This window comes from Narcine bancroftii, chromosome 1, assembly GCF_036971445.1.
Source record: "Narcine bancroftii isolate sNarBan1 chromosome 1, sNarBan1.hap1, whole genome shotgun sequence".
Lineage (NCBI taxonomy): Eukaryota > Metazoa > Chordata > Chondrichthyes > Torpediniformes > Narcinidae > Narcine > Narcine bancroftii.
In genome coordinates, this window is record NC_091469.1 from 252,557,999 (window position 1) to 252,846,356 (window position 288,358).

The 288,358-nt window shown below is 41.0% G+C and overlaps 2 protein-coding genes and 3 long non-coding RNA genes across 24 annotated transcripts; 3 read left to right on the plus strand and 2 right to left on the minus strand.

Moving 5' to 3' along the window:
* Positions 1-343: 343 nt before the first annotated feature.
* On the minus strand, positions 344-143,420 carry LOC138741338 (low choriolytic enzyme-like). Of its 13 annotated transcripts, XR_011343465.1 has the most exons (16): positions 143,086-143,285; positions 115,024-115,086; positions 113,327-113,421; positions 113,215-113,242; positions 101,151-101,228; positions 85,163-85,318; positions 82,900-83,020; positions 61,031-61,209; positions 54,818-54,899; positions 44,656-44,780; positions 22,649-22,767; positions 18,907-19,129; positions 18,695-18,804; positions 17,881-18,112; positions 6,528-6,674; positions 1,641-1,729 (listed from the first exon to the last, which is right to left on the minus strand). XR_011343465.1 is itself a non-coding variant. In XM_069895254.1 (15 exons), the coding sequence occupies exons 3-15, from the start codon at positions 113,384-113,386 to the stop codon at positions 1,623-1,625; spliced, it is 1,620 nt and encodes a 539-aa protein (XP_069751355.1). In that variant the 5' UTR covers positions 113,387-113,421; positions 115,024-115,086; positions 143,307-143,420; the 3' UTR covers positions 344-1,622. The 13 variants fall into 13 exon arrangements, 12 of the variants coding, with proteins under 12 accessions (XP_069751355.1, XP_069751388.1, XP_069751338.1 ...); XM_069895254.1 differs by lacking the exons at positions 6,528-6,674; positions 143,086-143,285 and adding an exon at positions 143,307-143,420 and having other exon boundaries at positions 344-1,729; XM_069895287.1 differs by lacking the exon at positions 6,528-6,674 and having other exon boundaries at positions 344-1,729; positions 17,881-18,009; positions 18,700-18,804.
* A 3,731-nt stretch (positions 143,421-147,151) lies between these two features.
* On the minus strand, positions 147,152-246,259 carry LOC138741376 (low choriolytic enzyme-like). Of its 8 annotated transcripts, none has more exons than XM_069895402.1 (14): positions 245,945-246,259; positions 234,136-234,227; positions 234,025-234,052; positions 222,629-222,706; positions 217,594-217,704; positions 211,658-211,778; positions 204,544-204,722; positions 189,983-190,064; positions 170,997-171,118; positions 164,946-165,064; positions 163,496-163,718; positions 163,299-163,408; positions 156,993-157,224; positions 147,152-147,636 (listed from the first exon to the last, which is right to left on the minus strand). In XM_069895402.1, exons 2-14 carry the CDS (start codon positions 234,193-234,195, stop codon positions 147,539-147,541), a joined length of 1,563 nt encoding a protein of 520 aa, XP_069751503.1. In that variant the 5' UTR covers positions 234,196-234,227; positions 245,945-246,259; the 3' UTR covers positions 147,152-147,538. The 8 variants fall into 8 exon arrangements, with proteins under 8 accessions (XP_069751503.1, XP_069751473.1, XP_069751455.1 ...); XM_069895372.1 differs by having other exon boundaries at positions 217,594-217,749; positions 246,049-246,258; XM_069895354.1 differs by having other exon boundaries at positions 217,594-217,749; positions 245,945-246,258.
* LOC138741405 (uncharacterized) lies at positions 177,113-196,583 on the plus strand. The gene is made up of 3 exons (XR_011343487.1): positions 177,113-177,372; positions 187,158-187,249; positions 196,450-196,583. It is a non-coding gene; the product is annotated as an uncharacterized lncRNA (long non-coding RNA).
* LOC138741399 (uncharacterized) lies at positions 245,551-258,204 on the plus strand. Its single transcript, XR_011343484.1, has 2 exons — positions 245,551-246,553; positions 254,660-258,204. It is a non-coding gene; the product is annotated as an uncharacterized lncRNA (long non-coding RNA).
* Positions 258,205-281,318: 23,114 nt separating this feature from the next.
* On the plus strand, positions 281,319-282,883 carry LOC138741409 (uncharacterized). The gene is made up of 2 exons (XR_011343489.1): positions 281,319-281,400; positions 282,735-282,883. It is a non-coding gene; the product is annotated as an uncharacterized lncRNA (long non-coding RNA).
* Positions 282,884-288,358: the final 5,475 nt, after the last annotated feature.

A 288,358-nucleotide genomic window follows, 5' to 3' on the forward strand; every position in this document is an offset into this window, starting at 1 on the left:
AGCTCAAACACTGTGACCAATCTAAAATGAACAAAATGAGAGGTATAAGTTTACCCAAGACAACATGTAAAACATTTTTGCCCATCCTCTCCAACAGTAGCCACCTCTCCATCATTTTTGTCCTTTCATTTATTGCAGGGTGACTTGCTCTGTGATTGGCCACGCATTCCAAAACCAAATGAACGCGAGTGCAGCAGCTGCCTGCAATCCTAAGATGTCAGCAAAGATGGAGAATAACTTACTGAAAATAGACAGATTCTTCCTTCAGAAGCAGAGTATCATGGTGATTCATGGGTTTCATACACGTCAGCTTTTCCAAAATAAAATGAATGGGAACATGTCCTTATTCAAAGCAACATTTTATTCGCAAATAATTTCAAACTGAAATATACAACTGCTTGATCTGTAGGGCATTAAATGAACATGCCAGTGACCAGTGAATCAGAATGGAGTTGGATTCATTTCAACCTGCAGCAGCTGTTCATTCCTGCAAACTATGAATTTATAATTTTAATGCCAAACAGTAGAACCCATCACCTGGTTCACTTTGATGACTCTATCATCTTTCCTTCTATTGGGAGCCACATGAAGAAAAAATATTGACCAAATATGGATGCTGTGTGTAATTAATGAAAGACTGAGTGATTTAAGACATGCCAAAAGTGGCCACAAAGCCTCTTGACTCCCTTTCAGGTAAATCTGTCAGATATTGGTTAGCCCAAGCTTGAGTCACTGCAAGAACAACCTGAATTTTTATCTCATCCACATCATGAGAATGAAGTAAGTTGGAATCAGACAATTATTTTTGATCCCATTTGAAAGTTAATGTAAAATTAGGTTGGGTGTAAAAGAATAATCTTATACAAACTTGTCACATACTAGCAGTATAAGTTTAGATGAAGGATTGGATAAAACATGTTGAAGCAATCTTGTTTGACTTTCACAGATTTGGCCCTCACACTTGGAAGGGTTTGTCCAATGTGGCCCTGGCACACTTCATTGAGTCAGTTATCATCTGGTAACTGAGGATTTTTGGTGGATTTGTAACAAACCTATGTTTGTTAAACTACTTCAGACAAATTATTGGATGCAACATCAGACAATTTCAATGGGATCAATATAATTTAACCAGAAGAATGATTCCAGTCAAGATCTGCTCACAGTTAAAGGATGCATCTACGAGACCTTTTCCATCCATCTCAATATGGACCTATTTATCACATAACAAAATATTTCTGAATTTTGAAAATAAAATCTCTTTCTTAGATAAACAATTTGTCTGATCAGAATTTTGTAGGCCAAGTTTTTATTCCATTAAGACTGGGAATATGTTGCAAGACAGTATTATGGGAACATAAACCAGATTGAAGTCTGAAATTTATTTCCTGACAATTAGAAAATAACTGTTAATTCATTCAATGTTTCAGAAGCATTCCAATTTCAGATAAATATGTCACATTCTTAGCCTACCATCTCAGAGAGCAATATTAGTGCTTTTTGTTCCAGATGCTATCGATGAATGTGTTCAAAGGCATAAATAATGTCAAACATTGGTGATATACACTGATGTTAACTTTCTACAAACGAGTCTCAGAGAAACAATTGATGATATCCTAGTTATTTTACAATGATGTTTTCCACAAAAACGTTATTAAGATGCCTGAAGCAACTGCACAACTGTTGCAGTAACTCTCATGAGAGGATCCAGAAAATGTAGGTGGATTTTTATCTGCAATATAAAATAATTAGATTTAATAATTTCCAGCAATTGAATACATTAATACCTTGTCAGCAGATAAAATTTGCAACTGAATGTTGAAAATTAGAAACAAGAAGTACTGGAAATAATTTGTTCAATGTCTTCTTTCAGACACAGATTGCTTACAGTTTACTTACTGTAACATGAAAATAAAAATAAGAAGTCCAGAGCTGGCAGCATCTGAATGGAACAATTAATTGTGCCTCCATGACTATTAACATTTAGTGCCTTCCAGATCCAACCACTTGCAGTGTACATAACTTTTGGTTCCGCTACCACAGTCTGTCCATTATTGTCTTCAGCATTCTGGGATACATCTCATTTGGACTAGGATATACTTGTCTACTTTAAATACTATTTGCTTTTACAGTACTATACCTTTGCTTTACCATTTTAGAACTCCATGATGTATTAAGACTTCAGCAGCTTTGGTGAAGAATGAAGTTAAGTACTCGCTTTGTACCTTAGCCATTTTCCCTGACTCCAGGAGAAATAGAGTATAAACTACAGCTGTAAAGAGCCTAATATTGAGTTTGCTTCCTAGTATGTACATGTATCCTTTCATTCAGCTTTGCTACATCTAAACAAGTGTTTTGTTTAAAATATTGGTTAGTTAACAATCCATGGAGTGTGTTGCATCTCTGACGCAGTAATGAAACTGATGGTGAAAGAAGTAGTGAACTTAATTAAACAAGAGATGAAGAGTAACACCTAATTATATAAATCAGTGATTAACAAAAAAATGCCTCCCTGGCTGAGGTAAGACAAAAAGGTTCCATCGTATTAAGATATAATTTTTCGTAATGGCCGTTGGTTCGCTCATATGAGATCCCATCTGTGCATATGCATCCAATCCATCACAGCACAGACACCATTTTGAGTGCTGACAAAAGGTCAAAAAAAGTCAGTAAATCATGTTTTAAGACGATCCAACCAACATATGGAGGTCAAGCGTGAACCCCAGGGAGGCTCTACCTCGAAGGAAGTGAGCAAAAAGTGATCCAGGGCAGATGGTGGGAAGTTCCCAGGCCCTGAGGTGGGAGACGAGTGCAGCAAAAAGGCCTCGAGTTCACAGAGCTCCTACAGCACGATCGAAGCGCTGAAGAACCAGCGGGCCTGCCGGGGAGCAGTCAACCTGCTGAGAAGTAGCAATGCCAACCTAACTCCGTTGGGGTTTGGGTCAGGGCAAGCCGATCTACCTCTGTTGGGGATGGGATCAGGCGACAGCGGCATATCCTCATGGAGGGTGGAGCCCAAGTCTGGCTGCACTGACCTAGCTTCACTGAAGTTGGGGTCCGACATGTCTGGCAGTGATACAGAAATGCTGCCGTAGGAGGCGAGCTCAATGAGGGCTTGTCTCCACAGTTGTAGCAGCAGTGAAGAGGAGGTGCCTTCACTTAGTAAGTCAAGGCTTGGCTGCTCTACGACCCACTTGTCAGGTGTAGTTAATCCATCCACTCAACAGGCGAGGATGACCACCAGCCACACAAAAGGCAACGTAAGTGTCTCTGATCCAAGGGCATCCACTCGATCGGGGTCCATCACAAAAGCCTGGTGGAGTGCAGAGCATATGACCAATGAAGAGATCTTGCTAAGACTGAACAAGTTGGACGGCATGATATCAGCCATCATGAGTAAACCACATGCTCTCTGAGCAGAGGGAAGAATCTTATTTCCAATATGAATGGGATGAGGGAGAGCCCGAGGGGCCGGACGTGGAAATCGAGTCCCCAACCCCAAATACTTCTCTGATTGGTTGGGATGAGAGAAAAGTTCCATCTATTGCAGCAAAATTTGCAGAACCGAGGGTCATTGGGCAACCCTTCAATGAAGAAATTGTGGGGTCAATTTCATATCTGGTATCTAATGTCTTCAAAGAGACGGTGTTAGAGGACTCAATTAAAAAAATACCCCTGCCCAGCTAATTGCCCTCAGATGGATGTACCAAAGGTACACCCAGCAATATGGGACAATTTGAATGTCCCCACGAGAGCCAAAGACATGAAGCTGCAAAGATTACAGGGCTCTCTGGTTAAAGGTATCACTGCATTTGCCCAGACACTGTTGTCAGATATAACAGAGTCAAACAAGATGTCCTGGGGTTGCTCTCCCAAGCCAATTATAAACTTAATGCCTTCCAAAAGGAGCTCATAAAGCCTGATCTAAATGTTCGCTATGCTCATTTAATAAACCCGCTAATCCTGTCACTAAAATTCTCTTTGGTGAGGATCTGAGTAAACAGGTGAAGGACCAGAATGAGCAGCGGAAGCCAGAGCTCGAAAGTACAGGCAAGAGCAACTACTATGTTTCACCTCTATTGCAGGTATATGGGAGACTTTAAGAGAGGACATCCTTCTCAGGCGGCACCACCACGCAGGCATTTTTTAGGGCAATGTCCTCTGTGGAGACAGCGGCAGCAGAATTTTTCCACCCAAAGCTCTTCACAGAGGTCGAGCCAGATTGCATAGCCACTCAGGCCAAGTGTGCCCAAAAAATGAGCACCACCTATAGACAGCTCATTTTCTAATTATGATAATGGGTGGTCGATTAACAATGTTCTTTAGCCAATGGTGTAATCTTACTACTGATGCTAATGCACAGCATCCAATGTCTGGGTCTCAAATTGAGTTTGACCCACAGAAATTCGCTCCAGTTAGGAGAAAGGGCTTATACAATTATATACGCAGCCCTCAGCTCATGGAAGCTACACATAAAGAGATTATGGCTTTAGAACACAAAAACATAATAAAATGCTACTGCTGGGAAGAGAATGAGTTTGTCTCAAACATATTCACAAGGCCAAAGAGAAGTGGGGGAGCAAGAGTGATCTTTATGCCATTATTATGTAAGGGCTATTTTATGGCATCCGTCAATTTACAAGATGCTTACTATTCAGTATCTATACACCCGCTCTCTAGAAAGTACCTGAAGTTTATTTGGAAGGACTAATTGTGTCAATATAAGGCACTACCTAATGGACTTAGTTGGGCACCAAGAATATTTACAAAATTGCTGAAACTGGTTTTCTCCCGGCTCAGTAAGGAGGGTCAAATGGTGATCGGTTACTGGGATGACGCCATAGTGATCAGTAGATTCATGGGCGAAACATAGAGAGTTGTGAACGCCACTATAGCACTGCTGCAGGACCTGGATTTATTATGCACCCAGAAAAATCAGTCCTCAGCTCAACCAGAGAAATTAAATTCCTCGGGTTCCTCTTAAATACAGAATCTATGAGAATAACCCTGCCAGAAGATAAAAAGGTGGAAATTCTTCAGACTTTCAGTGTTTTGATTGGAGAATCACATCCCTCTATAGTTAAGGTGCAAAAGTAATTGGGAAATTGGTGGATGCTTTCCCAGCCGTTCAGTACGGTCTGCTAAAATATAGATTCCTGGAAAGGGATAAAGTACAAGAGATAAAATACAAGCCTTAAAGGCCATTAGGGGTCATTTTGATAGACCCATGAGCTTATCGCAAGAGGCTAGAGCAAAACTTGCGTGGTGGACAACAAATGTATTGGAGGCTTATACCACGATAGAGATTAGAAAGTTTGATATGGAAATTCGATCAGATGCTCATGGTGAAGGATGGGGCACATCTACCTCTGCCAGTGGCAGATGGACTATTCAAGAGATTAGATTGGCATCAGCATCTGACATTAACTGCCTAGAAATGTTGGCAGCTCAGTTGAATGGCGGAGCAGGCTCGATGGGCCATTTTTGGCCTACTCCTGTTCCTACTTCCTATGTTCCTAGTTAGCACTGAAATTGTTCTGTGCAGAGTAAAGGGGTATACATGTGTTGATGAGGTTAGACTACACCTCATCAGTAGCATACCTGAATAAAATGGGAGGTTTGACGTCCCCATCACGTAACTGGCTCACAATACAGACATGAAGTTGCTGTATTAAAAGGAATATCTGGATTACAGCTGCGTATTTGCCAGGGATTCTAAACTATCAGGAGGATTTAATGTCTAGAAAGTTCAATGATAGAATGGAGTGGATGTTGAGGAAATAAGTACAGAATTTGGGGTTGCCAGAAATCAATCTTTTTGCATCTTGTTTAAATGCCCAAGTACCGAGATATGCACCCTGGTTGCCAGACCCCCAGGCAGAAGCCGTAGATGCCTTTATGAATGATTGGGCAGAATTTAATTTTTATGCTTTCCCCCACCCCCCCCCCCCCCCCTTCTCATTAGAAGCTAATGCCTGTACAAAGTTTAGGAGGACAGGGGGACAGGATTCCTGGTGGTGCCAAATTGGCCTTCCCAGTCCAGGTTCCCAATGCTGAATTGGATGCTGCAAGAACAGCCTTTACTCATCTCATCTCAATCTCTTATGTTGCAGGATTGGCATGAAAAGTTCAGCATAAAAGGCAGCCGAAAACGTTGGACATTATTTGTACTTCATGGAGAAAGTCAACTGAGAAGCAATATGCCACTTATGATAATAAATGGCAACTGTTTTGTTTTAATGAGAGTTTAAATGTTAATTATGTTTCAGTTTTAGATATTTTGCATTTCCTCACTGATTTATTTTATGTTCATGTAGCCAGTTATAGTGCTATCAATATGGCCAACGGGGCTTTGACGGTTTTCCTGACTCTACAAGACACCAAACACTCTTTTAGGAATCATCCCCGGATTTCAAGATTCATGAGAGGAATCTTACATCCGCCTATGCCACGTCATCACACCATCTGGGATGTTAAAGTTGTGTTGGATTTGTTGCAACATTTATCGCCAACGTACACTTTGGACTTACGTGACTTATCTCGGAAATTGCGCATGTTTGTGGCCTTGACTTCAGCCCAAAGAATACAGACTTTAACTTGTTTACACTTGGACTATATCCTTTGGGAAAATGATTTTGTTGAATTTCGTGTTCATGACTTGTTGAAATATAATAAACCTGGTAGTATGGGAACAAAGTTTAAATTAAAGTATGAAAGATTATGTGTGGTGCAGTATCTGAGACAATATATTGAATGTATTCGCGATATCAGAGGGGAAGAGAGATTCTTGATGATATGTTAGAGGAAACTGCATCAGCAGCATCCTCTCAGACTTGGCCAGATGGCTAAAGAGGACCATGAGGTTGGCCGGAGTGGATCCACTTGGTTTGGGGCTCACTCAACCAGAGTGGGAGCTACGTCTACACCTAGTAGACTGGAAGTCCCCATTTGGAATATCCTCTGTCAGGTGGGATGGTCAAATGAAAGAACATTTAACAAGTTTTACAATAAACCTCTGGGATGGAGGGGAAAAATTTCACTGCAGCAATTTTGCAGGCTGCCAATTGAATTGTGCCTCATACTGGAGGACTTTTGATCTACCCTATGGTCTTCGGACCATGTGAAAAAGCAACTACTGAGCTTTGAAATCTCATATTAGTGAACCAACAAGCATTACGAAAAATAATGGAGCATTAAATGAGAACTTGCCGGTTCGAAGTTTGATGATTATTATTTGAGTAATGGGAGTGGTGAGATAATATGTCCTCCCATAATTACTTCAAACGTTGTTAAGGTAGTTTCTAGTGTTGCATGTATGCCTCACAATAAAATGCTCTTTTGACAAAATTATACCTGTGTTGTCTTTTCTGAGATTCAAAGATTGGCTGCACGTGGGGTGGGGGGGCGGGGGGGGGGGTGGCGGGTGCGTGGCGTGATGGCATAGGAGAGAGACGTGTTGGAACATCTCTCCCAGCAGATTTATATAAAAGCCCTTTTTGGAATGACTTTAAACTACATCAAAAGTTATTAAATTGAGATTTAACAAGCAACTAAATACAACTGTGAAGAAGATTAGAGCTCAAACGATGAAAAAAACCGACTTTAAGACCATCAACAAGTTTGGAAGAAGTTTGGCCTACCTTAGAAGAGGAGCCTGTGATCTCGAGTAGTCCTCCCCCCATGGGCAACGTCGATTTCCAGCAGCGTCATCGGTGGCGCTGGCGCCTGGACTATGGAGCCCCAGGAAAGATGGTGTCCAGAGCTCCCCTCCTGAATGCTCCATATGGAGCACTTTTAACCCCAAGGGCGGGGCTACCGTTCATCAGTCCAGTGAGTCTGGATCAATTGGGAGCGGGCCCCATACCCAAGGGGAGCTGCAGTGACTGAGAAGAAGATTAAAGGGGCAGGAGAAAGGGGAGAGAACCTCCACATGCAAGACATCTGAGGAAGAGCAGATCAGCGAGCCTGATCTGGCACTTGCACTTTCAGGCACTTGCCTGAAATACTTAAAACTGGTCAGGGAAGGCCTTTTACTGAATCTAAAGAATATTTTGACAGCCAGTTTCAGATAATGTTACAACATATATCAGTAAGTTTTACTTCTGTTAAAAATCAGCTGGCTAGTGTTAAGAATGATATTTCTAATGTTATGGCTGAAATGGTGAAACAAGCCAAAGAGGTGGATAAAGTGCAAGAAAAAGTGAAGAAGATGGATTACAAGTTGGAAGATTGTGTTAACACTATTGGTCAGTATCAAGAAAAATTTGATACATATGATGATTCTTTTATGGAATGGAGAGTTGAGAAGGAGGACTTATTGAAAAAAATTGAGACTTTGGAGAATCAGAGTTGGAGAAACAATGTCTAAATTGTGGAATTACCAGAAGACTTTGAAAGATCGGATCCAGTGAAATTTTTTCGTTGATGGATACCAGAGGTGTTGAGCACTGAGATGTTCCCAGAGGGGCTGGAACTGGTTAGAGTACTTTGAGCTTTAAGAAGTAAACCAGTGCCTGGTCAATAACCCCAATCAGTTTTGATTTGATGTCTGAGATACCAAGATAGGGAATTAATTCTGAAACTGGTGGTTCAGAATGCAAGAAATCATGGATGCCCTCTGATGGTTCAAAATAGAATTTTTTTTTAATGCGGACTTAAGTCAGAATGTTATTAAAAGGCGTAAAGAATTTAATCCTACAAAAGCAGTTCTTTGGGAGGAGTCACGTGATGGAGTAGTGGCCGGTCAGGGAATTCCAGCCCTCTCCGGAAAAGTTAAAAATAAATGCACAAAACACAAAGGTACAAGATTAAAATTTAAAACAAAGTAAAAATAAAGGTGAGAAGAAAATGGCAGCAAAGAGAGAAAAGTCGAAAACAACGGGAAGAAGAGAAGAAGAAAGAACGTCGGAAGAAGAGGGTGAAGGCCTTACCTGTCCGAGGAGGCCCGCTGCGGAGAGAGAAGCCCACTCCCTCAGGTCAGTGGAAGTCCCGGGCTCGGGACTACAAAAATGGCTCGAGGAGCCGAGTAAAAGTGCGCACCCACACATGAAAAAAAACACACTGACGGGAGGGGGGAACAGCTGCGGAGTCGATCTCCACAGCTGAGAGAGACACCTGCAGCACAGCAGCAGGTGCAGATCACAAACAATAACGACAACAAGAAAGAAGAGGGTAAAAAGAAAACAAGGAAACAACAGATGGTCAACCCAGAGGAAGAAGAAGAAGAAGAACAGAAAGAAATGGAAGAAGAAGAAAAAGGCAAGACAATGGATATATATTTTTTTAAAGAATATATGGAATCAGTGAAAGAATGGCAATTACAAGAATTTAATGAGATAAAAAGAAGAATTAAGAATGCAGAAGAAAAAATGAATAAAATAGAAATGGTCATATCAGAGATAGGAAAAAGAGTGGATAATTTGGAAAAATGAGAAATAATCGTAGAAATGGAAGTAGGGGACTTAAAAGAGAAATTAGAAGAATCTAATAAAAAAGTTAAAGAAGCACATGAGCTGTTAGCTCAGAAGATAGATATAATGGAAAACTATAATAGAAGAAATAATATAAAGATAGTGGGCCTCAAAGAGAGAATTTATAAAAGATTGGATCCCCAGGGTCCTAGGAAGACCAGAATTACAGGAAGAAATGGAAATAGAGAGGGCACATAGAACATTAGCCCCGAAACCACAACCACAGCAAAAACCAAGGTCCATTTTAGTAAAATTTTTAAGATATACAACAAGAGAAAATATATTGGAGAAAGCAATGAAGAAAATAAGAGAAGACAAAAAGCCACTGGAATACAAAGGTCAAAACATTTTTTTCTATCCAGACATAAGTTTTGAACTCCTGAAGAAGAGGAAGGATTCAATACAGCAAAAACGATCTTATGGAAAAAAAGATATAAATTTATGTTAAAGTATCCAGCGGTTCTTAAAATAGTTATTCCAGGACAACAAAACTGACTATTCTCGGATCCAGAGGAAGCACGAAAATTTGCAGAACAACTACAAAACAAGCAGAGAGATGAAGACATGTTTTTTCTTTGGCTTGGCTTCGCGGACGAAGATTTATGGAGGGGGTAAAAAGTCCACGTCAGCTGCAGGCTCGTTTGTGGCTGACAAGTCCGATGCGGGACAGGCAGACACGGTTGCAGCGGTTGCAGGGGAAAATTGGTTGGTTGGGGTTGGGTGTTGGGTTTTTCCTCCTTTGCCTTTTGTCAGTGAGGTGGGCTCTGCGGTCTTCTTCAAAGGAGGTTGCTGCCCGCCGAACTGTGAGGCGCCAAGATGCACGGTTTGAGGCGTTATCAGCCCACTGGCGGTGGTCAATGTGGCAGGCACCAAGAGATTTCTTTAGGCAGTCCTTGTACCTTTTCTTTGGTGCACCTCTGTCACGGTGGCCAGTGGAGAGCTCGCCATATCACACGATCTTGGGAAGGCGATGGTCCTCCATTCTGGAGACGTGACCCATCCAGCGCAGCTGGATCTTCAGCGGCGTGGACATGTAATGAGAGTAAAAATGACCACGAACTATATGTATGTGTGTATATGGGTATATGTGTGTGTGTATATATATATATATATATATATATGTATATATTTATATAGATGTGTGTGTATACATGAATGTACCCGTATTTAGAGGAAAATATATAGAGTATAGATAAGAATTAATAAGGGAATGAAAGGGAATAGAGGGAATAAGGAGAGAATTAAAAGAGTGACCTTTGTAACATATGAAAATTGAAATCTTTTCCAGGGGGGACTGGGTGGGGAGGAGTTACGGTCACTGCAAAATCAGTTGACGTTTGCGAGTGAATTCGCAAATCCAAATGGAGAGGGGAGATGCGGTTGCCCGACAAGGGATAAAGGGCAACTCAGGAGGGGGAGGGGAGAATGGGGTTAAAGAAGTTTTAAATAGGAGAATAAGGAAAATGTTTGATGTTTTAGAAATGTTGTCTTATAAAGTGTTCAAAACAAGAAAGCAGAAATGGATAAGAAGGAAAGGTGATGATGGAGAAATGGAAAGGGAAGATAAACAAAGTATGAAATGGCTACATTGAACTATATGACTTTAAATATTAACGGAATACATAACCAAATCAAAAGGAAGAAACTGCTAAATTTACTGAAAAAAGAAAAAATTGATATAGCATTTGTGCAAGAAACACATTTAACTGAATTGGAGCACAAGAAATTAAAGAGAGATTGGGTAGGGCATGTAACAGCAGCGTCGTATAATTCAAAAGTAAGAGGAGTAGCTATATTAATCAGTAAAAATGTACCAATTAAAATAGAAGAGGAAATAATAGTTCCAGCAGGGAGATATGTAATGATAAAATGTCAGATATATTCGGAGTTTTGGAATTTACTCAATGTATATTCACCTAACGAAGAAGATCAAAAGTTTATGCAAGATATTTTTTTGAAGATAGCAGATACGCAAGGGAACATATTAATAGGAGGGGATTTCAACCTTAATTTGGATTCAAATATGGATAAAACTGGGAAAAAAATTAACAGAAAGAACAAAGTAACCAAATTTATAATTAAGTCGATGGAAGAAATACAACTTTTGGATATATGGAGGAAACAACACCCAAAGGAAAAGGAATATTCATATTATTCAGGTAGACATAAAACATACTCAAGAATAGACCTATTTCTGTTATCAGCTCATATGCAAGATAGAGTAAGAAAAACGGAATATTAAGCTAGAATATTATCGGAACATTCACCCTTGATATTGACAATAGAGTTAGAGGACATCCCTCCAAGAATGTATAGATGGAGATTAAAAGAGATTAAAAGGCAGGATTTTAGAGAATTCATTGAAAGACAAATTAAAATGTATTTTGAAATAAATACGGAATCAGTGAAAGATAAGTTTATACTATGGGATGCAATGAAAGCGTTCATTAGAGGGCAAATAATAAGTTATGTAACCAAGATGAAGAAGGACTATAATCAGGAAACAGAGCAGTTGGAAAGGGAAATAGTAAATATAGAAAAATAATTAGCAATGAAGGAAGATACAACTAAAAGAAGAGAATTGGCAAATAAAAAAATGAAATATGAAACACTACAAACCTATAAATTGGAGAAGAACATAATGAAGACAAAACAGAAATATTATGAACTAGGGGAAAAAACGCACAAAATTCTAGCATGGCAGCTTAAGTCAGAACAAGCTAAGAAAATGGTATTGGCATCAAGGAAAAAAGACAAACAAATCACATATAATCCAACGGAGATCAATGAAAACTTTAGAGAATTCTATGAACAATTATACCAAACTGAAAACGAAGGGAAAGAAGGCAAAATAGATGAATTTTTAACTAAAATTGAACTACCAAAATTACAAATAGAGGAACAAAATAAATTAACAGAACCATTTGAAATAGTAGAAATACAAGAGATAATAAAAACATTACCAAATAATAAAACACCAGGAGAGGATGGATTCCCAATAGAATTCTATAAAACATTTAAAGACTTATTAATTCTGCCCCTCCTGGAAGTAATCAACCAGATTGATAAAACACAAAGCTTACCAGATTCATGTAAAACAGCAATAATTACAGTAATACTAAAGCAAGGGAAAGATCCACTCGCACCAGCGTCATATAGACCAATATCATTACTTAACACAGATTATAAGATAATAGCTAAACTATTAGCAAACAGATTAGAAGATTATGTACCTAAAATGGTAAATCTAGACCAAACTGGATTTATTAAAAAAAGACGTACAACAGACAATATTTGTAAATTTATTAACTTAATTCATGCAGTAGAAGGGAGTAAAGCGCCATCAGTAGCAGTTGCTTTAGACGCAGAGAAGGCCTTTGACAGAGTAGAATGGAATTATTTATTCAAAGTATTGCAAAAATTCAGTTTACCAGAGAAGTATATTAATTGGATTAAAGCATTATATAAGGGGCCATTGGCGAAAGTAACAGTAAATGGATATATATCAAAGCAAATTAACTTAAGCAGATCAACAAGGCAGGGATGCCCACTATCACCCTTATTGTTCGCGTTAGCTATAGAACCACTAGCAGAATTGATAAGAACAGAAAATAATATAAAAGGGATAAAAATAAAAGACAAGGAATATAAAATCAGTTTATTTGCGGACGATGTTATAGTATACTTAACAGAACCAGAACTATCAATAAAAGAATTATATAAGAAATTGAAGGAATATGGAGAAGTGTCGGGTTACAAGATTAACGTAAATAAAAGTGAAGCAATGCCAATGAATAATGCGGATTTCTCAAAATTTAAGAAGGAATCACCATTCAGATGGCAAATGCAAGCAATAAGATACCTAGGTATACAAATAAATAAAAATCTCGGCCATCTTTCTAAACTCAATTATTATCCACTAATGAAAAAATTACAGGGTGATTTAGAGCATTGGAAAGATTTACCATTAACACTAATAGGAAGGATAAACTGTATTAAAATGAACATTTTCCCAAGGATATTATACCTATTTCAGGCATTGCCAATACGCTTAACAGAGAAATTCTTCAAGGAGTTAAAGAAAATAATAAGGAAATTTTTATGGAAAGGGGGGAAACCGAGGATAGCACTAGATAAATTAACAGAATGGTATAAACAAGGAGGCTTACAACTGCCAAACTTTAAAAATTATTATAGAGCCGCACAATTAAGATACCTATCAGATTTTTACCAAACAAGGGAAAAGCAAGATTGGACTAGATTAGAACTAGATAAAATAGGGGAAAAGATATTGGTACAATGTAGGAGTTCTCCAGTATTACATCATCTGCACAATATTTGGAAGAAGATTCATGTAGAAAGGAATAAAACAAATTACCAATTACCAAAACTAATAATGACGCAAAATCAGTTACTCCCTTTTACAATAGATAACCTTTCCTTTAGAGAATGGGAGAAAAAAGGGATCAAAAGAATAGAAAATTGTTTTTCAGGAAATAGATTATTATCCTTTGAACAAATGAAAGATAAATACAATATAACTCAAGATACAGTGCTGGCATATTACCAATTGAGATCCTACTTGAAGGACAAGTTAGGAAGCAGTCTGAGGTTACCAGAGGGAAGTAACTTTGAAAATGTGATTACAGATACAATGATAATCAAAAGATTTATAACAAATATGTATATTAAACTGCAAGAAAAGGAGAATGAGGAAACAAATAGTAAAACTAAACAAAAATGGGAACAAGATTTGAATATAAAGATAAAAAAGGAAACATAAGAGAAGTTATGTTCTGGAACGATGAGAAATACAATAAATACGAGGTTACGTATGATACAATATAACTGGATACACAGGCTATACATTACACCTCAAAAGTTAAATAAATGGGACCCAACAGTATCTGACAGATGTTTTCGTTGTAAAAAAGAAATGGGAACAACAATTCATGCAATCTGGACATGTGAGAAAGTAGAAAAATTTTGGGAAGATCTAAACCAGATATTAAATAAAACTACAGAAAACAATATACCAAAAATTCCAGAGATCTTCCTCCTAAGTAACATAAAAAACAAACAATTTGGAATTGATTTGGAGGATGCACAAAAAAGATTTGTTAAGATAGCTCTAGCCGTAGCAAAAAAATGTATTATGTCAACCTGGAAATTGGGAGATAATTTGAGAATACAACAATGGTATATAGAAATGAATAAATGTATTCCATTAGAAAAAAATAACATATAGTTTAAGAAATAATATTGAAATATTTGAACAAATATGGGAGCCATACATGAAACACAATAGAGAAAACCTACCGGGGACATTCACCACCTAAATTAACGAAAGGAGAAGGAAATGAAAAGAATTGACTCAGTGGAATTTCTTGTTTATTTTTATTGAATGACAACATTGTTTGACTGGTTTAATGTATCTTAGATTTTGTACTTTAAATGGATGGGGGGGGAGGTAGGGAGGGTGGGATGGGAGGAGGGGGGGGGGATAAAATGACACTGTATATATTTGAAAAGGAAAATGTATGTATCATGGTCAATGTGGTTTATGGTGTGAAAAATAAAAAACTTTAAAAAAAGCAGTTCTTTGGCAGAAAGGTTATAAATTTGCTTTTCAATTTCCAACGGTTTTGAAAGTTTTCTATGCGGATTATGATTCTTGTTTCTTTGATAACAAGAGAGAAGCAGTGGAATTTGCAAAGTCTTTGCCGTATCTTTAGAAAGGTCGATCTTCCCCATCTCAAACGAAGTAGAATGGAAGTGGAGATGAGTCCTTGAAGGGGAAGAAGAAGAAGGGAAAGAAAGTCCAATTGGAGGAAAAACAGAGAAAGAGTTCAAGTGACTCTGATGGGGGCTCCACGGATGATAATCAAGTATATAAAGTACTGGAAGAAACTGATCATACTTGAGATGTCTAATTTGATATTGTGCTGAATCTGTCGGGGGCGGGGGGTGAACACAGTGTAGCTCGACCGTCTTTTTCAGGAAATAGTACTTGTACTTTGGGGGGGGGGGTCTTTTTCTTTTTCTTTCTTTAAGGAAGTAAACTGCTTTGATTTGTTGAGAAGGAGATCCAGCTGCATAGATTATGGAGAGGACAAAGTAGATGCTAATTTAAAATTTGCCACATTTAATGTGAATGGGCTCATATTATGAGTTAGGGGATAAGACACATAGAGTATTGGCATGTCAGTTAAAATCTGAACGAACATCAAGAAGGGTAAAAGCAGTGAGGAAGAATTCAGGGGTTTCCTTTGTTTCAGAATAAAAGTTTACCTTTTACAATTGACAATAACCTCTTTAAAATTGTTTTGAGGAGAGTAATTTTTTAACATTTTTCATGATGAAGGAAAAATATCAAATCCCCAATAGTACTCTTTTTTGTTATTATCAACTTAAATTAATATTGCATAATTGTTTAGGGAGACATTTGGATTTGCCTAAAGAAATTACATTTGAAATATTGATCCAAGATGGAGGAAAGAAAGGGTTTATTTTGGAAATGCATAAATTGCTGCAACAAAAAATGCCTAAGATTGAATTGCATAAATTGAGAGTTAAATGGGAGAAAGATTTGGGAGTTTAATTTGACATGGATTGTTGGAAGAATATTAATAGAGATGCTATGACAAAATTAGGTATAGATTATAGATTGGTAACTTATAATTTTATGCACCAATTATATTTAACTCCAGAACGTTTGAAACGATCTAAATTGAGTGCTTCAGATTTGTGTTTTCGATGTAATGAGCTAAAAGGTACATTTTTGCATTCAGTTTGGTCTTGTGAGAAAGGTAAGGGTTTTTGGGCTAGATTAAGAGACTGTTGGCAAGAAATCCTGAAAATAAAATTTTCTCCAGACCCAAAGATCTTTTTAAATGAGGAAGTTACTGAAATGGCTTTGTTTAATAAATTAGATAAATTTCAAATAGCATTCTTGTGATTTAGCTGAAGATCAAACTGCGCTGGGTAGGTCACGTCTCCAGAATGGTGGACCATCGCCTTCCCAAGATCGTGTTATATGGCGAGCACTCCACTGGCCACCGAGACAGAGATGCACCAAAGAAGAGGTACAAGGACTGCCTAAAGAAATCTCTTGGTGCCTGCCACATTGACCACCGCTAATGGGCTGATATCGCCTCAAACTGTGCATCTTTGCGCCTCACAGTTCGGCAGGCAGCAACCTCCTTTGAAGAAGACCGCAGAGCCCACCTCACTGACAAAAGACAAAGGAGGAAAAACCCAATACCCAACCCCAACCAACCAATTTTCCCTTGCAACCGCTGCAACCGTGTCTGCCTGTCCCGCATCGGACTTGTCAGCCACAAACGAGCCTGCAGCTGACGTGCACATTACCCCTCCATAAATCTTCGTCCACGAACCCAAGCCAAAGAAGAAAGAAGCAAGGAAATGTATAGCTTTTTCATGGAAAGATCAGATGGAGCTTAATTTACAAAGATGACACTCAGAAATAAGGTCCTGTATACCAACGGAGAAGATAAATTATAATTTGAGGGATAAATATTATATATTTAAAAGGATATGGAGCCCATAGTTGAAAATTTGAGACTGGTTGTGAATGCTGCTAGATCTCCGTTTCATGATTTGAGTTATTCTCCTTATCTACTTCTTTCTTAGTTTCTTTTTCTATTTAGGGGGTAGGTGGGTTAGAATTTGGTTAAGGGGAGGGGTAAAGTTTAGAGGGGTGAGGCAATTTGAGGGTTTTTTTAGGATTTCTGGTAGTTTTTTTATGTAACCATGATGATTCTTTTGATAATTTGTTAATATTTTAATCTTGTGGCTATTACTTGGTTTACTAATAAATAAAATATGTTAAACAATGATTGGCTGAACATGCACAGATGGGATCTCATATCTGACCACCCCCATTACTCAAATAATAATCATTAAACTTTGAACTGGTAAGTTCTCATTTAATGCTCCATTTCTGTCTGTACAATTATTTTGCTCTCATAATTTTAGGAACCTGCTAAAACACCCATTTGCTTTCAACTACTTTTCCTATGGATTTCCCCAGCTCCTGAAAGGTGAAGCGATTTTTGTAAAGATGGGATGAGTTAGGAAATGGACTGCAGGCAAGGGCCACACTTCTGGTTTCCATCATGATTTCTTTTGAAACTCTGCAGACAGAGCTGATCTGGCAGGAGATACATACCTTAAAACCTATTTGAGAAGGACCTGCTTGGTAGCAAAGGATACCTAGTATCTATGAAATCATGGGGTTGTAAAATCATACAGATACTGGGAGTTATAGAAATATTGTAATTAAATAGAGGAAAGTAATGAAAAGAAATCTTGCATGAAAGGATGGAAAAAAACTCAAAGATTGATCTGCAATAATAACACAGATCACGAGGCATGTGTTTCAAATACTTACTGAAGATACTCTTGTAAGAAAGTTTAAATCCATATTCAGACGGTGACTTCTTTTGTCGAAATTCTATCACAACTGCACGTCCATAGGAGTTGATATTTATTGGAAGTGATTCTTGTCCACAGTATTTCCCTGCAATTTGTGGAGGATTTTGGACAGTGTCATGAATGATAAGGTAATTTTCTTCACATTTGGATGTCTCTTTAAGGTGCAGTTCTTTAATTTCCAAGATGAACTGTTATTAAAAGTGAATTAAAAATGTAAATATATTACGCCAGTTTTCACCTCAGTTTTACTTCAGTTTGTTTTAGCCACAAACTATAAGTTGTGCTATTCAAATATATTGGGAAAATTAAATGAATTATTGAAAGATATTACATGTCAGTTGGTCATTCCTTCTAAGACAGCACCTCATAGCCTGAATACGTCTAAGATTGTATGATTTCGGAAGCTAAGCAGGCTCAGGACTGGACAGTACCAGCTAAGAATACCAGGTGCTCTAGGTTTTTGTGAGGGGCGTTGGACAAAATGACAACTCTCTGTCTGCCTTACGGTAGAAAAATGTTAAAGAATTTCATGAATGTTACATTCTAAATTTAGTATTATGCGACAATAATGGAACCTTTACCTTGAAGTTAAAATAAGATTAGTGTTTTCTTATAAGCTAAGATAAAGTTATTTATTCATTAGCTGCATCAGAGAAATCCAGCAATTTGCCAGAATCAGTTCCTTCCAGAAATATGCTTCATTAAAAGTATTACCCCTTCATATAAGACTACATTGAGTTATATCAAGTTTTTCACAGTTACTTTCAGACCTTACGCTTCATTTTGGTGAGCAGGGCCCAAAAGCAGTGTGTGTCTGTGAAGCTGCTAGATTTTCTTGAAATAACTCCTTTTTTGTTCTTCAACATAAACCCACACTCAACTGGAAGAAAGAATATAGTTAAAAAAATGTTAACATCAACAAATACTGTATATAGTGCATTTTCAATTGAGAAAATGGGCTTATTGAGTTTAAGAATATTACCAAATCTATATGTAGCATTGAAACCAGGTGCTGGTAGTCTCCTGATTGACGTGAACGTAATAAGTAACTCATTGCGTGTTGATATTGCAGTTGGATTTTCTGTACCACAAGCTGGTCTTACAAGAAGCTTTGAAAGCTTATTTGCACCATCGTAAACTGTTACATGATCACCAAGGCATGCAGCAAATTCTTGTATCGCAAAAGAAGAGAATTCCAGGAGGATCTAAATTTTAAAAATAGTGCAATAATTTAAGCAAAACCCAGTAATCTTTACAGGAAATTTGGCACAATTCACAGATTAGAAAGGATCCAAGGTGAGATAGGAGAATGAATAGAAAATGAGCTTTAAGGAAGATAACATGGAAGGTATATTTTAGACTGAAGTCCTGTCAGGAAATCATAATGTGCTGCAGTACGTTTTTTAGATGGCATACAATGTAATCGTAATGTGCTGGTGGCAGAGTGAATATTTAAGACAGACACTACAAAGATAATCAGCTAGATTTTTTGATGCTCGATTGTGATTGTGGGTGCTATTAAAGCAGCATTCCAGGCAAGTAATTGCAAACCTCGATTATATTTTATAGATGGAAATAGGGTTTGAGAATACACGGGGTGAATAATTCATTAATTGAATAGCTTGCCTCTAACTATTCTTCTAGCCGAATATTGATATCTGGTCTGACTGAATTTCTAGTCAATGATAAATCCAAGTAGTTAATGGTGCCAATATGATTATGTTGTCGAACGTTGAGGAAACATGCTTTCTTTATGTGAAGGTGATCTCTGCTTGGCAGTTGTATGACATATAATTTACTTGTTACTTATCCATGAACGTCAACCAGATTTATATGTGAGACCAAGTTGTATTGTCTGTGGAAATATGAATAGAATTAAACATTGAGCAATCACAGAATCTCAACATCTGACCTTATGTAGAGGAAAGCCATTGATGATATATCGTAATATTATCAGTGTATGGCATAGTCCTAAAGAACTTTTTCTTGGTTGGAAATGATTATCCTTCAATCCTCTAATTAGATAAAACTCTATCTAATACAGATCTCTCCATTTGATTCCCATTAGATTTATTTTTTTTAATGTCCTTTGTTGTCACATTCAGTTAAATGCAGACTTAATGTCAAGAGAATCACCCTCATCACTGGAACTTTTACTCATGTGTTGGTAACAAAGTTGTGAAGTCCAGGGTGGATAAGCTCTGGCACAATCAAAGTGAACAACAGTGGGAAAGTTCTTGACCATAATCTGCCACTAACATTTTGATGATGATTAAGTGCAGATTTATGGGATAGTAAAGTGTTGGATTGATTCATCACACTTTTTGGGCATACCTGCACAACCCTCCAGATTATGAAATAATTGCATAGTGCAGCTTTATTTCCTTAGAGGTGTGACTAGTTCTGAAGGACAACTCCAGCATTACAGCGGAACCCTGTATTGCAACATTTACACAGGCATAATGATAAATGCACCTTAAAGATTGACAAAAGTTCATTCTTGGTCACATTTTGATATCAAATCAAGTGAGACAAATTTGTCAGCTCCAGTGACATCAGAGATAATAGAAGGAGAATGAAATAGATCACTGTTGGCCAAAGATGTTTTGTAAATACTCCATTTGTTCTTTGGGATGAAGATGTTCATTGTTTTTTCCTCTCATTAGCGAGGTAATATTTTTTCTACAATGCCACACGGGATATGACAGGTCTGCAATGCTTTGATCTTATCTGTTCATGACCAGGTCCAACTTTAGCAAATAATTTTCTATCTATCATGTGTTCAGCCCTATGTAGATTCACCGTGGTGGTATCTCATTTCAAGGTAAGTTTGTTGTTCCTAATCTACTAACAATGTTGTGATTTTCCTGCTCAAGCCACACAACCGGAGACCTGTTGATGTAGAAACACCAATTTAAATCCATTTATTAAATAAGCACCACTTTTATCAAACAACCATGCAGATTAAAATGAAGAGAAAAGGAATAGAATATGTGAATTACGATAATGAACTCTCTTGATTATATTTGCTGGTTCTTGTTCAGTGAGTTCACTGAAAAGTGAGAAGTAGAAGTTGCTGAATATATTGATTGAATTTATTTGATGAATCTTATCAAGTATCTTCTTGCCCATTCTCTTCCTTTCATCCTTCTCCAAAGAATTGCTGCCACCAGCATTCTATACCTTTTATTTACATCTGTACATTTTGTCTTTTTCCTGATCTTTCAAGATCTCAATGTAGCTCTTTAAAATTATTGGAAAGAATGTTGAAACACAAGAAGAAGAAAGATAAATCCTATTGGGATCTAAGGTGAAGAGCTTGTAGGGTGATCCAAGAGCTCTCCAAGGAAAGGAGAAGGATAGATATAAGAAGATCTCCTAAAATAAAAAGAGCCCAAAAAGAAGGAAGACAACCAAAAATACAAAAAGAAGAAAGAGTGAGAAGAGAGAAAAAAAAAGATGGGAAAAAGAACGAAGGAACAGGAGGAAAAGACTCACTGCATGGTGAAGGTGGAGAGGCTGATCCGGGGTCTAATAAGTTGGTGGCAGCAGCGGCAATGACTGTCGGGCAAGGGAGATTTAGGGGCCCGAGATTGCGGGTGCTGAAACAAGGCAGAGTCAACAGAAACATGGGTGGCATTGGGAGCACCGTCGGGCACGGGAGGTTCAGGGGTCTGAGGTCAGGGGGAACGGAGCTAAGCCAAGGAGGAGTGGAAGATGACGTGAACAGCAGCAAGAGCACTCTTGTCGTGGGAGATTCAGGGACCGAAGGTCGGGGGAGTCGAGTTAAGGGGGAGTTGGTGGTGAAGCTGATGGCGGCGGAGAGAGACCCCAAGGGTTGGAAGAAAAAGTAAAGTTAAAGACTTAACTGGTAAGGCCACTCTAACCACTGGGTGTGAAGAAACCAGGTCCAAGGCATCAGGCTTGGAGGACTCCAGAAGCAGCACGGCCAGAGGAGATTCAACAGGAAAGTAACATGGCAGGGTGGCCTGGAGTCAAAAAGCAAGGTGGAGGAGAAGGAAGAAGAGGAAGGGGGAAGAATGAGGGAGAAAAAGGACAATACAGGGAGGGGAAAGCTAGATAAAGGGGACAAGAGGGCCTGATGTCTTTTGCCAGATAAAAAGCACTTTGAAGGCACTGGAAGCAGGGTAGGGGGCAATCAAAGAAAGGCTGGAAAACTTGACAGAAAGGGTATCTGAAATAGAAGAGAGAATTAAGAGAGTGGAAGAAAGATTGGATAAGAGGGAGAACAAAATGGAGGTGTAGGAAAGGGATAGGGTAAGGATGTGGGAGAAGATAGATACCTTAGAAAACATCATCAGGAGGAATACGGTTAAAATTGTGGGGGTGAAGGAGGGTAAGGAGGAGAGAGGCAAGGTAGAGTTCCTGAAAAAGTGGATCCCAGATAAATCCTCTTTTCTTCATCCTAGAATGCTATGGAATGAATAAAATCCTTCACATTCCAATGCTGGGCTATGTTATAGAGCTTGGAATTCCTGGTTCAAATGAATTTTTCATCTATTTGATAATATTGAGCAACCAGCTTGGAGCAAACCTGATAAGTTTTAATTTCCAGTTACCAATGGCAGTTTTAGCTTAAACAAACGGATTGAACAGTTTATTTAAGATCTCTACTAACTTTTTTTTGGATCTTTCTTCAAAAAAATGCTATTTCTGTCTACCACTTTGAATTTTGTTGATATTCCTGCTGAGCTTTTACATACCTTATATTTTTCATGTAACCTAATTATCCAGATGCAGTCAGCATTGTTGGGATAGTTCTTTGGGAAATTTGGGGAGGTGAAACTTCCAGATTTACTTGTAAGCATGAAACCACATGTATCTGGAAAAAAATTAAATTTGAAGAGGAGAATTTTGACATCACATACTACACACGTTAATACAATGTCTTGGTGAAGGTCATTCCCAAACTGCATTGAGATTAAAATAGGAAGCCGTTAACTTTATGCCCAAAGTCATTACAATCTTAACTCACTTACAATTAACAACTCCATGTGCAAAGTTAGCTGGCCTTTCCTTATGATTTTCATTATTTTAATTTATGTCACTGTTCAAAGCATTCTTATATATTTTTCCAACATTTGTTGACTCCTTAATGCTATTTAAAATTAAACAGTCTACTCCTGTCATATGACATCCTTGGATTTTTTTATTATTGTCAATGCCTTTGTTATTATCTGTCCATGTTATTCTTCTTTACCAACACTCTTGTTTTACCCCATTTCTTCGACTGCACCAAAAAGAAACAATGAGAGAAGAACTTGGATAGATGCAGCATCTTCTATGTAGCTCTCAGTGTATTTCAGAGTGCTTTACAGCCACTGCTGTACACTTTAAATGCATGACTTGCTATCTATTTTTTTTAATATCTTGGGCCAAAGAGATGGGGAAAAGAGTCAGGGAATAAATAGAGGAAAAACTTTTGTGAGACAGTAAGAGATTCTGAATGAATATTAACTTGAAATATTAATTATGTTTCTGTTTCCATGGATAATGCGTGACCTGCTATTTTCAGCATTTCCTGCTTTTATTTCAAACTCACAGCAAAGCTGCATTCTGCTTTTTTAAAATAGAAATTTAGAGTGATAGAGTGAAAGACATGAAAGAGATGGGTTGATGGGAGATACAGAAAATGTGAATACTGGTGTTAACTTTCCACAAAAGCAAATATTATCCACAAATCACTTTTCCTTTATTGGGCTATGCATTCTAATTTTAATTTCAATATTGACAACATTATTTTTTTCTGTCAGTGAATCCAAAAACTCATGATCCCTTGTGTGTATACTTTTCTTCTGTTTTAAACAATTCACATTTCTCCTTGCATTTTGGCCACTCCTTCTTCGCTATTCAACCACTGAAACATACCTTTAAACATTTCGATCACAACACCTCAGACTCAGCACTGATCATCAAAAGAAGACCCAATCCTTTGAATAATTATTTGTACTATTTCTTTTTAAGAGGTTGCATCTTGGTAAATCTCTGTTGCTGTCTCTCCATTGCATGCCAAATGCACATATTTATTATCATTTAAATAACATTACATTTCACCTTTTGTGTCATACACACATGCATATCGAGCTAATAGCATAGACTATTTGAGGTGCTCACATTTTTGTGTTGGTATCTGACAGAACATGAAGCTTGAATTTCACCACACCAGGCACCTGTGGATTCTGACAAAGGCTATTAAGGCCTGGACTCTTCTTCTTTTTTTCTTCTTTGGCTTGGCTTCGCGGATGAAGATTTATGGAGGGGGTAAAATGTCCACGTCAGCTGCAGGCTCGTTGGTGGCTGACAAGTCCGATGCGGGACAGGCAGACACGGTTGCAGCGGTTGCAGGGGAAAATTGGTGGGTTGGGGTTGGGTGTTGGGTTTTTCCTCCTTTGCCTTTTGTCAGTGAGGTGCCTGGACTCTACACTAACATTAAACTAACCTTATTATTTGCCTCATGTTGAAATAATAATATAGGGTATATGAAAAGATATACAAGAAACAATACAAACATGATTACAATTATATTAAGCAACGGTGGGTTTTCTGAAGATATCCAGCTTTTTAAAAATTGATGTTTGTAATGTTATGAACAAAAATATGAAAATGGTGTACAGTTTGAAAAATTACCTTGCATTAATCAAAGTTCAAAGTTCAGATTTATTGTCAGAGTTCACACATGCCATCACATACAACACTGAGATTTCCTCCTCCTGTGGGCTAGGCAGAACCTCTAATCGTCAGTGGTGCAAAAAAAAAACTGAACTTAATAAAAGATACATAAAAGAGAGAGATGCAAACAAAGAAAAAAATGCAAGAAAAGTGACTGTGCAATAAGGAAAATAAATAATGTGCAAAGTCCTTAAATGAGTCTCTGAGTTTATTGTTTTGGAGTCTGATGGTGGAGGTTCAGCAAATGTTCCTAATCCTGATGGCAGAAGTGAAAAAAGAGCATGTCCTAGGTGATGTGAATCCTTGTTGATTGTTGCTGCTCTCTGATGCCAGTGTTTCTCGTTGGTGGGGAGCTTTGCGTGTGATGTACTGGGCTGTGTCCATTACTGTTTGCAGGGCTTTCTGCTTGGAGGTAATGGTGCCCACTCACCAGGCCTTGATGAAGCTGGTCAGTACACTTTCCATTAGACATCTCGAGAGGTTTGCCAAGGTTTTCGATGTCACACCATATCTCCACAAACTTCTGAGGAGAAAGAAGTACTGATATGCTTTCTTCTTGATGACATTTGTGTGGGTCCAGAAAAGATTCCTCTAAAATAGTGACATCAAGGAATATTAATTTGCTGACGATGCCATGGTAGTGGGTTGTACAAAAAGGGGTGATGGAGAGAGATTGAAAACTTGACTGAATGGTGTATTAGCAGCAACCTCAAACCAATGTCACCAAAACCAAGGAGCTGATTATTTAGTAGGGGAAAACCAGAGGGAAATCCAGTGATCATTAGGGGATTAGAGATGGAGAGAGCGAGCTAAAATAAATTCCTGGGAGTCACTATGTCAGAGGACCTTTCCTGGACAAAATGCAAAGAACGAGGATACATGATGGGCAGAAGAAGATTATATTAGATTGGGTGAGAAAAATAATCTGCAAAAAATCATAGAGAATATTAGCCAAGAGAGAGTTTGATCTAAATGAAGAGATCAGAAAAACAGAAATAATATATAGGATATTATTAACTTTGAAGTGAGGGTTGAGAGACCAAAATTGAACCAGATGAAAGAGAAGTGAGCATGAGATCAAGATATGCCTGATGCAATATACAAAGATCTTTGAGGTAGACGATTCACTGCAAGCAAAGCTATAAATATCAAACTCAGATTACGTAATGGGCCTGTTGTAAATATCTGGCAATTGTCAAAACATTTATTCAGCAAAAACTGCTGGGGCATAATAGGTTCAAAATTGAAATATGTTTTATTCATTTGGGGCATAAAACATAGAACCAAGTCGGACAGTACAGGCCCTTCATCTCACAATGGTGTGCCAACCTATATACCTGTACTCCACGATCAATCTAATCCATCCCTCCCTCCTTTTTACATCCATATTCTGATCCAAATATCCTTTTTGTATCAGGCACCTCCCGCAGTGCTTTCCAGGTACCCACCACTCTCTGGATAAAAATCCTCCTTCTAACATCTCCCCTAAGCTTTCCTCCACTCACCATAAACATGTCCTCTGGTATTGGTCACTCCTGCCCCGGGAAAAAGATGATGGCTGTCCACTCTATCTTCTCTCATAAATCCTCCATTAAGTCGCCTCTCATTATCTGCTGCTCCAAAGGGAAAAGCCCTAGCTCACTCAACCTTTCCTAATAAGACATGTTCTCTAATCCAGGCAACACCCTGGTAAATCTCCTCTGCACCCTTTCTAAAGCTTCCTCATCCCTCCTATACTTAAAAAAGCAACCAGAACTAAACACAACACTATAAGTGTGGTCTAACTCGAGTTTTATAGAGCTCCATCCATTACCTCAAAGCTCTCGAAATTAGTCCCTCAAATTTATGTCTTATAGATTCAGGGCATGAATTCCTGTGACAACATATTGATTCCTCACTTTTTTGTACCACTCAAATAAGTGGTTTCTTTTCTAAGTTCCCAACTGTTGTGTGTTCTAATTCCTCTCCCATTTTCAAAAAAAATTCTCAGGTCCATCTGATTTGCTCACTCTGACCTATCTGCTCTGGTATTTCTTCATATTATTTGGTGGTAGGCTTTGCTTTCCAATGCTTACCAACCTGGAAATGCAAGTTATTTTACTTTTTTTTTGGTACAGTACTGCAAATTGGAATTCCTTTATTCCAATTTGCCTATCAGAGCTGTAAAGTTCATTTTTCACCTATTTGTGTTGCTCCCACTCACCATTGCTACTTCTGCAAAAGATGTTGGATTCCTCCTCACAACATGTTTCTTTCCCTCAAACTCCCAACACTCTGCCGCTGTCACCAGCTTTAGTCTTCCCTATGCTCTCAGCATGACTATGAGTCTGGAGGCACCTATTTCACAAGAGGAAATACTTTTTTTGCTATTTCTTCTTTCCAATCAGGTAAATCCTTAGGACTTGATGGGTATCCTGTGGAATTTTAAAAATCTTTTTCTAAATTTCTTGTGCCTCAATTAAGTTCTGTCCTTAATTATTCATTTATACAAGACAATCTTCCACTAACTTTTAATGAAGTTTGTATTTCTTTCATTGTGAAAAAGGGGAAAGATTCACTTGAATGTGCTTCTTACAGGCCTATTTTTTATTGAATGTTGACAAGAGCAACATAATAGGTACTAGGTAAAGCACTGGCCCATAGACTGGAAATATTTTACCATCAATCATTTCTGAAGATCAAACTGGTTTTATTAAAAATTGTTATTCTTATTTTAATATGACCATTTATTGAATATTTTATATTTATCCCCCACTCCTGTCACTGAATGTGTTCTTTCATTAGATGCTTAGAAAGATTTTGATCGGGTGGAGTGGGGTTATTAATTTGAGAACCTGGAAAATTTTTATTTTGGACCAAGTTTTATTAAATGGATTAAATTATTATATTTACTGCTTTAGTTCTTACTAATCTTTAGCGATAAAAGCCATTTAATCTTGAACAGGGTACTCATCAAAGTTTCCCTTTAAGTCCACTGCTTTTTATTTGGTTTTGGAACCACTAGCAATTGCCCTTTGAGAGTGAAGATATTTTTAGCATAAAGTTTCCTTATTTGCAGATGATCCTTTGCTCTTTGTATCTAATCCAGATTCTTCTTTACTGAGCATATTATATTTCTTATCACGATTTAGTCAGTTTTCAAGATATACTTCATTGATAGCCAGACATGGAATTTTGATAAAATGCAAAGATAATACCCCACCTACACGTGCACAGTGGCTAAATAATATTATGTCTTGCTTAAATTTAGAAAAAATTAGATATGCTATCAAGGATTCAAATATAATTTCCAAAAGACATGGGGCTCATTTATGGACTACTATTATAATCTTAATATTTAGTGTTGTTTTGGAATTTTGACACTGTGTTGTCCATCTCCAAGTAGTTACTTGATTCATATTCAGTACAAACCTGATTTTCCAAAATCAGATTCTTCAAAATACTCATTTATTTGAAAATTTTATGGAGCCGAACTGATCTCACTGGTTGAAAAAAATTCACTCAACATGAAATTGGAATGATTGTCCAAGATTCAGGAAAATCTCCTCTCTCTTTCCATTTCTTTGTTACCTTACCCAACTGATTTTTCTCTCCAACTCTCGCTCTCAAACTGTGTGCCACTATCTCCCAGCTACAAGTGGTCGGATAATTCCCTTGTCCTGGCGTCATCAAGGAGAGCAGCATCCTGGGCAGGAGTTGGACCTTGGGCTCAGTGGCATTCTTTCCCCTTCCCTCCCTCCCTCCCTCCCTCCTCTCCCCTTCCCTCCCTCCTCTCTCCTTCCTCCCTTTCCCCTTCCTTCCCTCTCTCCCCTCCCTTTTCCTCCCTCCCTACTCAGCACTCTGGAGCGCCTGACACCAACTCTGAATCATCCCCTTGGCCTTCTATCGCAAATGCACACTGGACTCCCTGGTGTACATGTGCAGTAGGCTTTGGGGAGGATTCAGAGTCGGGACTTGGGCATCAGGAGCTCTAGTTACCAGGGAGACAGGAGCCTGCCAACTCACCAGTAAGTGTTCCACTGGCCGGGGAAGACTCCCTGGGGATCAGCAGCACTGGTGGGGATGTGTTGGGGATTAGTGGAGGCAGTTGGGAGGGCTTGATGATTGGCAGTAGTGATTGGTGGCAGACAGCATTCTTTGGTAAAAATTTAATATTATTTTTATATTTAAAAAGCCCTCCCTTGTTGTTTAAACATTGATACAGTTGATATATTGTTGCTCCTGGACTTTAAAAAAAAAACGACCAGTTCTCCAAAAAAACCATTTATCCAACATAGGTGTGGTCTCAACCATTTCAGATAATCGGAGTTTATCAATTTTCAACCTTGCTTAGAGGAAGGGGTTTTGAAATTTTTAAACTTTTTTTTTTCTTTTGTATTTTGTTGTTATGCTTTATTTTATTATTAAGAATGTGCTCTGGATTCCTTAATTATGATCATATTTGTAATATTTTTCTTCTAATTTTGTTGCACTTTGTATAATTGTCTCATTCAATTGTTTATACTTTAAATATCAATAAAACTATTTTAAAAAGAGAGCTGCTATATCAATTTTCAAACACTAACTCAAGGCTTTACTGGTTTTCAGAGGAATTTTGTCATGGGTTCAGAGTAAATTGGGGGAATGATAGAGGGCAATGTTTGACTGGAAAAATTGGACAACGGTACTTCAGAACAAAGTTTTAAAAAGTGCATTTGGCTATTTGAAGGAGCACCTGTAGATTTGCTTCATTTCAGGATACTCAGTATTATTTGGTGTTGCTTTAACATTAAGTATTGCGAATTTAGGCTGATGAAACTATGTTACATGCAGGATCTGGCACCTGGAAAATATCCATGACCTTCTTATACCTCTGATATATACAGTATCTCTGCCTCCCTTATTTCTAGTGGTCCTTGATTTGTCAAATCTTAATTACTCCTGTAACCAACACAGTCCTTATGGTGAAGGTGCTTCCAATAAGGCTGTTGGGGAGGGAGTTCCAAGATTTAGACCCAATGACAAAGGCATGACAATATATTTCCAAGTCAGGATGGTGTGGGACTTTGGGAACCACACAGGTCGTGATATTCCCAAGCAACTGAACCCTCATCCTTCATGGTGAAAATCATAGATTTGGGAGGTTATGATTCATGTAAGTCACTGCACTGCAATTTGTAGATGGCACTAAAACCACTGTGCATCAATGATGAATAAATGAATGTTGTGAGGTGGTTTTTGGAGTACATTGAACAATTGTATCACCTCATAAACTACCTATATCATCAACCAATCATTCCTCTGTGCAAGAGATTGAGGTTATTACCTTGGTCTCATTATTCTAGCATCAGAATGCACAAAACTAAAGGGATAACAGGTAATCTTTGATTACAAGAGATTGTTTGAAAGAAAGAACTTTCTGATATCTTGCTGTAAGCCTTCCACCTACGTGTTGTGTGGACCCTACATCTGATACATATTTCTGAGGTAATGGAAATTCCATTTAGGTTTGGCTGTTATCTAAATGTCTATAACATTCTGTGATAATGCCTGAAGGATTGCCTAGGAATACCACTGCCTGTGTGGTTCCCAAAGTGCCACACTATTCTGACTTGAAAATAAATCATTGTGCCTTTATTGCTGGGTCTAAATCATGGAAATCCTTCCCCAACTGCCTTGTTCAAACACTTCACCATAAGGACTGTGGTGGTTCAAGAAAGTGGCTCACCATCATCTTCTGAAGAGCATTTAAAGATGGGCAATAAAAGTTGGTCTTGATCTAAACAGATTTAAACAGCAGATCTAAACATGAATTAGACAAATACAGAAAGAAGGGGAAGAAGGATCCAGTTAGAGTACCCAGCCCCCAAGGTTTTCATCTGTTCACTCAGGGAAACCTAATTCATACATTTGTCTGTAAGAGGAAATGATGTCTAAAGTCAAATGAGTTCTATTGCCTGAGCAAATCAGAGGCTGTGTATCCACACAGAATGAAATGCTCTGAGTCCACAAAGCCTTTACACCAACCTCAAGGTCTGTGGTATAATAGTTTCAAATACAGCTCCAAAAATAATCAAGAAGTCTGACAACATCCAGAATAAAGCAACCTACTTGACTGGCACCTCCTCTATTGTATCTGCAGTGTGTACCATAGCATCACAGCTGCAAGGTCTGTTGCACGACCTCTACCAATGCAAACAACACCTACCAAACCAGTAAACTCTACTGCCAAGAAAGACAAAGACAGAAGGCACATGGGAACACCTCAGGTCCCCAAGTTCCACATCATGTGGACTCAATGTTATTGTTCCTTCTTCAGTGTCTAATCTATATGTTGAAAACCTTCACTGTGAGAGTAATTTATCAGAATGACTGCAGTAGTTCAAAAAAGTGATTCATCACCATCTTCTCAAGATCAGTGGAAATGGGCAGTAAACACTGGCAGTGGCATTTAAGACATTCTGTCTCTATTCTGCTTTTCCATACGCACCATCTACTGGCAAAAGAGTAGAAGCACTAGAAAAATATCACTTGTAATTACTGTCAAACAAGACAAAGAGATTAGATATTTTTGTTGTATATAATGCTATATAGATGGCAGAGGTCGACAGCATCGAGTCCACGCTGCTGAAGATCCAGCTGCGCTGGATGGGTCACGTCTCCAGAATGGAGGACCATCGCCTTCCCAAGATCGTGTTATATGGCGAGCTCTCCACTGGCCACCGTGACAGAGGTGCACCAAAGAAAAGGTACAAGGACTGCCTAAAGAAATCTCTTGGTGCCTGCCACATTACCACCGCCAGTGGGCTGATAACGCCTCAAACCGTGCATCTTGGCGCCTCACAGTTTGGCGGGCAGCAACCTCCTTTGAAGAAGACCGCAGAGCCCACCTCACTGACAAAAGGCAAAGGAGGAAAAACCCAACACCCAACCCCAACCAACCAATTTTCCCTTGCAACCGCTGCAATCGTGTCTGCCTGTCCCGCATCGGACTTGTCAGCCACAAACGAGCCTGCAGCTGACGTGGACTTTTTACCCCCTCCATAAATCTTCGTCCGCGAAGCCAAGCCAAAGAAAAAGAAAAGAAAAAAAAAATATAATGCTAAAATACATTCTAACAACATTCTGAAATAAAGCGAACACTCAGCAGGCCAGGAAACAACAGCAGAGAGAATTTTTTTTAAACTTTATTTATTCGTTAACAGCAGAGAGAATAAGCAGAATTAAGATTTTATGTCATGCTTCTTGATACCCATTGTGGTATCAATTTGCCTAAGTTTCGAAACTAAACTGGAAGACAAGAAAAAGCAATGGGCAGCTCAAAGAATTTATGAGCTGAAAACACATCCATTTTGAATATATCCAGCTGTATTAACGGTTTTGTCTCCCATTTATACTTTTTGCTGCACCAAATTACTTCAATGGTGCTTAGCAATGTCTGATGCAAATAAACCTAACTTCTTTTTCACCTTCTCCCCATCCTAGTTATGCCTCAGTTTCAAAGAGACTGATACATGGAAAAGTGAAACGACAAATTTTAAGTTGGAAGCACTGCCAGTGGAACTGTGCATCATTCTTAGACCACATGCGACTTTTCAGTAATGACTCCAGTGGGGTCATTCCAGTTAGAATTAGCACTTGTACCTTGGTGGTTGTTTTCTAGTATTTTGCTTCAAAGAGGACTATTTACAAAAGTTCTCACTATTAGATGAGGGGACAGAAACATGCAGCTGATGTTAAGAAAATTTTGTCTCCTTGAGCAAAAGAATGTGAGTGAGAAAGATGGTGATTTTTGCAGTTCATGGATAGATGTCGAAAGAGGGAGGCAGACTTGAGAAGAAGCAAAGATCATATTGATGTCATTGGTGCAGAATAGAAATAGGAAACAGATATCCCAGGTAAACAATGAATGACTGGAGAAACTTAGTGAGCCTGGAAGCATCATGGGGAGAAATAGTCAGTCAACGTGTGTGGTGATACACCACTAGCCGACTGCAGGGGACAACCTGTGTACCTGCAGAAGAGCACTGGAGGACAAGGCAACACCTGGCTGGCAGTCAATCAGCCGACCTGAATGGACCAAGCCCCACCCAGTCGGCTGCCAATAACCCTTTGGGATATGCTAGATCTGGCCTTCGTAGCCCGTATCAAAGCTTGCAACAGCATTCTCACAGCCAGCTCTGTGGAATTTTATGTTGAATAAAGCCTGTAGAACAGATTTTATGTTTTGTGTGTTTGCTTCTGTTTGATAGTGCACCATAATTTATTCAACATAAAATTTGAAGCTGCTATGGAGAAGCTCCTGAGTTCCGGGAGCCTCAAAGTTGACCCAAGCCACCTGGAAATGCAGGCACGCTTCAAAATTTGGAAACACACGGTCAAAGCAATCATTGAGGCACACGCTGACGACATCCTGGACTCTGACAGAAAAAGGCTCGTTTTACTCCGCTCGAAGCCGGGTCCCCGAGCCTTCCAGGCATTCAAAGAATGCACTGGATACTCGGAAGCAATGAACACCCAAGTGACCATGTATAAAACTTCCACAAACATAGTCTTCGCAAGGTACCTTCTGAGTATTTGTGCCCAATTTCCCGGAGAGACGGTCGAGTCCTAACTGGAAGCCCTATGTGAGTTAGCCCGACCGTGTCTGGCAGAACCCGGGGTGAATAAAAGGGAGGTCGAAAGGTTGATCAAAGACGTCCTCATCCAGGGTCTATGCATCAGAGCTGTCAGGCAGAGGCTGCTAGAGGACAATATCTACTCCCTGGCCAAAACAGGTCATCCGAACGTTGGAGGCAGCTGCCCTGCACACCGAAGCCTTCAACTCCAGGTTTCCCCAGGCCTCCGCATAGTCAGCACAGACAGCAGCTGTGGCCCAAGACCATACAGTGGACAAAAACATCAATGGGCAGGTAACGAGGTGCCTAATCGACAGTGGCAGCACCGAGAGCTTTATTCACCTGAATGTGACCCACTCCCTAAAACTCAAAATTCACCCCACCACCTTCTCTATCGCCTTCTCCGCCCAGGACCGAACTATTAATAACCTTGGGCAATGCTCTGCCAATCTGACTGTGGGGGGGGAGACATACACCAGGTTCAGGCTCCTGGTCATGCCCAAACTCTGCACCCCAGTCCTCCTGGGCTTAGACTTTCAATGCCATCTGCAAAGCATCACCCTCGCCTTCAGAGGGCCCTTACCCCCACTCACGCTCCACAGTGTGCTGTTCAATCAGCCCCGGCCAACCTGTGACCTCTCCATGCTGCACATTGCCCCTCCTGCCCTCTTCTCACACCTCATGCCAGACTGCAAACTGATAGCCTCCAGAAGTAGGTACTATTGCGCTGCAGACAGAGACTTCATCAGGGTAGAAGTGAGGCGGCTTCTGGCGGAAGGTCACATAGAGCCCAGCAACAGCCCATGGTGAGTCCAAGTCCTGGTGGTCAAGGAGGGGCAGCAAGCCGAGGATGGTTATGGATTACAGCCAGACCATCAATTGGTACACCCAGCTGAATGGCTTTCCCTTATCAAGGATAGCTGACATGGTCAATGAGATAGCCCGCTACTGGGTCTTTTCCACGACTGATCTGAAGTCGGCCTATCACCAACTCCCCATCTACCTGCGGGACAAGCCTTACAACGCTTTTGAGGTAGACGGGCGCCTTTACTAGTTCTGCCGAGTTCCGTTTGGGGTCACGAATGGGGTGTCTGTCTTCCAGCGGGAGATGGATCACATGGTAGGCTGACACCAGCTAAAGGCAGCATTCCCGTACCTGAATAATGTCATCATTTGCAGCCACGATCAGCAGGACCACGATGCAAACCTGGAGAAATTTCTCTGGATGGCTGAGCAGCTGAACCTCACTTACAATAAAGAAAAGTGCGTGTTCAGTACTACCCGCCTCGCCATCCTGGGATACATTATGGGACATGGTGACATTGGCCCAGATCCAGAACAGATGCGCCCATTAATGGAGCTGCCCCTCCCCCCATGCTCAAAGCCTTCTGTAGATGCTTTGGCTCCTACTACTCACAGTGGGTTCCCTGTTTCTCAGACAAGGACCACCCACTGGCCCAGGCCACAACATTTCCTCTCCCACCTGAGGCGCAGGCAGCCTTCAAGCGCATCAGGCAGGATATCACAGATGCCACGATGATTGCTGTGGAAAAGGACTCCCCCTTCCAAGTGGAGAGCAATGCCTCCAACATAGCCTTTGCTGCTACCCTTAACCAGGAGGGGCGCCCAGTCGTCTACTTCTCCAGGACCCTCCACGGTTCCGAGCATTCAATGGCATTCCGCCATTGAAAAGGAGGCCCAGGCAATTATGGAAGTGGTCCGCCATTGATGCCACTACCTGGCTGGCAGGAGGTTCACCCTCCTCACTGACCAGCATACTGTGGCGTTCATGTTCAACACCACTCACAGGGGCAAGATCAAGAATGATAAGATCTTGTGCTGGAGAGTTGAGCTGGCAAATTGCAGCTACGAAATCCATTATTGTCCACGAATTTTTTAAAAAATTTTTTTTATTTTTCACACCATAAATTCATTAACCATGGTACACACTTTTTCCTTTTCACACATATACAGTGACATTTTCTCCCCCCCACCCCTCCTCCCATCCCAACCTCCCTACCTCCCCCCTCCCGTCCATTTAAGGTATAAAATCTAGGATACATTAAACCAGTCAGACAATGTTGTCATTCAATAAAAATACACCAGAAATTCTACTGAGTCCATTCTTTTCATTTCCTTTTCCTTCCGTTAACTTAGGTAATGATTGTCCCTGGTAGGTTTTTGCTATTGTGTTTCATGTATGGCTCCCATATTTGTTCAAATATTTCAATATTATTTCTTAAACTATATGTTATTTTTTTCTAATGGAATACATTTATTCATTTCTATATACCATTGTTGTATTTTCAAATTATCTTCCAATTTCCAGGTTGACATAATACATTTTTTTGCTACGGCTAGAGCTATCTTAACAAATCTTTTTTGTGCATCCTCCAAATCAATTCCAAATTCTTTGTTTTTTATGTTACTTAGGAGGAAGATCTCTGGATTCTTTGGTATATTGTTTTCTGATATTTTATTTAATATCTGATTTAGATCTTCCCAAAATTTTTCTACTTTCTCACATGTCCAGATTGCATGAATTGTTGTTCCCATTTCTTTTTTACATCGAAAACATCTATCAGATACTGTTGGATCCCATTTATTTAACTTTTGAGGTGTAATGTATAGCCTGTGTATCCAGTTATATTGTATCATACGTAACCTCGTATTTATTGTATTTCTCATCGTTCCGGAGCATAACTTCACCCATGTTTCCTTTTTTATCTTTATATTTAAATCTTGTTCCCATTTTTGTTTAGTTTTACCATTTGTTTCCTCATTCTCCTTTTCTTGCAGTTTAATATACATATTTGTTATAAATCTTTTGATTATCATTGTATCTGTAATCACATATTCAAGGTTACTTCCCTCTGGCAAACTCAAACTGCTTCCTAATTTATCCTTCAAGTAGGATCTCAATTGGTAATATGCCAGCGCTGTATCTTGAGTTATATTGTACTTATCTTTCATTTGTTCAAAGGATAAGAATCTATTTCCTGAAAAACAATTTTCTATTCTTTTAATCCCTTTTTTTCCCCATTCTCTAAAGGAAAGGTTATCTATTGTAAAAGGGAGTAACTTGTTTTGCGTCAATATTAGTTTTGGTAATTGATAATTTGTTTTATTTCTTTCTACATGAATCTTCTTCCAAATATTGAGGAGATGATGTAATACTGGAGAACTTCTATGTTGCACCAATTTTTCATCCCATTTATATAATATGTGTTCAGGTATCTTTTCCCCTATTTTATCTAATTCTAATCTCGTCCAGTCTGGCTTTTGCCTTGTTTGATAAAAATCTGATAGGTATCTTAATTGTGCGGCTCTATAATAATTTTTAAAGTTTGGCAGTTGTAAGCCTCCTTGTTTATACCATTCTGTTAATTTATCTAGTGCTATCCTTGGTTTCCCCCCTCTCCATAAAAATTTCCTTATTATTTTCTTTAACTCCTTGAAGAATTTCTCTGTCAGTTGTATTGGCAATGCCTGAAATAAGTATAATATCCTTGGAAAAATGTTCATTTTAATACAGTTTATTCTTCCTATTAGTGTTAGTGGTAAATCTTTCCAATGCTTTAAATCGTCCTGTAATTTTTTCATTAGTGGATAATAATTGAGTTTATATAGTTGGCCGAGATTTTTGTTTATTTGTACACCTAGGTATCTTATTGCTTGCATTTGCCATCTAAATGGTGATTCCTTCTTAAATTTTGAGAAATCCGCATTATTCATAGGCATTGCTTCACTTTTATTTACGTTTATCTTGTAACCCGACACTTCTCCATATTCCTTCAATTTCTTATATAATTCTTTTATTGATAGTTCTGGTTCTGTTAAGTACACTATAACATCATCCGCAAATAAACTGATTTTATATTTCTTGTCTTTTATTTTTATTCCTTTTATATTATTTTCTGTTCTTATCAATTCTGCTAGTGGTTCTATAGCTAACGCAAACAATAAAGGTGATAGTGGGCATCCCTGCCGTGTTGACCTGCTTAAGTTAAATTGCTTTGATACATGTCCATTTACTGTCACTTTCACTAACGGTCCCTTATATAATGCTTTGATCCAATTAATATACTTCTCTGGTAAATTGAATTTTTGCAATACTTTGAACAAATAATTCCATTCTACTCTGTCAAAGGCCTTCTCTGCATCTAAAGCAACTGCTACTGTAGGTGCTTTATTCCCTTCTACTGCATGAATTAAATTAATAAATTTACAAATATTGTCTGTTGTGCGTCTTTTTTTGTTAAATCCAGTTTGGTCTAAATTTACCATTTTCGGTACATACTCTGCTAATCTGTTTGCTAATAGTTTAGCTATTATCTTATAATCTGTGTTAAGTAAAGATATTGGTCTATATGACGCTGGTGAGAGTGGATCTTTCCCTTGCTTTAGTATTACTGTAATTATTGCTGTTTTACATGAATCTGGTAAGCTTTGTGTTTTATCAATCTGGTTGATTACTTCCAGGAGGGGCGGAATTAATAAATCTTTAAATGTTTTGTAGAATTCTATTGGGAATCCATCCTCTCCTGGTGTCTTATTATTTGGTAATTTTTTTATTATCTCTTGTATTTCTACTATTCCAAATGGCTCCGTTAAATTATTTTGTTCCTCTATTTGTAGTTTTGGTAGTTCAATTTTAGTCAGAAATTCATCTATTTTTCCTTCTTTCCCTTCATTTTCAGTTCAGTATAATTGTTCATAGAATTCTCTAAAGTTTTCCTTAATTTCTTTTGGATTATATGTAATTTGTTTGTCTTTTTTCCTTGATGCCAATACCATTTTCTTAGCTTGTTCTGTCTTAAGCTGCCATGCTAGGATTTTGTGCGTTTTTTCACCTAGTTCATAATATTTCTGTTTTGTCTTCATTATATTCTTCTCCACCTTATATGTTTGTAGTGTTTCATATTTTATTTTTTTATCCGCCAATTCTCTTCTTTTAGCTGTATCTTCCTTCATTGCTAATTCTTTTTCTATATTTACTATTTCCCTTTCCAACTGCTCTGTTTTCTGATTATAGTCCTTCTTCATCTTGGTTACATAACATTATTTGCCCTCTAATGAATGCTTTCATTGCATCCCATAGTATAAACTTATCTTCCACTGATTCCGTATTTATTTCAAAATACATTTTTATTTGTTTTTCAATAAATTCTCTAAAATCCTGCCTTTTAAGTAACATGGGGTTTAATCTCCATCTATACATTCTTGGAGGGATGTCCTCTAACTTTACTGTCAATATTAAGGGTGAATGGTCTGATAGTATTCTAGCTTTATATTCTGTTTTTCTTACTCTATCTTGCATACGAGCTGATAACAAAAATAGGTCTATTCTTGAGTATGTTTTATGTCTAGCCGAGTAATATGAATATTCCTTTTCCTTTGGGTGTTGTTTCCTCCATATATCCAAAAGTTGCATTTCTTCCATCGATTTAATTATAAATTTGGTTACTTTGTTCTTTCTGTTAATTTTTTTCCCAGTTTTGTCCATATTTGAATCCAAATTCAGGTTGAAAGCCCCTCCTATTAATATGTTCCCTTGCGTATCTGCTACCTTAAAAAAGATATCTTGCATAAACTTTTGATCTTCTTCGTTAGGTGAATATATATTGAGTAGATTCCAAAACTCTGAATATATCTGACATTTTATCATTACATATCTCCCTGGTGAATCTATTATTTCCTCTTCTATTTTAAATGGCACATTTTTACTAATTAATATAGCTATTCCTCTTGCTTTTGAATTATACGATGCTGCTGTTACGTGTCCTACCCAATCTCTCTTTAATTTCTTGTGCTCCAATTCAGTTAAATGTGTTTCTTGCACAAATGCTATATCAATTTTTTCTTTTTTCAGTAAATTTAGCAGTTTCTTCCTTTTAATTTGGTTATGTATTCCATTAATATTTAAAGTCATATAGTTCAACGTAGCCATTTTATACTTTGTTTATCTTCCCTTTCCGTTTCTCCATCATTACCTTTCCTTCTTATCCATTTCTGTCTTCTTGTTTTGAACCCTTTATAAGACAACATTCCTAAAACATCCTATTTAAAACTTCTTTAGCCCCAATCTCTCCTTCCCCTCCTGAGTTGTCCTTTATCCCTTGTCGGACAACCACATCTCCCCTCTCCATTTGGATTTGCGAATTCACTCGCAAGCGTCAGCTGATTTTGCAGTGACCGCAACTCCTCCCCACCCAGCCCCCCCAGAAAAGATTTCACTTTTCATATGTAACAAAGGTCACTCTTTTAGTTCCCTCCTTATTCCCTCTATTCCATTTCCTTCCCTTATTAATTATTGTCTATACTATCTATATTTTCCTCTAAATACGGATACATTCATGTATGCACATTATACATATACACACATATACCTCTTTACCCACATACATATAAATCGTGGTCATTTTTACTCTTATTACGTATCTTCATCTCTCTGGTTGTTTTGTAGTTGTTTTGCAAATTTCCTTGCTTCCTCTGGATCCGAGAATAGTTTTTTTTCCATAAGATCGTTTTCGATGTATTGAACTCCTTTCTCCTCTTCAAGAGTTCAAAACTTATGTGTCTTTTTAGTTCGCAGTCTTTTGTACTCTCGTTACACGTCTTCATCCCTCAGTCTATTTTGTAATTGTTCTGCAAATTTTCGTGCTTCCTCTGGATCCGAGAATAGTCTGTTTTGTTGTCCTGGAATAAATATTTTCAATACCGCTGGATGCTTTAGTATAAATTTATACCCTTTCTTCCATAAAATCGCCTTTGCTGTATTGAACTCCTTTCTCTTCTTCAGGAGTTCAAAACTTATATCTGGATAAATGAAGATTTTTTGACTTTGTACTCCAGTGGCTTGTTGCCCTCTCTTACTTTTTCCATTGTCTTCTCCAGTACCTTTTCTCTTGTAGTATATCTTAGGAATTTTACTAAAATAGATCTTGGCTTTTGTTGTGGTTGTGGTTTAAAGGTCACTGCTCTATGTGCCCTTTCTATTTCCATTTCTTGCTGTAGTTCTGGACATCCTAGGATCCTGGGGATCCAATCTTTTATAAACTCTCTCATATTCTTGCCTTCTTCATCTTCCTTAAGGCCCACTATCTTTATGTTATTTCTTCTGTATTAATTTTCCATTATATCTATTTTCTGAGCTAACAGTTCTTGTGTCTCTATAACTTTTTTATTAGATTCCTCTAATTTCTTTTTTAAGTCCTCTACCTCCATTTCTACTGCTGTTTCCCGCTCTTCCATCTTGTCCATTCTCTTTCCCATTTCTGTTAAGGTCATATCTATTTTATTCATTTTCTCTTCTGTATTGTTTATTCTTCTTCTTAAATCATTAAATTCTTGCACTTGCCATTCTTAAAATGACTCCATGTATTCTTTAATAAGAGAAAGTATATCCTTTATCTTGCCTTTCCCTTCTTCTTCTATTTCACTGTACTCTTCCTCTTCCTCTTCTTCTTCCTCTGGGTTGGCCATCTGTTGTTTCTTTGTTGCCCTTTTCTTCTCTTCTTTCTTGTTTTCGTTGTCTTCTATGTTCTCCTCTTGCTGCAGGTGCTCTGCAGCTGTCATTGCCGGCTGTGGAGACGACTCCCCAGCTGGTCATCCCTCCCGTCGGTGTTTTTTTGCATGCGCGGTTGCGCACTTTTACTCGGCTCAGCGAGCCATTTTTGTAGTCCACTTTCTAGCGACCTGAGGGAGCGGGTTTCTCTCTCCACCGCGGGCCTCTTCGAACAGGTAAGGCCTTCTCCTTCTTCTTCCATTGTCTTCTCTTCCTCTCTTCTTACCGTTGATTTTGATTTTTCTTTTTTCGTCGCCATCTTCTTTCCACCTTTATACTGTTCTTTAATTTTTATTTTTGTGCCTTTGTGTTTTCCTTTGTTTTTCCCGACTTTTCTGGAGAGGGCTGGAGTTCACCGTCCAGCCACTACTCCATCACGTGACTCCCTTCTGTCCATGGAATTTTAATGACTTTCCCGATGCCCTCTCCCGGACCTGCATTTCGCTCCATGACTATCAGCTGCAGGCACTGCATGAGTCCCTTTGCCACCCAAGTGTTACCCGCTTATATCATTTTATCAAGTCCTGAAACATCCCGTACACCATCAGGGATGTCAGGGCCATGACTGAGGCATGCTGGGTCTGTGCGGAATGCAAACCCGCTTCTTCTGCCCGCCCCAGGCTCATGTCGTAAAGGTCACTCGGTCCTTTGAGCATTTTAGCATAGACTTCAAGGTCCCTCTGCCTTCCACAAATCGGAATGTCTATTTCCTTGCAGTCATAGACAAGTACTCCTGCTTGCCTTTCGCTATCCCTTGCCCAGACACCTCCATGGCCACCATCATCAGGGCACTGACACAGATCTTCACCATATTGGGCTACCCACATTCATCCACAGTGACTGGGGGTCTAGCTTTATGAATGAGGAACTGTGCCAGTACCTAACAGTAAGAGGCATTGCAACTAGTCACACGAATAGTTACAACCTGAGAGGTAATGGACAGGTTGAGCGCAAGAACAGGGTAATCTGGAAGGCAGTGGCCCTTAAGTCTAAGGGGTGGTCTGTAAAGTTCTGACAGGACGCCCTCTCCAGGTGTTCCATGCACTCCTGTGCATGGCTACCAACGAGAACCCTCACGAACGCCTGTTTTCCTTCCCCAGAAAATCAGCGACAGGAACATCACTCCCAGCATGGCTCGCGTCCCCAGGACAGGTGGTCCTGTGTAGATACATGCGGGCACACAAGGACAAACTCCTGGTTCCTCCTACACTCAAACCATAACTATGCCTACATTAGGTTCAGCAGCGGCAGGGAGGACACCGTCTCAACCATGGACCTGGCACCAGCAGGAGCACCCACCACAGCACAACAGCATCCTTCATCCCAGGACTACGGCAGCCTGACACACTCCCATGACTCCAGACAGCTATGGGACACCCAAGACCTCCCCAGGCACCCAGGACTCACTCCAACCGTTGGGGATGAACCCACCCCTCCAATGCCTCACACACACAAACCTCAACTCTGGCCGCCCTGTCCACCCCACCATGCTGCACCACGCCAACCGCTCTGGCCCCTGCCCCCAGCTCCCACTTACCCTCACCAACCTGTGACCAGAAGCCAACCCTACAACAGTCGCAGAGACTCTGACAGCCGCCGGACTGTCTTAACTTGTAAATAATGTATATATGTTTTGGGGCTCTGGTAGATCATGGACTGCAACTTCCCCTCTCGGGACAGTTTTAAAGAAGGGGGTAAATGTGGTGATACACCATGAGCCTACTGCAGGGGGCAACGTGTGTACCTGCAGAAGAGCACTGGAGGACAAGGCAACACCTGGCCAGCTGTCAATCAGCCGACCTGAATGGACCAAGCCCCACCCAGTCGGTTGCCAATCACCCTCTGGGATATAAGCTAGATCCGGCCCTTCAAAGCCCGTATCAGAGCTTGCAACAGCATTCTCACAGCCAGCTCTGTGGAAGTTTATGTTGAATGAAGTCTGTAGAACAGACTTTATGTTTTGTGTATTTGCTTCTGTTTGATAGCGCACCACAATGAGTCAAGCTGGGACCATTTACTGAGACTGAAATAAAAAAAAGCAGTAAAGAAGTGCCATTAAGTTCCTCCAGCAGTTCATTGTTTGCTCATATTCCAACTTTTGTAGCTTAGAGCCCCTTAGTTAAATCTCCCAGGCCTTTCTATAAAATTTTTTCTCTCATTGCTTCTGTAGCATTAAAACAGTCCTAGATTATTTAAACAATAGGCTGCTGGAGCAACTCAGCCACAAGTAGAATTGGTCAGTCACTGCATCTGATCAGGACCCTTTATCATTTCTCCCGATGGGGTGCTGCCTGACTTGCTGAGTTCCTCCAGCAGTTCATTGTTTGCTCAAGATTCCAGTATCTGCAGCTTTTGTGTTTTTTTGGATTTATTCACTCTCTTTAGGATTATCTATTGTGTTCATTCTTTAGGGTTTGCATTGCTGAAAAGGATAATGAGGGAAAAGCAAACTATCCCTTTTCATTGAATTTGATGATGCTGTTACATTTCTTTAATCATTACCAACAAATTTTCCCCAGTTACATTTGTGACTTTTAAGTACCGTATATACAAGTGTAATAGTCGATACCATATAAAAATTAACAACCCTATTTTTGGCCCTAAAATCTAGTATTTTCTATACATCGTGTGTAAAAGTTAACCTTCATATTTTTCGCTAGGCTGCCCACCCACTGGAGCTCCTGGCGCTCTGACACCTGGACTCTCACCTAGGCCCCAGCTGCTCGCTCTAGTAGTGGACTCTGGCTTAGGCCTTGGCTGCCCACCTAGCCACACTTCCGACTCCCCAACTGCCCTCCCATCCGGGCTCCTGATGCCCTGGCTACCTCCAATCCAAGCTCCCTATGCCTGACCTTGGACTCTCACCTCGGCCCTGGCCATTTTCCGCTCCTGACATCCCCTAACTGCAGACTCCCACCTAGGCCCCGGCCACCCACCCACCAGAGTGCCTAACACTCCCAGCTACCCATCCATCCAAGCTCCTGACACCTCAATCTCCCTCCCATCCAAACACCCGATGCCCTGAGTGACACAGGTACTTACCATAGTCAAAAGTACTTACCATGGTCAAAAATAGTTGACTCCCTAAATTTTACCCAAAAATTTGGTCGACAAAATTCAACTCTTACACGCGTATATATGGTAAATGTTCAGCTTACAGACTTTTTTTGCCTCCATATATACTTTCATTGCAATCTACTGGATTCCCTTAAATGTGAGATACAGGCCTGCCTTGAAATTTATTTTTAATTTGCAAGTAATCTTGTAAAATAGTTTCTGATCATCTCTACTTAATAATAACAATGAAGATTTTACTTCCTGAACACTTTTGGGTGCACTTAATGGATTTTGGGCTGCTGATCACGAAAATTACCTTAAAATATTCCTATATCATACCAATTTTTAGATATAACTTATCTTTGTGAGTTCTTGACTTTTTAAAGTCTACTTCCGGCATACAGATCATTAGAAATTAATTTTCTGCATTTGCACTTGATCTTCTTACCTGCTGATCTTGGTGCAATTAGTGATAAACTTGGTGAAAGTTTTCACAAGGACATTGCGACCATGGAAAAGTAGCATCAGGTCAACTAGAACCCATCAATGCTGGGTGACTATTGTTGGAAACTATGCTGTCAACTATGCGATTAAACATGCTAAATTCAATAAAAGTTAATTTAATGTTTCTTCAACTTCCTACATGATACAACAAATCTGAAATGATCTTGAAGTTGTCTATCATAGTCCCCATTTTTTTAAGGAAGCAAACCTTTTGAAAAAAAAAATTGTTGTTCAGTGTAATTGCTTATGTTGACATTTTGTAACTTCCAAAAGATGTAAAAAAATCTATATCACATATTGTAAATGTTACACATACCACAGTTATACAGTTTGTTAACTTTATAAACATCTGTGCTGCTAAGTCCTCTATACTGTCCCATTTGAACATTTGGATCTGGTTTTGGTAACATGGAATAAGTTCCTCTTCTGGCAAAAGCAGATCTGCAATAAAGAATAATAAAATTAACATTATTAGAGCCTGAACTTTGGATTTTTTCAGTGGTTTAAAAGGTGCAAAAAATGTTTAATATTGGGCCATCCATTCTGAATCCAAGATAAATCAAAGTATGATATAAAAAGAATAGTGAAACAAGTTAGAGAAAGCAATCACAGAAGATTATGGATATTGGGATATGCCAACTGTCTGGAAGACAATTCTTCATTTGGGTACTTTTTTGTTCAGTTTTGGGCACTACAATGGTCAAGGTGTAGCGGCCCGCATACGGAGATGCAAACTGGCGGCCTGCAAAATGACCAATGAACGTAGTGACCATGCAGACCTGGGGGTGACACCAATCGTCACCCCAGGTGACCTCTGCATGGTGAGAAGATGGGGAGCTCTGGCGGGAATACCAGCCAACCTGAGGTTGGCGCTCCAATGACGTGGGGCCCTGACGTCAGCGCCAGGGGCACATATAAGCAGAACTGACAGTCCAATAAATCAGTCTTCCGACTTCGAATCCTCATGTGTGTATCTTCCTTCCATACTTCTCATAGCGCATACACTACATTGGTGACCCCAACAGGTTCATCCGGCAGTTAGATCCAAAGATGATAGATCATGTAGAGCCAGCAACCATCCACCAGTCTCCCTCAGGCTTCAAATGTTCTGGGTGTCACAGCTGCATGGGTGGTTTGAGCAATCTGAAGCTCAGTTCCAGCTTCACCACATCACTGTCGTTGACACCCACTACTTCTACATCGTAAGCACCCTCAATCAGGACACAGCGGCAAGAGTCGTACTTTCCTATGGCAGCCTCTGGAGCAAGGATAATACATGGGCCTCAAACAGCTACTAACTCGCATTTTTGGGCTTTCCTGGCCCGAGCGTGCCACCCAATTGCTGCATATGGACAGTTTGTGAGACAGGGCCCCATCCGCCCTAATGAGCGAGATGCTCATGTTAACCAAGGGCCACAAGCTTTGCCTGCTCTTTAAGCAGATCTTTCTATATCAGCTTCCCAAGGATATACGGCTCTTGCTCACAGATGTGGACTTCAGCAACGTTTGGAGGGTAGCCCCCCAGGTGGACATGCTCTGGAGAGTGAAGAAGGACACTAGTGCCGTTGTAGACCACATCAGCAATCCCCATGGACAACCCCTGGCAAGATCAAGGCCAGTGGAGAGGGAAATGAACACCACAGGACAGCTATGCTACTACTATCAGAGATGGGGGCAGATGCCTGTCAATGCAGCCCACCATGCGGGTTTCTGGGAAACGCCCTGGCCAACCATCATTAATGGCTGCATCAGTTGGCCCACGTGATAATCTCCTCCATGTATGAGACTCACTGTTGAGCAGGTGTTTCCTGGTCGACAAAGGCCCTTAGATAAGCGTCCTACCCACCTGCAGGTCTTGTCACCTGCAGTGGCAAGCAGGGCCCAACACTGAGGTCAGCAACAGCTCCTGCATTTGAACTTTCGGGACCTGCACCATCCCCCTTGTTTCAGCAACAGTCATTTTACATGGACTCCTGGGGGCGACTTTCTTTTGGCCCACTGCTTGCTTGTCAACCTCAAAGGATGGTGCTTGGTGCACGTCAGAACCTTTCAGACACTGTCTCAGGGGGAAGCCAAGCTACCTGCACCCCACTTGGACTCTATAACACTCTTGGTCAATGAATTTGCCTTCATCCTGGTGGAATTCCCCTCAATAGTGGCACCACAGTTGTTCGTGACCGAGCCAAAGCATGGGGTAAGTCACCACATATTGACCGAGGGCCCCTCACTCCATGCCAGGGCATGCCAACCCCCTCTTGAAAAGCTCAGCCTGGTCAAGGAGGAGTTTAGAAAGATGGAGAAGCTGGGGATTGTGTGGCGCTCCAACAGTCCCTGGGCCTCTCCCCTCCACATGATGCCCAAATCAGCAGGGGGTTGGAGACTATGTGGTGACTACCACTGCCTCAACGAGGCTAACAGGCCTGACAGATATCCCATGCCCCACATTGAAGACCTGCATGGGGCACAGGTGTTCTCCAAGGTGGACCTCATCCGGAGGTACCACCAAATCCCAGATCATTCCCAGGACATCCCCAAGACTACAATCATAACCCCCTTTGGTTTGTTTGAATTTCTTCACATGCCCTTCGGTCTAAGGAATGCGACACAGTGGGCTGAGACCTCCCATTTGCGTTAATCTATGGACGATATCCTCACACCACCCACCTGAGACAACCGTGCACCTGGCTGAGTGAGTTTGGGCTGACAATTTCACATATTAAGTGCCATTTCAGCCTGGACATCATTGATTTCCTGGGGCATAGGATTAACAGCACGGAGCCATACCCCTCCCCTAGAAGGTTGAGGCAGTTTGCCACTTCACTAAGCAATGCACTATAAAAGGGCTGCAGGAATTTGCCAGTATGATAAACTTTTACCACAGGTTCATACTTACAGTGGCTGCTGGCTGACAAGACAAAAGACAAAGAATCCTCCAGCACATTCCAGAGTGCCAAAGACGCGCTGGCCAATGCCACCATCTTGGTCCATCCCAGTCTGGAGGCACCTACCACTCTAACTGTTGACTCCTCTTCGAGGGCCAGTGGCAACCCCTGGCATTTTTCAGCAGGCACCTCTGCCCTCCAGAACTCAAATACACCACTTTCGACCAGAAGCTGTTAGTGCTGTACCTGACAGTAAGATATTTCCGATTCTTTTTGGAAGGCCGGCAATTCAGGGTGTTCACTGACCACAAGCTGCTGACTTTCGCCTTCTGTAAGGTCTTGGACCTGTGATCGGCCCGACAACAGAGATACTCGTCCTTTGTTTACCACAGACATTCAACATATTGCGTGGAAAAACAACGTAGTAGCTGACACTCTGTCACATCCCACGATCAAGTCGATACATGCCCTGTTTCAAGGGGTCAATTACATGGCCCTTGCCAAAGCACAGCAACAATTCCCTGAGATTCCCGCTTATAGAACAGCCATCTTCATTCTCAGGGTGGAGGACGTCCCGGTCGGTCCAGGTAACCTGACACTGCTGTGTGACGTTTCTATCGGCAGCCCCAAACCCATTGTCCCAGCTGCAAGGAGATGCCAGGATTTCAAGGCCATTCACAACCTGGCTCACCTCACCATCTGCGCCACGGTCAAAATGGTGGCCCACAGGTTTGTCTGGCATGGCCTCCATAAACAGGTTAGCCAGTGGGCCAAGACCTACATGAACCGTCAGTCCTGCAAAGTGCAGGTTCAAACCAGAGGGCTCACACAGAATTTTGAGCCGGCGTGGCGCAAGTTCAGCCACGTGCATATTGACTTAGTGGGACCCACTACTGGTTTTTCGTGGGGCGAGATACCTCTTGATCAAGGTGGACCACTCCATGAGGTGGCCAGAGGTGCTCCCGCTGGCTGATACCACCACAGAATCCTGCGCCTCGTTGACACATGTGTGTCCCAATTCAGGGTCCCGGAGCACCTCACCTCAGATGAGGGTGGGGGGGGCACAATTCACCTCTGGATTCTTGGTGGTGCTGGGTAACTTTCTGGGGATGCAGCTCCACCATACCACAGCATAATACCCGCAGGACAATGGGTTAGTGGAGCACTTCCACAGGCACCTCAAAGCAGGCTTGATGGCCCGGCTCAATGGTCCCAATTGGGTGTTGAACTGCATTGGGTCCTGTTGGGAATTTGTACCATGTTGAAGGAGGACTTCAATGCCTCTGTGGCGGAAATGGTCTACAGTGCACCTTTGATCATTCCCAGGGTGTACCTCGCCCCCCCCCCCCTCCCCACCAATAAACACCCAGAAGATCCTGTGGCAAACCTCAAAAACCTGTGGCAGAAGCTGGGGTCCTTGGTCCTGCAGCAACCCCCAACACACAGCTAGCCCAAGCATAGCACCCCGAAGGACCTAAAGACTTGTCAGTATGTGTTCATGAGGAGGGGCACACACGGATCACCAATGACAATACTTCCACCTTTATTCTCGACATTGGCGGTAAGGAGGAAACCTTTACTGTCAACTGCCTGAAACCAGCAGATCTGGACTGTAACTCCACTTTTCCCCCACAATGCAGGGGAAGGCTACCGAAGGCTATGGACAATGGCTTGGTTGCTGGTTCTGGTGGGGGTGGGGGTGGGGTGTCGTGTAGCAGACCGGTCACGGAGAGACAAACCAGCCCACAAAATGGCCGAGAAAGGCGGTGACCATGCGGTCCAGGGGGGGAGATGGGTGACACTGGACATCATCCCAGATGACCTCCACATAGCAGGAAAATGGAGAGCTTTGGTGGGAATGCTGGCCACCCAAGGTTGGCGCTCTGAATGATGTGGGGCCCTGACATCAGTGCCAGGGATCCATATAAGCAGAGCTGACAGCGCAATAAATTAGACTTCGACTTCAACTCATGCGTGTGTCTTCCTTCCGTAATTGTCATTGTGTGCACGCAACAGAGGTACTATTGATCTCAGATAAGGATATGATAGAGGGATGGTGGGAGAAGGAGGATGGTGAGAAACCATAGATTTACCAGTGACACGTAGGAGACAGGGTACTTACCAGCAATTTTTCTTGCTTTAAGTGGATTAAGTTTTGAGTTTGATTCAGACATTTAAACATCTAAACACTGTATAATACATCTAAACATTGTAAAATACAGTATATAAAAATTACTTGTATTCTTGACTGAGCAGTAGGTGACCTAACATAGTGGGGGCCACACACAGTAAAAAGGTGGACAGCAGAAATAAGTTATTATTATTATTTAAAAAAAACGGTGGGGCTGCTGTGGATTTGGGAGAGCAAAGAGTGTAAAGACAGCACTGCTCCGCATAGTCCAATGTCAAGTTCTATTGCCAGCAGCTCCAAACAGGCTTTAAATGACATGTTAATCATAGAACTGATGGTGTTTATTAATAATAATCCTGCCTCAGGGTTTGTGCTCAGGAGGGCAGTGCCAATGCTCGGGAGAGGCTACAAGTGGTTGCAGACACTTTGGAGAAGCAGACCAGGGCAGGGCCCCAGAAACATGGAAAACACCCACCACTGAGGAGAAGCAGAGGAGATGACCCTTCAGAATAGTGACCATAGTAGCGGACCACCAAGGGGCTCAGCCGCTGAAGGATCCACACAAGCTGCAGGCAGTTAGTGACTTATCGTCGAGGGACTTGACCACAAGGAATTGGAATTTGTGAGGGTGCTGAGGGGAAGAAGGGCTCCTGCAGGGCCTCAAGCACAGAAAGCTTACTATCCTGTCAGATCTTTGGAAATGGAGCTCAGGCTGCTGATGGATCTAACAGGAATCTCTTTGGTTGCAGAGGCTGTGGGAGCACTGGAGGTCAATTTATTGACACTCAGTGTCTCTGAAGGGACTCTCTTTTCCTTCTGTTTCTGTAAGGGGTGCTGCACAATACACATTACAGTAGTCTGAAGGAAATTTCATGTAATATTACATTTTCTGCATTATCTTGAAGTTTTTTTTTCAGGTATTGAGTTGGAGAACAGCTTGTTTTACTCTACAGGCTGAAGTTTCGAACTGCTGGAATTACAAAGTTGTCGAACCACATTTCCCTCCACCCCTAAGAAATTATGAAAATACTCAGTAGGCCAGGCAGCATTTGTGCAGAGAGAAAGAGAGTTAAGTCACGTGATATTCTGGTCATGTGAAATCTGAGCATCTGACACATAATCATATATAGCAATTTTTCAGTCACCATCTCTCCTGCTCAGATCCAAAGCCTCTCGAAACACCATTTCTCAGTTTGCTTTAATTCATGAATCCTATTCAATTATTCCACTCCCCCTCTCTTCCATGCTCCATTACCTGTCTCTCCCTATGACTTGATTCCAAAAATTATCTACATAACTTTCCCTACTGTTGGTTCCTGAACATGTCCTGTTTGTCATTTCTCAAACTCTTCTCTCCCCTTTACTTCCAGCCTATAATTGTAGTGGTAGCAGATTGTCCTGGATCTCTCTAAGAGCAGCAATTATATTACACTGGAATACCTTATGTAAAACTGGGATCTAATGCAAGGTAAGGATAGAGAGAAATGTCCCAAAGATTATTCACCCTTCTCAGGGACAAACTACTGTGGCATAGTAAATTTATCTGATACAGATCTTTGCTCTGCTGAGCTTTGAGTCACTGCAGGGGATTTCAGGAATTAGGGCCAAGTGGTAGCAGGTAAGAGTGGAAGTAGGAAGGTGGAAAGATGTGAAAAAGGTGCTCTTGATAGAAGAAGAATTGTCAGCTGCAGTGCACAGGGAAGGAACCATCAATTTTGTGGAGGCTCCAGCCAAAACTGAGACCTGAAGATTCTTACAGTAATAAACATGGTGCTAGGGATGCAAAGGAAGTCACTTCCTTCAAGATGCACATAATGAAGAACCTGACTCATGGAGAGAATGATTTCACAAAATTAAAAAGTAATGTCATGTATAACTGCAAAACTTGGTGTTTTTACCATCAATGCTGGGGTTATGGAGCTCGCCACTGCCAACTCCCTTGCACTCTTCCAGGAAAACGCCATGGCATCATAACAGCCGATTCTATGTCTGGAACAAACTCTCCCAGTGCTAATTTCTAGTCAACACGGGTGCGGAGGTTAGTGTCCTTTCTCCTTCAGGCTTTGACACCCGTATCAGGAGCGTGGGTCCAGCACTCACTGTGGTAAATTAACAGTTCAATTTGTACATATGGCACACTGACTATACCCTGAAATTTGGAGACAATAAGCTCACATGAAAGTTCATTTTTGCTGCTGTGTCCCAGCTGCTGCTGGGTGCTGACTTCCTCAGAGCCCTCTCACTGACGATGGAGTTAAAAGTGTGCCAGTTGGTGAACACCACAATATTCCAGACTTTCTGCATTGGAAAAGCCAAACTACCTGACCCGTACCTAGACTCCGAGGAGTATTCGAACAACGAATTCGCCAAACTTCTTCCGGATTTTCTGGACATTGTCATGCCCCATTTTTCCACTGCCACACTCAAAGATGGTGTCACACACTACATCCTCATTTAAGGACCTCCTCTACATGCCTGAGACCAATGTCTGCCACCCGACAAGTTGTGGCTTACAAATGTTCCACAAAATGGAGGAACGTCAAATCATACATAGGTCTGATAGCCCGTGGGCTTCCCCGCTACATATGGTGCCCAAAGTCATGGAAGGCTGGAGACCTTGTGTGGATTACAGGTGTCTCAATGATACCACTGCAGACTACTACCCTGTTCCCCATATAAAGGACTTTACAGATAATTTTCATGAGGCCAGGACATTTTCTAAAATTGACAGTGCATGGATACCACCAAATACCTGTAAACCCAGAGGATGTGCCAAAGACCATTTGGCCTCTTCAAATTTTTGAGAACATTCCAGTGACTAATGGGTGCAGTGGGGCATGGAATGGACTTCCTTTTCGAATACTTGGACAACATTCTTGTTGCCAGCAAAGAGTACCTGCAGCATCTGCGTTTACTCTGCCATTGCCTACAGGAGTTCAGGCTAAATGTAAACCCTGCCAATTCAGACAGTCCTCTGTCGAGTTCTTGGGACATCAGATCAGCAGCTGGAGCGTCGTTCCATTGCCTGGCAAGGTGGAAATCATCCTCAAATTTGCGAGGTCCAATATGATCAAAGGACTCCAGGAATTTGTGGGGATGGTCAATTTCTATCGTTGCTTTCTACCCTCTGCAGCTTATATTATGAAACCCCTTTTCGACCTCATGTCCAGTGATGCCAAATAACTCGAATGGACGGAAGAGGCAACGGTAGCATTCCAGCAGGCCAAAAATGCCCTAGCGAAGGCAACATTGCTGGTCTATCCATAAATGGATGTGCCAACCACCTTGACAACAGATGTGTCTGATGCAGCAGTAGACTGGGGTTTTGGACAATGGAAGCCTCTAGCATTTTTTAGAAGGCACCACCCTCCAGAAATGAAAGACAGCACATTCGATATGGAACTGCTGATGCTGTACCTAAATGGTCAGACACTTCTGCTATTTTTTGTAAGGCAGGGAGTTCACGGTTTTTACTGACCATAAACTGCTAATGTTTGCCTTCGCGAAGGCATCAGATCCCTGATCAGTCCACCAGCAACATCACTGATGTTACATATCCGAGTTTTCAACCAGGATTAAACACATCTCCAGTTCGAGTAATGTGGTGGCTGATGCTCTGTCCTGCTTCTTCGTTCAAGCAATACATTCCCTCTTTCCAGGTGTGGGCTACAGCACCAGGACGACGAACTCCTGGCTTATAGAACTGCTGACTCGAATCTGCAAATTGAGGATGTAGCCTTTGAGCCGCAAGGTACCACTCTCCTGGGCGACGTTTCCACAGGTCAGCCTTTCCCTATCATCCCTGCTGCATGGAGATGTTGCATTTTCAATGCCATTCGCGAAATGTTCCACCCCTCCAATGGTCCACCTGATAACCGACAAGTTTGTATGGCGTTGACTCAAAATGCAGGTCACCTAATGGGCAAAGGCGTGCATGGACGGTCATTCTGCAAAAGTGCAAAGGCACGTGAAGGCGCCGCTTCAGCCTTTCCAGCCACCGCAGCACAGATTCTACTATGTGTATGTCGACATTATTGGCCCACTTCCAGCGTCACGAGGGTCTATGTACTTGTTAATGGTCATCAACAGATTTGTTAGGTGGCTGGAGGTGTTTCCTATGATGGACTCATTGACTGATTCATGCACCAAAGCTTTTATTTCTGCCTGTGTATCTCGGTTCAGCCTACCCACACATGTCACCTCTGACAGAGGTCCACAGTTTACCTCTGTATGCTGGGATGTTTTGTCGCGATGCTGGGAATGCAGCTCCACCACATGACAGCCTGCCACCAACAGTTGAATGGCCTGGTGGAGCAGTTCCATAGGCACATGAAGGCTGCAGTGAGGACCCGCCTCCAGGGACATGATTGGCTGGACGAGCTTCCCTGGATCCTTCTGGGAATAAGAATGGCACCCAAGGAGGATCTCAACTCCTCATCGGCTGAGTTGGTTTATGGAGCCCCGCTCGTTATACCTGGGGTGTTTGTGCCCACAGCCCGTGGACAGGAGGTGCCACCGACTGAAGTCTTAGGCAGACTGCAGGAGTGGCTTGGAAAATTAGCCCCGGTTCCCACGTCAAGGCATGGATCAATGACACCCTTCATCCAAAAGGAACTCTGCAACTTTGAGTCTCTGTTTGTGCTTAGAGGTGCACATGGACCACCCTTACAGAGACCATATGAGAGCTCCTCAGAGTGCTACAAAATGATTATACAACTTGTGTGCTGGACATTGGGGAGAATCCAGAGACATTTAAGATTGACTGACTTAAAGCCTGCTCATTTCGATCTTGATTGGCCCTTGCCATGACTCTCGATGCGAAGGCGTGGACCACTGGCCAAGGGCAGTGGACAGTAATGGCACCAGAGGGGGGGTAGCCATGTAACAGCTCACCAGAGGCTTAATCGATTTGGTTCAGGAGGTTCTGAGTGATGTCATGACGTCACAATGTGATGACATAATTTGGAACGCGCAGGGTTTTCAAAAACTCCGAGTGACTGTTTGAGTATATGATTTTTGACTCGACTATGTCTGATTATTTTCTCGAATTTAATTTCACACTGCAACACAGTTGCCATTGGTAAACCAATTTTCCAATGTAGTCTTTATGTCTCATTGGAATGAATATTCATTAATAATCAAGTATTTATTTTAAAGACTGCTGTTATTTTCTATCATCATGCCTTTCAAATCTCTCAATCCACTTTAACTTATGCACCCTTCATACCAAGGCAATTGCTTTTATTTAAATTTAAGATTCTATTAACCATGGTGACTCCAAAGCTGTTAGGTTGTACCAGATCTATGGACATTGTTATCTCTTAGTGATCCTCCAAAGTGGATGATCAACTATTCAGTACGTATTGTGAGTGTAGGTTTGAAGAATCAATACAAGCCTTGGTGGTTATTTTCACTTTCATGAACACATAAAAATACATAAAGCAAGTTTCTGGTCTCAAACTTACCTCCCATAGTGCATGATTGAGGTATAATCATATTCTGTGCCTAGGTTATTTGTGTTAATTAGGTTAAAATTATATTCTTTCCCTGTAAAGATAATATTTCCAAAATTATTTGCACTGGGCCTTAAAGACCTAGAAAAGTCAGTCAACATTCTTAAAATATGTTCTATACATGTAACACCTTAAGAAAACACATTCAGGGAAGCTTATGCAAACAAAAATTGGTGTAGAGTTGCGCAACAAAATATTCAGACAAATCTCCAAAAATGGGGAAAAGGAAGGTTTCCATTATTGAAATAGAAATCCAAGAAAAGTAGGTCACAGAAGGTGGTTCATGGGATGATTGAGATTGAGTGCTGGTCCTCATTACACATTACGGAACTGGGCCTGTGCTCTTAACATACACATTCAAGTTCATTTTAAAAGTGATGGGAGGCCTGGCATCATTTCAGGCAATGAGTTTCCAGAATTCTATCCTCCAGTTGGAAAATACATGAACTCCCCACTAATTATTCCATCAATTATATCGCATATGTGGCCAAAAGTAATCAAACTAGGGTTTAAATGCTTGATCATAGCTTGTAATTTGCAGTTTAGTTAATAGTTTTAGTATAACCTCCTTTGTGTATATTTTGTTCGTCAGCTAATAAAGCAAAGTATCCAGTAAACCTTTAATCCACCATATTCTTACATTATCTTTAACGATGAGTGCCTTTGTACTCTCCATTTCTCGACATATCCTCCCAATTACTGTATATTGCCTTAACATGTACACCATCCAAAATGCTTTGCCTCACATTTCTATGGATTAAATTCCATTTGTCACTTTTCTGACCAGGCAAGATCATCTACACCTTCCTTCCTTCTTCATTGTATTTTTCTATGAGGTGCCTGAGTTGCCCCAAGGGGCCAAAGCATGGAGAAAGTGGACAGCACAAAGTTCCTTGCCATGGATGTAACAGATATCCTATCCTGGACTCACAACACCTCCTCATTAGTCAGGAAGATGCAGTAGTGCCTACACTTCCAAAGGAGGCTGAGGAGGGTAAGGCTATCTGGATAACATTTTACAGGAGCACATCAAGAGTGTCCTGTCTGGCTGCATTATTGTGTGGTATGGTAACTGCAAAGCATTGGACCATAATTCAATACAAAAGATCATCAAAATGGCTGAGATCACTGGGGTTTCTCATTCCTCTATTAATGACATTTATTAGGAGCGTTGCTTAAATAGGGCTTAAAGAATTATTGAGGACCCTTTCCATCACAGAATCTTTGGCCACCCACCATCAAGGAGGAACAGGAGCATCAAAATCAGCATTGCCAGGCTGAGAAATAGCTTCTTCCCTCACGCTGTGAGATTGCTGAACCTGCAGGGAAAAATCATCCCTATATATCTAATATATATTTATGGATGAATATCTGTTTGTTTGTCTGTTCTCCATGCAAATCAATGTGGAGCACTCTACAAATGTCCAAGCAGGTTCAGTAGGGGTAACATTTGATGCTGAATGTCATGAGCACATTGAGTTTAACCTTTAAGGTCATATGAAGTTCAAAAGTTAAAAAAATTGAACTTGCACCTCAATTAGTTACGATTCTGTGCATCAATGCACATTCAGAGCATGTAGTCAACAACTGAGTGTTTTATTTCCCGGGCAACGCTGGGTATCCTGTTAGTTGTCGTTGTTGTCATGGCGATCCCTGGAAGTTGAGGATGGTGGTCTTTGCTCCTATGGGCTCTCAAGTAGCTTACGAGTCCAATCTTGGAAAAGGGCCCACTGAGCGAAGACGACTGTGTGGGTAGATGTTTAACATGTACTTGATGTTGCACTCCAAGAAGCACATGATACTTCACAAATCAACCAAATAGTTCTAATGGCATAAAAACCACATTGATTGGAGCTGATGGATTTGTTGTCATCTTTGTCTGCCCTCAGAGCCATTGAGTTAAAAGTAACTTCATCCGCCTGTTCCACTGTTGAGATCTTGGTTGGATTGTTCTTTGTCAGGGACCTCACCCTTGACCTTACTGCCATGGGTGGCCCTACCAGGAGCATAGCTCCAGACAGCATCACTCTTGGGATCTCAGGACCACACAAGATTTGTTTCTTGCTCCCTAGCTAACTTCGAATCCAATTTGCAAATCTCCCTTTGATCCTATGGACGTTCTTTTTGTGCAGCCCAATAGGGGATCTTGTCAGAAGCTCTGTTAACTTCAACAAACACTATCATAGTTCGCTTGTCTTGTTACCACTTCAAAAGTAGTGCCTTTTGGCCACATGTCCAGAGCTTTGTGGAACTCTTCTCACATGCCTGAAATAATGTTGTTTCAACACCATTCAAAAGGTAGTGCTGGATAAAGCAGTTTGTTCGACCAGCACCCTATCTTTCTCATTCCACATTTACTCTATGCATTGTGGAAACAATGTGCATTATCTTCACGATAATTTAGTAACTCACCTCAATACCTTCCTGACATGCAAACTACCATCCTGAAGGATAAAGGCTAAATAACTCCTCCTCACCAAAATTATGCAAGCCTTACTGCCATTTGGTCAAAATTTTAGAATACTCTATCTCATATCGCTGAGCCTTCTCCACATAGATTGCAATTCAAAATGGCAATTAATTTCTGCACTGTTAAGAATAATTAGTCATGGAGAACAAATGCTGGCCTTGGCACTGATGTTATCATTTGTTAACTAATAGGTTATTTCTAACCTTGGGTTTGAAGAAGGGCATCAGGAAAGAAGATAAATACTAATATTCTGTATTTCTGTATCCAAACCCATATATCCAGAGTCACAAACAAATCTTCCAGGTAAGGCAGAGTTTTACATGCACATCATCCAAGTCCATTCAGTTTACTCACTGTGGCCTCCTCTACATCAGTGGGACCCAATGCAAATTGGGTGACACTTTACTGAACACTTATGCTCTGTTTGTGAGTTTCCTGGAGCCAACCATTTGAACTTACCCAACCATCTCTACAACAGGTTTGACCTTGGCTTCATCCATTGTCAGGGCAAGGGCCAATGTAAACTTAAGGAACAGTACACCATATTCTTCCTTGACAGCCTTAAATGGCATGAACATAGTTTTCAAATTTTAGGTAACCCCCTACACAGATTACAGATTTATTGTCAGAGTACATACATGACATCACAGACACTTCTGAGATTCCTTTTTCCTGTGGCCATGGCAGATTTACCACTAATTGGTAGTGCAAAAATAAACTGCACACAACAAATAACGAATGCAAACAAACCGACTGTGCAATACAGAGAGAGCAAAGAAAATCAATAAAATGCACAAGTAGGAGTCCTTAAATGAGACCTTGATTGAGTTTGTTGTTGAGAAGTCTGATGGTAGAAGGGTAGCAACTGTTCATGAACCTGGTGGTTTAAGTCTTAGGCCACCTATGCCTCTTTCCTGATGGCAGCTGTGAGAACTGAGCATGTGCTGGGTCGTGTGAGTCTTTGATGATTGCTGCTGCTCTACCACAGCAGTGTTCCCTATAGATGTACTCAACAGTGGATAGGGTTTTGCATCTAATGTCCTGGGCTATGTCCACTACCTTTTGGAGAGTTTATGCTCAGGGGTATTGTTGGTCCCATACCAGACCATGATGCAGCCAGTCAGCACACTTTCCACCACACATCTGTAGAAATTTGTCAGGGTTTCTCTGCAAACTCCTGAGGAATGACATGCTCTCTTCATGATGCTATTGGTGTGTTGCGTCCAGGAAAGATCCTCCGAGATAGTGACTCCCAAGAACCTTAATGTGCTCACCCTCTCTACCTCTGATCCCTCGATGATCACTGGATTGTACACCTTTGGCTTTCCTTTCCTGAAGTCAAAAATCAGCTCCTTAGTTTTGGTGACATTGAGTGCAACGTTGTTGTTGATGCACCATTCAGCCAAGTTTTCAATCTCCAACCTGTATATTGACCCATCCCCTTCCTTTATATAACCCACTACCGTGGTATAGTCGGCAAATTTGTAGATGGTGTTATAGTCGCACCAAGCTACACAGTCGTAGGTGCAAAGTTATACACCTATTTTATTCTTCTGTTTCCATTTTTCTTTACCTATTCTTGCACATATTCTTTTTTTCTCTCTCCCTCTAATTTTTCTTTCCCCATCCACTTAACTAATAGTTTCTACCTTGACCTGTCTGTCCCCTCACATGTCTTCTTTCCTAAACTATACTGTATCACCTCTGGGCCCCTCTCCCAGGTTATTTTCCCCTTTATATATATGTAATTTCACCCATTCTATCTTAGAATTGATAAAGGGTTTGGACCTGAAACGTTGATTGACCATTTCTACTGACCACTGTCTGACATGCTGAGTTCCTCCAGCAATTATTTTTACTCAAGATTCTAGCATCAGCAGCTTTTGTGTTTCTCCTGATGTACACTGATGGGAAGCACCTTATACAGTAGTTAGAACTCCATTGTTCTTTGAGTGGATCAACTTTTGTTAAAATTAAGTTGTCCAGTGGATTTCAGGGATCAGTGAAAACAACATGTATAGAGGCTATAGCAGCATATATCTTGAATGTCTGGATGAGGATTAAATCTATCCATGGAGAAAAACTCAGAAACTTTTCCTGGTGTAGACAGGGCGGCACTATCTGTAAGGAGTTTGTATATTCTTCTCATGTCTGCATGGGTTTTCCCCGGGTACTCCAGTTTCCTCCCACTGTTCAAAACATACCAGGGGTGTAGGTTAATTGGGTGTAATTGGGCGGCATGGACTCATGGGTCAAAAGTGCCTGTTATCATGCTGTATGTCTAAATATAAAAAAAATTAAAAGTTTAATAACTTCCTGACAGTACAATGCACTGTATAAATTGTGATAAGTTACTGAAGCCAACTGATGAAGAAAACCATTTTACATAGAAGTAAAGGAGCCTACTGCCATTTCTGTGCTGCTTTTCATGATGTTTGCCTGTACACCTAACAAATTTGGGTAACAATCGCCGAAATGAAACAAAGTTGTTTCATGCATTTCATCTTCAGTAAAATCAATACATGAAAAGTGGTAGTGAAAAGCCACAAGGGACTCTTGAATGATGTCCAATTCCCACCTCCTCTTATCAAAGCTCTTTCATAACTTCTTTCTTTTTAAAATATTTTTATTGAGTTTAACTATTAATATAGTGAAGCAATATGATAACATATAATTAAAGTGAATGTACAACCAATTTTAAATTTCATTCCTATCATTAAAAGTGATTGTTTGTTAAAATGATTATATATAAAAATCAATTAAATAATATTATCGCAAACTTCATTATACCTTAGTATAGTATCACTATAGAACTAAAGACTATTGAACTAAAATTTTAACTCTGCTTCTATCTCCACAGGTGACAGTTATCCTATGAAGTATTTCCAGCATTCTCTGATTTTGTTTAGAAATCAAGGTATATAGTGAAATCTCACCAGGCATGACCATATTTTGAAAACAGTTAACATTGCTAAACAGACCAGAAGTTAATTGGAAGCCTTGAATGTTCAGAAATGAACATGGATCTGGCATGATTTGGTTCTGATGAAAGCTCCCAGTGGCTGCACTAGTTTATTGCACTGTGAATTAGTAACAGGAAAATACTCCAATATGTATATTATAATCATTGCATTAAATACACTTGGTTGGAGCACTGGATTCAATTCAATTTATCCAATATTGCAGTTTCTAATGAATGCAAGAATTCTGCCCACTATATTGGATCACTTAAAAAAATCTCTCCTGATCATCCACTGCTCTGTGTGATCACTGTGTTAGTCAAGAGGGGATTATTTCACTACCAACATCATGGTTGTCAAACTTTGAACCATTCTCATAACCATTCTCTGTATTTATGAAGCATGTCACTCTATGTTACCCTTCTCCAAGCTTCCTCCACCACTTTCTTTTCTTCTGAGCAATATAGTACCATCTTTCTTATGTAGTGTTATTTTGGGAAGAATGATCAAGAAAACCTTGATTTTCCCAGATTCTGCAATGCATAGCCAATGCCAGCAAAAGCACAAACCAGAAATGAAACAAATAATGAACCACACTATCCATTCAAACAATAATTGACTAATGACCAGAATAAAAGAATACACAGTTGACACAATTAAAGAAATTAAAGTAAATTTATCTTGAAATCAGCAGGTTAATATCAAAGAGCAAATTGATGTTCTCAAATTTCTTACCAGGTTCAATATTTCCATAGTATATTGTGACATAATTATCACGGTCACTCCTGCAATGCTCATGTTGAAAACCAATAGCATGGAGAAATTCATGTGTCACTACACCAAAATCTACACAAGATGGTACTTCCAGTGATAATGTCCTCTCAGATTTTCCGTAACCCACATGTGCATAGCACCTAAGAAAACAATGAATGAAAAACAATTGCATTTTGCTTTCTATTAAGATTATATTAAAATATGATATTTGTCTGTAGATTCCCCCAGTAGGTGTGCAGGTAGCTGTGGAGTGTAGGTACAATACACAACATACTGACAGAAATCAGAAAGTTAGGCAAAATCTATGGAAAACAATAAGCAGTCAATGTTTTGGCCCCGAGCCCTTCTTCGGGTATCACTGGCCCAAAGCATCAACTGCTTATTGTTTTTCATTGATGCTGCGTGATCTGCTGAATTCCTCTAGCATGTTTATGTATTGTACTACAGGAACACAATCCTTTATCCAGACATCTAAAATCTGGTAAGGGCCAAAATCCAGCAATTGGGGAAAGTGACAGTAGCATGAGTCAGGTGGGCAAGAGACCGGCAGCGCCAATCGGGTGGGCGAGGGGGGGGTGAGACTGGCAGCGTGACTCAGGCAGGCAAAGGGGGGAGACTGGCAGCACGAGTCAGGCGGGTGGGGAGACGGCAGCGCGATTGGAAGGGGGTGGGGGTGGATAAGGCAGCACAATTTGGGTGATCTTAAATCTGGCTTTTTGAAATCTGGAAAAATCCAAAATTTGGAACACATTGTCCCCCAAGCATTCTGGATAAAGGATTGTGTACCTGTAATTCCCAGTATCTGCAGACCTCGTGTTTACCCTTCTGTAAAGTGGAGGTCTGCAGATGTAGGTAGGATAGTTGTTGAGGAAGGTTAAAACTGAGATGGTAGGGGTCTCAGAGCAGAGGTACAATTACCTGGAGGAGAAATATTAAGCACAGTCAGAAACAGTAATGACCATATTTGATGGCATATGACCATTTTTTAACCCAAAAATGACTCAAAAATATCCCCCAGTCTTATATGTGAAATTAAAATTAAAGTGATAATGTTGAGTAACACTGACAGCGATCGCTGCGTGGCTCACTAGCATCACTGCCATCTATTGTTGGGGGCTGGTGGTGAGCTTTTGGGGTGAGCGGGGCAGTGGAATCAGTATGGAGGTGGCGAGCTGTTGGGGAGAGTGGGATGATAGGATCAATGTGGGGACTGGTGGTGGGATGTTGGGAGACTCTCCCAGCAGAACGCTGTCACTCCCGCTCCCCGCTCTCTCCCAGAGGCTCACTGTCTGTTCCCAAACTGATCCCACCACCTCACTCCCCCAACAGCCTGCCACCAGTCCTGAAACTGATCCCACTCCTCTGCTCTCTCCCAGGAGAGAACCAGAGTGGGGAATGACAGCAGCACTTTGTTTTAATAAAATGTTTATTGCTATAACTACCGTATTTGATGGCATATACATAGGCCAACGCTAGGATGAACAGGTATGTGTTCCTTCTATGTCTGGGATAGTGGCAGCAGCTCTGGGAGGGTTAGGTTAGGAGAGTGGTGGAGCTTGGGGTGGGGTGCCTTCAAGTGCCATCCCAGGCCCTGGGGATTCCTCTCTCTCTGATACCAGGCCTTGGCAGAAATACCAGGAAGACAGCGGGGGAATCCCTCCCTCCCTGATACCAGGACCAGTCAGAAATACTGGGGTGAAAGCGGGGGATCCCTGCTTCGCTGATGCATGGGCTAGGCAGCAATGCCAAGCTCCCCAAAATCTCATGTTCGCATATGAGATCCAGGGGACTTTTTTGGAATAATTTATTTGGAAAAAGGTGGGGGGGTCTATATGCAGTCAAATACTGTAATTTGCTTTTGTTTTCTCTTGTATACTACAGCTGGATTATTATTAAAAAGATTTTTCCTGCTGTCCTAGTTGCATGTTTTGTGCATTTTTCTTCTATACTGTAGCTACATATTTCAATGACATTAAATGATAACCTATAAACAAACTAGAAAAAATTCTTAATATTCCCTGATGAAATGGGGGGGAGGAGGTGGTCTAATATGCCTGTGGGTCTTATATGTCATCAAATACGGTAATTTAAAAGGGCGGAACATGAACAGGAAGTGGAACCTAAACTCTCCTGAGGATTTAATCTAAATACCCAAATTAAAAATAATTTTTGGAAATATTAATTATTTTTAAACCTTTTGAAGATTTCTAAACAAAAGTTATTATGGTTGGTAGAGGGAAGAAAGCAATTAGAGTGAGGAAAATGCAGTCTCAAGAAATGAAGAAGATGGAAGAAAAAAATCTACCTCGAAGTTGGAGCTAGAAACTCCAAAGCCTCCCAGGTCTGTTGAAGTGATTTCTGAATACATGTGCCCGACATCAGTGCCATCTGCCCAGGAAACTGGGGAAGATGGCGCTGGAGTTGGACCTATCTCTCCGGAGGAATATGAGGAAGTTCTGCACAGGCATCATGGAAAGCACCTGCACATGCGTGGAGAGGGGGAGAAAAACCTGGAATGGAGACTTGATACCACTGCAGCTGGTGATGCTGGCAGAAGAGAGGAAGTGTATCCTGGAGAAAAGCTGTCAGATTTTAAAAATCATCATCTGGCAGTGAATAAGAATATCAAGGAGATCAACAAAATTCAGATGATTTAGAAAAAATGGAATATAAGGAAGTAGTAGGAGGCTTCCGAAGGTTAAAAGACAAAGTTCAGAAATAAAAAAAAATATCTAAATTAATGGAGGGTCGATTTAATAAATTACAAGATAATATGCAGACTAACCAGTCTAATATAAATGACAATAGACTGGATACGAAAAATGTGGCTTCTAATATTGTTAAAGGGAGAGTTAAAAAGATTGAATTTGACCTGCAAGTTGTAAAAAATGATGTGGAAATTTGTATGGCAAAGGTGGAAAGGGTGGAGAATTCAGACATGCTTTGGAGAAAACAGAAGAAAGCAATGATGGGAAAAAATGGGCAGACTGGAAAACCATAGTAGACATAATAATGTCAAGATTGCAGGCCTTAAGGAAGATCCTGGAGGAAGTGTGAACTCTGTGGAAATTTTTCAAAAATAGATTCCTAAAATTTTGGGAGAAGAGAATTTTCCAAATGGAATTGAATTAGAAAGAGCCCAAAGGGGATTAAGGTAGAAATCACTGATGTCTCAACCACCTAGACCAATATTGATTAAGTGTCTTTGCTATCAGGACAGGGAAAAAAAATTTAAGACTTGCAATTGAGAAGGCAAGGCAACAAGCTGGGCCTTGGTGATTGATTGAAATTAGGTTTTCTTTTATATTGATTTGAGTAGAAATGTGGTGGAGAGAAGGAAAAACTTTAATTCAGCAAAAGTAATTCTTTGGAAAAAAGGTTATAGATCTATTTTTCAATTTCCAGCAGTGTTAAAGGTGTTTATTTTTTTTGCTGAATCTCTTCCTTGGATTAAGGAGGAAATTCAAGAAAGTTTGGAAGGTTCTAGTCCTGGTTGAAAGATCCATAGAGAAGAGCTGCAGATACAGAGTTCACCAAAGAAGATTGCACCACTTCAAGTTATAAGCCATGAACAAGGACCATATAGTGATTTGGAGATATAGAATTCTTCTTGTCAATTATAAAAAGATATTTGATGTTTTTTAAGAGACTGTCCTTTTTTGATTTAATTGTAAGACTATTTTCCTTGGGAGGGAGAGGGGATTGCTTACTTGTTTGTTTCAACCATTATGTGTCTTTTTGTGGCTACTGCCACAACCCATGTGGTGGGGGGGGGGGGGGGGAGGGTAGTGCTGTTTGCTATAATCAGCATTTATAACGGAGGATTTTTTATGTTTTTTACTGTTTCCTTTTTATTCTTTGGGACAGAGTGTTTAGCGGGAGTTCATTCTTTTAGAAAGAGGAGACCTGGAAGATTTAGAGATGGAGAGACAGGATTTTAAGATAATGGATAAGGATAACAAATTTTTTTAGTTTTAATGTTAATGGGCTTAACAGTGCGATTATAAGGAAGGGAATATTAGTTAATATTAAAAAAATGAAAGTGGATATTGCTTTTATACAAGAGACACACTTGACAGAGAAAGAACATTTAAAATTAAAGAGAGATTGGGTAGGTCAAGTGGCAGCTTCATCTTTTAACTTAAAAGCTAGAGAAGTAGCAATTTTAATTAAGAAAACATTACCAGTGAAAATTCAAGAGATTATAATGGATGCTGTGGGAAGATAATGCTATAGTTCATTGTCAAAGTTACTCTGAAATGTGGACGCTCATGTGTATTTATGCACCAAATGTTGATGATAAAGATTTTATAAGGGAAATTTTTACATTTAGCAGAATCACATGAAAAGATATTAATAGGAGGGGATTTTTGTTTAGATCCATAATTAGATAAATTAACAGTAAGAATGAAAGCAGCTAAGAGGACACAAAAGCTGATGAAAGAATTAAATTTAATTGACATTTGGCATAGGTTGAATCCTACAGAAAGGGATTATTTGTATTATAAAGACATTATTCTTATTCAAGAAATGATTTTTTTCTGATATCAGCACATTTACAAGAAAGAATTAAATGTATAAAATACAAGGCAAGAATTTCATCTGATCATTCTCTATTAATGACATGTTCAATTTCTGAAAAAGGAAATTTTCAATATAAATGGAGGTTTAACTCTATGCTATTAAAAAGAGTGGAATTTTGTGATTTTATAAGAGAACAAATCCAATTGTTCTTAGAAATAAACTCTAAGTCTATGGAAAATAAATTTATTATATGGGATGCACTTCAAACATACTTAAGAGGACAAATAATAAGCTATTCTGCTAAAAATAAAAAAAAAGACTATATGAAAGAAACTAACAAGTTGGAACAAGAAAAAGATAATTTGGAATAGGAGTTACAGAAGAAAGCTACTGAAGAAAAGAGGAAATCTTTAATTAACAAGAAACTTCAATATAATACTATTCCAAAGGTCAGAACAGGAAAAAAACAATTCTGAGAACTAACCAGAGATATTATGAATTAGGAGAAAAATAATATAAGGTGTTAGCATGACAGTTAAAAGCAGAACAGATGTCTAGAACAATAAATATGCTTAAAAATAAATCTGGAGTAATTACATATAAATCTCAGGAGATAAATTATTCTCTTAAGGATTTTTATATGGAATTATATCAATCAGAATCAGTTCAAAATGAGAATAAGATAAATATATTTTTATCTCAAATAAATTTACCTAGTTTAAATGATCAAGAAAGGAATTATTTAAATTGTGATTTTACAGTAAGAGAAATTATGAATGTAATGAATTCACTTCACCGGGAGAAGACAGATTTCTGGTAGAGTTTTATAAGAAATTTAAGGATCTTTTGATACCTCCTTTTCTGGAGGTATTAAATCAAGCAGTACAAGTTAAATCTCTGCCAGATTTCTTTTTGAATACTGTCTCACCAAAGAAAGATAGAGATCTGTTGAAACCAACATCATATAGACAAATTTAATTGTTAAATGTAGATTGTGATACTAGCTAAAATGTTAGCAAATAGACTGGCAAAATATTTACTAAAACTAATACATCTGGATCAAATGGATTTTGTTTTGTTAAGAATCTGAAATCTGCAGATAATGTTGCAAGATTGATTAGCTTAATACATTTAAATTAATTAATTTAATTAAGGGAGGAGATTTGAGTATAGCTGTAGCTTTAGATGCAGAAAAGGCTTTTTATAGATTAGAATGGGATTTCCTGTTTAAAATTTTGGAAAAATGTAAATTAGGATCAATATTTATAGACTGGGTTAAAATTATATATAAGGAACCTAGTGCAAAAGTTGTGACTAGTGGTCAGTTTTTGATGAAATTTTATTTAACTAGATTAAGTAGACAGTGGTGTCCATTATCACCAGCTTTATTTAAATGGAACCGTTAACTGAGTTAATAAGAAAAGATCTGAAGTTTACTAGTATAAAGGTGAATCAAGAAGAATATAAAATAAATTTATGTGCAGATGTTGTTTTGATTCATTTAACAGATCTTTTTAAATCTTTGGGCCAATTAAAAATTAGGTTAAAAGAATATGGAGAAGGGTCAGGTTATAAAATTAATTGGGATAAAAATGAAATTATGTCATTAGTTAAAGGAATCTATGCATAATGTAAAAAATATTGAATTTAGATGGTCAGATGAAAGCATAAAATTGAAGTATTAGAGTAGATTCAAAATTTTAAAATATTATATTTAAATTAAATTATTTATCATTATTAAAAAAAGTAAAGATTTAGAAAGATGGGATGTATTGCCTATTACATTAATAGATAAATTGTATTAAGATGAATATCTTCCTTTGAAGGAAAATATCAAATCCCTAATCACACACTTTGTTATTATCAACTCAAATGTTGGTTCGGGATGGAGAGAAGAAGGGTTTTATTTTGGAAATGTATAAATTACTGCAGCATAAAATGCCTAGGATTGAACTGCATAAATCGCAATTTAAATGGGAGAAGAACTTGGGAGTTCAATTTGAAAATGATCATTGGAGGAGTATTTGTAGAGATACTATGACAAAGTTAGTAAATGTTAGGTACAAACTGGTGACTTATAATTTTATACACCAATTATATTTGATCCCAGAATGTTTGAAAAGATATAAGCTGAGTGCTTCAGATCAGTGTTTTTGGTGCAATGATCAAAATGGCATGTTTTAGCACTCAGTATGGTCTTGTGATAGAGTTAGGGGCTTTTGGTATAGATTAAGAGATTGTTTAAAAATCATTTTAAAAGTAAAATTCTCTTTAGATCCAAAGATCTTTTTAATTGGAGATGTTAGTGAAATGGGCTTGATACATAAATTAGATAAATTTCAAATGATGTTTTTGAGATTAGCTTTAGGAGTGGCATGAAAATGTATAGTTATTTCATGGAAAGATCAAATGAGCTTAATTTACAAAGGTGGCATTTGGAAATGGAGAAGATAACATAATTTAAGGGATAAATATTATGTATTTAAGAGGATTTGGAGCCCATATTTGGATTATTTTGACTTGAAAATTTAAGACTGGTCTTGAGTGCCGCTAGGGTGCTCATCTATTTTTTCCTTCTTTTTCTCTAGTCTTTTCTTTGTTAGGGGGATAGGGGGTTTAGAGGTAGGATAGAAGGAGGGGATAGTGTTGGGATTGGAGGGGGGGCTAGTTTTTTTTGTAGGATTTTCTGTAGCTCTTTTTTAGTTTATATTTCTGTAACCATGTTTAAATTTTGACAAATGTTATATTTCAGTTATGCAACTGTGGTTATTGCTTTTTTCTTTTATAAATAAAATATTAAAAAAGATGAATATCTTTCTTAGAATACAATATCTTTTTCAAATAATTCTGATTGATATTGCTCAAAAATTTTTTAAAGAATTAAATGCTTATGTAATAAAATGTTTATGGAAGGAAAAATGGCAAGAATGTTATTAGAAAAATGAACATGGAAATATGATCTGAGAGGCTTGCAGCTCACCAATTTTAAGAATTATTATAAAGCTGCTCAATTGCAGTTTATTAATGCAATGTATAACTCAGAAAAACTTCCAGCTTGAGTAAATATAGAACTTAGTAAAATAGGGGAAACAATCCCTCAAGATTTTATTTATAAATGGAATGGGAGAATGTTAAACTTTTATTTTAAAACACTTAATGGTGTTATGGAATTAAGTTGATAAGGTAATAGGAGGATCTGGTTGGATGTCCAGGAAAACTCCACTATTTCAAAATACATTTATTCCTTTTTCTATGGGGAATTGATATCTAAAGATTTGGCAATTAATATGATTGAGGATTGTTTTGAGGGAGGTAAATTTATTATGTTTAATAGTATGAAGGAAACATTTAATATATCTGAAAATACTAGATACTTCATAATTTTTTATGAGAAATGTTTGGTCAAGATTTGAAATTGTCACCAGAAACAGAAGTAGAAACATTGTTTTGTAATGGGAATATAAAGAAATTTATTTCAGTAATGTACAAATTATTACAAAAGAAAGCTAAGAAATTAGGAATTCATAAATCAAGGCAAAGATGTGAAGTAGATATGAATATACAAATAGATGAGAGAAAATGGACTGATATATGTAAAGAAGATATGAAAAGTACAATAAATGTGATATACAGACTTGTAGGGCCCTTAAGGGTTTGAGATTATTTATTAGGATCTGACCCACTTGACTTTGGGGTATGCACTTTCTTAAGTGTTTGTACGAATATTTTGGGGACAGTTGAACCTCTTACCTTAAAACAGACTGATCTGGAGCAATGGCAAGAACAAAGAATTGAGTTAATGACACTAAAACTGATTTGAAAGGTTGAATGGTGAGACGAGGAGGAACTGAATAAAAATTCGTAGCAAAAATAGTTTCCCATCTTTATGGAGAGAATCTGTAAAAAATGCATTAATGCCAGAGCAAAGAAAATTCTATGTAAATATCAAGCTTATTGAAATTCTAAATGTAACTACATTTTATTCCGTGATATTCTCAGTAAGATCTCACAGAAATATTTTAAAGAAAAACAAAATGATCTCTGATCAACTCAATTATCTTAATGATCATTATGAAAGATGTACGATTCTATAGGGTATACACAAAAAGCATGTTTTCCATCATGGGAAAATCCAAAACAAGGGAAGATTAAAACAAGGATTTTTTTTTCTGTACTGAGTGAGTTGTTTGGAATTTCCTACTTCAGACAGCTGTTAAATTTATTTAAGGCAGAGATAGATAAACGTGGCCTAAAGAAGTGGAAAGAGTCACATGGAGCTACAAGCTTATATTGAAGCCAAAAATCATATCTGCCATTGCCTTTTCCTACTTCTATCTATTGTATTCTTATTCCCAAATTAAGACATAATCTATTTCTGGGAGTTTGGAATGTGCAGACTAAAAGTTTTTAAATGGTCTAGTGGGATGGTAAACAAGGCTGTTAGCACAACATTGTTACTTTGCCAGCGACTGGGGTTCAAATCTACCGCTGAATGTAAGGAATTTGTACGTTCTCCCCATGTCTGCATGGGATTCCTCTGGGTGCGCTGGTTTCCTCCCACTCTCCAAAACATACCGGAGGTGTTGTAGGTTAATTGTGAGTAATTAGGTGGCATGGGGTCATAGGCCAGAAGGGTCTGTTACCGTGTTGCCTGTCTAAATTTAAATCGCTGTAAGACACTTTGGAATGTTTGAAATTAATGGTAGAAAGCATTGTAAAAATACCAATTATTTTCTTTAATAATATCTTCAAAAAATTCCAGTATGGTATATCCTATATCCCTTTGTCATTTACTATAGTCCACCTGTTCATTTCTTGCATTTAACAAATTTGCCTCTTCTCTGTACAAATATGTCTGCCCTTCCAATCTAACCAGATTACTTGAAATTGATTTGTCTAATTTACCAGCGGTTTAACCTGACCCTACTTCAAGACTAGTGTAGAAAAAAAATGATCTTATTATATCTAAAGTGTTGCATGTCTGTTTCCTTTGTAAAAATGAAAGCCTTTTTCTTTATCTTTTGTAAGTTAAGAAACCAGCCAGTTTCAACTGGTCTGCAAAAACGGGGCCCCTGAAATGGGATACCTTGGAATGTTCACTGTGTGCAAAGAGAGATCAGAGTTGCTTGTTCATCTGTATAAAAATGTGCTGTTTGTTTTCTGCCGGAAGAGTCCGCGCCTGACACCAGAGGCCCAGTCTCTCCATAATATCATGTAATAAAGGGATAGTGGTGTTTGTTTAACTGTTTTTAAATCTTAGGTAAGAACCATTGGCTAAAAGAGAAAAATGGGCAATGTCCACGGTAGAGTAGAAAAACAAAAGTATGCTCCCATGGAGGAAGGACCAGCCATGAAGAAGAAAACATGGAAACAAGCAGACATGGTAAAAAAGAAATGACAGGAGGTTTGGAGAATTGATCAGGAAAACTGCGCATTGGGCTGAGTAGTAATAAGGGGTGTGATTTACCTTGTATGTAGAATAATGATGTAATCTTTTAGTTCAACTTGTTTTCTTGAGGGGTTAAAAGTTGATGCATCCCTTTGTTGAATAGAGACCTCCGGAGACTGCTTTCAGGGCTGAAAGCAGTAAGGGTTCTCTCAGGTTAATTTGGTGTCCAATAAAGAGTTAACATTACCAATTCTGTGTGTTGTGTTCTTTGCATCAGGAAGTGGCTGTTTCAATACATTTGGCAAACTAGCCAGGAGTCCAAGATTGAGGAATGCTTCCTGGATGGTGTCAGTGACCAGCTGAACTGGTACCTAAAGTCTAAAGAATGGGCCCACGGGACACTTTCCCGGTTTTTCTTTTAAGGCGTTAGATCAAGTGATCCTTCCCTCCTTAAAGCGTAACTCTGAAGGACTCCAGATGAACTACGAGTGTCGCATCCTGAGCACACAGAGGATAAGGGCTTGAGGATTTACCTGGTGAGGAGATAAAAGTACTGTCCAACATAATGTGTAGTCCTAACTCTGACGCCCTGCCTTCGACTGGTTGTTAAGAGGGGAAATCCCCCATGCGAAGCTCTGGACCCTGAAGTGGGCACAGAGGAACTAAAGGACAACATGTGATAAATCAAGAGTAAACACTGCTATGGGTAAAATGTCAGAAATGAATGATGCGGGGAACGGTCCCATTCGTGTTCCAATTACACAGAGCAGAAAAATAATTTATAATGGTAGTAATACAGCTATGGCAAAAAAAAACTAATGTGGAGAAAAGCATAAGAGCTGGAGAGATAACGGGAGCCACAGGGGAGGAAACATTGGGGATCTTAATTACATGTCTGGAATATTGTTTGGTCATCAAAGTCAAGTCAATAATGATTGGCAGCTCCCGCCCTGCCTGTACAATATATTTATTTAAGGCTGAAATTAAACTTTTCTCCAGGTAAGATGTGTAATAAGGATCCGACCAACACCACCCACAGAATGTGAACCTGATTGAGCATTTCAGATTTTAATCATTACCATTAAAATGGTGACACATTCTCTCAGGCGCCAAATGATTAACAACCAGAAGGTGAAGAAATAAACCCCGGGCACCAGAGTGGTGAGAATCCCAGCAGCCACAGTGTCCAGACCTGTGTCACACTAATTACGATAAAGAAGGTTTCAGACTTTGCTTTTTTTAAATAATTTTTTATTTTTCACACTGTGAACCATATCAACCAAAATATATACAAATGTTTCTCATTAAATATACACAGTGGCATTTTAACCCTTATTTTCCCCCTACCCTCCCTCCCCCCTTCCCACCCCCCTCCAAAACCAATAAATATTCAACATATACAATACAATAAAACCATCAATGTCATCACACAATGAAAAATAAACAAGAAAAATTTGTCATCTACTTTTACATACTGGATCAAGTCGTTTTGTCTTCTTATCATTTTAGAGGGTGGAGGTCTGAGGCAAGCCCTCTCTGTTGTGTTGCATGTACGGTTCCCAAATTTGTTCAAATAATGTGACTTTATTTTTTAAATTATATGTTTTTTTTCCAATGGAATACATCTAATCATTTCCAAGTACCACTGCTGTATTCTCAGGCTCTATTCCATTTTCCAAGTTGACATTATACATTTTTTTGCAACTGCTAAGGCTATCATAATAAATCTTTTTTGCGCTTTATCCAATTTGAGGTCTAATTCCTTACATCTTATATTACTTAAAAGAAAGCTCTCTGGATTTTTTGGTATGTTATTTTTTGTGATTTTATTTACTATCTGATTTAGATCTTCCCAAAACATTTTCACTTTCTCACATGCCCAAATTGCATGTACTGTTGTTCCCATTTCCTTCTTACAGTGAAAACATCTATCTGATAATGTTGGATCCCATTCTTTTAACTTTGAGGCGTGATATATAACCTGTGTAACAAATTATACTGCATCATGTGTAACCTTGTGTTTATTATATTCTTCATAGTTCCAGAATATAACTTTTCCCATGCTTCATTTTTTATCTTTATGTTTAAATCCTTTTCCAACTTTTGTTTAGGTTTATAGCTTATTTCATCATTTTCCTTATCTTGCAGCTTAATGTACATGTTCGTTATAAATCTTTTAATTATCATTGTGTCTGTAATCACAAATTCAAAGCTGCTTCCTTTTGATAATCTCAGTCTGTTTCCCAATTTATCCTTTAAATAAGCTTTCAGTTGATGATATGCAAACATTGTACCATGAGTTATTCCATACTTGTACTTCAACTGTTCAAATGTTAATAAATATTTCCCATAAAACAATTTTCTATTCTTTTGATTCCTTTTCTCTCCCATTCTCTAAAGGAAAGGTTATCTATTGTAAAAGGGATTAGTGGGTTTTGTGTTAATAACAATTTTGGTATTTGGTAATTCGTTTTTTTCCTTTCTAAGTGGATCTTCTTCCATAAATTAAGTAAATGATGCAATACTGGTGAGCACCAGCTTTTCATCCCATTTATAAAGTATATATACTTTATAATGCCTGTAAACTTATTAATCTAATTCATGTAGTTCAAGAAGCCAACAGTGGCCGTTGCTTTAGATGCAGGAAAAGCCTTTGACAGAGTAGAATGGAACTAATTATTTAAAGTATTACAGAGGTTCAATCTACCAGAAAATATATTAATTGGATATATATAATGGATATATATAATGGATCTTCGCCACCGCGGCTCCCTGTTCCTTTGTGCAGGTAAGGCCTTCTCCTTTCTTTTCTGGTGTCTTTTCTTTTTTTTTCCCCATTGTTTTTACTTTTTCCTTCTTAGGTGCCATCTTCTTTCTCTTCTCTTCAACTTTATCTTTTATTTCTTATATTTTATATTTGTTGAACTTTGTCTTTTCTTGACTTTTTTTCTGGAGATGGCTGGTTTTACCTTACCGGCCACTACTCCATCATGTGACTCCTGTCTTTCAGACTTAGCTTTGATGTAAAATTGTTGCTCATTTTGGAAAAAGCAAACTTGACAGTTTGCCTCGCACTTTCAGACTGCATGAGTGAGGAAGAAGGGGTTAAAGAGCTTGAACTGAAAGTTATCTGTAGTAATTTGAAATCTGCCTTCCAGAGAGTTTCAATCATGAAGCAATTTCACAAGTTGTTGGACTTTAAAAGTTACAATGAAGAAATAATTTTCCACCTCTGCAGTGTTTCCTGGTTCTAGTTTGTATAGAATGAATAACACAGAAGAAAGAATTTTTTAAAAAACTGCAATGTTGTTTAAGACTAATTGAAACTGGTCTAATACCAATAACAACCTAGAAGAGTGGCGATGACCTTTGGGCCAAGTATTAGAGAGAGCGGACATACCTTTGAAACCCAGAGTAAAATACATCCAACATTTAGGAGAAGCTCTCCTGACATCTAATCCAATAAATGACTCAAGCACTTATGATACACTATGAACCTTTCCCTTAGGGAATTCATCAGACCTTCTATGAATGTATTATTGTTAACTCGATGGCCTTTTTAAAACTGCCTTGTGTAAAATACAGAAATGAAGTAATGAAGATGGTTGCCTTCTATCATCCAGTTTTCCCAGGAATTTGAATTGTTTGCCCTTGTCAGAGCCTACATGATAGGGAAAGGAATACTTATGCCCACACCAGAACTTTTTACCCCTTGGGAATGCTTACACAGATATTACTGCAAAAGTGCGGTCCCTCCACCGTTTATTCAAAAAGTGATTAACTACTTTAAATAGAACATTCTTGCTTGACGTGGGGATGAAGCATAAGTTCAGGAGGACCCTCTTACCATTTCAAGCTCTGTAAACAGTAGGGATGTGCCAGAAATCAAATTATGAACCAACCCTGCTGGACAATTTCTGTACCAAATGCAATTTATTTTACTTGAACTACTTACTTATATATATGGAATAATGTGGATTGGCTAAGGAGGAGTGGCATAGGAGGGGCACGTCACTAATCTAAGAAAGTAGGACATTCCAAATGAAGGAATTATTATCTGCCTACAAAATGATCCTGGTAAAGAAATTGAATGCATACCATTTGAGTGTATATGGATTGATTTTATAGAATTAAGTACGTATCTATAAGTATTGTTTTGTTATTATTGATTTGCCTGGGTCCTTAAAGAACAAATTGACTAAATTGTCAGCAGAAACTGGGTTGAATTGGATAAAGGAATTGGGGATTACAGTTGATCCCAATGCTCCTATTAACTCAAGGCAGCAGGAATAGTGGAATGTGCAAATGAAAAAGAAAACAAAACTGGCCAAATTGACTGAGGAAACAGGGCTAAAATTGGCTAAAAGGTCCTTTTAAATGCAGATGACACCGCAGGCTAAGTCAGGGCTATCTGCTGCAGAGATGGTCCATGGACAGCCAATACGGACAGTTTGGGGAGCAAAGCCCGTACAGCCAGTAGGAATGGATTTATTATCATTAGGTGAGGACATAAGCAAATATTTGAGAAATCTAACAAAAATTTTTGAGAGATGCATTCACAGGTAAAACAAACACACCTAAAGGAGGGTGATCCAACAGATCCAAGTGGTGAATATTCTAATGTCAAACCTGAGAATTAAGATCTGGTAAAGAATTGGATCAGAAGAAATTGGGAACTCACTGGAAAGGACAATTCCAGGTCCCGGTAATAACACAGACTACATTAAAGCTTGAAGGACAGCTTCACTAGATACTCCAAACAGACTTAAGGAAAAAGGCCCAGCTAAGTCATTAAGACTTTTATTATCATAGACTGAAAAAGAGAGGCCCACATATAACATGAGAACTTTATTGTTATGCCTCTTGTCACCTTGATATTTGAACTGAAGACTGGAGTTGAGACTGAAAAGAGGAATTTTTGGTGACAGCATAATACCCTCTTAAATGTGTTTTACTTATATGTTGATAAGATGAATGTTCATAGTGCCAATCAGAAGTTAGGGCTATTGGCTAATGAATCAGCTAAAGGAAGGTGTATAGAAAGCCAGCCACACTTATTTCATCAGATAGACAGTATGACTAGAGGAGGTTGCCAGGGTACTCACTTTTACAATGCAATCACTTCTGAATTAACACAGCCAGCATATTTCTTAAATAACAGTTACCCCATGTGTTTTGATGGTAAAGTTGAAACTTTATAGAAGAACACTATTGGGATTATAGGATTAAGGAAGGACACTTCTCATTGTTTAAGGAAGGAATGTTTGAATTTAACTCGAGGAACTCAGGTAGTTTGTGGGGATGCTGCTGAGAAAAAACAATGGGAAAAATAAAGTAAGGGTAGGAAAAATCACCCTCAAATTTGCTTAGAAAGAGAGAGAGAGAGAGAGAGAGATCCCAGACATTGGCATAACAAATGTACTGAGACCCCACTGTATGCTATCAGTTAAAAAAAGCCTATGTTTTACAGGAAACAGCCTCCCTGACTTGTTTGCCATTGGGATGTTAGGACCTCTTGTCGTCCCTTGCCCAGAAAATGCTAGAGTCAGAAGACGGATCATTGCCTAGAAGTGTCAAAGGACCATAACAATCCTGTTACCCTAGGATCTGACATTGGATGGCAAGTCCTCAACTCCATATCCCGTGGAAGATCAGCTGGGGTGGTGGCTGCCAAGAATCGCAATTATCTCATCTGTGGCTTAACAGCGTTGGGCAATGAGACAGTGGCAGGGTTGGAGGCTGTTCATTGAGAATTGGTAGAATCGAGGCTTTTCTCACAACAAACTAGATATGAGGTGGATTATCAGTTTGCTACCCAGGGAGCTGTATACTCAATTATAGGAGATAAGTGCATTACAAAGGTTGCAGGTGAATCCTACAAGGTGATGCAAGATATCCATAATCAGTGAGACATAGACAGGGACCAAGGGGCAGAATGGATGGCTTGCTTGGTTAACCTGAATATATGGAGGGCCATGAGGGGGTCATATATCTTACATGTAATTGTGATGTTAGCAAATTAAAAATTATAAACCAAAAGACAAAACTAAGAAAAGGAATGTAGTATTAAAGTGAATTAAAACACAAAATGGAAGCCTGATGTCTAGATGGAGGAGAGGGTCCATATATGAAGTGCTATCAACAGATGGCTTTGGAATGCAGGCAGTGCAGATAAGAAATACATGACAAGTTCTCTGTTTAGATTCCCTGGGAGAAACTGTGGTTCGATGCAAAGGGAGTGGGAGAGAGATACATTGAAGACTGAGCATGAAATTTTGCAAATAACCCAGTTTTAGGGATAGCTATTGTAGTTTAATCTGACCTTTTTTGTATGCAGCTTTTTGTCTTCTCTCGCTATGTGAGACCATTTAGGACTCAAAGGGGGGGAATATATGGAAAATATTCCTATGTACTATTGATTATATATTCATTAGACCATTACTATGTAACAATTTATTATGTACTTTAACTACACTGTTTATAGGAAACATTAATGTAATTAATTAACAGTCATAGTATGTAGAAAAGTTGGCTGATTATGTGTAGAATTTGCTGACTCCAAAGCCTGCTAACTTTAAAACACAAAGAAGGAAAATATTTTCATCTCCAATGTTACACAAAACTGCTAACTTTAAAGCATAAGCCCAGAGAGAAAACATGGGAGTAACAGGAGATCAGATAGGAGAAGTTAGACAGGACGACATAGGGGGAACCATAGGGGCAAGTGATTTATTCTGAAACAGGCCTGTTACAAGGAGATAGTGTGGTGTAAACACCATCACACGTGGTGTCAGTTTTGAGTTCTTCCGCACCTATACAGGCAGAATTTCTGGTATCCAGTTTTTCATGGGGACTGGATCAATGAGAGGAACAAGACACATTCAATGAAAGTCTGTGAGCAATGGCCCTTTGAATGGGTTTGTCCCTATGAGACAGTGGAATATGAACCATGTACTCTGCAGTACTCTGCAGGAACATGTAGGTGGGAACTGAGACCAGAGACTGATATGGTTATTTCTGAGACCAGGAGAAATGCTGTTTGTATTTCAGGGATCCGTGCAGTCTATTTGGATGGCATTTTGCTTCAGCCCCCTACACACTGTAAGGTTGGTGCAAGGCATCCAGCACTTGCCACCTGTGGTGATATGTAATTACACCACTAGGTCACCAGGGGTCATCCCGGTGACCTTGTATATAAAGCAATCCAGAGCTACAGTCGAGCCTTCCAGGTTTGTCTTGCAGAGAGACAAGACCTCTTACTGTATATATTAGTTTATTAAAGCTGTCTTATACTCGCACTGCTGTTGTGGTTATTATCAGTACAATTTAATAAACTAATATCATAGCTACTAAGATGGAAGCTGCTTCTGCTACAATGCTCATTCCCAACCACCTGGAGACTCTTCCTGAGGAATAGAATCCGGGGACGACTAGCACACACATGCTTCCGAGGACAGAGATGGCGAGGAAATGCTGTACTGGAATCGTGGTGGAATGCAGGGAAGACCACAGAAATACGATAGGGCAGGTAAGAAACAGCCAAGAGCCCTGCTTGCCTGTGGGTTCGCTGGTACAGGCACCGCCGACCCTGAACCCCGGACCGATCAGAAAGGGGCCACTATAAATGCGGGTGGAAGGATCTCCACAAGTCGTGCTCCTGATCACCGCGTATGTGCAGAATTCCCAACCACTCCAGAGCCAGGGAAAGCAGACACCGCTACCGTCACTCCCCCAGCAGCAGCTCCCAGTACCACAGGGTCCACCCTTGCTACACCTAAGGGACCAGAGACTGTGGCTTAGCCATGTGCTGCGACCAGACAGGGTGAAGCTCGACCCCAGAAATCCCGGAGCTGGCACGCACTTCGGCCGCTGGCAGAGTTGCTTTCTGAATTACGTGGAGGGTGCTGAGGCTTCAGATAAAGAGCTATTAATGCTGCTGTTAGACCAGTTGGGAGACCACCCTTACACCCTTATATAGGATGCCAGTTCCTACCAAGAGGCAATGAGCATTTTACAGAGGCATTACAGTAAGGGGCATAGTGAACTCCACTGCCGGTATAGACTCATGACCAGGTCACAACAAGTAGGGGAGTCTGCCAGAGACTTTATACTTTCTCTGAAAGACCTGGCGAGAGGCTGCAATTTTAAAGCAGTTTATTCAAAAAGTGATTAACTACTTTAAATAGAACATTCTTGCTTGATGTGGGGATGAACCATAAGCTCAGGAGTATGCGGAGGACCTTATTAGGGACAGAATTGTTGCGGGCATACGTTCCACTGAGATGAGACATCGATTGCTGGAGAAAGGAATGCTGGGGCTAGATGAGGCAGAGACTATTGCAGAAGCTTTAGAAAGCACCAGGAAAGAATTAGAGGAGTACTCACAGGACCCTGGGACTTGGACAAACGTCACACTGCTGGACTCTCTAGCCCCACGAAAAGAAAAGTATGCTGCCTCACAGGAATTCACAGCAGCAGCTGTGCACCTTGAGGGTCCCAAGTGCTTTTTCTGTGGACATAGAAAGCACCCCAGAGCCCTCTGCCCTGCCAGAGAAAATGTCTGTTCCAACTGTGGAAAACGTGGGCATTATGCAAAAGTCTGCAGAAGCCCCAAGGCCACAGCCAAGGCCCATTCTCATGCTCTTCTTTTTCCACAGACAAACAGAATAAGAAGAATGCCATGTGCAGCCAGCCATCTTGGACAAATGCTACAAACCAGAGGACACAGTCTTCAGGAGACGAATATGACACCGAGTACTATCGGATGGAAGGACACAAAGGACACGCCAGACTTGCTTCCCTCCGCATGAATCAGTCAAGTCCACACAATTTATCTGATGCCATTGTGTGCATCAAAATTAATGATGTGAGGGTAAATTGCTTAATAGATAGTGGAAGCACTGAAAGTTTTATTGACCAGGGGTTAGTCAACAGCCTTGCCCTCCCCACATGCCCGAGTGAGCACCAGGTCCTGTTAGTAGCCAGCAGCCTTGCAGCTGAGGTAAAACAGTTTTGCAGGGTTACTCTAGAAATCCAGGGCACAAAATACGAAGGGTTCAAATTACTAGTACTCCCTTTCCTCTGTGCCCCGATACAATTGGGGTTAGATTTTCAGTGCCAGTTAGAAAGCATTACAATAGTGCACAACGGGCCTCACCCCCCATTACTCCTGACAAAGAAACAACACTGCAGCCTGTATGTCCTGAACATCAAACCACCTCCGCTGTTCACACACCTGACCCCAGAATGCACACCAATAGCCACAAAGAGCAGGAGGTACAGCCTGAGGGATAGAGCCCTCATTAGGACAGAGGTCCACAGGCTACTACAGGAGGGCATGTTAGAGCAGAGCACCAGCCCCTGGAGAGCCCAGGTGGTTGTAGTAAAGTCAGGAGAAAAACTGCGCATGGTAGTGGATTACAGCCAGACAATCAACAAATTTACGCAACTAGATGCCTAGCCCCTGCCACGCATAGCAGACATGGTCAATAACATTGCACAGTGTAAGGTGTTCTCCACCATAGACCTGAAGGCAGCATACCACCAACCACCATTAGAAACAGCGATCGCATTTACATGACATTTGAGGCAGACGCCAGGCTGTATCAATTTCTGCGACTCCCCTTCGGTGTCACCAATGGAGTGTCCCTGTTTCAGAGATAAATGGACCGAATAGTAGATGAGTTCCAACTGAAAGCGGTGTTCCCCTATTAGGACAACGTGACAATCTGTGGCCACACTCAGGAGGATCATGACACAAATTTAAAACGCTTTTTCCAGGCAGCCGAGAAAAGGAACCTAAAGTACAACAGGGACAAATAAGTCTTTAGCTTCAGGAAGTTGCCATTCCTGGGCTACATAGTGCAGAACGGGGAAATTAGCCCAGACCCAGCCTCTTCTAGACCTCCCAGGGCCACACACGATGAAAGCACTAAAAAGGTGTTGGGGCTGTTCACTTACTACGCCCAATGGGTCCCCAACTATGCCGACAGGGCCCGCCCACTTTTAAAAATCTCAGTTTTCCCACTGTGCCCAGCAGCCACCAGAGCATTCAGGGACATTAGGGACCATATCGCTAAAGCTACCATGTGGTCCATAGATGAGCCGATTCCATTTCAAGTAGAAACGGATGCATCCGATGTGGCTCTGGCAGCCACCCTAAACCAAGACGGACGACCGGTGACCTTTTTCTTGCGAACCCTACAGGGGTCAGAAGTAAGACACTCAGCAGTAGAGAAGGAGGCCCAAGCCATTGTGGAAGCAGTAAGGCACTGGCGACATTATCTGGTGTGCAAACACTTCACCCTCGTCACGGACTAACAGTCTGTGGCTTTTATGTTCGATAACCAGAACAGGGGGATATTTAAGAACGACAAAATCCTGTGCTGGCGGATAGAATTGTCTGCATTTAACTACAACATTGTGTACCGCCTGGGAGACTCAACAAGCCCCCGGACGCGCTGTCCAGAGGCACTTGTGCCATCCTTAACCACATGTCCCAGTTGCAGAACTTGCACAATGAGCTGGGCCACACAGGGGTCACTAGACAGTTTCACTTCATTAAAACCCAAAACCTCCTATTTTCAGTAGAGAAAGTGAGGTCAGTGAACAAGAGCTGCCCCATCTGTGCGGAAAGCAAACCGCAATTTAACCGGTCAGACAAAGCCACCCTGATAAAAGCTACCAAACCTTTTGAGCGCCTCATCCTCGATTTTAAAGGCCCACTCCCATCCAATAATAGAAATGTCTATTTCCTAAACGTAATAGATAAATATTCCCGCTTCCCCTTTGCAATCCCATGTTCTGATGTATCAGCAGCCACTGTAATAAAATGCCTCCAACCCATCTTCAGCATATTTGGGTACCCAAACTACATACACACAGACAGGGGTGCTGCATTCATGAGCGCAGAAGTACAGCAGTACCTGTACGAGAGAGGGATTGCGACCAGCCGCACTACAAGTTACAATCCCAGGGGGAATGGACAAGTTGAAAGGGAAAATGGCACTATCTGGAAAACGGTCCTCTTGACCTTAAAAGCAAGACCTTGAATATAAAGCAGTCCAGAGCTACAGTCGGCAGGTATCCGTTCTGCCACACTCTTAAAAAAAACTAGATTGATACGATCAAGAGGGTTGATTAAACATACACCTGAGGGTTACCAACCCCCATATGATGATCAGGATATCTGCATTTAGAGTGTTGATCATTTAGACCAACAAGGGGGGAGATGTAGAAGAAAAATGATCTTATTATATCTAAAGTGTTGCATGTCTGTTTCCTTTGTAAAATGAAAGCCCTTTTCTTTATCTTTTGTAAGTTAAGAAACCAGCCAGTTTCAACTGGTCTGCAAAACGGAGCCCCTGAAATGGGATACCTTGGAATGTTCCTTGTGTGCAAGAGAGTTAAGAGTTGCTTGCTCATCTGTATAAAAATGTGCTGTTTGTCTTCTGCCAGAAGAGTCCGCGCCTGACACCAGTTAGGACAGTGTTTCCGTGATATCATGTAATAAAGCTCTCGAAACAAACTCTGAAGTCTCAGCCTGAGTCATTCTGACAAGAGGTTTTCCTGACAACTAGTCTGGAGAAAGAGCAGTGACATCCATACCATTATAAACTTTGTGACGTATAATAGCTACTAAAATTTTAATGAAGCAACATGGTAGAAGTCCCTTCTGGCCCATGAAATGCGTGCGGTCCAATTTCAACCAATTAACCTCCCCAATCCCTTATGTTTTGTAAGGTGGGAGGAAACTGGAGCACCCAGAGAAATCCCATGCAGGAAATGAGTAGGGTGTACAGACTCCTTATAGACTGCACCAGATTCAAACCACTATGCTAATCGTGTCATTCTCAACTACTCAGTTCAGTTAGTGAGTTAATAAAGTCACGTCAAATAGCTACATTTTTCAACTTACCCTGACTTTGACTTAATAGAAATATAGGCAGGTTCATTTTTTCGCCTGTAGTAAAACTTCAAACATGTTAAAGAAGCAATCTCATCCAGAGATTTTTTTATTTTCTTTTTATGATCATCATCTATAATTAAAAAGTAAATAAAGATTTGCTTTAATACATATGTTAAAAGCACAAAGCTTTTATTTCAAAGATGGCATTACTGGGATGATGCTACAAAATTAGGGGTGCCAATATTTAGATGCAACATTAAATCAATGCACCAGACACTAACTTAGAAAATGTTTTAAGTAGTCTCAATGAAATGTTATAAGGGAAAGTTCAACAATTATCGTATAACCAATTTAACCAATAAATACTTATTTCATTGCTGTTACTAAGACCCTTAAACAATTAATATTTCATACAAGATTTGATTATGATAACAATCCAAAAGCCATGCAGTTAATACAACTCATGGGAGTCTGTGAAGACCAGTGAGATCGATAGCTACCACATCTGCTGGAAAAATCTAGTTAGGAGGAACCCTGCTTCCAATCTTGTGATCTGGAGCCATAGAGATTGGGATGAATTAAAGGGTAGGTAACCTGGTGTTAAATGACTAGGCATTGATTTAGAATTGGTCGATGGTGGTGGATGATATCATACTCTTGAATGGACGGGGATGTGGTGTATGTGTCGCCATGAGTCTTTTAATATGTTAGATCTTTTCCAAGGCAGTAGGTGATAGATGGAGTCAATAGAGGGGAGGAGTGCTGTGTGATGGTCTGAGGCGCATTCACAACCCTCTGCAGTTTCTTGCAGTCTTGGGTGGAGCAGTTCCCGTATCATGCAGTGATGCATCCTGATAGGATACTTTCAATGGTGGATCTGTAGCAGTTCTTTAGGAATTCTGGTGACATGCTAAATTTCCTCAGGTTTCTGAGGAGGTAAAGGTGCTGTTGTGCTTTCTTTCCCATTTTATTGATGTAGATGAACCAGGACAGATCACTGGAGATGTTTACCCTAGGAACTTAAAGCTGTCTACTATCTCCACCTCAGTGCCATTGATGAAGATTGGTGAATGAGTAGTTCCTTGGTCTTTCTGACATTGAGGGAGACGTTGTTATGCACCAAGCCTATTTCTCTTCTGTACTTTTCCTCATCTTTGTTAGAGCTCTTGCCAATGATGGTGGTGTCATCTGCAAATTTGTAGAGGTGTGTTTGGCCATGCAATTGTGGATTTACAGTGAGTATTGTAGGGGACTTAGTAAACAGCATTGTGGTGCTACTGTGTTGAGGTGAAATCACTAATTGCTGAATGTGGAATAGAAATAGTCATAAATGCAATTGCAGAAAGGGGTGTGGAGACCAAGGTCACATAATTTGGGGATTTCTTTGTTTGGTTCAGTTATGTTGAAAGTGGAACTGTAGTCAATAAAATCATAGTCTGATGTAGGTGTCTTGTTGTCCAGGTGGTACAGGGTTGATTGTTGGCCCACAGCGATGACTTCTGTTGTGGATCTGTTTCGGTAGTATGCGAATAATACAACGGACAAGAAAAAAATGTAAGAGTGCTTAAAAGGTAAGAAATCAAGGCTTTCTTATTTCACTTCTGGGTCTGAAATTCTATATTTTGGGGTTCTAAGATCATGGCTCAATTTCTAATATAATGCTATTTTCAGTGCTGTTGCCATGCCCTTTGATTCTCTTAAAATCCAGAAATCTATCAATCTCTGTCTTGAATGAACACAATCACTCCATAACCTTTCATGACAAAAAATTCCAAAGGTTTACCTTTATTCAATTTCAACTTTGCACCCAGTCTATTAATCCATACAAGAATTTTGGAAGTTTTTAATGTGATCTCCTCTTCCATACCTAGTCTACTTACTATCTTTTCATACAGCAAACCCAATATCCTTGAATCAAGTTCAATGAATCTCTAAAAATTTGATATCTGGCTTCAGTATTCTTCCAGGAATATTAGTCAACTTGTATCATACAAACCAAATTCCTGATCAGTTTGCAGACTGGAATCAAATATGCAGAAGCAATTCATAGCCCACTGCAATAGCTCTGTGTACATTGTCTAATTCACACTGACAGGTTTAAATTGAGTCTATATCGTACAACTACTCATTGACTTAATGGAATCTTAACTGAAGTCTTTTATTTGAAACCTTCTTAATTTAATACCAAAAAGAATCATGTGTGCATTAAGGTTTATCAGAAGTTGCTGTGTTGCTTCATAATCAAGAACAAATAATTATGGAAGTAACTTACTGAAGTCTTTAGTCAGTGTATAAGGTATATAAACATTCCCATCGTCTGAAGAAGGCCATAAGCAACTTCTTGGTACATTTTTACACCTTGCAGCATTTCTTGAAGTATCAACTAGAACATCGCCATACTCAATCATTTTTCTTCCCATCTTCTTAACTGCAAAATGATAAAGTTCACAAGTTATAAAAGGGTGTAAAACAGATGTGAAACAAGAACATTGAATATATTTTTATCCAAGCTGTAAAGTAATAAAAATAATCAAGTTATTTATTAAATTGATCCAAATGCTACCTAAAAGCCAAAACCTTTATCTGCAAACTGAAAGAAGATAATCAGAATCAGAACTTATCGCCAGGAACAAGTCATGAAATTCAGAATTTTGCAGCAGCTTCATGGTGCAAACATTCATATTATAACCATCTTCCAACATTATCATATATATAAAATAATAGTGCACAAAAAATAAGGCAGTGTCTTTGGTTCATTGATTATTCAGGAATCTGATGGCAGCGGGGAAGATAAAGCAGGGAAGAGAAGCAGCACCTCAGCTGTCTGCAGGACTGAATTTAGCATTCATGCCAGTGGTGATGGTAGAGCCTGGTACAATTGGGGCATTCTTAAGACTTAGATAGGCGACGTGCAGTAAATAACTCGAGAGTCACTGATCTACAGGCTTTTATTCACAATGAACAGGGACATCATCCTGTGCCATGATCCAGGATATCCGGGGAAGGGTCAAGATGTTAGAGGCTTTATACCAGGTCAAAGAGGGAGGAGCCACAGGTACAGTCACAGGATGTGCGGAACCATTTAATCAGGATTACAGCAGTTCACCATATTCACCCCATTTTTTTTATTGTTTGGTGAGGTAATATGGAGCACAAGGTCTTACAGGTTAAGCTGGTCCCTGACGTGGACTTCCTGGACTTCCTGGGGAAGGAGAAAATTCTTTCATGAGGGGTAGCGTTAGTGGTGCCTCTCCTGCCAATGAGGGACAGGCCCTGGAGTTTAGCCCAAGGAGGATGGCCTTCCACATAGTGCTGTTCTCTCTCTACCTGACCGTTCCCCTGGAGATTATAACTTGTGATCCTGCTGGTGGAAGTACCCCTGGCCAGCAGGAATTGGTGCAGCTCGTCACTCATAAATGAGGGCTCCCGGTCACTGTGGATGTAAGATCGGTACACAAACAGGGTGAACAGATTGCGCAAGGTCCCAATGAATATTATGGTGGTCATGTCAAGGCAGGGGATGACAAAGGGGCAATCGAGCTTGCGAAGTCGCTAGAGATTTTCCTCTGCAACATGGAAGCGTACTCTGTGATTGGACCCAAATGGGGATTGCCATCCTGTGATGCGGGTCTATAGGCCAGTGGTTCACTTCCGCACCTGATTAATGAGCCCACCACAGCCACAGTCTCCCTGGAGCACCCAAAGTGCTATTTCTGTGGCCAGCCAAAACACCCCTGAAAAAGCTGCCCAGCGAGAGATGTGACGTGCTCCAAGTGCAGAAAGAAGGGCTATCCTGCAAGAGTATGCCGATCACAGACCTCCAGCCCCAATGTTGCCATGTGTACAGCATGGCAGCCGCCATCTTCGATCTCAGCATCTTCTGGGGACAATCACACCACAACATGGGGCTGCCAACGTGGACACTGATGACTTTCAGGGAGACCCACGCCGCTGCATGGGCGCCGTCATCATCCCCACAGACAGCGAGTCAGTGGGGGTCGGACCACGGACCAACTCTGGCCTCAGTGGTGCTGGATCAGAACAGTTCTCACCAACTCGCCTGCTCCATGTTGGACATCTCCATCAATGAGTAGGTGACTAAATGTCTTTTTGATAGCGGGAGCACCAATAGGTTTATTCATCCTGACATTGACCAACATTACTCCCTTGAGGCGAAACTGGTCACCTACAGTCGCCCTAGCCTCAAAGTCTCACTCTGCAGAAATCCATAGCTACACTACAGTGATGCTAACCATGTGGGGCACAACATATAAAGACTTTAAGCTCCTCATTATGCCGCAGTTCTGCGTACCAGTACTGTTGGGGCTAGACTTATAGTGCCACCTAAAGAGTATCACTATGCAATATGACGGTCTTCTCCCACCCCTTACGGTCCTCAACCAGTTGCTCTGCCCCCTCCACCCTTCACCCTCTCTCTCCCCCGCTGGCCCAACCAACATGTGGTCTCTCTACCCTCAACATTGACCCCCCATGATTAGATTGTAACTATCTCCTCTTCTCTTGGACTATCAAGCAAGGAAAACTGGCCCTGTTCTTTGTTAACAGGAATTCCTCTGAGAAAACCATTCCTACTGAGTGTGCATGAACACGGAATGCATTTGCGGCACCTCCACATCTATCCATATATTTGTCCAAATGATTTGAATGTCATAATTGTTCCCACTTCTATCGCTTCCTCTGGCAGTACATTACAAATATGGATTATCCTCTGAGTGAAGAGTTTACCCTTTATATCCCTTTTAAACCTCTCCTCTTTCACCTTGAACCCAGGCACTCTAGTTCTAGAATTATCAACTCTTAAAAGAGACTAAAACTGAGCACAGTGGTCTTGGCGATGTATCACCAGCACTGCAGGACATTTTCCTTCCTTTTATACCATGTTCCTTCGCAATAAAGACCAACATTCCATTTGTTTTCCTAACTACATGCTGTTTCTTCATGCTACTCATTACACTTAATCAAATCTAAAATTGACTGCTCCATATTTGGATCCATCATATATTGTTCTTTTTTTTTCAAACTTTATTTATTCGCTCAAAATACAGGTAATAAGTAACACATATAACAATAAACTAGACATGAACATTACATTTTATATTTTATATAAAAGAAAAAAGAGAGAAAAAAGAGAGAGAAAAATCCCCCCCTTTAGCCAACTCTCCGAAGGAGAACCATGAAAATTTAAAAAAAAAGAAAAATGAAGCATACTTATTAAAATCTAATCAATGTAAATCAAAATGTAAATATTCTGAATATAACAACCACTTATGAAGAAAAAAATTATAATTATCACGTGAAACATATTTAATTTTTTCCATTATTAAGCAATATTTCATCTCATTATGCCACCTATTAATATCAATCATATTCATATCCTTCCACGTACTAGCAATACATTTTTTCATTATAGATAATGCTAAATATACAAAAGCAAGTTGAAATTTATCTAATCCCAGACCTTTCAAAGGTTGCAAACTAACCAATAAAAATACCATCAGGTCGAAAGGTATTTTAATCTTATACAGGTATTCTAAAAACAATTGAATTTTTTGTATATTTATACATGACCAAACAACATGAAAAAAAGTTCCAACCGCGTTACCACATCTAAAACACAAATCTGAGTCATAAAAACCATATTTTTTTTTAGTTTTTCAGGTGTTAAGTATAGTTGATGTAAAAAATTATAATTAATCATTGCATAACGTGCATTTATCAGTCTAGTTACAGAATCATAACAAATATCTGACCAATCATCCTCGGAAAAAATAAAACCAATCTCCACTTCCCATTTACCTTTAGATTTATCCCAACCCTTTTTATCCATACCATCCTGTAATATTTGATACATAACTGAAATATATCCCTTCCCTGGTACCTTCATAAGAAAAGTCTCAAATTTAGTCATTTCAGGTAAAATCATATCTCTACCAAACACATGCTTTACCAAAGATTGAATTTGATAATAAAGAAACAAAGAATTCTTATCAATACCATAACTATCCCTCATCTGATCAAAAGATAAAAATTTACCGTCTTTAAAACAATCTCCCAAATTTTCCACACCTTTTAATCTCCAGTGTAATAAACTCCGATTATGTATTGAAAAAGGAATAAGTTGATTATTATACAATGGAGTCAAAGCTGACAATTCACCACTAGAACCTATCAATTTCTTTTTCTTCGTCCATAATTTCATTAAATGTTTTAGTATAGGCACATTATATTGTTGTAACAAATTTATATTCCATCCAAACAAAAATTGATGTATTTCAAATTCATAAATATTTGCCATCTCAATTTTGGCTCAACTAGGGGGCCGTTCCAAATCCAACAATGAGCTAATAAATTTAAATTAGGCTGCTTCATAATAATTTTGAAAATGCAGCAACCGTAATCCCCCTAGGTCATATTTCCAAGTTAATTTATTCAAAGCTACTCTTGAAAATTTACCTCTCCATAAAGATATTCATCTTAATTGTACTTATTCTACCCAATAAATTAATAGGTAGATCTTTCCATTTAATCAAATCAGTCTTAATTTTTTTCATTAATGGAACATAATTTAATTTATATAAAGATTGGTAATGGACATCTATAATTATACCCAAATACTTAATTCGATCTGCCATTTCAAATTAAGAATATTCTGATAAACTGAATAATCTCTTTCACTCACCGGTAATATTTCACTTTTATCCCAATTAACTTTATATCCAGAAAGACATCCATATTGCATCAAACACTCCTTCAAATGCAAAAGTGACTGAGCTGGGTTTATTAAATACACCAATACATCATCAGCAAATAAATTAATTTTATACTCCTCATCTAAAACTTTCATACCCTGTATCTATGTATTCTGTCTTATCAACTGAGCCAAAGGTTCGATCACTAACACAAATAAAGCTGGTGATAAAGGACAACCTTGACGAGTAGATCGGGTCAGTTTAAATGGTTCCGAAATCAAACCATTAGTCAATACTCTAACTACCGGTTTACTATATAAAGCCTTAATCCAACCAATAAAAAAAGGACCAATCATAGACCAAGGACCAAGAAACATCATATATTGTTCTGTGAAAATATCCTGAATTCTCTCCATGGAACAGTGTAAAGGCTGATTTGCCTTGTTCTATTTGTATGAAGTTTCATGTCACCTGTAATTCATGCATTTACTTTCTTTCAGAGATCCATAATTTTTGTGATTTATCTTCTATCCAATACGGTCATTACTGGTATGAGAGAATGAAGACCCCTTCATATTATATTTAGCTCCAATTAAGCTGATGTTACATTTTAAACTGCCAAGCCAAGATCATACCTTTTTTAAAAAAACTCATATTCCATCTTAAGTATTTCCTAAGTCATCGGTGTTCTGTGATTAGTAAGGGATTGTTTAAGGTGGTATATGAGTGGAATGAAAAAGTTTAAAAACCACTGTTTTAATTATACCTAATTGACTCGTTATGTACATGGTTTCATAACTCCAATGATAATTTTTCTCAAGCAAAATATTTCAGTAACAATTGGGTCTAGAGCAGTGATTCTCAATCTTCCCTTCTCACTCATATACCACCTTAAGCAATCCCTTACCAATCACAGAGCACATTACTTCAGGTAGAACGTGAGATTAAAAAAAAAAGATTGCCCACCCCTGCTGTAGAGCATTGGATTGGCGGTCAATCCACAGAACCAGATGAGCAGCAGAGAGAATTAATAAGGTCTCCCTCTTCCCCCATCAACATGATCTACCAGGATCGTTGTTTGAAGAAGGCTCTCAAAATCATTTAGCAGCCCTAGATCCCTGCACACAGCATCTTTCAGCTACTCCTGTCGGGAAAGGGATACCGGAAGATCAGAGCCATAACCATCAGGCTGAGAAACAGCTTCTTCCCAAAGGCAGTGAGACTGCTGAATGACTGAAATGAACTACTCATACAAACCTTCCGAGATTCTAGTACGTATTAAACAATATTTATTTATTTTTAATATATGTGTGTGTATGTGTACTGCATATGTATCATTTGTTTGTATGTGTGTTATGGCTGGAAGTGTGCTAACATGTTTTTGTACCAAGAACTGGAGAATGCTGTTTCATTGGGTTGTCTTTATACAATTGGATGATGATAAACTTGAACTTCTCAATAATATTGAACTTTGATTCACTGTAACTGTTGGTTTCCTTATCAAACTTATCCCTATGAAGTCATTGCCTGACTCCTCCCGTAGAACCAATATATGGTGTTACTTCTGGAAAGTGAAATTTGTGAGAAGAGGCTCTTTCCTTTTACTCCATTCATTCTACTGAGAAGGAAATGATTGTGCAACAGTCCAGAAGAGGGCATCAGTGACCTTATAGATGCAGCAGTGAGTTACAGAATGGTTAATATTTCATAGCTCATCTGATATGTATCCTGGAAGATCAAGATGAAGAGAATAGTAACTTGGCCTTTTTCAGTAATTCTATTCTTCTTATGGAGCCGTAGGTGGTGCCGGTAGAGGACCCATGATTCGGAGCCGAACAGGAGTGTGGGTATGACAACGGCTCTGTATACGCTTATCTTTGTGAGGTTTTTCAGTTGGTTGTTTTTCCAGACTCTTTTGTGTAGTCTTCCAAAGGCGCTATTTGCCTTGGCGAGTCTGTTGTCTATCTCATTGTCGATCCTTGCATCTGATGAAATGGTGCAGCCGAGATAGGTAAACTGGTTGACCGTTTTGAGTTTTGTGTGCCCGATGGAGATGTGGGGGGGCTGGTAGTCATGGTGGGGAGCTGGCTGATGGAGGACCTCAGTTTTCTTCAGGCTGACTTCCAGGCCAAACATTTTGGCAGTTTCCGCAAAGCAGGACGTCAAGCGCTGAAGAGCTGGCTCTGAATGGGCAACTAAAGCGGCATCATCTGCAAAGAGTAGTTCATGGACAAGTTTCTCTTGTGTCTTGGTGTGAGCTTGCAGGCGCCTCAGATTGAAGAGACTGCCATCCGTGCGGTACCGGATGTAAACAGCCTCCTAGAACGCTTCCACCAGCGTTGTCTCCGCTCCATCCTCAACATCCATTGGAGCGCTCACACCCCTAACGTCGAGGTACTCGAGATGGCAGAGGTCGACAGCATCGAGTCCACGCTGCTGAAGATCCAGCTGCGCTGGATGGGTCACGTCTCCAGAATGGAGGACCATCGCCTTCCCAAGATCGTATTATATGGCGAGCTCTCCACTGGCCACCGTGACAGAGGTGCACCAAAGAAAAGGTACAAGGACTGCCTAAAGAAATCTCTTGGTGCCTGCCACATTGACCACCGCCAGTGGGCTGATAACGCCTCAAACCGTGCATCTTGGCGCCTCACAGTTTGGCGGGCAGCAGCCTCCTTTGAAGAAGACCGCAGAGCCCACCTCACTGACAAAAGGCAAAGGAGGAAAAACCCAACACCCAACCCCAACCAACCAATTTTCCCTTGCAACCGCTGCAATCGTGTCTGCCTGTCCCGCATCGGACTGGTCAGCCACAAACGAGCCTGCAGCTGACGTGGACTTTTTACCCCCTCCATAAATCTTCGTCCGCGAAGCCAAGCCAAAGAAAGAAGAAAAAGAAAGAAAAGAAGATTCTTCTTATGATACATATTTTCAGATGGAAATTATCATATTTCCTTTGAAGATCATTTCTTGCTGCTATCATCAGGAAAGAGGTGTAGGTGCCATGAGACTTACACCTCCAGGTTCAGGAACAGCTGCTAACTCTCCACCATCAGACTACTCAATGATAAACTAAATCAGGGACTAATTTAAGGACTCTAACTTTTACACTTTATTGATTTTTCTTTCTCTCTGTATTATAGGTTCTTTACATTTCTTTACTTATTTACATGCGTACGTTGTGCACAGTTTTTTTTGCACTACCAATAAGTGGTAATTCTACCTTGCCTGTAGGAAAAAAGGAATCTCAGGGTTGTATGTGATGTCATGTATGTACTTTGACAATAAATCTGAATCTGAAATTTGAATCTGAAGATTCTGAGAGAAAATTCATTATTTTGAAGCACAGAAAATTCCAGAGAGAATTTCAGTTTTCAAATTTCACATTGATTCAGATCAATTGCCTAGAGCCATAGAACATTTCAGCACAGAAAATAGGCCCTTCAGCCCTAGTCAGTGCCAAACTATTAATCTGCTAATCCCACTAACCTGCACTCAAATCATGTCCCTGCCCAAATTTTTCTTAGTTGTTAAAATTGAGCCCTCATTCAAGACTTCAGCTGGCAGCTCATTCCACACTCCCACGACTTTTTGTGTAAAGGTCCCCCTATTATTCCCCCTCAACATTTCTCATTTAACCCTTAACCTGGTTTTTATCTCACCTAATCTCAGTGGAAAAAATTCTATTTGGCTGTTATGTCGCAGACCAGCAGCAATAGAAATTCACCAAGACTGTTATTTTTAAAACAGTATGTTTATTAATAATTACTAATAACATTTTACTTAATCTACCCCAACTATGCGCAAATATATGTGTGGCTTTGTGGGTGTGTAGATTATCCAAACTTTTACAGCTTAGGCACAATTCTGGAAAGTCAATTCCAAAAGTTCAGTCTTAGAAATCCTGTGTTGAAACTCAGACTTTTAAATTGATGCTCAGAAATAATTACAAAGGAGATGATCAGACTGCCAGAACTCACAAATCCTTGTCAAGTTGCTTCTAGAGAACTGTCCTTTCATTTGAATGATTGTCACAACTTCCTGTTTTCTTGTCCAGAGGAAATGAAACAAGTGACTTCCATGATCTTTCCAAAGCCCAGGCACAGGTCAGTTGAAATGACCATCAAAATGGTCACAGTGTTTCAATAATTCCCATGACAAGAAGAATCAGCAGAGATGTCCATTTCCACGCAGAATCATTCCATCTCTGTGTTTATTGGATGGCAGGCTGATCTATACCGAATTCTGTTTAAGTGTCCCAATCACATGACTCATAATCACATGACCCTCTCTCACCATTTGTTTTTCCTGAATAAACAACCATTGTTCTTAATGTTAATGTTCCAGAACATTAACTTTTGATTATAGTTTGGACCTGAAGGTGCCATGCAGACTGTAAATGTAAAAACTGTAAATGGGTGCAGCCTGCACTAATCCCCAAAGTGACACCCAACTCAATAAAATAGAAGCTTGTAATATTTCATTTACACTATCTATACACCCCTCATCATTTTGTATACCTCTATCAAATCTCCCTTGTTTTTCTAAGTTCCAGGGAATAAAATTCTTAGCTGTTTAACCTTTCTCTTAACTATGTTCTTGATCTCCCAGCAACATTCTAGTGAATCATCTCTGCACTCTCTTAATTTTATTGAACTCTTTCCAGTGACCCAAACTGCACAGAATATTCCAAATTTAGCCTCACCAATGTCTTATACAACTTTACCCTAGCATCCCAACTCCATAACATCAGACTACTCAACCAGGGACTAATTTAAGGTCTTTGCACTTTATTGGTTTTCTTTGCTCTACCTGTATTGTACAGTTTGTTCACATTCGATATCTGTGTACAGTTCTTTTGATTATTTACATGTTCGTGCTGGGTGCAGTTTCTTTCTTGCACTAGTGATGATTCTGCTGGAGGAAGAAGGAATCTCAGGGTTGTATGTGATATCATGTATGTACTCTGCCAATAAACCGTAATCTGTACTCAAGATTTTTAATTATGCCAAAAGGTCTCTTTACAACCCTACACTTGAAGAGGACTTTGGACTTGTAAAAAAATTTCTGGGATACTTTTCAAGACTTTGGTAATATGACCAATATTTTTTCCCAGAATACGAGGTAAAAAAAAAATCTGCTATGATATTCTACCTGATGGATGCATGATAAGAGCCACCATGAAAAGGGGTGTAATTCTAGATATCCTGATGATATAGAAGAGGGCCACTCCATATTTAAGTCCATAATGGCTCACAGACAGATCATCTTGTTCTTTCTTACACATTGGAAGAGGATGAGTTAGAGTTAGAGCAACAAAAGGTGCTGCATCTATGACAAATCATGGTAAGCAATACAGCTGAGAGCTAGTCACATCACAATTACTGAGTCCATTGGCATACAGAGGGTAGAAATATGTGTCCAAGAGCAATATTTCAAACCAATAAAGTCCATTATTATGAAGTGATGATAATCCCTTGTGAAACTCATGTGGGTTTAAGGTTCAGTTACATTTACTGAACCAATTCTTCTTTGGCTTGGCTTCGCGGACGAAGATTTATGGAGGGGGTAAAAAGTCCACGTCAGCTGCAGGCTCGTTTGTGGCTGACAAGTCCGATGCGGGACAGGCAGACACGATTGCAGCGGTTGCAGGGGAAAATTGGTTGGTTGGGGTTGGGTGTTGGGTTTTTCCTCCTTTGCCTTTTGTCAGTGAGGTGGGCTCTGCAGTCTTCTTCAAAGGAGGTTGCTGCCCGCCAAACTGTGAGGCGCCAAGATGCACGGTTTGAGGCGTTATCAGCCCACTGGCGGTGGTCAATGTGGCAGGCACCAAGAGATTTCTTTAGGCAATCCTTGTACCTTTTCTTTGGTGCACCTCTGTCACGGTGGCCAGTGGAGAGCTCGCCATATAACACGATCTTGGGAAGGCGATGGTCCTCCATTCTGGAGACGTGACCCATCCAGCGCAGCTGGATCTTCAGCAGCGTGGACTCGATGCTGTCGACCTCTGCCATCTCGAGTACTTCGACGTTAGGGATGTAAGCGCTCCAACGGATGTTGAGGATGGAGCGGAGACAACGCTGGTGGAAGCGTTCTAGGAGCCGTAGGTGGTGCCGGTAGAGGACCCATAATTCGGAGCCGAACAGGAGTGTGGGTATGACAACGGCTCTGTATGCGCTTATCTTTGTGAGGTTTTTCAGTTGGTTGTTTTTCCAGACTCTTTTGTGTAGTCTTCCAAAGGCGCTATTTGCCTTGGCGAGTCTGTTGTCTATCTCATTGTCGATCCTTGCACACTATGGATAAGAATGACTGAGAACAGATGGAGGTCAGGTTTCATCCTGTTCACAGTAATCAGATGTGTTGTCACACTATCCTGATCCAGCAATCACTTCCAATTGAAGCAATCTTAGAATTTCATGGATCTTTTAATCTCACACAGAAATGAAGGACATTTCATTTCATTGTGCAGACTTGTTCATAGGAGTCACTCCTTCAGAGAATGCCTTGACAGAAAGTCTTTGAAGAGTGCACCAATCACGTAAGCGAAATCCCAAGATTGGAAAATACTTTATCTCATGACCATACTCATTAAATGTCTAGCTTCAGTTGTACCTTTTCATTCCCAAGTGCTCGACCGGAATATCAAAATCCTTTGTATTAGAAAAGTGCCTTTTAGTCTCCAGCAGCAGTCATGTTGATGTCAAGATAGTTGACCTGAAAGGTATTACATTGGCTCCCATACTAAATTGAGCATCATTGAGAATGCAGTAATGTCAATGCCTTCTCTCCAAACAGCAAATAATGATGCTTACCCATAATAAAAACATATTTGAACTTTATTTGTAAATGGAAAACCATTTATAAAAATAAATATGAATAATTTAATTTATCTTTCAAATGGTTTATTCTTTGCTGGCTCCAGCAGTCTGAGATGCAAGAGATGACAAGTAATGTGGAAGAGTCCATGCTCTTTCTTCCACAGAAGGCTGCACAGAGCCAGTAGACCATGATCCACACTTCAGAGGGACTCATTGATAACCCTATTGCATAGCACTGATTGGGTCAGACAATTGATGTCATGGTAGTGAAAATAAATGCACCTAATGCTCTTCTGCTTTGATAGTCTATAGTCACTTTGACACTGGAACAGATAGATACCACCAAACAGCCCAATTTATTGAACATATAGCGAATGACAATGGACATAGAGATACTACCCATCAACACTCAAGATTCTCAAGGGGCAGAGATCTACTACGTATCAGGAATTCCACTGATAAGGAATGACTCCCACGTGTACGTGTTTATCTCATCTCTGGTTAAGCATCTGTATGAGAGAGAAATATACTCAGTGATTTTCAGCCTGGAGGAAATACCTTCATCCTCCTACCACCATAATCTTGTAACGGCATTGGTGGCTGCCTGCTCTTCCACCTGGGGCCCTCTGGACCTCTCTTCTGACAGATATCTCACTTACAAGCATTTCAAAGTTCCACTCTGTAAATGTGGAAAATAATTCACCTCTTTCTTTCCTCAGTTGGTGTAGCTGCTATCTAGCTGCCATCTAGTAAGACTTGAAGGGCAAGTGCTCCTCTCTGATTATTGTACAGTAGCTTCTCTGCACCTGTTTCTTTGGGAAACCATATTACGACACACTTGCTTTTGGCCAAGTTTATGATTTTAGAGTGGGACCCAAACTGGTACTTAGGCCACACAAAGTCTGGTACTCCAAAAAGGTGCAGGTGAATTTCCAGAGAACAATAATGAGAGACATACAGCACTTCAAACAACATATTAATATTAAACTGTTCACCCTACAGGTTCCTTTTAGTGGCTTTTAGGTATCTTGTATAACCTATCTCTTCAATGAAGTACAACCCTAGTTGAAGCTACAGGCAAAGTGAATGAGAACCTGAGGAGGGGAGTTCCGAATGCCTCTTGAGAAATCATTTCAAAGAGAGACTGCGAGCCATGATGGCATTGCCTTAGACCACACTGCTTCAATAGTCTGCCTTTAACAGTTTGAGCCACCTGGATAAAAGGCAATGTCAGGCTAATAGTGATGTAGCACTGTAATTGGAATGAGGGGTTTGAAACAAGGCAAAAACAATGAACAACGAAGATTTTGTTTCCTAAAGACATTTGGGTGTATTTCATGGATTTTGGGCTGCTGATCACAAAAAACCTTAAGATTTTCCTATCACGTACAGTTTTTTAGATACAACCTATTTTTATGATATCCCGTCATATTTTGTCTACCTCAAGCATGTAAAACCATGAAAAAACATTTTCTGCATTCGTACTTGAACTTCTTCCCTGCAGTCAGTGATGAACAAGGTAAAAGGTTTCACCTGGATATTTGGCCATTAAAAAGCAGTGTCAGGACAACTGGAATCCATCAATGCTGGCCAACCATTGTTGGACATTGACCTAAGAGGCTTCAGATGCTGAATACAAATGAAAATTAAATTAAACATCCTAAATTCAATAAAAGTTAATTTAATGTTTCTCCAATTTTCTACGTGATACAGCAAATCTAAAATTACCTTTGTGTCCACTGTGGCCATGTGACCAGTGGAAGAAACACAGCCACCACATTGAGGGTTGTTAATGAGTATTTTTATTCAAATTCAGCACGCCCCTATAAGGGCAGCATAAGCTCAGTCACCTGATGCATTGTGACATCATAATTGCCGCCCTGGGTGGGCACTGGAAGGGATGCTGGAGTCAGAGAGAAACCTCTGATGACGTCATTTACCCATGGCTGCCCTGCCATGTGGAGATACAAGCGGGGCTGGTTCGCCATAAGGATGTGCGCCGCCACACAACCCCCCCCCCCCCCCAGAACTGGCTACGTGTCCTGTCGCTTTGGCGGGTGGCCCCGGTGATTGGGTGCGGCCGTCTGCACAGGCTGTGATAAGTCCAGATGTGCCACCTTGAGGCGGTCCACCGTAAAAAGTTCCTCTCTTCCCCCAATGTCCAGGGTGAACGTTCCGCAGGACCGGTGCAAGACTTTGTATGGCCCCTCATACGGTCACTGTAGCGGTCACCTTGTGGTCCCCTCCGCACGAAAACGAACTGGGCTGAGTTCAGCTCTTTGGGGAGATGAAACAGCCGGGTGCCGTGGCGGGCCAGGGGAAGCTCAGTAGGCCAGTCACCTGTGTAGGCCCATCAGCAGGTTTTTGTCAGTGCCATGGTGTCAGGGTCTGGGCTGAAAAACTCTCCCACCAGGGAAAGCGATGCCCCATTGACCATCTCCGCTGCTGAAGCCTGCAGGTCCTCCTTGGGTGCCGTCCTAATCCCGAGGAGGACCCAGGGTAGTTCACCCGCCCAGCCCGGTCCAGAGAACCTGGCCATAAATGATGCCTTCAGGTGCCTGTGGAACCTCTCCACCAACCTGTTGCACTGTGGGTGGTATGCTGTGGTGTGGTGGAGCTTGACCCCCAGGAGCTTCATCAACTGAGTTCACAGGGCAGATGTGAACTACGTCCCTCTTTCGCTAGTGATGTGCGTCGGGACTCCGAAACGGGCGATCCATTGGCTGGCCAGAGTCCTGGCACACGTCTTCGCGGAGGCCTCCTTAATTGGAACAGCTTCCGGCCACCTTGTGGCCCGATCCACCATTCTGAGGAGGTAACGAACCTCCTTGGACACCGGCAGGGGCCCGATGACATCAACATGGATGTGTTGGAATCTGCGAACCGCCGGGTCGAAGTTCTGGATGGGGGCTCGTGTGTGTCACTGGACCTTTGAGGTCTGGCACCTGGTACTGTTCCTGGCCAGTTCCGCCACCTCCTTCTTCAGCTCATGCCACACAAACTGCTCTGTTGCAATCACCATGGATGTCTCTATAGCTGGGTGAGCGAGGTCGTGGATCAGTCTGAAGACTTTCGCTCTCCAGTGTGGCGGGACTACCGGGCGCAGCATGTCTTTTGAGACATCGCAGAGCAATGTGTCCGGGCTGCCGGGCACTCGGACATCCTTGAGTTTGAGACCTGAGATGGCGGTCCACAAGGCCTGCATCTCCACATCGTTCCTCTGTGTTCGTAATCCAGGCCGGGCGTGAGAGTGTTGATGGCTGGATGGGAGAGCGCATCCACCACTACATTGTCCTTGCTGGCCCTGTCAGATGTCAGTCGTGAACGCAGACACGTACAAGAGGTGGCACTGCTGTCTGGCAGACAACGGATCCTTTGCCATTGCCAGAGCTTGAGTGAGGGGCTTGTGATCCGTGAAGGCTGTGAACGGCCTGGCCTTGAGGAAGTAGCGGAAATGGCGGATGGCCAAATACAGCGCCAGGAGCTCCCAGTTGAAGGCGCTGTATATGAGCTCCGGCGGGTACAGCTGCTTGCTGATAAAGGAAGGCCAGCAGGCGCCATTGTTCATCAACCCACTCTTCCAGAACTCCCCCCACTGCCATAGCTGAGGCATCCAGAGAGAGCACTGTGTGTGCCTCCGGCCATGGGTTCACCAGCAGCCTGGCGCTGGCTAGAGCCTCCTTTGTCACGATGAAAGCTCTGTCCACCTCCCAAGATCACAATAAAGTCTTTTCTTTGGTGGCCATGAGCACAAACAATGGTGCGTGAACATGGTGCGTGTGGCTCCGGGGATGAAACGATGGTAAAAGTTCTCCATCTCCGTGAACTCTTGGAGGCTTTCAGGGTGGAGGGTTTGGGGAATTGTTGAACAGCCGCTACTTTTCCCAGCACCAGCGCGGCCCAACCGCCGAAATGGTGTGGCCCAGGAACTGGAGGGACTCCTTGCCAACTGGCATTTGGCTGTGTTGACCGTGAGGCTGAAGTCCACCAGCCGAGCAAAGAGTGTATGGAGGTGGGCTTTGTGTTCAATGCCATTTCCCCATGGCTGCCCCGCCATGTGGCGATACAAGCAGGGCCGGTTCGCCATGAGGATGTGCGCTGCCATGCCATCTTGAAATTGTCAATCATAATCCCCAATTTTTTTCAGGAAAAAAACCTTTTGAAAAAAAATTTGTTGTCCAGTGTAATCACTATGGTGCTTGGTATGAAGAAATGCTATTCAATACAATTTTACAGATGTTATCTACCCTGTTGTTATTTTCTGTTCTTACCTCGAAAAAGCAAGTTTTCCCATTTGTCTCCTTTAAAATTTCTAAACAAGAATTACTTTTCAAAATCTACTCACTACTTTTCATAAATCATCACAAACCCTGCTTCCATTAATGCATCTGGCAAGATATTTCATGACTCAATAGCTTTCCGCATTTAAAAGTCAACATTTTCCTCTCACTCCTTTCTTAATTTAATGCCTTTCAATTGCTGATTTCATAGAGCAATATTGTTTGACAGAAATTTTAATTCCCAAAAAATGCATTAACCTTAACCAGTTATGCTCCTGTGGAAACAGCTGGCATATCTTGTTTCTCTGATTAACTAGTTTTAATTTTATAATCATCTTAAAACCTCAATTTCCCAAGGCTGTCTTTTATAAATATACATAAGCACACATTAACATTCAATCCACTGTCATGATAATGTCCTTTAAGAGTCTACTTTATTTCAAAAATTTTCTTACTTAGTTTTTCATTTTGTTTCAAAATTATACTTGACACATCTTGTTCATCCATGTCCCTTTGTTCAGTTTGCAAACCATCTGAAAATGAATCAAAGATTAAAATATAATTAATTTATAATCTTAGATTCTGCCATGTTTCCATATAATGGACTCCAACCCCTCTTTTAATAGCCATACATTATTTAAAAAAAAATATCTTTACTGAGTTCAATTAACTAACTAGCACTCATTAACCCAGTATATGGGATGAAATATATGAAAAAAGATAGTTTGTAGTTCTCTAATAATACCTTAAGCATACATGATATAAATTGTGTATATCCTTCTTAAACAAATCCATTTTTAAAACACTTCAAAAGAAAAAAGAAAAAATAGAGACACCCCCCCCCCTCTATTAATCAAATCCATCCCTCTAAACAAGGTTAACTTGTATATTTAAAGTACATAGGAAATGAAAGATGACAATGGGAAACCAGACAACATTGCTCAGGAGCATCCAGACACTCTAATTTGTTTTAAATTATGGTAACACTCCATGAATGGAGCCCATGTCTTATAAAAATTCACCTTTATATTTGTTTAAACTTCATTTATTCATTCAAAAAACAAATAATATATGACATATACAGCAATTAAACATGAACATTTTTTTATATATATAAAAAAAAAGATCCCCCCCCCTCCAGCCAACTCTCCTAAGGAGAGCCATAAAAAAGAAAAAAGAAAGAATATTAAAAAAAGTTAAATATACATATTAAAATCTAATCCATATAAATTGAAATGTAAATATTCCGAGTATAACAGCCACATTAATAAAAAAATTATAATTATCATGAAAAACATATGTAATTTTTTCCATTATTAAACAATATTTCATCTCATTATGCCATCTATTAATATCAATCATATTTGTATCTTTTCACGTACTACCCAATAAAAATACTGTTGGATCTAAAACTATTTTAATCTTATACAGATATTCTAAAAACAATTGAATTTTCTTCCAAAAAGATTGTATATGTAGACATGACCAAACAGCATGAAAAAAGTACCAATCGTATCACCACATCTAAAACACAAATCTGATTCATTAAAACCATATTTTTTTTTAATTTTTCAGGTGTCAAATATAATTGAGGTAAAAAAATTGTAATTAATCATTGCATAACGTGCATTTATCAATCTGGTTACACTATCATAACAGATATCTAACCAATCCTCTTCAGAAAAAGTAAAACCAATATCCGCTTCCCATTTAATTTTAGATCTATCCCAACCCTTTTTATCCATACCATCCTGCAATATTTGATACATAGATGAAATATAACCCTTCTCTGGTACCTTCATAAGAAAAGTCTCAAATATAGTCATTTCAGGTAAAATCATATCTCTACCAAACATACATTTTACCAAAGATCGAATTTGATAATAAGGAAATGCTTATCAATACCAAAATCTTCCCTCATCTGATTAAAAGATAAAAACTTACCCTCTTTAAAACTATCTCCCAAATTTTTCACACCTTTAAATCTCCAATGCAATAAACTTTGATTATATATTGAAAAAGAAATAAGTTGATTATTATACAACGGAGTCAAAGCCAATAATTTACCCCTAGAACTTATCATTTTATTTTTCTTTATCCATAACTTCATTAAATGTTTTAGTATAGGCACATTATATTGTTGTAACAAATTCATATTCCACCTAAACAAAAATTGATGTATTTCAAATTCAGAAATATTTACCATCTCAATTTTAGCCCAAAAAGGAGGCCGTACCAAATCCATCAATGAACTAATAAATTTAAGTTAGGCTGCCTCATAATAATTTTGAAAATGTGGTAAACGTAATCCCCCTAACTCATATTTCCAAATTAATTTATTCAAAGTTACTCTTGAAAATTTACCCCTCCATAAAAACTCCCTAACCATTTTATTGAATTCTCGAAAAAATGTTTTATCAAGTAAATATGGAATAGATTGAAAGAAATATTGTATAGCTGGAAAGATATTAATCTTAATTGTATTTATCCTTCCCATTAAATTAATAGGTAAATCTTTCCATTTAATCAAATCAATTTTAATTTTTTTCATTAACAGAGCATAATTTAATTTATATGAAGATTGATAATTAACATTCAAAATTATATCCAAATATTTAATTCGATCAGTTCACTTCAAATTAATAATATTCTTATAAACTGAATAATCTCCTTCACTTACTGGTAATATTTCACTTTTTTCCCAATTAAATTTATATCCAGAAAGACATCCATATTGTATTAAACATTCCTTCAAATGCAAAAGTGACTGAGTTGGATTTGTTAAGTACACCAATACGTCATCAGCAAATAAATTAATTTTATACTCTTCATCTAAAACTTTTATACCTTGTATCTGTGTATTTTGTCTTATCAACTGTGCTAAAGGTTCAATCACTAATGCAAACAAAGCTGGTGATAAAGGACAACCTTGACGAGTTGATCGAGTTAACTTAAAAGATTCTGAAATCAAACCATTTGTCAATACTCTAGCTACCGGTTTACTATATAGAGCCCTAATACAACCAATAAAAGAAGAACCAAACTTAAATTTCTCCAAAACTTTAAACAAAAAATTCCATTCAACTCTATCAAGTGCTTTTACTGCATAAAAGGATATCACCATTGGATGATCTAAAGATTGTCGAAATCTATTAATCAAACTAATCACTCGCAAAATATTATCCGAAGCATGTCTATTCTTTATAAAACCTGTTTGATCAATATGAATCAACTTTGGTAAAAATTTAGCCAATTTCACCTTTATATCTTTGACATTATATCTGATTTTTCCTAAATTTAGGAAGGACATAACCTCCTGTAACCATTGAATATGATGAGGTGGAGTGCTGTGTTTCCATTTCATCCAAATTGCCCATCCAGCTAATCAATGAGGTAAAAGCTAAAATTCGCTTGTGAGATGAAGTCAGGAAAAATTCCTCTCCTTGAGAAAAAACAAATTGAGCAATTAAGGGGCTAGGTTCTAATCTAATTAAGGGGCACGGTTCTAATCTGATTAAAGGGCACAGTTCTAATCTGATTAAGGGCACAGTTCTAATCTGGTTAAGGTGCACGGTTCTAATCTGATTAACAGGCACAGTTCTAATCTGACTAAAGGGCACGGTTCTAATCTGATTAAGGGGCACGGTTCCAATCTGATTAAAGGACATGGTTCTAATCTGATTAAGGAGCACATTTCTAATCTGCTTAACAGGCACCATTCTAATCTAATTAAGGGGAACAGTTCTAAACTGATAAGGGGCACGGTTCTAATCTAATTAAGGGGCACGGTTGTAATCTGATTAAGGGTATGATTCTAATCTGAATAAAGGACATGGTTCTAATCTGATTAAGGGGCATGGTTCTAATCTGATTAAAGGGCACATTACTAATCTAATTAAGGGGCACGTTTCTAATCTGATTAAGGAGCACAGTTCTAAACTGATTAACAGGCACAGATCTAATTTAATTAATGGGCTCGGTTCTAATCGAGCAATTAAGGGGCATGGTTCTAATCTAATTAAAGGGCACGGTTCTAATCTGATTAAGGGGCACAGTTCTAATCTGATTAAGGGGCACGTTTCTAATATGATTAAGGGGCTCAGTTCTAATCTAATCAAGGGGCATGGTTCTAATCTAATTAAGTGGCACAGTTCTAATTGAGCAATTAGGGGCATGGTTCTAATTTAATTATGGGGCACGGTTCTAATCTGATTAAGGGTCATGGTTCTAATCTGAATAAAGGGCACGGTTCTAATCTGATTAAGGGGCACAGTTCTAATCTGATTAACAGGCACTGTTCTAATCTAATTAAGGGGCACAGTTCTAATCTGATTAAGGGGCACGGTTCTAATCTGATTAAAGGGTACAGTTCTAATTTAATATGATTAAGGCGCATGGTTCTAATCAAATTCAGGGCCACAGATCTAACCTAATTAAGGGGCATGGTTCTAATCTGATTAACGGGTACAGTTCTAATATAATTAAGGGGCACGGTTCTAATCTGATTAACAGGCACTGTTCTAATCTAATTAAGGGGCACGGTTCTAATCTGATTAAGGGGCACAGTTCTAATCTGATTAAGGGGCACATTTCTAATATGATTAAGGGGCTCAATTCTAATCTAATCAAGGGGCATGGTTCTAATCTAATTAAGTGGCACAGTGCTAATTGAGCAATTAGGGGCATGGTTCTAATTTAATTATGGGGCACAGTTCTAATCTGATTAAGGGTCATGGTTCTAATCTGAATAAAGGGCACGGTTCTAATCTGATTAAGGGACACAGTTCTAATCTGATTAACAGGCACTTTTCTAATCTAATTAAGTGGCACAGTTCTAATCTGATTAAGGGGCACGGTTCTAATCTCATTAAGGGGCTTGGTTCTAATCTGATTAAAGGACATGGTTTTAATCTGATTAAGGGGCACGATTCTAATCTGATTAAAGGGTACAGTTCTAATTTAATCTGATTAAGGCGCATGGTTCTAATCAAATTCAGGGCCACAGATCTAACCTAATTAAGGGGCATGGTTCTAATCTGATTAAGGGGCATGGTTCTAATCTGATTAAGGGGCACGGTTCTAATCTGATTAAGGGGCACGGTTCTAATCTGATTAAAGGACATAGTTCTAATCTGATTAAGGGGCACATTTCTAATCTGATTAACAGGCACGGTTCTAATCTGATTAAGGACACGGTTCTAATCTAATTAAGGGGCATGGTTCTAATCTGATAAGGGTCACGATTCTAATCTAATTAAGGGGCACGGTTGTAATCTAATTAATGGGCACGGTTGTAATCTGATTAAAGGGCACGGTTCTAATTTGATTAAGTGGCACAGTTCTAATTTGATTAAGAGGCACAGTTCTAATCTAATTAAGGGGCACGGTTCTAATCACATTAAGGGGCACGTTTCTAATCTGATTAAAGGACACGGTTCTAATCTAATTAAGCAGCAAGGTTCTAATCTGATTAAGGAGCACGGTTCTAATCTAATTAAGGGGCACGATTCTAATCTGATTAAGTAGCACGGTTCTAATCTGATTAACAGGCATGGATCTAATCTAATTAATGGGCACGGTTCTAATTGAGCAATTAAGGGGCATGGTTCTAATCTAATTAAGGAGCACGGTTCTAATCTGACCTTAAAAATGGTTGATAAAGTTTGAAAGTAATTTTTCCAAAAGTTTTCTAAACTAGAGCAAAACCAGAACATATATATCAATGAAGCCTTGAAAATGTTACATTTATCACATAATGAATCAATATCAGAATAGAAGCGTGACCATTTAACTTTTGGAATAAGTGCTGTATGCACCACTTTGAATTGCAACAAAAGTATATCTATGTTGGCAGTCCTAGGGTACTTATTACCTTTTTCTTTTTCTAAATTAACAAGTAACTCGATAATGTGACATAGGTTGAGAATAGGGCACAATTTAGCTTTTTTTTGGAATCATTCTTTTTTATCTAGCCAGTCCTATTATATCTTATCTTTTTTTTAACCTACTTTGTCAGATACAAGTTTAGGGAGATGTGTAGACTGGGGATTAATAATTTTAAAGATTTTTTTTTGTTCTTTTGAAAAATTGAGGGCAAAATTTAATTTATCCAGTAGTCATTTTTTCCAGGTATCTACAAGTCAGACATTTTGTTCAGTCCAAGCTTTCTGATTTTCCACGGATTTATGAAACAAACATTCTTGATTCACTTTTTTACTTTCAGTTTTCGCATAGAGGCTCAATATCAATTATTTATAGTTATTTCGTAAATTTGAAAACAGTTTCCCTAGTTAAGATCAAGAGTGATTGGGAGCTTGACTTGGATTTGTCACTTCCAGATGAGTACTGGGATATTGTTCTAAATTTGATGAATGAATCCTCATTTTGTGTGCGACATTGTTTGTCATACATTTTTTAACAGCTGGTTATTATGAAATTTTAAAATCTTTGCTTGCTAGCACTGTACCCCTATTCTGAGCTGAAGTGTGCCCTTTATCAGATCTACCTCCTAATAAATTACCCAAAACAAGTATCTCACAATGGTTGGGAATGCTAATATTTCACCTTTACCCATGATCCAGAATATCATTCTCTAATATTTTATTCTGCTAACTCCTATTTAACTGATTGAGAAAAGCAAGGAGATAAGGACTTCAATTTGTAGTAATTATGTTCCTGCCAATGCAATTCCACAACTGAGGCATTCTGCACATTAGGTCAAGTCAAGTCACTTTTATTTATCGTTTATGCCATGCTCACATGGTAAAGACGAGATAACATTTCTCCAGGATCACAGAGCATATTTACATAAATATAAGTTAGAAGAGAAGTTAAACACATTGAAATATTAAAATATCAAGATGCATACAGTAAAGGTCCACGGTACACTATCCACATATGTTCTGAGAATTAAGGAGCCTGGTGGCTTGGGGGAAAAAACTGTTGCCAATTTGGACGTAAGGGTCCGAGTACTATGGTACCTCCTACGAGATGTCAGAAGGAAGAACAGTTTACGTGAGGGGTGTGTGGAGTCCTTCACAATTTTATTGCCTTTCGCCTACATTGAGTGTTGTAGATGTCCTTCATGGAGGGAAGAGAGCCCCCAATTATCTTTTCTGCTGACTTCCCTATCCTCTGCAGGATCTTGCAGTCTAAGATGATACAGCTTCCAAACCAGGTGATAATGCAGTTGCACAGGATGTTCTAAATACATCCTCTGTAGAATGTAGTGAGGATGGAGGGTGGGAGATGAACTTTCCTCAGCTTTCACCGGAAGTAGAAGCACTACTAGGCTTTCTTGGCTATGGAACTGGCGTTAATGGACTAGATGAGATTCTCCACCGTTCACTCTTGATAATCTTGATGACCTCAATGGTCAAGCCATCAATGGTCAGTTGAGTGTGGTTCCCCTCAGGACCTCCTGAAGTCAACAACCATCTCTTTTGTTTTATTAACGTTCACATACAGGTTGTTGGCTCTGCACCAGTCCACTAGCAACTGCACCTCATTTCTCTACGCTGACTCCTCATTCTGACTAATAAGGCCCACCACGGTTGTGAGGTCAGTGAACTTGATGATGTGGTTTGAGCTGTGTTTAGCTGCACAGTCACACTGCTTGAGGTCTCCCTGACAGGATGTCAAAAGTCCAGTTGCAGAGGGAGGTGTTTAGACCCAGCAGGGTCAACTTCCTTATCAGTACTGAGGTATGATTGTGTTGAATGCCGAAATGAAGACAATAAACAGCATTCAAACATATGAGTCCTTATTTTTCAGGTGGGTGAGGGCTAGATGGAGGGCGGGGCCAATGGCATCATCTGTAGAGTGGTTGGATCTATATGCAAATGACAGAAGGCAGCGGGAGCTTGATGTGCCCCATGATGAACCTCTCAAAGCACTTCATGATGATGAATGTGAGTACAACAGGGTGGTAGTCATTGAGGCAGGACACAGATGTCTTCTTTGGCACAGGGACAATGGTGGCAGCTTTGAAGCATATTGGAGCCTTGGCACTTCTCAGGGAGATTTAAAGATTCTGGTGGGAACATCTACCAGCTGAGCTGAACATCTCCTGAGCACTCTGCTGGGTATGTTATCTGGTCCAGTAGCTTTCCGCGGGTTGACATTGCCTAACTCTCTCTTCACATCAGTCACTGCAAGACACAGCACCTGATCATTTGGAGGAGAGGTGGTCTTCTTCACTGACAGGTTTTTTTTCACTCAAAACGCGTGTAGAAGTTGTCAGTGCATCTGGGAGGGAGGCATTCCCAGCACAGACAAATGGTCTTGTGGTTGGTGATATTTTAGATGCCCTTCCACATTCCACATGTCCTTGCTGCCCAGGAAGTGACTGTGAATGTGTTGGACGTACATGTTTTGCTTCCCTGATGGCCTTAGACAGCTTGACTCTTGCAACATCTAGGGGTACCTTTTCATCCACTCTGAAGGCAGCGTCATGGTTCCTGAGCAGCACTCGCCCCTCTGCAGTCATCTATGGCTTCTGATTAGAGTGACTAATGAGGGTTTAGCGCACAGTGACATTGTCAGTACATATATGTCTCTCCATCTATGAACATACTAGAAAAAAACTTAAATTATGTTTAAGTGGTTCTAAATCAGAAACAATGTATATCTCTCATAAACATAAGGAGCCAAGTCTAAGTTATTAATATGGACTGCCAGAGGAAACACCTGAATGTCTGAACATGGTAATTTTTTTTTGATTTTATAATATCTATATCAATCCCTTTATAAATGAGGCAAAGGATAACACGTAATAGGATCCCCTAGATTTTGGAAAGTATCTGGGGAGTGCAGGAGTTGAGTCTGAGATCCAGTTCTCATTCTACATGGAGCTTGCTGACTCATTAAAATAATTCCTTTCCACAGATCTTGGGAACATGTTGGCATCCAACAGATTCAGGAACCAAACACAATATTCTTCACAGTGCTTGGGCAGAATTCTTTGAATTATTTTCTGAGAATCTTTCCTTCTACCTATATGTTCTCAATTTGCATGGAAACAAACAACTGGAAACTCAACAGAATAGAAATTAAAGTGTGACACAAAAGCCTTTTGAACTGTCAATATAAATTTTCCTATCTGCTGCACAGCACTGCACTAAAGATATACTGTGAAGAACCAAAATAATGTCCAGGAGTTGGTGGTGAAAAGGGGAAGCCCAATCAGGGTAGAATGGATGGGAAGATATTAACTTCAACAACAGGCCTGATTACCTTTTCTGTGGAAAGGGTCCTCAGTAAACTATGGATTCATGATTTATACCTTGATAGAAGGGAAGTGGAGCATGCTGAAGATAAGCATAATTGGCAGGAGATCAAGGGGCATAAACTTCAGTGAGTCTCAGCCCAGAAAAAAAAAAACAAGAGTAGGTGTTCCAGGGGCAAGGTAGACAATTTTCTCCATTTTGCTCCAAAAGAGATAAGGAATAGGGAAAGATATTTGAGGATAGTTAAGTGTGAAATCATATATGGAAGTGTGTCTGATTTAAGGAAATATCTAGCCAAGTTTCTAGAGTAATGTGGAACAGCTCAAAAATTCTCATTATTATGTGCCTATGATAATATATTTAGGAAGACAGAGCTATTACCTGCCTTACAAACAATGTAGAGTATATAATTTAAATTTTTTTTTAGACATATAGCACTCTAACAGGTCAATTCGACCCTACATGTCCATGCTGCCCAATTTCCAACACCCCCAGATCGCTTTGAAGGGTGGGAGGAAACCGGAGCACCCAGAGAAAACTCAAGCAATCACAGGGAGAACATACAAACTCCTTACAGACAGAGTGGTCCCAATCGCTGGTGCTGTAAAGGAGTTGCGCTAACAGCTACGCCAACCATGCCGCCCAGTTATACTGTGAAGCTTGTGATCTAAAACATCCTCTGCAATGATGCAGAACAATGCATATTAAAATTGTAATTATCACCAATATATTCTTGAAATAAACCCATCAGCATCAACACACAAAAAAAAAATATAAATTGTTATTAACTAATGCACTGAAGTTCTCATCCATGCTTTTGTAACCTCTGGAAATGTCTGCTCTTTCCAAGCTGGCCTCCAGTCTAAATAAATTTGATCTTACTCAAAACTTTGATTAAAGAGTAAAACTAAACTGCAGATGCCAGAAATCTGAAATAAAAACAGATCATCCTGGAGATGCTGTGGTTGATGGAGAAAATGCTGCAGGTTGGTTACCTGAGAGTGAAATTGAGAACAAATTCTAATGAAAGGTAAATGTTCTGAAAAATAACTTTTTGTCTGTCTTCATTGATTTTGCCTGATCTCCAAAGTATTTCTGGCATTATTCAAAATTCTAATGTTGAACTCTTGTTTGTCTGGTTTGGCTCTTTTCACCAAATTACCTTCTGGTATTGTCTTGACTTTAAAATTATTGTTCTTACCTTCAAATTCCTCCACCATTGCATCGAACATTATAGCATAGTACAGACCCTCTGGTCCACAACGTTGACTGATTTGTATAAACCTACTCAATAATCAAAACCTTCCGTACCTCACCCATAACCTTCTAATTTCACGCATCCATGTGTAGGTCTTTTAAATGTTCCTATTGTACCAACTTCCACTACCACCCCTAGCAATGCATCCCAGACACCACTACTCTTTATGCATAAAAACATTTCTCCCTAATGTCTCCCCTAAACTTTTCTCCCCTCACCTTATGCAGATGTACCGGCAAAAAGATGTTGGCTGTTCACCTGCCTATATTTCTCGTAATTTTACAGACATCATCTTCTCTGTGATTTTTTTCCAGCTCTACAACTGCCCAAAGACAGAAAGGTCAGTGTAGTGGTTAGTACAAAATTGTTACAGCGCCGGGTTCGAATCTGGCGCTATCTGTAAGGAGTCTAAATGTTCTCCCCGGACTATCTGGGTACTCCAGTTTCCTTCCACATTCCAAAGATGTATGGGATTAGTGGGTTAATTGGTCACATGGGTGCATTTGGGTTGAGCAGGTTCATGGGCAGAAGGGCCTGTTTCTATGCTGTATCTCAAAACAAATCTGTGCTCATCCAATTCAGATGTCAGTGAATTATCAATATTACACTACATTAGCAGCTGATCGAAGCTGACTGATTTTGAACACTGATCTCTTTAGTCTCTCTTAGGATTTGCCTTAAATTTTACTGCTTTTCCAAGCCTTTAGGCAAATGCCCTAATTTCTCTTAATATGGATATGTGTTAAGTTTTGGACATTAATATTCATGAAGACTTTGTGCCACATTAAAGGCAAAATATCAAAGTGAGATGTTGAAAATAACATCTAAACATTATGATCTTTTTTATGCTTATTCAATTTATTTATTTTACCTGGAAAATTTCAAACTGATAGAATAACTTAGGTTACATGCAACATTTTGTCCTCTGTGTGTTCTCTTGTACATAACCAGACCATCGAAAGACTGTGATCTGTTTATCTGCTAGAAAATTAACTACAGCTACTAGGATTGGGAAGCTACATCAAACTGATTAGACATGTAGAAGGCTCTTAAAAATGTGACACAAATATTAAATATGCCAGCTTTGGCTATAAGAAGCTTGCACAATTTTTTATTTGATTAGGAGTTGCTTATATGGAGTGTGAAACCTTTTGCTATGTTGTAAATTTGTTTCAGCTTTTTGACGCTTATGAAGCAATACATTTCTTTCCCCCAACCTTAGCCTCCGAACTTCTTTGCCTTGCTTTAGATGGTGGCTAATGTCTTAGGTGTGTTAATTTACTGACCTCATAAATTCTAACAGAACCAGCAGAGCAAATACACTACAAGCTGGTTCCCTAGTCAAAAGCCCCTTGATCTTACAACAGGATCTGAAAAAGATTTAGGGCCAGATGTTGGTGCTAATAATCATCAATAAGATTTCAGTTAAGATTATGTAATATGGTAACAAAAACCTCTCCTAGAACATAGAATGTTAATTTTTGGGGGAAAATACAGTTGATGTTTTTACCAACTTTTTTGCAAACCTATCACCAATTATCTTCAATTTGTTAGTGATTTAAATGATTCAGTTATTTTTCTACGGTCACATATTTTAAATATATGAATTTAATTCTCAAAAGAAAATAAAAGTGATATTAGGAAATGGGATTTTGTCCATTAAGGTTGGTTTACAGCAAACATTCCAAGGTCACTTAAACTTTTATTTCCCCTCAACATCTTTCAGCTTAACCTGAAAAGAAAAGCATCTTCTTAACTTGCAAACTACCAGCATCAAACTATCAACTATCACCACCCTTGTGCTCCCAATAAGATTTCTCATTTTGTCGCAATTTTAGTAGAAACACTCTCAAGATTACACAATTTAAGGAGTAGCCATAAAAAAGAAATATTCCTGGAATGTAGCTGTCAAAGGGCTAACAACTAATTAATTGTATCTTTCTGTCTTCTTTTGCCTTCACTTTTCATGTATATAATTCTGTTAGTTCCATTTTCAAATTTGACAGTAAATAAAATTCAATGCAAAAAACAAACCTTCCATTGTTGAATTCCCATAGTCCATCTGCATGAAAAGAAAAGTGTGTTACAAGTGCAAGTACTGGTAAATACTTCAAACTAAAAGCATTTTAACTTGTTCATCTCTTACCAAAGCAGAATGGATGCATACAAGGGATAAGGTCAACAGCATTGCAATTGTTAAGTCCATCTTCTCCTTCTTCTGTGCTATTTGATTGGCCCAGCCTTTGTTGTATGAAGTGAAAAATAGTTATAGGCAATAGAGTGTGAAGTATAATTTTATTAAGATAGAAATTATCACTTAGATTTAGTTCTAGAAAATATGATACATGCCAAAGCATGGACTAACAGTTAAAATTAATTATTGATTAAAGTACATTTTCACATCATATTCCAAAAACTGTATTTTCTTGCAAAAATGACTTACACCATCCCACTCCATTGCTGAATGATACAATATTAAAGTAGCTGTCAAGAACAATGGAATAATGTTTTCTGAAACTCAAACTGTAAAAACTGCAATCAAAATACAAAATATTAACTCCATGACAATGGCTTGAGAAGGAGGCAGAAAGTCAGCACATGGAAAATAAACTTTCAGATCAAGAACTTCCAGAGCAAAACCACTTCCACTAAAGCTGGCCAATGGCTTTTCAGATCTTCATCACATTGTTGGGAGTTAACTGCAACAACCTGGAATGACCCTGACCTGAAAAGATTTAGGATTACTGTGGTATTTACTTTGACAAGAGTAGTCCAGGTGTTCACCGATCTGCAGTTGCATTTATAGTGCAGGATCTTTGTTACCACATTTTTGCAGAGCAGTCTCTCTGAATATTGTGTCTCAGTCATGTGCTCACTGAGCTTTCACTCCCTTTTGCCCTTGATGAAGATTATAGATAGGTCATGTCAGGCAGAGTTCTCACCACCTCCTCTACTTGTCTCTTATGACAGACAGCCCTACTTAGAGCATCTACACTTCCTCCACCCTATCATCCTGGATTTCCCTTAAAATTATAACAGGTAGAATCAAAGAAGTATAGAACAATGCAACACACAAACAGGCCCTTTGGCCCATCTCACCCATGCCATTTGTGCCAATCAAAGGAAATGTCTAGAGAGAACAGAAAATGCCCCAACCACTGAACTCTGTGGAAATAATAGAATTTGTTCAGTTCAGTTCAATTCCAATCCATTCACCAACAAATTTACAAGTCATTAAGGATTTCTTTAAAGTAGTATGTTGTGTCCTGCTGACGAATATCAGTATTCTCATAAGATGTGACATAAGTTGTATCACTGTGGCCCAATATGGAGAACTGACATTAAGTCAGGATTGACATCACCAAATGCTACTCTTCAAATGTCCACACATAATCACATTATGTAATGCACATAGTCCTTTTTCAATAAGTTTGACTCAATGTCAACTTTCCACTCTATTACACATCTAATCCACTATTTATCATCTGCTTAACTATTCTTATAATATCTTGCAATTTTGCCTTTTCATAATCAGACATGCAGAGATTAACTTTCTGTGGAACTGCCAGTATGAAGTTACTTTAATTTTGGTGTCTTGTTTTGATTTGCAATTCAATGCTTGAAGGAAGATGACTTAATAGATTTTCATGAAGAGCAAATCAAACCCTAAAGGAGAAACACTTAAAAATCTTTCCAGAAAAACTCTCTACTAAAGAGATGGCATAGAAAGTATGTCTCAAATTGTGATTTTTCAGTGTGATTCTGATGTGCACAGAAGCAATAATTTCACGTTAAAAGTCAGATGGGCTAATTATCTTGCACAATAATTTAATTTTCAAGTACCTTCAGCTTTTTGTGTTGGTCCAGAAGACAGCCCACACCATTATGTGCTATTTTTGGCAAGACCTAAAACAAAAATCAGGAGATTTTTAAACTGGATTGGAAAATTAGTTTTGATGAACAGAAATAAATCCAGATGTTGGACTAAAAAAAATTACTTAACAAAGTCATAAATTTAATTATTTCAAATTGGTAATTGGTAAGAAGTCGCGTGATGGAGTAGTGACGAGTAAGAAAATACCAATCCTTTCCATAAAAGTAAAAAAAAAAGTAAAGAAAAAACAAAGCCAGACACAGAAACCACAACAAATTAAAAATAAAGGTGTGGAGAAAATGCCAGCAAAGAAAGAAAAACCAAAAACAACTGGAAGAAAAGAAGAAGGAAAGACGTCGGAAGAGAAAGGTGAAGGCCTTACCTGTACAAAGAGGCCCACCATGGAGAGAGAAGCCCGCTCCCTGAGGTCAGTGGAAACCCCGAGCACAGGACTACAAAGATGGCTCACGGAGCCAAACAGAAGTGCGCAATGTACACGACAAAAACAACACTGACGGGAGGGGGGACCAGCTGAGGAGTGGATCTCCACAGCTTGAAAAGACAAGAATAACCCGACAGCAAGGCTCCCAACCTCTGCTGAAAAATGCAGAGATGAATAGACATCACTTTAATGACCAACATCTATTGCTCTTCCCTAATTCCCTTTTAAGTGGTATTGAGCCACCTTCTTGGGTTACTGAAAAATTTCTGGTGAAGGGATTTCCAAAATACTGTTGGGTATGAAGTCTATGATTTAGGTCCATTAATAACAGAGGATGAATTATTTATTTCCAAATCAGAATGAGGTCCAATTTGGAGAGGTATCTGCAGGTAGTAGTCCTATGTGCCTGAGTTATTCACTCCAAATGGTATGGCCTTTGGAAGTGTTGTCAAAGTAGTTTAGGACTAAGGGCTGCAGTGTAAAGACTGTTATGAATTGAATAAGCTTTAAACTGAAATTTTAGTTTCTCCAGTGCCGGGAAGTCAAGAGTATTTTATCATGTTCCTGACTCATGGGCTGCAGATTGTGGAACGATGTCAGCATGGGTGTGAGATGTGTCATAAACCACACCACACATTAACACTCTAATATGCTCTTTCAGCCAGAGTATTTCTGTGTTTGCTTCATTTACGTTTCTAGTCAATGATGACTCCTAGAACATTGATCATGGAGGGGTGGAGGGACAGAGTAGGATTCAGCAATGGTAATGCTGAATGAATGTCACATGCCAAACAGAAAGTCAATCAATCATCAGTAAATATTTGCAATTTAGTTAGGAAAGTTATTGATGAAAAAGCTAAAAATGGTTATTCTAGGATGTATTCTAGGATTTGGGCTGGGATAATTGACTTTCACTAATCACAATAATCTTCTTCAATGCAAACTATGATTCCAACCAGTGTTTTCTCTTTGATACCCATTTATTTTAGCAGGCCTTCTCTGTGCTACACTTAATTAAATATTGTCTTGACATCAAGGGCATCAACACTAATGATACCTTTGGAATTTAGCTTTTGAGTGCATGCTTGTATCAGAATTATATGATGTTTGCAGCCAATGAAATAAATGAAGGCTTCTCTATGGTGCCTTGTGCCATTGACATGCACTTTACAGGAGCTCCATATGAACTGTGTGCACTTTCTAGACTTGTTCATCTGCAGGGGGGTGGAATTTAAAGATATTATCAACTATTTACAGGATAATTAATGGTTAATAGTTCCACCTGCATCCAATGGTATGAGCCTTCCTTGCCTCAATTCGCTGAAAAGTGCATTCATATTCTACTCTGTATAAACATGAAATCTTTCATTTTCTGCTATCCTAATTTGCACTGTTCATATTCTTCCCTAACGGCTGTGCTATGCAACCTACACACAATTTTAGTTAAGAAACATCTCAATTATAAAACTCCCATCCTTCAAATCAGATTTCAGATTTATTGTTAGAGTACATCACAAACTACCTTAGTTTTTTTTTCCCTGCAGGCGAGGCAGAATTACCACTTATTGACAGTGAAAAATAAAAATGCTCAACATACACATGTAAACAAATAAAGAAATGTAAACAAAATGACTGTGCAATACAGAGAGAAAAAAAGAGAGTCTTTAAATAACTCTTGAGGAGTGTGATGGTGGAGGGGTAGCAAATGTCCTTGAACCTGGTTACGTGAGACTTGTGGCACCTATACCTCTTTTCTAATGGTAGCAATGAGAACAAAGCATGTTCTGGGTGAAGTGGATCCTTGATGATTGCTGCTGCTCTCCAATGGCAGTGTTCCCTGTAGATGTTCTCGATGGCGGGGAAGGTTTTGCCTGTCATGCAAGTTCGGTGGTATTGGTATTCCCATACCAGACTGTGATGCAGCCAGTCAGCACACATTCCTCCACAAATTTGCAAAAATTTGCCAGTTTCCAAAGTCATATCTAACCTCCACAAACCTCTAAGCAGGAAGAGGCGCTGATGTGTTTTCTTCACGATGGTATTAAGTGTGTTGGGTCCATGAAAGATTCTCCAAGATAGTAAATTTGCTCACCCTCTCCACCTCTGATTTCCCAATGATCACTGAATTGCACACTTCTGGTTTTTCCTTCCAGAAGTCAACAATTGGCTGCTTGGTTTTGTGAAATGAGTGCAAGGTTGTTGTTGGTGCACCATTTAGCCAAGTCTTCAATCTCCCTCCTATATGCTGATTCATTGCTCATTTTTATTGTCAGTGGTGTTGTTGTTGTTCCGAGCCACACAATTGTCGGTATAAAGTGAGTAGAGCAGGGGGGCTAAGAACACAGCCCTGTGGTGCTCCGGTACTGAGGGAGATTGTGGAAGAGTGATCTCAGCCTTCCATTTATCTCCAACCTCCTTCAGTCTAATCACTTCCTGATGTCTGTGCTCCGCAAGGTCTCACCTCTGGTTTACTCCCATTGAAGATTTGATAACCATGCTCCAAACCTTGCTTTTTCCCTCAATGCTTTTTATTTTCTTCTGCAGAACTTAGAGTAAGCTATAATTTATAACTTTCTACTTATAACTCTGACGCTCCTTTTAACTTGTTGCTTAAAGGTCCTCTACAGTTCAGATTAATTTTTTTGTTTGATGACACTCCCTCAAAGCACCTTGTGACATCCTGCAATGTTGAAGATGCTATGTAAATGAATATTGCTGTTGCTGCGCCTCATTCCTTAAAGTTAATTTAATCATTCTAAACACATGGTGACTTGCAGAGTTGCTTGTCTACGGGATTGATGTGCTCAATGTCTTTGCCAGGCTTTAAGGCAAACTGATTGCTCTGTGTTAGTAAGCATTTTCCTTGGACCACAGTCCTACAGGTAGAAGGAGTAGAAGGTAATTGGAGCACACAAGAAGCAGCTTGAAATTCTCAGAAGTTATCCACACAGGGTCCAATTCTCCTAACTGAGATTCAGTGAACAGTACCCAAACTTCCTTATTTACTACAATACTGAATAAGGCCACTTAGCCCATCAGGTCCATGATATACCCAGCACACCAAACTAAATCTTATTTCCCTTCCTTATTTATCCATGAACCTTGTACTCTCTCATGTACTATTAATTATTGATATTTTTGCAACTTGTGTACCCCAAGGGGAAACTCAGCACATTTTTGGGATGCAAGAAGAAACCACTGAAATCCACAGGGTCTTACCCAAGTAAAGTAACTGTATTGGAGAAATAATAATCTAAAATTCCTGGAAACAATCAGGAACTCAGGAAGAAACAGAGTCACCATTTTAAACCCATGCCCTATCCATAGAAATGAAGAAAATTCATTAAACTTGATTCAGCTTTCCACCATCTGCAATTCAAGTTAAAACAAAAGGTGGCATAATGATATAGCAACTAGTCTCATTCCCGCAGATCTTCAGAAACTTGGGTCTGATCCTGAATTCTAGTATGTCTGTATAAGTTTGTAGATTTTTCCTGTGACCATGTAGGATTCTGTAGCATAGGGGTAAATGAAACTCCAGAGCTGAGGGGAGGTAAGGTTCAGACTTGAGGGAACACAAGGAAGTGAAGCAGCTGTTGGCCAATTGATATAAGCCTGCTCCACCATTCAGTATGATCTTCTTCTATGCCAGCTCCCATTAACCCTTTATTCCTTAATCTTTCAAATATTTATCTATTTGCACCATAAATATGTCCAATGATACCACCTTCGGGGGTAGAGATTCACTCCCCTGAGAATTTTCTATTCCCCTCAGCTTCAAAAGACAGGCCCTAAAAGAACCATATCTCCTTGACTTCAACTTTCTCCTCATGCAAACATCTCAACATCTAACCTGCAAAGCCTTGTTAGAATTCATAAGTCTGAATAAGTTCACCTCTCATTCTCTAACCCTCCAAGGAATACAAGCCCAAACTGTCAAGTCTCTCTTAATAGGCCAACCTTCTTACGCTAAGAATTTGTCTTGTGAATCTCCTTTCGACTGCCTCCAATGTTACTACTGTATATCCTTTTTCAATGAGAGAATAAAAATTGTCCATAGGTAACAAAACTTCCCTATTCTTAAGCTCTAATATTTTTGCATAAAGTTTGCCTTAACTACTTGTTGGCTCTGTCTGCTAACTGTTTGTGATTCATGCCCATCAAAACCTATTTCTCTTTGAACTTCATTAATTTAGTCTCTTCCTTTAAAAATTAATACACCTTTTGATTCCACTTACATTTCCCCATATTAATGTTATCGAGTCAAAGAGTTGTACAACTTGGTAAGAGGCACTTTATCCCAAACCATCCATGCTAACTAAGTTGCATTTTTGAGTTAATTCCATTTGCCTGCATTTGGCCCACGTCCCTCCATATCTAACCCTTTCCTATCTCTGTACCTGTCCAAATGTCGTTTTAATGTTATAGTTGTACCCACCTCCACAGATTTCTCTGGCAGCTCATACCATACACTCAATGCCCTCTGTGTGAAAAAGATAGCCCTCAGGTCCCTTTTAAATTTCAACCACCTCACCCCTGCCCCCCAAACCTGATATCTGCTAGTAAAAGACTGTAGTTTATCATCTTATCTATGCCCCTTATGATTTTGTATACTTCAAAAAGATCACCCTTAAGCCTTCTACATTCAAGGGAAAATATCCTAGCCTATCCAGTCCAAGTAATATTCTTTGTATACCTTCCAGTTTAATGATATCCTTCCTTTTACCAAACACCCATTTGTCAGATTTTTTGCCAAATTCCTCAACACTACACTAGCCCTTCCAAGATCACAAGAGCACTAAGTGTGGGCACAAGCGATTAATAACAAGAAAAAGGTAGCATTACAGATGTACAATATCAAGTTTGGCTTTGGGTTGACATTTATAAATTGGGTTAAAGCTCTTTATAAAAATCCTGTGCAAAAGTGGTTACTAATGGACAAATATCTGCTTCTTTTCTATTAACTAGATTGAGTCATCAAGGTTGTCCTTTATCACCAGCTTTGTTTATTTTAGCAACTGAACCCTTAGCAGAGTTTATTGGACAAGATCCTAATGTTAAAGGTATAAAGATTAATCAGGGGGAATATAAAATTAATTTATTTGCTGATGATGTTTTGGTTTATTTGACTGATCCTATAAATTCTTTGTCCCAATTACATGTAAGGTTGGAAGAATATGGGGACATTTCTGGATATAAAATTTATTGGGAGAAAAGTGAAATTATACTTTTAGTTTGGGATAATTACACTAATTGTAAAATGTTTACTAAATTTAGGTGGCCGGATGCTAGTATTAAATATTTAGGTATTCAGGTTGATAATGATTTAAGAAATTTATATAAATTAAATTATTTGCCTTTACTTAATAAAATTATTGAAGATTTGAAAAGGTAGAATATCCTATTCATTACTTTAGTAAGTAGGGTAAATTGTGTTAAAATTAATATTTTTCTTAGAATTCAATATCTTTTTCAGTCAATTCCTATCTCTTTTTTTTTATTTGTTATAACATATATATAACAATTACAGCACGGAAACAGGCCATTAGGCCCTTCTAGTCCGCACCGAACCATATAACACCCCTTTCTAGCCCCACCTCCTGCACAATGCCCATAACCCTCCATCTTCTTCTCATCCATATACCTGTCAATTCCTCAAAAAATTTAAAAAGATTTAAATATGACTGTTAGGAAGTTTTTATTTAAAGAAAAAATGGCAAAGGTTTCTTAGAAAAACTGACTTGAAAGTTTGAACTGGGGGGATTACAATTTCCTCATTTTAAGGATTATAATAAATATTAATATACTGTTTAGCTTAGATAAACCTGCTTGGGTTAATATAGAATTTAGTAAGATAGGAGAAATAAATTTACAGGATTTTATCTATAAATGGAATTCTAAATTGTTAGTTGGAAATAGAGAAACACCTATTTTGAAACATCTAATTGAATTGTGGAATAACATTGACAATGAAATTTGTATGAAAGGTTTAATATCTCAAAAAATGCCCTTCTGTCAAAATAAACATTCCATTTTCAATGGATAATCAATTTTTGAAGACTTGGATGCGGATGGGTATTAAGAAGATTGAAGATTGTTTTGAGAATGGGACATTTATAATGTTTGAATGAATGAAGAATAAATTTAATGTGCCTAATAATACTTGATTTTGTTATCATCAAGTTAAAGCTTTGTTGTCTCATAAAATAGGTCTGAGTTTTACATTACTTTGCCAAAGCCAATTGGAATAACTGATTTGTAATAGTAATGTAAATACATTTTTCCTGTAATGTATAATTTACTTCAAAGGAAAGCCCCAAAATAGGGGTGCATAAATCGAGACTAAGGTGGGAAGTAGATTTAAATAGACAAATATGTGAGAAAGATTGGAACTATACAAGAATAATATGACAAAAATTATAAATGTAAGATATAGATTAGTTCAATGTAATTTTCTACATCAATTATATTTGACTCCACAAAAATTAAATAGATTAAATCCTGCTATATCAGATTTATGTTTCAGGTGTGGATGTGAGATTGGAAATATTTTGCATTCTACTTGGCAATGTCCTAAAGTTAGATATTTTTGGTTGGAAATAGGTAATTTTTTGGAACGGATTATTGGGGTCAAGTTCCCACAGGAACTTGAGCTATATTATTGAGCAATTTATTAAGGTTATAAGAACTAAATTAAAATTTACTATGCCTCAAATTGAATTTGTGCAAATTGATGTAGCAATTTCTAGGAAATGCATAGCAATGTCATGAAAGTCAGAATTAGATTTAGGTATGGAAAGATGGCACGCAGAACTTCATAGTTGTATACCATTAGAGAAGATTACGGATAGTCTACGAAATAAATATCACTTGTTTTGGAAAATATGGTGCCCATATTTACAAAATTTGGGTTTGTATGTTTAATAAACTCTGAAAACCTCACTCTTTGGTAACTTTCAATATTAGAATTTATGCTATGCTTTATTCCCATGGCATTCTCTGGTCCTTTCTTCTATCTCTTTTTACTTAACTTTTTTTTTAGGGGTTTTTGGGGGATGGGAGAGAAGTGGGAAAGGGATTCTGTCTTTAATATATATACATGTATAACTTTTTGAATAATTTTTGAATTCAATGTAATGTAATTGACATTGTGGTTTAAAATTTATAAATATATTAAAAAATGTCCCTTCAGGTGTTGAAATATTGTGCATAATGAGCTAGCCAGTATAATTTTCTCTCAGACCTTGTTTTAACAGGTGGAGGTTTTCCAGGTGGTGATGTGTTGTCCCCGTCAGATGTAGTAGTAGTAGTAGTATTTCTGCTTACTGACAAAACAAGTTCATTCCTGGTCGCTGATGTAACTAAATACTCATCCTCTAAGTGAGCAAATTTAAAACGGTCGATGCTCTTGCTTTGTATATTGAGAACAAAATACTTGGGAGACTGCGTATTATCTTATATGGTCCAGTGTATGGTGTCTGGAGGGGGTTGATGTCCTGCGTCATGTCTGACAAATACATAGAACATGAACTGAGCTCGGCTGGTATATGTAATACAACACTTTGTGTACTTGTCTTGGCAGGAGTGATATTTGTCACGTATTTGCCATAGTCAAAGAACATAATTAGTTGTGTCTAATATTGAAGTGGGTCGATCAGGAGCATCTGTCCAGGTACTGTTTGTGTAGTCCATGGCAAGTACTCATACCACTGGATTCTGCTGGGTTTTCAATGCTCCCTTGAGTTGACAAAGAAAGTATTCGACGATGCCATTAGCTGCAGGATGATAAGCTGTTGTATGGGTACATGTCCTACCAAGTAGATTGGTCAATTTGTGAGAGTTGGGATTCAAACTGTCATTCCCTTTCTGTCTGTCGTGATGGTGATGTGTTAACCAGTGGTGGAATCTGGCATCTGGGGTGCGTACATGTCAAGGGGAGCTCTTGTTTGATGGTAAACTTTGGCTTTCTGACAGGCAATGCAGCTCCTAGTCCACTGCTTAACATCCTTACTTATGTTAGTCTATACAAAGTGAGATGTTATCAGCTTTTGTGTAGACCTTATACCAGGATGCGACATATCATGGAGACCAGGGAAAACGGAATACCAATGTTTCTTGAGAACATAGGGTCATTCATATCCAGTAGGTTCATCACACCACAAATGTCCATTACTTGCTGGCAAGAGTACACGCTTGAATGAGAGTGAGGTTGATTGTTGAACTTCAGCCCAGTCATTGTCATCCTCCTGGTCACAGGCAAGTTCTGAAAATCAATGAAAGAGGAGGTATGCAAATGTGACATACAAATGTGACAGTGCATCTGTTATTGTGTTTTCCTTCCCTTTGATGTTGAAAATTGGAGGTGAACTGAGATATGTAATCCAAGTGGCGGATTTTATGTGGGGAGTACCTGCCTGGCTTGGTCCAAAGTGTGTACGTCAAAGGATTGTGATTGGTGTAGATGGTGAATGTGCAGCCCTCGAGTAGATGGCTAAAATGTTTGATGGCAAGGTAAATGGGCAGCAGTTCATGACCAAATATGCTATTCTTTGTCTCAGCGGGTTGGACTCACTTAGAGAAAAAGGCAAGCGGTTGCCAGGCACTATCTACGAGTTGTGGAATGGCTTCACCTACTCCGACATCCGATGCATCAACAATGAGACAGATTGGAGGGAGTCACATGATGGAGTAGTGGCCGGTAGGAGAATACCAGCCCTCTCCAGAAAAGAGGAAAAAAAGCGAAGAAAAAGCAAAGCCCCAGGCACACAAATCACAACAAATAAAAAATAAAGATGTAGAGAAAATGGCACCTAAGAAATAAAAACCAAAAACAATGGGAAGAAAAGAAGTAGGAAAGATGCTGGAAGAGAGAGGTGAAGGCCTTACCTGCATGAAAAAGCAGGGATCCACCATAGAAAGAGGAGCCTGCTCCCTGAGGTTAGTGGAAACCTGGCAGGGTCGCAACCCACTGACCGCAGGACTTCAAAAAGAGGTGCACGACAAGGTGAACACCAACGAGAGGGGGTCCAGCTGTGGAGTGAAACTCCACAGCACGAACAGCTGAGAGATGCCCGACAGTAGAGCTCTCAGCTGGAAGATAAAGAAAGCAACGGAAAAGGGAGGGGTGGGAAAGAAAAAAGGAAGCAAGAGACACAACCAGCCCAGAAGAAGAGGAACAACATCAAGAAATCATGGAAAAAAAATACCCAACAAACTGAGACAAGTAAATCAACAAGAAAGTCAGAAGAGACACAGATACAAGGAAGAGAAATAGAAGACACAAACCCAAGAGCAGACACAGAAGAAGAGGAAGGAGAACACCAAGCTCTGCACAGAGGAATAGGAGATAAAATGAATGGACAGTGACAAAAAAGTTAAAGAAACACAAGAGTTGTTAGCTCATAAGATGGATATAATGGAAAACTATAGTAGGCGAAACAATATAAAGATCCGTTTTAGTAAAATTTCTGAGATACACGACAAGAGAAAATATATTGGAAAAGGCAATGAATAAAATTAGAGAAGACAAGAAACCACTGGACTATAAAGGTCAAAAAATTTTTTTCTACCCAGACATAAGTTTTGACCTCTTAAAGAAGAGGAAGGAGTTTAATGCAGCAAAATCGATCCTATGGAAAAAAGGCTATAAATTTATGTTACGATATCCAGCGGTGCTTAAAATAGTTATCCTGGGGCAGCAAAACAGACTATTCTCGGATCCAAGAAAGCAGGAGAATTTTCAGAATGCCTGCAAGACAGAAAGAGAGATGAAGAGATGTAACAAGAACAAAGAACGATGACAAACTACATATAAAGATATAATAATAATATACAAGTAAGAACTAAAAGAGGGAAATAAAGGGGGGGGGGGAAAAAGAAAGAGGAGTTAAAAAAAAGAAAAAAGAAAAAGAGAAGAAAAGAAGGGGAACTTTGTTGTAATTTGAAGATAAAAATCTTTTCTGGAGGGGGTTGGATGGGAAAGAATAACAGTCACTGCGAAATCAGTTGATGTTTGCGAACGAGTTCGCAGTCCAAATGGAGAGGGGAGTTGTGGTTGCCCGTCAAGGGATGAGGGGTGACTCAGAGGGGGGGGGGGCACTTGGGGTTAAGGGAATTTTAGATGTGGGAATGGTTGAAATATTTTATGTTTTAGAAGTGTTGTCACATTCAAAAAAAGAAAACTGAGAAATGAAAATGTGGGAAAGGGGAAACGTGGTGGTGAGGAAGTGGAAATGAGATGTAAACAGAGTATGAGATGGCCATGTTGAACTATATGACTATAAATATTAACGGAATACATAACCAAATAAAAAGGAAGAGGCTATTAAATTTGCTGAAAAAAGAAAAAATAGATATAGGATTCATGCAGGAAACGCATCTAACTGAAGTGGAACATAATAAATTAAGGAGAGACTGGGTAGGGCACGTAATGGCAGCATCATATAACTCAAAAGCCAGAAGTGTAGCTATATTAATCAATAAAAATATACCAATCAAAATAGAGGAGGAAATAATAGATCCAGCATGGAGATATGTAATGATAAAATATCAGATCTATTCAGAGCTCTGGAATTTGGTCAATATATATGCACCTAATGAAGAGGATCAAAAATTTGTGCAAGATATTTTTTTGAAGATTGTAGATACACAGGGGACTTTAAGCATAATTTGGATTCAAAGATGTATAAAACTGGACAAAAGACTAGCAGAAAGAACAAAGTAGCCAAATTTATGGTTAAAGCAATGCAGCAAATGCAACTTTTGGATATATGGAGGAGACAACACCCAAAGGAGAAGGAATACTCATATTATTCGAGTAGACATTAAACATACTCAAGATTTGACCTTTTCCTGTTGTCAGCCAATATCCAAGGGAGAGTTAGGAAAATGGAATATAAAGCTAGATTGTTATCTAATCACTCACCCCTGTTATTAGCAATAGAACTGGAGAACATCCAACCAAGAACATAGAGATGGAGATTAAACTCCATGCTACTTAAAAGACAGGATTTTAGAGAATTTATTGAGTGCCAAATTAAAATGTATGTTGAAATAAATACAGAATCAGTGTAAGACAAATTTATATTATGGGATGCAATGAAAGCCTTCATCAGAAGGCAGATAACAAGTTATGTAACTAAGAAGAAAAAGGACTACAAGCGGGAAATAGAGCAGTTGGAAAGGGAAATAGTAAGTACAGAAAAAGAACTAGCAACAAGGGAAGATACAACAAAAAGAAGAGAATTGGCGGACAAAAAAAAACAAACTACGGGACATTACAAAGGTATAAAGCTACCAAACAATAAAACACCTGGGGAGGACGGACTCCCAATAGAATTCTATAAAACATTTAAAGAGTTACTAATTCCTCCTCTCCTGGAAGTAATTAACCAGATAGAAGAAACACAAAACTTGCCAGATTCATGTAAAACAGCAATAATTACAGTAATACCAAAGATGGGGAAAGATCCACTAACACCAGCATCGTATAGACCAATATCTCTACTTAACTCAGATTATAAGATAATAGCAAAACTATTATCAAACAGATTGGCCGACTGTGTACCAAAAATAGTAAAACTAGATCAAACTGGATTTATTAAGCAAAGATGAACAACGGACAATGTTTGTAAGTTCATTAACTTAATCCATGCAGTACAAGGAAATAAGTTGCCGACAGTGGCTGTTGCTTTAGACGCAGGGAAAGCCTTTGACAGGGTAGAATGGATTATTTATTCAAAATATTACAGAAGTTAAACCTACCAGAGAAATATATTAATTGGATTAAAGCATTATATAAGGGAACATTGGCGAAGGTGACAGTAAATGGATATATATCGAACTAATTTAAATTAAGCAGGTCAACTAGGCAGGGATGTCCAGTATCTCCCTCACTGTTCGCTTTAGCAATAGAACCATTGGCAGAACTGATATGAACAGAAAATAAAATAAAAGGGGTAAAAATAAAAGAGAGGGAATATAAAATCAGTCTATTTGCAGATGACATCATAGTATACTTAACAGAACCAGAATTATCAATAAAAGAATTACATAAGAAATTAAAGGAATATGGAGAAATATCGGGGTACAAGATCAATGCAAATAAAAGTGAAGTGATGCCAATGAATAATGCAGATTTCACAAAGTTTAAGAAAGAATCACGATTTAAATGGCAAACACAAGCAATCCAATACCTAGGTATTAGACTAGATAATAATCTAGGCCATCTAAACAAATTAAATTATCAGCTATTAATGAAGAAAATACAAGATGACTTAGAACATTGTAAAGATTTACCATTAACATTGATAGGAAGGGTAAATTGCATTAAAATTAATATCTTCCCAAGGATACAATACCTATTTCAATCAGTACCAATTCCCTTAACAGATACATTCTTCAATGAGCTAAAGAAAACAATAAGGAAATTCTTATGGAAAGGGGGGAAACTGAGGATAGCACGAGATAAATTAACAGAATGGTACAAACAAGGTGGTTTGCAGCTACCAAACTTTAAGAATTACTATAGAGCAGCACAATTGAGATACCTATCAAAATTTTATAAAAACCAGATTGGACCAGGAAAGAGCTCAATAAAATAGGGGAGAAGGTACCAGAACATATACTTTATAAATGGGATGAAAAACTGGTGCAATATAAAAGTTCACCAGTACTGCACCATCTGCTCAACATTTGGAAGAAGATTCACGTAGAAAGGAAAACTAACAAATTCTTTGGCTTGGCTTCGCGGACGAAGATTTATGGAGGGGGTAAAAAGTCCACGTCAGCTGCAGGCTCGTTTGTGGCTGACAAGTCCGATGCGGGACAGGCAGACACGATTGCAGCGGTTGCAGGGGAAAATTGGTGGGTTGGGGTTGGGTGTTGGGTAACAAATTACCAACTACCAAAATTACTGTTGACGCAGAATCAACTAATCCCTTTCACAATAGATAACATTTCCTTTAGAGAACGGGAGAGAAAAGGGATTAAAAGAATAGAAATTTTTGGGAAATAATTTATTATCATTTGAACAAATGAAGTACAAATATGGAATATCTCACAGTACAATGTTTGCATACCACCAACTGAAAACATATTTAAAGGACAAATTGGGAAGCAGACTGAGGTTACCAGAAGGAAGCAGTTTTGAATATATTATTACAGACACAATCTAATAAAGTTTCCAAAATACAATTAAAATTACCACCAACTAAAATATTATCATTAGCCTGACCCAAACATAAAAATGTATCTGAAATAAATATTTCATCATCTGCATTTGGGGCATATATATTAAGTAAAGTCAAAAATTCACTAAAAATCTTACAATTCAATTTAAGAATACATCCTGCCTTTTCCTCCATTGACTGTAATTCAAAACATAAATTTTTATGTATCAAAATTGCTACACCTTTAGCCCTAGAATTAAATGAAGAAGAATATACATGCCCAACCCAGTCCCTCTTTAATTTCATACTTTCCTTCATATTCAAATGTGTTTCTTGTAAAAAAAGCAATATCAATTTTCATTTTCTTAATATTTGCCAAGATTCGCTTACGCTTAATCGGACTGTTTAATCCTCGAACATTAAAAGTAGCAAACCTCAACTTTGACATATCTACTATTATTACTAAATACCAATAATATCTTTATATGAAAACTCAAATCAACATATATAGGCCCTCCAATAGGAAAAAAATCACAAATTAAAAATTAACTAAAATGAAAATAAAAAAAATAATAAAGAAAAAAAAGAAAATCTCCCCCCCAAAAAAAAACTACCAAAAGGTTGTAATCCCCTAAGCAAAAATTGGGTGTGGGTCACCCACCAGTGGCTGATGACTAGTAAAGAACTTAGAGCAAATCTCTCCCTCCCCAGCCAAACAATCAATAACATCAAAATATCATAACAAAAAAAAGAGTAAGAAAAAGAAAATTCTTCTTTTCATCCAAGAAATTCCAATCTTGAAGATCCCATCTCAGAAGAAGTTGGACTCTTTCCAATTCCGTTTTTCCCATTTCTGCCATTTCTTCCTTTTCCAGAACAACCAAATTTTTCTTTAGGAGATAATGGTGGACTATGTCTTTGTCCTCTTATATCTGGCAATGAATCAGCAAAAATCATTGCTTCATGATCATTTTCAAAAAAATGAAATTGATAGTCTCCATAAACTACCTTCAACACTGCAGGGTAGCGAAAAGTAGACATAACCTTTATGCCAAAAAACTTCTTTAACTGGATTAAATCAACGTCAACGTTGAATGACCTCTTGACTCAAATCAGGGTAAAAAAAAATCTCTGCTATTCTGAATCAATAACGGAGTTTGGCGTTGTCTCGCATTCTGCACTGCTAGTCGAAGTATTGCTTCTCTGTCCAAATAATTCAAACATCGAATTATTACCTGTCTCAGTGGTTGACCAGCCCATACTCTATGGGCTCTTTCCAGTACCAATCCCCCAGAAAAAAAATCTTGCCCTAATACTTGCGGGATACAGTCTTTAAAGAAACGAAGAGGATCTTGTCCTTCTATACCTTCTGGCAAACCAACAATTTTCACATTATTCCTTCTACTTTGATTCTCCAAGTAGTCTATTTTCCTCTCTAGCTCCTTCTTGCGTTCTCCCAATTCTATGACTGATTTTTCAACCTTCAACACTTTTTCTATGTTAGAAGCCACTTGTTGTTTACAGTCCAAAAAAGCAGTCTGAAATTTTATTAATTCTTCATAAGATACATCCACATGTGTCTTAACCATATTTAATTCTGAACTTATACCAGCATTCATTTGAGCCATTTCATTCATTTGAAATTTCAAAGGTTTTATAACAACTTGAACAATATCATTTAGTTGCATACACTGTAGGTCAGAAAAGCTCAGCCCTGCTCTCTCTGACATAATGGCAGAACAAGGTAACTGCAGCTCCTACTGCAACTCAACAGAAGGCATTTTAAAAGTTTTACTGCGGGTCTGGACTCCCAGCGACGGCACCCCGACTTCCTCAGGAGGTCGCCGCTGGTCTCCCCCCGCATCTCGTTGTTTTTTCATGAAATCACAAAGGTAAGCGATTTCCTCAGATTGAAGTGCTTCCTGATGCATTTCCAACAATGGAGTCGTCTTCCTGCATGCTCCCTCCATTGAAATTGAAAGGCTTTCCAAATCAGGATCCACTTCTTGGGAACACGCATCTTTTTCCAGAGAACGGGTAATTCTAGCGCCATCCTTCACTTGGTGAGTAATAGACATTTTTCTTTCAGCTCCCACAGGCAGTCTTTGAGGTTTAGACACTGAAGAGATTAAGACTGAGGCTGCATCAAGTCGTCTTGGCACTTCGAAACTTCTTCTGCACTTGAGGTTCAATCTTTTTACCATTAGTGGCCATAATAATTCCTTGATACTTTAAACTAAAATTTAAAAAGTTTAAACTTGAAAACAAAGAGTTAAAAAATGGGTTCTTAAAAGTCTGGCTAGAGAGGTCAAGATTACACGTCTAGATTCTACGCCATCTTTCCGAAGAAAGTTAAGAAATCCAAGACAGCAGTTCAGGTTCATGCATTGATGAAAGATCTTAATTTAGTAGATATCTTGAGACATCTTAATCCAACAGAGAAAGATTTCTCTTTTTATTCATCTATACATGAATAGTTTTCAAGGATTGACTTCTTTTAATATCGGCATATTTACAAGGGAAAATACAACAAGCAGAATAAAAAAGTAGGGTGATTTCAGATCATTCTTTGTTATATTTTACATATGCAACTTCCGAGAAAATCCAAGTGGCCTATCGTTGGAGGTTTAATACAATGTTGTTAAAAAATATGGAATTTATTGATTTTTTTAAAAAACAAATTAATTTTTTTTTAAAGAAAATTCTAATTCTGTTCAAAGTAAGTTTGTATTATGAGATGCTATGAAAGCCTATTTGAGAGGACAAATAATTAGTTATACTAACTAAACCAAAAAAGAATCGATTAAATCAGAGTTTTGAATTAGAGAAACAGATTGATGAGTTAGAAAAGGAATTTCAGAAAGATGCTACAGAAGATCAGAAAATAGAATTATCTAGGTTGAAATTGGAATATAATACTTTGCAATCTTATCAATTTGAATGTATGATTAATAGGACTAAACAACGGTATTATGAATGGGGAGAGAAAGCACATAATACTTGGCAATTAAAGAACAAATTTTGAGGACTATTAATGCTGTTAGATGGAATTCCCTTATTACTTATAAACCTCGTGAAATTAATGATGAATTTTATTCATTTTATAAAAAGTTATATACATCTGAAGGAAAACAAGAAACTGGATCAATTGATCTTTTTTTTATCACAGTTGAATTTACCAATATTAGAGGATGCAGATATACAGGAGTTAGAAGAATCATTTACTGATTCAGAAATTAAAATGGCTATGCTGGAAATGGCGAATGGTAAATCGCATGGTGATGATGGATTTTCGGTTGAATTTTATAAATTTTTTTCTGATGATTTATCTACAGTGTTTGGGGATGTATTACGTCAAGTTGGAGAACATTATCAATTACCTACCTGAGTCTTGTTCTAGTGCTTTAATTACAGTAATTCCAAAAAAAGATAGAGATCCTTTGAAGGTATCTTCATATACACCAATTTCGTTGTTAAATGTAGAATATAAAATAATAGCTAAAATATTAGTGAATAGATTGGCTAAATTTTTACCTAAGTTGATTCATATGGATCAAACAGGTTTTATAAAGAATAGATATGCTTCAGATAACATTTTGCGCGTGATTAGTCTGATTAATAGATTTCGACAATCTTCAGATCACCCAATGGTGAAAAGGCATTTGATAGAGTTGAATGGAACTTTTGTTGAAAGTTTTGAGAAATTCAAGTTTGGTCCTTTTTTTATTGGTTGGATTAAGGCTCTATATAGTAAACCGGTAGCTAGAGTATTGACGAATGTTTTGAATTCGGAACCCTTTAAGTTAACTCGATCAACTCGTCAAGGTTGTCCTTTATCACCAGCTTTGTTTGCGTTAGTGATTGAACCTTTAGAACAGTTGATAAGACAAAATACACAGATTCAAGGTATGAAAGTTTTAGATGAGGAGTATAAAATTAATTTATTTACTGATGATATATTGGTGTATTTAATAAACCCAGCTCAGTCACTTTTGCACTTAAAGAAGTGTTTAATACAATTTGGGTATCTTTCTGGATATAAAGTTAATTGAGAAAAAAGTGAAATATTACTGGTAAGTGAAGGAGATCATTCAGTTTATAAGAATATTATTAATTTGAAATGGACTGATCAAATTAAATATTTGGGTATAATTTTGAATGTTAATTATCAATCTTTATATAAATTAAATTATGTTTCATTAATGAAAAAAATTAAAACTGATTTGATCAAATGGAAAGATTTACCTATTAATTTAATGGGTAGGATAAATACAATTAAGATGAATATCTTTCCGCGTATACAATATTTGTTTCAATCTATTCTGTATTTACTTGATAATATTTTTTTTGAGACTTGAATAAAATGGTTAGGGAGTTTTTATGGAGAGGTAAATTTTCGAGAGTAGCTTTGAATAAATTAACTTGGAAATATGAGTTAGGGGGATTACGTTTACCACATTTTCAAAATTATTATGAAGCAGCCTAACTTAAATTTATTAGTTCATTGATGGATTTGGTACGGCCTCCTAGTTGGGCCAAAATTGAGATGGCAAATATTTCTGAATTTGAAATACATCAATTTTTGTTTGGATGGAATATAAATTTGTTACAACAATATAATGTGCCTATACTAAAACATTTAATGAAGTTATGGATAAAGAAAAATAAAATGACAGGCTCTAGGGGTAAATTATTGGCTTTGACTCCGTTGTATAATAATCAACTTATTTCTTTTTCAATACATAATCGAAGTTTATTGCATTGGAGATTCAAAGGTGTGAAAAATTTGGGAGATAGTTTTAAAGAGGGTAAATTTTTATCTTTTAATCAGATGAGAGACAGTTTTGGAATTGATAAGTATTTCCTTATTATCAAATTTGATCTTTGGTAAAATGTATGTTTGGTAGAGATATGATTTTACCTGAAATGACTATATTTGAGACTTCTTATGAAGGTACCAGAGAAGGGTTATATTTAATCTATGTATCAAATATTACAGGATGGTATGGATAAAAAGGGTTGGGATAGATCTAAAAGTAAATGGGAAGCGGATACTGGTTTTATTTTTTCCAAAGATGATTGGTTAGATATCTGATATGATAGTGTAACTAGATTGATAAATGCACGTTATGCAATGATTACTTACAATTTTTTACACCAATTATATTTGACACCTGAAAAATTTAAAAAATATGGTTTTAATGAATCAGATTTGTGTTTTAGATGTGGTGATACGGTTGGAACTTTTTTTCATGTCGTTTGGTCATATACATTCTTTTTGGAAGAAAATTCAATTGTTTTTAGAATATCTGTATAAGATTAAAATAGTTTTAGATCCAACAGTATTTTTATTGGGTAGTTTGCAACCTTTGAAAGGCTTGGGATTAGATAAGTTTCAGCTTGCTTTTGTATATTTAGCTTTATCTGTAGCGAAAAATGTATTGCTAGTATGAGGAAAGATACAAATATGATTGATATTAATAGATGGCATAATGAGATGAAATATTGTTTAATAATGGAAAAAAATTACGTATGTTTTGCGTGATAATTATAATTTTTTATTAATAAGTGGTTGTTATATTAAGAATATTTACATTTCAATATACATTGATTAGATCTTAATATGTATATTTTATTTTTCTTTAATGTTTTTTCTTTCTTTATGGCTCTCTTTAGGAGAGTTGGCTGAAGGGGGGTGGGTTCTTTTCTTTTCTCTTTTTTTATATATAAAAAATAACGTTCATGTTTATGGTTAATTGTTGTATATGTCATATATTATTTGGTTTTGAACAAATAAATAAAATAAAAAAAAACACAATGATAATTAAAAGATTTATAACAAACATGTACATCAAGCTGCAAGAGAAAGAAAATGATGAAATAAGCTGTAAACCAAAACAAAAGTGGGAACAAGATCTAAACATAAAGATAAAAAACGAAAAATGGGAAAAACTATGCTCCAGAACTACAAGAAATACAATAAACACGAGGTTACGCATGATACAATATAATTGGTTACAAAGGCTATACATCACACCCCAAAAGTTAAATAAATGGGACCCAACAGTATCAGATAGATGTTTTCGCTGTAAGAAGGAAACAGCAACAACAGTACATGTAATTTGGGCATGTGTGAAAGTGGAAAAGTTTTGGGAAGATCTAAATCAGGTATTAAATAAAATCACAAAAAGCAACATACCAAAAAATCCAGAGATCTTTCTTCTAAGTAATATAAGAAGTAAAGAATTAGGCCTCGAACAGGATGAAGCACAAAAAAGATTTATTAGCTGTAGCAAAAAAATGTATAATGTCAACTTGGAAATCAGAAGAGAGCCTGAGAGTACAGCAATGGTATATAGAAATGAATAAATGTATTCCATTGGAAAAAAAATAACATTTAATTTAAAAAATAAAGTCACATTATTTGAACAAATTTGGGAACCATACATGGAACACAACAGAGAGGGCCTACCGCGGACCTCTACCCCCTAAAATGACAGAATGAGAAGAAACGAAATGAACTGACCCAGTGTGTAACAGTAGATGACACAATTTTCTTGTTTATTTTCATTGTGTGATGACATTGTTTAATGCGTTTATTGTATTGTATATGTTGAATGTTTAATGGGTTTGGAGGGGGGTGGGAAGGACAGAGGGAAGGGAGGGGGTAAAAAGGGGAGAAAATGACACTGTATATTCAAGGGGGAAATGTTTGTGTGTATTTTGATTTTTATTGTTCATATTGTGAACAAGAAAAAAAATTAAAAAAAAACAATGAGACAGATTGGAATGGCATGTCGAGGATGAACTAGAGTAGTCGCTCTAGCCAGGTTTTTCTTAGCACAAGGGAAGGCTGAAAGCTTGGCTTCATTGAGTATGATGGACTGATTTTTCTTAGTCCCATTCCTCAGCAAGTCCGTGAGTGGTTGGAGTAGGTCAGCACAGAGCAGGATGAACACTCTGTAAAAATTAATCAGACTAAAAACTCTCTAAGCTTCATGAGCGACGAAGGAATGGAAAAAAAAATCACAGATGACCTTCACCTTATTATCATGAGGGTGAATCCATGTTCATCAACGGTATTGCCCAGGAAGGTGAGTAACAGTCCTCCAAATGGACACTTGGCTGGATTGATAACTCTATCATATTCATGTAAACGCTCGAAAAGTAAACGGTGATGAATCTTGTGTTCATCCTCTCTAGAACTGTCTATTAGCAGGTCATCTATGTAAACACAGACAAAAGGAAAACAACCAACCACATCATCCATTATCCTCTGAAATGTCAGTGCCACATTTCGTAAACCAAACCACTCGACAAGTCCAAAAGGAGCCGTGATGGCTTCTTGTATGTGTTAGCAAGCTCCACTGGAATTTGATGGTATGCCAGAATCAAATCAATCTTGGAGAAAATGTGGTAACCACTAAGAGATGATGAGATGTGGGATGGGGGACTGATTAGCACTGTATGGGCATTCAGGGCACAGTAGTCTCCACATGGGTGCCAATCTCCCAGTGTCTTCTTGGGCAGCATATGATCAAATTCAGCCTTAGCAATCTGCTGCTGATTGGGGGCAAGTTGCCGAGGCTGGGCTGAAACAGATGGCCCACATATTTGTATATGGTGGGTAACAGAGTGTTTGACCTTGGTATGCTGGTAAATTGATTGAGTAATCTCCAGATCCTCTCAAAGAAGTGCATCAAAACATGCCATTGATGTCATGGTCATAACGGATAAACTGACATGTTGTGTATCGCTGATGAAATGTGAGGCTGGTAGTGGAGTCAATAAGTTTGTGGTGTTTGGCATCCACCTGCAGTCCATACTCACATAAGAGATCAGCTCTGATTGTGGGTGAGGGTACATTGGCAATGATAAAAACTCACCTAAAAACACGCTGCAGGCCAAAATTAAGTGTGAGTGATTTTTCTCCAGATGTAGAAATGGGCAATTTATTGATAGCTAGTAGTTGAGTGAGAGCAGAAGAACCAGGATATCAGATGAAGGGAGAATGCTAACTTCTGCTCTGGTATCTACTAGAAAATGAATGTTCTGATGTTTGTCTGTTATGTGAAATAGCAGATGACTGTGAAGCTCCACACAGGAAGACTTGTCGCCCCTAGTCCCTGGCTTGGGCATTTCCCTACTGTTTAGCTCGAGAGCAGGACACTGAGCCTTGTTACTGAATCTCCAGTGATACCAGCATTCGGCACCAGCATGTGATGATGGTGTGTGGCTGTGGCTCCGCCCCTGACATGAACAATGCTGCTTTTTCAGCTGCCACTGTGGCCCTGATCCATGGTGATGTGGCAGGTGAGCTCCTGGACTTGGCGCACAAGTTGTCCAACAATCCGCCACAGTTCCTTCATTTCCGATTTCTGTCTGAAGAGGCTCAGGAGCACTGACGGTTTGTACCAACCTGCCCGGCATAGCCCCCTCTAAGAGCTTGTCAGAAATCTTAGCAATGTTGACACCCTCCGACGTTGACACGAGGATAAGACAAACATTATCAGGCAGCTGCTGTAAAAACAATTGTTTGAGGATCTTATCCTCCAGCTTGCTGTCTTCTAACACCTGATACATTCGCCGAAGAAGCTGCGTCAGCTTCCCATCCCCCAGCTTTTCTGAGATAAGGCAGTGTAAACATTGCTGTTCTGAAGTGCAAGTGCACCTGATCAGCACAGCTGTAAGCTTGTTATAACATCTTTAACTGGAGAAGGAATGAAGTCGCGTACTTCTTGTGCCATCTCCATTTGCAAAGAGGCAATAATATATGCAAAACACATCTCTTGTGATAGTTTGTTCCGGGTAAAATACTGCGCATCCACTTCTGGAAACCATAATGCTGGGTCAGTGGTCCAAACAGTGGTAGCTTCAAAGTAACCGCCGCAATGAGCAGTGCAGCTGTAGTGGTGGTCGACTAACTCACCTCCTCTGTCTCTACATTATTCATTGATGAAAACAGACATCTCCCATGTAGACAGTAGAACAGTAAATGTACATTAAATGGCAGATCATGTTGCGATTACCAATGTAGAAAAAAACTAGTTAGTTGTGAATTTCTTAGCGACTGATGCATGTACAGTGTGGAACTCCGATTGATAGTTCCATCTCCAGACTGCTTAGTTGAAGTAAATTAATACCACCCTGTGTCACAAGTTCATGAAAAAAACCCCACAAGTCCTCTGAATCACTATTGCCTAATTAGCTTCTTGTTGATCTGAGCTTTTCAAATACAACTGCCTGAGTCACCTGACTCCAATTACCAGTTGCAACATTCAGATAAAATCACTGCTGAAGTCTGCTACAACCTATTTACATTTGCTTGCTGATTCACAACATGTCCTTCCACCTGTTTTTCTCTTAACACCATACTTGAAAAACTTGCATTTTGTTCTCTATTCCAGATAATAAATGCAAATAATAACCAACTGAAGGCCACAAACTGATTGCTGGCCAACTCCTCAAATTACATCTCTCTTGACTTAAGAGGATTCATTTATTCCAATCTGTTTTCTATGTAACAGCCAGTTTTTAATTCATGTGAATACAATGCCTTCCATAATTTGGGATCTTAATTTATGTACCAGCCTCTTAAGTATTATCTTGTTACCTACCTTTTGGAAATCAAAATACACTACATATCAGAATCAAAATTTACTGTGATGAACAATTCATGAAATTCAGTGTTTTTGCAGCAGACTCATAGTGCAAACATTCATACGATAACCATTACTATATATAAAAAAGTGCATGAAAAGTGAGCAGAGTCTTTGGTTCATTGATTATTCAGGAATCTGATGGCAGCAGGGAAGAACCTGTCCTTGTGCCATTGAGTGCTCGTCTTTAGGCTCCTGTTCATTTTTTACAAGTGAAGAGGGCATGGCTTCGGTGGTGGAGGTCTTTGAAGGTAGAGGCTGCTTTTTCAAGACACTGCCTCATGTAGATGTCTTCAATGCCTGTGATGTCACAGGCCAAGTTAACAACCCTGTGGAGTTTATTCTTGTCCTGAGAGTTGGCACTTCCATACCAGGCAGTGACGTGACAAGCCAGAATGCTCTCCATGGAACATCTGTATAGGTTTTACGAGAGTCTTTGGTGACATACCAAATCTCCTCAGACACCTCTCAAAGTATAGCCGCTGGTGAGCCTTCTTTGTGATTGCATCAACATGGAGGCTTCCAGGACAGATCCTTGGAGATGTTGACATGCAGGAATTTGAAGTTCTTGATCCTCTCCACTACTGAGCCCTCAATGAGGACAGGGTTGTGTTCCCCTGACATCCTCCTGAATACACAACCATTTCCTTGATTTTGCTGACATTGAGCACAAGGTTGCTGTTGTTACAACATTCAACAAGCTGATCTATCACCCTCCTGTACACTTCCTTATTGCCATTTGTGATTCTACCAACAACTGTGGTGTCATTGGCAAACTTATAGGTAGCATTGGAATTGTACCTGCCCACACAGTCACGGGTGTATAATGAGTAGAGCTGTGGCTAAACACCATCCTTGTGGTGTGTCTGTGTTGATAGTCAGTGATGAGGAAACGTTGTTTCCAATTTGTACCGACTGTGGTCATCTGATGAGAAAGTCAAGGATCCAGTTGAAGTGGGGAATACAGGGACTTCTTGTAGCTTTTGACCAGCACTGAGGGGATAATGGTATTGAAGGCCGAGCTGTACTCGAAGGAGAACAGCCTTATGTATGAATTGCTGTTTTCAAGGTGATCCAGAGCTGAGTGGAGAGCTAGGAATACTGCATCTGCTGTGGAGCAATTATGATGATAGACAAATTGCAGCAGGTCCAGATCTTTGCCTAGGTACTGTATTGTGAAGGATTATGGCTGTTGCATGACAGCACTCCCCCATTACCTAGTCTGAGGATACACCACTGCTAATCAAGGTTTGGCCTCAACCATAAGTGCACACCTGCTGTTGGCCAATTCAAATTCCTTTGTAATCATCTTATCCTTACTGGCAGTGAGCCATTAGATCTCTGTAAATTACTTGGGATGGACACCCCCCCCCCCCATCCCTCCCAATCCCTCTAGCACTATAAAAGGTACATGTGGTTTGTTCTACCTCTTTGCTAGCCTGGGACAACCCTAATTCATTCCAGGTCTAGAAACGTGGAAGGGTGCTGGAAAAATTCCTGGTAAGATGTGCACCGTTTAAAAGGGTTGGGCCCATTTAATTCATGTCCCTTGTAGCATAGAGCCATGCTTGCACTGAGTTAAGGGATGGTGGGGGCATCATATTGATTTTTCTGTCTCTAGCTTCCTCCAGAATTGCTACTTTACTTCAGAGATGGCCTTCCACAGGTCAAACCTGGATTTCTTGTAAAGATCCCGATCACGGCCTTAAACACCTGTGTTCTCGCCCTCAGCAGATTGCAAATTCTCTGATTTATCCAGGGCTTCTGTATTTGAGAACGCCCGGTATGTGTGTGTGGGCTCACATTCATTCAAGAAGATGTTGGATGAAGTAATTGATACCTGTTGCATATTCATTCAAGTCTATAGATGAGTTCTTGAAAATGTTCCAGTCCAGCAATTCAAAGCAGTCCTGCAGATGCTCCTCTGCCTCCCTCGACCATACTTTCACATCTTCACCTCTAGTGCTTGTACACCATGAGTAGAATTATAGCCAGCTGATCAGACTTGCCGAAGTGCTGTCGTGGTATGGCTTGGTATGGTTCTTGGTGGTGTAGCAATGGTCGAGACTGTTGGTTCCCAGGTCTCACATGTGACGTGTTGGTGGTAATTTGTCAGTCTTCTTCAGGTTGGCCTGATTGAAGTCCCCCACAATGATCTGGAAGACATCAGGATGTGCTGTCTAATGGCTGTTAATCACAGTGCTCAGTCCCTCTGGTGCCAGTCTGATGTTAGCCTGGGGTGAAATGTATACTGCAACCAGGATGGTGGCTGTGAACTCCCTTAGCAGGTAGAATGGGAACAGTTGATCGCCAGATGTTCCAGGTCAGGGGAGCAGGACTGGGGCATGACCATCATGTCTGTGCCCCATGCTGTATTGATGACATAAGTGCCATCTCCACTGGTTTTACAGATGCTGGTGTTCGGTCAGCGCGATGGAGGATCCAGCCCTTGGGCTGCAGCACCTTGTCCTGAATGTCTGTGTTCAGCTATGTTTCTGTAAAGCACATCATGCAGCATTCCCTAGTCACAGCTGAAGTTTGGCTTGGAGTTCATCACGTTGGTTCTCCAAGGATTGTCCATTGGCCAGGAGGATGGTAGAGATCAGAAGCCTGGTGCCTCAGCTTGACTTGTAGCCCCCCCCTGTGACCACATGGTCGAGTCTTCTTTACCTGGCCTGTGGGTCCATTGCTGGTAGTTCCCCTTGGTGTTTAAATGGTCCCTGTGTTGTCCCTTTAAAAAACCCACAATGTTTAAATGTGCTGAACCTCTGCTGTTTGCGACTCCTGTGAAGTTTAAATGGCCCGATCGCTTGCTGTTTAAACTCCCGTGGTTATGTTGTTGTTGTACTTGAGTGCCAGCTGTTTGAAGGTTGCACAGCCTGACGGAAACTGCCGATTCTATCAGTTCTGAGGTCTGCCCGTGATCTTAGGTCATCCATATTAATGGGCAAGTTTGATTTTGTGTTTCTGGTTTTGTGTTTGATTTTTAGATGTTCTGAACGGGAATATTTGATCATTCCTGTCAGCTGCTCGCAAAGAGTCGCTGCTGTAAGACACCATCTTGGGTGTTGACTTGTATTGCTTCTTCTCTATCAATTCCTCCAGTCACATCCAGAAAGTATTCAACGAGATCTGTCAAATATGGGTTACCTTTCTCAGAACCTTGTTGACCAGATTTGCTTATATTCAGCTTTCCTAAATGATCATTTAGTCACTCTGAAATGATTTATTCCAGCACTTTACATCAACAGATCTATACTTCCTTGCCTTCTGTCCTCATCTATTTTTTAGCAAGAATCACTGACTGTTTTCCAATCTTCTAGTCCCCTCATGATGGTGAAGAGGCATGTTCCTGACTGCAGAGGTGGGAAGATGTTGAGTTTGGACCGGGGAGGGGGAGGGGAGGTAAATGTGGGGGTAGGAAAGATGTAAGGTTCAGCTCCCATTTGAGGGTAGGGACAAAGTTAGGGCTATATTTTTGAGAGGAAGATGCAGGTTTCAGACTCCATTTGGAGGGAAAGGAAATATCATTTTGGGGGAGGGGAAGAGATAGAGTTAAGTCCCTATTTAGATATAAAGAGGTAGGGAAGAGGTGTTCAGAGTCAATTTGGATATAAAAGGGCAGGGAAGAGGGGTTCAGAACCTGTTTGGATATAAAGGGGCAGGGAAGAGGAATTCAGAACCTATTCAGATTTAAATGGGTGGGGAAGAGGGGGGTCAGGCCCTATTCAGATGTAAAGGGGTAGGGAAGAAGGGTTCAGACCCGACTTCGATAGAAAGGAGTAGGGAAGAGGGGTTCAGAGTCAATTTGGATAGAAAGGGGCAGGGAAGAGGGGTTCAGAGCTTATTTTGATAGAAAGGGGTGGGGAAGAGGGGTTCAGAGCCTAGGGGCAGGGAAGAGGGGTTCAGAGCCTATATGGATATAAAGGGGCAGGGAAGAGGGATTCAGAACCTATTCAGATTTAAATGGGTGGGGAAGAGGGGGTCAGGCCCTATTCAGATGTAAAGGGGTAGGGAAGAAGGGTTCAGACCCGACTTCGATAGAAAGGGGTAGGGAAGAGGGGTTCAGAGTCAATTTGGATTTAAAGGGGCAGGGAAGAGGGGTTCAGAACCTATTTGGATATAAAAGGAGCAGGGTTCAGAACCTATTTCGATAGAAAGGGGTAGGGAAGAGGGGTTCAGAGCCTATTTTGATAGAAAGTGGTAGGGAAGAGGGGTTCAGAGCCTATTCAGATATGAAGGGGTGGGGAAGGGGGGTTCAGGCTCTATTTTTGAGATGGAAGTAGGCCCAACTTTGTACCTCAGTGCCCATTTCTTGACTGAGCACATATTCCTTTATAAATAAAACCTATCCATCATTTTTGTGGGAGTTGAGCATCCAGAGTCGGGGGGGGGGGGGGGGTGTGGGGTCGGGGGGGTGTGGGGTCGGGGGGGTGTGGGGTCGGGGGGGTGTGGGGTCGGGGGGGTGTGGGGTCGGGGGGGTGTGGGGTCGGGGGGGTGTGGGGTCGGGGGGGTGTGGGGTCGGGGGGGTGTGGGGTCGGGGGGGTGTGGGGTCGGGGGGGTGTGGGGTCGGGGGGGGGGTTGTGGGGTCGGGAGGGGGGGGGTGTGGGGTCGGGGGGGTGTGGGGTCGGGGGGGGGGTTGTGGGGTCGGGGGGGGGGGGTTGTGGGGTCGGGAGGGGGGGGGTGTGGGGTCGGGAGGGGGGGGCGGGGCGTCGGGAGAGGGCAGATTGAGGTGAATCCCCGGGTGGGAAACGTACCCACCGCTGCCTGAGGGAAGGTCGCCCGTGATCCGCCTCCGCTCGACGTCCGGCCGCCGGCGCCTGCATAGCGTTTCGCGCGCGCGCGAGCGCGCTACGGAGCCTGGGCATCATGCCCTGCTGCACTGTTCATGTGGTTCCATCGTGGCTGCAAACCGAAGCTATGGAAGCACTGCCCACACCCCGCGCGGGTGATCGCTGCTGGAGCTATACCCAGGTACCCACCTCTTGGATCGGGCTCATTGCAGGGGAAGGCAAGGTCACTGTTAGTGGCAGCCCCTACCAAACCAAACCCCAGGACTTTGTTTCTGCCACTGCTGTGTGCATGATCCTCGTAAATGTTTGCTTTGAAAGTTTAACAAGCAGAAACCAGGGCAGTGATGACTTTTGCAGCACTCTGTGACATCAAAGGTCTGTCACCAGTTGATACAACACCATATCTATCTATAAATCTATTCATCCATCCACTATTTATCTATTTATCTATAAGGCATCTGAGATGATGTTCAGCCAGGCTGAGTAAGCTGATGCTTCTTAGACCTTATTTCTTATCCTTATTTCTGACGAAGGCCCCAGGCTCAAAACTCCGGTTACCCTTTACTTCCTATGAATACTATGTGACCTGCTGAATTTCTTCCCTTACCCGTGGGGTGATTTTGACCACTGGCATCTCAGAGATTCATCTGCACCTCCCTCCCCTCTCCCACACTCCCTTGGAGTTACTTGATACATTTTAAGCCTTTGCCACTGCTCTTGAGCAAAGAGCAACATATGAAGGTGATATCTTCTGATTTTTGAAGAAACTTCTGAAGCAAAGCCAAGGAATTGATTGTGGACTTCAGGAGGAAGTCAGGGAAACATGACCCAGTCCTCATCGAGGGCTCAGTCATGGAGAGGGTCAAGAACTTCAAATTCCTAGGTGTTAACATCTCTGAGGATTTGTCCTGGAGCCTCCATGTTGGTGCAATGACAAATAAGGCTCACCAGTAGCTATACATTATGAGGTGTTTGAGGAGATTTGGTACATCACCGAAGACTCTCAAAAACTTCGACAGATGAACCGTGGACAGAATTCTGGCTGGTTGCATCACTGTTTGGTATGGAGCCGCCAAATCTCTGGACAAAAAAAAAACTCCAGAGGGTTGTTAACTTGGCCTGAGACATCACAGGCACCAGACTTCACTCTATTGAGGACATGAGGCAGTGTCTTTTAAAAAAAAAAGCAGCCTCTATCCTCAGAGACCCCCCACCACCCAGGCCATGCCCTCTTCACTCTGCTACCATTGTGAGGTGGGGGGTGGGGAAAGAACAGGAGATTAAAGACGAACACTCAGCAACACAAGGACAGTTTCTTCCCCACTGCTATCAGATTCCTGAATATTCAATGAACCAAATACACTGCCTTACTTATCATGCACTATTATTTTTTTAATATTTATTGTTGTAATATGAATGTTTGCACTATGATACTGCTGCAAAACACCAAATTTTTTGACTTGTTCATGACAATAAATTCTGATTCTGAGTTTGCAAACTTATTTCCCAGTTCATCAAATTATGAATTTTCACAATACAATTAGGATATGGTGTTTAAATTGTGAACCATTTAAGATACGTAAAATAATCCTAATACTACTAGGTGGTAGTAAAAGTTCTTGGCAGCTGCATTAGTGTCAACAAAGATTGCTATGCACTCACATGACTGCTTAAGTCCAAACACCAATCCCAGTAGATCATTTCTTGTCAAACCTTACAAATCACAGAAAAATCTGTTTATTCCCAAGCTTTGTTTTCTTTCTGACTCCAATGCCACATGCTTTAATCTTGTTAATCCATGTCCTATGTGAGATCACTGTGCAAGTTCCAAATACATATTATCTGGTTTCCTTTAGTGCATTTTATTGGTCCCATCTTCAAAAAACTCCAGCAGATTTGTCAAACATGGTTTTCCTTTCACAAATCCAACACACAAACCTATCATTCTTTTTGAAGGTGTTTTGGATATCACTATAGACACCATGCCAGCAGAAATAAAAATCCACCAAAGAGCTGATATTGAATGAGAGAGTTGAGAGGGAGAAACTAAAATCAGATGTCAGTATACAAGTGGATTAAAGGGGATGATAGAGGTGTGAGAGAGGAACTGGAAAATGTTGATTGGAAAGGCACAATAGCAGGGAGGATGGCAGAACAGCAACAGCTGGAGTTTCTGCAAAAATTAAGTAAGGTGCAGGACAGGTATATTACAAAAAATAAACATTTTAATGAAAAAAATGACACAACTCCCCTGACATGAGAAGTCAAAGCCAAAGTAAAAGCAAAAGAAAGGACATCCAAGGAAGCAAAAATTAGTGATACAGAAATTGATGGTAGGCCAGGTAGTGTGGAGGAAATGGAGACTGCAGAGTGACTTAGATAGATTAGGAAAATGGGCAAAGAAGTGGCAAATAAAACACAATGTTTTAAAGTTATGGTCATGTACTTTTTAGTAAAAGGAATAAATAGGCAGACTATTATTTGGATTAGGAGAAAATTTTAAATTCAGAGTTACAAAGGGCCTTGGGCGTCCACATGCAGCATACCCCGAAGATTAATCTCCAGATGAAGTGGTGAAGAAGGTGAATGCAATGTTTGCATTCATATCTAGAGGAATAGGATACAAGAGCAGGGATCCAATGTTGAAACTTCATAAGGCACAGGTGAGGCTTCACATGGAGTAAGGGTACAGTTTTGGACATTTAAGGAAAGGATGTCCTGGATTGGAGAGGATTCAGAGAAGATTCAGAATCACATTTATTGTCATGAACATATGTCACAAAATTTATTGTTTTGCGGCAGCAGGATTGTGCAAATATTGCTATAAATTACATTTCCATAAATGAACAATTTATAAATAAATTAGTGCCAAGAAGAGTATTAAAAGTGTGATTTTTGACTGTGGTTCATTGTCCATTCAAAAATCTGATGGCAGAAGGTAAGATGTTGTTTTAGTAACATTCGGTGTTTGTCTTCAGGCTCCTGCACCTCCTTCCTGATGGTAGCAATTAGAAGAGATCATGGACTGGAAGGCAAGGGTCCTTGATGATGGAGGCTGCTTTCTTGAGATACTGCCTCTTCTAGAGTTAATGCCCATGATGGCACTAGCTGAGTTCACAACCCTCAAGCCTTTTCCTTGGAGTTCAGAAGAATGAATGGGATCATCGTCGTAGTATTTCAAATGTTGACAAGTCTGGACAAAGTAGATGTGGCAAAGTTGTTTCTTTTGATAGTGGAGTCAAGGACAAGAGAGCACAACTTCATGATTGAATGGCACCTATTTAAAACAGAGTTACAGAAGAATTTATTTTGCCAGAGGGTGATAAACTTATGGAATTTGCTGCCATGGGTGGTTGTGGAGGCCAAGTGGATTTAAGTCAGAGATGAGTATCTGAATAGTCAGGGGATCAAAGATTATGGGGAGAAAGGAGGGGAGTGAGGCTCATGATGGTGGAGCGAACTCGATGGACTGACTTTTACTCCTATATCCTGTGGACTTATAGAAACAAATTATTGAGGTATTGTGGTTGAGATGGGGCTCTTTAAAGAATGGTCTCATGCATGTTTAACTGGAAGCATGAGAAATAAGCCTCACTTAGTCTCTTATTCTGAAAACAAAAAGGCTCTTAAAGGGCATTCAGTAAATAATCTTCCAATAGTGTGGCGACTTTAAAAAAAAGGCTTGGTTCTTCCAAGGTAACATCACATCATCTCTCTCTTTCATCATTGTACAATATTGTGTGAGGAATAACCTGAAGTTTTGAACCAATAGTTCTGGACATCCAAGTAACATCAAGAGCATACCGAACAATGTCTTGCTGGCATTCCTGCTCCCTACCAGACATTATTGCAGCAGTCCAAGTTGCTATCTGCTACATGAAATAAAGCAAGACAAAACTACCTTTTGTGAAATTTGAAATTTTCTCTTAAATTTCCAATTCACTTTGTTCTTTCGTTTGAACATGTAAACAAATCCAACAAAATTCCCTGACTTGTAATCCTCCCAAAGAGATTTTTCAGAAAATTAAACCTCATTCTTCAAATAAAACATTTTACAAATTTTATTTTATTTTGCACTGACATAAAATTTACCTTTATTAAAAAGTTAGATGAGTTCTGGAAACATGCTGTGAGCTCAAAATACAGAAACATTTACAGATACACTTAAAATATCTCTGAGCAAACTGAACAGAGCTGCTAGCTCACTAAAATAACTGCTTGAAGTTCAAGAATGATGCCATATGTGTTCCTGCCTTGTGACTCACAGTGCACTTGCAGGGATATTATTGTAATTGTTATGGATTAATTAATATAAAGAAACAAAAACATTATTTAAACATGTCTGAGCAAACTTTCTACAGCTAGAAGCAGAGGAAATTGCGGAAATAAGTGACAATCTATTTACTTTACAAAAAATAAGTTTACCGTAAAAAGATTAGAGTGATGCATGACATAAATGTAAAACCACTGAGGAGACTTCTATCACAAGAGGATTTTGAAACAGTTGGAGGATGTTCACCTGCCAAAGAAAAACTTGGTGAGTATAAGAATTCTGAATACTGTATCTTAAACTTAATAATGCATTTTTTTTCAGCAAAAAGTGCATGCTGAAAATCTGAGTCAAGAATAGATGGTGTGAAAATACTTTGAGTGAATCAAAGAGACAAACTTTCTATTTCATACTTTGGCATCTCCACTGTGTGTTTAGAACAATGATATTTCATGACATAATGTACATATCTATATCTGTATTTGGCAATAAAGATGGTTTATATTTTCAGTTTCTGCAGAATTCTAAGGAGTTGTTCCAATGGCAGTTTTGGAAATATAAAGTTATACAGCAATGAAAACAAGCCCTTTGGTCCAAACATGTCCATATTGACCAAGTTAACACCCTTTGTTAGACCCTAGCATCTGCAGATTTTATTTACCCAAATTTGCTTGCACTTGATCTATATCTTTCCAAACATTTTCTATCCATTAACCTGTCAAAATGTGTTTAATTAGTTGTAATTGTATCCTTTCCCACTTCCTTGAGCAGCCCTTCCTCCACCTCCTGTGTGAAAGATTTGTCCTATAGGTCCCTTCAAATCTATCTCCCCTCACCTTAAATCCTACCCTGGTATGAAGATTCGTGACCATTCACCTTGTCTATGCCCCATAATTTTGTATACCTCTATAAGTTCACTCCTCAGCCTCCTGGACTCCAGTGAAAAAGACTCCCAGCCTATCCAATCTCTCCTAACTTGAACCTTCCAGTCCTGGTAGCATCCTTGTGAATCTTTTCTGCACCTATTTCAGCTTAATGGCATCTTCCTATAACTAGGTGACTGGAACTTTGTGCCATCCTCCAAGTGAGGTCTCACCAATGTTTTGTCCAGTTGTAACTTGACTTTCCAACTCTTGTGCTCATTGCCCTGACTGATGAAGGAAAATGTGCTGTCTGTTTTCTGCACTATTGTCCCACCTCTGTCATGGGTCTTTCTGTTCTATTACATTCTCCAGGGCCCTGCCATTTAATGTACAAATCCTGCCTGTTCAGCTTACCAAAATGCAACACTGTACACTTGTCCAAGACAAGTCCCATCTTCTTGTACTACCAATCAACCACAATCAGACAGAAAATTGTGATTAATAGGCTTTAATCACCTTAAAATGTCAGCACAGCTTGCACGTTGCTGGTCTGGTTCCAAGGCAGGTACTGAGGGAGGGGTTCAGGCAAAACAGCCTTTGAGGGGATATCTGAGAGGGAAGAGTCACAGGTTCAGGGGTGGGCCAGCCCAATCATATATACACATGGTGGTACCACCACATTCACCCCTCCTTTTTAAAAAGAAAAGTCCGACATGTTGGTGTGGTTTAGTGTTTGTTGCAGTTCCAAAGTCCCTTATAGGCTCTGCCTGTCCAGTGGTCTCATCTGTCGCTGGGATCGTCGCAGGGTCTGCTGTGGTTCCTGGATGGTGTCTTATGTAGCAGGTGGTGCCTCTGGTGGCTGAGGGGGTGTTGGTACCATGGTGCTGTTCGGGTTTGTTGGAGTTTGTGGTGCAAAATTGGGTGCTGATAGTGGGGCCGGTTGGTCGGGGTTACCGGGGAGGGGATTGGCTGGTCAGTTAAGGGCTCTCCTGTATGCACCAGGTCCCGGGTGGAGATGGTGTCCTATTGATCATCCTCATACTCCACATGGAGTTGGCATTGAGGAGGTGGCCTTTCTTGACCAGAGGGTCAGCTTTGTGGTGTCTGATGTTCCTTCGAAGCAGCACAGGGCCAGGGTTCATCAGCCAGGATGGTAGTGTAGTTTCGGATGCTGATTTCCTGGGGAAGGAAAAGAGCCTTTCGCGCGGTGCATTCTTGGCCATATAGAAAAGTGACCTGGTGGCATGGAGCGCTTCGGGGAGGGCATCTTGTCACTGGGAGGAGGGTGGTCCTTTCAATTTAAGGACTAAAAGAACCACCCTCCAAATGGTGGCATTTTCCCTCTCAACCTGTCCATTCCCCCAGGGGTTATAGCCTGTGGTCCTGCCCGTGGCTATGTCCTTGGCCAACTGGTAATGGTGCAGCTTCTTGCTCATAAAGGAGGACCCCAGTAACTATGAATATAGCAAGGGGTACCCGAACAGAGTGAAGATGCCATCTGGTGCTTTTATGACTGTGGCTGTGGTCATATTTGGGCAGGGGATGGCAAAAGGTAAACAGGAGTATTTGTCCACGATGTTTAGAAAGTGTACATCCCTGTTGGTGGATGGGAGGGGTTCCTTAAAGTCCATGCTCAGCCGCTCAAAGGGGCGGGTGGCTTTGATAAGGTAGGTTTTGACCGGCTGGTAGAACTGGGGTTTGCACTCAGCACAGACTGGGCAGTTGTGTGTCAACTCCTTGATGTCTTCGATTGAGTAGGGGAGGTTGAGGGCTCTAACAAAGTGGTAGAGCCTGGTGTCTCTGGGGTGGCAGAGGTTGTTGTGGAGGACTTGGAGGCAATCCTGCAGCGCATTGGTGCATGTCCCCCGGGACAGGGCATCGGGAGGCTTGTTAAGTTTCCCAGGCTGATACAAGATCTTGTAGTTGTTTGTGGATAGGTAAGTTTTTCACCTCAGGATCTGTTGTTCTTAATTTTTACCTGCTGTTTATTGTTGAACATAGAAGTGACTGCATGTTGGTCAGTAAGCAGGGTGAATGGTTTTCCAGCCAGGTAGTACCTCCAATAGGGCACAGCTTCCACTATGGCTTTTTCTCGACGGCTGAGTGCCAGAGTTTAGTGCCCTGGAGGGTTCAGGAAAAGAATGCCATGGGACTGCCCACCTGGTTGAGCGTGGCGGTCAGGGCATCACTCTCCACCTGAAATGGGATGGATTCATCTGCAACATGCATCACTGCCAGCGTGTGTACGCTGTTTGGGCTTCTGCTGACAGGGCGAATGTGATCAATTTCACCAGTGGGTGGGCTTTGTCGGTGTAATTGGGGACCCACTGGGGTTAATAGGAAAAGAAGCCCAAGCACCTTTTCAGGGCCTTGAGGGTCTGGGGTAATGGGCATGTGGTTCAGGTCTGGCCCAATAATGCCAATCTCCACCAGGATGGCCAGCCTTGAAGTGCTAAAGACACACTTCCTTTGGTCTGGAGAAACTTGTGGAGGTTGGTGTCATGGTCCTGTTGTCTGTGGCTGCAGATGATCATGTTGTCCAGGTAGGGGAATGTGGCCTTGAGTCCATAGTCATTGACTATGTGGTCCATCTCCCTCTGGAAAACAGAGATCCCATGGGTGACTCCGAAAGGGATGAAGAGGAAATGGTAGAGGCAGCCATCCACCTCAAAGGCAGTGTAAGGGCTGGATTGGTAGCTAGTGGTAAACCGACTCGAGGTCGATAGTGATTTGTTGATCTTGTTGACCATGTCGGCAATGCAGGGAAGTGAGTAGGGATCTAGCAGGGTGAAGCAGTTTATGGTCTGACTGTAGTCAATGACTAGGTGTTGTTTCTCTCTGCTCTTTACCACCACAACTTGGGCTCTCCATGGAATGATGCTGGGTTCTATGACCCCTTCCACTAGGAGTCGTTTGACCACCATTTTAATGAAGTCTCTGTCCCCGGGGCTGTACCATCTGCTCCTAGTGGCTACCAGCTTGCAGTCGGGGATGATGTTCTCGAACGGGCAGTGGAGGGGCCTGGAGAGTAGAGAGGCTGCAGGTCGTGTTCAGGGGGGCTCGGCTAATTGATGTTGCAGACGTGATGGTTGAGTGGGGACCATTGAACTGCATGTGGACACACTGTAGCCAACACTGGAAATCCAGTCCAACTATGACCGGTGCACAGAGGAGTGGTATGATCGGGTGTTTAAAGTTCCTGTACTCAGTGCCCTGCACAGTCAGTGTCAGGAGCAGCAGCCGCTGATCTCGGCCGAGTGGGACTGGAAAGCCAAGGAGACTTTGCGTTACATCAGGGTCATCACGAAGGAGTATTGCTGTATAGTACCTGGGTGGATGGAGCTCTCAGTGCTTCCGGTGTCAAATAAACAGTTCAAAGGGTGGCCAGTTACCTCGACGTTCATCATGGCTTTGGCCTGTTATTGCAGGCTGTCTTGATTGAAGATGATGGAGGCAAGCATCTGAATGCAGTATGAGTCACTACTATGCTGGTTTGGGAGTGCACACTAAGATGGCTGCCCCCATGCCACACATGTGGTGCTGTCCCGTGTCGCTGAAAGTGGTGCTGCCCCAGTTTGTTGTCCCTGGGGCCCTGTCATCCATCACCAGCCACTGGAAGTGATGCCTGAGGTGAAGCCGGAAATGGGGCAGTCTAAGATGGCAGTGGCTGTCAGCTGCACACGGCGCTGCTGGGGGCAGGTTGGGACCTACAGGCTTTCATGTAGTGCCCTTTCTTCCCGCAAGTGGAGCATGTAGTACTTTGGGCTGGGCAGCTCTACCGGAGGTGCTTCCCATGCCTGCAAAAGTAGCACCTCTGGCACTCGATAGCAGCAATAGTGACATGGGACCCCACGTCCCAAGATGGTGGCGTCTGTGCCCCCCCGATGCAATGACTGCGTTACCTGAAGAGAATGCTTTGGCACTTCATTGCGCTGTTTCCAGTGATTTAGCCAAGTCCACTACTTTCTGCAGGCTCTGATTGCCTTTTTCTAGAAGCCTCTGTCTGATGTAGTCTGAACTGAACCTGGCCATGCACGCGTCCTGAATTAAGCCTTCAAGGTGAGGAGCCACAGAGACTTCTTTGCAGTTGCAGGCTGGCCTCAGTTGCCACAGTGCCTGCATATATTTGTCAATCGACTCACACGGCGCTTGTTTTCAGCTGCCCAGGAGGAATCGTGCGTATATGACATTCATCGGGGCCCGGTACTATTTCTGCAGGAACTCCATCGCTTCAGAGTAAGTAGTAAAGTTTCTTTTCTCTTGGAAAACCCGGTGGCTGACTTGAGCAAAGAGCACTTCCCTCCTGTCTTCGTTGCGCCTCATGAATGTGTTGAGGCAGTGCACCAACTGGTCAAATTTAGTCAAGGCCTCCGGATCTTTAGGGTCAGTATCTAATCTATCTGCCCGTACAACCTTGTCCATGGTCTAGAATTAAGATGATTAAATTGTACTACCAATCAACTGCAATCAGACAGAGAGTTGTGATTAATAGGTTTTAATCACCTTAAAGTGTCAGCACAGCTTGCATGTTGCTGGGCCGATTCTAAGACAGGTACTGAGGGAGGGGTTTGGGCATAACAGACTTTATGGAGATATCTGGGAGGGAAGAGTCACAGGTTCAGGTTTGGCCAGCCCATACAGCACATACATACATCTATTTACATGGTGGTAGCACCACACAGATATTCCATTCCTACTTTCATATTTGATCAGGATCCAATTGCAATCTTAAGCCCCTTTTACACAGCACTTGAAAGCCAGGTTTTATCTGCCTTTCGAATGCTGTGTGAAAGCATCAAAGGCAGATTGTGAGGGTCTAGACTTACCTGGCTTTGATCCGCTAAGGTAGGTAGTCTCAACAGTGGAGTTTATTGATGTGGGACCAATCTACAATGGGAAACCCATGTTGCTGGGTTGAAATGACAAGGGAAGATGACATCGCAATGTTGGGTCAAGAAAAGGTTCATAGCGAGTAGAGCAGGGGACTCTAATAGACGTATAGCGTGTGAATGTTGGTATCACCTGTGTGAATCTGATTTGGTGGGTCTGGACATAAGGGTTTGCAATCACACATATTAACGCACAATAATTTGTAGAAGAGCGTGGGAAAATGTCAATGGGAATAAAAAATACATGCACACAATTTATAAGGGTGCATGGGAAAATGTTTCAGGAATAAAACATGCGCGATTTATAAAAGAGTGTAGAAAAATGTTAAACAGTACACACTTATTGCTCCTATACACATGGTCTTATAAAAGTGTGCTTAAGGGGTGGTGAATACAGTTTCTATTGCCATGAACATTCAGTTTCTTAGAAGTTAACCATACAGCAGTTTAACTGTCAGCATCACTAAGCATTAGCCTGCCCTTGTAACTGCCGATTGAAGTTGGCAGGAAAAGCACATCTCGTGCATTAGTTCAGATTACAATTTAATTACCTATCATATCTACAATGGAACATTTATAGACACTAAATACACTGATACTCATTTGCAGATAGCTCCAGTTGCCATAATGTAAAACCATTCTGTAACCTCAATCTTGGCAGCTATAGCAATTGTATTTTTTTAGGTTTGAATGTCTATCTGTGAAAATTTCTAAAATCAACAGAAATAGTCAACCATTTATAAACTGCGTGTGTGTGTTTTATTCCCGTAACAATTCCCGCACTCTTCTATAATTGTGTGTTAAAAGAAGCTTTGTGTGATTGCAAACTCTTGTGTCCAGACCCACCAAATTTGATTCTTTTCTCAACACAACTCAATGCCACTCTAGGCATCAACTCTAGGCATCTACGTGTCCTGTCTCTTTTGATTCTGGAAGCCAGTTTGCTGTGTAAAAGGAATCATGGAGCCAGTTTTTTTCTGTTCTGTGTGAACAAGCAAGCTGACTTCCAGAGACGGGTTGTGCATACAGCAATAACATGGCTTTTCGGTGTAAAAAAAGGCTGGAGATAACCTTCCTGATAGTCTGCTGTACCACTAATTATAATTTTACCTGCAAATATGCTAACCATTTGACTACATACTCCTACAAATCATGAATGTAGATGACAGACAGCGGCACACCACTAGTTACAGGCCTCCAGTCTGAAAAACAACCCTCCACCATTGCTCCTCACCCCTACCACCAAGCTACTTAGCCAGCTCATCTTCAATCCCATGTGATCCAACTTTCAAACCAGATTACCATGTGGGTCTTTATCAAAGGCCTTGCTAAAGTCCATGTAGATGACATCTATTGCCCTGCATCACTAATCTTCTTGGTCACCTCTTCAAGAAATGTAATTACCAGTAAATAGAATTAGCAAAAAAAAACAATCAAATAGAGTTAACAGAAATAAATATCAGTCTTTGGAGAGATTGGGATCAAAGGATACTGTCTATAAATTTCAACAAGGTCTTTTAAGAGTGAAATAAGAAAACACTACTAATCCCACCAGTGATATTAGGTGCACTGGCTTGTAGCAAGTCTGCTTTTTCTTGAAGCCCTTTAAAAAATATATTTTATTTAAATTTTCCATACATGTATTTGTGTCAAAATACAAAATATGATAATCGTATAGCCATAAAAATTCTATTATACATGATTTTATTAAACCCCCCCCAAAATATTATTAAAAAACCCCCAGCAACCCCTTCCCCCCCCCCCCCAAGTAAGGATAGAAAAGAAAGAAAGCTGGAAGCCCTTCTTCAATAAAGGCACAACATTAGCTGCCCTTCAGTTTTCCGGTGCCTCAACTGTAGCTTGCAATGATACAAGTATGACTGTCATGGCCCCAACAATTATTTCCCTAGCTTCCTGTGGTGTCCCAGGATACACTTGGTCAGGTTATCCACCTTTATGCACTTTAAGACTGCGAGCACCTCCTCCATTGCAATGTGCATGTTTCAAACATCACTGTTCTCTTATCTCAATTCCACGATCTACTCCATAGTAAATACAGATGAGAAATATTCATTTCAGACCCTGCCCATTACTATGGCTCCACATATAGACGACCACAATTATCCTTGAGAACCTATTCACTCCCGAGTTACCCATTTTTTTGTAATATTCTTGTGGAATCTGTTAGGATTCTCCTTTACTTTGTCTGCCAAAGCTTTCTCATGTTGTCATGTGGACTCCTGATTTCCCTCTTACATCCCTGTACTCCTACATCCTTTATACTCCTCTAAGGACTTGCTTGATCCATTGCTTATATCTGACAAATACCTCCTTTTTGCTGACCAGAGCCTTAACATCCCTTGTCAATCAATGTTCACTTGTCCTTAATCTAACAGGTACATGCTGATCCTAAACTTTTCCCATCTCGGCCTCTCACTTGTTATTATATACGGTAATTACCTACCAACAGGTCAGTGTTACACACTTAGTGGGGTCTTGTGTACCATGTGTTCTTTTAGCAGGCCTTGGTTGTAAGTGCACTAAAAGTTTCACCATCTTGGCAGTTCTTTTATTCATGCCCCTGTATACATCAGGTCCCACTTTGGAACCAAAATAGAACATGAGACCTGAAAAACGCAGGCTAGATTCTGTATTTCTGGTTTGTAAAAATCTTCACAGGTGTAAAATCTGAACATCATCAAAGAAGTGAATATAAAAAAAATTATGTCAGCATATAAGGTGACTGGGTGCATAAGATGACTCCCAGAATTTCCACCTAAAATGTATATTTTGAGCTATACTTGCTGTACAAGACTAGCTCATCAGGCACTTACTGCTGAGAGCTTACTGCCCCAATAGTCCTTTACTCCACTGATCAGTGGAGTGATGCTGTTAAGCACACTACTAAGCAACACAGTCTTGGCTATTTAAAATTTAGCCAATTCATTTCAAGTACTGGCAAAATAATGTTAATAATCTACCATAATATGCATCAAACATTCCCGGCTGGTGTGATGTCTCTGGTGTCTATTTGGGGTTTCATGGGAGCTGAAGAGAGAGCTGCTGCTTAATAATGAAGTGAAAACGAACCTTTCCAAGAAACCCTGTCTTAAGTTTAAAAATACTAGTCACTGCGAGATTTATTGTGATTGGCCCGACAGACATGCACCCTGGGACCCTGGCTAATTGTTTACAGTTTGTCAGCTGTTGCAAATGGCGACTGTTAGTTTTGTTTGTTGTACCGTTATTTTATGTTAGACAGGTTTATAATACAATTTTATTGTTTTAATATAACATTACTATTAATCCAGCTTCCAAATGTAAGTTTCAGCAGAAAAATATTTTAGTGGTAGCACTGTTGGAGTTATGTGAGTGTTTTATGTTGTTCTCTATTGCCCTGGGAGAATACTCTAAACCACATGATATTAAGATTTAGATTTTATATTTGGTGTATAAGGTGACCCCTGGTTTTGGGTGACATTTAAAGGTTCACATTCTGTCTTATATGCCGACGTATACGGTAACTAAATTGTTGAGAACACACAGCGGACTACAGATGCTGGAATCTGAAGCCAAACACAATATGCTGGAGGAACTCAACATATTGTGTTTGGCTTCAGGGAGTTGAGCAGCCATTGGGAGAAAAACAATGGCTGACTTTTTGATCCAAGATCCTTCACCAGGAATCCAGTAGCATGAAGCATTGACCATTCTTTTTTTCTCACTAATGTTGCTTGGCCTGCTGAGTTCCTCTAGTAAACTGCTGAGAAACCTTTCAGAGGAGAGAAGATTGTTGAAATAGTTGAGTTCCATAAAATGAAGGAAAGCACTTGTGTATATTTGGAACACTTACTTCTGATACTGTGGTATTTCATTTTAAATTCATAATTATATTCTGATTGGGAATGCTGAAACTCTACCACAACTGTGCGTCCAAAGGAGGTCCATTCAAATGGTAACTTCATCTTTCCACAATATCTTCCTGCAATAACAGGAGGAGTAGAAGCTGCATCATGAATGATCACGCCACTTGCAGTGCAGTTTGGGTTCTCCTCAAGGTCCATTTTTTCAAATTGCAAAACTATCTGTTAAATAACAAATAAAAGAAAAATATTACCCAAATCTTCAGTTACATCTGAATGATTATAAGCAGAATGGCACAGAGACCCAGGTTTAATCCTTTCTTTTCAAACTAAATTGCTATGACTTATTTTCCTGAAACTGAAAAAGGTTTACCAGAACAAAGTGGACATATTAAAATCACAGTTCAAAGCCACATAACTGAGCAATGTAATCTGTACCCTTGGGTCTCAAATGAAACAAGTACTTTATTTTGAGGGGTCCAAGTTTCAGTCTATCCTCCTCCGTGATAACAAAGTTCATGGTTGCAAATGTAAAAAGCAATGTAGCCAGAGTTCAGGGCATGAGGATTAAGGGTTTATATTAAGTATCTCTGGTTTCAGATATTGCTCCATTTTCTTTGAAAAATTATCGTCAGTAAAATGAGCATCTATGACTACTTGATTGGCTGAGTTCAGTCCTCGGGACCTGATTCGAAAATACAACTAAAACCTAGCAACAACTGTCCCTCACCAACTTCATTTCCTCCTGTAAACCTATATCCCATAGATAACTGGGCTGTTATCTCTGATAGTTCTTTTCATGGCCAGCAGTAGTGAAATGAAGCACAATGGAGACCATTACTAAATACGCTCCGCTTTTACCAGCAGGGAAAAATTATTGCAATAGATACCTAAACCTACTTTCAGTTAAAATTCACCTTTAATCCAGCATACATGAGAAACAAAAATAAATGCTTTTAGTAACTTTTATAGATGTGGTAAGCAAATGAAAATTGGCTTAATCCGGAGTATTGGCTTAATCCGGAGTAGGGAAATATTATACACATCTGGTGTCTGTTCGCAGAACAACATTCAATGCACCTTTGCTCCACTGTGAAATGCCATCAGATTACATTACTAGACGTGGAACATGCCAATGCTGCCTCCATTGAGAGAATGAACCTCAAAAATAATTATTTGCTCAGTAAACCAGACTTTACTCAGCTTCATTTCCCTTAGACCAGGTCATCTAAAGAATTTAACACTCAAACTTCATGCTTTGTCCCTGGAGATCAGGGTTACTGTCACTCTCAGCTTCCTATCCTCAGGTTCTGATCTCTGACATGATGTTGCTCACTGTGGCATTGGGAAGCTCCCAAAACCCAGAAGAGCTCAACTGCTTCACCTGCAGTTGTCAGGTGAAAATTGTCAGATCATATACAAGTAACTGCCTGTTTGGAAGCTACCCCAAAGTGCAGGCTTTCCTGATAACCTCTTGGTGACAAGCCTGGAAGGTTCACAGAGTTATCTCACACAAAAAACATATCCCCTCTTGGCATAGTTGTCTGACCTGTTCACTCCAACTCATGAGATAATTCTCCCTCTCTAACACCTCAGTGACATGAGAACCCAGTAGCTAGAATTGTACTGCTTATTATGGGCGCATCCTTTGCAAACTGGTTGAAGATATTATTGCTGCTGAGACAAATGACACCATTTGCAAGAACAGCAATAGATAATTCCTTGGTTAAAACCATGGAACATTATGGCACAGAAAACAGGCCTTCAAGTTTGTGCTGAACTATTATTCTGCCTGGTCCTGCTGACCTCCCATTCCATATTGTGCCACACCCCTCCAATCTAGGTCTCTGTCTAACATATTCTTAAATGGTAAAAATGAGACTGCATTCACCACTTCATCTCGCAGCTCCTTTCTTTTTCCCTCCCTGCGAAGAAATTTCCCCTAAAGTTACCCCTAAACTTCTCCCTTTCACCCTTAATCCATGTCCATGGGTTTGTATCTCATCTACGTCTAGTGGAAAAATCCATAGATGCTCTGTGATTTGTTAGGGATTGCTTAAGGTGGTATGTGAGAGGAAAGAAAAAGGTTTGAAAATCACTGTTTTAATCGTACCTAATTGACTCGTTATGTGCACAGTTTCAGAACTCCAAAGGAAATGGGCCAAAGACAATTTTTCTCAAGCAAAATTTTTCAGTAGCAATTGGGTCAAGAGCAGTGATTCACAACCTTCCCTTCCCATCCACATACTACCTTAAGCAACCCCTTACTAATCGCAGAGTACTTATGGCATAGGGTTTGCTTAAGGTGGAATGTGAGTTTAGGGAGGCAGCTTGAAACTACTGATCTATACCCATCATAATTTTGAATACCTCTCTCAAATCTCCACTGATTGCTTTACCCTCCAGGGTATAAAGTCTTAACTTGTTTAACCTTTCCCTGTAACTCAGTTTCTGAAGTCCTGACAACATTTTCTCTGCACTCTTTCAATTTTATTGATATTTTTCCTGTAGTTAGGTGACAAAAACTGCACATAATGCTTACCAATGTAAATTTGGCCTTACCAATGTTTTATGACTTTACCATACCATCCCAACTCAATACTTTGATTATGAATGCCAACATGCCAAAAGCTCTCTTTACAACCCTATCTACCTGTGATGGCACTTTCAAGTTTCTTTTATTGCCAAGTAATTGTATCAAATATGTAATATTACTTGAAATTATCTTCTGCCTGCCATAAGTCAGACAAAAAGTTTCCATTAGTTACTGGCACCCCTTACAATAAGAGACAAATAATCGCAAGAAAGAATCCCTTCAAGGTCACTATGTCCATGGATTCACCTCCAGTGCTCCTGCAGCCTCTGCAGATGCACAGACTGTTTTTTGATCCATGGTAACCAGATCCAAACGTCCGACACCATCAGAAAGCCTTCAGTGGCCAATGCTCTTCTGGAGCCTTTCTTGTCCTCAGCATGCTCTTGGCTACCTGATTCTCATGAGCCAGTCTCCACCAGTCCGCATGGATCTCTTGACTGTGTCGAATGCAGCCTGTGTGGGTTCTTCAGCCTCTGAACCCCTTGCTGGTCTGCTTCTAGGGCCTCCATTCAGTAGGGTTGTCTCCTTTGCTTCTCCTTCTCAATGGGTGCCATTCTCCCGGTTTCTGGTGCACTGCACTAGTCTGCTGCTCCCTTGAGTCTGCAACTCCTCATGGCCACTGCCGAGTATACGCCCTGCCATGTTGGGTACAGACCACTGGTTGCAGGATTTTGGCTTAAAAGCATCATCAGCTCCCCTGACAGGACATTTATCGCCTGTATGGGCCTGCTAACATTAGGACTGGGCAGTTGAACACTTTGGAGCAGCACTGTGTCTCTGCTCTCCTGGAGTTCATACCAGCAGCAGTGCTGCTGTTACAGTAGCTCTGGAAGTGCTATAATTTTTTAGGGAATTATGTATCTGTATTCTCAGATCTCTTTGTTTACCTCAGTGCTCTATCATTTACCGTGTATGTCCCACCTTGGCTTTTCCTTCCAAAATGCAACACCTCACACTTGTCTGCATTAAATTCCATCAGCCATTTTGCATCCCATTTTTCCAGCTGTTTCAGTTGCTTCTGCAAGCTTTGAAAACCTTCCTCACTGTCCACTACACCTCTAATCTTTGTCATATGCAAATTTGCTGAATCAATTTACCACAATAACATCTTGATCATTGATATGGATGACAAATATCAATGGACTCAGCACTGATCCTTGAGGTACTAGTCATAGGCCTCCAGTCAAAGAGCTAATCATCCACGATCACTTTCTGTCTTCTCCCATGAATCCAATTTACTGCTTCACCATGATTATCGATTGACTGAACTTTCTTGTCTAATCTCACATGTGGGAACTTGTCAAAGGCCTTACTAAAATCCATGTTGACCAAATCCATAGCCTTTCTTTCATCAACTTTTGTGGTAACCTCATTGAAAAATTCTAAGATTTCATTACAAACATGACCTAAGTGCACAAAGCCATGTTGACTATCCCTAATCAATCCCTGACTATCCAAATACTTTTATATCCGACCTACAATACTCATGTCAGGTTCACCAGCCTATAATTTCCTGGGTTAATTTTGCAGCCTTTTTTAAACAACAGAACAATATGAGGTACACTCCAATCCTCCGACATCTCACCTGTGGCTAAGGATATTTTAAATATATCTACCAGAGTCCCTGCAATTTTTGCACTAGCATCCCTCAAGGTCTAAGGGAATACCTATTAGGCCCTGGGGATTTATCTACCTTTATTCACCTTTATTCACCAGCAAGCCTCTTCCTCTTTAATCTGTATGTAGTCCACGTAGACCAAATCCACATTCTTCATCAACTTTCTTGGTAACCTCCTTGAAAATAGACTCTAAGATTTAATTAAGCAGGACTAGCCCCACCAGGCTGAGAAACAGCTTCTTCCCTTGGGCAATGAGAAAGAATAAACTGCTGTACAAACCCTCTGTGATTCTGCTACTTATTACAACTATTTATTTATTTTTATATATGTATTGTTTCCCTATAGGTGTGTTATGTCTGTTTGCATGCTTTTACACTGAGGATCAGAGAATGCTGTTTTATCAGGTTGTATTTGTACAATCAGATGATAATAAATTTCAATCTACTGCATTTGAACATAGAATTATAAAGCACAGTACAGGCCCTTTGGCTCTCGATGTTGTGCAGACCCATATATTCCTTCCTACCCCATAACCCTCTATTTTTCTTCCATCCATGTGTCTGTCTAAGAGTCTCTTAAATGCCCTCAATATTTCGGTCTCCACCACCATCCCTGCAAGGCATTCCAGGCACCCATAACTCTCTGTGTAGTAAAAAAAAACTTACTAAACTTCCCTCCCTTCACTTTGTACATGTCCTCTGGTGTTTTCTACTCCTGCTCTGGGAAACAGGTGCTGGCCATCCACCTTATCTATACTTCTCATAATCTTGTACATCTCCATCAAGTCTCCTCTCATCCTTCTATGCTTCAAAGAGAAAAGTTCCAGCTCTGCTAACCTTGTCTCATAAAACTTGTTTCCCAATCTAGGCAACATCCTGGTAAATCTCCTCTGTACCCTCTCCATAGCTTCCACATGCTTCCTATAATGAGGTGAATAAAACTGAGCACAATACTCTAAGTGCAGTCTTACCAAAGATTTGTTGAGTTGCAACGTGACCTCTATTCCTGAATTCAATCCCCCTATTAATGAATCCCAGCACCCCATAGGTCTTCTTAACTATCCTATCAATCTGTGCTGTGACCTTGAGGGATGCACCCCAAAGTCCCACTATTCATCCACATTTTTAAGTAACCATTAACCCTGTAGTCTTCTGGTTTTTCCTTCCAAAATGCTTCACCTCACACTTACCTAGATTAAAATCCACCTGTCACTTTTCTGTCCAAATCTGCATCCTATCTATATTATCTTGTAACCTTCAACAATCTTTGGATCCACAACTCCTCCAACCTTCGTATCATCCATAAACTTACTGACCCATCCTTCTGCCTCTTCATTTAAGTTATTTATAAACATCACAAAGAGCAGGTGTCCCAGAACAGATTCCTGTGGCACTCCACTAGTCACCGACCTGCAGGCTGTATACTTTCCTTCCACTGCTACTCTGCTTTCTTCCTACAAGCCAATTTTTTATCCACACAGCCAAGGTTCCACTGATCCCATGCCTCGTGGCTTTCTGGATGAATCTCTCATGGGGGAACCTTGTCAAATGCCTTTCTAAAATCCATGTTGACCACATCTACTGTCCTACCCTCATCAATTCCTTTTGTTACCTTTTGTTGCATTCTTTATACTCTTCAAGTACCTAATTTGCTCCTTAAGCCTCTACATGCTACACACCTCTCTCTTCTTCTGAACCAGATCCACTGTATCTCTCAAAAACCAATGTTCTTTTTGCCTATCAACTTTGCTTTAATCTTTATAGGAACAGACAAACTCTGTACCCTCAAAATTTGACCTCTGAATGCCTTCTACTTCCTGAATGCATCCTTGCCAGGAAACAACCTAGCCTAAACCATACTTTTGAGAAGCTTTCTCATTTTCTCAAAATTGGTCTTTCTCCAATTTAGGTCATGTTCAGTGTGGCGTAACATGGGGAAACATGACAATACTGTCCTGTGATCCATGAAACTGAGATCTTAATGCTTATACTACTTACACAAACAGAAATTTTCACTGTAATAATTTTGCAGTTTTAACCTGAGTTTTCTAATATCTTGTTTTTAGCTTGCTTATATCACACCTTGTACTTTCTTTCAGTCATCAGAACCCAAAAGCAGTGAACTTGGAAGGAGTATTCAGATTTACTTTGAAATTTCCCCTGTTTGGCCTTCAGCATATGTCCACAACGAACTGGAAGATAAAACATAATACAAAGTTAAAACACATAGAAATGTACAAAAATAATTGATAATTCAAATGTAATTTTAAGAATGTTACTCAGTCTGTATCTGGCAGCAAAACCAGGTGCTCGTAGCTTCCAGTTGGAAAAGAATGTAATAAATAATTCATTCCTTGATGATATCACAGCTGGATTCTCTGTCCCGCAAGTTGGTCCATCCAGCTTATGAGCACTATTGTTAATGCCATCATAAATTGCTAAATAATCGCCGTGGCACGTTCCAGATTCATGTACTTTAAATATTAAAAATTCCAAGAGAATCTATGAAGAGAAGAGATCACATAAGCAAATTCAATCATTCCAACCAAAACCACGATTATACACAAGAAAACATTTCAGAACATAAAGGTGTTTATTACGTGAAACCGGGGAACTGTTCAATGAAGTTTATGGTGCATATTTCAGTTAATATATTATTGATCAAGTAAAAACATCTGAAATTTGCATATTGACAGTCAAAATAAAAACTGGTGTAAATCGATTGAATTTTGAAAGTTAAACTTGAATTGTAAAATTAGCTCTTTGATGGAACAGTTTGAGTGTGATAATGCTATAGTGAAAAATAGCTGAAGTAATTAAAACATAAATAATAACAGTTTATTCAATACAATTTCTTCTTTCTACTCCCTAATCGTAATTATTAATATCACTTACAGGTTTTTAAAACCCATGAATTGAATTGAATTGTCACATGTACTGAGTTGAAGTAATGAAGTTTCAATTCCATTCATCTGCCCACCATCCTTCACCCATCCTCATTCTACCTGTCTTACCCATTCTTCCCTTCTCTTTACACTGGCTATCTCTATTCTCAGTCCTGATGTAGGCTCTCAGCTTGCCTCATCGAGAATTCCTTACCCCAACAGATGCTGCTGATTTCCTCTAGCAGTTTTTTTTTTCGCTCAGCTAAATATTGGAAAAGAGCATTGCAGCTGAAGCTAAAATTACCTAAATCCCAATCATTACAGCTCTGTTTTATACATCTAAAATATCTTGCTAAAGAAACTTAAAAACTAAACTGCATTCTAACATTTAGCCACTCAAGATGCAATGGGAGCTTTACTTTGCAGCTTGCTGACTATCTTCTCAAACTGGAAGTGATTAATCGTGACACTTTCTGTGAAGTTAGAAGGAAAGTTCCATCTCCCAGTACAGTTGACGCTCAAAGTAACAAGCAGGAAGATTTCTTGGAGACACAAGAGTCTTCAGATTCTGTATTCTGGAGCAAAAAAACCCAACGGCTCTAGGAATTCATCTGGTCGATGAGCATCAGCAGGGGAAGGAAGGAATTTGTAGGGGATTGCAAGATGTCTACAGTCCCTTTCCTCCACTGATGCTGCTCAATGTGCTGAGTTCCTTCAGCAGTTTGCTTTTTGCTGAAGAGGATTTTTTGCTCCTCTTTCAATGAACATAACCTTTGTTTCCTGGCAAAATCCAACTTATGACTGACACCTTATTTTTAGTTGGTATTGTTGAAGCTTTACATACTTTACAAGTGCCAGCAGTTCTAATCATCCATTTGCATTTAGCATTGTTTGGATAAAATCCTGGGAAATTTGGAGAGGTGAAATCTCCAGTTTTGTTCACTAGTATGCTTCCACATTCATCTGAAAAAATAATATTAAAAAAGAAAAATGTGACAATATATGAACAAATGGCTTTATTTGAATGTTACTGTTTAACTAGAATAGAAATTTTATGACTTGCTTAAGAAGCAGCTCGGATGATGACCATACACCAGAGCTCACTGCAATGATTCTGAAAAATGATTATTAACCAGAATATTAATTCTGCCTCTCTTCAACAGATGGCCCCAAACTGCACTTCCAGGCATTTTCTTTTTTAACTTTCAGTATCTACAGTATTTGATAGCATTAAATATTGATAGTATTAGCATTTGATAGTATTTGCTGTATCTGTAGTATTCTCCTCTCCTTATTTTCAATCTCCCTTACAGATCAAAAATCTGGTTGTCTCTGTTAAATATATGCAGTGATTTAGCCTCCAGGATTCATTGAAGTACAGAATCATGAAGATTCATGATCTTCTGAAAGCAGAAATCCCTCTTCATCTCCATTGTTATTAGACAAACCCTTATAATGTTCCTCTTTTTTTCTAATTCCAGATTCCCCCTTGATAAAAACATTCTCTTTGCATTCTACATATCATTAACTAAATTCTCCTCCCATTTATCTGAGCCCCGATAAATGCAGGTCATTCTTGCTCAACTCTTCACAAGACAGATCTTTCGTAACAAGCATTGACCTAGTAAACTAGTAATTGACCTAGTAAAATTGTAAGCAATCTACAATTTTCATGTTCAAGTTCAAGCAGACGAAACAGCATTTCTCTGGACTATGGTGCACACAGCACGTAATAATCACATATATACATAAAGATATAACTTAAAATAAGTATATCTAAATATTTTGTGATGATTTACTTGGTTACCGGTTATTGTTCATCAATTTCACACCCTGTGGGAAGAAGGTATTTCGCAGACTGGCAGTCCAGATCTTGATGCACTTGTATTTAGTTCCTGATGGTAGTGGGACATTGTGTGCTGGATGGAAAGGGTCCTCAATAATTCTTTGAGGCCTATTTAAGCAACGTTCCTGCTGAATGTTGTCAACAGAGGAAAGGAAGTTCCCAGTGAACTTGACCTTTTCGATATATCCTCTGCATTGACTTCTGTTCCAATGCTTTGCAGTCATGCAATGATGCAGCCAAACATTATGAAGATGGTGGCTGGGAACCTTGCTTTCCTCAACCTGTGAAATATAGGCACTGCTGTGCCTCCCTGACCAATGCAAAGGTGTTGTGGGTCCAGCATAGGTCATCCCTTATATGGACAGCAAGGTTTTTTTTCTCCACGACAGAACCATTGATGTCCAGTGGAAAGTGATCTACCGTCATCCTCCTGAAGTCCACAATCATTTCCTTTGTCCTGTCCATATTGAGACACAGTTTGTTGTTCCTGCAAAATGATTCACCATTGTTGCCAATGAGTGCAGCTACAGCTGTATCATCGCAAACGATGATTCTGTTTGAACTGAATCGTAAGTCACCAGCATGAACAGCAGCAGGGCTGAGCCCACGGCCATGAGGTGTCCAATTATTCAATGTGATTTTAGAGTGATGCAGAAGATAGTGACAACATTGTAATCTTTACAGAATCTGTAATCTGTTTTAAATAACTCAATTAAAGCTTGTTTGCGATAAAGATTTGCCATGTGACAAGGAGTTTTCATGTGCTAGGAAGATGTTTAATCATGTACAAAATATTTTTCACTGATAGAGAAGATATCACCTGTAGATTATGAATGATGTTAAGGGATTGAAACAGAAAATGGCCTTACACTTGCTGTTTTCAGGAGTCCAGATCAGCAGAATGTATGTGATATTGTTTTGCTTGAGAGTTGTTTATTTCCTGGATCTATTGAGTGGAGTTCCTTTTTGAATTATGGTCATGAGTGTTGTTAAGGACTATTGATAACTTGCGCATTTGCTTTTGCTAATGGCCTCCAATTTAATAGGTGAAACTTTTTTTATTTCTAAATGACGACAATTTATTGTCATATACACAAGTACAATGTATAGATGCAATGAAATTCTTGTTGCAGGTGTGTAAATACATTAATAAACAATAATATATTAATACAACATGATATGAGAGGGAAAAAAGAAAATAAACATAAAAGGATAAATAATTGGTTGCAATAGTGCAAAAGGTTTTTCAATATTGCAGATCTTTAGTGGTTCTGGAATAGATTACGATTGGGTTGTATGGATAAATTCAAAAGCTTAATAGCATTTGGTGGTGGGTGGGGAAAGTTGTGCTTCAACCTGGAAGTGCTGTATCTTCTGCCTGAGGTAGCAGTGAGAGGAGGTTGTGACCAGGATGATGGGTATCCTTTATTTGATTGCCTTCTAGAGCCATTGTCTTCAATGGATAGGAAGTCTGTGCCCGTGATGGACTTGGCTAAGTCGCAGCCTTCTGCATTTCTAGACAATTGAGTTTCCAAATCGGGCCACAATGTATTGAATAAATTTACTTTCATGAATACATTAACCTACTAACCCATACATGATTGTAATAAGCCAGTGTCCTATAGCCACAATGCAAGTGTTTCCTTTCTGAAAATTGTTGGAAGTATTCCAGCTGTGGTCAGAGATGTAACTTTGCTAATTTGATCCTCCATTCCCTTTCTTTACAATGATAGCAATCCATTTGCCTTCCTATTTATCTTTATAGACGTGTGACTTCTTCACAACCTACTTTCTTACCAGTTCTTTTCTTTGGCTTGGCTTCGCGGACGAAGATTTATGGAGGGGGTAAAAAAGTCCACGTCAGCTGCAGGCTCGTTTGTGGCTGACAAGTCCGATGCGGGACAGGCAGACACGGTTGCAGCGGTTGCAGGGGAAAATTGGTTGGTTGGGGTTGGGTGTTGGGTTTTTCCTCCTTTGTCTTTTGTCAGTGAGGTGGGCTCTGTGGTCTTCTTCAAAGGAGGTTGCTGCCCGCCAAACTGTGAGGCGCCAAGATGCACGGTTTGAGGCGTTATCAGCCCACTGGCGGTGGTCAATGTGGCAGGCACCAAGAGATTTCTTTAGGCAGTCCTTGTACCTTTTCTTTGGTGCACCTCTGTCACGGTGGCCAGTGGAGAGCTCGCCATATAACACGATCTTGGGAAGGCGATGGTCCTCCATTCTGGAGATGTGGCCCATCCAGCGCAGCTGGATCTTCAGCAGCGTGGACTCGATGCTGTCGACCTCTGCCATCTCGAGTGCTTCGACGTTAGGGATGAAAGCGCTCCAATGGATGTTGAGGATGGAGCGGAGACAACGCTGGTGGAAGCATTCTAGGAGCCGTAGGTGGTGCCGGTAGAGGACCCATGATTCGGAGCCGAACAGGAGTGTGGGTATGACAACGGCTCTGTATACGCTTATCTTTGTGAGGTTTTTCAGTTGGTTGTTTTTCCAGACTCTTTTGTGTAGTCTTCCAAAGGCGCTATTTGCCTTGGCGAGTCTGTAGTCTATCTCATTGTCGATCCTTGCATCTGATGAAATGGTGCAGCCGAGATAGGTAAACTGGTTGACCGTTTTGAGTTTTGTGTGCCCGATGGAGATGTGGGGGGGCTGGTAGTCATGGTGGGGAGCTGGCTGATGGAGGACCTCAGTTTTCTTCAGGCTGACTTCCAGGCCAAACATTTTGGCAGTTTCCGCAAAGCAGGACGTCAAACAGAGGTCGCATTGGGGGGGCCAGCATAGAAGCTGGTAGTGGCGGCATGCGTGGAGCGGGCGATCTGTTGGGGTGCAGCGTTTCAGCGGCGAGGGTGGAGCGCTGTGATGGCAGTGACTTCTGCGCACGGTGCTTGCATTGTGACATCAAGCATTGCCATGCAATGGTTCCTCACTCTCATTGGATGAGAGTTCCGAGGTTGAGCAGTTTGAATCTGGGGAAGGCAGTTGTGCTTGGCAGTGGCCATCTTGGACGGGCATACTTTTGCAAAATGGCCGTTCATTTTGCACTTCTGACACCAAGCCTTCCTCGCAGGGCACAGGGATTGACTGTGTTTCTCCATCCCACAGTAGTAACACTTCAGGACCGCGTTGGGTACCGTGGCAGTGGTAAGGCCATCGATGAGGCTGAATTAAAAGCAGGTGTTCTACTCATATCGTAACAGTGGGCCCATGACCAGCCAGAGCCCTGTGTGTCGGCATCCATGCTTTGGGCTGCAGCCTCCATCATTTCTACAATCTGTGCAGTCTCCACGAGGCTGTCTCCCCCGTGCTCCAACAGTCATTGCCTCACTTCATTAAACCAAATCCCAGTGAAGTAAGCATCCTGTATGAGGTCATCAGTGATCCGGCTGCAGTTTTACCGGTGTATGCACATTCTTTGCCCAGTAACCTTAGTGGCTGTAGGTAGGCTCTATAGGACTCACCCAGTTGCTGTCTCCTGGTCGCCAGCATGTGTCTGGCATATACCTTAGTCACAGGGCGTTCATAGAATCCTTTTAGCACATTCATGGCTGCTGTATAGGAGGTCGCATCCTGGATGTTTTCGTAGACCCTCATGGACAACATTGACATCAGAACTAATAGTTTATCGGCGTCTTCCTCCATGACGGGGTCTGAGCGCTGCAGGTATGCCTCTAAAAACCTCACCCAGTGCCTGAAATCACTCTGTGCAGTAGCTGACTGTGGGTTGATGCTGAGGCATTCTGGTTGCAGCATTCGCTCTGTCTGTTGAAAGATTTTGGTTATAAAATTGTAGCATTCGAATGACTCAAAGACTTGTAGATTCAAACCAAGGCTTTTATTACCAAAAGACTGGAGTGTAGTACATTGAGGTTGACCAGTCAAGACTGACCTGGATCTGGTTAGGTGCAGCCCTTTATGACCTGGCCAGTAGGTGTGGCTACAGCTCTCAGCCAATCATTAACACTATATATAAATGTATACAGAAGTGATAGGATCCCATACTATCACATTCTGGTCATTTCTCACCATCAATAGAAATTGTATAACCATCTTGCCTTGCATGCTTCTATTAGCAAGTTCCCAGTGTTTGTTCATTTAGTTTGGAGATCAAGGATCTGGAAAATTCAGGCTTTCATTTCTTTTTATTTCTCAAATGCATGGAATAGGAGTTTATTCTCAATTGTGTTTTACTTTGTACTTCGTTCAAATGAAATTATAGTGCTGTGTCCGGTTTTCTGAAGTGTGAATATTGGCAACTTTGTCAGCTACATTTCCAACCAGTCTCAGACTACCAACTGTGTATCAGTTAGTCAAATTAATTTGCCATAGTCCTCCAACATCCATCACTAAATCTTGCAAATGGAGTATTTATAGCCACTCCCCATCGTATCCTGAGAGGAACAGTGCAAACCTCCTCTCTTTAGGTGCCTCAATATGCCATCCACTTGATAACTACAGTAAAACTCCTGGTATCCAGCACCAATGGGGATTAGTAGATGCTGGATAAGGGAATTTTTTGGATGCTTGAAATTGTGTGTTGCATGATTGGCAAACTAACAGCGAGATGTGCCAATTTTAAACTTCTGTATTTTTTACCTATTTATTTTCCGCTTTTTTTTGCTGGTTGTTTGAGGCTGTAGTTTGCTTAAATTACGCATAACAGGGGTTTTTACTGTATCCAGTTCAGCACAATCTTCATTTAAATCACAAAAAATTAGTGTACATTATCATTGCTTTCTTATTGGATTTTCTCACACTATAGCCACTGTAAAGGTAGCTTTTATGATAACTTAAAACGCATACCTGACTATTTCAAATGTTGTTCCAGTATATCTGAGCTGCAATTTTCTTATGATGGCCTTCCTTTCAGATTTTATTCTACACGGAGCAAAGTACTTGCATTGAGTTTTGATTTAAATTTACAATTTTAAAATTTTGACTGTTGTGAAGCAACTCCTGTCGACTTTATGGGGCATTTATTATGTGAACAGTGAGTGAGTTCCAAAGACCATGAATATCATCTACTCATAGGAATACCAAATCATTCACACATACCACAATTATACAACTTGTTAATCTTATAAACATCCTTTGTGGAGAGTCCTCGAATTTGTCCAATTTCAATATTTTCTCTCAGTGGCTGTATAGTAATATTTCCATTTTTTGAAAAGGCCTTTCTGCAATAAAGAAGAATTGAGTTATTGGCCAGTCTCTCCATTCACTTTGATATGGAGTACTTTCTAAATCGTGAGAGACTGGAAATGGGAGTGACCCAAAAATGTTTGAGAAAAGCCAATGTAATATGATGAGTGGTATAACTCGATGAAACTAGTTGTACATAGTTATATGATTCAAGAGAGTCTTTGGTAGACCTGTCAGGCAACAAACAAAGAAGTCTGAACTTTTCTGCTCCTGAATGCCATGTAATTACTCTACTTTAAAAACTGATTTCTCTTTAAATTCATGGAGTCATCAAATTTTTGAGTACATCTTTGATTTTAAAAAATTGGCGCAAAACTGGAAAGAAAATGTCTTCAGATGCTGTGATGGTTGTAAAAACACAAAAGTGCTGGAGGAGCCCAGCAGGTCTTGCAACGTTCATAGTAGGTAAAGATATTTCACTGACATTTCAGGCCTGAGCCCTTCTTTTCAGTATGAGTAAAAAGCAGGCAGGTGCCTGAATTAAAAAGACTTGGGAAAAGGGAAGAAGGAGGATACAGAGCAACAGACAAAAGATGTTAATCAGATGTGGATGAGACACAGGAGAGAGGAAAGGTGAGAATTGACCGGGGTAGTGGGGGGGGGGGGGGAAGTAAAGCTGGGTTAAAGAAGACAGAAAGAAAATGGAAGAGAAAAAGACAGAAACAGAGACAAAGCCAGAGGAAAGGAGACATGGAGTGTGTTGATGGAAATTGGAGAAGTTGACATTAATGCCATCTGGTTGGAGATACCTAGAGGTGTACCAAAGAAGAGGTACAAGGACTGTCTAAAGAAATCTCTTGGTGCCTGCCACATTGACCACCGCCAGTGGGCTGATATCACCTCAAACTGTGCATCTTAGCGCCTCACAGTTCGGCGGGCAGCAACCTCCTTTGAAGAAGACTGCAGAGCGCACCTCACTGACAAAAGACAAAGGAGAAAAAACCCAACACCCAACCCCAACCAACCAATTTTCCCTTGCAACCGCTGCAACCGTGTCTGCCTGTCCCGCATTGGACTTGTCAGCCACAAACGAGCCTGCAGCTGACGTGGACATTACCCCTCCATAAATCTTCGTCCGCGAAGCCAAGCCAAAGAGAAACTCAGATGGAATATGAGGTACTGATGCTCCAACTTGCAGGGGGTCTCCGTCTGGTAGTGCATGAGTCCATGGACAGATATGTTGGGAACAGAATGAGGCAGGCAACTGGAATGGGTGGCCACTGGGAGATCCCCACTATTGCAGCCGACAAAGCCTTATATATTTGAGTTCCTCCAATAATTCTGTGTGTTATTAGAAAAAGTTTAGTGCAAGGATCACTTCCATTTTGGTGTAAATTATGCAGCCAGTTGTTTGAAATTTACACAAATACATAACTGCAAACTTGCTAATGGTTTTGAGAAAAGCATATATACTGGAAGTGTTGCAGAAATGTGGCTAGTTGAGTTGGCTTGCCAAAACAAAGCTTTGGTAACGGAGGAGCAAGTGACAGAATTAATCCAAGTGCAACATGTGCTCGGACTAGAAGCATGTAAAGTGAGACAAACCGAGCTGAAGGTTGAGATAAATGCAAGACAATACCTCTGAGGAAATTGTGCTGTCAAGCATGCAAAATCATTCCTTAACAGAGGTAAAAATTAAATTGAAGAAGTATACTGAGTCAAATGACAAGTATAAAACAGTGTTAAAACTTGCTGTTATGTGAGTTTCATTCAGGGTTGGCAGCAGAATGAATGTTAGAAAGGGCATTAGCATGTTAGAGGTGGGCACAGTGCCACTGGTGGGTTCTTTTAACATCATCTGCCCCTCCAATGTAGGTGATGAGAACACTGCTTTTACTGCGTCAAATGTCACTAGACACATGCTTGTGACACAGCCTGGGGGAGGTGGAGTGTCGCTAGTGTGCATCAAGCTGAATGCTAGTGACACTTGACGCACATAGTGACGCCGGAGGGGTGGGAGCAAGTCTGATGGTGAATGATGGCCATGACCATATGGGGGGGCGGCAATGCCCGTGGATGTCCCTCCTTGTCACTGACACTGATTTCATTTCACGGTCTTGCAATACTCAGAGACAGGATTGCGTTCAGAGAATGGGCAAAGAAGTGGCTAATAAAATCCAATGTTGGAAAGTGAAAATTAAAAATTCGGAGGTACAAAGAGACTTGGGAGTCCTCATGCAGAATACCCTAAAGGTTGAATCGGTGGTAAAGAGGCCAATGCAGTATTAGCATTCATATCTAGAGGAATAAGATACAACAATAGGATGTGATGTTGAGGCTTTATAAGGCACTGGTTGAGGCCTCACTTGGAGTACGGGGTACAGTTTTGGAGATTGCTGGCATTGGTGAGGATTCAGAGATGGTTTACAAGAATAATTCCTGGAATGAAGGGATTAGCACATGATGAGTGTTCTTGGACTGTACTTTAAGGAGTTCAGAAGAATGAGTTGGGGTGGGGGGCCTCATAGAAGTATTTTGAATGTTGAAAGGTCTGGATTGAAGGGTGCCCATTAACAACAGAGATATGGAGGTATTTCTTTAGCCAGAGAATGGTGAACCTCTGGAATTTGCTTCCATGGACAGCTGTGGAGGCCAGGTTTTTGGGTGTATTTTAGGCAGAGATTGATAGATCTCTGAATAGTCAGGGTATCAATAATTATGTGGAGAAGGCAGGGGAGTGAGACTGAGTGGGAGAATGGATTTGCTCATGATGGAATGGGTGAGTGGACTTAGTGGGACAAATGGCCAACTTCTGTTCTTATATCTTATGGTCTTATTTGGAATTGCAAACTCAAGAGAAATTCAATAATCACTGAAGTCATGGCTTTAATCAACATACAGATTGGACAAGCACAATATGTAGTAATAGCTTTGAAGATGAATTCATGGAGTTCAGGGAAGATGACTTCAAGATCAGTATATTGAGGAACAACAAACTATTTTAGATAGATTCAAGAGAAAGGGTTAATTAACAAATTTGTTACTGAATTGCCTTTGGGGAAAAATGAGGTTGAATTGGTGTGGTTGATTATTATTAAAAGTTTCAACAATATTAGATAAATCTCTAGAAGCAGTAGTTAGGATTAAAATGGCTAAATAATTGATGGTGTTAATGAAAGATATGAATTTAGTAGATATATGGAGGAGGTTAAATCCTAAAGAGAAAGATTTTCATTTTATTCATTTTGACATGATTGTTATTCAAGAATATACTTATTTTTGGTATCAGCACAATTGCAAGGCCAGGTATTCAAGGCTGAATATAAGAGTAGGATTATGACTGATCATTCTTTGTTATTAATAACATGTACTGATTCAGAGAGAATTGACAATGTATATCGAAGGAGATTCAATTTTTTGTTGTTGAAAAATGTCGAATTTTGTAATTTTATGAGATCAAATACAGCTTTTGTTTTGAAAATAAATATGGATTCAGTTTATAGTAAATTTATTTTATGGGATGCTTTAAAAGCATATTTGAGGGGACAAATTATTAGTTTTACTGCTAAAATTAAGAAACAACGTAGCTGATGTAATTAAATTAGAGAAGGAGATAGAGATTTTAGAAAAAAGATTTACAGAAAAATTCAACAGAAATTAAGAAAATATATTTAACTCATATGAAGTTACGATATAATTCATTACAAACATAAATTTGAGAAGTTATTACAGAGAACTAGAATAAGGTACTATGAATTAGGGGAAAGAGCTCATAAAGTATTAGCTTGGCAGTTAAAAATGGAACAAGCTTCTAGAACAATAAATGCTATTAGACATGAATCAATGATTACATATAAACCTCAGGAAATTAATGATGTGTTTAGAAAATTTTATGAAAAATTGTATACTTCTGAAGTAGTAGAGGATGAGGCTAAAATTGACAATTTTTAAAAATATGGTTTGGATTTACTCTTTTTGAGTGGTAAGGATATTAAAGTTCTGGATGCTTCTTTTACTGCTAAAGAAGTAATAGATACACTCCAATCTATGCCAAATGGAATGTCTCCAGGGGATGATGGTTTTACTTATGAATTTTATAAAAAAATTCAGGACTTATTAATTCCTTTATTGATGGAAGTATTGAAACATGTGACAGAGGTTCATTCTTTTCCCAAGCAATTGTTACAGCTATTCTTAAGGAAGATAGGGATCCATTGAAAGCAGGGTCTTATAGACCAATTTTGTTATTAAATGTTGATTATAAAATTGTAGTGAAGGTTCTGGCTAATAGGTTGACTAAATATTTACCAGATTTAATTCATTTCATTTAGACAGGTTTTATTAAAAATCATTATTCGACAGATAATATTGTGAAGTTGATTTCTTTAATTAATGTTCCTCGGGAGAGATCGAACCTACCAATGGTTATTTTGTAGGCTGCAGAAAAGGCCTTTGATAGAGTAGCCTATATAAAGCCTCATCCAACCAATAAAAATGGACCAAATTTAAATTTCTCTAAAACTTTAAATAAAAAAACTACTCTACTCTATCAAATGCCTTTTCTGCAACCAACGAAATAACCATTGGTTATTAGCTGAAAAGGAGTATTCTTCATGTAGGCATATTGTGAAATTTAAATGGTCAGATCAGATTATATATTTAGATGTTAAGGTACATTGAAATTATAGTCATTTATATGAATTAAATTATTGTCTAAAATTAATTATGATCTGAATCGATGGAAAGATTTACCGATTATATTAATAGGAATAGTTAATTGTATTAAAATGAATATTTTCCCCCAAATTCAGTATTTATTTCAATCTATTTGGGCATACTTTATGGTTACCTAGATGGTCTAAGTTTGAAATTTTATTCACTGAGACTTGTAAGAATGGATTTATATCTGAGATGTTTATAACAGATTAAAATGCTTAAGTCGGATATACATAAATCTAGATTGAAATGGGAGAAAGATTTATGTATACTTATTTCTCAGGATGATTGGATGAATTTATGTAGGGATAGTATGACTAAAATTGTAAATGCAAGGTATTGATTAGTTCATTATAATTTTATTCATCAATTATATTTAACTCCGGAAAAATTAAGGAAATATAATTTCATCTCTTCGAATTTATGTTTTAGATGTCATAAGATTGTGGGTTCTTTTTTACATTCTACTTGGTCATGTGAAACGATGAAACCTTTTTGGAATAGACTTAAAGAATTTTTAGAAGTTATTCTGAAAGTGAAATTTTCATTAGATCCTTTAGTATTTTTGTTGGGTAATATTAAGTGGATCAGTTTAGAATTAAAATTAAATAGATTTCAAATTGCCTTTTTGATATTAGTTTAGCTGAAGATAGAAAATGTCTGGCAATTACTTGGAAAAATTAGGCTGATTTAAGTATTCAGAAATGGCATCTGGAAATGAGGACTTGTATTCCATTGGAGATGATAACATATAATATACGTGATAATTATTTTTTTAATTGTAGAAGTTGGAGCTCGTATTTGGACTATATGGGGTTGAATTATTAAATCCTCTCGCTGTACAGTAGTGGTATTACTCCAAACCATGGTAATTAACTGATGAATTTTGTTGTTATGGGTGATTTTTTTTTTCTTTTGGGGTGGGTTAGAGAGGGGGGGTTAATTTTAAAATGTATGTATTTTTTAAATTGTTTTTGTTTTATTCATTAATTGTGTGTTTCAATATATGCAATGGAAAGGAAAAATTATTTTTCAAAGGCTAACAAGAGAAATTGGAGTATAATATCAAAGGAAATTATTTATAATATTGACAAAAAAGCACTGTCTATAGCACACATGTCAAACCCTGGCCCGCGGGCCAAATTTGGCCCGTGATATAATTATATTTGGCCCCCAAGATAATGTCAAAAATGTATTAGAGGTGGCCGCCGCGCCAGTATAGTGCATGCACAGTAATACAACAAATCCCAGAATGCATTGGCGTCAGCCCGCTAATCGCCCCCACCTCCTCTGTTTACGTTGCAGGGTCTCACCGTGGACTCTGGTTTTGGGGCCTGGCCGGTGTCAGGGGAAGTCAAGGCCGCTTCCCAGCGCCCGGAACCGGAGGCCTCGGGCCTGACCTCGCCAGGACCATTGCCCATTCCCCCTCCTTGCCGCAGGCCGACCCGCAACTCACGGTGACGGGGCCGCTGATCCGCCGAGATGCCGCCCTGCAGCGAGAGCCGATGCCCCCGCACTGCCGTTGTCCAACCCGATCGCCCGCAAACCCCCACCCTCTCGCACACAGGCCTGAGTAAGTATTATGAACTTTAATCTCAGGATAAAATGATCTTCCAATAGTTTCATATCACAGTGATAAATATATTCCTGGTTAAAAATGGTCCTGCAGCTGGATACAAGCTCATTAGGCATAAAACTTGAAAAGTGTGTAAATCAAAGGATATCTGTACCAATGGAAAAAGGGCATGGCAAATAACCCTGCTAGAGTTCATGCCCACAATCAGTCACCCATTTGATTGTTTCAGGAATCATGTTATTCTCCCACATTCTCAATAGCCCTCAGATTTTACTATTTGACAGCACACTAGCAACATTTGACAAATCCTCTATAGAGAAATATTATTTAATTTCTCATTTGTTAATGCTTCTGGAAAGAGTTTATCCAAAACTATTATTAAACATTTATTTTAATAAGAAAAAGTTTAACATTACATATGCTGAAAGAAGAGAAAACATGCAGATGTTGTTGAAAATTTTCAATAAATATTTAGTTCGGCCCTCAACTTAGTCCAAGTTTTTAATTTTGGCCCTCCGTGAATTTGAGTTTGACACCCCTGGTCTATAGACTGAGAAAGTTTCAGAATTAATTGCAAGGCCAAAGCATTGAGAAAGGATGAGAAAATAGTCAGCAAATAAAAATAGGAATTGCGACTGCAAAAACTACTGGATAGATAAAAATAGCAAAAAAATTTTCTAAAATTAAAATGGGTCATTTACAGATTGATTTAGGAGAAATTAATGTAGAGAATAAGGAAATTGTTTTCTATCCATAAGAATTAAGGACATCTTCGATTCCACTCTTTAACAGACTCTGGTTAGTAAAATATAATCTTGTGGCGACACATATTGTTGTAATGGCGAACCGACTCTGCTTGTCACGTGTGGTCAGTGGGGCAACTGCGGCAAAAATGGCATTGCAGGACCTTCTCTTCCAGTCCAGACCGGAAAAGCACACGCAAGCTTGTGTCAGTGTGAAGCAAATTTCAGAACGTGAGGGCGTGGGATGAGAATGAGACACAGCCTTAAAGGCTGTAGCATGGAATTCAAAGTAAAGCAGTTGTATTACTCAAGTTCTCAGCCTGTTGTCTCAGTCTTTTCGCTGTGCTTGCACGCAACCCACTACACTGGTGACCCCAAAGAGTCTCCACATCCTGAAGACTCGGCACAATGGAACCCAAAGCTGTAGGCGCCATTGCGTTGAAACTGCAACATTCTGGATGAATAAACCCCGCACTTGGTTTGGCCAAGCGGAGACCAAGTTCCAGATCAAACAGATAACTTCTGATTCATGGAGATACTTCTACGTCGTCAGCTCACTTGACAGGGAAGCCGTTTCATGAGTCCATGTCCTTATCCAGCCAGAGGAAGGTAAATACATGGCGCTAAAAACCTCCTCATTAGCATGTATGGGCTTTCATGATGTGAGAGGGCCACTAGGCTCCTCCACTTGGACGGCCTAGGCAATAGGACACCGTCCACCCTCATGGACGAAATGCTCACACTGGCAGAAGGGCACAAACCTTGCCTCACGTTTGAGCAGGCTTTCCTCGAGCAGATGCCGAAGGACATCAGATTCCTATTGTCCGACACGGATTTCAGCGACCCACAAAAGGCTGTGGCACAAACAGACATTTTCTACCACTCCAAGCACGAGACCATAGACTCAGTCAACCGCATTACATGGATGCCGCTAAGGGCAATGCCCAAGTTCAGTCCACCATGTGAACAGACCCCTCCCCAACATAAAACAGAAAGGCCCAACCCAAAATGGTGCTTCTACCATTAGCGTTGTGGTGGGGCATCAGCTCACAGGTGCCACCAGCCGTGCATGTTTCCAGGAAATGATGGGGCCAGCCGCAATTGTGGCTGCGATGGCTGCCGAACAAACAGCCTCCTCCACATCTGGGACAGGATCTCCAGCCGCAGGTTCCTCATGGACACAGGAGCAGAGATAAATGTCATTTCCCCCCCCCCCCCACATCGCTCGAGAAATGCACAAGCTCTCATGGTTCCTCCCTGAGTGCAGCCAACAATTCCTGTACGTTTTGGTGAGACCACCTTCAATTGGTCATTCACGCTAGCTTCTGTGGACAAGCCTCTATTAGGTGCAGATTTCCTATGGGCTTACTCCCTACTGGTGGACCTCCAGTCAGATGATTAATCCATGCAGAGATTTATCAGATGGTGTCCTCGGCACGTCCAACGAACCATCCACCCAGCTCACTTTCGTGGATATTCAGCATGGTCAATACTGCCAACTCCTCGCTAGTTTTCCCTCCATTCTGCGCCCTCAGTTCACCGCTGTCATGCTGAAACATGGCATCCAGCACCACATCGCAACCACTGGCCCGCTACTGCATTCACGAGCCCATTGCCTAGTCCCAGATAAACTCAACCTTGCCAAGGAATAGTTCAAATGCATGGAAGAGCTCGGAATCGTCTGCCGTTCCAACAGCCCTTGGGCCTCGCCTCTCTATTTGGTACCAAAGTCCAATGGCAACTGGAGACCCTGTGGAGACTATAGATGCCTCAACGATGCGACAATGCCTGACAGCTACCCCATACTCCATATCCAGGATTTTGCAGTGAACCTCCATAGCGCGAAACTCTTCTCTTAAGGTTGACAATCCAGGGATACCATCAGATCTCCATGCACCCAAATGATGTCCAGAAGACCGCTATCAACACCTCTTTCGGCCTTTTCGAGTTCCTCTGTATGCCCTTCGGCTTGAAGAATGCAGCCCAGACTTTCCAGTGCCTCATGGACATGGTCGTCAGAGACCTGCCCTTCCTTTTCATCTACTTGTTGATATCCTGATAGCCAGCAGGATACCCAAGGATCACATGACACACCTGCACCAGCTTTTCAACCAGCTTGCAAAGTTCTGCCTCACCATTAATTCAGCAAAGTGCCAGATCGGCCTCAAGGAAATTGAATTTATGGGCCACAAGATTACCAAAGATGATGCCACCCCCCACCCGACAAAGTGGAGACCATACAACAGTTCACCAGACCAGACATTGAAGGGGCTACAAGAATTCGTGGGCATGGTGAATCTTTACAACAGGTTCATCGTCGGGGCACCCAAGATTATGCGCCCTCCTTTCGCTCTAATGTCGGACTCGATGAAGGAGCTCATGTGGACAAACGAAGCTCACAATGCTTTCGAGGAGACCAAGGAGGCCCTAGCTCATACAACGATGCTAGACCACCCATGAATAGATGTAGCAACGGCCCTCACAGTTGGCACATCCAACACGGTTGTAGGTGCTGTTTTGGAACAGTTTATTAATGACTCATGGAAACCTCTCACTTTTTTCAGTCGCCACCTGCAACCACCCGAACTGAAGTACAGTGCATTCGACAGAGAGCTGCTAGCCCTCTACCTGGCCACCTGCCATTTCCGCTACTTCCTGGAGGGGCAGCTGTTCACTGTCTACACGGACCACAAGCTGCTCACTTTCGCCTTCTCCAAGTCTTCCAACCTATAGTCTACCCGACAGCAGAGGCACTTATCCTACGTCTCTGAGTTCACTACCTCCATCTGCCATCTCTCTGGTAATGTTGTCGTTGATGCACTCTCCAGGCCTTATTGCAAGATATCGACTCCCATGATCTGGTTTGCGCCCAGCAAGGACGACCCTGAAATGCACAGCTTCAGGACTTCGGTCACGGGATTGCAGCTCCAGACCTTCCACTCAACGACTCTGCGATGTCTCCACGGGCCATACCTCCCACTTGACGCCTCTGCGATGTCTCCACGGGCCAGACCTTCCACTCGACGCCTCTGCAATGCCTCCGTGGACCAACCCCAGCCACTGGTCTCCGCCCAATGGAGAAATACATTTTTGACATGATCCATGGCTTGTCTTATCCCTCCGTCCAAATGACAGTGCAGTTGGTATCCTCCCAATTTGTCTGGCACGGCCTCAGCAAACAAATCACAGAGTGGGTGAAAACCTGCACGGACTGCCAGACTGCAAAGGGCCAGTAACATCCTAAGCCCCACATTCAGAAGTTTGACATTCCAACCCGCAGGTTTTAGCAGGTCAACCTCAACATAGTTGGCCCCTTGCCAGTCTCCCGAGGGTCGCGCTATCTGCTCACAGTGGTGGACAAGTTCACTCGATGGCCAGAAGCTATTCCCCTCCTGGACGCCTCCACTCATACGTACGTCAGGGCTTTTCTCTTGACCTGGGTCTCTCGTTTTGGTGTTCCGGCGCACATAATGACTGAATGAGGAGCTCAGTTCACCTCTGCCCTGTGGAACGAGCTCTCAAAACAGTCGAGCACTTCCATTGTCACCTGAAATCAGCACTGATGGCACAGCTTGAGAAACCCAACTGGGTAGACGAACTGTCCTGGGTTTCCTAGGGATACACACAGTGCCTAAGGATGACTTCAAAGCCTCCTTGGCTGAATTAGTTTTTGGCAAGACCCTTGCAGATCCAGGCCAATTCCTTCCTTCAGCACCCAATCAAACTACCGACACCACAGTCATAAGAGACTGCAAAACAAATTGGGCTCCCTTGCACCACAGCCACCATGGCAACATGGTTAGGCACTTTGCAACTACCCCACCCCCGACTTAACCTCCAAATATGTATTCGTGTGACTCTCCACAGGACTCTCCTTCAGTGCCCCTATGAGGGACCCTACAAGGTGCTGCGAAGAAACACATCTACCTTTACACTTGACATTGGGGGGAAGGAGGAACTGTTCACACTAGACCATTTGAAACCAGCTTACATAGACTTGTCACAACCAGTACAGATCCCCCAACCTCATCCTCGAAGCATCATGAAACCATCGGTGCTGGTTCTGGGGTGGAGGGGAGGGGGTGTTGTGTGGCGATGTATATAGTTGTAGTGGCAAACTGGTCCTGCTTCCCACGCGTGGTCAGTTGCGGGACCTTATTTTCCGGTCCAGATTGGAAGGGCACATGTGTGCTTACATCAGCATGATGCAAGTTCCGGAATGTGAGGAGCAGGACCAGACACAGCCTTACAGACTACACTGCGGAATTCGAAGTAAAGAAGTTGTGTTACTCCAGCTCTCAGTCTGTTGTCTCAGTCTTTTCACTGTGGTCATCCATAACTCACTACAATCTCTTTGATCTTTTTAGAAATCTCTTGATTTCGAAAACCCAAACTCATCATGGCCCTTGCACTGTTTTAACTGAACTTCTCTGGAAGGGTGGAGAAGATATACTATGTCATAGCTATGTTGACCATGCTTTGTTTCATCCTGCCTCCTTGACTCTATTCTTTTAGAATATGCTGAAACATTCCCTCAGTAGCTTTGCAATGTCTTCTGTTCTGAAGCACAGGCTTCCCCTCACCTAGTTAAAGCCTTTGAATGCATATTGTCCATCTCCCATGGTTCTACTCTTACCCAAGTAACAAGATCAGCTTCCCTGATCCTCTAATTTCATCCCACTAGCCTCTGCATTCAAATTACATTTTCCATAATGAATAGTGCCTTCAGAGAAATTCAGTTACAGGTACCAGGTACATCTTCTCCTCTTTCAGTTTTTCTCAAGGAGGTTTCCCTTTGACCACATGGTGCACTCTTCTGTTCCCACAAACCATCCCTTCCTTGCGACACTTCTCTTGCAATGGCAGATGACACGACTCTTAGATTTTCGTTGTTTCCCTTCTCACCATTCAGAATATCAAATAGTTTTTCCAGGTAAAGAAGCAACTCACTAGGAAATGTTCAAATCTAGTGTAGAATATTCAATGTTCAGTGTGGCCTCCTCTACATTGGAGACATGAAATACAGACTGCGTGATTGCTCCTCCAGAACCTGCACTTAATCTGCAGAGGTGACACAAAGCTTCCCATTGCTGTCACTTTAATTCTTCATCCCACTTACACTGGCCTATTGGTGCAGGATGTCCTCAAGGCAGCATCAAGATCTTCTGTTTGAGGATATTGCAAGCTTCTAAATTCACTATCAAATTTTACAACTTGAATTCTTACTTTATTTCAGTCCATATCAGTCTGTTATATTGGCTCAATTGGTTGTTTTTTCCTAATCTGACCTGCTGGGCAGGTCTTCCTGATCTGCATTTCACAACTCTTGACATTTTTTTTTCTCCAGTCCTCACAAGACTTAGGAGCAGAAGTAGATCCGCTGGCAAATCAATTCTAATCATGAGCTGATCCATCAGCACCACTTCTCGGCTTTCTGTCCGTAACCCTTGATGCCTTGAATAATCATATACCTGTCAATCTCTTCTTTCAATACACCCAATGACTTTACTTCCACAGCCACCTGTGGCAACGGTCCACAGACTCATGACCCTCTGACTAAAGAAATTTTTATTCCTCTGTTTTAAATTGCTGCCCTTTTATCCTGAAATTATGCCCTCTTGTCCTCGAATCCCCTAACATGGGAAAGATCCTTGCCACATCTAATCTGTTCAGGCCTTTCAGCATTCAAAATGCCTCTATGAGGTACCCACTCATCCTTCTGTGCTCCAAAGAGTACAGTCCAAGACCTGACAATCGTTCGTCATATACTAACCCTTTCATTCTTGGTGTCATTCTAGTAAATCTTCTCTGAACTATCTCCAATGCTAGCATGTCTTTTCTTTAATACAGCACCTAAAACTCTACACAGTACTCCAAGTGAGGTCTCACCAGTGCTTTATCGAGTATCAACATTGTATGCTATGCCTCTAGAAATGAATGCCAACTTTGCATTCATCTTCTTCACCACTGGAGGCTAACCTTTAGGGTATCCTGCACGAGGACTTTCAAGTCACTTTGCACCTCCAAATTTTGAATTTTCTCCCAATCTAAATAATAGTCTACCTGTCTATTTCTTCTACCAAAGTGTATGACTGTACACTTTGTATTTTATCTGCTACCTCTTTACCCATTCTCCTAATCTATTCAAGTCTCTCTGCAGCCTTTCTATATCCTCAGCACCACCCACCTACTTTGGTATCATCTGCAAATTCAGCCACAAAGCCATCTATTCTACAATCAAAATCATTTACGTACAATGTAAAAGAAGCAGCCTTAACAACAACCCCTGCGGAACACCACAGGTAACAGTGACAACCAGAATAGGATGCCTTTATTCCCATTCTCTGTTTCCTGCCAATCAGTCAATGCTCTACCCATGCTAATATCCTTTCTGTAATTGCATGTTATTGAAGGCCTTTGGAAAGTCCAAATACACAACATCCACTGTATCTCCTCTGTGTATCCTCACTGTGATCTCTTCAAACAAGTACCTTCTCTCTAGTGATCTTGACTGCATTCACTTCTCCTTCGAGAGAGCCACGAGTGTCCAGCATGCTACTAATGTCTTCCACAACTAAGACTGATCCAAGATATTCATTCATTTCCTCTGCCATCTCCTTGTTTCTCATTACAATTTCTCCAGCATTGCTTTCTATTGGTCCTATGTCTATTTTGGTCACTCTTTATATACAGGTATATGCCGCTTAACGTCCACAATATGTTATGTGAAATTGGACATTAAGCAATGTGGACGTTGTGTGAACACCATATTATATACTTAGCAAAGCTATATGGGATACTGCAGTGTATCTCATAACATAACAATTACAGCACGGAAACAGGCCATTAGGCCCTTCTAGTCTGCACCGAACCAAACACCCCTTTCTAGTCCCACCTCCCTGCACAATGCCCATAACCCTCCATCTTCTTCTCATCCATATACCTGTCCAACCTTTTCTTAAATAATACAATTGACTCCGCCGCCACTATTTCTCCCGGAAGATCATTCCACACAGCTACCACTCTCTGAGTAAAGAAGTTCCCCCTCATGTTACCTCTAAACCTCTGCCCCTTAATTCTTAACTCATGTCCTCTTGTTTTAATCTTTCCTCCTCTTAACGGAAATAGTCTATCCACATCCATTCTGTCTATCCCTTTCATAATCTTAAATACTTCTATCAAATCCCCTCTCAACCTTCTACGCTCCAAAGAATAAAGACCCAATCTGTCCAATCTCTCGCCATACTCCAGATGCTTAAACCCAGGCAACATTCTGGTAAACCTTCTCTGCACTCTCTCCACTCTGTTTATATCCTTCCTATAATTAGGCGACCAGAACTGCACACAGAACTCCAAATTAGGCCGCACCAACGTCTTATACAATCTCAACATCACCTCCCAACTCCTATATCCCATGCAATGATTGATAAAGGCCAGCATACTAAAAGCCTTCTTCACCACCCTATTCACGTGAGTTTCTACCTTCAGGGAACGATGTACCGTTACTCCTAAATCTTTCTGCTCTTCTGTATTCCTCAATGCTCTCCCATTTACCACATATGTCCTATTCTGATTCTTCTTCTAAACTTTTTATTTGTAATCGGGGCAGTGGGATCAGTGTGGGGACTGACATGGGGCAGTGGGGAGAGAGCGGGGCAGTTGGATCAGTGTGGGGACTGACATGGGGCTGTGGGGAGAGAGCGGGGCAGTGAGATCAGTGTGGGGACTGACATGGAGCAGTGGGGAGAAAGTGGGGCAGTGGGATCAGTGTGCGTATAGAGTATACAATTTCCTATAGCTAGCAATCATTTTTTCTAAATTGCTGTGGATTTGCTCGTGGTAACTGAATAATTATGGGACCATGGACGCATATGTGGTCAGATGTTGCCTTAATGGATGTTAAACAGTGTGTACCTGTATTTTTAAAAAAAGCCTTTCATATCCTCTTTGATGTGACTTGCTAATCTCCTTTCATAATTCACCTTTTCCTTCCTAATCACCTTCTTAGTTGCCTTCTCTAAGTTTTTAAACATTTCCCAGCCTTCTATCTTCCCACTAATTTTTGCTTCCTACTATGACCTCTCTTTTGCTTTTAGTTTGGTTTTAAATTCCCTCATCAGTCTCAATTCACAATTTTCTTTCTTTATGGTCTGTGCATGTCTTGCACTTTCCTCATTTCTCGCAGAAACTTCAGCCATTGCTGATCAGCTGTCTTCCCGTTAGTGCGCTTTTCTAATTGACTGCTAACTGCTTCTCCTAATCAGGTAATCTCTTGTTTGCAGCTTATCTCCATGACCACTCTCCTCATTCATGCTATTTAATAAGCTTCTTTTGACTCCTTCCCAGTTCTGACGAAGGGCCTTTGACCTGAAACATTAGGTGTTTTTATGTCGAGCCTCTGCTTCGAGGCCGGCTAATTTCGTGGAGAAAAAAAAATCAAACTTAGTTTTAATGGAGCTGCCCTAAAAGGCTGCTTTTGCGCCACATTTATGAAGAGTGGCACCTTGTAGCGTCCTCTGGAACCAATGGAGGTGGTAAAAATGTGCCGTTGTGCCACCCACCGAATCAACATCATTCACACACGTCCAGTGTGGAAAGAGCCCTACAGTGGAGAATGATGACCCCAGAGTAAAGAGGAAAGTTTATCGCAATGTTTGGAGCCAGCCTTAGTGTCTAAACAGAAATCCTGGACGCTATCAACATTTTAAAAATCCTGCTCCTGTGTCACAGGCTGACGATGTGACCGCAACGTCATCAGCCTGCTCCTAGTCTGCCACTTCCAGTGGCAGTACATTCATGATGCTTAGCGGAGCGCTACACTCTGCCACTAAGTCAAAGAGGGATTGGAGTTTGCACCTGGGAGCCAGTCGGGGTGTATTTATGAGGGTAAGTTCTGTGACCTAAGGGCGGAGAATTTCCAGCTTTACATTCGTATTTTTTTACTCTATAAAATGGTCTATTAACTGTTTCTCTTCCCACAGATGAGGCTTGAGTAGCTGAACACTTCTTGCACTGTTTTAATTTCATTCCTTTTACCAGGGCTGTCTACTTTAATCCTGGCATATCTTTTGATTTCTAATATGCCAAGGTTGCTCTGTGGCTGATAGAAAAATGGCAGAAATTCACAGAAGGTAAGAGTCTTTTGTCCAAAAAAATTAACATTTTAAAAGAGTTGTATTTGTCAAGCACCTTCATGACTTTAATTTTTCAGATGAGAAGTATTTTAATGAAATACTTTCAAGTCACTGCTTTTAAGTAATTGTAATCTATGATTTCTCACTCTTGACTCTAAATTTCCCAGACATTTGATAGAAATATTTGGTGTTTTTATGGAGCAGCACCAAATTTGAGGCTGGATTAATTTGGGGTGGGGGGGGGGGAATGGCAGGGGGTTGAGAAGGCGGACATAGCTTTTTATGGAGAAGGCTCCAGCATTGCTTTTATAGAGAGCAGTGTTGGGAGCCGTCCTCTGGAGCAGAGGGAGGCAAGTGGTGCAGTAGCGCCACCCGTCACCGTAAGGTCAAACATATGCACTGAGCAATGACTGTCTTCGTTACCCATAATCTTCATGCAGCTGGGACCACTCTGGAAAATGCAGAGCGGTTCCAGCTGCATGGGTGATTATAGGTAACGAAGAAAGTCATTGATCCTTCTTCAAGCTCTTTTGCCCGGCACTGCTTTTCTGGCATGCTGAGCCGGCTCTTCACTCCCCTCTTTCATCCATTGGACTCCCCAACTCTGGTTCACTGTGTGTACTCCTCAGCATCTGTCCTCTTTCCTCCCAGGGCATGGAGCTCAGCACCCAGGACCCTTCGCCCTTTAGCTCCAGCAGGCTCTGACACTCCTTGCTCCCGTTGGACTTCCCTGTTCTTTGGGCTGGACTCCCTCCACTCCCCCTTAGCTTTCACATCTATTCCCACTCTCTCCAGTCTTGCGGACTTGGTGAAGGAACAAGGGGTGGAGGGGTAATTGGAAGAGGACATTTCCAGGTGGCAGGAGGGACCCTAATCCCAGCACAAAAAACCAAGGGAGTTCTGGTGGTGGCCCCTGGGTTGTGGGCTGATGGCATCATTGTGATGCCATCAGACCACCCCTAAGCAGCTGCCATCAGTGGCATTAGCTTTATGGAGTGAGGTGAAGTGACTGCTTTCACTAATGAGACCACCCCCTGTATGGATTGGAGTCTGCATCCAGCATCTGTTGTTGGCGTTTTTATATAGGTAGTTGAATTGATGTAAAGGTGGAGAATATCTGCATTTATATTCATCTTTTTTTTCCACTACAAAAAGGTCTATAGAACACTTTAGCACAGAAATGGGCCCTATGGTCCATCTAGTCTGTACTGAACTATTATTTTGCCTAGTCCTATTAACATGCACTCGGACCATGGACCTCCATGCCACCTCTCATCCATGTACCTGGATAATTTGTTTTAAAAATGTTGAAAATGACCCTACATTCACCACTTCAGCTGGAAGCTTGTTCCACAATCTCACCACTCACTGCATAAAGATCCCCCTAATGTTCCCTTTGAACATCACGCCTTTCATGCTTAACCCGTGTCTCGTCCAATTTCAGTGGAAAAAGCCTGCTTGCATTTACTATGTCTATCCCCCTCATAATTGTATTATCCCCATTAAATCTTCCATGTTCCAGGGAATAGGAGTCCTAACTGTTTAATCTTTCCTTATAACTCAATTACTCAGGTTTTTTAGCAGTTAGCACAATGTTATAACTGCGCCAATGACCCAGGATCAATCCGATGCTGTCTGTAAAGAGTTTGTATGCTATCCCTGTGTTTCCTCTGGGTGCTCCAGTTTCCTCCCACCCTCCAAATGTGGTTGTAGGTTAATCTGGGTGAAATTAGGTGCCACGGGTTTAAATGGCCAGAAATCAGTATCTACCATGCTGCAAAAATTAAAAAAAAATTAAATTCTCTGCAGCCTTTCACCCTTATTGATAAGGTACTGATACTCGATTGTTCCAATATCTGCTCATTATGATCATTTTTTGCTGGTTGGAAGGATTTACTTTGCGTCATGGTACCTTGTGATCTGGGACATGAATGAAATAAAAGGCTAGAATGAATTCTCAGAACTTATTCATCCTTCAGACTGCATTAATACTGTGATCTGGATTTCTCTTAAATTGCCATCAGCTCGGTAGAAGAATCATCAATTTTCATATCCACGATGCAGGGAAGTATGTTCCAGAAGGAAGTGACATGCATGTATTTGAGAAAATTGTATAAAAACTAAGAAAGAAGAGCAAGCTCATAGGAAGGCACCAAAGATGGTAGTGACAGGTTTCACAAATGTGAGGAAGTCTGAACTGGTGACTTTAACCAAATTAAACTCCTGTAATCCCTCATCGCACCCTTGGTTCAATTGTTGTAGAAACTAGCAGAATATGTTTAGCATCAGGTAAAGTGAAATCCAGATCATGTAGCAGAGCAGAATATGAAAATGTTTGAAATGAGGATTGTACAAGCAAAAGGCAAGCTCAGAGGTCACTGTTTGAGAAAAGGTCAACAGCCAACAAGAAAAAAAAACTTGGATTTGTAGTTATTGAATTGAAAATTATATTTAAATGAGACTTTTCAACTGTGCACAGGATTCTGCTTTGAGGTAATACATTACAGCAAAAGGAAATAGAATCTAATTTGAATTTCTAAACACTTGTGAAGGACCACAGTTCATGTTCCACAGGAGCAGGAAGTCACAATCTGAATCTGACCTCAAACATCAAATTAATAGCCATGTTTATTGGGCCTGTACAATATTTGCCAGCTCCATTATTACATTTATATTACATTATGGACAATAGGATATTGTACACACCGTGCCATCTGGTTTCAGACTCACCTGCCATAATGCATAATTGAACCATAATCGTATTCTGTGCCCAGATTATTTGTATTCTTCTTATTAAAATTGTAGTGATGCTCTGTAAAATAACATATCTACAATTAATTCAAATGAACCTATTCTACATTTGCTCATAACTGTCAACATTTAACACTTGGAATAGTTGAAATATAGCCTTTTTTTTAAAAAAAACAAAGTGAATTTCCCTGCAGCTTCTTCATTCAGTCCTGTCAGCAGTGATTTGGATAAAATCTGTATGTTAGATGGAATTCAAACTATCTGCTGAAGGAATACCAATACATTGGGTGGGGAAACCCAAAGACATTTTTATCATTGGAATTGGACTGAAAATGAGGTAAGATACATCCACTGAACATTGAATAATTTTATTTTCATAACAGCAAGACTACAGTAGAATGACATCTATTTCTACATTTTGACCATTTATAGTCTTATTCCACGTAGAAATAATTTCACCGTAAAAGATGATGCCAGGGAGTCACGTGATGGAGTACTGGCCGGACGGTGAACTCCAGCCCTCTCCAGAAAAGTCGGAAAAAACAAAGGAAAACACAAAGGCACAGAAATAAAAGTTAAAGTAAAGTGAGTATAAAGGTGGAAAGAAGATGGCGACAAAAAAAGAAAAATCGAAATCAACGGTAAGAAGAGAGGAAGAGAAGACAACGGAGGAAGAAGGAGAAGGCCTTACCTGTTCGAAGAGGCCCGCGGTGGAGAGAGAAACCCGCTCCCTCAGGTTGGTAGAAAGTGGACTACAAAAATGGCTCGTAGAGCCGAGTAAAAGTGCGCAACCGCGCATGAAAAAAAACACACCGACGGGAGGGGTGACCAGCTGGGGAGTCGATCTCCACAGCCGGCAACGACAGCTGCAGAACACCTGCAGCAAGAGGAGAACACAGAAGACAACGAAAACAAGAAAGAAGAGAAGAAAAGGGCAACAAAGAAACAACAGATGGCCAACCCAGAGGAAGAAGAAGAGGAAGAGGAAGAGTAGAGTGAAATAGAAGAAGAAGGGAAAGGCAAGATAAAGGATATACTTTCTCTTATTAAAGAATACATGGAGTCATTTAAAGAATGGCAAACACAGGAATTTAATGATTTAAGAAGAAGAATAAACAACACAGAAGAGAAAATGAATAAAATAGATATGACCTTAACAGAAATGGGAAAGAAAATGGACAAGATGGAAGAGTGAGAAGCAGCAGTAGAAATGGAAGTAGAGGACTTAAAAAAGAAATTAGAGGAATCTAATTAAAAAGTTATAGAGACACAAGAACTGTTAGCTCAGAAAATAGATATAATGGAAAATTATAACAGAAGAAATAACATAAAGATAGTGGGCCTTAAGGAAGATGAAGAAGGCAAGAATATGAGAGAGTTTATAAAAGATTGGATCCCTAGGATCCTAGGATGTCCAGAACTACAGCAAGAAATGGAAATAGAAAGGGCACATAGAGCATTGGCCTTTAAACCACAACCACAACAAAAACCAAGATCTATTTTAGTAAAATTCCTAAGATATACTACAAGAGAAAAGGTACTGGAGAAGACAATGGAAAAAGTAAGAGAGGGCAACAAGCCACTGGAGTACAAAGGGCAAAAAATCTTCATTTATCCAGATATAAGTTTTGAACTCCTAAAGAAGAGAAAGGAGTTCAATACAGCAAAGGCGATTTTATGGAAGAAAGGGTATAAATTTATACTAAAGCATCCAGCGGTATTGAAAATATTTATTCCAGGACAACAAAACAGACTATTCTCGGATCCAGAAGAAGCACGAAAATTTGCAGAACAATTACAAAATAGACTGAGGGATGAAGACGTGTAATGAGAGTAAAAATGACCACGATATATATGTATGTGGGTAAAGAGGTATAAGTGTGTATATGTATAATGTGCATACGTGAATGTATCCGTATTTAGAGGAAAATATAGATAGTATAGACAAGAAATAATAAGGGAAGGAAATGGAATAGAGGGAATAAGGAGGGAACTAAAAGAGTGACCTTTGTTACATATGAAAAGTGAAATATTTTCTGGGGGGGCTGGGTGGGGAGGAGTTGCGGTCACTGCAAAATCAGCTGACGCTTGCGAGTGAATTCGCAAACCCAAATGGAGAGGGGAGATGTGGTTGTCCGACAAGGGATAAAAGACAACTCAGGAGGGGAAGGGGAGATTGGGGCTAAAGAAGTTTTAAATAGGAGAATAAGGAAAATGTTTGATGTTTTAGGAATGTTGTCTTATAAAGGGTTTAAAATAAGAAAACAAAAATGGAAAAGGAGGAAAGGTAATGATGGAAAAACGGAAAGGGAAGATAAACAAAATATAAAATGGCTACGTTGAACTATATGACTTTAAATATTAATGGAATACATAACCAAATTAAAAGGAAGAAACTGCTAAATTTACTGAAAAAAGAAAAAATTGATATAGCATTTGTGCAAGAAACACACTTAACTGAATTGGAGCACAAGAAATTAAAGAGAGATTGGGTAGGACATGTAACAGCAGCTTCGTATAATTCAAAAGCAAGAGGAGTGGCTATATTAATTAGTAAAAATGTGCCATTTAAAATAGAAGAGGAAATAATAGATCCAGCAGGGAGATATGTTATGATAAAATGTCAGATATATTCAGAGTTTTGGAATCTACTCAATGTATATTCACCTAACGAAGAAGATCAAAAGTTTATGCAAGATATCTTTTTGAAGGTAGCAAATACGCAAGGGAACATATTAATAGGAGGGGATTTCAACCTGAATTTGGATTCAAATATGGATAAAACTGGGAAAAAAATTAACAGAAAGAACAAAGTAACCAAATTTATAATTAAATCAATGGAAGAAATGCAACTTTTGGATATATGGAGGAAACAACACCCAAAAGAAAAGGAATATTCATATTACTCGGCTAGACATAAAACATACTCAAGAATAGACCTATTTTTGTTATCAGCTAGTATGCAAGATAGAGTAAGAAAAGCAGAATATAAACCAAGAATACTATCGGACCATTCACCCATTGACAGTAAAGCTAGAGGACATCCCTCCAAGAATGTATAGATGGAGATTAAACCCCATGTTACTTAAAAGGCAGGATTTTAGAGAATTTATTGAAAAACAAATAAAAATGTATTTTGAAATAAATACGAAATCAGTGGAAGATAAGTTTATACTATGGGATGCAATGAAAGCATTCATTAGAGGGCAAATAATAAGTTATGTAACCAAGATGAAGAAGGACTATAATCAGGAAACAGAGCAGTTGGAAAGGGAAATAGTAAATATAGAAAAAAAATTAGCAATGAAGGAAGATACAACTAAAAGAAGAGAATTGGCGGATAAAAAAATAAAATATGAAACACTACAAACAAATAAGGTGGAGAAGAATATAATGAAGACAAAACAGAAATATTATGAACTGGGTGAAAAAACGCACAAAATCCTCGCATGGCAGCTTAAGACAGAACAAGCAAAGAAAATGGTATTGGCATCAAGGAAAAAAGACAACCAAATTACATATAATCCAAAAGAAATTAAGGAAAACTTTAGAGAATTTTATGAACAATTATACCGAACTGAAAACGAAGGGAAAGAAGGGAAAATAGATGAATTTCTGACTAAAATTGAACTACCAAAACTACAAATAGAGGAACAAAATAAATTAACAGAACCATTTGGAATAGTAGAAATACAAGAGATAATAAAAAAATTACCAAATAATAAGACACCAGGAGAGGATGGATTTCCAATAGAATTCTACAAAACATTTAAAGACTTATTAATTCTGCCCCTCCTGGATGTAATCAACCAGATTGATGAAACACAAAGCTTACCAGATTCATGTAAAACAGCAATAATTACAGTAATACTAAAGCAAGGGAAAGATCCACTCTTACCAGCGTCATATAGACCAATATCTTTACTAAACACAAATTATAAGATAATAGCTAAACTATTAGCAAACAGATTAGCAGAGCACGTACCGAAAATGGAAAATTTAGACCAAACTGGATTTATCAAAAAAAGACGCACAACAGACAATATTTGTAAATTTATTAACTTAATTCATGCAGTAGAAGGAAATAAAGCACCTACAGTAGCAGTTGCTTAAGACGCAGAGAAGGCCTTTGACAGAGTAGAATGGAATTATTTGTTCAAAGTATTGCAAAAATTCAGTTTACCGGAGAAGTATATTAATTGGATTAAAGCATTATATAAAGGACCGTAAGCGAAAGTGACAGTAAATGGACATGTATCAAAGCAATTTAACTTAAACAGGTCAACGCGGCAGGGATGCCCACTATCACCTTTATTGTCTGCGTTAGCTATAGAACCACTAGCAGAATTGATAAGAATAGATAATAATATAAAAGGAATAAAAATAAAAGACAAGGAATATAAAATCAGTCTATTTGCGGATGATGTTATAGTGTACTTAACAGAACCAGAACTATCAATAAAAGAATTATATAAGAAATTGAAGGAATATGGAGAAGTGTCGGGTGACAAGATAAACGTAAATAAATGTGAAGCAATGCCTATGAATAATGTGGATTTCTCAAAATTTAAGAAGGAATCTCCATTTAGATGGCAAATGCAGGCAATAAGATACCTAGGTGTACAAATAAACAAAAATCTCGGCCAACTATATAAACTCAATTATTATCCACTAATGAAAAAATTACAGGACGATTTAGGGCATTGGAAAGATTTACCACTAACACTAATAGGAAGGATAAACTGTATTAAAATGAAAATTTTTCCAAGGATATTATACTTATTTCAGGCATTGCCAATACAACTGACAGAAAAATTCTTAAAGGAGTTAAAGAAAATAATAAGGAAATTTTTATGGAGAGGGGGGAAACCGAGGATAGCACTAGATAAATTAACAGAATGGTATAAACAAGGAGGCTTACAACTGCCAAACTTTAAAAATTATTATAGAGCCGCACAATTAAGATACCTATCAGATTTTTATCAAACAAGGGAAAAACCAGACTGGACGAGATTAGAATTAGATAAAATAGGGGAAAAGATACCTGAACACATATTATATAAATGGGATGAAAAATTGGTACAACATAGAACTTCTCCAGTATTACATCATCTCCTCAATATTTGGAAGAAGATTCATGTAGAAAGAAATAAAACAAATTATCAATTACCAAAACTAATATTGACGTAAAACAAGTTACTCCCTTTTACAATAGATAACCTTTCCTTTAGAGAATGGGGAAAAAAGGGATTAAAAGAATAGAAAATTGTTTTTCAGGAAATAGATTCTTATCCTTTGAACAAATGAAAGATAAGTACAATATAACTCAAGATACAGCGCTGGCATATTACCAATTGAGATCCTACTTGAAGGATAAATTAGGAAGCAGTTTGAGTTTGCCAGAGGCAAGTAACCTTGAATATGTGATTACAGATACAATGATAATCAAAAGATTTATAACAAATATGTATATTAAACTGCAAGAAAAGGAGAATGAGGAAACAAATGGTAAAACTAAGCAAAAATTTAAATATAAAGATAAAAAAGGAAACATGAGAGAAATTATGTTCTGGAACGATGAGAAATACAATAAATACAAGGCTACGTATGATACAATATAACTGGATACACAGACTATACATTACACCTCAAAAGTTAAATAAATGGGACCCAACAGTATCTGATAGATGTTTTCGATGTAAAAAAGAAATGGGAACAACAATTCATGCAATCTGGACATGTGAGAAAGTAGAAAAATTTTGGGAAGATCTCAACCAGATATTAAATAAAATAACAGAAAACAATATACCAAAGAATCCAGAGATCTTTCTCCTAAGTAACATAAAAAACAAAGAATATGGAATTGATTTGGAGGATGCACAAAAAAGATTTGTTAAGATAGCTCTAGCCGTAGCAAAAAAATGTATTATGTCAACCTGGAAATTGGAAGATAATTTGAAAATACAACAATGGTATATAGAAATGAATAAATGTATTCCATTAGAAAAAATAACATATAGTTTAAGAAATAATATTGAAATATTTGAACAAATATGGGAGCCTTACATTAAATACAATAGCGAAAACCTACCGGGGACAATCATTACCTAAGTTGATGGAAGGAGAAGGAAAGAAAAGAATGGACTCAGTAGAATTTCTGGTGTTTTTTTTTTGTTGAGTGACAACATTGTCTGACTGGTTTAATGTATCCTAGATTGTATACCTTAAATGGATGGGAGTGGGGGTGGGTTGGGAGGAGGGAGGTGGGGGGAGAAAATGTCACTGTATATGTGTGAAAAGGAAAAAGTGTGTATCATGGCTAATGTGATTTATGGTGTGAAAAATAAAAAATTTAAAAAAAAATATGATGCCAATATGCAAATAAAAGTTGTTGATTGGACTATGCCCAGTTGTATTACAGCTGAAATTTGGTTTTACATATTCAGTGTATTGTAGTGCCCTGCACATGGAGACGCAAATCCAACCCACAAAATGGCCGATGAATGCAGCAACTACTCGGACCTGCGAGTGACACTGGCCTTCATCCCAGGTGATGTCAGCGCCTGAGGCCCATATAAGTGAGATGGCCAGAACAATAAACCAGTCTAGTTTCCAAGGCTTTGGTGTGCGTGTCGTTCTTCTCCATACTTGTGTAGTGTGAATGCTACATTGCTGACCCTGACAGGTCTAATCAAAGTTGGACCTGAAGATGACAGATCAAACGGAGCCAGCAACCATCCACGTGGTCTCACTCAGACTCCCAATGTTTTGAGTGTCGCAGCCACACGTGTGGTTCGAGCAGGCCGAGGCTCAGTTCCAACTTCAATATATCTCTGCCGACGACACCTGCTACTTTTATGTCATGAGTGACCTCAATCAGGCTACAGCGGCAAGGGTCGTAGATTTCCTACATCAGCCTCCAGAGCAAGGCACATAAACGTCCCTCAAATTGCTGTTAAACCACACTTTTTGGCACTCCCAGTGCGAATGTGCCGCCCTTTGCTGCATATGGACGGATTGGAGACAGGGCTCTGTCTGCCCTAATAACTAAGATGCTTGCTTTAACTGAGGGCCACAAACCTTGCTTGGTCTTAAAGCAGATCTTTCTGGAGAAGTTGCCCAAGGATATCCGACTCTTTCTCATGGGCGAGGGTCACTGCCATGGTGGACATGCTCTGGAGAGTGAAAGAGGACACCAGCGCCATCCTAGACCACATCAGCAAGCTCCATGAACAGCTGCTTGTGAGACCAAGACCAGCGGAGAGGCAAATTAATACCCCATGGCAGTTCTCCTATTATCATCAGCGATGTGATGCAGAGGCCTGTCAATGCTGCCCGCCCTGCGGGTTTATGGGAAACGCCCTGGCCAAACATTATTAATGGCTGTGGTGGTTGGTCCATGTGACAGCCTCCTCTACGCTTGTGACTCCTTGTCGGGCAGGCATTTCCTGTTCGACACTGGCACCGAGATAAGTGTCCTACCCCCTGCAGGCCTCCACACCTGCAACAGCAAGCAGAGCCCAGCACTGAGGGCAGCCAACAGCTCCAAAATTCAGACTTTTGGTACCTGCACCATTCCCCTTCAGTTTAGCAACAGCTGCTTTACATGAACCTTCGCTCTCACAGCAGTGGCGCAACCGCTCCTGGGGCCGACTTCCTTTGGGCCCACTTGCTTGTCAACTTCAAGGGACAGCGTTTGGTGCATGCCAAAACTTTTAAGACTCTGCCTCTGAGGGAAGCCAAGCTACCCCCCCCACCCACCCACCTGGACTCTACAAAACTTTCAGACAATAAATTTGCCTGAATCTTGGCAGAGTTCCCCTTGATAGTGGCGCCACAGTTCTCTGCGGCTGAGCCAAAACACAGGGTAAGGCATCACATTTTGTCTGAGAGCTCCCGCTCCACACCAGGGCACGCCAACTCCCTCCTGTAAAGCTTAACCTAGCAAAGGAGGAATTTAAGAAAATGGAGGAACTGGTGACAGCCCCTGGGCCTCCCCCCTTCACATGGTGCCCAAATCAGTGGGGGATTGGAGATCATGTGGCGACTACTGCCACCTCAATGAGGCCACCACACCTGACAGATATTCTGTGCCCCACATCTAAGACTTGGCTGCCAAAAGCAACAGGACCTGGATGTTCTTCAAGGTGGACCTCATCCGGGGTACCATCAAATACCAGTTCATCCCCAGGACGTCCTCAAGACTTTGGTTTCTCTGAATGCCCTTTGGTCTAAAGAATGCAGCACAAACTTTCCAGTGACTGATGGATGCCAGGGGCCCGGACCTCCCATTTGCATTCATCTATTTGGACAATATTCTCATTGCTAGCCGCAGCCACGAAGACCACACCACCCACCTGAGACAACTCTGTTCTTGGCTGAGTGAGTTTTGGCTGACAATTAACCGTGCGAAGTGCAAATTTGGCCTGGACACTACTGACTTTCTAGGGCACAGAATAAACAGACACAGGGCTAAATCCCTCCTTGAGAAGGTCAAGGTGGTCTGGCACTTTGCCAAGCCATGCACTTTAAAAGGGCTACAGGAATTCGCCAGTATGATAAATTTTTATCACAGGCTCATTCCAGCAGTGGCATGCATCATCCCAGGTAATGCCTTTTGGCTTGTCCCCTCTTCGTGCTGATGGCGGGCAAGTCAATAGACATTACCTGAGACGATGAGTTTTCGAGGGCATTCCAGAATGCCAAAAAAGACACTCTGGCCAAGGCCACACTCTTGGTCCACTCCAGACTGGAGGCACCTACCGCCCTGACAGTTGACACCTCCTGCACAATGGTAGGAGATGTACTGGAACAGCTCTTCAAAGGCCAGTATCAAACCCTGGCCTTTATCAGTGGGCACCTCTGCCACCCAGAGTTCAAATACAGTGCTTTTAACCAAGAGCTATTGGCACTGTACCTGGCAGTAAAACATTTCTGTTACTTTTTGGAGGGTCATTAATTCAAGGTCTTCATGGATCACAAGCCGCTGACCTTCACCTTCTATAAGGTATCAAACCCATGGTTGGCCCAACAACAGAGACACATGTCCTATGTGTCCAGATTTACCACGGACATACAGCACATCATGGGGGAAGGCAACGACACTCTGTCATGGCGTGCGATTGAGTCGGTACACACCCTGTCCCAGGGGGTCGACTATGTGGCTTTTGCCAAAGTGCAGCAGTAGTACCCTTAGATCCACACGTATAGAACAGCTGTCTCCGATCTCAGGGTGGAAGATGTCCCTGTTGGCCCAGGTAACTTGACACTGCTGTGCAACGCCTCTACCAACAGCCCTCAACCCATCCTTCCGGCCGCATGGAAGCACCAGGTTGTGAATGCAATCCAAGCCACAGTCAAGATAGTGGCTAGTAGGTTTGTCTGACATGGCTTCCCTAAGCAGGTCAGCCAGTAGGCCAAAACCTACATGAAGTGTAATTTCTCCAAAGTGCAGGTTCACACAAATGCACCCACACTGACCTTTGAACCAGCGTGGTGCAGGTTCAGTAACATACATATTGACAGGGTGGGGCCGTTACCAGTTTCCCATGGGGTGAGATACTTCTTGACCATGGTTGACCACTCCACGAGGTTGCCTGAGGCGGTCCTGCTGGCTGATACCACAACAGAAACCTACTGCAGGGCACTCATCGACACATGCGTGTCCAGATTCGGGGTCCCAGAGTACCTAACCTCGGACAAGCGGACTCAATTTACCTCTGGTCTCTATGCAATGCCAGCTAACTTCCTAGGGACACAACTCCACCACACCATGGCGTATCACCCTCAAGCCAATGGGTTGGTGGAGCGGTTTCACAGGCACCTCAAGGCAGCCTTGATGGCCCAACTCAAGGGTCCGTCCTGCTGGGGATTTGTATTGTGCCAAAGGAGGACTTCAATGGTTCAGCAGCAGAGATGATCTACGGCGTGCCCTTAATCATCCTGGGGGAGCTCCTGGCCCCCGACAAATGCCCAGAATACTCCATGGCAACCCTCAAGAACTTGCAGTGAAAACTGGAGTCCCTGAACCCATGGCAATCTTCACCACACAGTCAGCCAAACATAACATACCCTGTGCCTTAAAGACTTGTCAGTATGTAATTGTGAGAAGGGGCACACACCAGCCACCTCTACAATGACCCTATGAGGGGCCCTTTCGGGTCATCAGGAACAACAGCTTCACCTTTGTCCTTGACATCGCCGGCAAGGAGAGGACTTTTACTGTCGACCACCTGAAACTGGCATATCTGATCTGTGATGAGGCAGTCACCACTCCTCCTCCCCTGTGATGCAGGAGGCCCAAGTCAGAGGACTTCAGCCCAATTGCCGGTTCTGGAATTGGGGGGGGGGGGGTGGTCGTGTAGCATGGAAATGTGGACCAGCCCACAAAACGGCCAACAAATGCAGTGACAGCTTGAATCTGGGGGTGACATTGGCCGTCGTCCCAGGTGAGTTTCTTCATGGTGGGAAGATGGGGGACTCTAGCAGGAACGCTGGCCAACCCCAGGCTGGAGCTCCGATGATTCAGGGCCCTGACATCAGCACCTGGGGCCCATATAAGTGTGACGGCCAGAGCAATAAACTAGTCTTGTTTCTATGGCTTTGGTGTATGTGTCGTTCTCCATGCTCACATAGAAGGAGTGCTACAGTATACTGATTTAATTATTTGATACAAGAAGTTGATATTTTTGAATTACAATATTTCAATGGAGTTCAAATAAAAATTGTTCAAACAATATATCCCTAAAATTGCTATTAAAGCCATGTGTTGATGATAATAGAATATGTTCATACGGAATTATTCTACCATTACAATAAGGGGGTGCAGCAGTGTGAATGAGCATTCCATAGGCCAGCAATAGTTATTTGGACTGCCAAATCAAATGAAGTTATCTCTCATTTATTTATTTCTGCATTCAGAATTTTCATCCAAATGGAAATCTCTGGAGCAGTGAATAAATTGCTTTGCCTTTTATCATTTAGAATTAAGTGAATTTAGCTTAAATGGAATCCTAGACCAGGGTAGGTTAAATAAAAAAAAGGTGGCGCTGCCGGAGATGCTGTAATGGTAGTACTGCCGTGTACCCTTAGAGGGCGGGGAGTGGAGACACAGCTGGTCCAACTGGCCAGTCCAATTGCCGACTTCTCCATACAGACTTTAAATGGCCTGTTAAGGAGCCGATGATGGTTTATTTTTTTAAATCTTGCAACTATGGGGTCTGGACCAATATGATACCACCTATATTTGGCAGCGACCATGAGGGGATGCAGACTCTGGGGAAGCAACGGACTGGCAAAGGGCACCAGAAAATGGGGAGCCCACCCTGCTTTTAGAAGAAGCAGAGATGACCCATGGGGTGATGACCACGGCGGTAGACCAGTGATGGACTCTACAACCGAACAACAGATGGCACACAGATGGCAAGCTGTTGGTGATTTTAGGTAAGGAATTCACACAGGCTGCAGGCTGCTAGCAACTGCAGTCAAAGGACTGCTGGAGATTAGATGAAGGGGTACCAGATACAGAATCATGATGCAAGGTGGTGCTGATGGTCCTCCGGGCTTTTAGAGGTTTGGATCTAGAACTCAGGTTCCCAATGGTATGGACTGAAGGCTGAGGCTCTGGGAGTACTGAAGGTGAATCCATGGACACTCAGTGACTGGGGAGCACTCTCTTTTGCTTCTCTTTCTATAACTGTAAGAGATGCCAGGCAATTTCTGCTGATGACAAATCTTGTCTGCCTTATGGTCGATTAAAGTAAATTTTGTGTAATACATTTTCTGATTTATTACATGACAATAAAAGAATTTCCTGTGTAAAAGTCAAGATGTAGCCTATAGCAAGATGTTGTTTTTATGACAAACATAAATTTAACTGTTTCCAGGGTTAGGCAAAGTAAGTACAAAAGCTTAGTTTATCTATGCTTGAACATAAAGGTATTGCAGTTGTGGGCTGATTAACAGCAACATTCCCTTTGAAGATTTAATACTTTATGTGATGGTGAGTACAGTCATTTGGTTTAGTTTTGTCATATTTTACACAGCCTTAAAATTCATAATTGGTGTAAAAGTGATTTCTAAGGGCAAGGAGGTGACAGTTCAGCAATGTATTTAACAATTTATGTAAGGAACACCATTGTGTGCTGGACAGCAATACCTTTGGAGCAATTTCTTATGTGGTCAACATGTTGTGACAGGCACCCCAATTCCCCATGGAGTCCAGATTTCATCATGAATGCGGTTACTACTGCTCAAGGCTCTACCTTTTGTCCTTTTCCATTTCTTTCTTTCTTGGCTTTGCGGACGAAGATTTATGGAGGGGGTAAATGTCCACGTCAGCTGCAGGTTAAACCATCGTATTCCCTGTGATGCTATTAATTAATGATCCAAAGCAGCACGGTTTAGTGGTTAGTGTAACTCTGTTGCAGCACTAGCAGTGACTAGGGTTCAAACCCAGCGCCGTCTGTAAGGAGATTGTACTTTCTCCCCATGTCTATGTGGGTTTCCTCTGGGTGCTCCAGATTCCTCCCACCCTTCAAAATGTACACAATTTGTAGATCAGTTGGGAGTAATTAAGCAGCATGGGCTCATGGGCTGGAAGGGCCTGTTAATGGGCTGGATGTCAAATTTAAATGTAAACTTTTTAACATATAATCCCTGTACGTTTTTGTAAATATTAAAGGAACATTGATGTGTCTCACGTTAAGATTGTGTGACTTGAAGGGCAACTTGCAGGAGAGGGTTGGTTTGGAAGACGCAATGCGGGTGGAATATTTCACTCATCCTTCCGGCTGCATGGAAGCACCAGTTTGTGGATGCAATCCAAGCCACATATTTCAAAGAGGACACTGTTCAGGAAATCCAGATGCCTAATTGAGATTCAAACAAGGGAACACTCTGTGAACATCAGCAGCAGAAACTGATAGATTCTGAGATCTATTTCCCCATCTTGTCATTTCTCTCCTAATGACCTGAAATCTTCTTGCTCTATACCTCTCTTCTGTTATGTTGCAGACTAAGGGGAATACCATGTATCTGGGAGTAATTGGTTTATCCAGAAGCTTGAGGTCAAGATAAAATTAAAGTGTAATGGATACACTTCTCCCTTGAAAGTTTTGGCAATTAGAAATAATGATTTAAAAATTCAGATTTCGCAAAATCCTAACAATTAATTTATGATTTAATCCTAAACAATTAACAAATAATCATCAACAAATTTTCAAGTACTCGTTGATCCCTTGTAGAGCTTTTGCTAAATGGAGGTGGTAGTTTGGGGAGGGCAGACAGGAAGGTGTGCTCATGCTGAATGCATTTGAGGTATATGATGGAGAGTTGAGCTCTAATTTGAAGTGATGGGATTAATTGCATTGCTATTGTAATCCATTTTTCCATTCCTACCATATATGAATTAGGATCCTAAATATGAATATAGTTAGAAAACTCCAAGCAGTGTAGAAATGTACTTCACCAGCTTCTATTTCGGAACAAACTCACTTCAAGTGCCATCTTAACAAAGGTCTACTTTCCTACAATACAAACAGGCCCAGCTAGTCTGTGCCCAACTACTATGGACCAATTTTCCCGCATTAGGCCCATACCCCTCCAATCCTCTCCCACCAATGTAGTTATCCAAGTGTTCCTTAAAGAAAGCTAATATAGCTTGGTGGAAAACTGTCTCCTCATGTACCTTTACACTTGTTTTAAAAACAACTACGCAGCTTAGCAAAACCTCTTAGCACTGGGTCCATAGATCTGTAGCTAACATCCAAGAACTGTTAAATGTGTTGAATTCCTGCTTTTTCCACCCTTAGGCCCAGTGAGTTCTGGATCCATACTGCCATTTATGTGAATACATTTTTCCTTGTCTCCTCACAAGTCCTTTCAGCAATTGCTTTAAGTTTATAGCCTCTGATACTACCCCTTAACTGAGAGAAATCTATCCTGTCCATGCCCCTCTTCATTATTAAACTCCACAATTGCTTTTCCTGAATTCCTCTGTTCCAAAGAAAAGAACCCTAAATAGTCCACTCTATCCCCATAGTCACAATTTTCCAGTCCTGGAAACATTCTTGTAATTCTGAACCTGCTCCAGCACCTTCTCATTTTTTCTGTTGTATGATACACAATGTCAGCCTAATCCCTTGTATAACCACACTGTGACTACACTTCATTAACACACTTCTGGAATAATCCCTCTACTTTTGTATTTCCCTACATTTTTGAGATTGAGGATGACTTGCTTTCTCTCTGGTTTTATGGATTCTGAGATGGTTGAAGATTATGTGGGAATCTATATGTAGTTGTTTATCAACCAAATTTATTGTGGTATTTTGCACAGATAAAATTAAATTATAAAGTAGCTAAAATTGGATAGTCAGGCAAATATGATAAGCATGGATGGACAGTAAGGTCAGCATGGGTTTGATGAGCTGACTGGCCTGTTTTTGTGCTGTACAACCTGGAAGTAAATTATAGAAAATGTGAATCAAATTTCAAAAGTATCTATCAATATCCAAAAGAGACTATCTCAATTTTCTTACTCTTTAAAACATTTTCCAATATGATCTTGATGTAGTTATCACGGTCGTTCCTGCAGTGCTCATGATGAAAACCAATTGCATGCAGAAATTCGTGTTCTATTACACCGAAGTGCATGCAAGTTGCTGGATTTAGTGATAAACGTTGTGCAAGCCCCAAATATCCAATATTTGCAGAGCATCTAAGAAAGAAAACAATTAAATAATCAATGGATTTTTGTTCTCGCGAAATCAAAACCAGAACAAAATCTAAAGGAAAATCAATACAGCTTCAGATGACATTGCTGAAGTGATCCACAAACCAGGAGGTTTCTGGTAGATTTCCTGCTCAATGATTAGTTTGCTGACCTCTTCTTGGATAACAAAAGTGGGAGTCAAATAGTTTTCCAGAACCCAAATAATTAATTAAAAGCACTGGTATTCCTTTGATCTCAGATCTTTACCATGAAGTGAATTGTTAAAGCAAATATACAGAATTTCATTAGGTGGAAGAAACCAATTTATTAAAATTGTTAGAAACTAGTTTAAAATGAGAATATAGAGTAGATTTCCAGCAGAGCAGGAGCAGTTGGGCCAATTTAAATTTTCATATGTAACTAAGGTAAGTAAGGCCGTAGTTTTAAGAGCCTGAATCCTGACTCGTACTCCAATAATTTTAGAATCAAGAAAACATATTCTTAGAGAACGTTCCATGTTTTTAAATTAGAAATCCTTCAAAGCAAGAAATACGGGTCACTAGGGTTTCTCGTCCCATTGACAGAATTGGTGCCATGCCCAGTTGGTATCAAGGTTGTGTATTAGCAGCAAGAAGTTGGAATAAAGAAATATTCTTTGAAAAGGCCAGATTTAATTATTTTCCAAACATCAGGTGAATTTTAGAATGTAAGGTTGCCTGTGCAGATTGTTTTACAAAAAGGAATAAATTTCTAAACTCTGCAATCTGACCTCCTGAGAAACCAATTGCTCTCACCTAATTAATTCACTAGAATAATCTTTTACACAATTGGTTTATTCCAGCCTTCATGGGAAAAACATGGAGAATTCTCTGCTAAATCTAAACTTTCTGTGCACTTTTTCTGAGGTAAGCTCCCTTGTTCCACTGTTTATGTAACCTCTAACATGTTTTTGACATTGGGGTGATTCACTTCCTAAGGAGGTCTGAAAATGGCAGCGCTGCTGTAACAGCAGTGCTGCCGCTGGTGTGGTCCCACAGAGAGCAGGGAGCAGAGTCAACTGCTCAGTCCCACTGCTGGGAGCTCTGTAATAAATGATGATGGTTTTAATTAAAAATACTGCGACCACAGGGTCTGCGCCCAAGATGGCTGAACATATAATCGGCAGTAACCAAGAGAAGGACTGGTGCAGGGCACCAGAAAATGTGGAGGACCCCTCCCCTCCCACCTCATTTAAGAAGGAGAACCAGAGGAAATGATCCACAGGACAGTGATCACGGTGGCGGACCAGAGAGGAGTTCTGCGGTTGAAGAAACACACAGGTAGCAGGCTGTTGGTGACTCATGGCAAGGAACCCACGCAGGCTGTGGGCTGCTGGAGACTATGGTCAAGGGATTCACACCATACAGTGATTGCTAGAGACTTGCTTGAGACTGGCTGAAGGGGTACCAGATGTCGGAACTAGGATGCGAGAGGGTGCCAAGGGCTCTGAAAGGTTCCTGATTGTATCAGAGGTTAGGATCTGGAGCTTGGGCTGCTGATGGTTTGGACTGGAATCTGTGTGGCTGTGGGGGTTGTGGAAGCACTGGAGGCAAATCCATGAACACTTGGTGACTCTAAGGGGTCCCTCTTTAACTTCTCTTTTTGTGACTGTTAGAAGCAGGGTCAGCGCCAGAATGAATGTTAGAGGGGGGCAGTAGGGTAACTGGGGTGGACACAGTCCGACAGTCATAAATTCACTCAGCTGGGGGAGGTTGCTGGTGGCGGATACTTGTTGAACGGCTGTAAACCTCCCCTGTCCCTCTGATATAGCAGCTGAAAACGCTGCTTTTATTGCGTGGAGAGTTGTTAGCCTACGCCAAGCTAGATGCTAGTGACACTTAACACACACTAAAGATGTGGGAGGGGGTGGATCTGACAGTGAGCCACGAATGGCCTCCCTTGGCGCTGACTCTGTGCTTCAGGCAATTTCAGCCGATGGCGAACCTGTCTGTCTTATGGCAGATGAAAGCAAATTCTGTGTAATATTGCACTGTCTTTGTCTCATGACAATAAATTGATCTTGAATCTTGTAAAGCATAGAACAAGATTAGAAGTATCTTACTGTACTTGCATTGGACTATGGGGAGACTGAGGATTACGGAGTACTGCTCTGTATTAAGAAAGGATATGTTTGCAAGATTGATTCTTAGAATGGAAGATTAACTAGATTAACCCCAATATCTCTGGAGTTAGAAGAATGAATGGCGATCTCACTGAAACACAAACATAAAATTCTTACACAGTAAATGCAGGCTTGATGTTTCACCTGGTAGAATGCTTGAACCAGGGGGTCACAGTCTCAAAATAAGGAGATTGCCATTCAAGACGAGGATGAGAAAACATTTCTTCATTGAAAATATAGTAAACCATAGGAACTCTGCTATGGAGAAGGCTGTGGAAACCATGCTGTTTAGTATTTTCCATGATAGAAATCAATATCATTTGAAGATTAAGGGAACCAATAGCTAAGGAGCATATAGAGGAAAATGGCACTGAGGTAAGAGCCAATAATCTTAACCAATAGAAAACCATGCACAAGGGGCTTAGTGGCCTTCTACTTCTATTTATGCACCTATGGTCTCCATAGTAAAGATATCCTTAAGTATGAACTCTTCTGGACTTTTGTATAATGCTTCATAATCCTTATTACATAATAGCATCAAAATTGCGCACTGAACTTAGTGTTTTCTTTCATACTCATTATCACCTACTGAGGGATTAATTTTGAATCCCTGGCTATAAAAGCGAAGGATTAATTTGGTTGCTTTAATGCTGCGGCACTAATGGTTCTTGATCTCAGATGGTATGTGTAGATCTTGTTTAGGCTACAATCTCTGGGCTCATTGTTTATTCCCCTTTCCTAGTTTCTATATTTTGCATGTCAAGATTAAAATATATTTATCATTTTTCTGTCCAGAACACATGATATTTGCTTTGCCTGAATGGGGTATCAGTCACTGAGTAGCAGCAAACAAATTCTTTGCAGTTATTTAAACCAAGTCTGAGAGACAGAGTAGTGGCTGTGGTGCAACCACTGTATGAGCTGGCCTACCTCCTGAATTTGTGACTCCTCTATAAAGTCTATTATCCCTATAATCCCTAGAAAGTCTATTAGGCCAAAACTCTTCCTTCAGTACTGGCATTGGAACCAGGCCAGCAACGTGTGAAATGTGTTGATGTCTTAACTTGATTAAAGCCTATTGATCACAACTCTCAGTAAAATATTGTCCAGATAGGACAATTTAATCACCTTAATTTTGGGCCACGGACAAGGCAATATGGGTGGACAAACTGGACACTGACCCTAAAGATCCAAAGACACAATGACGTGCTGAGAGAGGAAGACAAATGAGATCTACTCTTCGCTCAGATCGGCCACCGCACTACTCACTCGGCTGCAATGGAGCTCCTGCAGAAACAGTATCAGACTCTGACGAATGTTATCTACGTCGAGTACCTTCTTGCCAGTTGTAGACAAGCACCTGGTGAGTTGGCGAATTAGTACGTGTGGGTCTTGTGGGAGCTGGGGCGAGCCTGCGGCTGCAGAGTTGTGTCTGCTGCTGTTCACTTTGAAGAACTGATACGTGATACATGTGTGGTTGGGTTCAAGTCTCAGTCTTGGAAAAGGGCAATTGAAGCCTGCAAGAAGTGGTCAATTTGGCTTAAGCACTCGAGACAGGGCAGCTGAAAGTGGTGGTCTCCTCAGGAAATGCGGCTGCTATGTGGGGAACTCAGGCACCACCATCTTGGGATGCAGGGGTCCCAGGTCACGCCTGTCAGCATTGAGCACCTGAAGCATCCCAGAAAGAGCTACCTGGCCTGAAACGCGACATGCTCTGCCTGCAGGAAGCAGGGACTCTCCAAGAAGATATGTAGATCCCAACCCCCTTCCAGCAGTGCCACGTGAAGCTGGCAGCCACTGCCATCTTGGTCCATGACACTTCCATCTTCACTTCCGGCATCACTTCTGGTACCGGGAAACAGCTCAGTGGGACTATGGGGGAGGAAAACCAGGACGGCACCAATTCCAGCGCCACTTCTGGCAGCGAGGAGCAGCATGCATGTGCAGCATGGGGAAGCCATTTTGAAGGTTTCCTCTGAACCACCTCTACAGCAGTGACTCTGACAGCAACCAGACATTGGCCTCAATTACCCTGGATCAGGACAGCCCACATCAAATGGCCAGGGCATTGATGAACATCAAAGTAAATAGTCGCATCATGAATTGCCTATTTGATACAGGGAGCACAGAGAGCTTCATTCACCTGGGCACCAGTGCTACTCCCTCACAGTAACCCCGGCAAAATGTAAAGTCTCCCTGGCATTCAAATCCCACTTGACTGAGATCCACAACAGCTGCACCAATATTCTGACTGTGCAGGGCACAGAGTACAAGAACTTTAAGCTCCTCATCATGCCACAGCTCTGTGCACCAGTCATACTGGGACTGGGCTTCCAGTGCCAGCTCAAGAGCATCCTAATGCAGTATGACAGCCCATACCACACCCACCCCCCCAAACGATCCACAACTACTAATTTGTAAACTACCCATTTACCCTTCCGAACACAACTTGCAGTCTCTCTACCCTCTGGGTCCCACCACCATCCCTGTTTGAGAACCTCACCCCTGACTGCAAGCCTGTTACACCAAGAACAAGCAATACAAATTTTTAATCAAAGCAGAAGTCAAATGGCTTCTGGCAGAAGGGATCATAGAACCCAGCACCAGTCCCTGGACAGCACAGGTGGTGAGCATTAAGAGCAGACAGAAACACCACATGGTCATCGACTACAGCTAGACCATAAACCATTTTACCCAGCTGGATGCCTACCCACTCCTCTGCATCGCTGACATGATGAATGAGATAGCTCAATTCCGGGTCTTCTCAACCATTGACCTCATCGGCCTACCACCAAATCCCAATCCTCCTGGAGGACAGCCCATACACTGGCTGCGAGGCACACGGCTGACTCTACCACTTCCTCTTGGTCCTCTTTGGGGCCACCAATGGAATCTGTCTTCCAGAGGGAGATGGACCAGATAGTGGATGATTATGGGCTAAAGGCCATATTTCTCTACCTGGACAATGTGACCAGAAGGATCATGATGCTAACCTATACAAATTTCTCCAGAAGCCTTAACACTTCAGTTGCATGGTGGAGAATGGCATCATTGGGTCTGACCCTGACTGCATCCACCCCCTGTTGAAGCTCCGATTATCCCATAGTCTCAAGGCCCTAAAAAGGTCCTTGGGCTTCTTTTTGTATTATGCCCAGTGGGTCCAAAATTACGTGGACAAAGCCCACCCCCGGTGAAATCAACCACCTTTCCCCTGTGTTGGTGGAAGCCCAAACGGCATTCTCACACATCAAGGGTGACATCGCCAAGGTGGCGATGCATGCTGTGGAATAATCCATTCCATTCCAGGTGGAGATTGATGTGTCCGACTTTGCCCTGGCTGTTATGCTTAACCAGGCAGGCAGACAACTTCTTCCTCCCTTGGGACACCAGGCTCTACCACTTTGTTAGAGCCCGCAACCTCCCTTACTTGGTTGAGGATATCAGGGGCTGACCTAAAACTTCTTGGTCTGTGCTGAGTGTAAACCCCAATTCTATCGGCCAGACAGAATCCACCTGATTAAAGCTACCCTCCCTTTCAAATGCCTGAGTATGGATTTCAAGGGCCCCCTCCTTTCCACCATCAGGAATGTATACTTCCTAAATATCATCGAAGAATATTCCCGCTTCCCTTTCGCCATCCCCTGCCCAGACATGATCATGGCCATAGTCATAAAAGTGCTATGTGGCATATTCACTCTGTTCAGATATCCCTGCTATATCCATAGTGACCAGGGATTCTCGTTTATGAATGAGTAGCTGCACCAGTATCTGCTGGCCAAGGACATAGCCACGAGCAAGACCATAGGTTATAACCTCTGGGTTCACAGTCAGATAGAAAGGGAGAACGTCACTGTCTGGGAGGCAAACCTCCTAGCCCTCAGGTTGAAAGGCTGCCTATCTCCCAATGGCAAGAAGTCCAATCAAGGTGCTCCATGCCACCAGCCCTCCTCTGTACTGTTCCTAATGTGACACTGCATGAAAGGGTCTTTTCCTTGCCTGGGAAGTCAGCATTTGGAAGCACACTGCCATCCTGGCTGATGACCCATAGCCCATACTGCTCTGGAGGCATATCAGGTGCCACAAGACTGAACCTCTGGTCAAGAAGATTCACCTCCTCTACGCAAACCCTCAATACGCTTACGTGGAGTACCATCCGAGACCTGGTGCACACAGGGGACCCCTCGACCAACCAATCAACACCCCAGCCAGCCGGCCCCACTAATCACACCTGGCGCAGTGCCCCAACCCCTCACTGAGAAACTCCATGGTCCTATTAACTTCCCCCTCCCCCCCACAGCCACTGGAGGCACAGCCTGCTGCATAAGACACCGCCTGGGAACCAGCAGCTGAACCACAGAAAAACATTGCGGTAGTCGCAACGACAGACAAGACCACAGGACAGGCTAAACCTGTATCGAACATTGACTCACTTCACCCTGCCAGACTTTGTTTCAAAAGAAGGGGTGAATCAGGTGCAACCACAGTATGTATGTATTGTATGAGCTGGCCTGCCCCTTGAACCTGTGACTCCTCCCTCTCAGAAATCCCTATAAAGGCTGTTATGCCTAAACTCCTCCCTCAGCACCTGCCTTGGAACAGGGCCAGCGACATGTGAGATGTGTTGAGGTCTTAAGGTGGTTAAAGCTTATTAATCACAACTTTCAGTCTAATGTAGTTGTTAATCAATAGTGCTACAGTGGCATGAATCATTTTCAATTCCACACAATACTTCAGTAACTGAGTTAACGAGATCATTATGAAGGTGCACTTTTCAACTTGCCCTATTCCCGAAACGACAGAAACATAGGCACGTTCGTGTCCACGATATTTGTAAAATTTGATGCACGTAAAGGTGGCAATCTCATCCAGAGACCTTTTTATTAGCTTTCTATGTTCATTCCCTAAATTTAAAGAACATAAAACAATCATCAGATTGTATTTAACAGCATTATTACAAACTTTGTTAAACAAATGTTTCATAATTTACAATTTATAGAAATAGCTAAAGAATTATTTTGTGAAGAAATACATGATGTAGAATTAATATTAATGGGTGGTTGATTGTCAGTTTGAACTCTGTCAGAGTGCCTGTTTCTGTACTGTATTTGTGACAATAACTTCTGCATCAAATGTTTATGTGGCTAGTTTGTCATTTTTAATATGAAATGTTAAGCTGAGGCCCCATCTGACTTCTCAATTCTCGTCTCTTGCAGAAAAACATTTTGTCCATTCATCAGGATCTCAATCACAATATTTGTATAATATATCTCTATCACATTTGTACAATATGGAAACCAGATCTCTTTGGAGTGCCTCTTTGGTGTAGTCTAAGAACATCTCTCTATTAATTTATCAGACTTTCTCTGCTTTTCAATGCCAACCCTCCAGAAATGAGTTATGGGGACCTATTTCCTCTGCTTTCTTCAGTTAGTTATTTTTTTTTAAAACTTTATTTAAAATTTTGACATGAATAAAATAAAAATTACATTTAAAGAAATAATAAAAAATAAGATAATAAAAATTAAATACTACATCATTAAACTACACAAATTAGCCCCCCCAATAATTATAACACAACATTAATCGTCTAATTTAAAATTAGTCCAACCCTCCCCCCCAAAATAAAGAGTGAAGAATTAATTAACAATGTTGTAAATAAAATAGAAAAAACCCCACTTACAAAAAAAAGGATAAAACTTAACAACAAAAAAAATATCAATACTAAAATAATACCCTTAAACATATATTTAAATCAAACATAATACATGTATTTAACAAATGAAATCCACTTTAAAACTAAGTTCAAATATTAAAATCATATATCAACCACATATCTGTAATACAAAAAATCATAATTAATAATACATAAATACAGAATTTCCATTAATACCAAGTTTCCTTTATAATTCATCAAGAGAACAAAAAAATCCCTTAGAAAAACAATCAGATAAACTTTTTATTCCCTTCCCCTCCCCTTTTATATAAAAAAGAAAAAAAAAGTTCAAACTCTTATAAAATTCTCCATATTCTTCATTTATAACATCTTCAAAATTCTCTATCGAAATTAACTTAATTTTATTAAACTTTTCTCCCTCAATGTATTTGTACTTGGTTTTCTTCTTTTTCTTCTTATCACCTTTCCCTTCATCTTCCTCTTCATCTAATGCAACATCCTCAATGTTTGACTTATTATCTTCTGTGACATCATCCTCTTAAAAAAGAGAGAAAAAAGAGAAAAAAAGAACCCCCAAAAAAAGAGAAAAAAGGAGAGAAAAAAACCTCCTAATTCCCTCTCAATTACAATCAGAAAACAAAAAGAGTTTAAAAAAAATTATTTATTTAAAAAATAAAAATAAAAAAAAACCTTCACTTTTTAAACACATAAATTAAAAAGAAAAAAAAACAGGTCGGAGGTCACGACTACCTCCTCCTGTTTAAACCGCCCAAAGCGGTAACTCCCCCAAAATATTGGGTGTGAGATAACTCACAGGTAGCTGATGACTTCTGGAAACTAGTGCCCACCCAGTTCCTTCTCCCAACTCCCATTTCATTAAACTATCATCATTATTTAAACTATTTAAACTCTTCTCAAAAAAAAAGATAAAAGATTTATTTTTTTAAATCAACGTTACCACTTCGGTCACCATTGCTTCCATTTCTTTAAAAAATCTGGATCCCACCTTACATCTCTACTCTCTTTAGAGACCTTAAAGGACTACATCGTTCCTGAAACTGCAAGATTGGTAGAGACTGAGCAAAGTCCATAACCTCTTTAGGATTGTCAAAGAACTTTGGCTGATTTCCATCCTGAAAAATCTTCAGTACCGCAGGATACCTGAATGTTGCCTTATGTCTTTTTTTCCACAACCGTTCTTTCACAGAATTAAATTCGCGTCATTGAAACATAATTTCTTGACTCAAATCTTGATAGAAGAAAACAGGATTATTCTGAACCATCAATGGAGATCTATTTTGCTGGGCATTTCTAATAGCTGTATGTAAAATTGTCTCTCTGTCACAATAGTTTAAACAACGGATCAGAACAGGTCTTGGATTCTGTCCTGAAAAAGATTTTCTTCCTAAAACTCTATGAGCACGTTCCAGTATTAAACCTTCAGGGAATTTATCCTGTCCTAACACTCGTGGAATCCATTCAGTAAAAAATTTTCTTGGATCTGGTCCTTCTATGCCTTCTGGCAAACCAACAATTTTCACGTTGTTCTGTCTAGATTGATTCTACAAATAATCAACCTTTTTTGCTAAATTTTTATTTTGGATCTGCAATGTTTCAATTATTCTATTTTCATCTTGCAGTTGATCCTGTACATCGACTAAACCTTGATCACACATTTCAAATCTTTCAATGGTTTCAAGCTTAAAAGCTCCATTAATGGCTTCCGCCATCGCATTAATCATGGAAATAAACGGGTTCACAAAATTAGCAAAGTGACTCAATACCACGGGATCTTCTGTCCCTTCCCTTAATTTAGTATCTTTTCTAGCAGTTTGACTTCGTATAAAAATCCCTCTCAAAGTCCCCCCAGCAATGCCAGGAGACTGAAGATCAAGGTTATCTTGAAGCCAAATCTCTTTAATCATCTTCACTGAATCGATGTCTGGAAAAACCGTTGTAATTGAAGATGCATTTTGCAGTGCCACCACTGTAGCAGTCGAATGACAGCTCTTTAACTCTCCAGCTGGTGGCGCCCTAGCTGATTCAACTGTCAAAGTCTCAGTAACAGCATTCACAGTGGCCGTTGTGTGAAATACTGGCACCCGACCAGCTCTTTGTTCTGAAAGCTGCTGAATGCGACCTTCAGAGAGCCTTACCGGCTTAAAATGGAGTTTCAATGCTGAATTCTGTACGTCTTCATCTGGATCCATTCTACATTGAGTCCTGGCTTCTTGTAAACAAGTAGGCTCAGATAATTTCGAAAAATGTAGTTTTTTAACAGTCTGTTGATGTTTTCTTTTACCTTTTTTTTTGCATATAAACCATTAGGTTTAGAGCACCTCTTATTATTTATAAACTTTTAAAATAACTTTAACGGGCACTTAAAGACAAAACAATAAATTAGAGTCAGGAGAGTCTGGAAGGCACGTCTGTTCCCTACGCCATCTTGCCACGCCCCCAGTTAGTTATCTTTACATCAATCCTGATACTTGTAGATCCAAGTCTGAGATGGAATGTTCCAATCATGAAGAGACTGAATAGGCTGGGTTTAATTTCCTCTAAGTGGAGAAGGAAGAGAGAGGGGAGCATGATAGAAGTATTGTATTAGCAATATAGGGCATCGACAAGTGAAACTTTTCTCAATATTCCCTCAGTGCTGGTCAAGAAACCTCAAACCCTGGGCCTCTGCACCCCGCTCTGCAACTGGATCCTTGACTTCTTCATCAGAAGACCACATTCAGTACGAATTGGTAAAAACGTCTTCTCCATGCTGACTTTCAACACAGGCTTACCTCAAAGATTGGTGCTTAGCCCACTACTTTACTCACTATACATCCATGACTGTGTAGTCAGGCATGATTCCAATGGTATCTACAAATTTCCTGATGACACTACAGTTGTCAGCAGAATCACAAACAGTAAAGAGGAAGTTTAGAGAGGGAGCTAGATCAGTTTGTTGAGTGGTGTCACACCAACAATCTTGCATTCAACGTTAGCAAAACCAAGATGATGTGGACTTCAGGAGAAAGTCAGGAGAACACGATCCAGTCCTTATTGAGGGTTCAGTGGTGGACAGGGTCAAGAACTTCAAATTCCTGGGTGTTAACATTTCCGAGGATCTGTCCTGGAGCTTTCATATTGATGAAATCATGAAGAAGGCTCTCCAACGGCTATACTTCGTAAAGTATTTGAGGAGATTCGGTATGTCACAGATGACTCTCAAAAACTTCGACTGGTGTACCATGGAGAGCATCCTGGCTGATTGCATCACTGTCTGGTACGGAGGTGCCAACATTTAGGGCAACAAAAAAGCTCCAGAGACTTGTTAACTTGCCCTGAGACATCACAGGCACCAGACCACTCCATCAAGGCTGTTTACAAGAGGCAGTGTCTTAAGAAAGCAGCCTCTATTCTCAAGGACCCCCACTCCCTCTTCAGTCTGCTAACATCGGGAAAAAGGTACAAGAGCCTAAAGACAAGCACTCAGTGGCACAAGGTCAGTTTCTTCTCCTCTGCCATCAGATTTCTGAATGAACAATCACTGCCTTACTTTGACTTTTCGTGCAATATTTTTATTTATTGTTATAAGTTAGTTTATATGAATGTTTGCATTGTGATGCCACAAAACAATGCATTTTGTTTCTTGTTCTTGACAATTCTGAATCTGATTCTGATTCAGTGTGGTTTAAAATTGGAGGGCAGAGGTTTAAAACAAGTGGCAGGAGGTTTAAAGGTGATTGAAATCTAGAATGCACTGCCTAAAGAGATGGTCAAGACAGAGATGCTCATATTTAAGTACAAATGATGTTAAGACATTAATGAACAGAGAAAGGAGATCTCTTTTTCTCTTCAGAGACCAGGACTTGACAATATTGTATGGAGAATAATATAATAAAATTTTGAACAAATTTATGGACAAACAGGTGGTCTGAGATTCTTGTGGTTTGGTAAGTCCACAAGAAAGTCAATATCTGAAGGGTTTTTTCTTCAATTTTTAATTTAACTTCATTCCCATACTCCTGATCCCAAGTTGCCCTCTGGCACACCAGTTAGGTCTCCAACCTTCCTTCCTGCCTGTCCTCTTCAAGTTTGAATTTTCTCTCCAGTGTTTCTGGAAAGGGAAATGTGACCAGCAACACTAAGGTGGATCCAGAATTAAGATACAGGTATTAGTTACAATCTTTTTATTTTGTTTCATACAAGATATTTTGGAAAATTAATTATAATTGAAGATTGCAGATTTCCATCAGCTTGTATGACAAGTAAAAGAAAAATATAAAGTTCCTGAAGTTTGTTATTTAAACTATTAATATTTATTCACATAAATATTTAAAATTTGTAACATTTCCTCAGATTTTATTGCCTATTTAACTGCTTGTTGAAAATAATTCCATAAAGGTTTATCCTCCAGTATCTTGGCCAACTAGCTCTGTTTTGGATTAATTCTGTTGGGAGGGGGATTGCAGTTCCAACTAAATTCCATTCGCAGCTCACCCCTCATTCAATGCTCATCATTCCTGCAGAGGCTAACAAATGGGAATTGGGAACAACAATCATGAAGCCTAAGACCCTGCTAATTTTCTCCCATTAGTTTCAGAACTACAGAAATAATCAGTAGCCTTGTTTATATTTATGTATTTAATAAAGACAGGAGTTCAAACCTGGTCTGTTTGCCATTTCTGTCCATTGTGTAACTGACTAGTATGAGATGTGGATGGCACATTTGTCAGAGCGGTTAGCACAATGCCTTCACAGTGCCTATGATCAAGATTGGGGTCTGAATCCCGTGCTGTTTGTAAGGAGTTTGTACATTCACCCCTTTTCTGTGTGGGTTTTCCCTGGGAGCTCTGGGGGTGTAGGTTAATTGGGTGTAAAATTGGGCAGCTGAAATGGCCTGTTACTGTGCTGAATGTCTAAATTTAAAAAAAATTAATGTCCTTTTACAATTTTTTTATAAAATAAGTAGAAATTTACCAAAATCAAAAGCATCTTTTATAAATTGTATTTATCATTGGAAATAAAAATTAATAAAAATAACTTACTGAAGCTTTCATCGACTTTGTACGGTATGTAAACATTTCCATCTTTAGAAGAAGGCCATAAACAACTTTTCGGGTTTATGTCACATATCATAGCATTTCTAGAAGTATCGACTAAAATGTCACCATATTGAATTATTTTATTTCCTGTATGACTTACTGAAAAATGAAAATCCAATTCTTGTTTAAAAAAAATTCCTGCTATGAAATACATATTAAACACCAACATATTATTTCTTGACAAAACTTGGAGGTAATGATTAACTGTAACAGATCACCATGCTAATTTACTTGACCCAATGTCTGAATGTCAACTGACAGAGGAAGATATCATTTCCAACATGAAAAGTTATTATTTAGTAACATTTTAGATTCCCTAGTTTAATATGAAAGTTGTGATTTTCCTCAGAAAAAGCACACATGTTCATTCACCACTCAATTGTCATCAATGAATATAATAAATAATTCCATCTAGAATTTGCTTCCTCTACTGACTAAGATGCCTAATCTGCATACACTACCATGCTATACAATTTCTAAGTGATGAACTTTCAAAGAGAATCAAAATTATTCAGCCCACATAAAATTTAAAAGAAATTAAGACATTCCTTTGCAACTCTGTAAAATGGACATTAGACTACATGGATTCCATTGGATTCAATCTATGTTGCAACAAAACCATGTCTCTTTATTGAGTAAAACATGAAATTCTGCAGACACTGATTGAAATAAAAAAAACAATGCTAGCGAAAGACAGCTCATCAAACAGTGTACTTTACGTAGCAAAGATAAAGATTCATAACCAACGTTTTGGGCTTGAGCCTGTCATCAAGGTATGAAAAAATGTAGGCAGGTGCCCGAACTGAATGGTGTGGAGGAGGGGCAGGAGATGGATAAGGGGGAGAGGGCAGGCTCACTGAATAGAGAGGAAAAGGAGTGGAGAGCTAGTGGAAAGAAGGGAAAGGGAAGGGAAGAAAAATGGAGCGTAGGCTAGCAGAATCTGGAAAAGTCGATATACTGCCATCTATTTGGAGAGTTTCCAGATGGAAAGTTATATGTGGTCTTGGTGGGATAGTACACAAAGCCATGGACAGACATGTGAGTATGGGAGTGGGGCACGGAATTGAAGTGGTTAGCAATTGGGAAATCCCTGTCACTGATGAGGACAGAGTGAAGGAGCTCAGTGAAGCGATTTCCCCAGTCTGCGTCCAGTCTCCACTGTAGAGAAGGCCACAAAGGAAGTACTGGATGCAGTAGGTTACTGCCACAAATACAAAAGTGAAGTGTTGCTTCACTTGAAAGGGCTGTTTGGGGCCCTGAATGGTCTTGAGGGAGGAGGTGTGGGCATAAGTGTGGCACTTCCTGTGGTCACAGGGGAAGGTTCTGGGGGATGATTGGTGGGGGGGGGGAGTGTGTGGATGAGGTAGTCATGGAGAGAGCGGTCCCTATAGAAGGTGGAGAGGGGATGATGGGTTTAGTAGTGGCATCGTGCTGTAAGTTGAGGAAATTATGGAGGATAATGTGTTAGATGCAGAGGCTAGTAACAGGCTGTTTTGGTTCACGAGTCCATGCCACTCAACTTACATCTCATTAAACTACGTTTGGATAATGTGAGGAAACCAGAGCTCTTGGAGGAAACCCACGCAAACACGGGGAGAATGTACAAACTCCTTACCCTGGTCCAGACCAAACTGCTAGCACTGTAAAGGCATTGCGCTTACCGTTACACAACCATGCTGCCAACATTGTTTGTTATGTCTGGCGGCAGATGGGACCAGGGCAGATGAGCAGGAAATGTAAGAAATGTGGGGAAGAGCAGAGTTGATGATGGTGGAGGGGAAGCCATGTTTGTGCAAGAAGGCAGACATTTCAGATCATCTGTACTGGAAAACCTCATCTTGGGAACAGATGCGGCAGAGACAGAGAAATTATGAGAAGGGAATGGAATCCTTGCAGGGGACTGGGTGTGAAGAAGTGTGCTTGAGGTGCAGGTGACTGGAAATGGAGAAGTGTTGTCGAGGGACATTGTACCAAAGTCAAGTTGTGTTACTAGCTCAGGAACAGTGCAGATAATCTGCAACATACTTGTCTGTTACTTGTAAAAACAAGGTCTCAGGTACTTACATTATCCCAAGGTGAATGATGTATTATAAAGTTAGGACCATTACAAGGAATGATTTTTAACTTCCCTGGAAAAGTTTCCATTTGATACCATTATACCAATGGAGCAGAAGAAATGGACCAGTCAGTTGGAAAGAACAACTTTAAAGCTTGTATAGAGAATACAAAAGCTGCAAATGCTGCAAGTGAACAAAGAATTGCTGGAGGAATTCAGCAGGTCAGACATGTAGAAATGGTCAATGTTTCTGGCCTAGAACTTTATCGACCAGAGGGAAATGGGTGATATTGCATGTATAAAGGAAGAAAGAACCTGGGGTAAGGGCCCAGAGTTGATAGGACAGAAAGTGAGAGGGAGAGAAAAAAAATTCCCCCCCCCCCCCCCACAGTTTCTCCTTCTACCTGTCTCTCCACCTCTCACACCTTCTGTTCTATCAACTCTGGGGCCCCTTCCCTACCTTCTTTCCTCCATTAGGGATGTAATATCAACCCCTTCCTTCTCATCTTGATAAAGGCTCATGACCTGCAATGTTGACTGATCATTTCTACCCAGGGTGCTCTCTGACCTGAGTTCCTCCAGCAATTTTTTGTCTGCAAAGGTTGTGTAGCTGAAAAGCAAAGACAATAATAGTCCCATAAACACATAGCAAAGTTTGAAGATTGATACCTACAGTTGGGTCTATCCTTATAGTTCAAACTTCAAAATTATTGTCAGACTTTATGCATAACATCACTTACAACCCTGAGTGGTTTTTTTTTCCCCCTGTGGGCTAGCCAGAATTTCTACTTATCGGTAAACTGTACTCAAGAAAAAGATACGTATCCAAGAGAAACACAAAGAAAGAAATGTAAACAAACTGACTGTGCAATACAGAAAAATAAATATTCAGTAATAAATAATGTCCTTAATTGATTCTCTGATTGAGCCTGTTGTTTATATGTTTAAGGGGTAGCAACTGATCCTGAACCTGGTGGTACAAGTCTTATAGCATCTTTACCTGGTGGGAGCAGTGAGAACAGAGCGTGTACTGGGTGGTGTGTATCCTTGATGATTGCTGCTGCTCTCTGATGGCAGTGTTCCATGTAGATTTTCTCCTTGGTGGGGAGAGATTTGCCTGTCATATACTGGACTATGTCCACTACCTTTTGCAGGGTTTTCCGCTCAAAGATCTTGGTGCCCCTATACCAGGCCAAGATGCAGCCAGTCAGCCCACTTTCCACTACACATCTATAAAAGATTGCCAAGGTTTCTGATCTCCTTAAAGATCCTCTGCAATCTTCCGAGGATGCAGAGGTCCTGACGTGCTTTCTTTCCAAAGACAATAGTATATTGGGTCTTTAAGGAGCCAATCTTGAAAATACTTTTAATTTGGATATTGCGTCACTTCTCCTTATGTTGTTTGTGCCTGCCTCCATTATTCCAGTATCTTTCAGGGCACATCATTTTCTATTTGGGTATGTTACACTGAATTCCACACTGAATTCAGTAACTTCAGGTTACTCCCTTTCTTTGTTTATAACAGAACTGGCCAAATTTGCTGCAGGGTTATTCATCTCTTATATATATATTTTTTTGCATTGACACTGCCTGGATACTTCTATATTCTCATTTTGGTTTCAGTTCTCTGCAGTAGATCTGAACTATATTTGACAGCTATTAAATTGATTTTTGTTTTCAGTGTCTAACTGGCTTTGTTAATCTATCAACCTGACAATTTACGAATGCTTTATAATCACAACAACCTTGGATTCATCCTATTAGAGGGATTCCCTTTGCCCTCTGCATCTCTCCCTGCCATCTTGGAACCTGAAATCTTTCTTGTGTTCCCGCTCTCATAGTTCTGAAGAAGGGTCTTTAAATGAATTACATGAATGGTGCCTGATCTGCTGAGTGTTTCCAGCACTTTTATTTCAGAATTTCAGTTTTATCTTAGAGGTGCTATATTCATATTTGTGAATGCATGTGATACAAAGAATGATGTATGTAATCTCTCACTCAAGAATAATGTGAGAAGGCTGCTGCTTAAGATGCTCCATACAAATGTATAAATCAATAAGTTGTGGTTGAGAGGATGTAGAGTTGCACCCAGAATTATGCACTCATTAACATTAATATTCTTCATTCAATGTTACTAATATGAAATTAAAGCAGGCAAGTATCCAGATACTGGAATTGCACTGCAATACACAAAAGTGCTGGAGAAACTCATACCTTGATGAAGGGCTCAGGCGCAAGATGTTAGTTAACCTTTGCTGATCTGCTGAGTTTCTCCAGCACATACGAAGCTGTTTGAAACAAGACTTATCTAATTCTTCTTCCATGTAGTCACAAAGGTTGGCACAGTGGTTAGTGTAATGCCTTTACAGCACTGAGGTTCAAATCCCACACTGTCTGTAAGGAGTTTGTACGTTCTCCCTTTGTCTGCATGGGTTTTCCCCGGGGGATCCTCCCACCATTTGAAAAGGGATAAAGTTTGTGATTTAATTGAGTGTAATTGGGCTGCAGGGACATGTGGGCCAAAATGGTGCCTAAATAAAAGAAAAAGAATTTGTAACCAGCTTTGTTTAAGCTTTGAATAAAATTCATTATCTGAAATGTTGCAACACAGATTAAAACTTTCTAAAAGAATTATCTATTTTGTCCTGGTTTCATTCCCAATCCTACAAAAATGCTTCCTTTTGGGTGCTTTACCAATCTCATTTAAAAACTATAGGATTTGGTTCCACCAATCTAACTATACTTCAAAGTAAAACTTGTCACTAGTTTCTCCCCCTAACAAAACATTCTAGTCTTACCATTATTTTAATGAACTACTTTTCATTATCATGGCAATAAATTCCAAAACTATACCACTTTATAATTTCACAGTGCACAATAACATTTGAAGATCAAAATATTTAAATTTCTAAACTTGCTTACATAATTCTTTATTAGCTTTCAAAATACGACTGAAAATATCTGGTTCACTGGTTTCACTGTCCAATTTTATCAAGTCATCTGAAATCGAAAAGTTAAAAAATATTGCTTTTATCCATTTGTCCCAAATTTCACAATATTTACATGTCATTAATGTCACCCTTATTAAGGAAAGCATTATTCTTACTCAGGGCTACATAGTAATGCTAGTTTCTCAACAATCTGAAAATGTAATTTTTTTCTGTTGCTAGATAATAAAATGTATGAAGATATTTTATGATGACTTTGCTCCCAGCTTACTCCACCTGGCACCATCGCCCTACAAGTTTTAAATCGAATCTCCTACTTTTTGATGTTGAACATTTTTTAGAATATTGAAATAATATCTTAAATATATGTTTAAATAGTAGACATCCTATATTCAAAGAGTGTCAAATGTGAGTATCTGAAGATGCTGGGGTCATATACAATACAATAAGTTGCTGACTGCTGTGTGGGAAGGGAAACAAGTTTGGTGGATTCAAAGAGCAATGAGTCTGGACACAGGCTGAACACAGGAAGGATCATTATTAAAACACACGTAAGGGAATCATAACAGGGATAACTTGAGATCCCCCCCATTTTCAACTACTTCCCTGTTTTGGAAGGTTGATGGGATGGTCTCGTGGGAGGTCTGGGACTGTTTGATCACTGGTCGGGTTTGCAAAGGCTTGGGCACACAGTGAGAAGGACACATGTACCAGGACTCAGTTTCCTCAGTCATTACTGCCATCCACACATCCCCACCCCCAACCACATGTCAACCCTTCCCACCACTGGTCAATGGCTCTGACCTTGACTGGGTCAAGCTGCCAGCCAGACCAGTGAGCCGGTTGCAAGCTGCCTCTATGCCTTTTAACTAAAGTTTGTCATTCACACGTGGACAGTCTGCAACGCCTACTGCATAACACCAGTATTGGAGGAATTCTATCTCCCTATCTTTCTGGGCCCCCATTAGCCTAATTCCCCTATAATTGACCATTGGTGTCTCAGGAAATATGCCATAACCCAAAGGGACCCCTATAACTCCCTTGGTCTCTGGAAATCCTGACTTCTCAAGGAGGGATCCCACATGGTGCCCAGTCTTCTCCCCTCGTGGATCCAATATGTCAGCCCAGTATACTGTGGTCCACCAGTAAACCTGTTAAATCCCGCACTATCATCAGTCCACCTGGGAATTCTATTCTCGTGCCCTGAGACTCCCTTACTAGCTGTGGGACTGTTAACATAAGTTCAAACATCGTGACCACATGTGTGTCCAGCTGAGACTCCTTGAAACCTGCTCGCAGTGCCAATTGTGTGGGAAGTGAAAAGTTCGGTGGGTTCAAAGAGTAACGAGTCTGGGCACAGGCTGAACACAAGAAGGATCTTTATTAAAACACATGGAAAGGGATAGAAACTGGAATATCACACACTAATGCTCTCAAAGACACAACACAGCATAATCAGTCACATCGGATTTAATGTACAGACATATAAGCACAATACATCGCAACTGGTACCAACAAATACACACAAATGGTACCAACAAATGGTTACACTCATACAAGAACAGCACAACCCAGTCATATCAGACTTAACACAACTGATACTAGCAATTGAGTACAGAAATACAAGCAAAATACAACCCAGTCACATCGGATTTAAAATACCAATACCAGCAACTGCTTATACTCAAACAAGCACAGTACAACCCAGTCACAACGAACTCAACGCTACCGATACTATCAGTGTATACAGACATAATAACCAAGACGGATGGTCACATGATCCTCCAAAATCCACAGCCCCACCAGGTTGCAATGGAGAGGTCACATGACCTTCCTCAATCCACACTCCCACCATGTTCCAGATAGAGCAGTCATATGACCCTCCATAATCCACAGCCCCACCAGGTTCCAGATGGAGAGGACACATGACCTTACACACTCCCACCATGTTCCAGATAGAGCAGTCACATGATCTTCCACAATCCACACTGCACTGACAAAGGGCTCAGGCACAAAATATTGACTGCCTTTCTTCCTGTGGATGCGGTGTAACCTGCTGAGTTTCTCCAACACTTATTCAAAAACAATAATGAATGTAACTAGTGGGTCTGCTGCCTCAACCCAATTAGCAAACTCTCCATTAGCACACCTGTTCACCCTCTGCCTTTTTGATGCTACAGAGGCTTAACACATATTAGACGATTATATTCTGCCTGTCATCTATTACCCAGTGGTAATCACCTGTGTTCCCTTGCCTCTCTCCTTCTGATCCACTCCAGTCCTCTCAATTTTGTTCCTTATTGTGAAGTCACACGGTGTGAAAACAGGCCCTTCAGCCCAACTTGCCCACGCCGACCAAAATGTTCTAACCTTACTTGTCCCATCTGCCTGCATTAGGTCCATGAGATGGTTCCTGTGTTCTGCTTCATCAATGCTTCCTCCCAGAAAGTTATCAATTAAGCATAGATGAAATTGAGGCCAGAGAGGAGATGGTCCATGAATCGTTGGAACAATTGAGCTCCATTTCACAAACCAAACAGCATCCATAGAAATTCAAACATTCTGAAAGGAGTAATCACTGCTGTTTTGGAAACACCTGCAGGCTTGATTGGGATTTGGTGGGCACACACAAGGTTGATTTTCGTGAACACCTGCTTGCCATGTAGGTTCACCAAGAAATCCTGTAAATATGGGATGCTGTATCAGTCGGGGATGGTAGCTTTATTCAGGGTACGGTAATCTGAGCTCCACATCATTACCAAATCTCCTGGACATTTTCGGGACCATATGTCGTGATGATGTCCAGCAGCTGTCACATCATTGGATCTTCCTCAGCTCCTCCTCCATACATTTGAACTCAGCCTTTGCAACATCTTAAGGCAATCCAGAGGAATCCTGCTCGGGTGCACCGAAACAGGAGGACCACAGTCTTGATGTGGTGGGTCACCTCATGTTTGATGTTATTCTGCCAGAATGAAGGAATGACGAAGGGAGGAAACAGCTTTAGCAACTCCCAGTACGTGCTGGTGATTGGTTAGGTGAGTGACAGTCATTGTATGACGATGAATACAGCTCATCTGTGTGCATGTGCGGCAGTCTATTAAATGATGGGTTTTTTTTTAGAACCACCAACAGGGAAAAGTGAGAAAGAAAATCCACACTGACAATGAGTTTGGAAACACTTCCTACCGTGAAAATTCATTGAAAATGTTTCTGGAGGCTGAAATCAAATGTGACTGACCTCTGGCCGAATATCTGGAAGGACAAATGTGAGATTAGGGGTCAGTGCTCTTGGGGTGTGATAGGAATGGCCAATATCTCCACTCCCAAATCGATGAGATATTGTTACTAGAGAAGCGGTCATTCAGGAAAAAACTGTGGCTGGTTTGCCCATGGGCAGCAATCATCTCTATTGCTGGTCTTCGGTGTTTCCTGGGTGTTGTTTGTGGAAGGAACTAGAAATGAGAATGATTCAGCTGGGTCATTAAAACCTCAACTTGCACAGTAAGTGCTGCAACTTGTTGCTCCAGCTCTGGCTTAATGGTTGTTGCTGCAACCACACCCAGGTGCACCGCAGTGGTCATCTCCATGACATCAGCCTGCTTTGCCAGTTCATCAATGCTGATCAATTGAAAGATGCCTATCAGATGCCTTTGAACTTGTGTAGGCATGCAATGAAGGAACTTCTGTTTCCAGGTATCACCAATAGTTCTCTCGTCTCTGGCCAGCCTGCAGCTTCTCTACAGCATTTGTGATGGTTTCCTATTGCAGAGATTGTCATCTGCAAGCAGTTCTGCAAAGCAGGATTGATTTAACGGTTGGGTTCGCTCCAAGATGGTTGCTTAAAGTGTGTCGTATGGCGTTGTTTCATCAGAATTAAGGAGCACGTCTTCTACCTCTCAGGCAACCTGCTCTGGGAGATGAGCCATTAGCAAGCTGAACTTTGACATCTGACTCATGATATTCAATGAATTTAACGTTCTTCATTGGTTGCAGAATGGGTGAGGACATCAAGCTCGACATCATCGAGTGCTACTTTGATGTTTTTATCGTTGGGCATTTCCATCTTTGTCAGGAAGGTGCTACCAAGTAATAGTGCTCGGTTGTAGAAACTGCTAAACCTCATTGCAAAAATAAATGGTTAAACGTATTAAGCTCAGCTAGCCATGTTGTGTTTTTTTTTACTTTACACCACTCCATTCAAGCCTCCCTTTCCAGTATACCCTCGCTCTGCCCCACCCCATTCACTGCTTCCTGCATGTGATTGTAATGCCATTCCGGCTCTCACCTCATTGGCCTGTGCAGGTGCGTTTGGTCTCCCGAGCGTTGTCTCCAGTGAGTCAACAGTAGCAACCGACCCTACACAAAACACATGGGTGTGTGGCCACGACAATCTCTATTAGATCACAACTTCTTCTCTTTAGTTCCAAGGAGAACTTGGTTTGGCTGGGAGTCGGAGGAGGAGCTTGGAGAGAATTGGGCTGTGAATCAGAGGAGGAGGAGCTTGCTGAAAGTAAGGAGCAGGTAAGCTATTAAAGTCGGGGGCTAACCGGGGCTTGGGCCTACTTGGTTCGGCTGGGAGTCGGAGGAGGAGCTTAGAGAGAGTCAGGCTGCGAGTCAGAGGAGGAGGAGCTTGCTGAAAGTGAGTCAGTGGAGGAAGAGCTTGCTGAAAGTGAGAAGGTAAGCTATTAAAGTCGGGGGCTTACCGGGGCTTGGGCCGACTTTGTTCGGCTGGGAGTTGGAGGAGGAGCTTGGAGTCAGGCTGCGAGTCAGAGGAGGAGGAGCTTGCTGAAAATGAGTCAGAGGAGGAGGAGCTTGCTGAAAGTGAGTCAGAGGAGGAGGAGCTTGCTGAAAGTGAGGAGAAGGTAAGCTATTAAAGTCGGGGGCTTACCGGGGCTTGGGCCGACTTTGTTCGGCTGGGAGTTGGAGGAGGAGCTTGGAGTCAGGCTGCGAGTCAGAGGAGGAGGAGCTTGCTGAAAATGAGTCAGAGGAGGAGGAGCTTGCTGAAAGTGAGTCAGAGGAGGAGGAGCTTGCTGAAAGTGAGGAGAAGGTAAGCTATTAAAGTCGGGGGCTTACCGGGGCTTGGGCCGACTTTGTTCGGCTGGGAGTCGGAGGAGGAGCTTGGAGAGAGTCGGGCTGTAAATCAGAGGAGGAGGAGCTTGCTGAAAGTGACAGGGTTAATTGGTCAAGGGGCCAATAAATGGAGTGAAAGGGCGTGGAGCCGTGAAGGCGTGAGACTTCCTGGCTTTGGCTTATCAGGCTTCGGCGAAAGGAAAAAAGGTAAGCTGAGTTATTTGCCTTCATATTCAGAGTCATGCCAAAAGGGTTAGTGCTCTGTGCTGGGTGTCAGATGTGGGAACAATGGGTGACCTTCACCCTCCCAAATGGCGACATCTGCACCAGGTGTACCGAGATGCAGTTACTAAGGGAGCAAATTAGGGATATGGAGTTGCAGATTGATGACCTGTGGCTTGTAAGGGAGAGTGTGGAGTTGATCGATTCAACTCTCAGGGCGATAAATACTCCAGAACCCGTGTCAGGTAAGTGGGAAACTGTCGGAGGGGGGGGGGGGTTGGGGGGAAAGAAAAAAGCGAGAAAGTCGGAGAGCACACCAGTGACTATCCCACTCAGCAACAGTTATGTTGTGTTGGATTCTGTTGAGGGAGATGACCGGACATAAGATGGCCACAGGCATCAGGTCGATGGCAATGAGCCTGGCAGAGTGGTGCAAAATAAAAGGAAAAGGAGAAATGCAGTAGTTATTGGGGACTCCATTGTCAGGGGTACAGACAGGAGGTTCTGTGAGCCAGATAAGTATACCCGCATGGTGTGCTGCCTCCCTGGTGCAAGGGTACAAGATATCACAAATCGGATCCAAAATATTCTGAGAGGAGAGGGAGAGCAAGAAAAGGGAGGAGGAAATGAAAAAAGGATTACAGTGAGCTGGGACGAAAGCTGAAAGACAGGAACGCTAAGCTGGTGATCTCGGGATTACTACCTGTTCCAAATGCAAGTGATGAAAATAATGTAAGGATAAGGAAAATTAACGTGTGGCTGAGGGGCTGGTGTACAAGGCAAGGATTTGGCTTCTTGGATCATTGGGATCTCTTTTGGGGAAGGCATGATCTTTACAAGAGGGACAGGTTGCACCTAAATCCAAAAGGTGTCAACATTTTGGCAAGTATGTTTGGTACAGCAGTGGGGAAGGTTTAAATTAATTTGGCAGGGGTATGGGAACCAGAGTGATAGGGAAAAGGGTAGGGAAGAAAGTAATGGCCAGGAAAAGTAAAATAGGAAAAGTAATGTTGGGAGGAGAAAGTAAAAAATCAGATGGTGCAGTGAGTTTTCGGGTCAATGATAGTCTTAAGAAAATTACAAAGCAAAATAGTGGGCAGAAAAATCAAAAGAAAAGGTTACAGAAGTCACTAGATATTAAAAGGACAAAGAGCATAAGAGCACTTTATCTGAATGCCCGCAGTATTAGAAATAAGGTTAGTGAACTTGAGGCGCAAATCGGTACCCATGCCTATGATTTGGTAGCCATCACGGAAACATGGCTACAAGGTGACCCTAAATGGGAATTAAACTTTCAAGGGTATCAGGTGGTGCAAAGAGATAGACAGGATGGTAAGGGAGGTGGAGTTGCACTCTTAATCAAAGATGAGCTTCAAGCAGTAGTGAGGAATGATACAAGATCTAAAGAGCATAATGTTGAGTCCATTTGGGTAGAGATAAAGAATAACAAAGGGAAAAAATTATTGGTGGGTGTTATCTATTGCCCATCAAATAACAATAGTTTAGTGGCACAGGAAATAAATAGAGATAAGTGAGGCATGTAATAATGATACGGCAGTAATCATGGGGGACTTTAACTTCCACATAGATTGGGAAAATCAAGTTGGTCGTGGGAGTCTGGAAGAGGACTTCATAGAATGCATCCGCGATAGCTTTCTTGAGCAGCATGTTAAGGAACCCACAAGAGAAAATGCTCTCCTGGATCTAGTGTTGTGCAATGAGATAGGTAGAGTAAATGATGTAATAGTCAGAGACCATCTGGGAAATAGCAATCATAGTATGATTAAATTTCTCATTCAGATGGAAGGGGAAATAGTTAGATCTAAAGCTAATATATTATGCTTAAACAGGGGTGACTACCATAGGATGAGGGAGGAATTGGGCAGAGTGGACTGGGAGCACAGGCTAATTGATGAAACAGTTGAGGAACAGTGAAAGATTTTCAAAGAAATATTTTGTAATGCTCAACAAAAATATATTCCGGTCAGGAAAAAGGGCAGCAAGAGAGGGAAAAATCAACCGTGGTTTACAAAGGAAATAAAGGAGAGTATAAAATTGAAGGCGCAGGTGTACAAAACTGCAAAGAGCAGTGGGAAACTGGAAGATTGGGAAAACTTTAAGAAACAACAAGGGGTTACAACGTGGGTAATAAGAAATGGGAAAAAGGATTATGAAAGTAAATTGGGACAAAATATAAAAACAGAAAGCAAAAAATTTTATAAATATATAAAACGGAAGAGGGTGGCCAGAGTTAACATAGGACCCTTGGAGGATGAGAAAGTTAAACTGGTAGCAAAAAATGAGGAAATGGCCGAGGCATTAAACAAATATTTTGTGTCAGTCTTCACGGTGGAAGACACGTCCAGCATGCTCAAGTGCGGAGTTAAGGATGCGAATGTTGGGGAGGGCCTTGATAAAATAGTTGTTACAAAGGAAGTAGTGATGGAGAAACTAATGGAACTAAAGCCAGACAAATCACCAGGTCCTGATGATATGCATCCAAGGGTTCTGAAGGAAATGGCAGAAGTTATAGTTGATGCATTGGTGGTGATATACCAAAATCCCTTGGATCTGGGCAGGTCCCGGCAGACTAGAAGACAGCAAATGTCATGCCACTTTTTAAGAAGGGATGTAGGCAGAAGACTGGAAATTATTGGCCAATTAGCTTGACGTCTGTAGTTGGAAAAATGCTTGAAGCCGTCATTAAAGATGAAATAGTGAAACTTTTGGAACGCAAGGGTTCAATCAGGCAGACGCAACATGGTTTTAGAAAGGGAAGATCTTGTTTGACAAACTTGTTAGGATTCTTTGAGGATATAATGGGTGCGGTGGATAGAGGGGAACAGGTTGATGTTGTATATTTGGATTTCCAGAAAGCGTTTGATAAGGTGCCGCACAAGAGACCTATCAGTAAGTTACAAGAAAGTGGAGTCCGGGGAAGTATATTGGCCTGGATTGAAAATTGGTTGTCTGACAGGAGGCAGAGTCGGGATAAGTGGGAGTTTTTCAGGTTGGCAGAGAGTGGTAAGTGGGGTGCCGCAGGGGTCATTGTTAGGCCCACAACTGTTCATCATTTACATTGATGATTTGGAGGAGGGGACAAAATGTGGTGTAGCCAAGTTTGCGGATGACACCAAATTGAGTGGAAGAGCAAATTGTAATGAGGATGTGGAGAGTCTGCAGAGGGATATAGTTAAGCTGGATGAGTGGGCAAAGGTCTGGCAGATGGAGTACAATGTTAGTAAGTGTGAGGTTATCCACTTTGGCAAGAAAAATAAAAGAGCTGAATATTATTTAAAGGGTGAAAAACTACAGCATGCTGTAGTGCAGAGGAACTTGGGAGTGCTTGTGCATGAATCGCAAAAAGTTAGGTTGCAGGTGCAGCTGGTTATTAAGAAGGCAAATGGAATGTTGGCCTTCATCGCTAGAGGAATTGAATTCAGGAGTAGGGAGGTAATGTTGCAACTATATAAGGTACTAGTGAGACTGCACCTGGAGTACTGTGTCCAGTTCTGGTCTCCATATTTGAGGAAGGATATACTGGCTTTGGAGACGGTCCAGAGGAGGTTTACTAGGTTGATCCCTAGGATGAAGGGGTTGACTTATGATGAAAGATTAAATCGTCTAGGATTCGCTCAAGTTCAGAAGAATGAGAGGAGATCTTATAGAAACATATAGGATTATGAAGGGTATGGATAGGATAGATGTAGGAAGGTTTTTTGAGCTGGCCGGGGAAACTAAAACGAGAGGACACAGTCTCAAGATTCGGGATGAGTAGATTTAGGACAGAGATGAGGAAAAATAGTTTTTCCCAGAGAGTAGTGAATGTTTGGAATTCTCTAAACAGGGAAATGGTTGAGGCTGCCTCATTAAACATATTTAAAATTCGGTTAGATAAATTTTTACATGATAGAGGAATTAGGGGATATGGGGAGAAGGCAGGTAGGTGGAGTTAGGTCATAAATTAAATCAGCCATGATCGTATTGAATGGCGGAGCAGGCTCGATGGGCCATTTTTGGCCTACACCTGTTCCTACTTCCTATGTTCCTATGAATAATGCTTGAGCCTGTTCAACCTCTCCCTATAGTTCTGGCCCCTGAATCCTGTCAACATCCTCATATCTCTTCTCTACACCCTCCCCATATTGACAATTTTGGTGACCAAAGACCCCTCCAATCTATTTTTATCCACCTACTAGCCAAACAGTTTGCCCAATGGATCCCCTCCTCTTCTGATTCCATCTACTCTTCAGGTCTATCTTAATGGTTCCCATTCTCACCTCCTCACTTATCAGATTACAGCACTGGTAATCTTTGTGTCCTCATATTCCCACCCTATCTCCCCCCTCTCCTCAAATCATGGATCCATATGCCTATTTTCCCTTGTCTGCTTCCACCTATCACCCACCTGCCTCTGTCTCCCAACTACCACTCCCCTCACCTATTTCCATCTACCCCCATTTACCCTCAGCTCTCCTTGCCCCATTTATCTTCTACTGGCCCCTATCACCGTCTCTCATCTTTATATTGGATATCTTTCCTCTCCATATTTAGTCTTGATTCAGGGTCTCAAACCAAACCATCAACAATTCTTCTCCCCCAACCTCACCCAATGCTGCTTGACTCAATAAATTCCTCCAGCAATTTTTTTTCCTTGCTTCAGATTCTAGCATCTTGTGACAATATTTTAACCTCCCATCCAGGATGTACACAAGTCTTGCACCCGAGCATCTAAGCACCCATACCTCTTTATTACCACCATGGTCCAGGCATGGGTATCAAGATTCACTATTAGCATTAGCATTGCCCAGTGCTCCTTACAGTCAGAGAAAGAGAAGTAAAAGAGAGTCCCATCAGTCACTGAGTGTCCATGGATTCACCTCTATCGCTCACGCAGCCTCTGGAGCCACACAAAACTCCAGTTCAGTTTAAACCACTGGCAACTTAAGCCCAGATCCAAATAATGAAGAAGACTTCAACTCCCAGGACCCTTCAGGAGCCCTCCTTGCTCCTCTCAAATCCCAGGTCTTATACCTGGTTCTCATTAGCCAGTCTCTAGCATCCTGCAGCATGGTGAGCATCCTTTGACCTTGTTGCCAGCATCCTGCTGCCTATATAGGTTCCACACGTCACCATCAGCTCACCACCTGTGTGTGTCCTTCATCTGAAGAGCCCCTTGCTCACCTGCCACCATGATAACCATCCTTAGCGTCATCTCCTCTGCTTCTCCTTCTCAATGGGTGGGGGGGGGGGGGGGTAATGTTCTCCCCTTTACTGATGCCCTAAGCTAGTCCACTGTTCCCCTGGAGTCTGCAACCCCTCAAGGCTGCCACTATCTTGGACCCCCAGACCTCGCGGTCACAGGATTATAAAGAAAACACTTTTGCTTCCTTTGATAAGCCATTTAAAACCTGCAAAGAGCCATCAGCCATAGGACTGGGCAGTGGCAACCCATGGGGGAGTGCTGTGTCTCTGTTCCTCGCTCTCCCCAGGTCCACACCAGTGGCAGTGCTGCTGTTCATCAGCTCTGCCATTTCTTTTCAGTATTAGTACATTTTAATTCAGTTCTGACCTGCACATGATGCAGAGGCAGTATTTGCTAATTTCACCCAGATACCAGCAATGAACTTTCTCTTGCAGGGAGATAATTTCTGAAGTATGAAATATTAATATTGCAGCAGAAACCTAAAATAAATGCACACAAACAACTATCAATAAATTTTGCCCTCTATTTGGATCACACAAAGTGTTGCAATTTCCCTGCAAAATTGTATTCATAACATATCCAGAACATTGCTGCTTTTGTCTGGTTTTCCATTCCTCTTTTGTGGCCTTTTCATGATCTTGGGCTCAGATCCTCTGGTTTATTTTCATGCCTGTTCACGATGACCAATTTCCCTTCCTGTAGTACAGCATCAGCTGTTTAGATTAAGTATGAGAAGTCAAAGACCATTAGCTAATTAATTGTACCAGTCACCTATTACTTTCATTTTTAAATTGTGCAAGTACTGTATATTATTGAGTTTGCTTTAAAATTTGAAAATACAGATGTGATACTTTGCAGAAAACACAAACCTTCAATTGTTGTATTCACATTATCCACCTGCACAAAAAGAAAGTAGTGTTACATGAAAAGAAACTAATTTAGGTATTAAAAAACTATATTTGATCTCATTCTTCTCTTACCAATGTTGAATGACTGCACCAAAGGAATAAAGCCAATAGCACTACATTATTGAAGTCCATCTTCTCCCCTCATTGCTTAGATAAAGCTGCACCTGATCATAGTAGGGAAAAAAAAGTCATTGTAATTTTATCTTGAAATATATCACAACAAAGTGGATGAGTTACAATTGAAAAGCAATTTCCTGGCTGAAATCCACATTCCAAAATACTGTACTTCCACCCCAAAGGGTAACAGAGTGACACAGAACTGTCATAGGAATTCAGGAGTAGGGAGGTAATGTTGCAACTGTATAAGGTTGTCATAGAATCATTATTGAATTAGTTCCCATAGCTTATAGGATCAACAAGAGCATTATCAACTTATATTCCATCTCAGCAGTCTCCAACTCGACAGCATTAACTTCATCCTCCAATTTCTGTTAACACTGCCCCCTCTGGTCTTTCTCTTTCCTTATTCCTCCAGCTCCCCACCCCTTCCTTCTCCTTTCAGAGAGCTACACCATTTTTAGCCTTCTCCCCATCACCTCAGTTTTTTTCTCTTCCACCTATTACCCCCTTACCTGTGATCCTCTCCCTTCCTCCCTCCTCTCCTCACCATGTACACGGGGACAATGTACACATGGCTTCAGTTAGTTTACATTGGCTTAGATATGACCAGTGCTGTTGTGTATATTAGTTTACTTTACCAAGGACTCGGTGTCTACAACAAGTTTAATAAAAGTTAGACCCGAGCCTTTCCAATCTTAGATCACAAAGGCAACTGGCAGCACCTCAATCCCCATGCCCCTGATATTCTAAACAGAAGACTATTGTTATCTGATGAAATCTAAATCGAATTTCTGAAATATTTTTTATATTATGGATCAGTATGCTGTTTGCTTAAGGAAGGAAGCATTGTTGACTCTGAAGTGGAAATTTGTCACGTAAAGTCAATGAGACAATACTTAGCAATGACCATTGTATCATAATGTTTGATTAGCATTCGAGAATGATAAGAAACAACAATGAATGGGAAAGGGGTTCATTTCAATGGATTGAGAGAGTAACGTAGAAGCAAAGATTAGCAGGTAATTGTATTGGAAAAATGGGTGGCATCAGAAAACGCTAGATACATTATCACAGGGAAACTAATGCCACAGCATTGGAGATGGAGAATGTAATTAAAAAGAGAAATGTTAAATGGTGCCAATCTCACTATTTTTTCCTTTTTACAATTCTGAGAACATTTTGTTACTCTCTCTACAGATGCTACCTCGCCTCCTGTATCCCCCAATGTCTTCTTTTATTTTTCCAGATTTTCAGCTTTTTGTGACCTAAAGATTGTGCAGATACTGAGAGGCAAGAAGAGGGGGCGTGAAGGTGTGAAGGACCATGAAGGTGATGTAATGACAAAGATATGGGGCAAAACTGGAGTATTTAGAAATACCTTGTAACTGTATTTAACACTTCTCAGAACTATCGAAGAACAGGATGTAATTTGATAAGGAAGTGATATAGATTGCATAAAGGCTTGCCATAACCTTCAAGTCCTCATTCGAGAAATGAGAGGTTCCAGAGGACTGGATAATATCAAGGATGACAACTGTTTTCAAACACCAATGCAAGGCCATAGCCAAGCAAATACTGACCTATCAGTTCAACTCTGGGAAGATAGGATTAGAGTTTATAGTCATTTTCACAAGTACTTGCTGCTGCAACACAAAAAGTACACTAACTACAATACAGTACAACTCCAATTATCCAAAATCAGATTCTCCAAAATCCTGTTATCCAAATTTTGGATAAACGAGAATATATAAAATCCTCATTTATCTGAAAACTGTTCAGAGCCAAACTGACTGAGGACCTCGGGCACCCGGCAGCAGCGGGGACCTCAAGCTCCCAGGCAGGAGTGGGGCCTCGGTGGGGAGGTGCCAGTGATTGGCGATGGCCAGAATTTTTTTGGTGAGAATTGAACATTATTTTAATGCTTAAAAACGTTTACCTTGTTTGTTGTTGTATAAGCACTGTTGCAAGTTGCTTCTGGGCTGTTTTTTTTTTAAAATGACCAGTTCTCCAAAAAAAACATTTATCCAAAATGAGCCAGATCCCGACCAATTTGGATAATCGGAATTATACTGTAATATAAATTGAAATACTACAATATGCCAAGACAGAAAATAAATAAAAGGATAAATATTCAAGTAAAATAGGGATAGAGAGATAGCTAAAACAGTAATCAGAGCAAAATTAATAAGCATCTGAAGAACTGAATGTTAAAGGAGAGCTGGCATAGTGTTTGGCAAGTCTTAGAAACCTCAAGGGATTAAATCATGAACAAAAGTATTGATTAAAAAAAATGTTTTTAGATATTGAAAGCAGATAATCACGTTAAAAGGTGTTTACAAATTGGGGAATAGGTAGGCATGCAGGTATTCCCCAGAGTCAGAGCTTTTTCCCAATATATTAATGACTTGAACATGGGCCTGCAAGGTGAAATTTCAAAATTTTCAAATGACACAAAATTTAAGTGTGTGATAAACAGTGAGGAGAATATAATACATAGCAAAGCCTGTAAAGTGGCAAATAATGGACAGCACAGTGGCACACCGGCAAAAATGCTGCTTTGCAACTCCAGTGATTCTAAGGTTCACTGCTGAGCTTGGGTACCGTCTTTGTGGAATTTACATATTCTCCCTTTGATTCTGTGGGTTTCTCCCCAAGTGCTCCTGTTTCTTCCTACATCCTAAATACGTGGAGTATGGTTGATTAATTCATACATCTACCTCCATAGACGTTCAATTTTATCTATACTAGGGTATAGTAACTGCATGTTCCATCTGTACAATTCACTAAGATTATATATTTAGGCAACTTCAGCAGTATCTCTCAAACCCACAGTGTTTCCCTCCAAGGAGAATAGCTTTCAGACATATTCTGTTAAAAGGCTCTCTAATTAAGTGTACCTCTAACCCAGTGGTTCTCAACCTTTTTTTTTCCACTCACATACCACTTTAAGTATTTCCTATGCCATAGGTGCTCTGTGATTAGTAAGGGATTACATAAAGTGACATGTGGGTTGGAAGAAAAAGTTTGAAAACCACTGTTTTAATTGACTTGTAATGTGCACGGTTTCATAACTCCAAAGGAAATTGACCAATGACAATTTTTCTCAAGCAGAATATTTCAGTAACAATTGGGTCTAGAGCAGTGGTTCTCAACCTTCCCTTCCCATTCATATCCCACCTTAAGCAATCCCTTACTAATCACAGAGCACCGATGGCATAGGGATTACTTAAAGTGAGAGGAAAGAAAAAGATTGAGAACCACTGCTCTAACCTCTTCTCCTGTATATGGTAAAAAAAACATACCAACCTCCTTGCAAAACCTCAGATATTCTGCTCTGTATTATTCATTATGCTTTGTACACATTGATTCATATCTAACTTCACTGCTCACACAACAGTTCAAGAATTACAAAATCAGAGAATCATTGCAAAAAAGTCTATTTGGACTATCATGACTCTCTGTCAAACAAAAGGGATATTCACAATATCCTAATTTTCAACACACAACTTGCTGCCTTTTGACAGTTTTATTCAGGATCTGGGCCTTTATTCAACAATAAAGGAAAAGTGACCCGATTCCAACTTAGAAAGGTATATGATGCCAAAGATTTGAACATGAATGTGATGGAGTTTCCAAGTGCCTGAAACCATTCTTTCCTCATGTAAAATGATCTGGGAATAGCCTAGGCAAATAATCTTATGCATTTTACAGTTTGTACACAATGCAGCTGTGTATTCCAGTGGTCGTAGAAATGTCTCCCGTGGTGAATGTACAAATATCATGGAATGCTCTTTCCTCGATGGTGATGAGCTTCTTTGAGTGATGTTGGGATGGCCACTCATCATAACAAACATTTTTCATCGCATAGCTGGCTTGTGCTTTGCAGACGGTGCCAGAAGGTGAGTCACTCAGATATACAGTTTCTGATCTGCCATGGTATTTATGTCTAGTTATCTCGATTTCTGACCAAGAACAACACCAAGCACAATCCCCTATCGCTTAAATTACTACCATCACTCTTTGTTATTAAAATCTCTGACATAGGAAATATGCTTTCTATTATATTGTACTGGTGTACATATCAGTCAATTCTCTTCAGCCTCCCATGTTCCAAAGAAAGCAAGTCAGCATACAGTTTGATATCCACAACTAAAATTACACTGGACAACAAATTTTTGCTACCTTTGGGTGATATTTTATGGATTTTGGGTTGCTATTCACGAAAATTACCTTAAAACTTTCCTATCCCACACTGGTACAAGAGAGGGCTCCTGTGGCAGTCAGGCTGGGGAAAGCATCCATGGCTGTACCTCTGGCACAAGGTCAGCCTCTGTAGCCCAGAAGGATAGGGAAAGGAAGAGGAGGGCAATAGTTTTAGGAGATTCAAATGGTCAGGAAGACAGATTGGGGATTCTGAGGATACAAAAAAGAAAACCGGATGGTTTGCCTCTGGGATGCAACTTCTCATGTCTAAGAAATCCTAAGGTGGGGGAGGTAATGAGCCAGAGGTCATGGTACATGTAGGTACCAATGAAATAAGGAGCTAAGAAATGAATATAGGGAGTTAGGTAGGGAGCTAAAAAGGACCCAAAGGGGGTAATCTCTGGATTACGTTCTGTGCCACGCAATAGTGAGAACAAGAATAGTATCAGGTGGAGGATGAATATGTGGCTAAAGGGGTGAAGTAATGGGCAGGGATTCAAGTTCTTGGATCACTGAGACCTTTTTTGGGGGAGGTGGGACCTGTACCAAACGGATGGGTTGCATCTGAATCCCAGAGGGACCAGGATCCTGATGGGGGCATTTGCTAGGGCTACTAAGGAGGCTTTAAACTAGTGAGGTTGGGGGAAAGGGTCCATATAAAGGAGAACAGCAAAGAGAAGGTTTGTCCACAAATAGATAAGGTTTGTAGACAAAGTTTGGGGGTGGAAAGACAGGTGATCGAGAAGGAAAATGATCAGTGCTATGATGGAGGGGGGAATGATGGTAATAAATAATAGAGTTGTCTGTAAAGATGGGGAGAAACAGAAGGTAAGATGTAGGAAATCTCTGAAATGCATTTACTATAATGCTAGGAATATTGTAAGGTGGACAAGCTGAAGGTGTGGATAGACACCGCAATATGACGTGGTGGTGATTAGTGAGACGTGGTTGCAGGAGGGTTGTGACTGGCAGCTAAATATTCTGGGATTTTGCTGCTTCAGGTATGATAGATTTGGTGGGGTAACAGGGAGGTGGTGTGGCATTGCTTGTCAGGGAAAATATGGCACCAGTTCTAATGCAAGATAGATTGGAGGGCTTGTCAAGGGAGGCGGTATGGGTGGAATTAAAAATTGGAAAAGAAGTTACAATTATAGGGATGCATTAAAGACCACCTAGTGGGGAGTGAGAAATAGAGGAGCAAATGTGTAAGGAAATAGAAGAGATTTGTATTAAGCACAGGGTTGTATTAGTGGAGGATTTTAATATAAATTGGGAAACACATTCTGTGAAGGGGGCTGGATGGATCAGAATTTGTAAAATGTGTGCAGGAAGGGGCAGTGTTGGATCTACTGTTGGGGAAGGAGATAGGCAGGTGACTGAGGTGTGTGTTGGGGAGCACTTCGGATCCAGTGATCATGGTACCATTATTTTCAATATCATTATGGAAAAGGATAAGTCTGGTCCAAAGATTTTTTTTTTGAGTGGGGGAAAGCCAGATTTGAAGAAATGAGAAGGGTTTTGCAAGAAGTGATTTGGGCTGATTTGTTTTATGGGAAGGAGGTAGAGGAGAATTGGAGGTCTTTTAGAGGTGAGATTTTGAGGGTGCAGGATGTTTATGTTCCTGTTTGGATAAAAGGCAGAGCCAAAAGTTCGAGAGAGCCATGGTTTTCAAGGGAGATTAGAAAGTTAGTTCAAAATAAAAGGGAGGCCTACATCAAATAAAAGAAACAAGGTATAGACGAGATGCTTGGAAAATACATAGATTGTAAAAAGAAGCTTAAGAAAGAAATTAGGAAAGCGAACAGGGTGAAAGTAAATCCAAAGGAGTTTTTACAAATATTTAAATAGCAAAAGGAGAGTGAAGGATAAAATTAGAGAATCCCTTAGAGAATTAGAGCAGACAACTGTGCGCAAAGCAGAATGAGATGAGGGAGATATTGAATGAGTTCTTCTCCTCGGTATTTACTAGGGAAAAGGATTTTCCTTATTTTACTAGGTAAAATAAGAGAAGCAAAAGAGGTGATTATAGAAAATGTAGGGATTAGGTTGTTGGATTTTTGAGGCACATAAAGGTGGATAAGTCTCTGGGTCCCGATGGGAATTTTCCCAGGACCTTGAGGGAAGTCAGGGAGGAAATAATGGAGGCTATGACTATGATTTTTTAAAAGTCACTAGAGGGGAGCATGGTGCTGCAGGATTGGCATATTGCAAAGGTGTCTCCAGGTGTAGGCCCAGCAATTATAGGCCAGTAAGTTTGACGTTGGTAGTCGGTAAACTAATGGAATGTATTCTTAGAGATAATATGTATAAATATTTAGAGAGACAGGGACTGATCAGGGACACCCAACATGAGTTTGTGTGGGGAAGGTCATGTTTGACAAATCTTGCTGAATTTTTGGAGGAGGTGACTAGGAAGGTTGATGAGGGCAGAGCAGTAGATGTAGTCTATATGGATTTCAATAAGGCCTTCGATAAGGTTCCACATGGAAGGTTGGTAAGGAAGGTTCAGGCACCAGGTATTAAAGTTGAGATAGTCAGATGGGTTCAACGGTGGCTAGAAGGTAGATGCCAGAGAGTCATGGTGGATAACTGCCTGTCAGGATGGAAGCCATGTCGAGCAGTGTGCCTCAGGGATCGGTGTTGGGTCCCTTGTTGTTTGTCATTTACATTAATGATTTTGATGATGGAGTGGTAAATTGGGTTAGTAAATATGCAGATGATACAAAAATAGGGGGAGTTGTGGATAATGAATATGGTTTTCAGAGACTGCAGAAGGATTTGGACTGTTTAGAAGAGTGGGCTGAAAGATGGCAGATGGAGTTTAATACAGATAAGTGTGAACTGCTTCATTTTGGGAAGAATAATCAAAACAGGACGTATGCAGAGAAGGGGATGTCATTTAAGAATGCAGAGGATCAGAGAGATCTTGGAATAACAGTTCATCGTTCTTTGAAAGTGGAAACTCATGGATAAAGTGGCTTTTGGTATGCTGGCCTTTATAAATCAAAGCATAGAATATAGGAGTTGGGAAGTGCTGTTGAGTATTCAAGGCATTGGTGAGGCCAAAGTTGGAATACTGTGTGCAGTTGTGGTCCCCAAATTATAGGAAGGATATCAATAAGGAAGAGAGGGTGCAGAGAAGATTAACTAAAATGTTGCCTGGATTGCAGTATCTAGAATACAAAGAAAGATTGATGAGACTGGGTCTTGGAGCATAGAATGTTGAAGGGGGATTTAATAGGTTTTAAAATTATGAGGGGGATAGATAGAGTAAATGTGAATAGGCTCTTCCCCTTGAGGGTAGGTGAGACTGGAACAAGGGGTCATAAGTTAAGGGTTGCGGGCACAAGTTTGGAAGTAACATGAGAGCGAGCTTCTTCACACAGAGAGTGGTGGCTGAGTGGAACGACCTTCCAGATAAGGTGGTTGCAGCAGGGTCAATTTTGTCATTTAAGAAAAAGTTGGATAGGTGCATGGATGTGAGGGGATTGGAGGGTTATGGGGAGGGTGCAGGTAAGTGGGACTCGAGGAGATCACTTAAATCAGTATGGACTAGAGGGGCCGAGATGGATATGATGTAACCTATTTTTGTGATTTCCTGTCATATTTTATGTCTACTAGTATATTGCCCACAAAACCAGCTCTTTTGGTCAGTCCAAGCATGTCTGGGCATGCACTCAGTGCAGATGCTGTACAAATGTTGTCTTAGGCCTGGGCATGCTTAGTCAGGATAGATTATAACAGCAGCTCACATATACATTTGCTGTACATTACATTATTAGAGATTGAATGCATGTTGATGCACGTTCTTCTGGCAATAGCATAGTGAGTGTACTTTTATTATCTTCATGATAATTCAATACAGCAGAAATGTCTCATCAATGCTTTAACAGCTGCATTATATTCTGTTTCATTTGTGGCAAGTATACATCTAAAACTCAAAGACGCAACATGACTGCACTTAATATGAGCTCTACTTTGGTTGTAAAATTGGTGACCAAAACAAAGCCTAGGCTCTTCATATTTGTTGTGCAACATGTGCAGTCAACCTGAGAGCTTGGCTCAGAAGTCAATGCCATTTTGGCAGTCCCAATGATATGGCGAGAACAGAAGGACCATGTGATGAACTGTTACTTCTGTCTGACCAATGTAATTGTCCTCTCTGTTGAAAATAAGAAATCTATTGAATACCCCAATTTGCATTCAGCCACGAGGCCAGTGCCACATGATGACAGTTTGTGAGTTCCGAGACATGCAGCATTTCAAGATAGTGAGATTTTCTTGGCAACTACAGAGCACCAAACTACATCCAGCTGATTGACAACATGCTTCAAGCATACAAAACCATGAACTCCAATGTGTCATTGAAAATTCTTTTCTGGATTCACACTTGGATTTCTTCCCTGCTGATCTTGGTGTAGTCAGTGATGAACATGGTGAAAGGTTTCATCAAGACATTGTGACCATGCAAAAGTGGTATCAGGGCAACTGGAATCCATCAATGCTGGCTATTGTTGTACACTGGCATGAGAGGCATCAGATGCTGAGTACAAAGGAAAATCAGTGGCAACACTTCTTGGGTCAGTTGAACTAATGCAAAGTGTCACCATTATTATGCAATTAAATTCAGCAAAAGTTAATTTAATTTTTCTCCAACTTCCTATGTGATCCAGCAAATACACTTTGAAGTTGTCTATCATAATTCCCACTTTTTTCAGGAAGAATACATTTTGAAAAAATCCAGTGTTATCTAGCCTGGCAACGTTCCCATCAATCTCCTCTGCAACTCTCTAGTCCTATTGGAATGGTGATCAAAATTATATTTTTACTTTGGCCAAACTAAAGTTTTAAATCAATCTATAATTATTTCATTGTTTTTATATTCATCAATAAAGGCAAGAATGTCTTCTCCACCTTATCTGCTCTTCCCAGACTTGGTTCATGTTTTCCTCATTTTGACTGCCTTCCCTCCTCCATTGCCATGAATTAAAAATCAATTATGCCATTTAACCATTCCACTGATATCTTCCTGTAGCCCAGCACTTTTATGATGCATTATCAACCCCACTACCAATTTTGGCATCATCAAGCATTGCACAGTTTGTTTACATTTCTTTCTTTATTTATATTTTTCTTGTATACTTACCTTTTTCTTCAGTACACTTCATAGTTACTGATAAGTAGAAATTCTGCCTAGCCTGCAGGAAAAATAATCCCAGGGTTGTATGTGAAGCCATGCATGTACAGGTCGAGTACCCTTTATCTAAAATTTTGGATTTTTTTAGATTTTGGAACAATGTGTACAAAACAGCACAGTAGCATCAGAATAATACTTGCATCAGCTGTTAAACATCGGCATACATTTTGAGTGCCGACATGACACCACAAGTGGAAAATTCGCATGAAAATAATGTTTGTACTTATCAAAATAGATTTGATCTCTGCTTACAAAAGAAGATGAATGCAGCATCAAATATTAGAAATCCTCCTGGATGGTGCTGTGGGTGGAGGAGGCGTGGCCTCCCTTCCTAATGCTGGTGGTAACGTGGCCTCCCTGCCTGAAAGTTATTTGGAAGTCACATCACTTGTCAGTACATGGTGTATTTTCTGTTTCATATCACCTAGCATCCTTATTAGCTAGAGTCCTGTATTTAGCACCAGCACAGAAGACACGGGTTCTTTCTGCCTTGTAGTCTTAGCCCTGGACACCATTCCATGCCAGGTCGCTACTGCAGATGTCGCTTGGAAAGATCACGGGTAAGGTGCGCACTGCACTGAAGCTGAGCTGTGGTAGTTCAAATTGCTATAAATCAATACTGACAGTTGAGCTGGAGCTTTCAATTGATCAGGGGTCTGAGAACGTGCGTAAATCCCTGCGGGTACAGTGGTACCAAACCAGCTCCTCTCATTATGAGTCTGGGAGGGTGTGTATAACCCCTGCTAATAATGTGCGAATGTCTGCATTGCCTGTATGAATTAATAATTGTGTACAGTTTAACACTCTCCCATTTGTTTTCTGGCACAAAGTTTCCCAGGTTCTTTATTAATTGTGCTAGTGTTTTATTCCTGTTACAATTTTTCCCACACTCACTTATAAAATATGCTCTTTTATTGTTGAGTTACTAAAGTTATGTTTGATTGCAAAGCCTTGTGTCCAGATTCATCTCTTTGAACTCACTGAAGCTGAAACTTTCTCAACAAAACAGATGGGTTTTTCAAATGTTCCCCCCAGAGTCATCTGCCTCATTAACAGAGCCCTACATGGGCAAGTGCGGTCAGGTGTGGAATTTTTTCCCACTTGTAATGTCTTGTCAGCGCTCAAAAAGTTTCGGATTTTGGATCTTTTCGGTTAAGGAGTACTGGACCTGAACTCTGACAATAAATTTCACTGAACTTTAAGGATGCCGCCAAACACAAGTATCAATCTACAAATTTTGCTAGGTCTTTATGGAACAATTATTGGCTTTGATTTCGAGCCAACAAAAAAACTGCTGGAGGAACTCAGACAGCACCCTGGGTAGAAATGGTCAATCAATACTTAAGGTCAGGAGCCTTCATCAAGGGGTGGGTGGGAGGGAGGGAGAGGAACTGGGGCCGAAGGGGAGGGAGGGGGAAAGGGGGAGGGAGGGGGAAAGGGGGGGGGAGGGGGAAAGGGGGGGGGAGGGGGAAAGGGGGGGGGAGGGGGAAAGGGGGGGGGAGGGGGAAAGGGGGGAGGGGGAAAGGGGGGGGGAGGGGGAAAGGGGGGGGGAGGGGGAAAGGGGGGGGGAGGGGGAAAGGGGGGGGGAGGGGGAAAGGGGGGGGGAGGGGGAAAGGGGGGGGGAGGGGGAAAGGGGGGGGGAGGGGGAAAGGGGGGGGGAGGGGGAAAGGGGGGGAGGGGGAAAGGGGGGGGGAGGGGGAAAGGGGGGGGAGGGGGAAAGGGGGGGGGAGGGGGAAAGGGGGGGGGAGGGGGAAAGGGGGGGGGAGGGGGAAAGGGGGGGGGAGGGGGAAAGGGGGGGGGAGGGGGAAAGGGGGGGGGAGGGGGAGGGGGAAAGGGGGGGGGAGGGGGAAAGGGGGGGGGAGGGGGAGGGGGAAAGGGGGGGGGAGGGGGAAAGGGGGGGGGAGGGGGAAAGGGGGGGGGAGGGGGAAAGGGGGGGGAGGGGGACCGGAATCGAAGGAGGTGGGGACGGGGCGGGAGAAGGCAGATTGAAGTGAACCATCCACATGTGGGCCTCGGGTAAACAGCTGGCCCCAAGCCAGTGCTTCTGAAGCCCCCGCGGGACCACCTGAACCGAACCCGGGACCGAAGGCCAAGGGCCGCGCCTAGGAAACGTACCCACCGCCGCCTGAGGGAAGGTCGCCCGGGACGCGCCTCCGCTCGACGTCCGGCCGCCGGCGCCTCCAGCCGACTTCACGCGCTGCCCGGACCGGCCTCGCGCGCTCGCTGGTCAGGCGCTTCGCCAGAGGAGGCGCGTGCAGCGTGTACAGGGGAGAAGGGCCGAAGTGATGATTTCCTGGCATTCGGCGACAGTGCAGCAAACCCCCCCCGCGGTAAGAAAATCAGTGCGGTTGGTGACTGCACCTTCTTGCCTGTAAAACCTGCTGCCCATTTATGATGCAGGGAGGGAGATAATTTCCGAGAACGGCGATGTGGGAGTGGAACAGAAAAGTATGCAACGTTCATACTTGGACCAGGGGCTCAGGCCTGAAACGCTGGTTGCCCCTTTCCTTCTGGCGATACACTTTTTTGTATTGTGTGGTGGCGGCGCACTCTCTCATGGCGAACCGGCCCCGCGTGTAACCACGTGGCGGGGCAGCCATGGGAAGATGGCACCTTCAGAGGTTCTTCCTGACTCAAACCTCCCTCTCAGTGCGCGCCTTGGGCAGTGATTATGATGTCACCACACACGTGTTGACTGAGCCCACGCTGCCCTTAAAGGGGCGCGCGCTAAATTCAAAATAAACAGTCGTTAATGACCTCATCGTGGTGGCTGTGCTTTCTTCAACTGTATAGAGCACCACAGTGGTGATCCCGACGAGCCCAGATGCCTTTCTGGACTCAAAAGTTTGGATTTGGCTGAGGTTAACACCGAGGCAGTCAAGCTGCCCCCCTTCTGGACCCATCGCCCGTGGACATGGTTTGGGCAGGCGGAAGCACAATTCTACCTTAGAAACATCTCTGGATGCCATTGTAAGGGATACTGGAATGTGAGGAGTCAAGCAAGTGCTCATTAGAAATGAAGTATTATGGGTTAAATCAGGGTGAAGGGATGCTGGAATGGGAGGAAGGGTTATAAAAGTATAATAAAATAAGGATCTTCAAAACAGGATAGCAAGTAAATAGCTTTAGCAAGTCTTGGGGATTGATTAATGAGTAAAGAACAAAGACATGATATTTCCTGGCTAACAAGTTTGCAGGAAGGCACATAAACTGATAAGTCAGAATTACCTAATGCTAAACCAATCCAGGAGGCAGAATGTTAGGTGTCACAAATAAAACTTCTCACACATGAGTCTCTTTAAAACTGATGACACGACAAGCTTTATTTACAAGTCTGCAGAGTTGGACTCAACTGGCTTCTCACCAGTTAAGCCCCAATACATACAGTGCATTGATTTTTATACCCTTGTTGTTTGCCCTTCCCCTTCTTATTAATACTGTTTTAATTGGTTAGTATTGCAAAAGCATTCTAAGTACAACTGCATTTTTAATTATCACGTTCGTTACGTACGCTGCGAACTCTACATACACTAAATTCTGTTTCTCACCCTTCTTATCAATCTTTTGTCTCCTGCATGTCTCTCACTATGACCATGAAAAGATATGTTTAAAAAAACATATCCAGCTGAACTTTTTGTCCTTGGCTGCTAGTAAGCTCCCTGTCCGTTCTGGCTTCCCTTTTTATGATTAATCATCACATTTTAACTTAAGCCATTTTAACCTAAGTTCTCTATCTATAACAATCCACCCCTTTCTCTCTTTAAAATGTGTGTATTATATATATATATGAATGGGGATTTTAACTCGGGGAAGAGAAACGTCTCATGATAAATTAATTTCGTGCTGAAGTAAAATTCTAACGGGGTCTCCCAGTTCCCCTGGTTGCATAGCCTGTTGGACCATGGAAATCACCAGGCTGCATAGACAGGGAATAATACAGGGCAAAACAAGTAGGAGGAATAAAATACCTCCGATGACCCACAATAAGGTACGCCATCAGGTTCCTCCAAACCATTTGTCCATCCAATTTAATTTTGCAAAAGGATGCCAGGTTTGAACCGGTACATGGGACAAAGTACGAATATTATCAGCGATTTTTCGAATGGCTTGGCCATTATCATCAATCTGTAAGCAGCAGTTAGTCAAATTAAGCTTTCCACATACACCTCCTTCTGTGGCTAGGAGATAGTCTAGGGCCAGACGGTTCTGATATATAGCAGAGCGCATTTGACCTTGCTGGGATGCAAGTAATTGCAGGGCTAGAGCTGTTTGATTTGTAACAATTTCAAGGACTGCTTGCAAGCGAATAATGCGATTTAACATATAAATAGGAGTACGATAACCCCAGGATCCATCTTGAGCCCATGTAGCGGGACCATAATATTGAATTATGCGTTCTGGAGGCCAATCATCTCCCCATTGTCCCAAATGTACCGTGCTAAAGCGGGGCTGACGGTGTAATGTATCAAAAATCTTCACTCCTAATTTATGACCGTGATCGTGGGGTAGGAGGAAAAATTCTCCAAGTGTGGAGTGGAATTTCTTATTGGAACAGTACGCTGGTGTATGCAAAACCAGAGTCCATCAGGGCATGGTGGGCCTGAGTCACCCTTCCAACCGTTAAGAGGGAAAGGAGTGGTATTAGGAATCTGTATATAATGACCCATATTATTTCCTTCTTTTTCCACACAAGGGGTATATGGATGTTGGGTGGTATTTTCTGCCCAGCATTTCTCAGGAACTGAGGTATGGGAAATAAAATTACCCTCCTTTCTTCCCCAAGAGCGGTCCTGAAACAGGACCAATGTGTCTCTGCATTTCTTACATTTCACACCTGATAAAGACATAGGCAAACTAAGAAAAATCAAAGAACATAACAATAACATTGTGAATCAAGTCTTTCTGCGAAATCGCAAGGTAAGAGGTTTTTCTCCAGGAACACAAGTCCAATCTGAGTTCGTATCAGGGTCCTGAGGCGCCTCTACAGGTCCCTTAAATCTGGATGCGTGCGTCCACCCCTTCTCTCTTGTTCGTGCTGCAGCCTCTGTAGTTAAGAGAACTTGGTATGGACCTTCCCACAGGGGCTGGAGTTTTTCAGTTTTCCAGGTCTTGATGAGAATCCAGTCTCCTGGTTCCACTTTGTGTAAAGAAAAGTCTAGAGGCGGTGTTTGTGCCAATAGTCCTCTCTTTCGTAAATCTGTAAGAGAGCGTGACAGTGCCTGTAAATAGTTCCTAACAAATATATCCCCTTCCCCCAAGGTGGGACACCCCTCAACTGTACTCCAGAAGGGAAGCCCAAACATAATTTCATAAGGGGACAACCCTACATCTTTTCGTGGGGCAGTACGAATTCTCAATAAAGCCAGGGGCAGACACTTTATCCAAGGCATTTTAGTTTCCACCATTAATTTTGTCAATTGCATTTTTAGGGTTCCATTCATACGTTCAACCCTCCCTGAGCTTTGTGGATGCCAAGGGGTATGCAATTTCCAAGAGACCTGTAATGCATTACAAATCAATTGCTGGATTTTTGAACAAAAATGTGGACCCCTGTCTGAGTCAAAAGAATCCATTATACCATATCTGGGGATTATCTGCTCTAGGAGGAGGCGAGCTACTGTAGAGGCTGTAGCATTTACTGTTGGGAAGGCTTCCACCCATCGGGTAAAGTGATCTATTACCACCAACAGATACTTCCATCTTTGGACTTGAGGTAATTCTGTGAAGTCGATCTGGATACGTTGAAAAGGGCGTATGGCTAATGGTTGACCTCCCATGGTCCCTGTCCTCATTACCTTCTTATTAATTTTTGTGCATAGGTGACAGTTCTGCACCTCCTGTTGGGCCAAGGTGTAGATTCCCTTACACACATATTCTCGAAGCACTGTGTCACATAAGGCTTGGGTGCCCCAGTGGCTCTGATGATGCAGGTGTTTTAAAATATTGCGAGTTATTTCTTTATTTAGAACCATTCTTCCATCTGGTGTCTTCCATGTTCCATCAGGCAGCTGGCTTGCGCCCAGCTGAGCCATGTCCTTTTCTTCCTTAGCAGTGAAAATGGGAGCCTTCTTTATGCCTTGTCTTATTGGGATTAAGGTCAGCAAACGGACTTCTTGTTGCATGGCTGCCCTTTTAGCTTCTTCATCAGCCAGTCTGTTTCCAATTGCTGTCGGGGTATCTCCCCTCTGATGGCCTGGTATGTAGACCACTGCTATTTCCTGGGGTAATGTCAAGGCTTCTAAAGTCAGAGTAATCATCTGTTCGTGTGCCAATTCCTTTCCTCTTGATGTAATTAGACCACGCTCCTTCCAGATCTTACCAAAGGTATGCACTACCCCGTATGCGTATTTGGAATCAGTGTAAATCGTTCCAGTTTTCTCTGCCAGTATTCTGAGGGCTCTCTGCAAGGCATATAGTTCACAGGACTGTGCTGACCAGCTTCCGGGTAGTCTCGTGGATTCTACTACTTTCCAAGTATTTCCTTCTATTATAGCATACCCACTTCTTCTCATTCCGTCAACACATCTGGCGGAGCCGTCAATGTAGAATTCATATCCTTCTCCCAGAGGAGTATCGCAAAGGTCTTCTCGGGTCTTGGTCTGAAGATCCGTCAACTCGACATAGTCGTGCTCCACCTCTCTCTCTGTTTCACTGCCGTATAAAAACTGAGCTGGGTTGCAGCTATTAATCTTTGCAAACTGTAGATCTTCTCCGACCATTAAAATGGTTTCATATTTTAATATGCGAGAATCAGTCAGCCATCGATGGGCAGTTTGTGTTAATAAAACACTCACAGAATGGGAGGTGTACATAGTCATCTTTCCTCCAAAAGTAAGTTTACGTGCTTCCTCTACCAACAGAGCAGCAGCCGCTACTCCCTGGATACACGTCGGCCATCCGCGAGACACTGGGTCCATCATTTTGGAAAGGAAAGCCACTGGGTGTCGCTGACCGCCTTTTTCCTGTGTTAAAACTCCCACAGCTGTTCCTTGGTTATGAGTGACAAATAGCTGGAAGGGCTGTTTTAAAGAGGGCAGAGTGAGTACTGGGGCTCGTGTCAGGCGATGCTTCAAGTCCTCGAACCATCCCTCCTCCTCCTGGGTCCATTTCAATGGATATTCATTTTCATTTGTCAGTTTTTCATACATAAACTTCACCAAAGCTGAGTAGTCCTCTATCCATAACCTACAGTAACCTAAGAGTCCCAGGAATTGTCTTATTTCCTTCTTATTACGGGGTAACGGCATTCTAGTGATTCCCGCAATCCGTTCAGGGGTAATCCGTTTCTGTCCTTTACTTATCTGGTGTCCCAGATATACCACAGTTCTCTCAACGAACTGTAACTTGTTCCTGGACACCCGTAGACCCTTTTTCCCCAGATAATTCAAGAGTCTAATTGTATCTCCCCTCATTTCTTGTTCCTTGGGTCCTGATAATAGTAAATCGTCCACATACTGCATTAGTTGGGAATCATCAGATTGTGGATAGTCCGCCAGGATTTGTTCTAGTATTTGTCCAAACAGGTTCGGAGATTCAGTGAACCCTTGGGGCAATACAGTCCACCGAAGCTGTCTCCGTCTACCTGTCCATGGATTTTCCCATTCAAATGCGAACATATCTCTACTTTCCTCTTCTAATGGACACGTCCAGAAGGGATCCTTCAAGTCGATAACACTAAACCACTCATGGTCTGGGGGAATCCGACTCATAATAGTATAGGGATTAGGCACCACTGGGTGGCGGGTCTGAACAATAGCATTCAAACTTCTTAGATCCTGAACTAGGCGATAGGATCCATCTGACTTTTTCACTGGGAGTATAGGGGTGTTATAAGGTGACATGCATTCTTCTAATAGTCCGTCTCGTATTAGAGTCTCAATTACCGGCTGTAGCCCATTTCTCCCTTCCAAAGAAATAGGATACTGACGTTTCCTTACCGGCTGATGACCTGGTATTAATGTGACATGTAAAGGTGGGATGTCCAGACCTCCTCGATTTCCCTCCTTATACCAGACTCTCTCGTCAATCTGCCGTTCATCCTCTTCCTTTAGAGCACAGAGGTGGACTCGCACTTCTCCGTCCACAGGGAGAGCACCCAAACCTAGGAGAGCCTGTAAGTCCCTTCCTAGGAGGTTAAATCCAGCCGACGGTAACAACAAGAGGTCTTGTACCCCTTCTCTTTCTTCCAGTTTCACTGTTACTTGGGGAATTATTGATACCATTCTGGGAGCCCCTTCTATCCCAGAAATTTTCAAATTACTTTTTACAGGTTCAGTCCCGATTGGCACAGTTATTACACTACTTCGTTCCGCTCCTGTGTCCACCATAAACACCACCTCTTCTCCCTTGGGACCAATTTTTAGTTTTACCAGGGGTTCCCTCTTATACTTGGTCCCCAACATTTGGAACCCCTGACCCCCCTAATCTTCTTCCATAAGTTCGAGGGCACGCAATTCCCTCTTGTATCGGGGGAATTCCCTCTTAAAGTGTCCTTCCTCATTGCAGTAATAGCACTTAACGACCCTCCGGGGTCTTCCCTCTCTTGGATATCTTGGATTGTTTAGAGGAAGGTTTTGTTTTCTTTCCCCTCTGGATTCGGCATTCATCTGTCGGATAGTCTGTACCATAACCTTTGTCGCCCTCTTTTGATCTTCTTCTTCTCTCTGCACATATACTTTTTGCGCCTTTTTTAACAGGTCGCTTAGGGGTTTTTCGCTCCAGTCCTCCTCCTTTTCTAGTTTCTTTCTAATGTCCTGCCATGATTTGGAAACAAATTCAATTCGAATAAGCTGTTCACCCATTGGTGTACTAGGGTCCACGCCCGCATACTGTTGGACATTCTTTCTCACCCTCTCCAAGAAATCAGTAGGGGACTCGTCTTTCCCCTGGTGGTTCCCAAATGCCTTGGTGAAATTGTGACCCTTTGGCACAGCCTCCCGTATCCCTTTAATTGTCCACTCTCTATATTGTCTCATACTTGCCAATCCCTCGGGTGTTCGTTTGTCCCACCTGGGTTCATTTAAGGGATATTTTTGTTCATGGGGTCTGGGGTCCCCAGGTAGTTCATATTCCCACATGAGGAGGGCAGCCCGTCGAATCATCTGCCTCTCCTGGGGTGAGAATAATGTTCCCATTATTGCCTGCATCTCTTCCCACGTATATGTGTTTGGTCCCAGGAATTGGTCGAGCTGTTCGGCCAGTCCTATAGGATCTTCCAATAACTTTTTCATTTCTTTCTTAAATCCCCGCACCTCTGTACTAGTTAGGGGAACATTCACATATCCCGTTCCCCCTCCCGGTCCTCCCATAGGAACTTCCCTCAGGGGATTTAGGCTTATTGAAAACTTTGATGGTCCTGGACCAGTCTGGGATCTTGTCCAGGGTCGGTTTACCGGTGGAAGTTTAGGGTCCGACTCCCTTAATTCATCCTTTTTTTCCCGGCCCCTTTCGGGGCAATCAGATTCATCACCTTTCCCCTCCGGTAATGAGCTTTCCTCGGGCGCAGTAGGCACCGGGGGAATATAAGGAGGGGGAAGGTTGTCCAGAGGTTCCCATTTCTTTTCTCCCGCTACCCTCAATTTAAAACATTTTGTTAAGGATCCTGGCCAGGGAACCCAACAAAATCATATGCTGACTCTTCTTGATTCACCTTTGGTCTCGAATTTACATATATGTTTAATGCTTGTCTAACCCAATCCTCATCAGATCCAAATTTCGGCCACCAGACCGAGGAACCTTTAATAGGTTGTTTCGACCAAAGGAGACAATATTGAACCATCTTTTTCTTGTTTTTGTCTCTATCTTTTACTATCCCAATTTTCAAACATTCTCCCCAAAGGGCTGTAAAGGGGAACTCCCAGGAATTGTCCTGAATTTTCAGACGAGCCCTTAGATTTTGATCCTCCCATTTTCCCACCTAGATCCGTTTACCGTTGCTGAGGACCCTCTCGTTCTGGACCCTACTCCCTTCTTCTCAGACGCCTCGTCGGAGGTACTGTCCCTCCTTCGGTTACCGCTGAGGTTTCCCTGGGGTCGACCCCTCTCTTCTCGGCACTTCGTCGGAGGTGCTGTCCCTCCTTCAGTTACTGCCGAGGTTTCCCTGGGGTCTATCCTAGAGTCCCACAACAGGGTCCTCACGCCACGACAAAAGCTCTATACCTGATCTATTACGTTAGGTTTTTTTTATCCAAACAGGTGTATCCCGTTACACCTGTTACCCAATCCCCACACCACAATCGTAAGTCGTCACTTCTCGGGGATTGAACCGTCACCCTTCTCCTCTCCGTCTTGTCGTGTCACCTTGTCCGGATACCACTCGCTCAAGCCGCCCGAAGCGACGAGCAAGGGACTAGGAGCCGCTGAACTCAGCGGGGTGCACCACCTCCGATGTCCCTCTTCTCGCCTCCCCTCACGGCTGAAGTGTAGATCCCGGACGAGCCCCCATTTGTCAGAAATAAAACTTCTCACACATGAGTCTCTTTAAAACTGATGACACGACAAGCTTTATTTACAAGTCTGCAGAGTTGGACTCAACTGGCTTCTCACCAGTTAAGCCCCGATACATACAGTGCATTGATTTTTATACCCTTGTTGTTTGCCCTTCCCCTTCTTATTAATACTGTTTTAATTGGTTAGTATTGCAAAAGCATTCTAAGTACAACTGCATTTTTAATTATCACGTTCGTTACGTACGCTGCGAACTCTACATACACTAAATTCTGTTTCTCACCCTTCTTATCAATCTTTTGTCTCCTGCATGTCTCTCACTATGACCATGAAAAGATATGTTTAAAAAAACATATCCAGCTGAACTTTTTGTCCTTGGCTGCTAGTAAGCTCCCTGTCCGTTCTGGCTTCCCTTTTTATGATTAATCATCACATTTTAACTTAAGCCATTTTAACCTAAGTTCTCTATCTATAACATTAGGGGGAAGGTATCTCCGTACTGAAATGAAATGTATAAAAGTTGGGTGAGCCGCAGTGTATGTGTGTATTCCCAGGGTAAGGGGAAGCACCCAACTTTGCATTGTTGTAATAGAATAATAAAAGTTCTTTGTTCTCAATTTTTGTCTCAAGCAAATTCTGTGAAGGTACTTCTGTTTCTCACACTACGATGTTCTACCACGTTGTGAATGCATTGGATCAGGACAAAGCAGCCAGGGTGGACGACCTCATCCATCATCCTCCAACTGAGGGTAAATATGCCATCCTCAAGAACTTGCTCCTGGGTATATTTGGTCTCACCCCACAGCAACATGCACCTGCATGGGCATCGGTGTTAATGGGTGAAATGCTGGCCCTGGCGGAGGATCATAAGTCTTGCTTCCTCTTCCGCCAGATTTTCCTCGAGCAAATGCTGGAAGATATACAGCTGCTCCTGGCAGACGAGGATTTTGTTGACCCATGCAAAGTCTCAGCCCGAGCGAATGCCCTCTGGTGCACGAAGAGGGAGAACGAGGCTGCCCTCAACAAGGTTTCAAGACCAGGAACCAGTTGACCACTAACCACCCCCAAGCACAAGCCAGAAGAGAGCCATCCGACCTGGCGCTTCTACCACCAGCACTGGGGAACCCGAGCCCGTAAGTGCCCCCAACCCTGCAGCTTCCAGGGAAACGACCAGGCCAGCCACCATTGATGGCTGCAATGGCTAGCCACGCAAACAACCTCCTTCATGTCACCGACAAGTCCACCGGCCATTGTTTCCTGGTGGACTCGGGCCGAGCTGAGCGTTATACACCCTACAGCAGCTAGAGACTCACACCCGATTGCCCGGTCCAACCCTGCGGGCGGTCAATGGTTCCACCATCAAGACCTTTGGCACCCACAGGGCGCAGATCCATATCGGCAAAGAAAAATTCCACTGGAGGTTTGTGCTGACCTCGGTGGGCACTGTGCTGTTGGGGGCCGACTTCGTGAGGGCTCATGACTTGCTGGTTGACATGAAGGACAAGAGCCTGGTTATCGCTCGCACCTTCCACTCCGTGCGTTTCGACACCACGAATGCCTGCAGACCCGAAATCATACCATGGCTGCCACCAGGGATGAGTACACTGAGATACTCCATGAATTCCATGCCATCCTGGAGCCACGCTTCAATACTGCCTTACCCAGACATAGAGTTTTCCACCACATCGCCACGCAAGGCCCCCTATTGTACACCAAGCCCAGACGACTGCCCCCCGAAAAACTACAGCAGACGAAGGAGGAATTCTCAAGGCTCCAATAGTTGGGGATCGTCTGCCGTTCAGACAGCACCTGGGCCTCATCGCTCCATATGGTCCCCAAATTGTCAGGAGGCAGGATAACCTGTGGAGATTACCAACGGCTAAACAACGCCACAACTCCCGACAGGTACCCAGTCCCTCAACATACAGGATTTCTTGGCCAACCTCCATGGCGCCTAGCTCTTTTTCCAAGTCAACCTGGTGCGGGGATATCACCAGATCCCAGTGCACCCTGACGATGTTGAAAAAACTGTGATCATCACCCCGTTTGGCCTTTTTGAATTCCTCTGTCTGCCATTTGGGTTGAAGAATGCAGCCCAGACGTTCCAGCACCTCAGACGCAGTGAGAAGGGTTATGGACTTTGTGTTTATCAACTTAGACAATATCCTGATCACCAGTCGCAATCGCAAAGAACACAAGGCCCATCTCTGCATCCTGTTTGCCTGGCTGGTGGAGTTCGGCCTCAAGGTCCACGTGGCCAAATGCCAGTTCGGAAAGCAGTCGCTGCAGTTCCTGGGGCACACCATCTTGGTGGCAGTGGCCGCTCTGGCACCAGAAAAGGTGGCAGCTGTCCAACTTTTAACCAAACCTGCCACACTCAAAGGCCCACAAGAGTTCGTAGGGATGGTGAACTTTTACCATCTGTTCATTGCCAGCGCCACCCGTACCACACGTCCACTATTCCCACTGATCGCCGTGAACGAAAAAACTTTATCTTGGTCGGAAGAGGCAGACAAGGTGTTTATGGCGACGAAGGAAGCCCTCGCCAGTGTGACGCTGCTGGTGCACCCACGCCCAGAGGCACACTTGGCACTCCCAGTGAACACTTCAGCCACGCCAGTGGGGAGAGTGCTGGAGCAATGGTTGGATGGGCAATGGCGCCCGCTGGCCTTTTTCAGTCAGCAGCTGTGCCTGCCGGAGCTCAAGTACAGCGCGTACATGTCAACTCCTGGTGCTGTACTTGGTCATCCGTCATTTCCACTATTTCCTGGAGGGCAGAGTCTTCATAGACCACAAGCCCCTCACCCGGGCACTCGCCATGGCCAAGGACCCCTGGTCAGCCAGACAACAACGCCACCTCTCTTACATGTTGGAATTCACTACTGACATCCGGCACAGGGCAGGCAAGGACAACGTGGTAGCAGACACACTCTCTTGTCCATCCATCAATACTCTATAGCCCCCAGCCTGGACTATACACAGCTAGCCCAGGCCCAGCAGCACGACGCGGAGACGCAAACCCTCCAGACTGCCATCTTGGGCCTGGACCTTAAAGGCATCCAGTTGTCCCACAGGCCGGATGCACTGCTCTGTGACGCCTCCACAGTCCCACTGCAGTGGAGGGCAAGAGTTTTCAGTCTAGTCCATGACCTTGCTCATCCCTCGGTGAAGACAGCCGTGTGGATGGTGGCAGAGCAATTCGTGTGGCACGGATTCAAGAAGGAGGTGGCGGAGCTGGCTAGGAACTGCACCAAGTGCCAGGCCAAGATCCACAGGCACACGTAGGCCCCAATCCAACCTTTTGACTTGTCAGTGCGGAGGTTCCAGCACATCCACATTGATGTCGTCAACCCCTTGCCAGTATCCAGAGAGGCGCGCTACCTACTTACGATATGGACTGAGCCACAAGATTTGAGGCCATCCCAATTAGAGAGGCTTCAGCAGAGACATGCGCTAGGACCTTCATCTGCCAGTGGATTGTACGGTTCGGCGTGCCAGCACATATCACCAGCGACAGGGGCGCCCAGTTTACTTCTGCACTATGGGCCCAGCTGGCGAGACTCTTGGGGGTTAAACTCCACCACACCACTGCCTATCACCCACAGTCCAACGGTTTGGTAGAGAGGTTTCACCAGCAACTAAAGTCCGTTCTCATGGCCCGTCTCACCGGCCCAGACTGGACAGACGAACTGCCCTGGGTCCTCCTCAGGATCAGGATGGCACCCAAGGAGTACCTGCAAGCCTTGTCATCAGAATTGGTATATGGTGTGCCACTCTCCCTGCCCGTCGAGTTCTTCGGCCCAGAAGTGGGCACAGCACCCGAGGGGGGAGTACCTGCTGGTGAATCTCTGCAGGAAACTGGCCTCCCTGGCCCCTCCACCCCCATCACGCCATGGCACCCGGCCATCCCACCACCCCACGGATCTGGACTTGGCATAGTTTGTGTTCATTTGGAGAAGACCGCAGCGGGCACCACTACAACACCCATAACACCACATGGTGGGGCAGCCATGGAAAGATGGCACTGTCAGGGATTCTAACTGATTCAAGCCTCCGTCTCAGTGCGCACCTCGGGCAGCGATTATGACATCACCACACACATGGTGGCTGAGCCCATGCTGCCCTTAAAGGGGTGCGCGCTAAATTCAAAATAAACAGTCATTAATGACCCTCAACGTGGTGGCTGTGCTTTCTTCACTGTACAGAGTGCCACAGCGTGACTGTTATGAAAGTTGACTGTGCAGTTTGGTCTTAACCTACACCTGGCTGTCCACTAGGTCTCCAAAGTTGTGCACCACATGACTTTCGATTATCCCTTTCATTTTGTTTGCTGGTCTCGTCTCTCTTTCTACTTTTGCACACCTTTTGTTAAACAGCTTATGTCACGCATCCATGTTGTAGTTAGTTTCACTGAACAGATCTTTTGCCCGCATTTTGACAGTTCTTGTAGCCCTAGAGTGCTATTGCTTTTTCCAGGTCTAAATTTTGCTCTCTTAGCAGTCTTTACATTAGACTATTATCTAGAATACCACACATGTCTGTCTTTTATCGGCGAGTCAGTCAGTCCACCAAATTCAGACGTTTTGCTTCTGTTTCTCAATTTAGACATATTCTGTTCAATACTTTCTTCCATTTTCTGTGCACATGTGAAAAATCTGTGCCTCTCAAGTGTCACGTTACATTTAGATATGCAATATGCCACAAGCGGTTCTGTTATTTTTTTCCAGTTTCATTTTGTCTCCTTCAGCAGCAAATGTGAAGTTATTATCGACCTCCAGGGCTTCATCACCCACAACATGTAAGACAACTGTGCTTTATCACTTTTCTCGTCAGCTCCGACTGCCACTAAATACAAACCAAAAAGCTGTTTAAATCTGTTCCAATTTTCAGCCACATTATCTGTCAGCAGAAGTTTCGCTGGTGGATGTAATCCTTCCATTTTTTCTCTTTGTTATTTTCTCTTCACTGATCAGTTGCTGACTTTAGATTTTACCTTTTGAAGTATTTCCTTCATCCCACTTCCGACATCATGCTTCATCCTGTATGTGTGAGTTCTTAGACAGCACATGGATGAAGGAAAAGTTTCTTTACTTTAAAATTGATGTAAACAGCCCATGAGGCTGCAGTCTCTTGCTCTGTGTCAGCCCCCTGGTGGCAGCCTCGTATAATCAAACAGGAGCTATAATCACGGCCTTGCTCGTGGCTATGCAAATATGATCACTATCATTACACTGGGATCTTGACCATTTCTGCCCATGGATGCAGACTGACCTGCTGAGTCCCTCCAGCATTTTTTTGTCTGCTCACGTATTCATAATCGTTGTCTTGAAAAAGCAGCTAACAGTTTTAAAGGACCCATCCCAGCCTGGCCATTCTCCCCCACTTTTGTCAAGTAGAAGTGTGCTTGAAAGCATGAACCTGCAGATTCAAGGATACTTTCTTTCCTGCTGTTATCAGACAAATGAATCTTTTGCTGGCAAACAGTGATGCCCTTGCAGAGTCTAATATAACTGCTTCTTTTTTCTATACTCTGCACTATTTAATTCTTGTAACATGACTTCCTACACTATTATTTATTTGTTTGTTAATTATTATTGCACTTACCCACTGTCTTAGCTTTTGATTCTGTGTTAGAGATAGGAGCAGGAGTCAGCCATCTGTCCCATTAATCATGCTCTGAGATTCAATCAGATCATAGCTGCCTTTTCCCCACAGCCTTACTATGCAAATATTTATCTAAATGTGTCTTAAATATTAGTAAAGTAGCCTCTACTGCTTCACTACTCTCTGATTCACTACTCACTGCGAAAAGCAGTTGTTCCTAATTTTTGTCCTATGCATCGCAATGAGTTGTCATGCCTGGATAGTGTGGAAAACAAAGCTTTTTTTTTTACTATATCTAAGTATAGATAACAATAAAATAATTCAGTTCTATAATTAATATTACATTGTGTACTTTCTGGTCTTGCAGACTGGCTGCAAGCAATGCCTCAATGTAAGCACTTGTTTTATAGGTCTCAAAACTCTCTGCTCTCCATAATTCTGCATTTTTTCTTCTCCCTGCGTCTTGAATACCAATGATTTCAGAGATGTGTGCATATTTTCATCACGAAGATTAATCTGCAGCAAACTGTGACTATTCTGATGAGCAATATCTTTAAAATTTTAAATGACCTGCTCCATACTACAGTCAACATTCACCATCAACTGTGGGCAGGCACTGAGGCTCTATTGTGCTTAGATTAAACTGTGCCATTTTTTTGGTTTCTGGGTTGATCTATTACCTAAAGTAGAAAAGCAAATTGCACAGAGGATGTGGAGAGTCTGCAGGATATAGATGAGTTAAGTGAATGGGGCGCCTGCAAGCTCACACCAAGACACAAGAGAAACTTGTCCGTGAACTACTCTTTGCTGACGATGCTGCTTTAGTTGCCCATTCAGAGCCAGCTCTTCAGCGCTTGACGTCCTGTTTTGCGGAAACTGCCAAAATGTTTGGCCTGGAAGTCAGCCTGAAGAAAACGGAGGTCCTCCATCAGCCAGCTCCCCACCATGACTACCAGCACCCCCACATCTCCATCGGGCACACAAAACTCAAAACAGTCAACCAGTTTACCTATCTCGGCTGCACCATTTCATCAGATGTAAGGATCGACAACGAGATAGACAACAGACTCTCCAAGGCAAATAGCGCCTTTGGAAGACTACACAAAAGAGTCTGGAAAAACGACCAACTGAAAAACCTCACAAAGATTAGCGTATACAGAGCCGTTGTCATTCCCACACTCCTGTTCAGCTCCGAATCATGGGTCCTCTACCGGCATCACCTAGATCGCTTCCACCAGCGTTGTCTCCGCTCCATCCTCAAAATTCATTGGAGCGACTTCATCCCTAACATCGAAGTACTCGAGATGGCAGAGGCCGACAGCATCGAGTCCACGCTGCTGAAGATCCAGCTGCGCTGGGTGGGTCACATCTCCAGAATGGAGGACCATCGTCTTCCCAAGATCGTGTTATAGGGCGAGCTCTCCACTGGCCACCATGACAGAGGTGCACCAAAGAAGAGGTACAAGGACTGCCTAAAGAAATCTCTTGGTGCCTGCCACATTGACCACCTCCAGTGGGCTGATATCGCCTCAAACCGTGCATCTTGGCGCCTCACAGTTCGGCGGGCAGCAACCTCCTTTGAAGAAGACCGCAGAGCCCACCTCACTGACAAAAGACAAAGGAGGAAAAACCCAACACCCAACCCCAACCCACCAATTTTCCCCTGCAACCGCTGCAACCGTGTCTGCCTGTCCCGCATCGGACTTGTCAGCCACAATTGAGCCTGCAGCTGATGTGGACTTTTACCCCCTCCATAAATCTTCGTCCGCGAAGCCAAGCCAAAGAAGTGAATGGGAAAGGGTCTGGCCATATTGATGAATGCCAGGTTATCCACTTTGGAGGGAAAAGTAGTAAAACTAATAGATCAGATTATTATTAAATAGTGGAAGATTGTGCAGAGGGATTTGGCAGTGGTGAATGGCTAAAGGTGTAACAGGTAATCAAAGTGAAACACAAAGTCAGCAGATGCTGTGATTGTAATAACAAATACTGGAGGAATTCAGCAGGTCTTGCAGTGCCCATAGGACAGGGGTGTCAAACTCAAATTCACGGAGGACCAAAATTAAAAACTTGGACTAAGTCGAGGGCCGAACTAAATATTTATTGAAAATTTTCAACAACATCTGCATGTTTTCTCTTCTTTTAACATATGTAATGTTAAACTTTTTCTTATTAAAATAAATGTTTAATAATAGTTTTGGATAAACTCTTTCCAGAAGCATTAACAAATGAGAAATAAAATATTCAATAAATAATATTTCTCTATAGAGGATTTGTCAAATGTTGCTAGTGTGCTGTCGAATAGTAAAATCTGAGGGCTATTGAGAATGTGGGAGAATAACATGATTCCTTTTTTTTAAACTTTATTTAAAATGTTATGACATGAATAAAATAAAAATTACATTTAAAGAAATAATAAAATATACGATAATAAAAATTAGAATGCTACATCATTAAAATACACAAATTAACCCCCCAATAATTATAACAACATTAATCATCTAATTTAAAATTAGTCCAACCCTCCCCCCCAAAATAAAGAGTGAAGAATTAATTAACAAGATTGTAAATAAAATAGAAAGAACCCCCACTTACAAAAAAAGGATAAAACTTAATAACAACAAAAAATTACTAACAACAAAAAAAATATCAATACTAAAATAATACCCTTAAACATATATTTAAATCAAACATAATACATGTATTTAACAAATGAAATCCACTTTAAAACTAAGTTCAAATATTAAAATCATATATCAACCACATATCTGTTATACAAAACATGATTCCTGAAACAATCAAATGGGTGACTGATTGTGGGCATGAACTCTAGCAGGGTTATTTGCCATGCCCTTTTTCCATTGGTACAGATATCCTTTGATTTACACACTTTTCAAGTTTTATGCCTAATGAGCTTGTATCCAGGTGCAGGACCATTTTTAACCAGGAATATATTTATCACTGTGACATGAAACTATTGGAAGATTGTTTTATCCTGAGATTAAAGTTCATAATACTTACTCAGGCCTGTGTGCGGGAGGGCGGGGTTTGCGGGCGATCAGGTTGGACAACGACAGTGCGGGGGCATCGGCTCTCGCTGCAGGGCGGCATCTTAGCGGATCAGCGGCCCCGTCACCATGAGTCGCGGATCGGCCTGCGGCAGGGAGGAGGAGTGTGCAATGGTCCTGGCGAGGTCAGGCCCGAGGCCTCCGGTTCCAGGCGCTGGGAAGCGGCCTTGGCTTCCCCTGATACCAGCCAGGCCCCAAAACCAGAGTCCACGGTGAGACCCTGCAACGTAAACAGAGGAGGTGGGGGTGATGAGCAGGCTGACGCCAATGCATTCTGGGATTTGTTGTATTACTGTGCATGCGCTATACTGGCGTGGCGGCCAGCGGGCCACCTCTAATACATTTTTGAAATGATCTTGCGGGCCAAATATAATTATATTGCGGGCCAAATTTGGCCCGCGGGCCAGAGTTTGACATGTGTGCCATAGGAGATAAAAGGTATAAAACCGATGTTTGATATAAAACCGGGCGGGCTTGAAGGTTTGGGGGCAAAGCAGGCAGTGCCTGAACAAAAGAAATGGCAGGGGTAGGAGTACAGATTAACAGATAATAGCTGATAATTGGATATTTTTTGCAACAGATAATGAAGAGGGAAAATTGCTAGATTGAATTTAAGAGTAGGTAAGTCCTGTTGCAAATGTATAAGGTATTGGTGAAGCTGTACCTGGAGTATTATGTGCAGATCTTCTCTCCTGACTTGAGAGAGGATTTACTGCCTTTGGAGGTGGTGCTGAAGAGGTTGTGACCATGTTTTTTAATTAGAATCTTCTGAGTAATGTTAACTAACTCTAATTTTCTCCTCTAAAATCCTCATGTCTCAAGAACTTATTTCCACTCCCTTTCTGAGGGTTCTCAGGTGGGGAACCTTCAGACTTTTCCACAGGACTTTGGTGGTGAGCTCTGTAATGTGATCTCTTTTGTGAGCGGTGCTTCATTCTTCCCTGATAACCCCCGGCACCCTTGCTGCAGTTTATATGGTTTCCCCTTTATCTCCCCAAATACAAGAAAGTGAGGGTTCCTTCTGTTCATGAAGTCCAAGTAGGGGGTAGATGATGGACAGAATGATATGTTTTTACTCTGTTCATTGCCTTTATCTTTAGGATTTGGAATATTGATGTCAATTCTCTAATAATGAATGGGGAGGCAGTTCCTATAATTGTTACATAGTGACAAGTTAAATGAGAAACAATATGAGTTTATTGTTATAAACATAAGTACAATATACCTTTGTATTGAAATTCTTAACTGCTGCAGCCAAAAAGGTATAAAAACAACTCCAATAGTACGGTATATATTAGATTACAACAATATGGAAAAAGATAATAAATATAAAAGACACACTATATGCCAATGTTTCGAACAATTTGTGTAAAGAATGACTCCTGGAATTTGCTAAAATGTTGATTTTGAGCAATACCCTTTGTATAAGATGGCATTTACCGCTGACCAGTGGATGCCATTAAAAGTCAAATCACAGTATTTTATTAACCAATGATCATTTAAAGGTTTTAATTTTATTTGGTTATTTTAAACTAAACCACCGTCGGCTCCTGTAACAGGCAGTTTAAAGCCTGTACAGAGCCAACAGCAGTTGAACCGGGCGGATGGACCCATGAAGAAGCGCTGAGACTTCGCAAATAACTAACGGGGCATACACAAGATTGTGTTGGAGCAGACAGGAAGATGGTGGCGGTTCTCGTCATCAAGTAAGAATTTTATACTCTTTGTATTGGACAACATTGATTGTTATGGTGAAACTTATAAGTTTTGAGGATCATCCTATGCAACGGCATGTACGGTAGATAATAGATATTCACAATTACAGTTCATGCAAGGAACTGGCTAGCCTTCAATATCTATTTCAGAGGCCAATGTCAGAACATCTTTCATGAGCGTGAGCCATTACAGAGCATCATGCCCTGATGGCATACTTGGCAGGGTACTAAAAATCTGCGCAAATCAACCAGCTGGAGTGTTCACGGAAATTCTCAACCTCTCACTACTGGAGACGGAGGTTCCCACTTGCCTCAAAAGTGTGTCAATTATACTGCTGAACAAGAAGAGCAGGGTAAGCTGCCTCAATGACTATTACCCAGTAGTGCTCACATCTACTATAATGTAATGCTTTGAAAGGTTGGTCACGGCCAGAATTAACTCATATCCAAGTAAGGATTTGGACCCACTGCAATTTTCCTACTGTCACAGTTGCTCCACAGCAGGTTCAATCTCATTGGCTCTCCACTCAGTTTTGGATCACTGAGACAATGGCAACCTGCACATCAGACTGCTTTTCAGCCCAGCTTACAATACCATCATCCACTCACTACTGGCCAGCAAGCTTCAAAACCTGGATCCTTGACTTCCTCATCAGAAGACCACAGTCAATGTGGATCGGAAGCAACGTCTCCTTCTCATTGGTGATCAACACAGGCTCACCTCAGGATGTGTGCTTAGCCCACTGCTCCACTTGCTGTACACCCATGACTGTATGGCAAGGCACAATTCAAATACCATCTACAAATTTACTGATGACACCACAGTCATTGGCAGAATCATAGATGGCAATTAAGAAGCATACGGGATGGAGATCAGCTAGTTGAGTGGTGTCACAACAACCACCTTGCACTCATAGTTAGCAAAACTAAGGAACTGATTGTGGACTTCAGGAGGAGAGGAAAACACAAACCAGTCCTCATCGAAGGGTCAGCACTGGAGAGGGTTATAAAATTCAAATTCTTGGGTGTCAACATAAATTCAAAATTTAAATTTAGAGATACAGCATAGTAATAGGTCCTTCAAGCCCATGAGTCCGTGCCGCCCAATTACACCCAATCAACCTACAATGTCAGTGCATTTTTCATGGTGGGAGTAAACTAGAGCACTCAGAAGAAACCCATTCAGACATGGAGACTGTACAAACTTACAGTCAGCCCTGGATTCAAACCTGGATCACTGGTCTGTGACAGTGTTGCACTAACTGCTATTGCTGACCGTATTGCCCATCTCCGAACATCCATGGTGCCTCCTTGACGATGCAATCATGAAGAAGGCACACCAGTGGCAATACTTTGTGAGGAATTTGAAGAGATTTGTTATGTCATCAAAGACTGTCATAAACTTCTACAGGTATACCGTGGTGTGGTGCGTGTAAAACCAGTTCGACAGATCCCAAGGGCAACAAATTTCTACATTGGTTTAACAGTGGTTTTATGTACACATGTAGGGGAGTCACGACAGGGATGAAAGATGTACACACACTCACCAGATTAAACAACACACTCACAACCACACGTGAATAGAAAGCTATACAATCAAGTCACAACATATGATACCCACCACCTCTTGATATCTCTAGCACAGTAATTTCGAGACACAATAATACAGTTCCCAATTTTTGTATGTGCACACCTTACCAATGACTCTCCAGTATTGCCCACGATTCCCAACCTTAAGTGGAGCTAGAGTTCATCCAGAAGAAAAGAAGCAGATGGTTCTCACATGGTGGGCTTTATAGTAAGTCAAATCCAGGTATCCATGAGGCGATTAAAGGGGCCAATGCCCATGTATACACTGACCTGGGGGCAGGACTTGACCTTGATTGGCAGGTGAGGTGACTTCCAACTAGGTTTCAGACTGAGAGGCCACATGGTCTTTCACAATCCACACTATATGTGGAGAACATTGTGTCTGATTGCATCACTGTCCAGTTTGGTGGTGCTAATGCACAGGATGGCTTCAGAGAGTTGGGAAATTAGCAAGTGCCATCAAGGGCATTAGTCTTCAAGAGGCAGTATTTCAAGAAAGCAGCCTCTACCCTCAAGGACCTTCACCACCTAGGAATAAGGTACAGGAGCCTCAAGATGAATGTCCAATGGTACAAAAACAGTTTATTCCCCTCTGCCATCAGATTTCTGAATGGACAATGAATCACAGACACTATCTCACTTTTCTTTTGCACAACACATATTCATGACAACAAATTCTGATTCTGAAGGTTAGTAAAGGGAGGTCCAAAAGCCTGATAGCTGTTGTATAAAAACTATTCTTTAACCTAATGTACCTTCTTCCCAAAGGTAGTAGCAATAATTCGGGTAATGGGGGATCTTTTATGATAGTGGCTGCCTTCTTGGGGATCCAATGACATGGATAGGAATGGTGATGAGGTCCTACAAAGAGAATGAGTTGAAGGACAGGATCTCCAGGGTTGTAATCTGGGCTTATTACCTGTACCATGTGCTAGTCAGTTTAGAAATAGGAGGATTATTCATCTTAAGACGTAGCTAGAATGGTGCAGGAGGAAGGGCTTCAGGTCTGGAAGGTGTGACCTGTTCTAAAGGGATGATTAGCACCTGAACTGGAGGGGGACTAGTATCATTGGGAGAAGGTTTTCTAGTACTGCTCCGTGAGTTTTAAACTAGATTTGAAGGGAGATGGGAAGCAGAATGCCAGAGTACCTAGAGGATTGGAAAGATGATGTGAAAATTGTATACACTGTTTGAAGTCAACAGGTTGAAGGTGGTGGAAATGTTCTTGGGTGCATCTATTTCAATGCAAGAAGTATTGGAGGAAAGTCAGAGGATCTTATGACATCGTGGCCATTAACGGAACTTGGTTGCTGGAGGCGCAGGACTGGCAGCTCAATGTCTGGGCTTCCATTGTTTCAAATGCAATGTTACTGGGGAAGGGGGGGGGGAATAAAAGGGGAAGGAGTGATATTGCTCATCAGGGAGAGTATCACAGCTGTGCTCAGACAGGACAGATCAGAGCACTCAACTACTGAGGATATATGGATGGAGTTGTGGAATGGGAAAGGTATGACCACTCATGGGGTTGACCGCTCAATAGTCAACAAGAATTGGATGAGCAAATCTGTAGAGAGATAGCAGACAACTGCAGGAAATATAAGGTTGGGAATATAGGAGATTTTAATTGTCCACATATTGACAGGAGCTCCCAACCTGTAAAAGGGCTGGATGCCTTGGAATTTGACAAATCTGTTCAGGAAGGTTTTCTCAATCAATATATAGAGTTACCAATGAGAGAGAATGCAATACTGGATCTCCTAATAGGTGCCAGAAGTATGTATAGGGGAGCATTTTGGGTGAAGTGATCATAATGCCATTAGTTTCACATTATTTGTGGAGAAGAATAAATCTGGGTTTCAGGTTGAGAATTTAAATGGGAGAAAGGGAAATTTTGAGGAAATGAGAAAGGATCTCAAATGTGTGGATTGGGATGTTGTTTTCTGGCAAGGATGTGTTCAGGAAATGGAAGTCCTTCAAAGATGAAAGTTGAGATTACAGAGTTTGTATGTTCTTGTCAGGATTAAAGCCAAAGTTAACAGGCATAGGGACCCATAATTTTTGAGGGATATTGGGGATCTTGGTTGGAAGAAGAGAGAGGTGTATAGCAGGTATAGTCAACACAGAGCAAATGAGGTACTTGAGGACCATAAAGAATGCAAAAAAATAAAAAGAAAGAAATCAGGAAGGCTAAAAGAGACATGAGGTTACTTTGGCAGACAATGTAAAGAAAAATCCTCAGGGTTTCTACTGTTATATTAAAAGTGAAAGGATAGTAAGGGGAAAAAATGGTCCACTTGAAGATCTGAGTAGTCGGTTATGTATGGAACCAGAAGAAATGGTGGTGATCTTAAATGTTTATTTTTAGCATCAGTATTTACTCAGGAAACTGGTACAGTCTAGGGATGCAAGGAAAACAAGCAGTGAGGTCGTGGAAACTGTAAGATTAAAGAGGAGGAGGAGGAGGTTCTTGCTGTCTTAAAGCAAATAAAGGTGGATAAATCCCCAGGGACTGACAAGATAATCACTTGAACCTTGAGGGAAGTTAGTGTAGAAATCACAGGGAGTCTGGCAGAAATATTTAAAATGTCTTTAGCCATGGGTGTGGTGCTGGAGGAGAGGAAGGGAGCTCACATTGTGTACCGTTGTTTAATAGTAACCCTGGATAGGCCAGAGAGCCTATCAGTAGGTAAATGACTGGAAGGTGTTATTTCTTTTTAATTTTATTGAGTTTAACATAAAAAATGTTATAACTAATATAACAAAGGAATATCATAACATGTACATATACAATTAATGTAAATGCACTTTACAACAAATTTCATCCATAATTGTTAAATTGACATTATTTGTTAAAATAAATATGAATATAAACCTCATTATACCAACACTCATCATACCTTGGTATAATATGTAAGTAATTGTTATGATCAGAATTAAACCATAACAGAGAAAAAGAAAAAAAAACTAACACTAATCTATAACCGCTCCCTCTAATCAAGGTTACTTAATAGGACCAAAAAAAAAGAAAATAGATCAAGTAGCAACCCTCGGAAGACAGACTGAGAATCGCTGGAGCATCCAAATGACCTAAAACTGCCATTTATGATAGTGTTCTATGAATGGGCCCCATATCTTTTCAAACTGAAAGTTTCTATCTTTAATATTGTATCTAATTTTCTCTAAGCTTAGATATGACATTACACTGTGCATGAGTCGGTGAGAGTTCATTCTTTCATTAAAACTGCTCATCTGGTTATCAACGTGCTAAAAGCTAAAATATTCGCCCAAAATATTCCTAATTTGCGACACTCCCAAAACATGAATCAATGAGGCTTCAAAAATGTTGCTCTTTTCACATAGTGGGTCAACATCATAAAAATGAGAAACTGAGTTTAGATGTGTATTTTATGTACCACCTTAAATTGAATAGATTGCCTGGCACAAATTGAAGAATCATTGATCAAACTAAAAGCGGAATACCAATCCTCATCTGAGAATGTTATATTGAGATCGTGCTCCCAATCATTTTTAATCGTAGCCATTGAGGCTGATCTTAAATCCAATAAATCATTATAAATACATGCTATCAATCCACTGTAAACAAACTGTAAATCAAAAAAATACATCAAGAATATTTGAATCTGCAATTTAAAGAAAATCATGTAGTTTAGACTGAACAAAATGCCTAACTTTCAAATGTCTAAAAAAAGTCTTGAAAAGATTGCGGCAGCTGACCCACGCAGCAGGTGAACTGGCGCCAGCAGTCATGGTCAAGTCTGCAGTCAGAAACATACTCGGGAGATCTCAGTGCGAGTAAACAACAGAAAGGAAGTTGATGTCACTTCTGCCCCACATGAGCACTGAAACCACTGGGACCAGCATGGACCTTTTAAGCACGAGTTTGAATCAGTAAATCAGTTGGTTTGAAACTATTTGACTCAACGTGTTTTGTCCACTTGCGGTGGTTGACAGCCACAAGATTAACTTTAACTGACAATTGTTCAAAAGAGGCAAAGTTATCTTGAATAAATAAATCTATAACTTTTAATGCCTAATCTGTACCATTCCTTAAAGCCTGCATCTAAAATGGTGGATGAGAAAAGATGGTTATCTATAATAAGACTAGCCAGAGAAAAACTGTTATAACCAAAAAATTCCCTAAATTGAGCCAGTATTCTTAACCTATTTCTCATCAGATTATGTGTCAATTTAGAAAATGAAAAGGGTAAACGGAACCTAAAATTGCCAGTGATTTCCTAGAAAACTTCAGTTCCATTTCTACCCAAGAAGGGCGACTTACTAATTTATCAAATTTTAATAATAGAAGTAAACTGTGTATATTAATTGCTCAATAATAGAATCGAAAATTTTGAAGTGACAATCACTCATTCCTTATAGTTTTCTGAAGATGGGCTTTATTTAAATGTGGTTGTTTTCCCTGCCATCTTTGGCTTGGCTTCGCGGACGAAGATTTATGGAGGGGGTAAAAAGTCCACGTCAGCTGCAGGCTCGTTTGTGGCTGACAAGTCCGATGCGGGACAGGCAGACACGATTGCAGCGGTTGCAGGGGAAAATTGGTGGGTTGGGGTTGGGTGTTGGGTTTTTCCTCCTTTGCCTTTTGTCAGTGAGGTAGGCTCTGCGGTCTTCTTCAAAGGAGGTTGCTGCCCGCCAAACTGTGAGGCGCCAAGATGCACGGTTTGAGGCGATATCAGCCCACTGGCGGTGGTCAATGTGGCAGGCACCAAGAGATTTCTTTAGGCAGTCCTTGTACCTTTTCTTTGGTGCACCTCTGTCACGGTGGCCAGTGGAGAGCTCGCCATATAACACGATCTTGGGAAGGCGATGGTCCTCCATTCTGGAGACATGACCCATGCAGCGCAGCTGGATCTTCAGCAGCGTGGACTCGATGCTGTCGACCTCTGCCATCTTGAGTACTTCGACGTTAGGGATGTAAGCGCTCCAATGGATGTTGAGGATGGAGCGGAGACAACGCTGGTGGAAGCGTTCTAGGAGCCGTAGGTGGTGCCGGTAGAGGACCCATGATTCGGAGCCGAACAGGAGTGTGGGTATGACAACGGCTCTGTATACGCTTATCTTTGTGAGGTTTTTCAGTTGGTTGTTTTTCCAGACTCTTTTGTGTAGTCTTCCAAAGGCGCTATTTGCCTTGGCGAGTCTGTTGTCTATCTCATTGTCGATCCTTGCATCTGATGAAATGGTGCAGCCGAGATAGGTAAACTGGTTGACCGTTTTGAGTTTTGTGTGCCCGATGGAGATGTGGGGGGGCTGGTAATCATGGTGGGGAGCTGGCTGATGGAGGACCTCAGTTTTCTTCAGGCTGACTTCCAGGCCAAACATTTTGGCAGTTTCCGCAAAGCAGGACGTCAAGCGCTGAAGAGCTGGCATATATAAGAAGAAATAACTTAATCTAATGAATTGAAAAAGGATTTTGGGATAAAAATTGGTAAGGCTTGAAAAAAGTACCAAAATGTAGGTAGAATGTTAATTTTAATCAACTTAATATGTCCAATAATTGTAATTGAAAGTGGTGACCATTCTGATAGTAATATTTTAATCTGATTAAGTAATACTACAAAATTTTCTTTCATAAGCTTTTTATAACTTTTTGTGATTGTAATTCCTAAATATTGGAATTGGCCTTTCACTATTTTAAACAGAAAATTAGGATACATAGAAAAACATCCCTTTAAAGATAAAAGTTCACTTTTGTGGAAATTTACTTTATAACCCGAAAATTGTCCAAATTGATTGAACATAATTAATATATTTGGTATCGAGACCTCTAGATTTAAAATAAAAAGCAAAAGATCAACTGCATAAGGAGATATTTGAAGATGTTCTAAGAGATTGGATATAGAAGTTTTTGGATAGCCAGGGACTAATTGGAGGAAGAAGCTGAGTATCACTATAAAAGTGAAGGACTGTGTAGAGCGGTCATTGTCAGAGTGGGGTGAGTCAGAGTGGTAAGGCTTTGGCTCAACATGCTCTGGTGAGAACAGGTAGGAGGTGAGGGATAGTAGGAGTTGAAGTAAGAAAGGGCCACCCTATTTCAAGGAACAAAAAGTATTCAGGAGGCAGGTGCCAGTAATGGCAGGTTTTAGATTTTTTTCCCCTTCTAGTCATAAACAGAAGGAATGGCAGCCAAGTCAGGGAAATGATTCGCTTGCAGGATGTGGTTTGTCAAGGAAGCCAGCATATTCTTGACATTATCATCTGCAAGAAGTGCATCCAGCTGCAGCTCCTGACAAGCTGAGTTGGACAAACTCTGGATCATTTTGGAGGCAGAGGGTGACGTGGCGTATCTAAAGAAAATAGCACCCATTGCGAGCACTGAAATTGCAACTCCCTATTAAATCCTACTTCAACCCTTCACCCCACAACCATCCCGCGCTGCCACCACGCCATCTACTTTGCCTTCCCTACCTGTCCTCACTGCCATTCTCACCATAATAATAATTTTATTGTCTTATACTGTACACTGTGCTTGGAAACTCTTATTTTAAACAACTGATCATTTACTGCCACAGGGAAGTCTGCAGAGATGTCACCAGGCGGCCAATGGGAGTGCTAGAGGGCAGTTGGCAGAGCTGTCACTGGGGCTGTACATAAAATCTTCTCAAGATTACTTATAATACCTAATACAATGTAAATGCTAAGTTAATGGTAGTTATACTCTATTGTTCAGGGAATAATGTCAAGAAAAATAGTCCGCACATGTACAGTATATGGTTGCAGTAACTAATAAAGGACCAGAACAATGGCTGCACTGTAGGATTTGGGTAAAATAAGTGTGAATACCAATGTTCTGCCATTCCACCAACCGCCTGTGGTCTGGCCAAGAAGGCCCCAATGATTCATTATAAATTATCTGGACGGTTCCAGGAAAGGTTGTTCTTTACTTAGTATGATCACAGACCTAGCTTGAGTGCTCAGCTCGTGTCCTCTCAGTTGCCAAGCAACCCCATATTATAAAGATCACTCGAGCTTCACTGCTGTAGTGCCAGTTTTATTTTCTCTATCTGGTCATCCAACAGATGAAACTACAGTTTCAAAATGTTCTTAGAAAGATGATATTGTACTGTCTTTTCCATTGATAGTGTGCAAGTTAACTTCCAACACTTACACGATTCGCTACATCTTGATTCTTCTTTTCTTTGGCTTGGCTTCGCGGACGAAGATTTATGGAGGGGGTAAAAAGTCCACGTCAGCTGCAGGCTCGTTTGTGGCTGACCAGTCCGATGCGGGACAGGCAGACACGATTGCAGCGGTTGCAAGGGAAAATTGGTTGGTTGGGGTTGGGTGTTGGGTTTTTCCTCCTTTGCCTTTTGTCAGTGAGGTGGGCTCTGCGGTCTTCTTCAAAGGAGGCTGCTGCCCGCCAAACTGTGAGGCGCCAAGATGCACGGTTTGAGGCGTTATCAGCCCACTGGCGGTGGTCAATGTGGCAGGCACCAAGAGATTTCTTTAGGCAGTCCTTGTACCTTTTCTTTGGTGCACCTCTGTCACGGTGGCCAGTGGAGAGCTCGCCATATAATACGATCTTGGGAAGGCGATGGTCCTCCATTCTGGAGACGTGACCCATCCAGCGCAGCTGGATCTTCAGCAGCGTGGACTCGATGCTGTCGACCTCTGCCATCTCGAGTACCTCGACGTTAGGGGTGTGAGCGCTCCAATGGATGTTGAGGATGGAGCGGAGACAACGCTGGTGGAAGCGTTCTAGGAGCCGTAGGTGGTGCCGGTAGAGGACCCATGATTCGGAGCCGAACAGGAGTGTGGGTATGACAACGGCTCTGTATACGCTTATCTTTGTGAGGTTTTTCAGTTGGTTGTTTTTCCAGACTCTTTTGTGTAGTCTTCCAAAGGCGCTATTTGCCTTGGCGAGTCTGTTGTCTATCTCATTGTCGATCCTTGTATCTGATGAAATGGTGCAGCCGAGATAGGTAAACTGGTTGACCGTTTTGAGTTTTGTGTGCCCGATGGAGATGTGGGGGGGCTGGTAGTCATGGTGGGGAGCTGGCTGATCGAGGACCTCAGTTTTCTTCAGGCTGACTTCCAGGCCAAACATTTTGGCAGTTTCCGCAAAGCAGGACGTCAAGCGCTGAAGAGCTGGCTCTGAATGGGCAACTAAAGCGGCATCATCTGCAAAGAGTAGTTCACGGACAAGTTTCTCTTGTGTCTTGGTGTGAGCTTGCAGGCGCCTCAGATTGAAGAGACTGCCATCCGTGCGGTACCGGATGTAAACAGCGTCTTCATTGTTGGGGTCTTTCATGGCTTGGTTCAGCATCATGCTGAAGAAGATTGAAAAGAGGGTTGGTGCGAGAACACAGCCTTGCTTCACGCCATTGTTAATGGAGAAGGGTTCAGAGAGCTCATTGCTGTATCTGACCCGACCTTGTTGGTTTTCGTGCAGTTGGATAATCATGTTGAGGAACTTTGGGGGACATCCGATGCGCTCTAGTATTTGCCAAAGCCCTTTCCTGCTCACGGTGTCGAAGGCTTTGGTGAGGTCAACAAAGGTGATGTAGAGTCCTTTGTTTTGTTCTCTGCACTTTTCTTGGAGCTGTCTGAGGGCAAAGACCATGTCAGTGCTCCACACCAGGGTCATGCCTAGCGCGGAATGCCACACTGACCACCGGCTGGTTCGCTGCAAGCTCAACCTTCACTTCAAGCCAAAGCCCAGGAACAATAAAGCCCCCAGAAAGAGGTTCAATGTTGGAAAACTGCAGTCAGACGAAGCGAGAGGAAACTTCCAGGCAAACCTCAAAGCAAAGCTCGACGTTGCAACCCGCCTCACGGACCCGTCCCCTGAAACCCTCTGGGATCAGTTGAAGACTACCATACTGCAATCCACTGAAGAGGTACTGGGCTTCTCCTCCAGGAAAAACAAGGACTGGTTTGACGAAAACAGCCAGGAAATCCAGGAGCTGCTGGCAAAGAAGCGAGCTGCCCACCAGGCTCACCTTACAAAGCCGTCCTGTCCAGAGAAGAAACAAGCCTTCCGTCGCGCATGCAGCCATCTTCAGCGCAAACTCCGGGAGATCCAAAATGAGTGGTGGACTAGCCTCGCCAAACGAACACAGCTCAGCGCGGACATTGGCGACTTCAGGGGTTTCTACGAGGCTCTAAAGGCTGTGTACGGCCCCTCACCCCAAGTCCAAAGCCCGCTGCGCAGCTCAGACGGCAAAGTCCTCCTCAGCGACAAGATCTCCGTCCTCAACCGATGGTCAGAACACTTCCAATCTCTTTTCAGTACCAACCGCTCAGTCCAAGATTCCGCCCTGCTCCAGCTCCCTCAACAGCCCCTAAGGCTAGAGCTGGATGAGGTTCCCACCCTGGATGAGACATATAAGGCAGTCGAACAACTGAAAAGTGGCAAAGCAGCAGGTATGGATGGAATCCCCCCAGAAGTCTGGAAGGCTGGCGGCAAAACTCTGCATGCCAAACTGCATGAGTTTTTCAAGCTTTGTTGGGACCAAGGTAAACTGCCTCAGGATCTTCGTGATGCCACCATCATCACCCTGTACAAAAACAAAGGCGAGAAATCAGACTGCTCAAACTACAGGGGAATCACGTTGCTCTCCATTGCAGGCAAAATCTTCGCTAGGATTCTACTAAATAGAATAATACCTAGTGTCGCTGAGAATATTCTCCCAGAATCACAGTGCGGCTTTCGCGCAAACAGAGGAACATCTTGATTAATGAGCAGGAAATTATACATATGTATGGACAAATACTAAAACAACAACCAATTACAAATATTTCAGCCATCCCCCCTCCCCCAATTATTTACAGAGGTAATTCATTACATCTCTCAGCAGTTTGCGGCTCACTTTCCCACTGGCTGCCCAGAGACTGCCCTATTGGCTACCCAAGTTACTGCCTCACTGGCTGCCCTGTGACTCCTCCCCCCTACTAGCCACTCTGACAGCCCCATTGACCCCATACTGACCTCTCCACCAGCCACCCTGTGACTGCCCCACCAGCCTCCCTGTGATCTCCCTATCAACCGCCTTGTGACAGACCCATCAGTCATCCTGTGACCTCCTCACTGGCCGCCCTGTGACAGCCCCGCCGGCCACCCTGTGACCTTCCCATTGACTGCCCTGTGACCTCCCCACTGGCCACCCTGAGACAGCTCCATCGATTGCCCTGTGACAGCCCTGTTGGCTGCTCTGTGACCTCCCCGCCGGCCACCTTGTGACCTACCCACCGGCTGCCCTGTGACAGCCCCACAATCCATCTATAGTGGTTTCCCTCTGAAAAATCAAGTGACCACATCTCTGACAGTGGCGCCTCCCCCCCCCCCCCCCCCATACTTCACATGCCTTGCCTTTCCCTAGATATTCATATGAGAGGAGATGATAGATAGGAGTTATAGGGACACTATCACACCTAGGAGGCAGGAGGAGGATACATGGGTGACAGGAGAGGGAAAAGATATAGGCAGGTAATGCAGGTCACCCCTATGGCTATTCCCCTTAATAATGTCCATTTTGGATTCTGTTGGGGATCGGCTACCTGGGACAAGCCATGATGATCAGATCTCTGGCATGGACTCTGGTTCTGTAGCTAAAAGGGAGGGGAGGGAAAGAGGAGAGCTGTAGAGATAGGGTATTCCATGGTTAGTGGGACAGATAAGAAGTTCTAAGAAAAAGATCGAGTTTATGGCATTCTCAGGAGAGAGGGTGAGCAACCAGATGTCATGGTTCATGGAGGAAGGGTGAGGAGGTCTTGCAAGGAGAGTTCAGGGAGTTAGGCACTAGGTTGAAGGACAGGTCCTCAAGGGTAGTTATCTCAGGATTGTTAACCATGTCACGTACTAGTGAGGTTAGAAATAGGAGGATAACACAAATTAACATGTGGCTAAAGACAGGTGCAAGAGTAAGGGCTTCAGGTTTTTGGATCATTGGGGTCTTCCAGGGAAGGTGAGACCTGTTCTGATAGGATGGTTTGCATCTGAACTGGAGGGAGACTAATATCTTTGTGAGAATGTTTGCTTGTGCTGAACCGGTGAGTTTCAAATAGAGTATTGAAAAACAATCTTGCTCTCAACATCAACAAGACAATGGAACTTATTGTAGATTTTAGGAAGGAGAGGCTGAGGGATAATGCATCTGTCTGCATTGATGGGACAGAGGTGAAATGGGTTAGTACCTTCAAGTCCACATGTTGGAGGACCTCTCTTGGCACCGGAATGGAGATGGGAACCAGAGTGCCAGAGCAGATAGTAGGGCACAGAGGAGTGTGGTAGAATGGGGGAGGTGGGAATACAGATACATAGTTCCTTGAAAGTAGTGTCACAAGTAGACAGGGTTGTAAAGAGAGCTTCTAGCATATTAGCCTTCATAAATCAAAGTATTGATTATGGGAGTTGGGAGTAAAGTGTTTAAGTCATTGGTAAGGCCAAATTTGGAGTATTGTGTGCAGTTTTGGTCACTTAACTACAGGAAAGATATCAATAAGATAGAAAGAATGCAGAGAAGATTTACTAGGATGTTGCCTGGATTTCAGGAGCTGAATTACAGAGAAAGGTTAAACAGGTGAGGACTTTATTCCCTGGAGTGTAGAAGAATGAGGGGAGATTTGATAGAAGTATTTAATATTATGAGTGCTATAGACAGACAAAGAGTAGGTAGGTAAAGTTTTTCCACTGAGGCTATGTGAAATACAAACTAGAGGTCATGGGTTAAGGATGAAAGGGGGAAAGTTTAGGAGAACATTAGGGGAACTTCACATAGAGTGGTGGAAGTGTGGAACGAGCTGCCTATTGAAGTTGTAAAGCAGGCTTAATTTTAACATTTAAGGAGAATTTGGACAAGTACATGAATGGGAGATATATGGAGCCCTATGAACTAGGTGCATTTGTTATGAGCCTAGAGGACCCCAAAACCCAGCAGCAATAGATATTCACCAAGACAAATGGTTACTTAAACAAAAGTTACTTTTAATTATCTTTAAACATGAAAACGGAATCACACTTTAACTAGCCTCTGCTCTTGCATGAACCACAAGGACTTTGACCAGACTGAACTAAGCAGTCACAACTTGTCTTCCAAATGGAGTTTTTCCACAAGCTTTTATCCTTTTCCAGTCGCAGCTACTGTTGCTGACTGTAAAACTGTAGAACTGATCTCTCTCTCTCTTTGAGAAAAAGCCTGTTTTACTCTCTCTGCTTGCAAAACCACAGGACCCTCTTAGAACAGCAATTCCACTCCAGACAGCCTGCAGCTCGAACGAGTTATTTCATCTGTTGCCTTTTTGTAAACAACAGTTTATTAATGAAGTCTCTTGGGCACTCTCCAAAACTTTTTCAAAGGCTCTTGGCGCTGGCCTGTCTAGCATGAGCAGAGTTCCCATATTTTAAATAAGATCTGTTTTAAAGTGTTTGTATGTGACCTACACTAAAAAAAACACATGCCCTAATTTATCTCCCAAAAACATATCTATGTACAATACAAACACAACATAATCTGTCACACAGGTCAGTGGAACTAGGCAGAATAAAAGTTCAGCACAGACTAGATGGGCCAAAGAGCATGTTTTTGTTCTGTAATGTTCTACGATGTCTACAATGGAATGTAGGTTGGAGCCTCTAATGGACCTGACTATGTTTGCTAACTTCTGCAGCATTCTGCATTCATGGTCACTCAGATTACCAAACCAGGCCATGATGCATCCAGTCAGTATACTTCCTACAGTGCACCTGTAGAAGTTTGACAGAGTATTTGACAACATCCAAATCTCCTCAGACATCTTACCAAGTTTAGCATTGTTGTGCCTTCCTCATGGTTGTCTTGATGTGCTGGCGCCAAGAGAGGTCCTCCAACATGTGGACTTGAAGGTACTAACCCATTTCACCTCTGTCCCATCAATGCGGACAGATGCATTATCCCTCAGCCTCTCCTTCCTAAAATCCACAATAAGTTCCATTGTCTTGTTGATGTTGAGAGCAAGATTGTTTTTCTTGCACCACCCAAACAGATTCCTGACCTCCATCCTATATCCTGACATCATTTCCCACTATTCGACGAACAATAGTGGCATTGTCAGCAAATTAATTGATTGCATGGGAGGCAAACCTGGCTACACAGTGATGAGTGTACAGGGCTTAGAATAGGGACTAAGTACGCAGCCCTGAGTAGATGCTCACTGATTTGGGTTCTGTTACTGTCTTGGTCATATGATCGAACTGAAAGCTAAGCCTGATGAAAGTGGTCTTGTCATCCAGATGATCTAATACAGAGTGGAGGTCCAGTGGGATAACACCCACCATCGACATGTTGATAGGCGAATCCCTCCTGAGTCAGAAGTTGATATATTCCACAAACAACTTCTTAAAGCACTCCACCTTAAGAGTCATTGGCCGATAGTCACCTTGTTCTTCTTTGGCACTCTTGTACGGATGTCCTTTTGAAGCAGGAGAGGAACTCAAATTGTAGTAACAAGAGGTTGAAAATGGCTGCACAGACTAGCCATGCTTCACATGGGTTTTAAGGATGTGGCCAGGTACCGAGACTTTCTGAGGATTTGCCCTCCTGAAGAGTCTTTTTATGTCAGCCTCAAACTGGGAATTGCCAGGTGTTGTGGGGCCTGCTGAAGCATTATTTGGTGGATATGCAAATGCCTAGCTCCACCACATGAATAGTCAGGAGCTCCCCTGCAAGATCAGTACTCAGTTACTTGAGGATGATCCTGTTATTGCTGCAGGAAGAACCTGTTTATTTTTCAAATGGGCCATTAGGTGGTGCAGTTACTGCACCAGTCACCAAAATACGTTCTCTCTGTCTCAGATTAGCAGACGCATCTGATCCTCTCAAGGGAAGGCCATTTAGCACTGAGATGAGATTTTTTTTCAAAGTGCGTTGAATCTGTGCAATTCTTACTACACTCAAAACTCAGATAAATAGATTTCTGGATTTTAGAGGAATCAAAGGATATGGAGACAGAGCCCAGAAGTGGTGTTGAGGTATAAGATCGGCAATAATCAGACCACACACACACATAATTGCATGTTGTAAGCTTGCTCAAACCCCTCTCTTTTTGAAACCCAGCAAAGTCCTATGAGAGTTTTTTGGGATAATTGATACTTTCAGAACAATGAGTGAATGAGTTCCATTTTCATCACTTGTGAAATATTCTGCAGTATAGCTAGTTTGAGAATGACAAAGATACAAGCTGCACCTGGTATTGTTGAAACCAAGGAGAGCTCAGACTCAACAAGTTTTTTTCTCTGACAAATGCATGCAATGAAACTAATGCAAGCAGGCAAAATTGCTGCCATTTCAATGCTACTGACTGGTGACCTGGTGAACTCTGTTCCTGCTTAATTATTGTTTCACACTGGTAGTAAGCAAAGGAAGTAAACCTGGAGCAATATGCTCATTTGTTTCTTTAGTCAAACACATGCTCATTAATTAAATGACCTTGGATTAATTGGAGTTATTTCAGTGAGGAGTTATGACAAATATTTTGTTTCTAAGTACTTGCATCTAATTGTGGAAGATTGGAAAATCATGTCCTTAGACAAACATCTATATAAGCTCTCTTCCTGTGTTTCTCAACACTTTTAACAATAGCAGCATTATTCACAAAGGCAATGTCTGGGGGACATACTGGGCAGAGATTGCCAGGTGCTTGGTTGCCTCCGGCAGAAATCTGTATGATACTTTTCACACAATAGGCCCAATTTCATATGTTTATTGCCCAGGGAACACTTAACCAAAGTAGAGGAAGAAAAGATGGAGAATGCTCCTCTCTCCGCTGAATTGCTTGGAATTTCTGGAGAATCTCCCTACATAGGGAGGGCTGTGTGAATTTGTATCTGGAACAAGAATGGATGTTTTGTACAGTAGTTGGGAGGAACATTAGGGTAACCCCATCATACTTTCCTGTGTCAGTGTCAAATGGGGTGCATGTAAAAATGGCAGCAGTGAAAATGTGTCAGAAGATCTTATTTTGATGTTTAGAGCTTTGTGATTTCACAAAGTTGTGAAAAGTGCTTTAAGATGCATACTTTATATCATGAAAAGATAAACAGAAACCTTAGGTGCAGCACACCTTAGATTGGAACATGAAAAACCTGCAAATGACCTATTTCAGATCTTTTATTGGAACTTTATAATTGTAGCCCACTACAGACAGAAGATCCCACAGCCAGATGTTGCACTACTTTTTTAATTTAAGATTATGTTTTTCCCCAGCTTCTGCCATGGATAGAGCCACTATGCTAATAAAAATAACATTAAAGTCAAATAATTGCTTATTGTAGCAAGGAGGAAATGACTACAATAAGGGGAATGGAGAGAGGACATTGTATGGTGGTCAAGGACAAAATCCCTCGCTTAAACAATAGGGATTTTGTTATACACCAGAATTATTTGTGAGTATCGCAAGTAGTGAGAAACAATTTTATTGGGAAGTTACATGGTGTGCAAAAGCCTTAGAATGGGGATCATGGGGGTTTCAACTAGAATTAATGATATAAAGGACAAAGAGAGGAAATTGTTTCTACAGTATATTCAGGAGAACATTCTCGATCATTCTGGCCCATTGAGGATAGCCAGACGTGGTTCTAGAAAATGAGCTGGTTCTAGTAAAGAAGATATCATTGATGTAATATCTGGGATACAGAGATGATAATAGCAGGTTTAAAATAACTGGAAATGACGACTGATAAATCCAAAGTCAAAAATAATTAATTGGAGACAAGCACTCATTTTCAGTGAGATGACGTCAACTCTGGCCAGATAAATTAGAATTAAAAAAACTTGCAGCAATATGGTAATTGAACAATAGGAGGCCTGAAGGTGGAAATATTTCTGCTGTGGTCTGGATACAATTCCTCTGAGGGAAAATAAGAAATCTTTAGCTGACCAGAAGAATAGAAAATAGTGCAAAATTAAAGGCATAGGAAAGATGCCAAGTTGTTAACACTAATGAGAACCAAGTTAATTGCACCAAGTTCACGAGGAAAGTAGAAATATAAAATAAAAGAAGATGTATGTGAAAAGAGTTAAACATGAAAATGCGCAGATGCTGGGGTTGAGTTCAATACATAACAATGCTGAAGAAACTCAGCAGGTCATGCACCATCTGTAGGAAGTAAAGAGTTACCCGTGTTTCAAGCCTGAGCCCTTCATCAGGAATCTGGAAAAACAGATAGATGTCTAAATAAAAAAAAGATAGGGAAGGAAGAGGAGGGAGGAAGGGGCAGGAGAGGGCTACCAGGGAAGAGGTAATGGATAATGCAGGTAGGAGGGTAGAAGAGAATTAAGCTGAGGCAAGGGGAGAGGGCAGAGGGCTAAAAAGAAGAAGGGATAGAAGAAGGGAAGGAAGGGGTGGGAAAGAGAGAGACCGGGGCAGGGGGTTAATGGGAATTAAGGAAATCAATATTGATGCCATCTGGTTGGAGACTGCCAAGATGGATTATAAGACCATGTTCCTCCAATTTGTTAGTGGCCTCAATTTGGCATGGGAAAAATCTTGCAACTGACGTTGAAGAGAATCCAAAAGTATTCAGTAGGTATGTGGACAGGAAAAGTGTAAGACGATCAAAGTGGAAAATTGTTCATGGAGGCAAATTCTCCTGCAGCCATTTTAATAAGGGCATTTATAACCCACTGATTGGCCCTACCAAAGCCAATCCAGACAGATTTAAATTGAGGCAAACAAATTGCAAGGTAGAAAATGATATACATTGCATCTGTTTTTCAGGTGAAGAAGAGGTATAAAGCACAACAATGGACAATCCACTGGTGGAACTTATTGAGCTGAGCAGTATCAGTGGGAACAATGTTGTGATTTCCTGTTTTTCTTTCTTAGCCAGTTCAACAGAATGAAGGGTGGACTCGCTTTCAAACCAGTCCCAGGTTCTGATGTGATCATCCTGTTGAGTTACACCAATATCTTGTGTGTCCACATAGCATGTTGTAGGACAGCAAGTTCACCATCTGCACAGGCATTTCTGATGCCAATCTCAGTTACTACTATTGGAAAAAAGTACAGACATTGATCATCTTAAAAATGGAAAGAGCACCTGAATAAAAAAGATGGAGGCAAAGGGCAAAAGGGATGGGAGACGAGCCGAGGCCAACAGACAAGAGGCCATACATGGACAGACTGGAGGCAGGGGAGAAAAGGTGAGAACTGATCGGAGGGTTAGATAGCTCTGCAGATGCAGAGCTGGCGGGAAGGACACAAGCGGATAGGGTAGGAAAGAGAGAGAGAGAGAGAGAGAGAGAGAGACTGGACTGAGAGCATCTTCGCTCGGTCTGCTGTAATAGAGGGTGCCCCTTTGGCAACCTATTTCGCTTCCTGCCCAATTCCCGTGACGATGTCTATCCACGTCTCATGTACTGCAAAACTGAGACCATCCATCTCGTATTCAATCTGGGCATCCTCCAACCACATAGCATTAACTCCCTTTCCCACCATCTCTCTTTCCTTATCCCTATATCTCCTTTCCTCCAGCTCTTCATTACAACAGCTACTCCCTGCCCCTGATCAGTTCTCAGCTTCTCTCCCCTGTCCACCTATCCAAGACCACCTATTGGCTGTTGGCCTGTGATCTCCTCCTGCCCCTTCTTCTCTCCTCTCCTCCATTATTATTCAGTTGCCTGTCTGCTTTTTGCACATATTGCAATGTTTTGGCTTTCTGGCCCAAAACATTGGTTATATATCTTTGCCTCCTATGGACACTATGGGACCTGTTCAGTTTATGCACACAACAATCAGTGTCTACAGACTTTCTTTTTTCACTCTAATCACGTTTCTTGGCCATATCTTGCATTTTTATCTGGTCCAAGTTTTTATTCAAAAAATAAATCAAATAAGGTTGGATAATCCCCAAGGCTTGATGATATTCCCTCAGACCTTGAGGGAGGATAGTGTAGAAACAGCAGGGGTTCTGGCAGAAATATTTAAAATCTTCTTAGCCATGGGTATGGTGCTCAAGGTTTGGTGGTAGCTCATGCTGTTACGTTGTTTAACAAAAGCTCCAAAAGTAAGCCTGGAAATTATAGGCCAGTGAGATTGACATCAGTTATAGGTAAGTTATTGGAAGGTATTCTAAGAGATCAGATATACAATTATTTGGATAGCCAGGGACTGATAAGGGATAGTCATCATGGCTTTATGTGTGATAGGTTGTGTTTAACCAATCTCATTGAGATTTTCAACCAGGTTACTAGGAATGTTGATGAAGGAAAGGCTGTGGATGTTGTCAACATGGACTTTAGTAAGGTCTTTGACAAGGTCTCACATAGGTGATTAGACAGGAAGCTTCAGATGCTCTGTATTCATGGTGAGGTAATAAATTGGATTCGACATTGACTATGTGGGAGAAGTCAGAGAGTGGTGGTGGATGATTGTTTCTCAGACTGGAGGCCTGTGACTAGTGGTGTGCCTTAGGGATCGGTGCTGGGACCATTGTTGTTTGTCATCTATATCACTGATCTGGATGATAATGCGGTAAATTGGATCAGCAAGTTTGCAGATGATGCAAAGATTAGAGCTGTTGTGGACAGTGAGAAGGGTTTTCAAAGCTTGCAGAGGGATCAGGACCAGTTGAAAAAGTGGGCTGAAAAATAGAAAATGGAATTTAATGAAGACAAGTGTGAGGTGTTGCATTTTTGAAGGACAAAACTAAGAAAGGACATACACAGTAAAACAGTAGGGCACTAGAGTGTGGTAGAACAGAGGGATCTGGGAATACAGATATATAATTCCATAAAAGTGGCATCACAGGTGGATAGGGTTGTAAAGACAGTTTTTGGCATATTGGCCTTCATAAATCAAAGTATTGAGTACTGGAGTTGGGATGTTATGGTAAAATTGTATTAGACATTGGTGAGGCCAAATTTGGAGGATTGTGTGTAGTTTTGGTCACTTAACTACAGGAAAGGTATCAATAAGATAGAGTGCAGAGAAGATTTACTCCGATGTTGCCCAGATTTCAGGAACTGAGTTACAGGGAAAGGTTAAATAGTTTAGGACATTTTCCCCTGGAGCATAGAAGAGTGAGGTGAGATTTTATAGAGGCATTTCAATTTTTGAGGCGGATAGATAAATGTTGGTAGGCTTTTTCCACTGAAAGTAGGCAAGATACATACAAGAGGACATGAGTTAAGGGTGAAAGGGGAAAAATTTAGGGGGAACTTCTTCACACAGAGAGTGGCGGGAGTGTGGAACAAGCTTCCAGCAAAGTGGTGAACGTGGGCTCCATTTTAACGTTTAAGATTAATTTGGGCAGTACATGATGGGAGGGGATTGGAAGGCTATGGACTGAGTGCAGGTCAGTGGGACTAGGCAGAAAAATAGTTCAGCACAGGCTAGAAGGGCCAAAGGGTCTATTTCTGTGCTGTAATATTCTATGGAATGGCTCTTGGAGGCAGAGCACTGTATTCTGATGTTACTGTGTGATAGATTTAAAACTACCTGGTGAGAATGGATTTCTACACAGTATTTTATAAACACTCTTCTTGGTGTATGTCACATGATCAACACATGGGGCTCTTATCTCATTACCTTTGAAAGCCTTCCAGTGGATAAATTGTTATTTTTATAACTGATGGCTTACTTGGTCACTCATTGTGGAAAATGTTTGGGTGGTTGTTTCCTTCACAGTATTCTCAGATCAATATTCCTTTGTAACTGCTGCAAAGCAAGTTAAGCATTTGTGGTGGAACTGCTGAAATTGTTCAGTAATACTGTTGTTGCATTACATGAATAATAATGCAATAATTTTTCTTTGCTTTATCTATTTTAAAATATTATTTTCCAGTTTATTGAATTTTGGAAATCATTAGGATAGGCTGCTGTGTGTTAAATTAGATAGTGAAAGAAAGTCTGGAGCTCAGTTAAAATAATTAAACACATGGAGTTTTGCAGTGTTGAAATGGGCCTGTTGCCTAACTAATCCCTGCCCACCAAGTTTCCTACCCCTGGCCTGCATTTGAACCATATCCCTCTCCATCTTTCCCATCCATGTTCCTGTCTAATATCTTTTAAGTGTGTAATTGTTCCTCCCTTTCCCACTTTTTCTGGCAGCTCATTCCACATACCTACTGCCCTCTGTGTGAACAAAAATACTCCTGAGGTTCATTTTAAATCAATCTTCTCTTGCCTTAACTCTATGCACCTGGAATTTCGTATCCCCTTCTCTGGGAAAGAGACGATGACTATTTATCTTATCTATGGCTCTCATGATTGTCTACGTCTCTGTCAGGTCACCTCTGAGTCTCCTACATGCCAAAGAAAAAAAAAGTCCCAGCCTATCCAGCCTCTCCTTGTAACTCAAGCCCTCCAGTGCATCTTTGTGAATCTTTACTGCACCCTTTCTAACTTAAGAATATCTTCCTATCGCTGGTGACTAGAACTGCACACAATTACTCCAAGTGTGGTCTCAGCAACATCTTAAAGAACATGACATCAAAATTCCTGTACTCATAGTTGCAAATGAAGTGGTAATTTGTGTCATTTCATAGTCACTATCTGATATGTGATGCCCGCAATGCATAGTGTCCCCAAGGTGACTGCAGAGGAATGGAGACAGTTGCCCAAAATGCAGATTCTCTAAGTGTGTGGGGAGAGGGATGCAAGGATCTTTGTCACGTTTCATCCCCAGTAGCAGTGTGACAGAGGACTCTGATTTACGGGCTGATCCCGGTGACACACACACACACAGACATCCAGGACTGCTGGAAGACCATCAACTATATGAAAGACGCACTTTGGACTGCCCTAAGCTTGTTGGTTTTTCAGCACATGGAAATGTTGGTGAGGGAATGCTGCCAACCAGCACATTCCAGGCTACAGGAGTGCATGCTTAGGAAGCGCTGAGGCTTAGTGTAGCTAATGCGAGTGCGCTGTGGGGAAGGGCTGCTCTTTTGTTACCGGGAATTGAGGGGTTGAGACCGAGGGGAAGTCCCTGAAACAGAGGAGAGAGTGATAACAAGATGCCACAGTGGTGGCAATGCTGCTAAATAGAAAATGAATGCAAGAATGATATGGATACAGTACTAAAGGTGCAACAAGACTTTAAGCATTTTTTTGTGAATAAAGTCTATTTTTGGAGAAAAAAAATTCCATTGCATATTGTCTGAAAATATAATTTCTGGTAAGCCAGGGAAGAGAAATAAATGTCTTTATTTAGTTTCATGGAAATTAAACAAAGCATATTATTAACCAGTTTGAAATATTACACCCTGTGATTTTACTGGGCTGACCATTAATGAGGCCTGTTTTATTTAACATACAAAATATCAACCTTGACTTTATGTAGTTGGTGATAATCTTGAGTTAATATCCACTGGGGCCAGCACTAAACTCAACAAAATGTTATTTAAGATCTTCACCAGCTGTCAGGGAAAATAATCTTTATTCCTTTCTGACATTAGAAAGGGAACATTGTGAATGAAGAATGTTTAAATCACAAGTAGTGTGATTAAATGGAAAGGAGTTTATTCTTTTGTAGTTCAACGAAAAATGTGAAAGCAATTAGACCTATTGATATTAAATAAAATGACTTTTAGCATTGGAAATTTGAACATCAGGAATAAATAAGGGAATTTTTGTTTCAGTGGAATTTCTCGCAGTGGATGGCATGGTTAGCGCAGCAGTTAGAGAAACACTGTTACAGTGCCAGTGGTCAGAAACTGGGTTTGAATCTTGCACTATCCATAAGGAGTTTGTATGATCTTCCTATGGGTTTCTTCTGGGTGCTTCAGTTTCCTCCCACCATTCAAAATGTAGTGGGGATTGTGGGTTAATTGGGTGGCACGAGCTCATGGGCTGAAAGGGCCAGCTACTGTGCTGTATGTCTTAATTTAAATTTATACAACCGTAGAACATTAAAGCACAGAGACAGGCCCTTCAGCCAATTTCATCTGTACCATATTTTTCTTCCTAGTCCCATCGGCCCGCACCCTATCGACCACACCCCTCCCATCCATGCGCCTATCCAATCATCTCTTAAATGTCAAAATTTAATCTGCATTCCCCACTTCCGCTGGCAGCTCGTTCCACACTGAGTGAAGGGAGTCCCCCCCCCACCACCATGTTCCCTTAAGCATTTCACCATTCTCACTTAACCCATGTCTCTAGTTCTCAGAACCATGAATCATGACCAACCTCCTCAATTCAGTAGGCTGTAGGTCAATGAAAATGAGTTACCAGGCTTTATTAATATTGATGTTGGAAAGTGTGGTCATGGTTCCGTCCAAGCAGTTTGTGCAAGTGGAGTCATCAATGCTGAATTGCCTGGCTTGTTGTCAGTGCCTTCAGGTAACAGCTAGGAGAGAGAAATTCAGAATATTCTGCGCTGAGCGGGAGGGCTGATT

What these genes read in the sequence shown, in the direction of transcription:
- LOC138741376 (XM_069895372.1), bottom strand. Translation starts at nt 234,195, where the DNA reads ATGGACTTCAATAATGTAGTGCTATTGGCTTTATTCCTTTGGTGCAGT. An exon ending in CAAAGTCGATGAAAGCTTCA is followed by an intron (nt 211,779 to 217,593) that starts GTAAGTTATTTT and finishes CTTTAAATTTAG; the next exon opens with GGAATGAACATAGAAAGCTA. An exon ending in TAACAAGTTGTATAATTGTG is followed by an intron (nt 165,065 to 170,996) that starts GTATGTGTGAAT and finishes TTATTTTTTCAG; the next exon opens with ATGAATGTGGAAGCATACTA.
- LOC138741338 (XM_069895254.1), bottom strand. Translation starts at nt 113,386, where the DNA reads ATGGACTTAACAATTGCAATGCTGTTGACCTTATCCCTTGTATGCATC. An exon ending in TATGCATCCATTCTGCTTTG is followed by an intron (nt 113,243 to 113,326) that starts GTAAGAGATGAA and finishes CTTTTCATGCAG; the next exon opens with ATGGACTATGGGAATTCAAC. An exon ending in CTATGGAAATATTGAACCTG is followed by an intron (nt 54,900 to 61,030) that starts GTAAGAAATTTG and finishes TTATCTTTACAG; the next exon opens with GGAAAGAATATAATTTTAAC.